Source organism: Chelonia mydas, chromosome 11 (assembly GCF_015237465.2).
Source record: "Chelonia mydas isolate rCheMyd1 chromosome 11, rCheMyd1.pri.v2, whole genome shotgun sequence".
NCBI lineage: Eukaryota > Metazoa > Chordata > Testudines > Cheloniidae > Chelonia > Chelonia mydas.
In genome coordinates this window covers 73,497,694-73,738,026 of record NC_051251.2, presented here as the reverse complement: position 1 = coordinate 73,738,026, position 240,333 = coordinate 73,497,694, and the positions used below count along the sequence as shown (strand labels likewise).

Sequence of the window (240,333 nt, the reverse complement as noted above, 5' to 3'; positions counted from 1 at the left end):
AACTGTTGTATGTAAGACATGAGAGGTAATTGTCCCAATGTACTTGGCGCTGGTGAGGTCTCTGCTGGAGAATTGTGTCTAGTTTTGGGCACCACACTTTAAGAAAGATGTGGACAAACTGGAGGAAGTCCAGAGGTGAACAGGAAAAATTATGAAAAATTAAAAAAGCAGATAAATGTGAAAGGTTAAGAAAATTTGGTATTTTAGTCCTGAGAAAGGAAGACTGAGGGAGGACCGGATAACAATCTTCAAATATGGTAAGGGCTGTTATAAAGAGGATGGTGATCAATTATTCTCCATGCCCATTAATGGTAGGACAAGAAGTAATGGATTTAATCTGCAGGTAGATTTAGGTTAAATATTAGAAAAAGCTTTGTATCTATACAGATAATTAAACTCTGAAATAGGCTTCCAAGGGAGGTTGTGGAATCCCTGTCATTGGAGGTTTTTAAGAACACACTGGACAAACACCTGTCAGGGATGGTCTAGGTCGTGCCTCTGCATGGGAGAATGGATTAGATGATTTCTCGGGGTCCTTTCCAGCCCTACATTTCTATGAACTTTTGGGCAGTCCGGTCAGAAAATGGAATTTGTTTCTGTGGAAAATTTACACTTTTCTATGAAAAAAAAATCTAAAACTCAAGTATTTTGGCCCAGAACAGAAGTATTCCAATTAGGCACTGAGTACTGCCTCAGTGCCTCCATAGAAGTTTTAATTTTGGTTTATCATGCACCCATTCTCCTCTGTAGGCCAGACTCTCTAGTCAGACTACATCTCCCATAATGCATCAGGGTTCCCTCTTGGAGAGGAGAAGTGAGTGCATCTTGAGAGATGTAGTCTGGCTGAAGAGCCCTACCCATAGAGGAAAATGGGGACATGACGAAACTCAACTACAACTCCCATTAGGCACAATGGCTGCAAAGCCAACTTGTCATATTTTGCATTTTGGATGAAATATTTCTCTTTCTGAGCACTTGGTTTTCTGACAAAATCAAAATTTTCCATGGAAAGTAGACACCACAAATCTCATTTAGCCAAATGCCAATTTTTCCAACAAAAAAGTTTGAATAGAAAATTTTCACCTATTCTTATGCATGGGGTTGCTTTCTTCCCTTATTACCCTGCCAAACTGTGTTTGTGATGGTATATTCACGGAAGATCTTGCCAGCTATCCTATAGCACCCAAGTTACTGGAAACATGGCTGGGAATTGCAGATGCTGCCATATGGCCCCATGCACACTGGGACATCCTCATTCCCTATGGTGAGCACAGTTCCAATGTACTGGATTAGTCCTGCTTTAGTGATATTTCCGTCATCCTTCTTAGTTCTAGGTGTAACCCTTCTGCCAGGTGGAGCCAGCAGCGACAATGGCCGGGTTCAGTGTCTAAGGGTTCCTTTTCAACAATACAACACAGAACTGGCTCAGGCCCCCACCCCCCAGTGACCTGGGACAATTACACACCACCCCCTGGGCACCTCTAAGAGGCAATACTTCCCCTCACGCAACCACAGAGTCTGAGTGTAATAAAAAGAGGGAAGTAACACAGCATTAATTTGGGAAAACACCGCAACTAGGGTTCATAAACATAAACCATGAGCAAAAGACCCACCCCCAAGTAAGTTGGGCAGTGTCCTTTTCCCCTCAGGTTCTTAAATCCAGCAACCCAAAAGTCCCCTTTGCATGCCCATCCCTTCTCAGTACCCCACTCACAGTTGCTGTCCTTGGCCAGCGCAGCCCCAGAGTTCAGAGGTTCATCGGCACAGTTCACCTCCCACTCTGTGTGGAAGAGGGGGATAAGGAGGCACCTTATATGCTCCACTGCTTGGGCACTCGCTCATCACCCCAATGGCTAATTGCCACACCCTGCCTCTCCGCAAGGCTCTGCTCTGGCCCTCTCCACCAGTTGCCCTGCTAGCCCCCCCCCCCTTAACATAGCTCTCAGTGATTTCAGCTGTTAAGGGTAGGAGCCTTACTACTGGGGCACATAAGGCAGTTTCTTGCAATAGAGACACTATCTCAAAGTAAGTCTAACATTTTAACCTAAGTATCAGTGATTTCAGCTCTAGACCATAAAATAAAATTCCCCATTAAGTCTAAACTAGCTCTTTTATTATACTATAAACAGATAACAGTTCAAAGAAAACTTACACCACCAGATACTGCTGCTCATCCCCACCTTCTCTTAACTCACTGTGCTCTGGAACCCATGTCCCCTGCCGAGCGAGTGTCATTCAGTTGAGGGTGAGTTCCTTCATCAGGGTATGCCAGGTACAGTTCTGCTGCCCTTGGTTCACACAACAAGGATAACGACCCTTTACTACTCCTGCCCCAATAACAAGGAGACTGGGGATCCAACATCAGCCACAAGTGATCATTTGGGGAAGGAATCCCATCATGCTAAGCACCTAGGCAGGGTGGGTGTGTCTATGCAAACAAGATCAGCTCCTGAAGTCTTTTCCACAGCTCACCACTAGATGTCAGAGGAGAGCTCATTCAGACTGCTTACATCTGGAAGTTTCACTTGAACCCTGCGATGTCTAGTCATCTCTTCCCCTTGGGCAGTGCTGAGTAGAGGAGTCCAGAGACAACAGTTCCTGCAACACAACAGGAGAGGTGGAACAGCTTTGGGACCTGGCAGATTTTCAGCAGGCAAAGGAATAGAGTGGCTACTTTAAGGGTAGGGTAGGACACGCAGGGGCCAAGGGGTGGGTGGAGAAGCTGGGAGACCAAGGGCCCACTGTGCTAGCAGGAGAGGTACAAATAGGTAGGGGCACCATGGTTGATAGGAAGAGTAAGCATGATTTTAAGGGAAGGAGAATTGTTTCACTGTGAGGTATTGTTTAAAGCAGGGGTGGCCAACCTGTGGCTCCGGAGTCAAATGCGGCTCTTCATAAATTAATATGTGGCTCCTTATATAGGCATCGACTCCGGGCCTGGAGCTACAGGCGCCAACTTTCCAGTGTGCTGGGGGATGCTCACTGCTCAACCCCTGGCTCTGCCACAGGCATTGCCCCCACTCCACCCCTTCCCACCCCCTCCCCTGAACTTGCAGTGCCCTCGCTCCTCCCCCTCCCATCCCAGAGCCTCCTGCATGTCGCGAAACAGCTGATTGGGAGGTGCGGGAAGGGAGGGCGAGGTGCTGATTGGCAGGGCTGCCGGTGGGTGGGAGGCGCTGGGAGCGGGGTGGGGGAGCTGCTGATGTATTACTATGGCTCTTTGGCAATGTACACCATTAAATTCTGGCTCCTTCTCAAGCTCAGGTTGGCCATCCCCGGTTTAAGGGGATGGAGTCTAATAATGGGAGCAGCATTGCTTGAGGGGAGGTGTTTTCATGTTGGGAGGAGAGTGGGTTTGGCAGCAGACGATCTTTTTTGCCTCAGTTGATCATTGTAAAAAATAACACAGGCTCACCAAACTTCTTATCTAGTTATAGCTCATTGAGATCTCATGTATTGGCTGCAGTTGAAGATTTTTTAAAAAGGTTAATAGTAATTTTTGCTGTTATCCTTCGCAATTGAAATTTGTCCTTCAGTGGAGGTTGACAAATAATGTTTTTCTACAGAGACTTCCATATGCCTGTCTTGTCCTATTGTTCCCAATCAAATGTGGCTGAAAGTGTCCTTAACTAAACCCTCTTTGAGAATGGGCACTGCCTCCCGTTGCTCCTAAGAGGAGGCTTGCTTTTTTAAATTATCTGCTGTTAAATGGTGCAGTGCTCCATTAATGATCTCCAATTTATTTCACTTCCTCAATAGTAAATTAGTCTCTGGGAAGGATGAGGTAATTTTAGATAGGTTTTCCCTAATCCCTTTAGCAATGAGAGTGTCTTGCATATCACAGTCCTGTAATAGGGCCTTCTGCTGGCTCAGTTGCAGCGAGCCTGCGTAAGGGAGACTGATCCAATGCAATATAATTTTAAAGAGGCCACTGGACCATTTTCAAGGCACAGGCTCAGAGTTTCTGCCACAGACGCTTGAAGGCTTGCAGGAATAACATCCCAATCCACACTCAAAAAGGTATGAAAGTGACAGAGGGAGAGCCCCATTTTGGTTCAATAAAAGTATTTTCCATGCACTGTGGATTGTTTTGGAATAGCCCTTGCTAGTAAATCGAAGATTCTATACTGCAAACTCCTTCCGCATTATAACCTCTTTGGAGCAGGGACCACCTTTATTCCTGCATTTTGTATAGCACAGAGCACACACATTGTCAGCAATTGAATATTGCCAACCCCATGCACTGAAAAATTACAAGACAGGCATCCCAAAATCATGAGATTGGATTAAAAAACATGATTTAAAAATAAACAAACATTGGGTCTTTTTATTTGCCTTCTGGTATATTTACTTCTCGCTTTCAAGTTCTGCCTCCAACCTCCAGTGCTAGAAAACTCTCCCAGTGGCTTTTTTGGGATTGTGGGGGGATGGGGAGATGAGATTCTACTGCAACCTCCTGACTTCAGGAGCTGAGTCATTAAGAAAATCACTAAATATCACAAGACTCACGATAACACTGCAGGACTTGGCAACACTTGTGTTTGATACATACTAGTTTCAACAACTGGGAGAGGCAGACCCAGAGCCTGTGAGAATTTGTTTAGGGAATGTTTGGTAAGGGCTTTGTGTGTGGTGTGTGCAGATCGCATGTGCTTGCCCTCCACTGTGATGAGAAGAACAGGAGTACTTGTGGCACCTTAGAGACTAACAAATGTATTTGAGCACAAGCTTTCGTGAGCTACAGCCCACTTCATCGGATGCATGCAGTGGAAAATACAGTAGGACGATATTATATACACAGAGAACATGAAACGATGGGTGTTACCACGCACACTATAATGAGAGTGACCAGTTAAGGTGAAGGAGTACTTGTGGCACCTTAGAGACTAACCAATTTATTTGAGCATAAGCTTTCATGAGCTACAGCTCACTTCATCGGATGCATACTGTGGAAAATACAGAAGATGTTTTTATACACACAGACCATGAAAAAATCGGTGTTTATCAGTACAAAAGGTTTTCTCTCCCCCCACCCCACTCTCCTGCTGGGAATAGCTTATCTAAAGTGATCACTCTCCTTACAGTGTGTATGATAATCAAGGTGGGCCATTTCCAGCACAAATCCAGGTTTTCTCCCCCTGTGGGGAGTGGGGTGGGGGGAGAGAAAACCTTTTGTAGTGATAAACACCCATTTTTTCACGGTCTGTGTGTATAAAAACATCTTCTGTATTTTCCACAGTATTCATCCGATGAAGTGAGCTGTAGCTAACGAAAGCTTATGCTCAAATAAATTGTTTAGTCTCTAAGGTGCCACAAGTACTCCTTTTCTTTTTGCGAATACAGACTAACACGGCCGTTACTATGAAACCAGTTAAGGTGAGCTATTACCAGCAGGAGAGAAAAAAAACCTTTTGTAGGGATAATCAAGATGGGCCATTTCCAGCAGTTGACAAGAATGTGTGAGGCACAGTGTGTGTGTGTGTGGGGGGGGATTAAACATTGTCAACCAAGTGTTCCTTGATGAACCACTTAATTTGAACAAAAAGAAAAGGAGTACAAGTGAGCTGTAGGTCACGAAAGCTTATGCTCAAATAAATTTGTTAGTCTCTAAGGTACCACAAGTGCTCCTGTTCTTTTTGCGGATACAGACGAACACGGCTGCAACTCTGAAACCTGCGATGAGAAGGGATGGGTGGCATTTTATGAGTCTTTATACCACATTTTCTGAAATTTTCTCCCCATTAGATTAAGTCTCACAGAGATGCCACCTTTCGCCAGAGAGACTACATCTCCCAGCAGGTATTGCGGTAACTACTCCCAGGCAACTACACCTCCCAGCGGGCTTTGCGGCAACCACTCCGAGTCAACTACACCCCCAGAGGGCCTTGCGCCCGCCGCTTCCGGTCATATGCCTCTACAGAGGGTGCTGCGGCCCCACCCGCCGGTTTCCCTAGCGGCGGCCGCTGACTCCAGCTGGCGCGTGGCCTGTGGGACTTGTAGTCCGGGCTGCGGGAGGCGGCGGTGCGCGTGCCGAGGGAAAGACTCCAACTCCCATCGCGCCCCGCGGGAGCCGGCTGATAACGGAGCCAAAACAGCTATGGCGGCGGCGGCGGCGAGCAGGCCGCGGTGCTGGTGTCGGCGCAAGCGTGGCTCCGCGTCCCGGCTGTGAGCGGTGAGCGGGCCGGGGACTCCCCCTCGGACCTCCCTGCCGTGTAGGGACCTCCCACGCTCGGGCGGGGAAGCCGCAGCTCAGGGTGGGGGAGGGGCTGAGACGCATCCCCGTCACGTCGCGGCGGGGGGGGCGGCTGTGGGGCGCTGAGGCACCGGGACTCCGCCGGGCCGCTCCGCTGGCCCCTCCGCGGCGCGGGGACGAGACTCCTCAGCGGGGCGTTTGCGTCCTACCGTCGCGGCGCGGGGACTGGGGCGGGGCTGGGGAGGGTTTTGCGGGGAAAGGTGGGTGTCCCCGCGCGCGCGCGCCCGCCCGCCGTGGAGAGGCGCGGCAGGGAGCGAAGCGCTGCGCGAGACCTCCCTGGCCTCAACGCCTGAGGGCGGTTGGCTTTGCGGCGTGCGGGGCGGTTGGTGTTCTAAGGGGCGCCCGGCGAGGATCTCCTCCGCCTTCCCGGCCATTCGCCCACTGTGGTCGGGCCTCCCTCCCCCGGCAGCCGTGAAGGAACGCCGCGCCGCGGGGGGAAGTGCTTGTTCAAACCCGTGGTTGTAACAAAACCAGAAATCGGATTCTGCCACGCCTCATTCCACTGGCCTGGCGCTGGCGAAGCCCACCCTGTCAAGCGCCGCTCCGCTCCTGCGGCCAAGTAACGACCTTGGTGTTGGTTGATCCCGTTTGTTGTTTGGTTACAAGCAGCGATGAGCTGTCCAAATCTTAACAACTGGTTCCCTATGAAAAGTTCTGTTGTAAGGGATGTGCCCCAGTATGTATTTTTTGTGCCAACAGGGTTTCCATACGTCCGTATTTTCCCGGGAGGAATTTTTAAAATTTAAAAATTCCTCCTGGACGGTGATTTAAGAACCAAAAACCCTGACCTGTCCGGGAAAATACAGGTGTGTGTTAACCCTGCCTAAAGTTCTTTTTTTAAAAAGATGGGCCTGAACTAGAAATGAGTTCTGTTTCACATATGTGGGTCCCCGCCACTCCCTGGGGGTGTGCTAGGGTGACCAGATGTCCCAATTTTATAAGGACAGTCCCGATTTTGGGGTCTTTTTCTTATATAGGCTCCTATTACTCCCCACCCCCTGTCCTGATTTTTCATACTTGTTGTCTGGTCACCCTAGGGTGTGCACATGTGTGGGTCCCAGCTGCTCCCTGGCCCCCCCCCCCCCCCCTTGAAGCCGGTGTGCAGGGTAACTGCCTTGGGAACTGCAGGGCACCAGTGGACGTGGGGCAGGGCTGTCTGCGGGCAGGGCAGGGGGTGTGGAGCTGGCTGGAGACAGGAGGGTGTGGGGTTGGCTGGAGGCAAGGGGGCGTGGGGCTGGCTGGAGAGAGCGCAGGGGCTGACTGGAGGTAGCGGCTGGCTGCAGGCAGGGCAGGGGGGTGCAGGGCTGGCTGGAGACGGGCTGGCTGAGGGCAGGGCAGGGGGTGCAGCAGGGGCTGGTGTGGGCAGGGCAGGGGGTGTGGCAGTGGCTGGCTGCGGGCAGGGGGTGCGGGGGTGGCTGGAGACGGGCTGGCTGCAGGCAGGGGGTGGCTGGAGACGGGCTGGCTGCAGGCAGGGGGTGGCTGGAGACGGGCTGGCTGCAGGCAGGGGGTGGCTGGAGACGGGCTGGCTGCAGGCAGGGGGTGGCTGGAGACGGGCTGGCTGCAGGCAGGGGGTGGCTGGAGACGGGCTGGCTGCGGGCAGGGGGTGGCTGGAGACGGGCTGGCTGCGGGCAGGGCAGGGGGTGGCTGGAGACGGGCTGGCTGCGGGCAGGGCAGGGGGTGGCTGGAGACGGGCTGGCTGCGGGCAGGGCAGGGGGTGCGGGGGTGGCTGGAGGCAGGGCAGGGGCTGGCTGGAGACGGGGGCTGGCTGCAGGCAGGGGGTGCAGGAGTGGCTGGAGACAGGGCAGGGGCTGGCTGGAGACGGGGGCTGGCTGCAGGCAGGGGGTGCAGGAGTGGCTGGAGACAGGGGCTGGCTGCGGGCAGGGTGGTGGGTACTCACGGGGAGAGCAGCAGGACACAGCCCAGGCCCAGCAGAGCAGCAAGGGACCCACCGGCCAGCAGTGGGAGCCCCAGGGCCAGGGGAGCAGCAGCAGCAACAGGGCTTGTGCCCAGGGCGAGGCGGCAGGCCACATGGCTCCTGCAGCGCAGCGCCCCCGGCAGCCGGAGGAGGAATTACATCGCTTCCCGGCCGGAGCCCATCGAAGCCTCAGCGCCCCCTGCAGGGAAGTGGGTTAACAACCGGTTCTAAAACTGCTTCAAAATTTAGCAGCCGGTTCGCGTGAACCGGTGCAAACCGGCTCCAGCTCACCACTGGTTACAAGTCTGTGCATGTTTTGGAAGAAGTGCCCTGTTTTTACCAAAATCAAAATAGGGTGTTTTTTATTCCAAAAGAAGTGTCCACCTACAGACTTGAAACTAAATCGCAAAGGTATCAATAAAAGCTGATATTTTGGTGCAAGTTTGTGTATAGACAAGGCTTTGGTCACTAAGATTGGAATAAAATTATGAAACGTCCAGGAACCGAAATCTGTGGACATTAAAAAGTACAAAAACCATAACTTTTAAATTATCTTGATTTATAGCTAAAAGTTGATATCTTTGTGATTTATAGTAGATGACTAGATAGAATGGATGCATCAGTGATTTCAGTGTTGACATAGTTAGGTCAAGGCTGAGAACTTCTGAAAACACTATGCTCAAGATTCAATTAGCATGTACTGCATAACCAATTAATATTGCAGTTTTTATGCTAAATGGTGATTTTTGTTGGATTTCTGAAGGACTATAGTGTGGCTTCACAATGTTTGGAGATTTATTTGAAGAGGACTTTTCCTTTGTGTCAAATAATCAATGTGGAAAAGGGAAGAAACCAAAGTCCAAAGATACCGAGCCTCCCGCTCCAAGGGAGTTCACCAAATTAAGTGGTATCAAAAATCAGGGCGGGACCTGCTACCTCAATTCCCTTCTCCAGACTTTGCATTTCACTCCAGAATTTAGAGGTATGGTATCTTAAAATTTAACTTTCTAAAGTAACTTTAAAATTAACCATGTTTATTACAGTAGTGCCTAAGGGCCAACCAAGAGTGGGGCCCCATTGTGTTGGCCACTGTACAAACACAGAGAAGAAGACAGTCCTTGCCCCCCAAACAGCTGTCAAGCTAAATAGACCAGACAGACCCAGGGTGGAGGGAGGAGTAGAACACACCAGCAGAGTGAAAGATGTGATGGCAATAAACACTGTGTTCCACGCTTTCCCCCCCTTCTTTGGGGTGGGGGTTCATTTAGGATACGCTGAATAAAAGAAAAGGGAAGGACAGGAGAGAAGAGGGGCAAGTATGGAGTGAAGCTGAGGTGGAGACGCTGTGGAGGGAGAGGAGGGTTGGAGTAAATAACCAAGAGAACAGAGAAAGTCCAGTCAAATCTGTAGAAAGCTCTCTGAATGTCCAAAAGAGCAAAAGTCCCTGCTTTTGTCTCTACCAGCAACATGTCATATTAATACTATTTTACTAGAAATTCTGCATTGACAGTTGTCAGTTATTTATAAAACATTACCAATGGAAAGCCAATTTCAAAAGCACTTTAGTACTGTTCACTCCAGATAAGCTGTAGCAGCCGAGATGAAAACAAAGAGCAGGTGGTCCATAAAGTTAATATCTCTCTCCTCTGCAAAAAGGCATATAGCATGTCTCGATATTTTATGTATAATTCACATAATAGAGACACAAATGTGCTTATAACTTCTTTAAAATAGGGTGCCGTTTCACTTTGGCTATTGCCGCCCATTCACTTTTCATGTAACCATTAACTTATGAAGAAGCAGTGTTTCAAGACAACTAATCATTTGTATGTTTCTCAATATTGATATTTAATTTGGGCGGGGTGAAAATAAATTGGTACAAAAAAGTGAAAATATCATTCAGGAATAAACTTCTTAAGGTATTTAAGGACTTCCTGGGATGTTTTTGATTGCTAACTGTACAGCATGTTAACTTTTCATACAAATAAACTAAAATATGATGCATATGAATGTAAAGCTTCTTTATTTTAAAGTCATGTTTCCTTTTCCATTACAGAAGCACTGTTTTCCCTAGGCCCTGAAGAACTTGGTTCTCTGGAAGATATCAATAAACCTGATGTAAAGGTGTTAAAATCTACTCTTATTATCCTCTGCTGTAGGTTGATTCAGAAAAGTGAGGGGTTGAATCAAGAGGGAATACAATTTCTGACAATACTGGGAATATAAATTGCTGGTGAAGTGAGTTTTCTTTGTAAATCAAAGCTACAATAGCCGTCCTAGCTATGATTTAATTAAATCTCCTAAAGCCATGTTCTTTTGGGGTTTTTTTGAGGTACTAAAATGGGAAAAATACAAAAGAAAGTTACTTGTTTATAATATGATAAAATCATTAACCTAAATTTAATCTTCTTTCTGTATATTAGTTTACCACCATTGAAATAATGAATTTGAATTTCTCAAGAGATACTTAACTGAGAAGGATGAACAATTATGTAGATTTTGGACAGATGTATCCATATTTATAGAATTGTGAAGTAGGCCAAGTTATAATTAGAAGATAAGTGCTACTGGGTTGACGGTGGCTTATTCTCACTTCTGTGCTAAATCCTAATTCATTTTATTTAAAGTACTGGTTTTGAAGTTGCTTCCTGAAACTTTTTTTGTTAAACATTTAGGTTCGAATAATTCCATTACAGTTACAACGATTATTTGCTCAGCTTTTGCTCTTAGATCAGCAGGCTGCATCTACAACAGACCTCACTGAGAGCTTTGGATGGAACAGCAATGAGGTACAGTATGGTATCTGTAAGGACCCAGCTTGTAAGAGTTTCTTCCAAAAGAGAGAGAGGATGACTCTTGGACACTTGAAATATTTTGATATGTGAGAAAGTTTCTTAGAATTTTTCAAGCTGGGGAAATATATTTTTAATTTGGTAAATATTCTTTTTTTCTCTGTATCCCCACTGACAGCACATACTGACTGTTTCCTGTGGAGAACAAGAAAATGGGTCACTGCAGATATAAAATATATTTTTAAAATATTTTTGTAGTTTTTCATTTTTTGCAGGATACTGTTTGCCTGATGACTTAAGGCTCCAAGTCCTTTAAATAATTAGGCATATACTTTATGAAAGGGAATAGTGCCACTGAGTTCAGTGGGAGTAGAGTATATGACTTGGACTATGTTATGCATGCTTGTAGCAGAAATAATGGAAGTAAATTAAGGCTGGAAAGAAGTAGGGAAAAAAACAAACTTTTAAGTCAGCACAGTATTTCTCTCTTGGTAGTAGGCATCTCTCACATTGTATCTTGCTTCCTTTTAAGGCCTTTGTTATGTCTCCAATGTAACTTTTGATTATTGCTTTTAGAAAATGCTTTAGTCATCATAATATAAAAAGCAGCAGACTGCACTAATAAACCCTTTCTTAAAAATGTGTCCTATGTTGTCTTGCAGGAGATGAGACAACATGATGTACAGGAGTTAAATCGAATTCTGTTCAGTGCTTTGGAAACTTCCCTTGTGGGGACTTCTGGCCATGACCTTATTAATCGGTTGTACCATGGGACTGTTGTTAACCAGATTGTTTGTAAGGAGTGCAAGAATGTCAGTGAGAGACAGGTAAATTCCTAGGCATGTTCCAGGATAGCTTTGTGTGTGTTTAATAGCATAGCTTGTTGGGAACTTGTTAAGCAGGTTACAGTTTATTGAAGATGTTAAATTTTCTGTATGTGTAAATGCTTGCTTAACCTCACAAAGTATTCCAAGCTAATTAAATATTTTGAACATTCTAATAATCAGTTTATTGGAACCGTGCAGCTTTTATGGGTTAGGACTCTGTAGACTTCTAAACACATGGAAAATACTCAAGGCGTATTTGTTCATACTGAGCCTTGACTGGTATTTTCTTAAGCTCTTCCTAAGGGGAGGGCATGAGTCATCAGAAGAAAACAGTAGCGCTATGGCAGTTTCTATCTGAGTTACTGTGTATCGCATACGGTAGATATGGTTAGAGATGTAAGTAATGATGTTACTACAGTGAAACTCCATTTTTCATTCACGTTTTACAATCTATTTTTACTTTTTCTAATCTGATATGTTTTTTACAACTAGGATTTGTTATGAAGCTAAATTATGACAGAGGAATTAAACAGTTTTTAAAAAAAAAAAAAAAAAATCCTAAAAAATACTAGTATTGCTGAAATAAAGTGATGAGATAGATTCCCTTAATCCAGAAGCATGACTTGCGTTAATGTGTTTCTTTATATGTAGCAAATCTGCTATTGTGCCTGCATGCAAATGTGCTGTAGTATACCAAATATCAAAATCTGGTCTTGTTTACACAACTTATTGGCTTTGGTTCTCTGCTGTACTATTGTATAGGAGGATTTTTTAGATCTAACGGTGGCAGTGAAGGATGTATCTGGCTTGGAGGAGGCCCTGTGGAACATGTATGTGGAAGAGGAATATTTTGAAAATGATAACTTGTACCGATGTGGAGCATGCAACAAATTGGTTGAAGCAGCAAAGGTAATGGGTTACCTGGTCCATAGCATCCAGTTTGACAGCAGTTCAGGAATTTGGATAAGATTGGCATTGGTACTTTACATTAGGGAGGGCTTTGGCATTCTTTGCCAAATTGATTAATATATAAACTCTTAGCAGTCACCTTAAGCAGAGAACATGTGAAAAGACCTCTCATTTCCCCCCCCCCCCTCTGGTATGAGAATGGTTAAAGAAAATTTTTAAAATATTTTATGTCTTGTGTTAACATGTACATTATTGCAGTTTCTTACTAGGTCCTGGATGGATAGGGTAAGGTTTGGGTGGTATGAAATATCAATTCATCATCCAGTAATAATTTTCCAGTGATTTACAGCACCACTGCAACACATAATAGTTTAGCCTGAGTTAGTATCCAAGTGTTCATTCAGGCTTAGCAAATTGTAAGATTTTTCTGAATGAGTCTGTCAGTGTAGAAGAGCAGATCTCTTCACTTACATCAAAATAATCCCCATTGTGGCTGGAGGCAAGAGGGGCCAGGACAAGCTGTGGCTAAACAACTTGGAGTAGATCAGAAGACCACAACTGGCTGGTGCAAACAATTTTGTTAAAAGTAGATTATGAACGAATCTTACTTTCTAGCTAAGACTGATGGCTCTGGGCAGGGTTTGACAAATCCTCTCCTCAAAGGCTACGAAAATTTCCCTGACAAATGGGAGTGTTTCCTAGCACTTTTTACAGAATTAGATTAAACCAGTTGTTAAATGTCTGTGCCTGCTGTACATTAGCACTTCCACTCTTGCTGGTGGTGGATCTGCACCAATGCAGAAATATACGTCCAAGTTTTCTCTGTGTAGACATGCCTTCTGAACCATGCTTTTTGACCAATACTCTGATCTTGGAGCTGGAGTAGACTCTGCTCTTTTCATGCTTCTTCTGGTCCTGTCTGCACCTCCATGTGGGTAAAACAGATGTAAATGCATTGGCTGAACCTCTTTGAGCCTCCAACATTTCTGTCCTTTGATGTGGGGGAATTCTGCGTCATTGCACAGTGCAGAATTTTGCAGAAATTAATGTGCGCGCAGAGTTTCCTTTTCCCTTCCCACAGAAATGGGCTGCAAAGATGCTGACTGCCACTAGGGGCCGCTGGACCTGTCAGAGCCTAGTTCACATCTAGAAGACAAGGCTGGCGGGAGGGGGAGGGAACTGGAGGGTTCCCAGCATCTGCAGTTCCCAGCACACCCTAAAGGGCGGAGGTGGTGGTACACAGGAGACTCTGTGCAAGCCCAGGACCCAGCATCAGGCTGTTTCTCCCTCTGGATCCCTGGGCTCTAGGAGGTGTGAGTGTCTGGGCCGGCGTGGGGAGGCAGAGAAGCAGGAACTGGGTTGTCATAAGGGTTTCTTTAACTCTCTACTCCTGGGGGAATTTTTGTGTGTGTCTGTGTTGTTAAGGATATGCTTGCTGAAAGGTATTTTGAAATAATTACCAAAATTGAAACTGGCATGATTATGTAGTGCTATTTTGTCAAATAAAATTTGCAGAATTTTAAAATATTTATGCAGAATTTTTTATTTATTGGCACAGAATTCCCGCAGGAGTAGGAAATGCACTGACCAGCAAAAGGGGAAACAATCTCAAGTTTCCCTGTGTTGAGCAGGCAGGTTAACTACTATAAAAACTTACTTGCTACCCTTATAGGGCGAGAGCCATACGTGTTTAATGCATCTTGTACACTATATGAAAGCTTCTTTTAACTTTTAAAACAAAGAATATATGAAATGGGTTAATTTTGTATTTGAAATATATGTAATATATATCAGTAGATGTGGTTTGCAAAATACGTCTAACTTACAAGTTAAGTATTAATTGAATTTGTTAACAGATATTGTTGTGTTCAGATACTAAAAATATAAAGTGCATATTGCATATGGTGTATATGTACAATGGAAAATATTGACCTAGATTCATATCTGCATTAATATATTTAGGAATAGTTTCAAATATTTTCTGTATGGGAAAGCCGCTTTTTTTTTTTTTTTTTTTTGGCTCAACGGAAGTACACCTCTACCCCGATATAACACGAATTTGGATATATCGCGGTAAAGCAGTGCTCTGGGGGGCGGGTCTGTGTGTTCCAGCGGATCGGTGTGTCAGCATGTCTGGCTCTGACACGCTGCTCTGAGTGGCATGTTAAGGATGCCGGGCTGGGGCCGAGGGGTTGGATAAGGGGCAGAGGGTCTCGGGGGGTGGTCAGGGGACAGGGAGCAGGGGGGGTTGGATGGTTCAGAGGTTCTGGGGGCGGGGTGGTTAGGGGATGGGGAACGGGGGCGTTGGATAGGGCGTGGGAGTCCCAGGGGGCCTGTCAGGGGGTGGGGGTGTGGATAAAAAAGGGAAGGAGGAGGATCCTGGGAACTACAGGCCAGTCAGCCTCACCTCAGTCCCTGGAAAAATCATGGAGCAGGTCCTCAAGGAATCAATTCTGAAACACTTAGAGGAGAGGAAAGTGATCAGGAACAGTCAGCATGGATTCACCAAGGGCAAGTCAATGCCTGACTAATCTAATTGCCTTCTATGACGAGATAACTGGCTCTGTGGATGAGGGTGGACGTGTTGTTCCTTGACTTTAGCAAAGCTTTTGACACGGTCTCCCACAGTATTCTTACCAGCAAGTTAAAGAAGTATGGGCTGGATGAATGGACTATAAGGTGCATAGAAAGTTGGCTAGATTGTCGGGCTCAACGGGTAGTGATCAATGGCTCCATGTCTAGTTGGCAGCTGGTATCAAGTGGAGTGCCCTAAGGGTCGGTCCTGGGGCCGGTTTTGTTCAATAGCTTCATAAATGATCTGGAGGATGGTGTGGATTGCACCCTCAGCAAGTTTGCAGATGACACTAAACTGGGAGGTGAGGTAGATACGCTGGAGGGTAGGGATAGGATACAGAGGGCCCTAGACAAATTAGAGGATTGGGCCCAAAGAAATCTGATGAGGTTCAACAAGGACAAGTGCAGAGTCCTGCACTTAGGACAGGAGAATCCCATGCACCGCTACAGGCTAGGGACCGAATGGCTCGGCAGCAGTGGACGAGAAGCTGGATATGAGTCAACAGTGTGCCCTTGTTGCCAAGAAGGCCAGTGGCATTTTGGGATGTATATGTAGGGGCATTGCCAGCAGATCGAGGGACGTGATTGTTCCCCTCTATTCGACATTGGTGAGGCCTCATCTGGAGTACTGCGTCCAGTTTTGGGCCCCACGCTACAAGAAGGATGTGGATAAATTGGAAAGAGTCCAGTGGAGGGCAACAAAAATGATTTAGGGGACTGGAACACATGACTTATAAGAAGAGGCTGAGGGACCTGGGATTGTTTAGTCTACGGAAGAGAAGACTGAGGGGGGATTTGATAGCTGCTTTCAACTACCTGAAGGGGGGTTCCAAAGAGGATGGCTCTAGACTGTTCTCAGTGGGAGCTGATAACCGAACAAGGAGTAATGGTCTCAAGTTGCAGTGGGGGAGGTTTAGGTTGGATATGAGGAAAAACTTTTTCACTAGAAGGGTGGTGAAACACTGGAATGTGTTACCTAGGGAGGTGGTGGAATCTCCTTCCTTTGAGGTTTTTAAGGTCAGGCTTGACAAAGCCCTGGCTGGGATGATTTAGTTGGGGATTGGTCCTGCTTTGAGCAGGGGGTTAGACTAGATGACCTCCTGAGGTCCCTTCCAACCCTGATACTGTATGATTCTATGATAGTGGTCGGGGCATTTAGGGAACAGGGAGCAGTGGGGTTGGGTAGGGGCTGGGGTCCTGGGGGTGATTAGGGATGAGGGGGTCTCTGGAGGCGGTGGTCAGGGGACAATGAGCTGTGGGGGGGGTTGGATGGGTCGGGGATTCTGAGGGGTCAGTCGGGGGCGGGAAGTGACTATTAATAACCGAAATGCTCAAGGCCAAAGCAAGTTCGATATAATGCAGTTTCAGCTATAACACGGAAGATTTTTTGGCTCCCGAGGACCGCGTTATATCAGTGTAGAGATGTAATTACGTTTTCACAGAAATTTAGAGGTCTTTGAGAGCTGCTCTGTAAGCAGCAAGTGCAAACCAGCAATCTTGTCCAAACATTAATACCAAAAATTATGGTGTCTTTATTTTTGTCAAATATGCTTAATTTGCAAATCAGTGCAACTCCACGTGTACAAGAGCTAGACAAGCGGAGAATCACTGCACTCTTAAATCTTCGAGTCAGATCATGGTTGGTGGCATTTTACAGCAACATCACCTGACTGTAAATGTCTGCGAAGGGCACAAGATGGGAAATAGCCAGTGGATCCATAGAATCATAGAATATCAGGGTTGGAAGGGACCTCAGGAGATTATCTTGTCCAACCACCTGCTCAAAGCAGGACCAATCCTCAATTTTTGCCCCAGATCCCTAAATGGCCCTCTCAAGGATTGAACTCACAACCCTGGGATTAGCAGGCCAATGCTCAAACCACTGAGCTATCCCTCCCCCCCCATGTAGCAGTGGATCAGTCACCCATGACCCTGAATCCCCACTGCCCAGCATACTGTGCAGGGGAGCCCTTAAAGGACTCTCCTGCGCTGTCCAGGAGGTGTGCTTCCCCAGCTCAAGCTCCTTAAACCATTCCTCACACCCTGTGCGGTGAATTGTACCCCCAATTCCTGCATGCACTTCTTCCTCTGTGGGGAAGAGGGCAGGATTATTCACCTCTAAAAGACTGTAAACTGCTTTCATTCATCTCAGCGGACTGTAAACTCTTTAGGCTGTCTGTGTGGTCTGTCCTTCAAAACTGGTATGTCTGAACTCCCTGAAGGAGTCAGAGATTTTTTTCTGATGGGCCTCATAACCTGTCAGAGGGAAGGAGAAACATTCAGACTAGTGTAGTACTGGATGACCTGTCAAGGAGTGGATCTGAATAAAAGATGGTATAACATCTACTACTTATTACTTGGGTCTCCCTTGAAAGTGTCAAAGAATTGACTAGTGATTGTGTTGGCACTTACTAGAACTAGTCACTATATGTTCATCTGTCCTATGACAAGTAACTGTTTCACATAATATGTAATGTGGTGAAAAACATCTTTCGATGTGCTATTCAGAATTCTCCTTTACATAGTTCGCTTTCATTTTTACTTTCCACTGTCATTACCTTTGGGATCTTCTTTTTAATGGATGATATCCTCTTACAAAATCCATAATGGCTGATTGCTTTCTATTGAAACTATCTGGGGAACTTTTCTCCTGACAGCCTGAGAGACTTGTGTTTAGAATGGAGGACATTCTGCTTCTTTCCTGTAATAAACTCATACTTAAAACTTTTTTGTTCATTTTACAGTCTGCTAAACTACGTAAGTTGCCGCCCTTTCTTACTGTCTCGCTCCTGAGGTTTAACTTTGACTTCGAGAAGTGTGAACGATACAAGGAAACAAGCTGCTATACGTTCCCTATCCAGATTAACCTCAGGCCTTTTTGTGAGCAGGTTTGAACAATTTTGTCTTAATTTGTTCTCTGGCTGAATATGTGGGAAATTTATCTCCAGGATGAGCCATATTTCATTTTACCTTTTTGGTCAGGTCACAGACTATTTACCGAAGAAACTGTATGGCTTTCCCTCTGTCTGCAATCCATCCTTCCAAAAGAGATCTCTTTTAATAGTGTTTGTGGTGCGAAAATGTGTAGTACTGACAAATGGGAAAAATCAGTAATAGCATAAAACTTAATTGAACATTCCCAGGCAAAAACCTCATTATCTGAAAGTTAGTTGTTGCATTACATTAATTTTTATGTTGGTGTTATCTAACAGCATTATATAGAAACTCAGTTGTATATTGCCACACCATGATAGTTTATGCACTCTTAGATATCTATACAGATGAATAGTCATATTAGACATTCATATAACCAAAACATAGTTATTAACGAAACAAAGCTTTTACGTAATTATCTTTAGTCCTTAAACTATGTAAATAATATAATTACTGCAGACACACTTTTTTAAAGTCTGCTTTCTTAAAATCTTAATCACCAGGGTTTTGGTCTTTAAAGTTCTGCAAACTGGCAGTTGAGGAAGAATTTTTCAACATTCTTTGGTGGAGGAGCTTATTTGTTTTAATTTAATTTTTGTAAAGGTTAGGCTACATGTGAGTTTTTTTGTTAAGCTCCGCAACGTTTCAAGAGTTAACAAAGCCTTTTAGAGGGGTCAGTGAAATTAGACATCCCGCCTATCCCCCCCACCAGCATTTCTCAAGAAGTCACTTTTAACTTAGAACTCCTAAACTATTTACTTGTAACTTTCCAGAAACTTGCAACTATGACTTGGAATAAGTGGTGTAAACTTGTTCTGATAAACATTTTTGTTTCCAAACAAAAGGATTTCAACAGCATTCAATTGAAATATTCAACACAATATTAGCTAATGGAGCTGCTAACTATACTTCAATAAGTATTAACAGTAATTTCGGGGAGAGCCGAGTTGGCATGTTTCAGCAGTTTAATAAAACGTACTTTTATGTTGACCACTGTTACTGAAAATATTTTACTTCTAATGTAAAGATACATTTGAACCAAGCCAAAGATGCATTTAACTCTGGCATAATGGTGGATAACAGAGAACTGCATTGATTGATTGATTGATCCTTTTCCCCACTAAAACACCTGAAGTTTTGTCCACAGTGTAAAATCCTCCTTGTAGTTGTGTAAAAGACTTACAGGGTTTATTAATTTCCTCTTGTTTTAGACTCCGTTGGATGATTTGGAGTATATGTATGAGCTCTTCTCTGTTATTATACACAAAGGTGGATGCTATGGAGGACACTACCATGTTTATATCAAAGATGTTGATGCATTAGGAAATTGGCAATTGAAAGTAAGTCTAGAACACTCATTTTGTACGACTTTTCTCCTGCTTGTCGAAAACATTGTATTGTACTAACATTGACTGTACTAAATCATTAAGTACACTTTGTATCAACAAAAATAGTCTAGTGAGGCATTTACTCAAGCTGTCCTTCATGGCCTTTGTCATGCGCTCAGCTGATGTGAAGAGACCCTTTATTCAGTCAAGGAATGATTTCTTCTAATTGGAGACTGGAAACTGTATCAAACCTTGTGACTAGATTTGGTTGTCTATTCGCTATCCTGCTGAGTTAGGTCACAGCATATGATTTAGAGAGGGATTTAGGCTCCAAGGGGCCTATCAAGTTTACAAAGCTAAGCCTTTTAGAGGTGTCAGTGAGCTAAGCCTTTTAGAGGGGTCAGCTTCATCTGTGAGGCTGGCCAACCCATATCAAAAATTGCCAGTGACCTCAGCATCTATAAAAGTCAATGTCCTATACAGTATGAGGTTTGATAGTCCTCTTCAAAAAATATTTTGTTACACTGTAAAAACTCATGGAATTTCCATTCACTGAACCTTGTCTGCACTGGCAATCTTTGAATCTAACATTTGACATCTCATCTGACAGGCTGCATCATGAGGGTTGGGGAAGGGTGTGGAAATTAGGAGGGGCAGTAACTGAGTGATCAGGAGCCTTCTATAGACAACAGTAATAGGGCCAGCCTTGCATACCAAAGTGTTTTGCCACCCAGTGTGGAAATTGTATTTCGCTCCTCTGAGCATCCAAGTTAATTTTAAAAAAAAGGAGGTGGGGGGAGTGGAGCAGCCAGGCAGTATGATGCCTGCCCCTATGGCAGCCCTGTTGGTGAGTAAGTGTGTGTGTGTGGTCTGATACGACCTCTTCAATGACATTTTCTCCACCTTTAACTGCTACAGTTACACATGGGTACCCATAATTCTGAAGGAGAAAAGAATCTGTGCTAGAAAGCAAAAGGAAAATACAGGTCCCTGTTTGAAATAATAGTATTTACTAATCTTTATTTCCATAGCCTTGTAGTAAGGACCCCAACAATGATCTTTTTCAGGAGGAGGAAAGCAAACTGATGACTGAAGAGAAGGTTCAGAAAGATACTGAAAATATCAAAGAAATGGAGAATCCACTGACAATCCTGAAAGGGATTTTATCAGAGGTATGGTATGTAAACAGATCTTTACTGCTCCCTGTTAATTACTGATCTGGAAGGGGGTGGGGGGGGAAATACGCAGGGTGGGTAAGTGAAAAGAATCTAACTTGTCCTAGTAATTCAGCAAGGAGCATGAGACTGAAAGTGTGAAGTTGATTTTTAATATAAAAGTAGCCATCCACTGGATTTCTCTGAATACTTGTTTGGCCACTCCATTAGTAGCCTTAAGTAGTTTACCCAAGCTGTTGCAAAGGTTAGCAAAACCCATTAGTTTATTACCATTCCTGTTTATTGCATACTTCTTGGTTGGTGTGTTTGAGGTTTTTCCCACCACTTCTTCATCTCAAAGTCTGTTAACTGTGTTCCTTTAGGAAGAATCTAAACAAATTCCTGTGGATCAGTTAGGGCAGAAACTATTGGAGAAAAAAGGAATGTCCTGGAACAAAAAATACAGGAAACAATATGGACCAATACGAAAGGTAAGAAAAACAGTAAAACTTTAACAGGTATATTTAGCTAAATTTTAGCTAAACCTATTACTAACAAATCACTTCACATTTTTCAGTTTAAGAAAAATTTTTAAACTTGTGTTCTTATAAATTTCAAATGTTAAGAACAATAAGAGAAACAGTGGCTCTCCTTTCCCAGCAGGCAATCTGTAATGTAAGTCTAATATATGAATGAAAATGCATATAGCAATGTATTTAGAAATGTCAGTACATATAGAAATATTAATGATGATTTAAAAAATACAGTACACTTGAATTAGCAACTCAATAGTCATGATTGTAATGAGACTCTTATTCTGAATCCTACTAATTGGTAGTTTAGAACCCATCCAAAAAATTACCACTTGTAGTAAATTCTCAGGCTTGCCAGCTCAAGAATTGCATTGCAATAGTAAAGGAAACTGCTGCATTTGAATTTTGAGTTTGAACTTAATTTTAACCTTTTGAATGATTCCTCTTAAGAGTTGTGACACACAGGCCCATTGGTGGGTCATCACTCTGTAACTCTTGTCAGGCCAGACAAATTCATGACACCTACCACTTTGCTGTCATAGTATTTATCTATAAAGGATGTTGTAAAAAGAAAAGGAGTACTTGTGGCACCTTAGAGACTAACCAATTTATTTGAGCATAAGCTTTCATGAGCTACAGCTCACTTCATCGGATGCATACTGCGGAAAGTGTAGAAGATCTTTTTATATACTCCTTTTCTTTTTGTGAATACAGACTAACACGGCTGTTACTCTGAAAAGGATGTTGTGTGAGGTATCAAATGAAAGCTTATATTATGCTGGTCATAAGTATTGCCAGATATATGTATGCATGTTATTTAAGAAGGCGTATGCATGTATTGAAAATATGTTTAGAATCTGTGTTCCAGACAGGGTTGATGATCCATCCATCTATCCATGCCCTGTCACCCAATCCCAGCTTCTGGCAAACAGAGGTTAGGGACACCATTCCTGCCCATCCTGGCTAATAGGTCCATCAATGGCTATCTCCCTTTTGAACCCCCTTATAGTATTGGCCTTCACAACACCCTTTTGCAAGGAGTTCCAGAGGTTGACTGTGCGTTGCGTGAAAAAATACTTTCTTGTGTTTGTTTTGAACCTGCTATCTATTAATTTCATTTGGTGGCCCTTGGTTCTTGTATTATGAGAAGGAGTAAATAACACTTCCTTATTTACTTTGTCTATACACTCATGATTTTATAGACCTCTATCATATCCCCCCTTAGTCACCTCTTTTCCAAGCTGAAAAGTCCCAGTTTTATTAATTTCTCCTCATACAGAAACTGTTCTATACCCCTAATCATTTTTGTTGCCCTATTCTGAACCTTTTCCAATTCCAGTATATCTTTTTTCAGATGGTGTAACCACATCTGTATGCAATATTCAAGGTGTGGGCGTACCATGGATTTATATAGAGGCAATATGATATTTTCTGTCTTATTATCTATCCCTTTCTTGATGATTCCCAACATTCTGTTCGCTTTTTTGACTGCCATTGCACATTGAGTGAATGATTTCAGAGAACTAGCTACAATGACTCCAAGATCTTTCTTGAGTGGTAACAGCTAATTTAGACCCCATCATTGTATATGTATAGTTAGGATTATGTTTTCCAATGTGCATTACTTTGCATTTATCAACATTAAATTTCATCTGCCATTTTGTTGCCCAGTCACCCACTTTTGTGAGAGCCTTTTGTAGCTCTTTGCAGACTGCCTGGGACCTAACTATCTTGAGTAGTTTTGTATCATCTGCAGATTTTGCCACCTCACTGTTTACCCCTTTTTCAGATAGTTCATGAATATGTTAAATAGGACTGGGCCCAGTACAGATCCCGGGGGGACACCACTGTTTACCTCTCTTCATTCTGAAAACTGACTGTTTATTCCTACCCTTTGGTAACTGGTTAAAAGACAGGAAACAATCTGAGAGAACCTTCCCTCTTATCCCATGATTGCTTATTTTGCTTAAGAGCCTTTGGTGAGGGACCTTTCTGAAAATCTAAATACACTATATCCACTGGATGTCCTTTGTCCTCATGCTTGTTGACCCCCTCATCTGATTATCTGAAGAGATGAATAAGGCTAAAATCAGGCTCTTAGTACTGTACTTTGAAAGAATCTGCCTATTAAATATTACTACTAACCATGGTTCTGTGCTAATACCCACCCCCTTCCCCCATCCAGCCTACAACAAATAAGGTTTTACATATAGGCAGCTCAAAAAGCAATGTCTCTTTAGGCAATAGAATTTTATTTCCTAAAGTATGTGTCAGGCAGTTGACTGTACATAGTCTATGTCTTCTTCCTTTCTCACTCCTGTTTTTATATTATCTTTCTGTCTATTCCCTTAAACTTACAGACAGAAGCTGGGATTGGGTGACAGGGCATGGATGAGCAGCTTTTTGCCAGACAAGGGGGTGTGAAATCACCTATCCACGCTGTCTCTATTGTAAATTAAACATTGGGAAACCAACACAAAGGAAGCTGCATTTGAGAAAGTCCAACAGGAAATGTCAGGTTGGGGGATGTGAAATCAACATGGGAAGACACCAGAAACTAAAACCATAGGGAAGTTGTCTTGTTTCTGGCATAAAAACAATTAATTTTGGGGAAATATAAGGAGAAGCAAAAAATAAATGTTGTTATCCATTTCACTGAGGAGCACCCTTGGCAGAGGGGGGTGGTTCATGAAAAATCTGGATCCAGGTTAAGCCTGAAAACTAGCAAGTTCTGTAAGGCCTGGTCTACACTGTGGGGGGGATAGATCTAAGATACGCAACTTCAGCTACGAGAATAGCGTAGCTGAAGTCGACGTATCTTAGATCGACTTAGAATCACTTACTTCGTGTCCTCGCGGTGCGGGATCGATGGCCACCGCTCCCCCATCAACTCCGCTTCCGCCTCTCGCCGTGGTGGAGTTCTAGAGTCAACAGCAGCGCGATCGGGGATCGATTTATCGTGTCTACACTAGACACGATAAATCGATCCCCGATAGATCGATCACTACCCACTGATCCATGGCCTAGAAAAGGTTTCAGGTGAGAAACTGCTTTAGATAAGATTAACTTGCTAGAGCTAAGTTCTGGTCTTGTAGAAGCATGTTATCTTTTTGTTTTTATTATTCTTACTGAACCATCACTTGAATTCGTGACTCTGTTCATTGTTAATACACTTATTTTTGGTTTTATTATAAACAGTGTGTGACTCCTTAGCTGAACCAGACAGGCTGGTATGTCCACTGTCTGTATGGAGGCAGCGAACTTGGTAGTTTCTGTGAGTGTCCGGTGTCAGGAGTGGATACTACAGGGGAATGCTGTTCAAGGGGGCTCAGGGATTGGGGTGCACCTAAAGTTAATCTGCAGGGCAAAGTAAAGGCTGGCACAGCTTCTGATGAGATTGTTTTGGTGGCCAACAGACTAGAGCGACAGGGAGCTGACACCCAGTTTAGCACTAGCAAGTCTCTCTCTAGCTGAGCAATCAGGTAACAAGATGACTTACAGTCCTGAGCACTCCCAAGAAAGCTTCACTGAACTGCAAAACTATTTTCACATTTTGAATAATTCAAAAATAGTTTAAATTGTGAAACTCAAACAGCTCTCTTAGAGGAGTAGCTTCTTTGCTGCGATTGAAAGTAAACTGAGAAATAACCTATGAGCAAAAAAGCATTCTGAACATACACAATGATTTCTGTCATGATTGAATGTCTGTTAACAATTATAATGTGCATGCACATATGTGTGGGTTTTCATGATGTCAGTACATTTAGAGAACAGATCTGTTTTACATGTTCTGATTAATGCACATGTGTGCTTATTTGAATGAGACTGTATGAACATACACTGAAATCAACTAATCTGATACTTCAAGAATGTGCTTTTGTTAGTGATCAGAAATTATACTTATCTGAGGTTTGGATTTACTATATAAAGTGCTTATATTGTAAGCAGTCTGGGGCAGGGAGTGTATTTCTGTGTATTTGTACTTCACTTGGTACAATCAAGTTTGGGACCTCTGGATGCTCCTGAAATATAAAGGCCAAAAAACACTAGTCCTATGGACGAACGACAAATTTAAAGTCCACAAGCTCTGATTTGGTATGGTGCAGTGGTATAAAGTATTAATTTTCATCCATGAAAAATCTTGTTCTGGTTTCTCATCTTTCCTCTCCCCGTTGCTGCCCTATTCCTCACCCAACATTCCACTTCAATTTGTCTGTTTGCTGAACTTGATATCAGTGCTGTTTGTCAACGCTCTGCCATGTTACTTATCTATCCTGTTTGTCTCCAGAGGTAGGCCACTGTAACAGAGGATCCTCTCTTAAATTAAGGAACGATATTAGTTCAACAACAAAAATTTTGCAACACGGGTTTTATTCTGGAGACTTGCTGAGAAACACATACAAGAAGAAAACAAAATGACATACAATAAATAAAAACTAAATAGGGAAAACTCTGGGAGTTAGGAAACAACCCTGTCCTTTGGTCATTTATGTGCAGTTCTACTTTAACAAAGGTTTCAGAGTAGCAGCCGTGTTAGTCTGTATCCGCAAAAAGAAAAGGAGTGCTTGTGGCACCTTAGAGACTAACAAATTTGTTAGTCTCTAAGGTGCCACAAGTACTCCTTTTCTTTTAACAAAGGTGTTTACTGTGTCTGTTTGCCAAGTAGCTGTTCTTAGTTTTCTGTATTCACTTTGGGATCCTATTTGGGCTGTCAGTCCCTAACCTATCTTTATTATTTCATACTTTAATTTACTGAAGGATTTTTTTTCCTGTAGTTCTTATTGTAGACTTTTTTAGGAGGTGTCAGGTAAGCAGGACTATGGCAAAAGCTGAGAGAGACCAGGGTTCAAGTTATGTGAAAGCTACCGTGTGCTAATGAACCAAGCTGTATTCTGTTTAGGTGAGGGACACTTTCCGCATTCTTCTTCAGAAGGCAGGAGCAAAGCACTTTTGAAAAACTGGGGTCCTTATATGGTGTCAAGTTGAGTACCAAATGATTTTAGGCCAGTAACTTTAAAATTCCTGACTTTAGTCTGATCTCACTCTTGATGCTGTATTTTTTTCTTTGTTTGTGGTAGTGCTTATAGTGTGGCTGGCACTTTCCAGACAAGAAGGGAAGTTCCTGCCCTAAGAAGCTTGCAGCTTAAGGATTGACATATGAGGGAGAGGGGAGCAACAAAAGGGGTTTTCTATACAAATCAAGATGACTCACTATAGGAAGCATGGTAGAAGCAGATTTTTCAGAGATGCCTAAAAGTGGGTGTTATTTCAGGGAGGTCAAGCCATGCAAAGGCTTGCAGGTGGCAAATGCAGCTTTGCACAAGTAATAGACGTTTCCTTCATTATGACAGTACTGTTTTTCTTTCTTTTCAGTATTTGCAGAATCATTCTCAGATATTTCGACTTAGTCCTGATGATAATAAGGTTAGTCTAAAGGAGATGTACCATAAGCTCCAATTTGGGTCAGATTCCCAAGGACAAGGTCTGCAAAGCCCTTCTCAGAACAATGATGTCCAGTGGACTTCAGAAAGTCTATGTACAGTACTAAAGGACAGCGCTTCTGGTTCCCATTGGTTTGACTTGAATGATTCAAAAGTCCAGCCCATTAAGGAGAAGGATATTGAGAAACAATTTCAGGGTAAAGAGAGTGCCTACATGCTGTTTTATCGAAAATCCCAGTTGAAAAGACCATCTGAAGGTATGAAAAATACTCACCATGACAGATTCTTCTTCCCTCCACAAAATTACTTTTACTTAAAACAAACAAACAAACCGAACAACCCAGCAGTGGAGTTCTTGTATATATTTTCTGTTCAGAAGGAATAGAAAAATCCTCCCACTACATAATGGAGGAAAGGGTTAGCAGGAGATTTAATGGGGTGGTGTGAATGGTAGTGATAAATTAGGCAGCTAATAGTCTCCAGATGCCAAGAATTTCCAGCATCTTCCACAAACTGGCAAATTACCTCACTATTGTAATGAAAATACAAGCAACAATTTTTATAACAGTTACATCTAGTATTTCATTAAGTAAGACTTAATAGGAATAGAAACAGAAATAAAATGTGCATATTGTATTTACATGTAATTTAAGAGAACCGACCACATTCTTCATTAAAGACTTTAAAAGATTACCATATTGGGTGGCCTGGCCTTGAGCATCTTCTAGCCCTGTCAGTATGGCTTTATACAACTAAATCCAAACTAACCAGCTTGCTTTGGTCACAGCACAAGCAAATCCAAGATATCGGGTTCCTGGCCATCTCGTGAATGAAATGGATGCTGCCAACATCGAATTGCGGAAGAGAAGGTATGTAATATAATCATCATCATCATCCTTTTTCATTTGTAGATCTCAAAGTGCTTTACAAAGGAAGGAAAATATCGTTATCCTAATTTTGCAGATGAGAAACACTGAGGGTACATCTACAGTACGAAATTATTTCAAAATTGTTCTATTAGAATTTTTGTAAGCTATTTTGTACATTCGGTCTTCTGTGTCCCCACTAAAGCGCATGAATTCGGCAGAGTGCGAAGGCTAGTACCAGTACCAAGGCTAACATCGAATGTTGGAGTGGTGCATTGTGGGTAGCTATCCCACGGTTCCCGCAGTCCCCGCCGCCCATTGGCATGTTGGGTTAAGCTCCCAGTGCATGATGGGGCAAAAACATTCTTGTGGGTGTTTCTGGGTGTGTCGTCAGTCGCTCCTCCCTTTGTGAAAGCTCCGGCAGACAATCGTTTCACGCCTTTTTGGTGTGCAGACGCCATACTGCTTTCAGCAGATGGTGCACCGCTGCTCTCCTGCTACTATAAATCCACCTCTCATTTCCTCTCATCTTCCTAAGTAATCTCTACTATCTGCTCTTTCTCTTCCTCATCGAATGCTTCCGCTGCCAACTCTGCTCAGCCATCATGAACCAAGCAGCACAGCTTCCGCCGCCAACTCTGCTCTCCTGCTATTGCCATGCTTTCGAGCCTCTACATGTTGTCTGTCCTGGGCTTCCGCCTCCGTGAAAGCTACAGAATACAACCATTTCCCGCCTTTTTTCGGCTATCGTGAACCGAACAGCACCTCTTTCGCTGCCACTCTGCTCTCCTACGTTTCGCGCCCTTTTTCCAGGATTACCTGTGCAGGCGCCATAGCCATGGAGCCCACTCAGATCTCCGCTGCAGTTTTGACCATTGTAAATACCTCGCGCATTATTCAGCAGTATGTGCAGTACCTGTGAAACCGGGCAAGGAAGCAACGACAGTGCGATTACGATAGTGATGAGGACATGGACACAGACATTCCTAGAAGCATGGCATGTGGCGATTGGGAGATCATGGTGGCGTTGGGCAAGGTTCATGCCATGGAACGCCGATTCTGGGCCCAGGAAACAAGCACAGACTGGTGGGACCGCATAGTGTTGCAGGTATGGGATGATTCCCAGTGGCTGAGAAACTTTCATATGCGTAGGGCCACTTCCATGGAACTTTGTGACTTGTTGTCCCCTGCCCTGACGCGCAAAGACACCAAAATGAGAGCAGCGCTCACAGTTGAGAAGCGAGTGGCGATAGCCCTGTGGAAGCTTGCAACACCTGACAGCTACCGGTCAGTCGGGAATCAATTTGGAGTGGGTAAATCTACTGTGGGAGCTGCTGTGCTGCAAGTTGCCAACACAATCGTTGACCAGCTGCTATCAAGGGTAGTGACTATGGGAAATGTGCAGACCACTGTGGATGGCTTTAATGCGCTGGGGTTCCCTAACTGCGGCGGGGCAATAGATGGAACGCATATCCCTATCTTGGCCCCGGAACCCTGGGGCGGCCAGTACATAAACCGCAAGGGGTACTTTTCCATGGTGCTGCAAGCACTGGTGGATCACAAGGGACGTTTCACCGACATCAACGTGGGATGGCCGGGAAAGGTGCATGACGCTCGCATCTTCAGGAACTCTGGTCTGTTTGAACAGCTGCAGGAAGGAACTTACTTCCCAGACCAGAAAATTACTGTTGGGGATGTTGAAATGCCTATACTTATCCTCAGGGACCCAGCCCACCCCTTAATGCCATGGCTCATGAAGCCATACACAGGCAGCCTGGGCAGTAGTAAGGAGCAGTTCAACTATAGGCTGAGCAAGTGCAGAATGGTGGTAGAATGTGCGTTTGGACGTTTGACAGCATGCTGGCGCAGTTTACTGACTCAGATCTCAGCACAACCAATATTCCAATTGTAATTGCTCCTTGTTGTGTGCTCCACAATACCTGTGAGAGTAAGGGGGAGACATTTATGGCGGGGTGGGAGGTTGAGGCAATTCGCCTGGCAGCTAGTTTTGCACAGCCAGACAACAGGGTGATTAGAAGAGCGCAGCAGAGTGCGCTGCACATCAGAGAAGCTTTGAAAGCCAGTTTCATGACCAGCCAGGGTACGGTGTGACAGTTGTTTGTTTCTCTTAAAGTTACCCACCCCTTATATATATGAAAGGAAATAAAGTCACAATTGTTGAAAAACCGTTTTTTATTATTTGTTGCACAAAACATTGAGAGAAATCAGAAGCTAGATCGGGGGGGGGCGGGTATTGGGTTAGAGGGGTGGAGGAGGAGAGAAGCACAAGTCATAGAATCATAGAATATCGGGGTTGGAATGGACCTCAGGAGGTCATCTAGTCCAACCCCCTGCTCAAAGCAGGACCAATCCCCAACTAAATAATCCCAGCCAGGGCTTTGTCAAGCCTGACATTAAAGACTTCTAAGGAAGGAGATTCCACCACCTCCCTAGGTAACGCATTCCAGTGTTTCACCACCCTCCTAGTGAAAAAGTTTTTCCTAATATCCAACCTAAACCTCCCCCACTGCAACTTGAGACCATTACTCCTTGTTCTGTCATCAGCTACCACTGAGAACAGTCTAGATCCATCCTCTTTGGAACCCCCTTTCAGGTAGTTGAAAGCAGCTATCAAATCCCCCCTCATTCTTCTCTTCCGCAGACTAAACAATCCCAGTTCCCTCAGCCTCTCCTCATAAGTCATGTGTTCCAGTCTCCTAATCATTTTTGTTGCCCTCCGCTGGACGTTTTCCAAATTTTCCACATCCTTCTTGTAGTGTGGGCCCAAAACTGGACACAGTACTTCAGATGAGGCCTCACCAATGTCGAATAGAGGGGAACGATCACGTCCCTTGATCTGCTGGTCCAGAAACCAAATCAAAATTTAGGATATGCCAGCTTTCTGCTGCTTGTGCAATCCTCTGGGATTGACTCTGTGGGTCCCCATAGCCTCCCCCCCACCCTCGTGTTCTTGGGTGTCTGGGTGAGGAGGCTATGGACTTGGGGGGGAGGGAAGGTGGTTATACAGGGCCTGCAGCAGCAGTCTGTGGTCTTGCTGCCTTTCCCGTATTAGATCCACCATACAGCGGAGCATGTCAGTTTGCTCCCCCATGAGCTTGACCGTGGCATCCTGCCTGCTGTCATCGCGCATGTCCCTCCTTTCTTCGTGTTCATGAAACACTTTACGCGACTCCGCAATTGTTTGCCTCCACGCATTCAGCTGGGCCCTATCAGTGTGGGAGGACTGCATGAGCTTGGCAGACATGTCGTCCCGAGTTCGTTTTTTCCACCTTCTAATCTGGACCAGCCTCTGGGACGGAGTAGATAGGGGCTGCGTTGAAACATTTGCACCTGCTGCAGGAGGAGAAAAAGGGAGGGTAGTATTTTAAAAGATACATTTTAGAGAACAAAGGGGACACTCTTTCTCAGTTAAACAGGCAATTCATAGTACACAGCACATGTTCTTTCTGTACAAGGTCTCATTTTGCCTCTTATACTGAAGTGTCTGCCACTTTGGTGTGAGTAAGCCATCATATGCAGCCGGGCAACAGAATTCACCTTGCAGGCAGTCGTGGTAAGCCCTAGTGGTATGCAGCGTTCTGCTTCTTCTGCATTCATTTCAATGCTTTCAAACTGCTAGGCCCCCTTTCCCATAGCAAGCAATTCCTGGTGGGTTTGCCATATAAAAGGAGGGCCTGTGGGCTCTCTGGGATGATCGCTTCAAACCCCCCCCCCCCCCCGCCACACACACACACACCCCCCCCCGATGAGACTCTGTGCAGGGAGGAGCCCTTTAAACTAAACGCGAATGGCCCAGCGTGGCTGGGTTTCACCCCCACCCCCGGGCTCCGATCAAGCTCTCACTCACCAGAAGTGCCTTCTCCAGGGTCATGGTCTGGGAGCATGCCTTGGGAGTGCGGGGAGGCTATTGGCTCCAGCATTAAGAATAGTTCCTGGCTGGGGGGGAAACGGATTCCCCACTTGCTGCCTTTGCACTGTCCTCCTCTTCCTCCTCCTCTTCGTCCTCCAAAAACTCATCCTCCTTGCTCCCGTGCTACTCCCCCTTTGCAGGTGTCCACGGACAGTGGTGGGGTAGTTGTGGCGTCACCTCCCCATAACTGCATGGAGCTCATGGTAGAAGCGGCATGTATGGGGCTGTGACCCAGAGCACCCATTCACCTCCCTGGCTTTTTGGTATGCGTGCCTGAGCTCCTTGATTTTTGTACGACACTGCTCTGTGTCCCTGGAGTAGCTTCTTTCCATCATGGCCCTGGAGACTTTAGCGTACGTTTTTGCGTTTCTTTTTTTTGGAACGTAGTTCTGCCATAACAGATTCATCTCCACAACCTGCGATGAGATCCAGTACCTCCCGTTCGGACCATGCTGGAGCTCGTCTGCGAATCCGGGACTGCGTGGTCGCCTGTGATGGTGGACTGTGCTGATGGTCGCCTGTGCTGATGGTGACCAAACAGGAAAAAAAGTTCCCGGGGCTTTTACTGCCTACCTGGCTAGTGTATCGGAATTGAGTGTGTTGTCCAGAGCGGCCACAAGGGAGCATTCTGGGGTAGCTCCCGGAGGCCAATAACGTTGAATTGCGTCCACAGACCTGTAACCCGGAACTGCGATCTCCATTTTAGCACTACTCCTCTTGCCAAGGTGGAGTACAGAAATCAGATTAAAGAGCCGTTTAAATCGAAAAAACTGGTTTGGTCGTGCGGACGGAATCAGTTTTATTTAGAAGTAACTCAGCTAATTCCGAAATAACCACGTACTGTAGACCAGGCCTTAGTCATGTAGATGAAATGACTAACCCAGGGGTGGGCAAACTTTTTGGCTTGAGAGCCACATCAGGGTGCGAAATTGTATGGAGGGCCGGGTAGGGAAGACTATGCCCCACAAACAGCCTGGCCCCCGCCCCCTATCCGCCCCCTCCCACTTCCCGCCCCCTGACTGCTCCCCTTAGAACCTGTGACTCATCCAACCCGCACTGCTCCTTGTCCCCTGACCACCCCCTCCCAGGACCCCCACCCCAAACTGCCCCCCCCAGGATCCCACCTCCTATCCAACCCCTCTGCTCCCAGTCCCCTGACTGCCCCGACCCCCTATTCACCCCCTTACCCGACAGGCCCCCTGGGACTCCCACACCCTATGCGACCACCCTCCCCATTCCCTGGCCCCTGACCGCCCCAGAACCTCCACCCCATCCAACCACTCCCTGTCCACTGACTGCCCCCTGGGTCCCCCTGCCCAACCCCCCCACTGCCGCGTGCCGCCCCCTTACCATGCTGCTCAGAGCGGCAGGAGCTCGTAGCTCCACTGCCCGCACGGCGGCATGGCTGCAGGGGAGGGAGGACAGTGGGGGAGGGGCCGGAGCGAGCCTCCCCTGCCCAGAGCTCAAGGGCCAGGCAGGATGGTCCCACGGGCTGGATGTGGCCCGCAGGCCGTAGTTTGCCCACCTCTGGGCTAACTCAAGGTCACATAGCAGGTCATTGGTGAATCCAGGAATTAGAATCCAGGATTCCTGACTCTAGTCCGCTGCCTTCTCCACTACCTCCCTGTTAACATTTCTTTACTGGCCTACTTTCTCAGGCAAACGAATATAATTGTTGAACAAGTTCACTTAAAAAAATTTTGAAAAATTGTGCTAGACTTAAGTAAATTAATGTAGCTCCAGGGATAGAATGGAAAGACTTTTCTTAGAGCTATCTTTATAGAGACACGGGGGCGGGGGGGGGGGAGGAACCATCCTACAGTAAAATAGCAGATATGTAGCAGAACAGAAACTTTCATTTAAACTGTGCTACTGGAATTCACTCTCTGCAGTCTTAAAACCCAAAGTTCTCCGAATGGGGCCTTAATGGATGTATAGGCTTTGTGTGGACCCTTTGCACAGGGTGAATTTTATTTTTTATAAAAACCTTGTTTTTATTGTCTTATTTGGTATCTTGCAGATTAAAGTGGATGCAAGTAGCAGAAATCAGGGCTGATGTGCCTTTTTGGTCTTAGCTGTAGATCTTGGGTCTCTGAGCAGCTTCTGCATATTTGTCTCCATTGTGCATTTGTGTTAGAATATTGATTTGCAAGTTGGGTACAAAAACTAAGATTAGGGTTATCCTCCTTAAAACAAGTTAATTATATTACAAATGGATCTTTGAAGGGCTTGGAAGAAATCAGCACTATTTAACAAACATGGTAGCATGTTCTTTATTCTGTACTGCACAATGCATAGATCGTTTGCATCTTTGAGGGCCTGTGACACTTCGAGGTTCAACCCAGATCAGTAAGGAGTTTTGTTATCACCTGTCCTGTAAACTTTGAGTGCCTTAAATGCTATGGTGCTGTGGCTCACTGTCCTGACGCCAGCAGCCAAGCATCCAGGTCATACCCTAGCTTCTACTGGCCATTTACTTTTTCAGGGTGACCTCAAGACCCCTATGTCCCAAATTTCCACAAACCCATCTGCCCTGTACTGTCCAGCCTTTTTGCTGTAAGTTAAATTTGCTGCTCTCTTAAAGAAGCAGTACCCAGCAGCTTGTTACCTTACCTTAACTTAACAAACGCTATTTTAACCACAGCACTGAATTGGTTTATAGCAAAATTTAAAAAAAGGTAATAAAGTCAAAGGCTTAAGTGATACCAAGCATAAGGAATAAAGATCAAAGGGATTACAGGCAAACAAAAGTAAAAATATGCTTCTTAAGATTAAAACTAAATTTCAGCAAATTACAGTCTTTGCTAGGAAGATTTCTCACCTATATTCAGTTCCCAGAGACTTCAACTCCCCTGGCTCAAGGATCCATCATTCCCTGATTTCAAGAGCTCTGGCCCCTTTAATCCCTGAAGTAATAGATAACTATGAAGTTGTCTTCCTTTTCTTTCTATAGACCAGTAAATCACTTAAATGTATTCTTTGAAAAATAAGCCCAAGCAAAGCTGCTGTCTCTTGCTGGGGTGTAGATATGTGCTGTCTTTGCAAAGTTCATTGACCCTGCTTCAAGAGCAGGAAGGCTTCCTGAGGGTGTGTGACTTCCTCCAGGTGCAACCTGAACTGCTGAGTCCCCTTAAATCTCCAGTCCAGGGTGCCTTTTACACTGCTTTGCTAGTGAATAGAAGACCTCTCCAGGCTTTGATCACTCACAGCCACCAGCATGCAAAATCACTCCCAGCTGAGTACATGAATGCTATGCCCAGCCATCTATGAATAAACACAGCGAGACATCTGCATATTCCTCAGACCCAGCCTTGCCCCCCAGAAATGTGCGTCTTGTACAGTTCAATATCCCACTGGACCATACAAACTCATAAATTAGTTTGTCATTCCGGCATAGGGTAATGAAAATGCACTAGCCTTGTTGTGTAAAGTGGAGGCTTCCCAGACACTTCAATTAAACACCCTGGTTTAGATAAAACAATAAAAAAGTTTATTAACTAGAGAAAGATATATGTTAAATGATTGTAAGTGATAAAGCATATAAGTTATAGCTGGTTACAAAATAAATAAAAAAATAAATATGGAAGCTAATTCCTTAACTTTACCAAGCTAAATAAGATTTGAAAGCAAAAAGGTTTCTCTAACCCAAAAACTCTCAGCGGTCCATACTAACTGGAAAGCCTTCCAGCTAGGACAGTGTTTCTCAAACTTTTGTACTGGTGAGCCCTTTCACATAGCAAGCCTCTGAGTGCGACCCCCCCCCCTTTATAAATTAAAAACACTTTTAAATATATTTAACACCATTATAAATGCTGGAGGCAAAATGGGGTTTGGGGGGGATGCTGACAGCTCGCGACCCCCCCCCCCATGTAATAATCTCGTGACCCCCTGAGGGGTCCGGATCCCCAGTCTGAGAACCCCTGAGCTAGGACTACTCCCCCCAGTTCAATGATGCTCCTGTTGTCTTTCAGGTGATCTTGCTGCTGTGAGTAGAGGGGGGAGGAGAGATGAAGAAGCAGTCACTGTCTCTCCTTTTTATACTCTGACCTTTGTAGTAGAAAAGTCTTTGCTGGGTCATGGGGTCAGGCAGTTCCATAGTGTAAGTGAGCTGCCAGCAGTCCTTCAGGTGAATTGTAAATTTTTTGTTTACAACTCCCCTGCTGGTGAATCTTGGATTAAGCATGTAATGGCCTTTTAGCACCTCGCTGGCAAGCCAGGGTGCCTTTGTCTTTGAGAAAATGGTCTGACAGTGTTTCCCAGAATTACAGCATATTTCAGTAACAATCATATAGTAAACTCATAATTTAATGTGCAGTGTTACACATGTTTGAACAGGATAATAATAATCAGCAGATTGAGTTTTCAAATGATACTTCACAAGCAGTGTTCTCTCTAATTTTTCCCACCCATGTGCGGAATGAATTTTGTTCTGTGCACCAGTATGGAGGTGAGGTGTGACACATCACCTCCATATTGATGCACAGAACAAAATTCATATGGTGGGGGGTGGGGCCGAGGGGTTAGGAGTGTGGGAGGGGGGCTCAGGACTGGGGCAGAGGATTGTGGGTGGAGGGTGAGGGCTCCTGCTGGGTGTATGGGCTCAGTGGTGGGGCCGGGGATGAGGGGTTTGGGGTGCAGGCTGCCTGGGGGCTATGGTGAGGAGAGAGGACTCCCCCCAGCTCTCTCTCCCCCAGTAGCAGCACTTGGGCTGTGGGGGAAGAGGCGCCTCTCCCCACGCCGCAGCAGGTCTGGGTTGGGGAAGGGGTGCCTCTCCCCCAGCTGCAGCAAGTCCCGGACAAGTCTATGCTGGGGCCGGCGGGGAAAGGTGCCTCTCCCCGCCGCAGCCCTGAGCCCTTGCGGGGCTGTGGACCTTAGAGGAAACTTAGCTTACAAGGAATACTTTGTACACAGCATACCATAATCATATAACGGGATGAACATGGGGTTCAGCATGTCATATGCGGTATAGAGTGTAGTCTCTGTCCCCTTTTGAAATTAAGTGCTCATCTTTCTCCACTTGCTCTCCTGGGGGCTTTGTTTACCTTGCATGTAAATGTGCTTTTCTTTGGGTGATGCCTGGCTTAATTTACATCAGAGACACCTTCAAACAGGCAGAGCCTCATTCCTTTCTCTGGAACAGGCATGGCTTAGGCCCTGCCTGCCAAATACTTTTAAAGAACATATTTGCAGCACATATCTTTGAGGTCCTTTGTGGGTTTATTGTACATACATCATGCAAAAATGTTAATGATCAGTGAGTTACTAGTTTTCCAAATATCTATTACATGTCACCTTTTGGGTGTATATCATGACAACAGTGTGCTGTCTGACACTGGGGTGGTCTTAGGGTCACTGGGCCTCTGCGCATTCCCACCTGTGGCTCTGCTGCTGATATAAAGCTAATCTGTGAGCTCAACACCATAGTGTGCCAATCCCGTAAGAGTGAATGCAACTCTAGAACAGTCAGCAGTAAATCACCTTTCATTTTAGCCTGTTGGTATTGATATGTTTTGTTGATGTGTTTTTTTTAAAAAGGATGGACTGTGACTCTGCAGACAGTAATATTGATTTGCACCTCCATTTGGGCTCTCACTATAAACTTTACCATGGGGCCCTACACCCATCGCTTTCTCAGAAGGAAAGTGTGCTGGATCTGACTATTGATAAAAGAAAAACCCTAGGAGATCTGCGACAATCGATATTTCAGGTATTTACTTTTTTAAGAGTGTTAATCCAAACATTTTATCTTTACCTGAGTTACAAAGACAACTTTAAAATTGTGGATGCGACTGTGCTTTTTATGCCAAGAAGAAATTTTCTGTAGTATTTGACATGTTGCTGTCTGAAGCCATGGAAATGATGAAACAAACCCTTTACCATCGTAATGAAAATAAACCTTAAAGTTGACTTACAGACTTGTACACTGTGGATGGGGATTGAAGTCTTGAAAACCACCTGACTAATTCTTGACGCTTTGTGTCTGCAATCTGGATATTGCTGTGTCCAACTGCATATTAGGAGGGAGCTTGCTGACCTGGACTGGAAAAAGAGTTAAGAAAATACTCAGCAATTAGAGTTAGCATATGCTGAAAAGAAGTCCTAGAATTTTTTTGAAACTATCGAACTGGAAAATCTAACTCTTTTTTTCCCCCAGTAAACCAAAGAAACATCACAATTCCCAGAGAGTGGTCAGGTTCAGTTTCACAAATAGCACAGGAGTTAGAAATGGCTTTGTTTTAGAACTCAAGTCACTTTTTATTTTCATTGTAGAGTGCAGACAAAATATTTTCAAACTTTGGCACAAATGCCTGATCTGAACTTTGTTGGCTAGGTAATCATTTATGACAGTTGGCTAAAAATATTTGAGTGCAAGACTAAAAAGTGCTCTAGCGTACTGCTTATCTGATTTGCAGAGAGAATGTAAATATAATGCATGAAACCCTGTCCTCATTGAATTCATTAGTAAAACTCTGTTCAACTTCATTTTGGGGGCCAGGATTTCACCCTTTACAACCAGTTTGAAACCAGGGGTTAAACTTTTGCTTTTTTTCACAATTGGTTGTTTTATTTATACCCATTAGCTGTTGGAATTTTGGGAAGGAGACATCATTCTCAGTACTGCAAAGTCTCTACCAGCAGGACTTCATCTTTACCAAACACTTGATGGTAAGACCTGCATAAAACAAGGCTTCATTGTCTATTTACATGCTCTGTACCTCGTTTAGGGCATTTTGAAGATGTTTCATTTATTAATTTATTGGAGAAATATATTATTACATTTTATTAACTTCAGTGTTCAGTTTGACCTATTTGCAAATCCACTGCAGTCTCTTCAGTCTTGATCTTATTTATGGCAAACTTAACTTAAGTTGTAAGCTGTGTGGGACAGGGGCTGTTTTTCATCTGTGTTTGTTCAGTGCCTACGATGGGGGGGGACCTGGTCCATGACTCAGACTCCTAGGAACTACGATAATACAAATAATAAATAACATAATATTAAAACATAATAAAGTTTTATGATCCTTACAGTGGCTCTTCTGTGAAACCTTTGGTGGGAAGCAAGATGAAAGTGTAGGTCTCTGTGATTTGCAGACATGTAATATTTTACTGTGATATCTGTTTGAATGTTTATGTCTTATTAGCATTTATCTATTAGTTAAAGAGGTACAGGATCTGAGAGGCAGGATAGTAGCTAACAAGTGGACTGGACATTTTAAACTGAATGTCTTCATGGAAATGAAAACTTGAAGAGGAAAGGTTTTTTTTATATATATAAATACCACAATACACAGTTCAGTTAAGATGTAATCAATTTGGCGTTCATTACTCTTGACACTTACAACTTTATATGGCTTTGTCATTCTAGATATTAGGACAGATTTTTTTAAAAACTCTGACTTGTTGAGTGAAATGCAATATCTATTGCTTCAGGTTTTAATTGGATATAAATCCATGGTATGCCCACATCTTAAATACTGCGTGCAGATATGGTCACCCCATCTCAAAAAAGATATATTGGAATTGAAAAGGTACAGAGAAGGGCAACAAAAATGAGTAGGGGTATGGAACAGCTTCCATATGAGGAGAGATTAATAAGACTGGGACTTTTCAGCTTGGAAAAGAGATTACTAAAAGGAGATATGATAGAGGCCTATAAAATCATGACTGGTATGGAGAAAGTAAATAAGGAAGTGTTATTTACTCCTCATAACAGAAGAACTAGAGGTCACCCAATGAAATTAATAGGCAGCAGGTTAAAAACAAACAAAAGGAAGTATTTCTTCACACAATGCACAATCAACCTGTGGAACTCTTTGCCAGAGGATGTTGTGAGGGCCAAGACTATAATAGGATTCAAGAAAATGAAATAAATTCTTGGAGCATAGGTCCATCAGTTGCTCTTAGCCAGGATGGGCAGGGATGGTGTCTCCAGCCTCTGTTTGCCAGAAACTGGGAATGGGCGACAGGGGATTGATCGCTTGATGATGACCTGTTCTGTTCATTCCCTCCGGGGCACCTGGCATTGGCCACAGTTGGAAGACAGGATACAAGGCTAAATAGACATTTGGTGTGACCCAGTATGGCCATTCTTATGATAGGCCTTGGTCTGTCTGCCTCAGAAAATTAGGTTTTTGCCAAAAATACTCAAGTAATTTTTATAGCATAAATGTCAGAAAACAGAAGCTAAACAAAAAACTGTTGTAAGTGTTCTTGCAAATTTTAATGTAATCCTTGTAGATTTAAAGTAATTGTCATTTAATCTGTATTATGGTAAGAAAGTGAAAATAGTTACATGCAAAAATTAAGCACATCTATGTCAAATACTGGCTGTAAGGATACAGTACATGACTACTTCAGCATTTAGCATTATTACTTAAATTTAAAAATGTACTTTTAAATCTCATGTGGGAAGTTATTGACCATACAGATTGGTCAAATAGAGTTTAATGTCATAGTCCTGCAAAAGGATTTGCCTAGGTGGACCCTTATGTCTATCAGTAGTCCTGTTGAGTTAGTGGGACTCCTCAGAGGCATATGGGCCTGAATCACTTTACACAACTGGGCCCTGAACTTAGCCTTCTGCATCTGTTCTTCATAGCAGCTTTACATCTAGATAGAACATCCAAATATGAATGAAGTCTATTCTGTGTCCAGTTTGCCAGCTGACATGGGTGTTACCTATTGGGAAAATCTTGATGGTTTGATCTTTTCAGGAGATGAGATGACATTGGGTGGCATTGGACTTGCCGATGGAGCAGATGTCTTTGTGTGGAATGGCAAGGAGGTAAGACAACAGGAAAATAAATCATATTCTACAAATCCTGAGAATCTGAGTTTTAATCTTCAAAAAGATTTCTGGTCATTTTAAATCCCTTTTAATACTTTCTTGAGGAGTGCTGGTGATATTTGGCATCAGTGATGCCGTTCCAGCCTCCTTCACAGATGGCTCTCTCTATGCTGCTTGTGACTATACCCTTCATTTACCTCAAGGTACATTTATTTTCCTGGGAGGATATGGATGTGTAAACAGACTGTACCTCCTACAGTGTGTGATAGTCAATCAGATTCCCAGATGATTACTGTATAGATTTTTGGAGAAAAAAAAATTCCATACCAATTAAGCTAAAGCAGATTTTTAAATTTGCTGCGTGCTAGGTCAGTTTATGATGCAATAACAAACGTTTGCTCAGCTGCACAACATCCAGCAGACAGCTAAATTTGCATCAGTGGTTGATACCATATATAAAAGAATAATTCATTGAACACAGCACACTCTCCTTGGATTGTTCTCTTCTTTTGAACATAAAGGCCTCTGCTTTGTTTCACAATCTAAAATGCAACAGTTATATGGTAGGAGGAGATGGCTTGCTCTCAAAAGTATTAATTTCTGTAATCTCAATACTTTATTTTTCTATAATAGAGTAAGATACTAGGGAATCTTTTAAACCTTGTTGCAAAATATGTCTCCATTTCCAATTAAAATTTCACGTTCTAAAAAAGTGTATACTAAGGATGTATCCAATAACTAATGAAAACAGATTTAATGTTAACAGTCTCAGCTTTTGTTCTTGACATGCACATTTATTTTTGTTCCCTTGCTAAACTTAAAAATAGCCCAACTTTAATTTTTTGGGCTGCCTTGGTCTTATTCTTATATATATTTTTGTATTGAATAAAAGCGTGTAGTTCATAAATATCTTGAAGGGGTAAATCAGTGAGGATTGACAATGATTATTCATCTGACTGAAGCTTAGATTCAGTATGTTAGTGTTCAGATCCAGGTAATATAGCTGCAGGTATTCTCTGGATTTCTGTGCTAAAAGATTAAATGGGTCCATTATCGTCCCAATTTTTTTTCCTTTACCACCAGTATTTTCAGGATGGATGCAGAGTTACAGCAATCCCTGGCCTCCCAGCATTATATCCCCTTCTTGACACCTCTGATATTCTTTAGCAAGCTGTTCAGGTGGAATTCAGTCAGGGGGAGGCTTAATTCTAATGAGGTGGGGAAAAAAGCAAGAATTCCTTGTCCTGAATGACTGAGCAACCAGAACCATCCATACTTTGTAGGCCTCTTGCTATTGTTGATTACCCTTCATCTGCAGATATTGCACGCTTCCTACAGGTTGGTGGTATGGAGGTGTTATCAGGTCGTGACCATGAACCCGTGCTCCTAAATGTTCTTCGGTTGGCGGGCTATAATGAAGGAGGAAAAGGTCAGCATTTCATCGAATCCCAGCATGCCATTCCGTGCAGTGCAGAACTGAGCACCCTGTGGAAAGCCTTACCATCGCCAGGAGGGATCATCTTAATGAACAGTTCGGGATCTGACAAAGAGGTGGAGAATTGGAAGGTCGTTCCTGAGGAGGATATGAAGAAGACAGTCAGAAGTGTTGGCCTGACAGATGGAAGCTCAATATTAGTTTTAGATAGCCATGACCAAAGGTAAATTTCATAATTGTGTTTCTTTCCTGTGAAGGACTTGTTTCAAAGTTAGGAGGCAGTTAAAGCAGAATTCCTTTGACTAGAATTACATTGTTACATGTTCTTGTTGCTATTCTTGTTAGTCATTTTTGCCACCACCATTAATGTGATGATCTCAGGATTGTGTAATGGGGTGCTTAGAAGTTGGGGGAATTCCAAAAAGTTATGATTGCTACAGCAACATTAACTTTGCCATGCTGAACATCCTTCGTGCATTTAGGGTGTATGTGAAGAACAGAGGTTTACATTTTAACATGGAAAAGAGCAATAAGAAGCTCTTTATGTATGCAGCCTGGCTGAGTTAACGCTTCTGGAATTTCATGGGTGTTTAAGTACTTAATGCAACATCAGGAATGGGAAATTAATTGGCATTTGACTTCATAGGATATCTTTAAGGAGCTTGTATGTGGTGGTGGGAGAGGAGAATTGTAACAATTGTCCTGGGCAGCATACAGCTGTGTTGGATTTGCCAGTAGACATTTTCAGTTCTCTGAAACAGCCAAATGTGCACTTATATGGAAGGCTCTGTGCATGAAAATGCAATTAGTTAAGTACACTCCTGCAGACATGGAAACTTTCAACTGCAAGTGCCCATGATGTAAATTTTGACTTATTGGTTACAGTAAAGTTTTTAAACATTTTAAATATAAAAAGTGAAGCAACAGGTTCTCCATTGGGGACTATATTAATACCAAGACTTAAATTTCAAGTGGTTTATGGTACTCGGAATGATTAGAATATTTTTACAATGCAGAAAAGCATATTTCCCCACAAAATACATCACTTAAACCCTACGGAGTTTTGTCAAGCAAACAGATTTCACATTTTGGTCAAAGACCAGATGTACAAACATCAGCCAAACTAGTGTCAGTTACGGAGATGTGAGAACAAGGTTGCAATGGAAACTATAACTAGAACAGTTATGAGTAGTGACACCCAGTGATTTGCTGTAAAACACTACTACTTAACTAGCACTTTATTAAAGGGCAAAAAGTAAAAGTTCAGTTTTAGGCACGAAATGGTTTTCCTCTTAGGAGGGAAGTGCAATTAATCCTAATGCATGTGTCCAAACTTACATTTGGTGTATACATAGTAATATACGCCTCAGTTTCAAACATTTATTGGGTTAATTACAAAGACTTTTTTTTTTTTAATTTTGGTAATACTGGCTGTATTTTACTCATTATTGTGATTGTTATGGTAGTGCATGGGGGCCTGCCCTTTTTGTTCTGGATACTCTATATGGACAGAGTCAGAGACAGTCCTTGCCTTGAAGAACGTAAATCTTAATAGACACGGCTGGTAAAGGGGTGGAAAAAGGAATATTGTCCTCCTCAGACAAACGAGGAGCTGAACTGAATAGTGACTTTGCCCATGGTCATACAGGAAGTCTTTGGGGAGACCCAGGAATTGAACCCAGATATCCTGAGTCCTACACCAGTGCCTTAAACCACAAGGACAAAAACAATTGGCAAATGGCAAGATCCGTCAGGAGTTGAGTAAATTTACACTAGCAGATTGACTCATTAATCATCCCTCTTAGATGGAATGCTACTGATATTCCACCACTTGCCATTTTGCTGAGCAAGAAGTTCTGATTGTGGAAAAATTGTATGGTTGCTATCTAGTAAGATCATGTTGGCTTAAGCCCACCAAATTAATTTCCTTTGTGTATAAAAACAAATAGAAACCTGGGCCTCTGGAGGTCAATGTAGCTCTTTTAGTACAGGGGCTGTGGGTAAAATTTGTCAGAATGACTGACATAGGGTATATCTGTACTAGACACGTTGCTGTTGCCGTTGTAGCATAAACTCGTACTACAGAGATGGAAAGTGTTCTTCCTAGCACTGTCTACACCGTAGATTACATTGGCTTACCTACATCTCTCAGGCATGTAAACTTTTCATACCTATGACATAGCTAGGTTGACCTAACTTTCTAGTGTAGACCAGCCCAGAAACCCCTAAGTCCCATTTTTAAAAATAACTTAAAAATAACATTGGCTTTTAACGAGACTTAGCCCTGGTCTACACTACAGAGTTAGGTCGACGTACGGCAGCTTACATGGACCTAACTCTGTAAGCAGCTACACTAAAATGTCTCACCTGTCAATGTATCTTGCCCACTACGCCAACTTAATAACTGCACTCCCATGGGAGGTGTAGAATCAATGTTGATTTAGTTAGGTTGACGCAGTGTCAGTGTAGACACTGTGTTGCTTTACATCGACTGTTGCTGCCTTTCAGAAGCCATCCCACAGTGCCCCACAATGACACACTCCTTGTGTCAGCAGGGCACGTCCTCACCAGGAGTGGTGCAAGCGCTCCTGGTGAGGATGTGCCCCACTGATACAAGAAGTGTGGTGTGGACTCATATTGCTCATAGATTCCTAGAATATTAGGGTTGGAAGGTGTTAGGGGGCTTATTCCTTCACCCACTTACTTCCCTGGTCCTTCTCGCATGAACAGAGAGCAACAATACCCAAAGTCCAAAGGTGCAAACAATTCGATGTTTATTGGGGTGAACTTCCAGCAAGCATGATTCCAGTTTCCTTCCTTAGTATCCTCCTTCCCAGCTCTGACACCACAGAGCCTTACACCTGTGTCCCTGTTCCCATTCCTGCCCTTAGCCAAACATTATTCCAATTTCCTTACCCCCATTCCCTGTTCCCATTTCCCCTCTTTAGCAAAACATGATTCCAATTTCCGCACCCCTGTTCCCATCCCCTCCCACCCACACCCACTCACTTCCTCATTGACTGCAGACTATATAGTAAAACTTGAGTTCTGCTTAGCTATACCTTAACCAATCATTTTCCTGAAATTTAACTAACCAATCCTAACATATTGTAACATGATTATGTAACCAATTATATCCCACCACCTTAATTAGTTTACACCCAGCAAAATTAATTATACAGCAGACAGGAACAATCACAGAACCAGACAGAGATTATACAGACAAACAATAGCAAAGTGGGAACTATAATGACAAAACAATACTGAAGTGAGGATTTCACATCCCAGCTATTGATAAGTGAGTTCTTGCCAGACAGGATGCTATCAAACTAAGTTTCCTTTTACATTTTCTAGGCACTTCCCTTTCTCTGGAGGTGATAGGAATACAATCCTGTCCTGATAGTGCCTAACAGCCCAATAGCACCTTATTTCAATGTGACTAGTTTGGAATGTGAGGATGTGACCGGTCGCTTCCTAGCTTATGGCTGCCTCTGCTGCTTAGCCAAAGGCCTTAGCCTAAGAACAGGGCCTCAGACTGTCACAGTAAGAGAAGGCCCTTACACCAGCAGACAGTGATTTTGATTTTCTTTTATACCTCTAGAACTAGCCAAGTGATAAGAATACAACTAAATTCTTAAAGTACAGGCCTTTGCAGACAGGCCTGAATATCTATATCCTAACAGAAGGGACCTCAGGAGATCATCTAGTCCAACCCCCTGCTCAAAGCAGGACCAAGTCCCCAATTTTTGCCCCAGATCCCTAAACGGTCTCCTCAAGGATTGAACTCACAACCTTGGGTTTAGCAGGCTAATGCTCAAACCACTGAGCTACCCCTTCCCCCCCCATGGACATGCAAAAGCAATTTAATTACTGCGGTGGCTGTACGTTGCTGTAACTTAGGTCAACATAATTTTGTAGTGTAGACATACCCTTAGACTCCCTGCTGCCTACATCCCTTTTGAAAATTGAAATTAGGCTCCTTAAGTTCTTAAGGCATTTTTGAAAAATTTACCATATAACTATTTCTGTTTGTCCAATACCTACCACAGAAGGATACTGACTGGGACCTTTGGGTGTCACCATGTTATAAGCGTAGTAATAAGACCTAGTTCATATATAAACAATAAGACACTGTGGCATTTAGCAGTTTTCCTCAGTATAAGTAATGTACATTTTCCTTGTATTCTTCACTTACATATAGTACATAAATCTGCGCTCTAAATATATCTTGTTTGCAGCTTGGTGAACATGGCAAGTGGCAATTTGACTGCTTTTACACATGATATCAGCTGGCTACAAGTTAAAAATTTCTGCCGGTTGGAAGCTGAAGAGAAGCAAGTTAAAATTACTGCAACCATTGAAACAGTGAGTAAAGGAGTTACAACTGTTCAGGGATATAACAGAATTCTTCCCTTACTCTGCACAGCTTCTTCAGTTCAGTTGGGCTAATCACAGGGGGTAAAATCCTGGCCATATTGAAATCGGTGGCAAAATTCCCATTGACTTCAGTGAGACCAGGATTTCATCTTGGGAATTTTCAGTTAAGTACACTGGCTTATGTTGGAAAAACAGCATGGGTGGCAAGCTTGGCATTGTCACCCACAAGAGCCGGAATAACATTGTGTAATTGAGACAGGTACATGCATGTCTGCTTTGAAGAAACTTTTTTAATTTCTTTAGGTTGTGATGCATTATGTAGACTAAAATTCACTGAGGTAGACTGTAGTAAAAGTCCACAACAGCTTTTCTAGGGGCCATCATGAAAACAATGTGTTGCATGAGACTGTGCTGGAGAACAAAACTTCTAAATATCTCTTTATGAAGAAAATAGTTCTTGTAACAAGGGTATGATGGAAAAAAATGGTGGACTGTGTGTTTTAGTGTGTGTTAGCACGATCTTAACAGTAAAGAACAGAAGGAATTTGTGCATTTCATCTAAAGCTATTTTAATTATTCAACTTAGATTTTGGTTTCTGTGTAATTCCTCTCTTTTTTTAACATATTCACGTCTGCATCCTTTATTGCCTCTTTTATGAGTATTTTACATGTTAATTACTTTCTGTACACCATCTCAAACTCCCCTATCTTCTGAATCTTATGCCCATCTCCTCAAACCATTTTGTCTGATTTCATCACCCACATTATTTATAAACCTGAGTTGTCTTCTTAATCTCCTACTACATTAACTACAACTTCACTTTCCTAAACTTGTCTTAAGATATATATCCTCTGAGACTTCTCTTGCTCTTTCTCCCATTATTGTTGAATGCTATAGAAAGAATATTAAACATTATGTGCAGCATAGTGCATCAGTTTCTAGTTCTTTGTTTGGTGCATTTTCTTTTGCACTGTAGTCTGATGATATATTCACTTTGGGGGGGGTGGGAAGGGCTGGGACTGATGGTTTTAAAAATCCCAAAATGTGACTATGTAAGTTGGTAATATATTAAGGAGATATTTTCTCCGATTTGCAAAATGCTACAGCAAAATGAAAGAGAAATTAATGCACTTTAAATGAAGAGTAATAGTCTTTCTTAGTGCTTGAATTCCATATATATATATATATATACACACATACATACATACACACAGCTTGCATTCTGTTTTTTGCATAGTCTATTATATTACATAGTCACTAATAATTCTCTCTTAGGTGATGTCAGATATCAAAATTAAAGCAATACAGGAGCTGCAATTAGGGGAGGATCTAGGTAAATAACTGTTCAATAATTATTTTGTTGGTAATATGGTTATTTCAGTTTGCTGGATGGCTTTTATAGTTTACAAAAGGGAGATTACTTGAGATATGGGAGTTAGTCTTTAGTATTAAGACTTTTTTTAATAATTTTTCTCTGCTGCAGGATGTAAAGGATTTGAGACTTCTTTAGTTGTGAATAAAATGACAAATCTTCCTGGCTAAAAATACTACAATGTAGCAAACTAACTGCTGTTGAAAACATACATATGCTAGGAGTACCTTATTTATATCCACCCACTACTTTTCCTAGAAGCCATTTTTTTGCAGGTCCAAGAACTTTGTCATCTTGTTTTAAAAAACAAAACAAACACATCACAAATGAAAGCAATTCTGAGACTGGTAAATTGCCTTCCTGTAAGATTTATACTTTCTATCCCTCCCTATAAGATTTATTTCAAGGCATTTTTAAAAATGTGTATCCAAAGTTGCAAACTTTGGCCAATCACAATATTCAAGCCATTATTGCTAAGGTAGCTGACTTTTTAAAAAGGGAAAGTAATGTCCAGCCAGGAGGCAAGGCTAGCAGTGTTTTCTTGACCTCTGGGAAGTGCTATCAAATTGTGATATTAGTGCTGCACCTTAGGGACAAAAAATTTTCTACTATGAGATGCCTCTACTTAGCTAAACCTGTTAGTCTGTTAATTTTCAGTCCTCTATCATTCCAAACAGCTGAGCCAAATTCAATTTGATTTTAATCTATTTAGTCCATCTTGTCCTCCTTTTTCCTCCATTGTAGTGAATGATAGCTGTCTCAGACCTATTAACAGAAATGGGAAGCTTCTCTCTCCAGGTAAGCCTCTCTAGTAATCTGTCAGATAAAATTAAGGAGAAGATGCATAGCTGCTATATTTCTCATTTAATAGAACATACAAAAATATAGCTGGGTGAATAATAGATTCACTGTCATTCATAGTGGAAGTTCATAGTCATTCATAATTATAACGAATAGTCATTGGGCCATGGAGAAAGTGAGAGTTGTTCTGTAGCGTGGTGGCTAGGCCGCTCTCTTAAGACATTGGAGACCCAAGTTCCAGGTTCTTCTCTGACTGTTGATACAAAGTGGAGCAGCTTGAGAGAAGAGATGGACAGAGACCCACCCCAAAATACCCCATCAGCCGATGAATAGGACATGCGCCTGCAGTATGGGACACCAATGTTCAAATCACTTCTCCCTGTCAGGAAGAGAGGGAATTGGACCCTTGTCACTGGACTAAACGTTAAAAGGAGGTCTGTGGGGTTGCCGCTGCTGCTTCAGGCTGCTTTGTGACTCCAGCCCAAAAACTCGAAATGTTTTGCTAATGTTGAAATGAAACTGTTTGGTTCTTATATTACCGAAATATTTCAGTTTTTCAGTAATGTCGAATCTATTCATGAATTCTTATTGTGTTTGCCAAATGGTTTCAGGTTGGCCAGATAAACTATTCATTGTAACAATTTCACCCAGCTCCTATATACAAGTCTAATATCATATTAAAGTGATGAGTAGCATTTCATGGTGTTCCCATACTTAATTAAAACAGGAGCCTTTTTCCAATAGTAATACTTGTCTGTTAGCATTTCCGCTATCATACAAATAAACCATTTAATTGTCTTTTTTTATTACTTGCATCTAAATTCACTAATATTAAATACTGTACTACCAATCATGTATTCATTAGGAACTGGATGCTGGATCACTGCAGAAATGCACAAAAGGTGAACAGCTACCCAATACAATATACTGTATGTAGATGAAAATAACTATTAGTTTTCAGTAAGTAAGCCATGTAAATAAATTTATAAAGAAAATAGAGTAATTTGAATATTGCTAAAAATATGAGTCCATAGCTCCTTTCATTTTTAAGGCTGCTTGCTAACTGTTTCAGGAAAAGTAGAGTCCCTCTTTGTGGATTTACAACATATATTCCTATAAACATTACAAACTAAATGTTAATATTGTTAAATAAAGTTGATACACAATAGGAGGATTTTAGAATGGATTGGATAACTAAGCATGAATAAATATATTAACAGTTAAGTGTTTGCATCATCACTTTCATGACCACACTGGCAACACTAGTATTTTTTGGAAACAAACTTTTATTGTGTTTTCCATATTTTTATCCTCTCTAAAGTGCCTGAGGATTATACTGTCAAAGAAGCAGAACTAAAGATGGGAAGTCTTTTGGGACTGTGTCATGGAAAAGCTCCAACTTCCACTCAGGTAAAAGAGTAGGGATACACAGAAAGAGGACTTGGCGCAAAAGAGCTTTGATCATGTTTACATTTTCCAATATTCATCATTTGTATTTTCTCATCATAACACTTCGTAGAGTTAATGGCAGTATAGGAGAAATGCTCATTCCTTTTACGAAATATGCTAATTGGCTTACTCACTTTAGAGACTTAGGGGTAGTAGGAACATTGTCATTTACTCGGCTCAGCACCTTCCCTGCCTTATTTCATTTTTAACTGTAAGATGTACCTGGTCTGCCTATTGTATGTTTTGCCACAAGAGGATTTCAGTGCTGTTTGTTTTGTTAGAGAGACAACCCTGCTGTAATTAACCAACATGCACGTGCAGTGAATACAAAGAAAACTTAACCCTGTTTTCATTCTTAACTATATCTTCTGAGAGTTTAGATAAGTAATTATGATAGACTACCCCATATTTGTAAGTAGTCTGTCTTAGCCTTATTCTGGAATTAAAAATCATGTAAATCTATTATATGTGTATATAAAATCATGCTGCATGATCTCTGAACTTTAACTTGACATGCTATCCTTTTCTTAGCTCTTCTTGTATTTTGTTGTTGGGAGTGATCTGCAGGGAGGGCCAGAGATGGAGATAATAGTGGAAGAGACTGCATCTGTGAGAGAGGTAAGTGTTGGAGTTTTACAGATATCTTTCATTTTGCATGGATACTTTAGCACTCCAATGCCAGCTCCTCTGCACCTGGATACTCCTCGCTTGCTACTGTGTATTGCTTCAAAACAGCATCCATGTTACAGCAGGTGCCCCTGGGGAAATTGATTTATTGGGGAAAATTTCAAAAGTAGGAAAGGGGAGAGAAATGTCTTGAGTTCCTTAAAGATGGTGGGGAGAGGATACTGCCCATGGACTGATCAGAATCCAGCTGGCTTAGACATGGTCATGTGATCATCTTTACAAGTAGTGTCACTTTATTAGTCATGCGGGACCATGTAATACTATGACAGGGTTGATCACGATTAAGTGGGGTGTAAGCAGCTGGATCTGCAATTTTATTGTAGAATTAGTCTTTTTAAAAACTGAAGCGAGGTCTGTGAGCAGAGCCTATTGTGGAAAAGGAAGAAGGTAGCTTTTGGTAGTGGCTGACTCTTTTTGCTAGAGTTGGCTTCAGAGCAGCACCTTGCTCCAAACTAGGAAGTAGATACGGGTCTTGATATCAAACAGTGCTTTAAAATATGTTTAAAATTGTTGTGGTTATGAAGCTCTAATGTTTAATATCTTTAACTTGTGTTTTGGAGTCATCGTGTCTTTAAAACATGTACATGCTGGTCCTCTGGACTTTTAAAGCAAAGTGTTGGTGCTGAACATAAGGACACACACAATGTGGGTTCAAAATCTTTTGGAAGACACTTTAAAAAAAAATAAAAAATCTCTCTCTCTCTCTCTATCGCCAGCCCACCCTCATAGCAGGTGCCCTGCTGCTGCCACAGCAGTTCTCATTGCGACTAGCATAAACTCTTAGTATCTACCACGCACATAGTTAGACTAAAAGTAATCAGAGGGAATTGGGCTTTTTAAGATTCTGGCTTTATTTTAGTAAAGGAAACCTGTGGGAGGAAGTTGTCGTGTCAAACTCCTACACAACAGAAGTTCTCTCATAGAAGTGATAAATTGATAGCACAAGTCTATTTTCTGACAGGCTGTGAAAGCTGCTTCTTATAGAATATTAAAATTTTGTATATATACATTTATACATGAAAAAATTTTATATTCTAAGGGCTCAGATATGGCTTTCCAACAAGCATCAAGTAAGGGTGTGAGTGCAGTTGTTCTATCCATTAAGATAGTAACAGATCAGGAACCAGACTGTGACTTGGTCACATGTTGGAAAATCTAGTTTTGTAAATGAAATTATTTTTCAATTTATGTACTGGAGTTAAATATCACCATCTATTTTTCTTTTCTTTTAGTGTCTAAACTTAATGCTGGAGAAATCTGGGTTACCAGGTTAGTTGTACCAGGTAGTTTGTCTAATATGTTCAGTGTTTTCCAGATTCCTTTTGCACACCCTACAAGCTTAAAAAGTAATTGTTTAAATTAAGCTCATTTGCATCATTGTGAAATGCAATAAAAGAGAGAGAGGATTTATAGAGGCTGGAGAAAATGAATGAAGGTCTGGAAATAAAGTTCATGCCAGTCTAAACTGGGCAAAAACTCACCCTTGACTTCAGTGATCACAATAAATAAAAAGAGATCTTTAAATCACTTTGCCAAAGCAAAGCTGTAAAAGTGAAATTAATGGTAAAATTGCATCTGTGAGCACGTGCTTTGGACCATTCCATTATTAAAGGTGCTAAATGAAATGAGCAGGCAGAAGCTATTTAGTGATTGACTGTCTATATTGGTGGTTTTGTCAGTACAGCATTTTTCATTGCTGCTAGTTTGAGAAAAAGGAGCGTACCATAATTTCCTCTGTCTTGAGCACTGAAATTAATATGTATTAAATGCAACATTCTATGTTAGTGTAAAGTGAAGGTTGAAAATTTAAACGCAAGTCAGATAATAGGAAAGTTCATGTTCAAAAAACATTTTCATCTACATTCATTTACTTGTATTAGGATACACATTAAGCAGCCAAACTAAAACTTCTCTGTGTGTGTGTACGCACCACCCAGTAGGTAAATTCATGTTTGAAAAACGTTAGCCTCATTAATTTCTGTAAGTATAGATTTCCCTGCCATGAAAGCAATGGTACTGTGTTCTTGTGTGTTACTTTATATCACCAACCGTGAAAAGCTGAATTAGGCCTTAATTTGAACTTATGTATAGGTGCTCTCTTTCTAATAAAATGTGTGTTTCAGATCACTTGGATTCTTTTTTTCCTCACTTAAAAAGACTTTTGGACATGCTTTTTTCTTGTACTTTATTAAAATAATTCTGTTTGGATTTAGGGGTTTTAGTTAGAAAGGTCAAATTTTAGACCTTAAAATGCATACATATATAAATATTTTTATAATACTTTCCTCAGAGGAAAAATTCAAGAACAAACATAACTGCTCTTCCATAATGCTTTGTGCTCACTCTGCTCTTTCTATCTATCTTTAACGTATTATAATCCCAGAATTAGTGCAAATCAGCCCTGAATTTTTGGAGGTAGTAAAAATACCCTTTTCTTACAGCAACAGTTGTATTCATTTTTAAGAGGCCATCATCAACTTTAATTGCACATCTGTTTGAAAATATACCTACAAGTAACGCTTAACATCTTTGTAACTGAAAACTAATTTTTATCAATTTTTAAAATTTTGTTTTCTTTGTATTTGACAGCATTTTTTTAAGCGGACAATTCACTTCTCTTCTGTATCTTATTCAGAGAATCCTAGAATAGCAGGGTTGGAAGGGACCTCAGGAGGTCGCCTAGTCCAATTCCCTGCTCAAAGCAGGACCAATACCCAACAAAATCATACCAGCCAGGGCTTTGTCAAGCCTGACCTTAAAAACCTCTAAGGAAGGAGATTCTACCACCTCTCCAGGTAACCCATTCCAGTGCTTCACCCAGTGAAAAAGTTTTTCCTAATATCCAATTTAAACCTTCCCCACTGCAACTTGAGACCATTACTCCTTGTTCTGTCATCTGCTACCACTGAGAACAGTCTAGAGCCATCCTCTTTGGAAACCCCTTTCAGGTAGTTGAAAGCAGCTATCAAATCCCCCCTCATTCTTCTCTTCTGCAGACTAAATAATCCCAGTTCCCTCAGCCTCTTCTCATAAGTCATGTGCGCCAGCCCCCTAATCATTTTTGTTGCCCTCTGCTGGACTCTTTCCAATTTTTCCACATCCTTCTTATAGTGTGGGGCCTAAAACTGGACACAGTACTCCAGATGAGGCCTCACCAATGCTGAATAGAGGGGAACGATCACGTCCCTCGATCTGCTGGCAATGCTACTACTTATACAGCCCAAAATGCCATTAGCCTTCTTGGCAACAAGAGCACACTGTTGACTCATATCCAGCTTCTCGTCCACTGAAACCCCTAGGTCCTTTTCTGAAGAACTGCTGCCTAGCCATTCGGTCCCTAATCTGTAGCAGTGCATGGGATTCTTCCGTCCTAAGTGCAGGACTCTGCACTTATCCTTGTTGAACCTCATCAGATTTCTTTTGTCCCAATCCTCCAATTTGTCTAAATCCCTCTGTATCCTATCCCTACCCTCCAGCCTATCTACCTCTTCTCCCAGTTTAGTGTCATCTGCAAACTTGCTGAGGGTGCAATCCACACCATCCTCCAGATCATTTATGAAGATATTGAACAAAACCGGCCCCAGGACCGACCCCTGGGGCACTCCACTTGACACCGGCTGCCAACTAGACATGGAGCCATTGATCACTGCCCGTTGAGCCCGACAATCTAGCCAACTTTCTACCCACCTTATAGTGCATTCATCCAGCCCATACTTCTTTAACTTGCTAGCAAGAATACTGTGGGAGACCATGTCAAAAGCTTTGCTAAAGTCAAGGAATAACATGCCCACTGCTTTCCCCTCATCCACAGAGCCAGTTATCTTGTCATAGAAGGCAGTTAGATTAGTCAGGCATGACTTGCCTTTGGTGAATCCATGCTGACTGTTCCTGATCACTTTCCTCTCCTCTAAGTGCTTCGGAATTGATTCCTTGAGGACCTGCTCCATGATTTTTCCAGGGATTGAGGTGAGGCTGACTGGCCTGTAGTTCCCAGGATCCTCCTCCTTCCCTTTTTTAAAGATGGGCACTACATTAGCCTTTTTCCAGTCAACCAGGACCTCCCCCGATCGCCATGAGTTTGCAGAACCATTGGCCATTATCTTTGAAATCACATCTGCCAAGTCCTTTAGCACCCCCGGATGCAGTGCATCCAGCCCCATGAACCTGTGCTCATCCAGTTTTTCTAAATAGTCCTTAACCTGTTCTTTCACCACTGAGGACTGCTCATCTCCTCTCCATACTGTGCTGCCCAGTGCAATAGTCTGGGAGATGACCTTGTTTGTGAAGATAGAAGCAAAAAAAGCATTGAGTACATTAGCTTTTTCCACATCCTCTGTCACTAGGTTGCCTCTGCCATTCAATAAGGGGCCCACACTTTCCTTGACCTTCTTCTCGTTGCTAACGTACCTGAAGAAACCCTTCTTGTTACTCTTAACATCCCTTGCTAGCTGCAACTCCAGGTGTGGTTTGGCCTTCCTGATTTCACTCCTGCATGCCTGAGCAATAATTTTATACTCCTTCCTGGTCATTATTATTAGTTTCGTCTGGTTAGGGGAAGAGAGAGAAACATTTATAAAATGGGAAAATGTGGTTGCAAAACAACAAATTGTTTTAGGGAGTTGAGCATGTGTGGTATCTATAACTAGCTTTAATTTAAATTTGGCATCCATTTAATCTCTAACATTTTGTCAAAGTTGAGAAATGTATGAATTACTTACCCTTGGGAAGAGTGTGTTTACATATTCTTTTGTAATAGTGGTATTTTGCTGCATGTTTTCAGTGTTCTGCTTTTTGCAGGTAACAACTGGCATTTGAGAAGAATTGATTGGTGCTATGAAGCTGGAGAGGCATTAAGTGAGGAAGTAAGAGAACCCTATGTTTTACATTAAAAAGCAAATATGTTAAGGGCTCCTAGGTCTGTGGTATATTGGAGATCACATCCTATTTTATGTTGTTGGTGATTAGGCAAGAGTGAGAATGTGTACACACACACACAGAATATGTAACACACAAAGTATTAGCCTTGTGGTGATCTGCTGTGGCTATTGTTAAAGATTTTCCATACAGTTGTTTCTTGAAGCCTAGGATTTGGTGTGTTAGGAGCTTTGAGATCTACTGATAACCGCTAGGTATTATTATGTATTGATAACTTAGGGAGCTTCAGAGGAAATGGGAACCAGAGAGCAATAGGACGCCTGTTATACTTGCAACACAGACCCATATAAAGGGATGACTTGTACATTGGTGTGGATATTTGGTCAGGTGGTGGCACAACACGGTACTCCAAATTCCTGCTCCGTCTAGTGCATCTGAATAGTTGTTGAGTCTCCATCAAGTAATCAGCAACCAGATGAAGTTTAAAGTGCTCTTGTATGAAAAACAAGCCCCTGTGGCTTTAAGGCCTGCACACCCAGCACGCTTTTTACAAGTGAAAAAACTCATTCACTTAACAAAATACAGTATGCTTTCTGCTCCCTCAGGGTGCCAGACTGAAGGAGCTTAATGTCTGCAGTGGAGATACTTTGGTCATAACTGAAGGGAAACTGCCACCCAAGGTAAAATTTTCACTTTGTGTCATGCTACAGTTTGGCAGATCCTAAGCCATTTAGAACTGTGTAAATCAAAAACAAAGCCTGAAACTCCACTCGGTAACCAACAGGCAGCCAGTCCAGATCTCTGCACAGTAAAGTGCACATGATGAGAGACACTACTTAAATCACTACATTTTGTATCAGGTTGTTCACAAATCGTTTTAAAATGTGTGGAGCACATTGCAATAGGCTTGAAGTGAAGTGACCAAGAAGTGTGTGATGATAGGTCTGCCCCAGAAAGATATGGTTGCAACCTCCTGGTCAGATGTGGACAGAGAGCATCATCCTGGTCATTTCCACTTCCTGATCAACTAAGGGCAGTTAGGAGTCTAACCAGAGCCCCACAATGTGAAGCAATGTCACCAAAGATGGACAAACACCCCTGTCAGAGGGGCAGATGTCATCTTTGTCATACAGCCTGATGCTTTTCCGCAAACTAGCAATGTCACTTAGGTCTTATATTAATTAAGCCTCAGTCAGCTAGTTCTTACCATGTCTCAGTCTCTACAAGACTCTGAGTAAGGGGTTCATTGCACTTATTGGAGACAAAACTGGGTGACATCATTATGCTGTAACCAGTTTTGTCACTAACCGTTTCCCTGGGCCCTATACAGGTAGAACAAGCTAGAATCCGAGGCCCGTGCAGGAGTCCTTTACACAAAAAAAGATTAGAAAAACAATGAAAATGGAAAATTAACATTGCAGATTAATACTCTTCTTCTCTGTTGATGCAAAAATCAAACTTCACTCACTTTCTGTACTATTACGAGTAAGTTATTTTTCATTCACTGTACAGGGATTCTTGAAAGTGCCTATCTGGTGGTACAAGCCTTTGATGCACTTCAGACACCAGGAGAGCATGCAGGATCAAATGAACTGCATGACCTGCATGATGGGGGCATTGCGCGTATCTCCAGCAGGAGGTGAGTTCTTGGTGTTGAGAAATAAAGGTTTCCATGAACTTCTTGAGTAGAGAAAGTTGCCTTTTGCAAAACCAAATGGCCATCCCATATTTACCAAGTAGGCAACAATATTTGTAGAATATCTTCTTGAAGGGCCTGATGTTTTATGGGTTATAACAGTCTTCTTCTGATCCTTGTAGTAGGAAGAGAGCCTAAGACATAAGCCCTTGTATTAGAGGCTTGGTATTAGGTAGGACCTGCTCACAGAATCTGGCAAGAACAGGGCTAGTAATGCAAAAATACACATTCCTAAGAGGTGCTAAGCACAAAGTACTTACGCAAACACATCCCGATATCAAGTTGTACCAGAACATTCCAATATTAAGGATGGTACATAAACATTTCCCAAGAATAACAGGAACACACTGATCCCTCCTAAAAGATAGTATGGAATAAAAATGTTTTAATTGAACCAACGTGTACGAGATGATGGGTAATAACTAGCCACCTCGGGGCAGTAACTAACTGTGTCAGAGTCAGTACTAACTTGTTTGTATTAGGGTATAAAAATGTATTTCAGAGGGAGTATCTTTGTCCAGCTGAGGGGGGAATGGAAAGTCCTGCCATTTACTGAGTTGCGTCCATTGTCATGGGCATACATGTCTTAGTATTCTCATAGAGTCTGCCAGGTGCTATTACCGCACTTTGTTGACAATAAATCTGGCAGGGTGCCTTCGTACCTTAACGGATCTTGTGGTTATTGGGCGGTTCGCTCCAGTTCTGCTGTGCTGGCTGTTTGTGCTGAGCTGGGGCGGCATACAAAAAACCCACACACATGCAGCCGAACATCTAACCACAATCCTTAAGCTGTGTACACTGCCCCACAGTTTGGATTATGGGAATGTGAATATCAGTGTGCAGCAACGTACAGCTCTGTAACTCCTCCCATGTGAAAGCTACATTACATTAACTTAGTCCTATTTGAAGAGGATTACATTAATGCGAACTAGGAACCTTCTAGTTTGCACCCACAGCACTTCAGTGCTGGTTGCTGTTCACACCCCTGTAATCTGAACTGTGGGGTAGTGTAGATGAGCCCAAAGTATTGCTGACAAATGTAACTTTTCATAAGCTGCAAAATGATGGGTGAGTAAATAAGGCATAGCTACTAAGGGTGATGCATACATTGCTTTCTTCTAGAAATGTTTGCTCGTTTAAAATTGATAAAATCAAACAATACCAGTTAAGGTAGGAAGATTAAATGAAGTGGGGAAGGAATAAAATAAGGTGGAGAAATAATGCAAACTGGAAAAAAACAAAGCTACTTTCCACCTCCTCCTGCTGCCAAACGAAGGAAAAAACCCTCCTCTTCAGTACAGAGTTCTGTTGCATTACAGAAGAACTCGGCATTCTCTGTCTTTTCTTGTTACTCTCCTCCCTGCTTCAAAATTAGCATAACTGGTCACTAAATAATATATCCCACTCTTGCTATGTAAGATGTGGAGCTGTACCAATTTTCTTGGAATGCTGTTCAGATAATAGCTTTCATTGGGGCTTCCTTGTCAAATTCGTGGTACCTGTGTTGTTGAACACCATTTTAACATCTATTGGCAGAGGGGAAAATCATGTTTTACATTCTGTCTTGGTTTCTGATCTACTTAGTAAGCACATACTTTCTTTCTAATTAAGAAGTTATAAGGAGGCAAATCTTACACACCACTCATTTTGAGGTAATTGGTTTAATGTTGCCTTTGAGGTTTTAAGAATTTTTTCATTTGTGGTTGACAGTAATCAGTCATAAGCTGAAATTTGCAGTATTAAGACAGGCTGAATTCTTTCCAGTTTTGCATCCTACTAAAGGTATTAGAGGTTTTATGAAATTATATAATAATGTTAGAGAGAGGATGGTTAATTAAACAAATGAAAGTGAAATCTCACATTTATTGAACACTGAATTGACCATTCATTAACTGTTATGATTTTTAGCAAGGTATTGTATAGAACAATACATGTGGTTATATAATGTCAGTTTTCTTTGACTGTATCTACTGATCTCTTTAAAGATTCCCCAACATATGTCCAGTCAGACATCGGGCTTTGTTATGCAGGCAATGTGGAAATCTCTGGAGAAGCTTTTCTGGAGGATCTGAAAATTCAGGTTAGATATTATCCTTTGTATATCACCATGCTACTATGATTCTATGAGTGAGCTATATTAATATATATTTTTTTATTTCCTTTTCCCCTCATCTCCAGTATGTTCTGATATGGCATTTGCTTATATGCCATGTTCAGTGGTAAGTACCAACAGGCAATATGAGCATGTAGCTCAGACATTTTCCTAGTATCTGTTTCCTGCAATTGCCATTCTACCTTTTACATGTTCCCAGCTGCTAGCGTCATGCTGCACTTCATCTGAACTTTACCTTTTATGGTTTGCAGGCCTACTTTTATCTTGTTATTGTAAAAGTGATAAATAAGAGAAACACACTCCTCTACAAACACTATCAAAAGAACCACTTTCCATTTCTACATTGTTCCTGTATTAGTTTTTTGTTTCATATGTTGAATTTAATGATTCAATAAATGCTTTTGGTGCTAAGAAGGCCTGGTTATGTCATTTTGGAAGATGTGGATTTGGCCCTGTTGAGTGGAATCTAAGATGCATCTTAGTAATTATTCCTGATGCCTTAGCAATTGTAGCAAGCTTTTGGACAAGAAAACATAACTAACTGAATAGATTTTTATAAATTCCACTGCAAAGGGCACATTATTCACCCAACTGGTTGTTCCATTTTCACTGCATGGGGAAGGGTGACTATCTTCTTAACTGTGCTCCATATTACATGTCACTTTTAGGTTAGACTGGAACAGCTTGGTTTCAGCCTAACGCTTTTCGTATGGCCGACTAATATGAAAGGCCATGTTGAACATTTACATCCTTTATGCACATCAAAGAAACCAACTCAGAATGGAAACAGCGGTGTGCATTTGATATACCTTTTGCAGAAGAGTAGGGAAAGCTTACTCTGCATCTGGCTGGAGTGATCATGTCTCATCTCATTCACTTTTAAAACCAAAATATAAACGAGTCTGTAAGTGTTTTCAAAGAATCTCAGAAACTGTATGTTAAACTGAGGAATGTTGGGGAGGGAGTTCACTCAGATTTGTTTTGGGGCTGAAAAGGAAATCCGCCCCTTGTAGTTCACACCGGACAGTAGTTAAGTGGACAATAGAGTAGAAGTAGATCTGTGTAAATTCATTCTCTATATTTCTAATTGCTTAAATACTGCACAGAGGATCAGTCAAATGGGTTACATTGTGTGGCATTACTATTTCTTGGCAACTAAAATTATTGAAGAGATGTTTGGTTTTTTCAGGCCATGACCTTGCCATTCTTCCAGGAGCTCAGTGTCCCATCACCCGAGTTTCTCAGAGCCTGGACATTGGAAAGTAAGCGCCCAGGCAAGCTTTTACGAAACAACCAGCAACAACTCAAGTAGGTTTCTAATTGAACACTCAACCTTCAGTCTGTTGCAACGCTACATGACTGGATTGTGAGATGGATTGGTGGAGAAATATACCAGTTCAGTCAGTATTAACAGAAAACCCATTCCTGGTAATTTCAGTGTTGTGAGTTGAGTAACTGTTATAAATTAGATGTTTTTCATCTGGAATATCATGTTTTTGTTTTTGTTTTTCTTTAATCAGGTTACGTTTATTGGTTATGCTAACTTTTTCTTTAGAATTTTTGAAATGCAGTGTGCACCTGATTGGATTTTTTTTTTTTTCCTCGTGTTGCTTTCAAACAGGCTATGACTTGAAGGTGGGAGGGATAGCTCAGTGGTTTGAGCATTGGCCTGCTAAACCCAGGGTTGTGAGTTCAATCCTTGAGGGGGCCATTTAGGGATGGGGCAAAAATTGGGGATTGGTTCTGCTTTGAGCAGGGGGTTGGACTAGATGACCTCCTGAGGTCCCTTCCAACCCTGATATTCTATGATTCTATGATTCTACGATTTAGTTTCCAACTCAACATAAGATAGTTTTGCCATCCCTTTAAACTGTAACTTGTCAAATTATAACACATGATTTTTAAATATTAAAACAAAACCAAGGTGTAATCTTAATAAAACTCATTTGTCTGTCTTTATTAGTGAATATAAACTGGGAGGCAGAACAGAAATCTGTATCGAGCCTTTACAGAAGGAAGAGAATCTCGGGTAAGTACTACAAATTCCTATTAGTATTTTATTGATGTACATTACTAGATGAGACTTAATCTAGCAGTTCTTAACTTAAAACTTTGTCGGGTTCCAGCCAGTGCTTTGTTCTAGGATATTTATTTCACACACAGATTATTTTACTTCTTATTTCCCAGCAGAACTATTCCTTAGAAGGAAAAGAATTGATCAGGAATGTGCATGGCTCCTGGAAGCTTGATTCACAAGAATTTTGTTACCCCTTATTTTATTTTTTCTGATCACAGCCCCAGTGACTTGCTGCTTCGGGTGCAGATGGGCATACCTGGGGAGAGGGATTACTACCACTCTGTGGATTTGGTGTGGGATATCTCCAAAGAATGCACAGCATGGGCACTGAGGCATAGACTTGCTGCTCACTATTCTCTCCCTGTGGAGAAAATCGAAATTGCAAAATACTTCCCTGAGAAGTTTGAGTGGATGACAATCTCCAGCTGGGTAAGATCTGAAATGACAGAGGAACTAATTTGGGACTGGAATGACAGATGCCAACAATTTTACTTTGTGCAGAGACTGTTAATAAAAAAGTAAAGCAGGAAAGCTTAAATACTTTTGAACACACATTTCATTCAGTATTACCCATCAGGTGGATTTGGAAGTGAATGGGGTTGGTTATTCTTTAAGGGCTTGATCCAACTCTTACTGATTTCAGTGGAAGGACAATAAGAGTTCAGTTACATCCTATGCCAGTAGAACCGGGGTGCCATTTATGAGCCCCCATGCCATTTCATACCTGAGGTCTGCTCACAGCGCTCACCCTAACCCCAGACAGAGCTCTTAACTGCAACACAACTTGAGTGTGATATGTGATGAATTCTTTGCTGCCCACAGCTTCCACTTTTGGGGCAAGGAGTTTGTCTATGAACAGAGGCAGGGAGATTAAGATAACAAACAAAAGACTTGTCATTAAGTTAAATTAAGGATCATTAGATGATCCTAAAAGCATTGCCAGGTACTCTAGTTAAAAGATAGGAAACAAAGGGTAGGAATAAATTATGAGAATGGAGAGAAGTAAACAGTGGTGTCTTCCAGGGGTCTCTACTGGGACCAGTACTGTTCGACATATTCATAAATGATCTGGAAAAAGGGATAAACAGTGAGGTGGCAAAATTTGCAGGTGATACAAAGTTACTCAAGATAGTTAAATCCAAAGCTGACTGCAAAGAGTTACAAAGGGATCTCACAAAACTGGGTGACTGGGCAACACAATGGCAGATGAAATTCAATGGTGACAAATGCAAAGTAATGCACATTGCAAAGTATAATCCCAACTACATATACAAGATGGAGTCTAAATTAGCTGTTACCCGTCAAGAAAGAGATCTTGGAGTCATTGTGGATAGTTCTCCTAAAAACATCTGCTCAATGTGCAATGGTAATAAAAAAAAAGTTAACAGAATGTAGGGAATCATTAGGAAAGGGATAGATAAGACAGAAAATGTCATATTGCTTCTATATAAATCCATGGTATGCCCACATCTTGAAGACTGCGGGCAGATTTGGTCACTCCATCTCAAAAAAGATATATTGGATTTGGAAAAGGTACAGAAACTGGCAACAGAAATGATTAGGGGTATGGAACGGCTTCCGTATTAGGAGAGATTAATAAGACTGGTTTCAGAGTAGCAGCTGTGTTAGTCTGTATCAGCAAAAAGAACAGGAGTACTAGTGGCACCTTAGAGACTAACAAATTTATTAGAGCATAAGCTTTAGAATCATAGAATATCAGGGTTGGAAGGGACCTCAGGAGGTCATCTAGTCCAACCCCCTGCTCAAAGCAGGACCAATCCCCAACTAAATCATCCCAGCCAGGGCTTTGTCAAGCCTGACCTTAAAAACTTCTAAGGAAGGAGATTCTACCACCTCACTAGGTAACGCATTCCAGTGTTTCACCACCCTCCTAGTGAAAAAGTTTTTCCTAATATCCAACCTAAACCTCCCCCACTGCAACTTGAGACCATTACTCCTTGTCCTGTCCTTTTCTACCACTGAGAATAGTCTAGAACCATCCTCTCTGGAACCACCTCTCAGGTAGTTGAAAGCAGCTATCAAATCCCCCCTCATTCTTCTCTTCTGCAGACTAAACAATCCCAGTTCCCTCAGCCTCTCCTCATAAGTCACGTGTTCCAGACCCCTAATCATTTTTGTTGCCCTTCGCTGGACTCTCTCCAATTTATCCACATCCTTCTTGTAGTGTGGGGCCCAAAACTGGACACAGTACTCCAGATGAGGCCTCACCAATGTCGAATAGAGGGGAACGATCACGTCCCTCGATCTGCTGGCTATGCCCCTACTTATACATCCCAAAATGCCATTGGCCTTCTTGGCAACAAGGGCACACTGTTGACTCATATCCAGCTTCTCGTCCACTGTCACCCCTAGGTCCTTTTCCGCAGAACTGCTGCCTAGCCATTTGGTCCCTAGTCTGTAGCTGTGCATTGGGTTCTTCCGTCCTAAGTGCAGGACCCTGCACTTATCCTTATTGAACCTCATCAGATTTCTTTTGTCCCAATCCTCCAATTTGTCTAGGTCCCTCTGTATCCTATCCCTATCTGCCACTTTATCTACCACTCCTCCTAGTTTAGTATCATCTGCAAATTTGCTGAGAGTGCAATCCACACCATCCTCCAGATCATTTATGAAGATATTGAACAAAACCGGCCCCAGGACCGACCCCTGGGGCACTCCACTTGACACCGGCTGCCAACTAGACATGGAGCCATTGATCACTACCCGTTGAGCCCGACAATCTAGCCAACTTTCTACCCAGCTTATAGTGCATTCATCCAGCCCATACTTCTTTAACTTGCTAGCAAGAATACTGTGGGAGACCATGTCAAAAGCTTTGCTAAAGTCAAGGAATAACATGCCCACTGCTTTCCCCTCATCCACAGAGCCAGTTATCTTGTCATAGAAGGCAATTAGATTAGTCAGGCATGACTTGCCTTTGGTGAATCCATGCTGACTGTTCCTGATCACTTTCCTCTCCTCTAAGTGCTTCGGAATTGATTCCTTGAGGACCTGCTCCATGATTTTTCCAGGGATTGAGGTGAGGCTGACTGGCCTGTAGTTCCCAGGATCCTCCTCCTTCCCTTTTTTAAAGATTAGCCTTTTTCCAGTCATCTGGGACTTCCCCCGTTCGCCCCGAGTTTTCAGAGATAATGGCCAATGGCTCTGCAATCACAGCCGCCAATTCCTTTAGCACTCTCGGATGCAACTCGTCCGGCCCCATGGACTTGTGCACGTCCAGCTTTTCTAAATAGTCCCTAACCACCTCTTTCTCCACAGAGGGTTGGCCATCTACTCCCCATGTTGTGATGCCCAGCGCAGCAGTCTGGGAGCTGACCTTGTTAGTGAAGACAGAGGCAAAAAAAGCATTGAGCACATTAGCTTTTTCCACATCCTCTGTCACTAGGTTGCCTCCCTCATTCAGTAAGGGGCCCACACTTTCCTTGGCTTTCTTCTTGTTGCCAACATACCTGAAGAAACCCTTCTTGTTACTCTTGACATCTCTTGCTAGCTGCAGCTCCAGGTGCGATTTGGCCCTCCTGATTTCATTCCTACATGCCCGAGCAATATTTTTATACTCATCCCTGGTCATATGTCCAACCTTCCACTTCTTGTAAGCTTCTTTTTTATGTTTAAGATCCGCTAGGATTTCACCGTTAAGCCAAGCTGGTCGCCTGCCATATTTACTATTCTTTCGACACATCGGGATGGTTTGTCCCTGTAACCTCAACAGGGATTCCTTGAAATACAGCCAGCTCTCCTGGACTCCTTTCCCCTTCATGTTAGTCCCCCAGGGGATCCTACCCATCCGTTCCCTGAAGGAGTCGAAGTCTGCTTTCCCGAAGTCCAGGGTCCGTATCCTGCTGCTTACCTTTCTTCCCTGTGTCAGGATCCTGAACTCAATCAACTCATGGTCACTGCCTCCCAGATTCCCATCCACTTTTGCTTCCCCCACTAATTCTTCCCTGTTTGTGAGCAGCAGGTCAAGAAAAGCTCCCCCCCAGTTGGCTCATCTAGCACTTGCACCAGGAAATTGTCCCCTATGCTTTCCAAAAACTTCCTGGATTGTCTATGCACTGTTGTATTGCTCTCCCAGCAGATATCAGGAAAATTAAAGTCACCCATGAGAACCAGGGTGTGCGATCTACTAGCTTCTGCGAGTTGCTGGAAGAAAGCCTCATCCACCTCATCCCCCTGGTCCGGTGGTCTATAGCAGACTCCCAGCACTACATCACTCTTGTTGCTCACACTTCTAAACTTAATCCAGAGACACTCAGGTTTTTCTGCAGTTTCGTACCGGAGCTCTGAGCAGTCATACTGCTCCCTTACATACAGTGCTACTCCCCCACCTTTTCTGCCCTGCCTGCCCTTCCTGAACAGTTTATAACCATCCATGACAGTACTCCAGTCATGTGAGTTATCCCACCAAGTCTCTGTTATTCCAATCACGTCATAATTCCTTGACATCACCAGGACCTCCAGTTCTCCCTGCTTGTTTCCAAGGCTTTGTGCATTTGTATATAAGCACTTGAGATAACCTGCTGATCGCCCCTCACAGACGTTCCTGCCTGTGTTTCCTCCTGGTATCCCGCTTTCCCACTTACCTCAGGGCTTGGTCTCCTTCCCCCGGTGAACGTAGTTTAAAGCCCTCCTCACTAGGTTAGCCAGCCTGCTCGCAAAGATGCTCTTCCCTCTCTTCGTAAGATGGAGCCCGTCTCTGCCCAGCACTCCTCCTTCATGGAACACCATCCCATGGTCAAAGAATCCAAAGCCTTCTCTCCGACACCACCTGCGTAGCCATTCGTTGACTTCCACGATTCGACGGTCCCTGCCCCGGCCTTTTCCTTCCACGGGGAGGATGGACGAGAACACCACTTGCGCCTCAAATTCCTTTATCCTTCTTCCCAGAGCCACGTAGTCCGCAGTTATCCGCTCAAGGTCATTCTTGGCAGTATCATTGGTGCCCACGTGGAGAAGCAGGAAGGGGTAGAAAAGGGCAGATGGGGGTCGTGGAACCCCCCATCTCAGGACAGTGCATCTCATGCCTTCCAACCAGCGGAGTCTCCTTCTGCTTTCTCCCCCCAGACATATCATCTGGTCCACTCTCCGCAAAGGTACCTGTGGAGAGAACATGAAAGCGGTTAGTTACCTGTGTCCGCGTTGCTGGAACCCGGACATTCCCCCTTCTTCTTCTGGAGGTCACATGTTGCCAAGCTTCTTCACTGGCCTCTTGGCTTCGCTGTGCAACCTGCTCTAAATCTTTAGAGCTTTGTGCCCGTAGAAGCATATCCTGACTTTTGTCCAGAAAATCCTCAGTTTCTCGTATGCAACGCAGGGTCGTTATCTGTTGCTCCAGACCTTCAATCTTCTCTTCCAATATGGAGACATGCTTATTAGAGCATAAGCTTTCATGGGCTACAGCCCGTTTCATTGGCTGCATAGAATGGAACATATAATAAGAATACATTATTATTATAAGAATATATATATACACACACAGAGAAGGTGGAAGTTGCCATACAAATTGTAAGATGCTAATTAATTAAGATGAGCTATTATCAGCAGGAGAAAAAAACTTTTGTAGTGATAATCAAGATGGCCCATTTAGATAGTTGACAGGAAGGTGTGAGGATACTTAACATGGGGAAATAGATTCAATATACCGAACTTCCAACTTCTCTGTATGTGTATATGTATATCTTCTTACTATATGTTCCATTCTATGCATCCGATGAAGTGGGCTGTAGCCCATGAAAGCTTATGCTCTAATAAATTTGTTAGTCTCTACGGTGCCACAAGTACTCCTGGTTTTTTTTGTAGTTAACTGATTAAAAATGCAGTATAATCTAGACCTCCTTTGTTGGAGGGATGTGGGAAATTTAAAGTATGTGTATGGAGAAGAGGAAGGATAAGTGGGAAACCTCATGGTGAATGAGGGTACGGGGACCTCTGGAGGAAAACTTGTTGACATAGGTACATATGCAATTCTAAGAATAAATAAGACTCTTCAGTTGCTGAAGAGCAGCTGCCCCCAGGAGTTTTATACCTTAGAAGGTTCAGAGGGGTAGCCGTGTTAGTCTGGATCTGTAAAAGCGGCAAAGAGTCCTGTGGCACCTTATAGACTAACAGACGTTATGGAGCATGAGCTTTCGTGGGTGAATACCCACTTCGTCGGATGACTTGCATCCGACGAAGTGGGTTTTCATCCACGAAAGCTCATGCTCCAATACGTCTGTTAGTCTATAAGGTGCCACAGGACTCTTTGCCACCCATACCTTAGAAGGTGAAACCAACAAAAATCAGTTTAAGAATCTCTGAAATCTCTAGGCTTAGGACATGTGAACACTTTTTGATACTTTGGCTTTATTCAGACCCAGCAAATTTCAAAGAGGAAACGGAAGAAAAAACAGGAGAGTTTGCAGTCAGCACCCTTTCACCTGAAGGATGGAGACATTATCGGTGTAAAGGTAAACTTAAGAATTAACACAGTTGTGAAAATAGCTGGGATTTAACAGCCAGTTGTATTAATGAACAAGCACGTAGCTTCAACAGTAATAATATCCACTGTCCTGATTTCTGCCGCATTCTTCTGTATTCCTTTGCATGGGTATGACAGAGACTGCATATAAACATCTGTCACAACTTTGTGTGAGAGTGGGGACAGGGCACTGTTCCTGTTGCTGCCTCTCCTAATGCTCGTTACCAGCCTAATGGAAGAGTGCGGAGGGTACTGTGGGGATTCCACCACCCTGTATTATTTCAAATTCAGTAACCCAAGTGGTGTGGTACAAAGATTGTAAGTTTTAAAAAAAATGTTCAATCAAATGAACTATATTACTAGGAGGCTGATATAATATATTATGAGAACTAAAAATAAACTAATGCACTCAATACTTTCTGGCAACAGAATCTCCTACTTGAGGATGGTAAGGACTTCAGTACTGTGAGAGATGATGTTGGAAAGGAGACGCAGAGGCAGCTTGCAATGGAAAAAAAGCAAAGGTATTTATTACAGTATTTTTGTGTTCTCAGATATGTAAAGGGGTTTACCAGCTTTCACAGATTTTTAGTGCTGTGATACTTTGTCTGAGGCAGAAGATGTAACTAAGAATAGTCAACGCCTAGTAACAGTCGTCAGTCCTGACAGGACCAAAGGAGGTGCATTGAATAAAAGTAATTCAAAAACTTCTTGTTTTTAATACTATGTCTGCAGCATGAACCCATTCAACATGTGGGGCTTCAGTTCTTCTTCGAGTGATGGTCCGTGTTGTATTCCACTGAGGGTAATGTGCATGTGCCCAGAGCTTTTCAAAGTAGTAGTGTCTGTTGGTCCGTGCATGCACCCCTGCATTGCCCCGTGGATTCACCTGAGGTGATAAAGGGCAGGGTGAACCGACCGCATCTTTAGTTCCTTTTCACTACTGCATGGTCCAAGTTGGAGCTTCAGCTGTCCTCTCATCCTTGGTGATGCGTTTTCCAAACTTTTCTCAAAAAAATGTTTCTATTCTTTATGTAGTCAGGATTTTGTTGTTTTATGTAGTAGTTTTCTTGTTTTTGAAAGTCTTCAAGTCTCCAAACTCAGAACGTTGCCTTGGTGGTTCCCCGCCAAAAAATTCCCTGCCTCCAGCAACCCGCCTCTGAGTACTGGAGTATGACAAAGAGGCCAGGATTCCTGCCCTTCTTTGTTCTCCCCCAACGATGAGCACCAGCACTGTCTGTAGTGCTTGGGGGAAGCCCACACTATGTTCAGATATAGCATCTGTCTCTCCTTCCCTGCCCATACACGGGAAGGCAGAGCCTTCCACTTTAAGAAGTACCTCCTGGAGGTCACCATCAGGCCACAGTCAGACCCTGTCCGGGGAATCCTCCCTCCCCTCCATACATCACCCTGAACACTCCAAGAATACACCTCCTGCCACGGAACCCCAGACTGGCTCCACCAGTACCAGTGCTATGCACCTATGCCAGAGCCGAGCCATGAGTCACGGACGCACGCACATAAACGTTGCAGTAGCTCTTTCTCCAGGTCTAAGAAAGGTGCTCTGCTGTCCATGAGCTCCGGCCAAGAAGGGGCACCGTGCTCCAAGACCCACAAGAGTGACAAAAGCCTGCATTGCTCGCCAGATCCGCCGGTCCTGGTTATGGATCAGCACACCCGGGCACCAGCTCCACCGGCGTCCAGTGAATGCCAGTCTTGGAACCAGTGAATCTTACTGGCCCTGGTTCCGTCCATCGATCAGGTGCAGTTGACTCCAAGGAGACTCGCAACCATTCCCGGGCCTCATGAACTGTTGAAAATGGGAGAAATGCACTCTCTGCGTGCCCCAGTATTCTCCCCTCCTAAGAGGGGCCTATCTCCGTACACAATATTTCACCTTTTGGCTGTGTTCATACGACGCTCTTGGGTCCGTCCGCACCACCATTGATGCAGGACTCCAATTCCTCCATGGAGTCTGAGGGCCCAGACATTACATATAGCCCGCCACTTCCGTAACGAAGACATGACTATCAGAAGGTCCCATGGCAATACCCTCCCTTACCTTAATCCAGGAGCCTCTGGTATCTCTGGACTACACAGCTGTAACAGTATGGCCAGAATCAACCAGGCTGGCCATATTGGCGCTCGTGGCCCTAATATTTGCCTTCAGAACTGTCCCATTCAATACGGGAGGACTTTCCTATATTACCAACCTGTCCTTCGTCGAGTAGATGCTCAGAACCAGGATTAGATGATGCCCTAATCAGCCGTACTGGCGGATCCAGAGGAAGTCCCTCAACATCCCTGGATGAGACTGTGTTGTCAATCTCCCCCTCTCCCCCAGACAGCTACCATCAATTTCAAGAGCCTACTGCATAGGATAGCTCATGCCCTTGAAATACCATGGGAAGAGATGCAGGACAAGCAGTGCCACCTATTAGACATTTTTCAAACTTCGGTACTGGCCAGAGTGGCCCTACTGAGCAATGAGGACATTCTGCAACCTGTACCCACTGTGTGGCAGACCCTGGCCATATGTGCCTCCAACTGCGAAAGGGGCGGACAAAAGGTACTATGTCCCACCCAAAGAATGTGAGTTCCTGTTCTCTCTTTCTCTGCCCAACTCCCTGGTGATTCAGGCTGCTATGCAGCTTGCTATACAACAGCACCCACGCTCCACCCCAACTGACCAAGAGGGCAAGAGACTGGACTTCTCTTCAGCCAGCCTCCAGTTCTGGATCTCGAACCTTCTGGTGCTAATGGCCATATACGACTTCTTACACTTTGGACAGATGGTAAAATTCACAGATAAGCTACCAGGATCGTTTTGAATTCCAAGCTAGTCTAGAGCAGGGGTCTCAAACTCAATTTACCTTGAGCCAGTGCCAGTCCTCAAATCCTCCCAGCAGGCCAATAATGCCACTCATGCTGCCCAGAACCCACCCCTCAAAACTCCACCCCCCCCCCACCTGCCTAAGACTCTGGGAAGGAGTTTGGGTGGGGGAGGAGAGTCACAGAATCCATGACTTCTGCGATCTCCGTGAAAGAATCGCAGGCTTAGTCATGAGGAGGGAATCCTGTTTACACTCCTCAGGTGGGCTTCAGCAGGGGAAGGGGGGCAGTGGGGCGGGGCCTCTGGGGGAAGGGACAGGCAGGGCCAGGGACTAGCTTCCCTGAGCCCACGGTTCACCTGCTGCCCATGCCATTTTGACTTATAACTGCCCCACGAGTCTTCACAAAGATTTTTCTCTATGGTAGCGGGTCACCTCCGGCAACAAGGAGTCCTTGTCTTTCTGTACCTAGATGACTGGCTGCTGGTGTCACAGTCCAGAAAAGAAGCTCAGGAATTGACATCCCAACTTGTTTTACTCTTCCCTAAGAATGAGAAAAATCATTGTAGAAAAATCGACTTTGCGCTCTATACAATTCCTAGAATTCATAGGAGCGTGCATCAATGCAGCCTCCACACATGCCTATGTGCCAAAAGACAGGTTCCAGCGCTTACTGGACCTGATCATCTTTGGTGACTTCAGTCCCTCTGTTTCAGCCAGAACTTGCCTTTCCCTCCTCGCTAACATTGTAGCGTGTACGTAGATCACACCCTTTACTCATCTACACCTCCGCTATCTACAACTCTGGCTACAATCTACTCCCCCATATGCCCATCCATGGACATCCCTCTCACCATTCCACCGGAAGTCATCTGTTCCCTTTAGTGGTGGACAAACCCACTCCAGGTTTGCTCCAGGATACCTTTCCTCCTGTCTTCACCGAGTGTTTACAATTATAACGGATGCATCATCCGTGGGCTGGGGCACCCACATGAGAGATCGCATGACACAAGGCACTTGGATTGCCCAAGAAGCCGGGATGCACATCAACATTCTCAGACTACGAGCAGTATGCAAGGCATGCCACATATTCTTAACAGCTGTCTGTTCTCATCATGTCCTGGCCATGTCTGACAACACCACTGCAGTTTACTACATAAACAAGCAAGGTGGCACACGGTCCCCAGCACTGTATGCGGAAGTGGTATGCCTCTGGAAATGGTGCATGTCATATCATATACTCCTGGCTGCAGCCTACCTTGCAGGAACCCAGAATGTGATTGCCAATACTCTCAGCAGAAACTTTGCAACCAACCGCAAATGGGTGCTGCACAATGCAGTAGTCATGGATGTTTTCAGCTGCTGGGGAACTCTGACCAGAGACTCTTTGCATCTCACACCAACACCAGTTGCTCCAGGGGAGGTCTTGGTACCCACTTGTATAGGGAATGCACTGATCGTTGACTAGTTGGACTGGAACAACAGTCTTCCCTCCACTGCCACTCCTACCACTCATTTTTCGCCAACTCAGACGGGAGAGGGCGACGGTCATCCTGCTTTCCCCATATTGGCTTTGTCAGTTCTGGTTCCCTCTTCTTCTCTGCATGTCAAAGCATCCCACGCTCCCACTACCAGTGTTCCCCAAGTTACTTATTCAACACAATGGCAAACTCAGACACCCTGATCCAAGGGCACTCCACCTGACAGCTTCATGGTTCCGTCCTCTTCCTGGCACCCTCCTTGAAACTAGGTACTGCTTGTTAATCACCCTCTGTGGAATACAATAGGGGCCAACAGTCTGTGATATCCTCTCCAATAACAGAAAGGATCGCCTTGTGGAGTCCTATCAGGCCAAGTGGGCTCATTTCATTGCCTGGGCCGAATATAGAGGTCATGCCCCCGAAGTCGTGGGCATCCCTGTGCTATTGAACTACCTTCTGTCTCTAAAGGCCTCAGGGCTTGCCCTCAGCACTATCAAAGTGCACGTAGCAATCATTAGTGTCTTCCAGCCTCCTGTGGAAAGGCATTCCATCTTCACCTACCCCTTGTTTGCCAGATCTTGGAAGCCCCCCGCCCCTCTTTGAACCTCTGGCCTCTGCTGTCTTTCTCTTCTCTCTAAGAAAGTAACTTTCCTAGTTGCGATTATTTCTGCAAGGAGGGTTGGTGAACTGGGGCCTATGATGGCAGATCCCCCGTTCACCACATTCCATAAGAACAAGGTCTCCTTATGCACCTACATCCCAAGTTTCTACCAAAGGTGGTTTCCTGCTTCCACCTCAATCAACCTATACACTTACCCACTTTCTTTCCCAAACCGCATACCTCAGATGAGGAATGGCAGCTTCATTCCCTCAATTTCGGTAAGGCTCTGGCCTTTTACCTACGAAGAACCAAACCATTCCAGAAGTCTCCCAGACTGTTTGTTGCTGGAGCAGAGAGAACTAAGGGCAGGCCATCTCCATCCAGAGAACCTTGAAGTGAGTCTCAGGATTCATCACGCTCTGCTATCAACTATCAGGATAGTCCCCACGAGGTGGATCCGGGCCCGTTACACAATAGCATAGGCATCATCTATGGCCACGCTCCAGGACGTACCCCTTGCGGACCTATGTAAGGCAACCAGGTGGAGTTCAGTACACATCCTTTTCTTTTCATTATGCGCTAGTGCATGATTCTGTGATGGACACCTTGTTCGATGCAGCAGTCCGCCACTTCATGGTTCCGTCCTCTTCCTGGCACCCTCCTTGAAACTAGGTACTGCTTGTTAATCACCCTCTGTGGAATACAATAGGGGCCATCACTTGAAGAAGAAAGGGAGGTTTCTTACCTGTAACTGGAGGTTCTTCAAGATGTGTGGCCACTAGCTGTATTCCAATCCCAGCCTCCTTCCCCTCTGCTGTGGATATGGTAGGTGGAGAAGGAACTAAAGATGTGGTCGGTCCGCCCCATCCTTTATTGCCTCGGGCGAAATCACAAGGTAATGCAGGGGCGCTTGCATAGACCAACAGACATTGCCACTTTGAAAAAATCCAGTTCTAGGTGCATGGTATATATGCATTATCCTCAGTGGAATACAGATAGGGACCACACATCTTGACGAATCTCGTGTTACATGTAAGTAACCTTCCCTTCTCCCCTAGCTTGCATTTTGTGTGACCATTCTGATTTTTGTAGCATGTTTCACCCACTTTGCACAGGTTGACCTCCCAAGATACAAAACAATGGAAAAATCAGCCCTTTGTTCATCTGGGGCACACTTAAATACACAATTAGCAAGTGTCAGAGTGCAGTGTCATCTTTGCCAAAGTAGTAATCAGGTTCCAAATTGATTTACAGCTTCCTAGAAGTACACTATTAGCACTACAGCTTAATGCTAATATCACCATATGATTTTCTTATAGCCGACAAGCGCAGCGTTTACAGAACGATGTTTTCTCTGAGGGGAAGGTAGCTACTAAGCATCGTAAACCGGAAGTGGCTCTTTCCATCAATGTGGGAATCTTCAGATAGCATTGGACAGGTGACTTGCTGAGTGACCCTTGCCAATGATGTACTGAATTAGAATGGAGTACCTCAACTGGACCGGCAGAGGGATGCTCTTCTCAGAAGTGTCCTGAGTCTCTGCTGAGACAACTGGCTATAGGATTCAGGACAGCTCTGGATTTCCTGTAATCTATATTGGTGAAGTGCTTTAGCATTCCTTTATCAATGTGGAACTTACTCTCAGGCTAGATAAATGCACTTTATCAATGAGAAAATGGATGACTGTATTACATAATCTTTCAGTGACTATTTTATAATAATCATATATGTATTTTTCTCTGACATTGCTATCCTATACCATCACTACAAAACTGTTTTTTCATGCAGGCATGTAACTTCTAAAAGGAATTGTTTGACTCTTTTGACTTCTGAAATCGTAGGTTTTGTTCACATGCCTGGTTGATAAATCTGAGCTTCGATAGTTTAAATCAAAATTAGGTTCCCCCCTCTCTCTCTGCAGCCATTTTGCTGATAAATATTTTTTCTGCAGCACTAGTAATTCTAGCAGTAGCCCAACAGCAAACTGCTAATAGTTTTCCATCTGAGCCCTGCAGAGGTGACTGATTTAAATGGTGTATGTGACATTTCAGCACTTGCCTCCTCTGTTACGTTAAATCTTTCCATTGTGCAGCAAGTCCAAACTCTACTCCTTGCCATATAATGAAGCTCTCTCTGTTCATCAGGAACATGAGCAGAAACTGATTTCAGCATTTCCTTAATCTCTAGAACAAATACACTAAACTGGCCAAAGTAAGAAGCAAATGGGTTCAAAATCTATAAAACTCTGGAGAGCTGTGTCTGTAAAATAGAAATATATTGTCACTGTGCTGGTTTTCTTCTCTAGATGCATCATCCTTTTTCATTATAGACTAAGTTATTAAAAAGTTGAGGAGAGAAGGAGAGTATTTGATGGAATACTGATTTTTTTTTACTCAGGAAAAGGTTATTGTGTTTATTTTAAAGTAAATGGACCTTTGTAATTTTGCTTGACTGACTTGATAGCCCTCAATAGGTTAAAAGAAAAAAAAAAGGGGAGAAAAAGGTTTTCCCTCTGGGCGTTGTACAGCTGGTTGTACATCCCCAATAATACAAGGGGTATGTACAGCCGAAACAGGATACGTGGTTGCTTCTAATACCAGCTAAACACTGTGCTGTCCAAGGCTGTTGTGGTTTATGGTAAATAAAACATTCACTGCATTATTGTCAGTAGTTCTTGCTCGATGATGAGACTACACTTTTCTACCACTGTGTGGGGTCACTGGGATCATTACAGTTAATTAATTCTCAGTATCTTTATGTCAAATATTTTTCAGTGCTTACAATTACTAAACTCTTTTTTTATATGTTCCCTTATAGTACATGCATCATCATTTGATTTGCCGTCAGGTTCAGTGGTTTCTTCATTTGGTGTTGATACACTGAATTAACCAAACACTGGAGCATATATCGTTTGTAATAAACTGTACTTTTTAAACATATCTGAGATGATAGGCTGAGAATAGGCTATATAAATTAAAAATAACGACATATCCTTAACTGAGCTACAATGAAGTGTTCATCACGTGCTACAAGTTAGACTCTCTCTGTTAGAAGGCTGGGAAAATTAATTATCTGATCAGATACACTACAAAACCTTGCACTCATGGCTGGAAAAGCCCCTGTAAACTATTGAAAGGAAGTGTTCAAACAATTTCTGAAAAAGAAAGTTAAATGTTTTCATTATAATTCAACTACTGCTGCCAAAGTGACTGGATACAGTACCTGTATTGATTTAGAGTATGCTACTAAATCTTGTATCGTTTATTCTGGAAGTATAGTAATCTTAGTAGTAGAAGACCTCATTATGGTGACTATTAAAACTTTGGGAGAGAATTGGGAAAATCCTGCTGTTAAGGTGAGCAGAATTCTTCTGTTTTGGACAGAGTTTGAGTAACTGAGTCCCCTGCCTTCAGGCTCTGATTCAGCCAAACACTTCAGCATATGCTTAACTTTCAGCATGTGAACAGTCCGGACTCACTGTGGCTGCATATGTGCTTTAAATTATGTAGGTGCTTAAGTCCTTTCTTGAATTGGCGCATTAGTCGGGGGGAGGAAGGGGATATTTTAATCTTAAATGAAGAGTAGACCCAAATAATTAGAGCCAAGTGCAGTTGAATTATGTAATGCTAGATTTATGGAAGGATTCTCTCCTAAGACTTGACAGAGGTCAGCAAAGTTGTCTCCCTCAAACTGACCTTGTTTTCCACAGCCTTTTTCATTTTACATACATTTTGTTAAGCCACACATTTTTCAGAAGACACTTCACATAATGAGTACCAAGATTAAAATTTGATAAATAAGGAAAGAATTTGTGTGCTTGCAAGCTATTTCATTACATTATATTTAATTTGCTGACATTTTTATTACTCTGTTCCTATGTTGGACAGTTCTACTAGCCTTTCTCTTTCCACCTTCCTTTAATAAGTGAAGCTTATACTTTTCAGAAGACATGAAGCTCAGAGAAATTTAGATATAGATTAAGTACTTAAGTGGGTGTTGTAATATGTGCCTTTATTGAAGTGTAGTATAGCAATGACTGCACTGGACCAATATTGGGTTATTGTTTTTAATGTTGGCTTGAAAGACTTTAAGAGAAGTCATTGTGGATCAGCCCACAACAAGGATTTTTGTTAAAGGGGAAAATACCTTTTTAAAATTGAGTTTTCATGATTCCACAGTTTTACAGTTATGTTCCAATGTGAGGAGAAGCGTTGCTCTTTATTTCCCAAGTATGCTTCAGAAACTGAATAAAGAATTGTTTATATATATAAATATATAAACAAATGTTTCACTCGTGCTCTTTGTACCATAGCATACATTTTAGATTGGTTACCAAACCACCAGAATAATACTAATGAACATAGAGAAGAAATAAATGAATGACTATCCAAAATGTCTGAAACACTGAGCTATTTTAAAATTTATTTTCAACAAGTAAAATAAATAGCTTGGATGAATAGGAGGTGAGATTCTGTGAAAAGAACTATTGATTTTGCTAGTTTTCATAATGCTCCAAGATGTGTATCTAGGCCTGACTATTTTATATTCATCCCAATTTTCAAACAGACTTACTTCCTAGTACAGCCGTCTGATCCACACTGGCAGATCTGGGTGGAGCGCCATTGGCTTCTCTCCATTGAGTTTTCCTAGGCATGTTCCATTGCATGATTGAGGCTTTGTGTGTACTGATAACTGAAACTGTTTGAAAACGAGTATTTGTGGTACCTTAGAGACTAACAAATTTATTTGAGCGTAAGCTTTCGTGAGCTACAGCTCACTTCATCGGATGCATTCAGACTGCTGTAGCTCACGAAAGCTTATGCTCAAATAAATTTGTTAGTCTCTAAGGTGCCACAAGTACTCCTTTTCTTTTTGCGAATACAGACTAACACGGCTGCTACTCTGAAACTGTTAGATTTTCCCCATCTTCAAAAAAAGACTGCTAACTTATTGCCCCATAAATTTAACTTCCCTAGTATACTTATGTTAATCTGTTCATTATCTCTCTCTCAAAAGAAATATCACAAACCTTCTGGAGATCAGTAAACCCATGAACAATTAAAAAAAAAATTATGCTTTTTAAAGAATCTGTTTTCATAGAATCATAGACTTTAAGGTCAGAAGGGACCATTATGATCATCTAGTCCGACCTCCTGCACAACGCAGGCCACAGAATCTCACCCACCCACTCCTGAGCAACAAACCCTTAACCTATGTCTGAGCTACTGAAGTCCTCAAATCGTGGTTTAAAGACTTAAAGGTGCAGAGAATCCTCCAGCAAGTAACCAGTGCCCCACACTGCTGAGGAAGGTGAAAAACCCCCAGGGCCTCTGCCAATCTGCCCTGGACGAAAATTCCTTCCTGACCCCAAATATGGCGATCAGCTAAACCCTGAGCATGTGGGCAAGACTCACCAGACAGACACCCAGGAAAGAATTCTCTGTAGTAACTCTGATCCAAACCATCACAGGCCATTGGGCATATTTACCGCTAATAGTCAAAGATCAATTAATTGCTAAAATTAGGCTATCCCAGCATACCGTCCCCTCCATAAACTTATCAAGCTTAGTCTTGAAGCCAGATATTAATTTTGCCCCCCCGCTTCCCTTGGAAGGCTGTTCCAGAACTTCACTCCTCTGATGGTTAGAAACCTTCGTCTAATTTCAAGTCTAAACTTCCTGATGGCCAGTTTATATCCATTTGTTCTTGTGTCCACATTGGTACTGAGCTTAAATAATTCCTCTCCCTCCCTGATATTTACCCCTCTAATATATTTATAGAGAGCAATCATATCTCCCCTCAGCCTTCTTTTGGTTAGGCTAAACAAGCCAAGCTCTTTGAGTCTCCTTTCATAAAAAAGGTTTTCCATTCCTCGGATCATCCTAGTAGCCCTTCTCTGTACCTGTTCCAGTTTGAATTCATCCTTCTTAAACATGGGAACCAGAACTGCACACAATATTCCAGATGAGGTCTCACCAGTGCCTTGTATAATGGTCCTAACACCTCCTTATTTCCTTTTTCCCTTTCTTAAAAATAGGAACTATGTTAGCAATTCTGCAGTCATACGGTACAACCCCTGAGTTTACAGATTCATTAAAAATTCTTGCTAATGAGCTTGCAATTGCATGTGCCAATTCCTTTCATATTCTTGGATGAAGATTATCTGGGCCCCCCGATTTAGTCCCTATAAGCTGTTCGAGTTTGGCTTCTACCTCCAGATATGGTAATATCTACCTCCATATCCTCATTCTCATTTGTCATCCTACCATTATCCGTAAGCCCCTCGTTAGCCTACTTAAAGACTGAGGCAAAGTATTTGTTTAGATATTGGGCCATGCCTAGATTATCCTTAACCTCCACTCCATCCTCAGTGTTTAGCAGTTCCACTTCTTCTTTTTTTGTTTTCTTCTTATTTATGTGGCTATAGAACCTTTTACTGTTGCTTTTAATTCCCTTTGCAAGGTCCAACTCTACATGGCTTTTGGCCTTTCTCACTTTATCCCTACATGTTGTGACCTCAATAAGGTAGCTTTCCTTGCTGATCCCTCCCATCTTCCACTCCTTGTAGAACCTTAGAATATCAGGGTTGGAAGGGACCTCAGGAGGTCATGTAGTCCAACCCCCTGCTCAAAGCAGGACCAATCCCCAACTAAATCATCCCAGCCAGGGCTTTGTCAAGCCTGGCCTTAAAAAATAAAATATAGGCTTTCTGCTTTTTCTTAATCACCTCTCTGAGATGCTTGCTCATCCAGCTTGGTCTACAACACCTGCTTATGTATTTTTTCCCCTTTCTTGGGATGCAGGCTTCTGATAGTTTCTGCAATTTTGACGAAGTAATTCCAGGGCTCCTCCGCCTTTAGATCCACAAGTTCTTCAGTCCAATCCACTTGCCTAGCTAATTTCCTTAATTTTTTTAAGTTAGCCCTTTTGAAATCAGAAACCCTAGTCACAGATCTATTTTTGTTTATCCTTCCATTCAGTTTGAACTGAATTAGCTCATGATCGCTCGAACCAAAGTTGTCCCCTACAACCATTTCTTCTATGAGGTCTTCACTACTCACCAAAACCAAATCTAAAATGGCATCCCCTCGTCGGCTCAGCAGCTACTTGGTGAAGGAATCCATCAGCTATTGCATCCAGGAAAATCTGAGCCCTATTATTATTACTAACACTTGTCCTCCAGTCTATATCTGGTAGATAAAGTTTCCCATGATCACACAATTCCCTCAGTATTTACTTAATTAAAAACATTAAAGAGGTCTCTATCCATATGCAGATCGGATCCCGGCGGTCTATAGCACACCCCAAGCACTGTCCCAGGGGACAGTGGCTTTAGTAGCTTTCTTCCCCAATGTGATTTTTGCCCAGACTGTCTTATCCATTCTATCACTTCTTATTTCTTTACAGTCTACCTCATCATTGATGTACAATGCTACTCCACCACCTTTACCTTTATTTCTGTCTTTCCTAAACAGCACATACCCTTCAACACCTGTACTCCAGCCATGACTACTATTCCACCATGTTTCTGTTATCCCTATAATATCTGGTTTCACTTCCTGCACCAGTAGCTCTAGTTCCTCCCATTTTGTTACCTAGGCTCCTTGCATTGGTGTACATCTTAATTTTTGCTGTTTGGCTTCCGTCACATTCTTTACCTGATTAGGCACAGACATTCTACCGCCAGTATGACCTGTTGGACTGGTATCTACACTACCCTTCCTCCTTATGTCCATTCTCCTACCCACGGCTGTATCGTTTCTTACTTCATTTTCTTCCCTCTCAATTTTAAAATCTGGCGTGGAGATTACATGGACATCTCCGAACCATCTCCCCCAAATTCCTAGTTTAAAGCTCTCAATCAGTTGTGCCAGCCTCCATCCTAGAAGTCTATTTCCCTCCCTACTCAGGTGAAGTCAGCCCGAGAGAACAGTCCTCTGTCCATGAATGCTTCGCAGTGGCCATACATCCCAAAGCCCTCCTTCTAGCACCACTGCCTAAGCCATCTGTTGATAGTCATAATCTTGTCACAACTTTGTTGCCCTTCTCTAGGAACAGGCAGAATCCCACTGAAGATCACCTTAGCCTCCATTTCCTTAAGCATCTTCCCCAGCCCGGCATAGTCTCCCTCGATACGTTCCAGCGAGAATCTAGCCGTATCATTTGTTCCCACGTGAAGGATAATCAGTGGATTCTTTCCTTCTCCCACTAGGATCCTCTTCAGCCTCAGGTCCACATCCCGTATCCTAGCGCCCAGCAGACAGCACACCCTTCTGTCCTCTGGATCAGCTCTGGTTACAGGTAGTGATGAGCTGCCAAAATCTTAACAACCGGTTCCCTAGAAAAAGTTTTGATTTAAGAGAGGTGCCCCAGTATGTATTTTTTTGTACCAACAGGGTTACCGTACGTCCGCATTTTCCCGTATTTTAAAATCTAAAAATTCCTCCTGGACGGCAATTTAAGAACCCAAAAGCCTGACCTGTCTGGGAAAATACAGGTGTGTGTTAACCCTGCCTAAAGTTCTTTTTTAAAAAGATGGGCCTGAACTAGAAATGAGTTCCGTTTCACATGTGTGGGTCCCCGCCACTCCCTGGGGGTGTGCTAGGGTGACCAGATGTCCCAATTTTATAGGGACAGTCCCAATTTTGGGATCTTTTTCTTATATAGGCTCTTATTACCTCCCACCCCCTGTCCTGATTTTTCACACTTGCTGTCTGGTCACCCTAGGGTGTGCACATGTGTGGGTCCCAGCTGCTCCCTGCCCCCCCTCACTGAAGCAGGTGTGCAGGGTTACTGCCCTGGGAACTGCAGGGCACCAGTGGACGTGGGGCCAGCTGCAGACAGGGGCGTGGGGCAGGGCTGTCTGCGGGCAGGGCAGGGGGTGTGGAGCTGGCTGGAGACAGGAGGGTGCGGGGTTGGCTGGAGGCAAGGGGGTGTGGGGCTGGCTGCAGGCAGGGTAGGGGGATGCAGGGCTGGCTGGAGACGGGCTGGCTGCGGGCAGGACAGGGGGTGCGGCAGGGGCAGGCTGCGGGCAGGGTGTGCGGGGGTGGCTGGAGATGCGGGCAGAGGGTGCGCGGGTGGCTGGAGGCAGGGCAGGGGGTGCGGCAGGGGCTGATTGGAGGCAGAGCAGGGGGTGGCTGGAGGCGGGGGGTGGCTGGAGGCGGGGGCAGGGGGTTGCTGCAGTCAGGGCAGGGGGTGCGGCAGGGTGGTGGGTACTCACGGGGAGAGCAGCAGGACGCAGCCCAGGCCTAGCAGAGCAGCCAGGGACCCACCAGGCAGCAGCAGGAGCCCCAGGGCCAGGGGAGCAGCAGCAGCAGCAGCACCAGGGCTCATGTTCAGGGCCAGGCGGCAGCCCACATGGCTCCTGCAGCACAGCGCCCCTGGTGGCCGGAGGAGGAATTACATCACTTCCCGGCCGGAGCCCATCGAAGCCTCAGCGCCCCCTGCAGGGAAGCGGGTTAACAACCCGTTTGCGTGAACCGGTGCGAACCGGCCCCAGCTCACCACTGGTTACAGGCCTGTCTATCCTTCTCAGTAAGGAGTCCCCAGTCATGTAGACTTGCCTTTTCCTGGTAATGGTGCAATTCTCTGGTCTATCCCCGTTCCCCCTGGCTGCAAGTCCTCTCGATTCATATTGTCTCTTGCAATCCTCTGCAATCCATCCCATATCCTCCTGGGGCTCATATTTGGTTTTGGTATCTCCATTAACTGTTCCCCTCTTCCTATAGGACTAGCTGCTCTTCCCTTCTTGCTTGCCCTCTCACCTTCAGTGACCACCTGCTGAGCCCCTTTTCTTCCATCAGCTCTATCAGGCGGCACTTCATGCAGACAAAACTTTTTTCAGGTACCTCCTCCAGGATCATGCACATGCCACAGCTTCCACATCCAGTCATCCTCATTGTGTCTTCCACGACATGGGTCACTCCCACTACTGCCTCTGTGTCTGTCACCTAAGCCCTGTTAATCCAGGAAACACAAACCAAACCAAAACACCACCACCCACAGCAAAACAAACCCCCCACGAGCACCACAACACTGCTAGACCACCACACGCTCCCTTCACTAGCCTGTCTGTTCCTCTGCCTGGCTCTCTTAGTCTTCCCCCCCAAACTCCCCTTGCAAATTCCCGCTCAAACTCCCCTGTTACAGCTCTGTTTGCTGGCTGCTGCAGCTGTCTATGCTGCTCCCTGCCTGGCTGGCTACCTTTATAGGACCCCTAGTCAGAGAAGCCCCGACCCCTAATCAGGGCTCAGCTTCTCTCAAAGCACACTGCCCCTACCAGCCTCTACAAATACCAATACCTACAAATACCTTCTCCTCCAACAGAACTCCCACTTTTAATCTTTTATCTGCCTCATCTCAGTACAGCCCTGACAAGACTGCTTCTGGAGTATTGTATTCAGCTCTGGGCACCTCATTATAGGAAAAATTTTGTTTTTTCTTATAACTTCCTACAGTTTACCTAAGTGATTAGGGAGCTGGTGGAACTCACTTGTTCAGAAAGCTAGTTATTTAACTCTTTAATTTTTTCTAAGTGACCACCAAAAAGATGTTAGAGTCTACACATATCTGAGGGAGGTAAACTCCAAGAAGGGAGAGGAGTTAGGGTAGCACAGGGACAAATGTATGGCAACACTGAGAGAACATATTCAGGCTCGATTCAAAAGAAACTTCTTGACACTATAGACAATGTGGCAGTGAAGTCCTGAATAGGGGGTGAATGGATTTTAGAACAGGGGTTGAATGGGTCTGGCTCGGTGAGCCAGTAATTTTTGGAGGCTGCTATCATACTCCCCTCCTGTCACCCCCGCCGAAGCCTCTAGGCTTTCAGTTAAAATTTATTCCAGTCTTTATAGTAGCAAATACACAGTTCACAATCTGAAGGCTCTTTAACGTAGTGATGTCTGCCTGAGTCTGCAGACAGCCATAAAGAAGCTCAGAGATGTAAACTGCTCCCATTTACTTCCAGTGGAGAGTTGATGCTGAACCAGAACACTAATGGGAGAACATTCACTTTCCCTTCTTGCTCAAAGCAGGCAAGAAAGAAGGATGGCAATCCGCCATCAGAATACACATGAAAGAAAAGGAATAATGATAACGATCCATATGAAGATTTGCAGCACACAAAGTGGTATCTTGTTCTGGTATCTCTTAGGTGAAGCTTTGTTTGTGGGTGGAGCTTATGCATACCACTACTTTTTTCCCCTGCATTTGACCCATGGATTAGGTAACTTTAATTTCATGTTACCTAATCTGTGGATGCAGTGCAGAAAAAAGTGGTAGTACTCACGAGCTCCACCCACAAACAGAGCTCCACTCAAGAGGGTTCCATCTTTTTTTGTGCTTCTTTCTTAAGGAGTTCAGAAAAGAAGAGTTGCTGGAATGCTGAGTCTGCTGCCAAGGAAGACAACCTCAGGCTCTCATCACTAGCAAATCTATAAACCTTTATACCATATAGCTCTTGTTGCAAGTTTTAACTGACCCCCTCAAAAAAACTGACTTTGGTGATCAGTAGGGGTTAAATACCTGGCTTTGCTAAAATTCCCTTTCTGATCGTCTAGGAAAATTTATATCAAGTGAGAATAAAAATTGGCCTCCAGCCATCATGCTTGCTTCATCACTGACACAGAAAAAAAAGTTTGTTTGAAATAACTGAACATTGGTTATTCCACTGATATTAACCATTTTCTGTCTGTTTTTATTCTGCTACAGTAGCCAAATCTTGGCCATTTTTTCTCCCAGCTATTATGAAGTTCCAAACCTTCCTTTCTGTACCTGCAGCTAGACATGACATTCCTGCCCTGATCATATCTTGTCTTCCTCCCAACTGAAATCATCTTCCTTACCCATCGATCTGTCATCCACCTCTTTGAATCCTCCACTGCATCGAGGTAACATCTTCTCCTTGCCCTCTATAACTCCACCTCCATCTTTATATTCAACCTATAATCTGAGTGTTGCTCTTGACGACCCCCCGCCCCCCCACTCCTCCAGCAGTTATGCCCTCTTTGATGTCCTCTTCTACAACTATCTCCAGGTGGTTTTCCTCCATGGGCTGCCATGCATGGCCCACCCAGCCTCCACCCTTTTGTCTTTTGTCCTCCATGACACCCAAAGGAAGTGTCAGTGATCACGGTGTAACTAAGTGTGTTAAATGCATTTGTAAAAAAACCCCTAAATGTGGCAAGTCTAAACCAGCAGGTTACCACATGATTGTGCTGCTGAAATGTTGACCTTCCTTATAGATGTTTACATTCACTCATCACGTCACATCTAAATGTAGATTGTCAACAGGTAATGATCAATGGCTCCATGTCTAGTTGGCAGCCGGTATCAAGTGGAGTGCCCCAAGGGTCGGTCCTGGGGCCGGTTTTGTTCAATATCTTCATAAATGATCTGGAGGATGGTGTGGATTGCACCCTCAGCAAGTTTGCAGATGACACTAAACTTGGAGGAGAGGTAGATACGCTGGAGGGTAGGGATAGGATACAGAGGGCCCTAGACAAATTAGAGGATTGGGCCAAAAGAAATCTGATGAGGTTCAACAAGGACAAGTGCAGAGTCCTGCGCTTAGGACGGAAGAATCCAATGCACCGCTACAGACTAGGGACCAAATGGCTCGGCAGCAGTTCTTCAGAAAAGGACCTAGGGGTTACAGTGGACGAGAAGCTGGATATGAGTCAACAGTGTGCCCTTGTTGCCAAGAAGGCCAATGGCATTTTGGGATGTATATGTAGGGGCATTGCCAGCAGATCAAGGGACGTGATCGTTCCCCTCTATTCGACATTGGTGAGGCCTCATCTGGAGTACTGTCCAGTTTTGGGCCCCACACTACAAGAAGGATGTGGATAAATTGGAGAGAGTCCAGCGAAGGGCAACAAAAATGATTAGGGGACTGGAACACATGAGTTATGAGGAGAGGCTGAGGGAACTGGGATTGTTTAGTCTGCGGAAGAGAAGAATGAGGGGGGGTTTGATAGCTGCTTTCAACTACCTGAGAGGTGGTTCCAGAGAGGATGGTTCTAGACTATTCTCAGTGGTAGAAGAGGACAGGACAAGGAGTAATGGTCTCAAGTTGCAGTGGGGGAGGTTTAGGTTGGATATTAGGAAAAACTTTTTCACTAGGAGGGTGGTGAAACACTGGAATGCGTTACCTAGGGAGGTGGTGGAATCTCCTTCCTTAGATATTTTTAAGGTCAGGCTTGACAAAGCCCTAGCTGAGATGATTTAGTTGGGGATTGGTCCTGCTTTGAGCAGGGGGTTGGACTAGATGACCTCCTGAGGTCCCTTCCAACCCTGATATTCTGTGAACTCTCCAGTTCAGGGGCACTATCTCTGTTTGTGTGGATGCTGTAAAATATACTTCAATAAACCTAGATCTTTATTCTCATCCCACTGCTCCCTAGAAATGCTAATGTAATTTAGAGAACGTTCTTAATGCCAAAAAAAGTTGAATTTTTAAAGAGATTTCATAGCCTTGTGTTTTCCTCTGAGATACTTATCGCAGGGATCAGGTTCTGTTTTTCTCTTTGAACATAAGTGTGGGTTTGGTCTGAAAAGTGATCATGTAAACATGACTGCGATGGTTTGAGATATTTGGAATCTATTCTGCCTCTGGGACGGTGAATAAAGTAATTAAAGATTCAGCAATAAGAACTTGGTCATGTGTGACCCAAAAATAATCTCTGATTTTCAGATCTGAATCTCAGGTTGCAGAACTGGCAGTTAAATTAAATCGTTATGAATTGAGCAAATTTGATGGGAATCATAAGCATGGAACTCCACACTGTTATTCCCAGTCACTTTTCTGAGTGTAGCCATGCTTATATCAACCAACCAACCATGTAAAGGATTTAAAAAAAAGTTGGACTGGAAAGAAAATCAACTGAAGATGCTTTTGTGTTGTTCTTTGAATGATAGTAAAGACTTGGTGTTTTTAAAAACAGGTAACATTTCTGAGACCTACATTAGTCATGGTGGAAATTCACAATGTAATGTGATACCTTGCTCTTACCGAATGCTTTTCATCAGTAGATCTCAAAGCACTTTACAGAGGAGGTCAGCATCATTATTGCCATTTAATGGAGGGGGAAACAGACATAGGAAGTGATTTTTGCCCAAGGTCACCCAGTAGGCTATTAGGTAAGGGGTAAGTACAAAACTTGGAAAATGTATACAGCTTGCCCTTGTGTGCATTTTAATCTGTTTAGAATTTTACACATCTTAATTTTTACTACACAACTATGAAAGAGTATATTTAACCATAGCTACCTTCTGTGTCGAGAACGTAAGCAAGATGACATGAAAAAAGTAAAGCAGACTTACAGCTTATAAAAGACTCATATGGTAGATGTGTCCAATCAGAGTACTGGGATGTGATTCATAACCAACTATTAGGCTGTTGGATGTTTATTACCAAAGAAAACATTGGTTAATCTTCTCTTGGAGCTTTCTAGCAGAAATGGTCACGTGCAAAGAAATGAAGAATTACTCATTTGCGAGATTTGTTAGCAGCTTCTCATGGGAAGAAGAAACCAATAGCCCATAATTTGAGAGAAATGATTAAAATATAGGTTTATGTTTTGGAAAAATTAATGGAAGTATATACCCTCCAAAATACAGAGCAGAAATGGATACTTAGATATTTGGTTACTATTTATTCAATAATTAAAGTAAACTGGCCCACAAAAAAACATTGCATTTGACACTTTTTTAAAATATTAAGTTTGAAAGACATCAGACATGAGCAAAAACAGAATCCTGATGCTTGAATAGTGATTTGTAAACTTGCTAACTTCCTAAATAAACAGTTACTTACAAGAAAGAAGTGTACTGTTCAGATGTTCCCTGTCCAGCACACAGGGTTCACATAAGCTTGACTTTGCCATAGAGTTATTTCAGAGAAGATTGAATGTATTCTAGTCTAATCCCTCAGTACCACCACTTCCTCTATATTAACCTTTTTTGAAAAAGCCACTATGTACAGAACATTTGAAAATGCACTAATGCCACTAAACTTCCAGATTTGTATTTTCATGTTTTCTGCACTATCAGGGTTGTCAAACCCTGGCTTTTGCTGTGCAATCTGTCCACTTCCCTGGCATGTGTAGATCTGGTCAGGCCCGTTGTTCATAGTTCAGTGTGGAGAAGTGTCTTTGCTCGTCTCATGTTTTCAATCACTGTAGAAAATACTTGAGTTACTGAAAGCACTGACATGTGTTGCTGTGTGCACTTGTTAATGTGCAGTACAGAACAGATGGCTACATTATGTGGGAGTGAGAAATAAGACTATACTATGCTTTGAATCTCCTGACTTTTAAATGGTTAGTCTGCAAAAAGAAAAGGAGTACTTGTGGCACCTTAGAGACTAACAAATTTATTTGAGCATAAGCTTTCGTGAGCTACAGCTCACTTCATTGGATGCATTCAGTGGAAAATACAGTGGGGAGATTTATATACATAGAGAACATGAAACAATGGGTGTTACCATACACATTGTAACGAGAGTGATCATTTAAGGTGAGCTATTACCAGCAGGAGAGCCGGGGCGGGGGGGGGGGGACCTTTTCGTAGTGATAATCAAGGTGGGCCATTTCCAGCAGTTGACAAGAACGTTTGAGGAACGGTGGAGGGGGGAATAGTTTTACTTTGTCTAATGACCCATCCATTCCCAGTCTCTATTCAAGCCTAACTTAATTGTGTCCAGTTTGCAAATTCATTCCAATTCAGCAGTCTCTCGTTGGAGTCTGTTTTTGAAGTTTTTTTGTTGAAGAATTGCAACTTTTAGGTCTGTAATCGAGTGACCAGAGAGAACACTGTTCCTCAGACATTCTTGTCAACTGCTGGAAATGGCCCACCTTGATTATCACTACAAAAGGTTCCCTCTCCCCCCCCCCACCCCTTCCGCTCTCCTGCTGGTAATAGCTCACCTTAAGTGATCACTCTCATTACAGTGTGTATGATAACACCCATTGTTTCATGTTCTCTATGTATATAAATCTCCCCACTGTATTTTCCACTGAATGCATCCAATGAAGTGAGCTGTAGCTCATGAAAGCTTATGCTCAAATAAATTTGTTAGTCTCTAAGGTGCCACAAGTACTCCTTTTCTTTTTACACACACTTCTGTTTTAATCAGTATTTCAGTAGCAGAGTTTGTAACCTTGAAACAGAGCAATTCAATTAACATATTACTGACCTGCACAAGTGCACTGTTGCCAATGCTTGTGATTTTTCTTTATCATAGGTTTTAAAATGATTGATCTTTTTCTTAAAGTCCCAGCTCCTTGAGTTATGTGACTGTGACAATCTCATCTTTCATTTTACAAAATAAGTTTCTAGCCCTCATGGTTTCAGAGAAAAGCTTGAAAATGATCTGCCAGGTACCGTAAAGGTTTTAAAACCAGAAGGCAGAGAGAGAACCCAAAATACAACTTTAAAGACCTCGTGGTTTTTTAAGGGGCAGTCTCATTATATTAACACTCAGGATTGGTAATATTGCAAGTGGGAATCGTTATGCACTTTAGTGACTTAGGTGATAGAAATTTCAAACTGAGTCAATTTCAAACTAATACTGAAGTTTGCAAAAACCTTGAACGCAAGCAGGTAAGCTGCCGTGGCCCGCACAGTCTATGACATCTCTAGAACCAGCTTCCTGAGGAAGTTTTCAGAGGTTCAGATCGTGTCAGGGAAGTTGTCAGAAATAAACAGCTCAGCTTTCCAGCAATACTCAAAGGCACTTGTTCCCATTGAGGGTTAATGAACAAAGCAAACATAATATTTCGAAAACAAGCTGTTTGAGAGGACGTTCCATTAAAATAGGTCCCTTTTCAAAAATTAAACTCTTAAATCCTTATTTCTTTATAAATACCATGTCTTGTTATAAGCTTGAGATGAAACTAACACTGTTTCATGTAAAATGTTGCTTATTTCACTCACAGTTTGAAATATCTTCTGGTTCATATGCATACATTTTGTTCTTATACTTTCCTGTCAGATCGGCTCGAACTGTCATAGAGGGATCTTTAGGAGGGGAAAAGTCCAAAATGTTAGCAATGGAGGTCTTTAGGAAGGAGCAGTGCTGCTTAATTTTGGGGGGTGGGTGGGGGTGGAGGGAGGAGAGGGGAGAGATTCAAGCCTTTAAAAACGGTGTTCATTAGCACAGCACTCTGACGCTGTGTTTAGGTTAGGGTTTCTCAGGGAAAAGTTTTTGGTGGCCTCAGAGTGCAGCCATGAACTCTTGCCGGTGGCTGCTCTCACACTTTTTCCTAAAATACTTAATTAGCTTTAGGAAAGCCAAATAAATATGCACACATTCACATCCAAATGATTGAAATTTATTTATTGCTGGCTAGTAAGTCTGTTGTGAAAAGTGATATTAATAAACATACAAGTATCACTTTTCACAGCAGACTTAATGAGCCCTGGCAGGCCTTGGGACAAATTAAGCCCTGGCTGGAGGGTTGGGGGAGGCAGTGTGGGGCTGGAGCCTGAAGTCCTGGGCCCAGAGCCCGAAGCCCCATGGCCGGAGGACAGGGTCCAGGGACAGAGCCTGAAGCCATTTGGCCGGAGCCTGGGGCCTACCACTGTGCAGCCAGAGCCCAGGACTGGAGCCTGAAGCCTTGCAGCCAGAGCTTGCTGCCCTGCTACCCGAGGGCTGAAACCCAAAGCTTGGGAAGGTGGGGAACTCACTGGCTGCCTGCTCCTACAATATTCTGCTCCAGGTCACTCCACATGGGGGCAGGGCCCAACCCTGCTGCTGGCCCCAGTAACCAACACCAGGGTGGTACATCCAGGAGCAACAGGGAGGGGGAGGGATTTCTACTTTGCCCTCCCCCCCTTCACAGCCCAGGAAGCTGTGGCTGCAAGTAAAGCCCCTGGTAGCCACATCTGAGAAACACTTTAGGCTAACAGCCCTGTGGATCTCAGAGCTTAATCTCTGCCTTAGATTGGCTCTTGGACAATAAACTGGTTAGATGCATCTGAACTGCCATTCTGAGCTTAGTAATGACGCCAGGTCATTAAAAAGGGTCGGTCTTTGTCCCATTCATGCCCAACAATCTCACATTGGGTTTCCCCTGGAACTATTGCTTATGAGGCTAGACCCTGTCCCTGGGAAGCCCAATGAATCCTTAATAAATATTCAGATATATGCAGAGAGTCTAATGCTTATCTGTTTTCACACACTACAGCATGGTGCCACATTGGGTCTGTATCATGTGTGTATATAGGACCAGCTCCTTAATTGGTATAAGTTGGTATGTTGATGTCAGTGGCGCTACACTGATTTATACCAACTGAGGATTTGGCCCATGGTGGCCAACATTTAAATACAGTGACTACTGATTTTTGGGTGGCCAACTTTACACCTTAAAGGAGCCCAATTTTCAGACAGTGCTGAGCAGCCATCCTCTGAAAAGCAAATCTTTTTAAAATGTCTCAGGTTAGGCAAGAAAAATCACTAACCACTTTTTCAAGTCTTGGTCGTAATGTCCTGCAGCTTTAAAAACCAAACCTTAACTATTTAAGTATAACTTGGAGAAATGTGGGTTTCCTGCTGACCAAGCAAGAAATCTGTGCTACACATCACACAAGGCAATTGTTCCATTTTGATTATCACAAAGAATTGGGAAGCTCACCGACAAAGAGGATCCTAGGGACATAGTGGCCATCAGGGGCCAGGTTGTCATCTGTGCTCGAATGCTGAAAGAAAGTTAATTTTTTTTGTGATAGGTCATTATCAGAACAGCTGTCACATCAGTCAAAGCAACAGAAATGGAACAAACTAATCAGTCGTCTTTATTTCGCTTCAAGTACAATTTGTGGGGTGGTCTATGGAGTCTCCCTTCTCCCCCTGCATATAACACAGCACCAATAGTTACATAGGGCTTGCTGTGTTGGATCAGAACAAGGTCCCACTCAATTCAGTATTCTGTTACTGACCATGACCTGCTGATAGAGGTCCTAAGAAACCTAAGAAAACTATTTGAGACTAGATAACATAAATATATCTGGATTTGAGAGTAGTAATGTCTCTGTCTTCTCCTCCTAAAAAAGGAATTTTTACCAAACCCTGTTGTGGGTTTCCAGCAACTTGGAAACCAGATATTTGAATGAAAATAAAATAATTAATAAAAAAGCCCAAAGAAGTAAATTTCTGATTTGTTATTAAGACTCTTTATTCTGCTTCCCATCATATATTTTGATAATTATGACTTTTAAATTATGATCTTACCACCAGATTAAGCATAATAAAATCCTCTTGAGCCATCTTTTGGATCTCTGGGCTGGAAACAAAAGCTTTCTTTAAAGCTAAAAACAAAAAAAATAATTTAGGTGGGGAATTTGATCTGCAGCTCACTGTTTTCCACTCCGGTGTATGTTTTATATCCACTTATAGTGTTCCTAAAACCATCAATTTATGGTTAACATCTTCAGACTATCACATGCACATGTTAGATGAGGCTTGGATAATTCAGGTCTAATAAACTAAGCAGCAGAAAAAAAGATCTCTTGTTTGCCTGTGAAGCTAGTTGCTGCTTGATGTAATGTAAAATAGTTCATTCCCTTTGTGGGACTCAATCATAAATCTAACTTGACTTCCTCCAGTAGTCACTGGCATTACAAGACAGAATAGGAATCATGCATGTATATATGTTTTATGCTGCATAGAACTAAAACCACTATAATAACAAATACTTAAAATGTTGCAGGAAATACTGAGGTCAGAATTTACATGTGATCCTCAATTTGTTCTGAATGACCTACAGTGGGATGAAAATCTAATAGAGCAGTGAATCTTCTCAGCTTTTCTTTGGCAAAAAAGGATCTTCCTAGATAATGGAAAGGTACCAATATTCCCTCTTGGAATGACTGACTGGTTTATAAATATAAATGGCCTTGAAGGCTCGAAGGTCCTGTCTTAAAATGCCACACCAGACTGCGGTCTCAGGCCTTATGGTGGCATTATAGAGCAATTAGAAGTCACTGCACTTCTAAGAGATGCCATCCTACAGATGAGATGTTACATTTGGAGAGAAGTCCCATCTAAAGTTATTCTAGATGTTTTAGACCACGTTGATCAGAGAATGGCTGTTGCAGGTCATTGGCAAGTCACTTCTTTACCAATATCTAACTCATCCCATTTTCAGAATACCATAAGCATGAAGGTCCCTTTATCAATAATAAAAATAATTAGAGGTGGCGCAGCTAGCGATGCCTGTAATTAAGGTTGCATGACACTTGCCATTCTGGCCCTGTTCTGTACTTGCTTATTATTTTGCCAAACTTCAGCTGTTAGGGCTGAAATTTCTCATGCTAATTGTGAATTGAGGAGCCAGAGCTCTGCTGGACCACCTCTCTGCGCAGAGATGGGAAAGCACAGGGAGAGAACACACCAAACACGCAAGCCAAGTAACAACATCACGGTTGCAAAGTCAAACACCCCAAAGTTAGGAAATGCCCAAATTAATATTTTTGCCCCCTTGTCCCATATGTGATGATGCGATCTTTAATGATATGATCACATACTGTTTTTGTGATGTTGTATATACTACATAACTATGAAACAAATAACAGAATATCTGAGCCATTTTTCTAATAAAATTATAATCCCTGATTAATATAAATTGAGCTTTACCCTGGCTGGGTCTGGGTGAAAGAAGATGCAATGACTTCATGTCCCTTGTCAGTGTCCTCTGAGGAAGTTTAGGTGCCAAGGCTATTTTGGATGCTGATCCAAAAAGCTAACAGGTTTACCCTCCATAAACAGTGCCTCAGCCACTGAAGTTTTGACCTAAAGCAGGTTGCTAAAAAGGTGTTATGGACCTTTTATTCCATACTCTTATCTATAAGCCAAGCAGAGTTAATTGCTCCTGTTTTGGAGGATGTTTCAGGAGGTCTTAGAAGGGGTTCAGATTGATTTAGAAGGGTTTCCTTTTTTCTCACCTTGGCTATAAGGGCATTCTTCTAAGTGGTGGATGATCATCAGAGGTTTCTTGCTAAAAGAACATGAAAAAGGTGGCATGTCAGATCATTTATAGAAAACACTAACATATAAGCAACTATGTTGTTACAGGGCTATAATTGCATTGGGGTTCTGATGCTGCTAAAAACCACATCCAGGAACTATGAGAAGAGCTTGGTTGGCTTGTCAGTGGATCTTCCAAGTATACTTCCCATACTAAGGTTTTGTGCATTGCTTAGCTGTTATAAGTGAAATGTCCCTTCATATTCCAAGTCACAACAATATGGCTATTCGATCATATGGCTGCGATGATATACAAAGAAAGGATTATGTACAAGGGTTCTAGTGAAACCGTAATACGCAAATGAAGTTTAATGAAACCAGGATGGAACTACATTCCTATAACTCTCTTCAGCCTGATTGATTTTATAGTATAGAAGTCCAAGACTTTTGAAGTGTGAAAGTTTTGAAGCATGAAAGCTTTCAGTTAGAGCAGCAACTGTATTAAAATTAATCTGATAAATACTGTGGACCCAATCCTGCAAGGTGCTCATCTCCTGGGAGGTCACCTCCCACCGAAGTTCTATTCAGCTGTTCTTTAAATCAACAGGATTGAAAGGCACTTGTCGTCTTGGAGAATCAGGCTTGTACAAGGAAGACAAAGATGAGTCTTTGTCAGGGTGTCAAATGACATAAGTGGAACTGTAGTTCCTAGAATGTTCGTGAGCTTTAGTTTTTCCAAAGCCGCTGTGGGCAGGGGTTGCTTTTTACAATATATTGGTACAGTGCCTAGCTTCAATGGAGTATCAGTTCTGAGTAGGGCTCGCTCACTGCTGGAATACAAATCAACCATAACACAATCATAGTCAATGGTTTTAGCATCATATTAGCACATTTTGCCGATTTAAACAATAGCTTCTTGTAGAATTATCACCAGTGTCCCTAAGTAAACCCTTTTATGATGCAGCAAAAGAATAACTAAAGATTACCTGTTTCTTGATATAGCTAAAGCTTCTTCATATGTCTGAACCCATTCAATTTCATCACCCCATCCTATAGAGAAGATAGATTGATTAATTTCTTTTGTGTACAAATGGTACAGTTGATCTCTGGAGCAGGTGGATGTCCACACTTTGCTGACCAATGTCGCCAAAGGCTAAATGTTGTCTACTACTCATCACTCCTGTTATCCAGGACAAAGGGGAATGAAGAACTTGGAATCTCTCTGGGGGGTGAAGCTTGGAAATAAAAGTTTGGAACCACATAAAATGCATTTAAGCTCTGCCCAGTCTATGTCTTACCTGCAGAGTATTGAACAATTTCCACCAGACACCTGGTAGACTACGGGATAGGAAAGTTACTCTTCTACAGATGCAGCCACTCACCTGCTTCACTAACACACATGCTTTTGTTCTACTAGATGATGCCTCCAGGTGGACACTCATCTGTACTCCCTTTTCACAAGCACTAAACTATTCCATTATCCCTTCATTTAAAACATCTCCTTTCATGGAGGATGGCCCCATTCTATACATCTTTTTCTTTATCCACACTACAATAATGAACCCATTTACTTAGCATACAATGGGTATAGGAATAAGAGTTGCCACAATTCATAAATGCCTTCCAATCTCTTCCTTGTCTCCTTTTTTGTAATAATCCTTTTTTTCCTCTGTATGTGTCTATGTGAAGACTGGGACCTTTGTGGTCTTACTAGATTTACTCATTTTCTTGATAAGACCAGTCAGATATATGCCTTTGATCAATTATATGACAATTACCCAAATATACATTATTTCAATATTTCCAAACGTCTACATTTTACAGGACAGTTGTGCTTTAGTGATTAGATACACACCAACTTTGAAGAACATTTAAGAAATCTAACAACAGAAGCAGGTTATCAAAAATCTACACAATACTTTTCAAAACTGATGACTTCCGCTCTACAAATATTGCTGTCCTCCCCCCTTGTCTCCGGTCTTGTGCCTAGCCCCTAGGAAGGAAAGATGCTGCCCTGACTCTCAGCAGAGGAGCAGTTCAGGAAAGGAAGAGTGGAGCTGGCTGCAGTCAGGAGCCATAGCTGCAGATGTCTGCCTGCCAAGATGGGCAGGAGGGGATGGCACAAGTGAACCTCCTGGCAGAAGGCTACATTTGCTTCCTGCCTACATGGAGTTTAACCTCTAAGTAGTGGATTGGCAGCCAGCAGGATGGGCAGGGTGAGCAACTTCAGACTCCCCTCCCTCCCCTTCATAGCCCATCTAGATTTGGGTCTGGAAGCACTGTAGTCCCATACAAGCTGAAAGCTGGGGAAGATATCCCAACCTCCCCAAGGGCCAGAGGCAGGATTTATTGGCCTTCAGGGCCCAATCAAAGTTCACCTCTTTAAGTAATGGTTTGGGACTATATTTCTGAATGTCAGTGAGGGAAGGTCTCCCAGCCACTGACTGTAAATATTGGGAAGCAACAGAAGTCATTTGACTACCTGGGTGCATGGGTGATATTCATGTTTATACATTATTTTTGCTAAGGTAAGATGCCCAGAAGTTATGTAGATGGGCATCACATGGAAATGCTAATAAAGATAAATGCTGTGCTCAGAGACTTCACCATCTCACCTCGGGAGAGAGTTTGAGGCATCCTTATCCGCGTGACGTTCTCCTCCTCCTCCTGCTCAGGGACTTTCTGTAGTTTTCTCTGGGCAGCTACCACCAGGGCATTGCAGAGGAGGAGAGAACACAGTAACTGAAAGGAGTGCATGTTTTCTGGAAAGTAAATTCAGAAGTGTCTAGTGTTAAGAGAGAAAATCTTTAGACAGCTTCTGCATAAGACAATACAACTTTGAAATGCCTATAAGCCATGTCTCATGGACACCTCACTTCAGCAGAAGTTACTCAAGAAGCATTGTTTCTGGTCAGAGCACCTTGTTTCCTTATTGTTGGAGCAAGCAATTATGAATAACTCAACAGGATCTTGGGTCTCCATCTATACTGAGCCACGGGATCTTGGACTTTAGCGATCCACTCAAGAAAACTAGAGGAGCTTTCCTGCATTGACAGACATTTCTACATATCTTATTACAACTGCACCTCTGAATTTTTTCTTTCACTTGGAGGTCAAAAGTTTCCAACCTCATTGCCTAAAAATAGGCTTCCAAGTCCACTTTAATCAAAGTGGCCTGGTTTTCAGAGGTGTGCTGGTCACTTGTGTGCTGGGGTTGCTCAGCAACTCTGAACACTAAGACTTTCTATTCATATGCTTGTAGCCAAAAATGAATCAGCTACATTTGACAATGTTGGTTTGACATTGCTTCATGGATCTGTGTTGTCAGATACCCCAGCAACAATCCTTTACAGCTCTTGAAATAATTTTTTTTACAGATTTTTACTTATTTTAATTTCTTTGTTACAGTTTTTAACCTACAGAATAGCAATGACAGCTGTAGGAACTTCAGCAAGGAGCACACGTACACCTTGGAAAGGAAATGCATATCCTTTTCAGGAAAAAGACAGTCCTATAAAAATGCATTTTCTTAGAATGATTTTCTCACCTGGAACCTTAGGCTGAGGTCTCGGAGCAGAGAGTGAAAATGCACCTCTTCCAGTTACTCATCTGCAGTAGGAATAAGTAAGCTAGCAGCTATTTATACCCCTGTATTTGCTCAGTTAGTGAGGATGAATGTCAACTGAAATTCCAGGATATCCTGCTCCTGACAAAGCGCAGAACAACCTTTCTACAATAGCTTTCTTTTAATCGACACAGCCGTGTGCTTGGTTTTAATCATGGGATAATGATTAATGAAAGTATTCACTATAGTGTTTATACTAGACACACCTTCGTCTATCATATTTGCTTCCCTAAGTATGGGCTATGTGTCTCTAAGCCACGAGCTGGTCTAAGATTTTGGTCTAAATGCATATGAAAAGTTTATTAAGAGGAAGTCATATATGTAATTTCTTTTTTTAGTTTCATAAATTCTTCCAAAGAGTTAGTGTCATTTCTGTTCAAATCCACTTGAATAACTTTTTCAATGGATATTGTTTGTTAGCATTCTGCAGCATCTCAAAGGTGCCTTATAATGTAATCAATTCTGTTTTCATTTTTGTATATTACCATAGCTTCAGCTACACAGGACTGAATTACCATAGAATGGCTAACTCTCTGCATCAGCCTGGTTGGCTGTGTCAGTAAACTCTCACAACTACTGTAGATTGTAAGGATAGTGCATGGAAAGCATCTGGCCTCTCTTTTGACATCCATTGTAACCCATTAGACCAGCTGTCCATGCCCACAATGTACTTTCATTTACAAACGTCTTTAGTTTAAGGTGCTTTAGAAGAGATTAATTATTAAGGAAAAATAAGCTACCACAATGTGAAGGGCAAAATCCTGTTGTGAACTGAACCATGTTGAAGCCATAGAAAACAGCAGTATGATAAAAGAGCTGATCCAGGGGAAGAGCAGTAAATGAATGGGATAATCTAGGTGGTAGCATGAAGATTAGTGTTACAATACAAACCGGGGTCCTGTAATGTCATAAACGAGGGGTGGCGAAACTTACTGACCCTCTGAGCTGCATACGATAATCTTCAGAAGTTCAAGAGCTGCAAGAACCGCACAATCTGCCCTGCAGGGCGGTGCCTGACCCCCCCTCCCTGCAGGACAGAAAACCCTACTCCCATCACCCTGCTGCAAGGCAGAAGCCCCGAGCTTCTCCCCCACACCCTGCCAGCCCACTCCTCAGGGCACATTTTAACTGTAAAAGAGCCACGTGGCTCACGAGCTGCAGTTTGGCCATGCCTGTCATAAACCATGGCCAAGGGAGTCTTCCAACCCCCCACAAGGGATTATAGCCTTGTTCTTTAAAACAATATTTTTACATATATTTCACCCAAAATACTGCATTAAAAGAAAATGATTGAGGTTGCAAAGTCAAGCACTCCAAAGTTAGGAAACGTCAGATTTACAGTTGCCTTTGTAACCATCATTTGGCCCCCTTGGTTATCCATCCGGGGCGCTGGCTGAGCAAAAGGACAGCACGTCAGCATGTACTTAAAGACCGTTTCACAGTGCGTACGCGCAAAGGGCTGAATTAAGATTGCACAGGCAACTGTATATCTGGCATTTCCTAACTTTCAAGTGCTTTACTTTGCAGCTGAAATAATGGTGTTTTAACAGGTTTTCTGAATGTGTAGTTTCCTGTGTGTGTGTTTTAAGCAAAAAATTCTCCTTTGTGCTTGAATCTTCCATAGAGTTGAACCCAGAGCCTTCAGCGCAGATTGCTGCCTAAGCTACAGGTAGCAGTAGGAGGAGGCTATTGTTCCAGATGGGACGGTGGGGGCAGGGTTCCCGGGAGTTGGAGGAGCTCCTGGCTCGGTGGTTCCGCGGGGCAGTATCAATGGCCGCATGCAGTGGGTCTGCAGATGTATGGGGGAGTCCAGCTAAGCTCTCCTCCTCCCCTCTGCCTACTATAGCCACGTGCTGGTGTTCCTAGTCCAGTGTGTGATGCTGCTGCTCGGCGGGAGCCTGGCATGTTCAGTGATTGTGGCGTGCTGCCAACGTTTCCCTGAGGAAAGTGAGAGAGGAGAAGGGAAATGGTGATTACCAATTTACAGCTCAGCAAAAGCTGAATGGCATTTCCTGGGACAATGAAGGGACACTTCTCAAGCCCCCAGGGATTATCAAAAGCCTGCTGCCAATGAGGGAGATGGGAGAGCTGCTCAACGGAAAAGTCACAAACATCCTGTATAACTGAAATTGTTAGGCAGCCCGAATGATAGAATCATAGAATGTAGACCTGGCAGAGACCGCGAGAGGTTACCTAGTCCAGTCCCCTGCCCTCATGGCAGGACCTGGCTATGTCTACGCCATGGACCTTACAGTGGCACAGTTGTACCAATACAGCTGTGCCGCTGTAAGGTCTCCCGGGTAGCCGCTCTTTGCCGGCAGGAGAGAGCTCTCCGGCTGGCATAATTAAACCACCCCCAGCAAGCGGTGTTGTTGCTGACATAGTGCTGTCCACACCAGCACTTTTGTTGGTGAAACATATGTGGGTCAGGGGTGTTTTTTCACACCCCTGGCCGTGACCAACAAAAGTTTTATGGACAAAAGTGCTAGTGTAGACAAAACCCATTACCTAGACCATCCCTGACAGGTGTTTGTCTGACCTGCTCTTCAAAATCTCCAATGACAGAGATTCCACAACCTCCCTAGGCAATTTATTCCAGTGCTTTACCACCCTGACAGGAAGTTTTTCCTAATGTCCAGTGTAAACCGCCCTTGCTGCAATTTAAGCCGTTGCTTCTTGTTCTATCCTCAAAGATTGAGAACAATTTTTCTCCCTCCTCCTTGTAACAACCTTTTATGTACTTGAAAACTGTTATCATGTCCCCTCTCAGTCTTCTCTTCTCCAGACTAAACAAACCCAATTTTTTCAGTCTTCCCTCACAGGTCGTATTTTCTAGACCTTTAATAATTTCTGACAGGTTTCAGAGGGGTAGCCGTGTTAGTCTGTATCAGATGCATGATGAAGTGGGTTTTAGCCCACAAAAGCTTATGCCCAAATACATTTGTTTGTCTCTAAGGTGCCACAAGGACTCCTCGTTGTTTTTAATCATTTCTGTTGCTCTTCTCTGGACTTTCTTCAATTTGTCCACATCTTTCCTGAAATGTGGGACCCAGAACTGGACACAATACTCGAGTTGAGGCCTAATCAGCACGGAGTAGAGCGGAAGAATTACTTCTCATGTCTTACTTACACCACTCCTGCTAATACATCCCAGAATGATGTTTGCTTTTTTTGCAACAGCATTACACTGTTGACTCATATTTAGCTTGTGATCCACTATGACCCCCAGATCCCTTTCTGCAGTACTCCTTCCTAAGTGGAGTATTTTGCATTTGTCCATATTGAATTTCATCCTATTTACTTCAAACCATTTCTCCAGTTTGTCCAGATCATTTTGAATTATAATCCTATCCTCCAAAGCACTTGCAACCCCTCCCTGCTTGGTATTGTCCACAAACTTTACAAGAAGAATAGAAGTACTTGTGGCACCTTAGAGACTAACAAATTTATTTGAGCATAAGCTTTCGTGGGCTACAGCCTACTTCATCGGATGCATAGAATGGAACATATAGTAAGAAGATACATACAGAGAACATGAAAAGGTGGAAGTAGCCATACCAACTGTAAGATGCTAATTAATTAAGATGAGCTATTATCAGCAGGAGAAAAAAACTTTTATAGTGATAATCAAGATGGCCTATTTAGACAGTTGACAAGAAGGTGTGAGGATACCTAACATGGGGAAATAGATTCAATATGTGTCATGACCCAGCCACTCCCAGTCTCTATTCAAACCCAAGTTAATGGTATCTAGTTTGCATATTAATTCAAGTCAGCAGTTTCTCGTTGGAGTCTGTTTTTGAAGATTCTCTGTTGCAAAATTGCCACCTTTATGTCTGTTACTGAGTGACCAGAGAGGTTGAAGTGTTCTCCTACCGGTTTTTGAATGTAATGATTCCTGATGTCAGATTTGTGTCCATTTATTCTTTTGTGTAGAGACTGCCCGGTTTGGCCAATGTACATGGCAGAGGGGCATTGCTGGCACATGTGTACTTTAAAAGTGTACTCTCGATGCCATTAGCTAAATCGTTGATGAAGATATTGAACAGAACCAGATCCAAAACTGATCCCTGCGGGCGTATGCACCAATTCTGCGGGTGGTCCAGCTACAGCTGTTTGCGGCACCACCGATCAGCTGTTTGGTGGCTGCCTGGATCAGCTAATCAGTGGCGCTGCCAAACAGCTGGGGGTGTGGCTTGTGGGAGGGCGGAGAGCAGTGAGTGAAGGACGGGGCCTTGGTCTCAGGGGTGGGGGCAGAACAGGGCAGGAAGAAGCAGAGCGAGGGCGAGACCTTGGGGAAAGGGGTGGGGATGGGGCCTCAGGGCAGAGTGGGGCTGGAGCACCCCCGGGGAAAAATAAAAGTCAGCGTCTATGCCTGCAGGACCTTACTTGATATGCCCTTCCAGCATATCATATATGAACCACTGATAAATACTCTCTGGAAACAATTTCCAACCAGTTATGTTCTATCTAGGTTGTATTTCCCTAGTTTGTTTGTGAGAAGGTCATGTGAGACTGTATCAAAAGCCTTACTAAAGTCAAGATATACCACGTCTACCTCTTCCCCCCCATCCACAAGGCTTGTTACCCTGTCAAAGAAAGCTATTAAGTTGGTTTGGCACAATTTGTTTATAAATCCATGCTGTTACTTATCACCTTATTATCTTCTTCTACGTGTGTACAAACTGATTTCTTAATTATTTGCTCCATTATCTTTCTGGGTACTGAAGTTAAGCTGGCTTTCACTATGTTAGATGTCCAATTGCTACTAGCCTTTTTGGTGACACAAAACAAACAGAAAATACAGGGGTCACTACCACAAGGGGTGAATCAAAGTCCTACATCCGAGATCTTCACAGTTGACCTCTCTCATTTTTCAACCATCCTCCATTCCCCTCTACTGCTCTCTTCTCTTTCAGATACCCAGCAGTGGTGTCCTCAACCTCCTCCAGCTCTTTACCTTGCCAGCATCACTGATTGGGTAAAATGTAGTAATTGACAGGTGTGGTGTCTCCTATATTTTTGCCGTGTATTTATTCTTACACTCCACTACATCCAATGATCTTAAATATATTAATGACTTGGGGTGAGGATGAAGGTGGAGAGCAAGTTGTTGAAGTGTGCAGATATCACGTTTTGGTTAGGAAAAATGAAGGTGAAATTCCAGCTGGATTTTTAAACATCTTGGAGGAGTTGAGCCAGAGGATGAATGGTAAAATGGAATAAATAATCCAAAGAATTAAATTACACTAGAGCAAGTGCCCACTCTTGGATAGATTACTGTGTCCAATTTCAGCTACTTCACCTCAACAGAGAGAGTTTGCAGTGTTGTTGTAGCTGTGTTGGTCCCAGGATATGGGAGAGACAAGGTGGGTGAGGGAATATCTTTTATTGGACCCAATTCTGTTGGTGAAAGAGACACAGTTTTGAGCTATACAGAGCTCTTCTTCAGGTCTAGGGATGGTACTTGGAGTGCCACAGCTAACTACAAGGTGGAACAGATTGTAAAGCATAAAGAGTTAACACATGTTGCAAGAGACCATTCAAGGTTTCAGAAGGCATGTGGTGTACCTCATCCAGTGCACTAAATGCCCCAAGAACAACTGTGTGGGTGAAACCAGACAATCACTATGCTCTCGAAGGAACTCACACAGAAAAATGATGAAAGACAAAAACACCATATTAACCACATATTACAAAGCGATCACTCCATATCTGACTTTTTAATCCTCATTCCTCAAAGGAAACCTGCATGACACCTTCAAAAGATGAGCCAAGGAACTTGAATTTATAACTTGACTGGACACTAAAAATAATCAGCTCAGTAAAGACACCAGATCTATGGTTCATTACAACACTCTGTAACCCACTAACCCTCCTTTGTCCTGTGACTGCAGAGGCATTAACTGCTCACGTCACCTTGAATGGTCTCTTGCAACACGTGTTAACTCCTTATGCTTGACAGTCTGTTCCACCTGGTATTTAGCTGTGACGTTCTGAGCCCACTTCCCAGACCTGATGAAGAGCTCTGTGTAAGCTCGAAAGCTTGTCTCTTCCACCAAGAGAAGTTGATCCAATAAAAGATATTACCTTGCCCACCTTGTCTCTCACTGGAGAGAGAACAGATTCAGAGAATGGCAGTACCTGGAGTCTTGTTGTAACATGTTACTTCACTAGACACAATGGGAACCGCTTCTCCTGATTGTGCAAGCAGGTTTGTTTCATCTATACCCATTAGTTACAAAGTCCGTTTTATTTGATTCAATAGAATAAAACAAAGATTTTCTATTGACATTCAATGGTGTATACGTGTTACAATATGAAGGCTGGTTATCATAGTTTGGGTCTTTTTCTGAGCAACCAAACACAGATAAGCCAGCCAGATTTGTTCAAGGGATCAGACCGGTCCCTCTAATCAATAGCTTGAGCAGATAAATGTAAAAGAGAAACAAAATGCTTTTAAATGTTTGGCACAGAAATTGAATGTAAGTGATCAAAAGGAACAGGAAGTGTTTATCCTGGAAACCAAAAAGCCCTACACTTCTAAGCGTTATCACTGGGCACAGTGTATTTGCTGCCATAGTATTTTAAGGCGTGTTTGCAGGGCGACTAATTAGAAGCTTTCAGATCTGAAAAACAACCCATACAGGCAACTCAATCTCTTTCTTGGTTTCCGCCTAGAGCAAAACAGAGGCAATAGCCTTTTTTTATCATGCTTATGGGAGAAGAGGAGGGAAAAATCAGCTTTGCCTGTAAGTGGAATAAGCCGAAGAAGCAGTTGTGGTTCTGGGACACATTTCACTAGCCAGACCACTGCGGGGTACAGTGGTTGAGAAATGGAGCCATTGTGGAGCTGAAATCTTACAGGAACTGCCAATAGCCAAAAAAGAAAGAAAATAGTGTCAAAGCAGCATGGCTAAGTCTCCAAGTCCCGTATAGGTCTCATGATAGATATGGAAGGTCACTTCTGATGACACTAATTAAGCCTTGTGGGCCAGATCCTGAGATGGTGTATGCAGCTCCGTTGAATCTGGCCCCGTCTTTCAATACTAAAGCTAGTTTTAAACTGTACTTACAACTGCTTGTTGCATCCATTCACTGAAATGCTTACAACTAAACCACTTATTCTTTCTAGCTGTCTTGCTACAATGTGTTTTACCCTAATCCAGATTTTCAAATGCGCTTGGTCCATGACAGCTTATTGTTTTCATCCAGGCTGCCGAACACTTCTTTTGAGGTGCCCAAATAGGAGCAGAACAGCCACGAGTATTGATGGCTATTTCTATACTGCAGCTGGGTGCGAGCCTCCAGATCCAGGTAGACAGATTCAAGCTAGCAGGGGCTCAAGCTAGCACACTAACAATAGCTGTGTGGGCACTGTGGCTCAGGCTGGGTTTTCAAGACTGGGGCAGTGGAGACAAGCAGCCTTAATTAACTGGTAGAGAAGACTGGAAATATATGTAAAGAACGTTTTCTCACTGGAAACCTTAAATTGTCTTTGAAATTAAAAGCTTAAATGAAAATGATCATTTAGGGTCTGGGCTCTCAACGACTGAAAGTTTGATTAAACAACGCCTTGGGCGGGATCTGCTAAACCAGGGGTGGGCAAACTTTTTGGCCTGAGAGCCACATCTGGGTGGGGAAATTGCATGCAGGGCCATGAATGTAGGGCTAGGGCAGGGAGTTGGGGTGCGGGAGGGAGTGTGGTGTGAGGGCGGGGATGCAGTGTGCAGGAAGGGGCTCAGGGCAAGGGGTTGGGTCCCAGGAGGCTGGTGTATCAGGGGGCTCAGGGCAGGGGGTTGAGGTGTAGGAGGGGTGCGGCAGGGGGTTGGGATGCAGGAGGGGTGTGGTAGGGGGCTCAGGGAAGGAGATTGGGGTGCAGGAGGGGGTTCGAGTGCAGGAGGCATTTGGGGTGCGGGCTCTGGCCCAGCACCGCTTACCTGGAGCGGCTCTGGTATGGCAGTGGTGCGCAGCAGGGCTAAGGCAGGCTCCCTGCTTGCCCTGGCCCCATGCCGCGCTGCTCCTGGAAGCGGCTGGCACCATGTCCCTGTGGCCCCTGGGGGAAGGGGGACAGAAGGCTCCACGTGCTGCCCTCGCCTGTGGGTACCTCCCCTGAAGCTCCCATTGGCCGCGGTTCCCCATTCCTGGCCAATGGGAGCTGCTGGGGGCGGTGCCTGCAGGCGAGGGCAGCGCATGGAGCCCTCTGCCCCCAGGGGCCACAGGGACGTGGTGCTGGCTGCTTCCGGGAGCGGTGCGGGTCCTGCAGCGCCAGAGGGGTGGCAATCTCGCAGGCCGGATCCAAAGCCCTGACAGGCCGGATCTGTCCGGCGAGCTGAAGTTTGCCACCCCTGTGCTAAACAAATACATTGTGTGTGTGCAGAGCCACAATATATGTTGTTTAAAATAATTGACTAAAGTCCAAGTTATACACTGAGTAGCAGTTCATAGAATCATAGAAGATTAGGGTTGGAAGAGATCTCAGGAGGTTATCTAGTCCAACCCCCTGCTCAAAGCAGGACCAACCCCAACTAAATCATCCCAGCCAGGGCTTTGTCAAGCCTGACCTTAAAAACCTCTATGGATGGAAAAAGAAAAGGCGTACTTGTGGCACCTTAAAGACTAACCAATTTATTTGAGCATAAGCTTTCGTGAGCTACAGCTCACTTCATCGGATGCATAAAGTGGAAAATGCAGTGAGGATGTTTTATACACACAGACCATGAAAAAATAGGTGTTTATCACTTCAAAAGGTTTTCTCTCCCCCCACCCCACTCTCCTGCTGGTAATAGCTTATCTAAAGTGATCACTCTCCTTACAATGTGTATGATAATCAAGGTGGGCCATTTCCAGCACAAATCCAGGGTTTAACAAGAACGTCTGAGGAACGGGGGGGGGGGGGGGGCATTTTTCTGTTGTAATATCGCAACTGTCATGTCTGTAATCGCGTGACCAGAGAGATTGAAGTGTTCTCCGACTGGTTTATGTATGTTATAATTCTTGACATCTGATTTGTGTCCATTTATTCTTTTACATAGAGACTGTCCAGTTTGACCAATGTACATGGCAGAGGGGCATTGCTTGCACATGATGGCATATATCACATTGGTAGATGTGCAGGTGAACGAGCCTCTGATAGTGTGGCTGATGTTATTAGGCCCTGTGATGGTGTCCCCTGAATAGATATGTGGGCACAGTTGGCAACAGGCTTTGTTGGAAGGATAGGTTCCTGGGTTAGTGGTTCTGTTGTGTAGTATGAAGTTGCTGGTGAGTATTTGCTTCAGGTTGGGGGGCTGTCTGTAGGCAACGACTGGCCTGTCTCCCAAGATTTGTGAGAGTGATGGGTCGTCCTTCAGGATAGGTTGTAGATCCTTGATAATGCGTTGGAGAGGTTTTAGTTGGGGGCTGAAGGTGACGGCTAGTGGCGTTCTGTTATTTTCTTTGTTAGGCCTGTCCTGTAGTAGGTGACTTCTGGGTACTCTTTTGGACAAGTACTCCTTTTCTTTTTGCGAATACAGACTAACACGGCTGCTACTCTGAAATCTATGGATGGAGATTCCACCACCTCCCTAGGGAACCCATTCCAGTGCTTCACCACCCTCCTAGTGCAATAGTGTTTCCTAATATCCAACCTAGACCTCTCCCACTGCAACTTGAGGCCATTGCTTCTTGTTCTGTCATCTGCCACCACTGAGAACAGCCTAGCTCCATCCTCTTTGAAACCCCTCTTCAGTTAGTTGAAGGCTGCTATCAAATCTTCCCTCACTCTTCTCTTTTGCAGACTAAATAAACCCAGTTCCCTCAGCCTCTCCTCATAAGTCATTTGCCCCAGCCCCCTAATAATTTCCGTTGCCCTCTGCTGGACTCTCTTCAATTTACCCACATTCTTTCTGTAATGGGGGGCCAATAACTGGACGCAGTACTCCAGCTGTGGCCTCACCAGTGCCGAATAGAGGGGAATAATCACTTCCCTCGATCTGCTGGCAATGCTCCTACTAATGCAGCCCAATATGCCGTTAGCTTTCTTGGCAACAAGGGCACATTGTTGACTCATATCCAGCTTCTCGTCCACAGTAATCCCCAGCTCCTTTTCTGCTGCTTAGCCAGTCGGTCCCCAGCCTGTAGCAGTGCATGGGATTCTTCCGTCCTTGTTGAACCTCATTAGATTTCTTTCAGCCCAATCCTCCAATTTGTCCAGGTTACTCTGGACCCTATCCCTACCCTCCAGCATACCTACCTCTTCCCCCAGCTTAGTGTCATCTGCGAACTTGCTGAGGGTGCAATCCATCCCATCATCCAGATCATTAATGAAGATGTTGAACAAAACCGGCCCCAAGACCAACCCCTGGGTCACTCCGCTTGATACCGGCTGGACATCGAGCTGTTGATCACTACCCATTGAGCCCAGCGATGTAGCCAGCTTTCTATCCACCTTATAGTCCATTCATCCAATCCATATTTCTTTAACTTGCTGGCAAGAATACCGTGGGAGACTGTATCAAAAGCTTTGCTAAAGTCAAGGTATATCACAGCCACTGCTTCCCCATTTCCACAGAGCCAGTTATCTCATCATAGAAGGCAATCAGGTTGTTCAGGCATGACTTGCCCTTGGTGAATCCATGTTGACTGCTCCCGATCACCCTCCTCTCCTCCAAGTGCTTCAAAATGGATTCCTTGAGAACCTGCTCCATGATATTTCGAGGGACTATAGTTCCCCAGATCCTCCTTCCCTTTTTTAAAGACGGGCACTATATTTGCCTTTTTCCAATCGTCCGGGACCTCCCCCAATTGCCACAAATTTTCAAAGATAATGGCCAATGGTTCTGCAATCACATCAGCCAACTCCCTCAGCACTCTTGGATGCAGTGCGTCTGGCCTCATGGACTTGTGCTCATCCAGCTTTTCTAAATAGTCCTTAACCTGTTCTTTCACCACTCAGGGTTGCTCGTCTCCTCCCCATACTGTGCTGCCCAATGCAGCAGTCTGGGACCTGACCTTGTCTGTGAAGACAGAGGCAAAAAAAGCATTGAGTACATTAGCTTTTTCCACATCCTCTATCACTAGGTTGCCTTCCCCATTCATTAAGGGTCCCACTCTTTCCCTGACCTTCTTCTTACTGCTAACATACCTGTAGAAACTCTTCTTGTTACTCTTCACATCCCTTGCTAGCTGCAACTCCAATTGTGCTTTGGCCTTCCTGATTACACCCCATGCTCAAGCAATATTTTTATACTCCTCCCTAGTCATCTGTCCAAGTTTTCACTTCCTGTAAGCTTCCTTTTTGTGTTTAAGCTCACCAAAGATTTCTCTGTTAAGCTGGTCGCCTGCCATATTTGCTATTCTTTCTGCACATCAGGATGATTTGTTCCTGTGCCCTCAGTAAGGCTTCTTTAAAATAGTTGTGTGCATCCTTGTTCTATGGGCAGATTTTGGCCCTTGAGGAGGAATAATTATTTTTAAAACATTGAATATAAGGGGTGGAAAGTTCAAAAGAAAGTTCCAAGAAAGTCTGTTCCCTAGCACATGGCAATTCTCTCCTAGTTCTAAGTTTTCTGGTTACTTCTCTTGATTTTGACTTGCCTGGCATTGGGTGGTTGTTTCGAAGGCAAATGATTTTTAGTGTAAGCTTTTTAAAAATTCCACACTGTAGGGTTTTCTGAAACCCCACAGTGTATTGTGCACAGCTATCAGGTGCTTGTTTTCGGGTTTTCAGTGTATGCTGAAAACAGAATGCTCCACTGTTAGTGTCTGGGGAACAGTGTTACACTTGGAGCTCATCCTCAGCTGATTATCCACCATGATCCCCACATCTTTTCCAGAGTCACTGCTTCTCAGGATAGAGGCCCCCATCCTTCTGGCCTACATTCTTTGTTCCTAGACATATCTATTTAGCCATATTAAAATGCATGTGTGTCTGCTTGTGCCCAGCTTAGCAAGCAATCCAGATCACTCTGTATCAGTGACCGGTCCTCTTCATTATTTACCGCTCCCCCAGTTGGTGTGTTCTATTTCCACATTTTCTGCTTCTATTAGGGTGCTCCCAGAAATTGAACGGAAACACTTCGCTCAGCTCTCTACCCCATCGATAAGAGCTCTCTAGACTTCATATTTCTCCCCTTTTCACAGATCCCACCCCTGACACCACATCACAAGTTCCCATCTTAATACGGTGGGATTGAATGGAGCTCCCAACCAGCGACAGTTCTAGCCGTTGGCCCCAAAAAGGAAATAGAGACCAAGTCCAAGCCTCAAGCCTTCTCCGTGTCATTGCTCCAGGACATGGCCTTCAATTCCAAGTGCTTCTCTTTGTGTCCAGAGGGATTTACACAGTCTTTGTGGCTTGTTAGCCTCTGACTCTCCAGCTAAACCGACCCACCCTTTCTCAGGGTACCACCTCGCCATCCAAATAAACACTAAAGTTTACATTTAACAGAACCCCTGAGGACTCTTCCTCCTAGTCCTTCTCAGGCATTGCAGACACTCCATGGAGAGCCAGTGGCAGAAGTCCAAATAAACCAGACAGTTCCAAAATAAACACAGTTCCTCCTCCCCAGTTTCTTCTTCCCATTCTTCTGGATTCCTACGAGACTCCTTCCAAAGCCCTTAGATGTAGGAAACTGTCACCACCTCCTACTCTTCCCAGGCGCCAGAGGTCCTCTGAGGCAGAGTTGGTCTGGGAATCTCGTCACTTTCAGATTGTTTCAAACTGAGAAAAAAGAGACAAACTATTTCCCTCCAAGCTCTTTGTGCTGAAGTACCTGCTCTCATGAGCTCAGCGGCAAACTCTCCTGCTGCTTGGCACCCTCTCTTGCCTGGACTGAAGCAGATTCTGAGAGTCCTATTCAGTCACATTCTCACTCAGACTTTCCATTACCCCGCAGCACTTGAATTTGAGTTTGTCTGAGGGAATACAATAGTTTCAGAAAGGAAAGTTGAGAGGGGTAAGTGAACCTGTAATAATTCCCATTTATTGCTGCTCAAGGGTGATCTTTAGCAGAGCAGCTGAGCTGGGATGTTGGGCTGATAAAGGTGTATGCAGCCATAATGCACCACAAGAAACCCAATTTTTCATAGGCATATCAACATTTTAATTCCAAACATTAGTGGCAGTCAAGTATCAGGGGGTAGCCGTGTTAGTCTGTATCCACAAAAACAAGGAGTCCGGTGGCACCTTAAAGACTAACAGATTTATCTGAACATAAGCCTTCATGGGTAAAAAACCCCACTTCTTCAGATGCATGCACCTGCCCCGTTCCCTTATCGGTGCCCCCCTGCCCCTATGGTCCCGGTGGTGCCCCCTGCCCCGTTCCCTTATTGGTGCCCCTCTGCCCCTGGTGGTGCCCCCTGCCCTGTTCCCTTATTGGTGCCCCTATGGTCCCGGTGGTGCCCCCTGCCCCGTTCCCTTATTGGTGCCCCTCTGCCCCTATGGTCCCGGTGGTGCCCCCTACCCCGTTCCCTTATTGGTGCCCCTATGGTCCCGGTGGTGCCCCCTGCCCCGTTCCCTTATTGGTGCCCCTCTGCCCCCGGTGGTGCCCCCTGCCCTGTTCCCTTATTGGTGCCCCTCTGCCCCTATGGTCCCAGTGGTGCCCCCTGCCCCGTTCCCTTATTGGTGTCCCTCTGCCCCTATGGTCCCGGTGGTGCCCCCTCTCCCGTTCCCTTATCGGTGCCCCTCTGCCCCTATGGTCCCGGTGGTGCCCCCTGCCCCGTTCCCTTATTGGTGCCCCTCTGCCCCTATGGTCCCGGTGGTGCCCCCTGCCCCTATGGTCCCGTGGTGCCCCCTGCCCCATTCCCTTATTGGTGCCCCTCTGCCCCTATGGTCCCGGTGGTGCCCCCTGCTCCGTTCCCTTATCGGTGCCCTCTGCCCCTATGGTCCCGGTGGTGCCCCCTGCCCCATTCCCTTATTGGTGCCCCTCTGCCCCTATGGTCCCGGTGGTGCGCCCTGCCCCCCGTTGACCCAATGGTGCTCGGATCGGGCCCCGTCCCGGCCCCGGCACGGAGGGGCGGGGCTGCTCCAAGAGCGGGGGGAGCCGCTGGGGGCGGGGCCTAGTAGGGCTGTTCCGGCCTGTTGCTAGGGCCGCGATGTGGGTAGTAACAGCGGTCTCGGCCGCTGCGCCTGCGCAGTCGACGCGGTGCATGCCGGGAGGGGTCGGAGCCCGAGCCGGCCCGGCCGGTGCTGAGGGGCGCCATGAACGGGGCCGTGGTGCGGCGCACGCAGGAGTTGCTGGGGCGGGTGATCCGCAAACCGCCCCTCACCGACCGGCTGCTCAGCAAGCCCCCTTTCCGCTACCTGCACGACGTGATCGGCGAGGTGAGGCGGGGCGGCCCCGGGCTCCGCGTCACCCGGTTGCTAGGCGCCGCGGGGCGGAGACCCCCGTGGGCCTGGCTGGGGGCAGCGCCCGAGGGAGCCCCCCCCCTCGCCGAGTGCGCGCTGCCCCCCAGCCCGTCTCCCCCACCCGCCGCCTCAGCCCCTGCGCAGCGCCGCGGGAGCCCCGGCGGGCCGGGGGCCGGCGCTGCCCCCTCCCCGGCACGGTTCTCCAAGCTGCTGTCTCGAGAGTCTGGCTCCAGGCTGCTGAGGCCAAGGAAGGGGGCGTGTGGCTGGAGCCCAGCCCCTGGGGGCAGCGTCGGCCTGGGGAGAGCCCTGCAACGGAGGGGCTAGGTCAGGGGCTGCGCCGTGCAGGGGGCCTGGGTTTAGTTCCCATACTTCCGCTGGCCTGCAGAGTGGCCATGGGCCAGTCCCCCGGGCCTGGGCTTGACACCTAAACCTTAGGGCAACCTAGCAGCAGGGCTCAGGGCTGTGACCCATTTCACACCCTGGGCAACCTAGTTAGGGCGACCTAACCCCTCCTGTGGACCCAGCATTGTCGCTATCTACCTGCTGCCCTGGGGAGGGATTTGTTACAGCAAGGAGAAACCCCCTCCGTCCCTGCAGTGCCATGCTTTTGTCTCCCTTTTCTAATGTATGGAGGCAAGAGTTTTTGCCCATCTTCATCAAACTTATTAACAGCCGCAGATGAAAGATAGTGCGAAAGTCTAAAGTAGTTTTGGTCTTTAGCATTCCAGTTGGCCTTTAATACTACAGGAGATGCTTGTTTGCAGCAAACCTTGTAAGAGCAATCGCTGCTTGTGAGTAAGGCTACGAGTTTGTCACGGAAGTCACGGATTCTGTGGCTTCTGCAGCAGCCGGTGCGGCTGGCCCGGGGGCTGCCTGAGGGGCTTGGGCAGCCCCTGAGCCAGCCACACCGGCTGCTGCTGGGGCAGTGTCAGGCCCCCTCCCTCCCCAGCAGCAGCAGAAGTTTGGGTGCGAGGGGTTGGGGAGGGTGTGAGGGCTCTGGGTGGCGCTTACCTTGGGAGACTTCTCAGAAGCAGAGACATGTTCCTCCCTCAGCTCCTAGCTCCGCGCGCTGCCTCTGCCCGCAGGCACTGCCCCAGCAGCTCCAGTTGCCCACATTTCCTAGCCCATGGGAGCTGCGGAGCCAGCACTTGGGGCATGGGCAGCATGCGGAGCTAGGAGCTGAGGGAGGGACATGTCACCACTTCTGGGGAGCTGCGAGGAGCTGGGTAGGGAGCCTGCCAGCCCCACCAACCTCCCACCCTCAGCACAAGCGGGGGTCCTGGGCCGTGTGCTGCCCCCCCCCCCGCCCCTGTGCCTCCACAGCGCCCCCAGGCTGCCCTTCTGAGCATCCACAACTCCCACTGGAGCAACGTAGCAAAAGGCACAGATATGTTGCTACTAATGAACGTCTACTATATTCTCTTCTGACAGATTTAATAAAAGGAGGTAAGCACTCCTATACTGAAAGATGTTCACAGAGTTTATGCTTTTTTACCTTTCTTGAAAGAAAAATGGATTACTCACTAGAAAATTTGAAATTCTCTGAACTCATAGTCTGTGCATGTCCACAAAGAAATCAACCACCAACAAGTTAGGCAGTAACAGAAACAGAATAAATCAAGATTGTAGTTAAAGCATAGAGCCTTGTGGGTCCATGAACCTTAATTTCCTATTAAAAAAAAGAGTGGATGCACAAATCTTCCATACTGCAGAGATGTAATAATTGACAAGATTTTGAATGGCTTATTGAAACACATTACATAAGTGATCACTGCAATAGAGAAGATCTTTAAAACTGCCCCCAAAATAATTCAGCATGAAATAGCATCTCTCTAAATGATTCCTTTCTAAAGGAAGCTCATAAAAGTTTTTTTCAGAAGCTTTCCAGTATTTTTTAGTAATTTACTGTGTTTCCTTTGCTTTGAAGGTAATCAGAGTGACTGGTTTTATGAATGGGCTTTACACAGATTTTGAGATGAAATCTGATAATGTTAAGGTGGGTATGAAATTTCCTTATTTCGTGTTGGAATTCTTTATAACTTGCCATCAGGTACTGTCACTTATTCATTTGTCACTGAATTCTATTTACTATGACAAACCTACACCTTTCTAAAGCTAATATTGTCAAGGATTAGTCTCAAATGCTGCCTTTTTTAAAGAGTTGTGGTGATCTTTGCATTGTGGTAGTGCATAGGTAGTGCCCAGTCACTGATCAGAACTCCACTGTGCCAGGCACTATACAGATACAAAACAAAATTGTTGGAAAGATACTTATCTATACATTTTTTAAAAATTAATCTGTTTAATATGTAGCTCAAGAAAATAGAACTCAATGTCTGCACATCTTATAATGTACATGAGATGAACAATGATTTGCAGTGTTGCTGTAGCTGTTGGTCTCAGGATAAGAGAGACAAAATGGGTGCGGTAGTATCGTCTATTGAACCAACTTCTGTTGGTGGAAGGCACAAGCTTTTGAACTTCCTCAGGTCAGGAGAAGGTAACTAGAGTGTCCAGGTTAAACTGCCCTCTTCGTTTTAAGCAATCTCCTACAATATGTGTGAACCTTTTATGCTTAACAGTCTGCTCCACTTTGTTAGCTGTGACACTCTGTTTATCTTCTCCAGACCTGAGGAAGAACTCTGTGAAGCTCAAAAGCTTCTCCCTTCCACCAAGTGAAGTTGGAAGTTGAATTTATTACTTCACCCATCTTGTCTCTCTCATAAAAAGTGATTGTAATTTAAAAAAAATTGGAACTTCATATTTTAATTTTGGATTACAATAACTATCCATTATCAAAATGCTTATTTCTAAAATGAAAATGATTTGTAATAATAATGGATAATTTCATATAGGAAAGTTTCTGTAAATATGCTACAAATCAGAGGTTAAATAGACTTTTAATAAAGTATAACATTAATTTTTTTCCCAGGATAAAGATGCCAAAATCAGCTTCCTCCAGAAGGCTATTGATGTTGTCATAATGGTAACAGGGGAGCCATTGTCAGTGAAGCCAGCACGTATTGTAGCTGGACATGAACCTGAAAGAACCAACGAGTTTCTCCAAGCAATTGGAAAATGCTGTCTCAATAAGGTATGATCATACTGTCAGTGGTTCACATGAATGGTTCCCAACCTTTTCAGTCCTGTGGGTGTCTCTTGTTAAACATAACCAATATGTGATTCATAGACTTCAAGACCAGAAGAGACCATCATGGTGACTCGTGAGCCACATGTGGCTCTTTTACAGTTAAAGTGAGGCTCCTGGAGCCCTCCACAGCCCTCCATTCTTCATCTACCAGACTGTGAGGGGGGGGAGCTCAGGGCTTCTGCCCTGTGGTGGAGCTAGGACTTCTGCCAGAGACGACTGGTACCTGCTGAGAGTGGGGGCACACATTGTAAAGGTTTTCCCCCCCACAACAGCTTGAGTCATACCCCCCAGGCACACCCTCTCTCTTCCCCTCCTTGGAGTGGCTCTCCCTGCAGCTCTCAGCTGCTGACTGCTGCCTCTACCCAAAGCGCAGCTCCCAGCTTGCCGGCTCCAGCAGCTACCGTGTAGGGAGGGGGCCCGGTGGCACCATGTGACCGAGCGGGGCCAGCAACCCCTGGCAAAAATTGTGGGGGGAGGATGTGACCCCATGTGTATCCCTCCCACATTGCCTCTGGCTTCTGCCCAGTGGGTTGGTCTCAGGGCTTCAGCCCCACGGGAAGCGCCTGCCAGGGCTTCAGCCCCATGGGGTACATGTGCCATGGCTCGGGGCTTCAGCAGGAGTGGGACAAGCACCTTCCACGGGGCTGAACCTCCAAGACCCCTCTCTCTGCAGGGCTGAACCCCTGAGCTTGGGCAGGTGCCTCCTGCAGGGCTGAAGCCCTGAGACCCCCTTCCTTGCAGGGCTGAAGCCCCAGCAGGTGCATCCCATGGGGCTGAAGCCCTGAGCCCCAGCAGGCACTCCCCAGCTCTCGAACTTCTGAAGATTGTCGTATGTGGGTTGGAAGTTCAGTAAGTTTGGCCACCCTGATTTAGTCTGACCTCCTGCACAGCACAGGCCATGGAACCTCACCTACCCACTTCTGTAAAAGACACTTAACTTCTGGCTGAGTTACTAACATCCTCAAATCATGGTTTAAAGACTTAAAAATACAGAGAATCCACCAGTTCAAACCAGCCAGTGACCTATGCTGCAGAGGAAGGCCAAAAAAACCCGGGTCTCTGCCAATCAGCCCTGGGAAAAAATTCATTTCCAACCCCAAATATGGCGATCAGTTAGTGACACTGAGCATGTTGGCGAGACCCACCAACCAGACTCCTGGAAAGAATTATCTGTAGTAACTCAGAGCCCTTCCTATCTAGTGTTCCATCTATGGCTGTAGGATATAAATGCTAATAGCAGTCGTGGACGGGCCAGATGCCATTGTAGGCAATCTCATCATACCATCTCCTCCATAAACTTACCAAGCTCGGTCTTGAAACAAATTGTTTTTTTGCCCCCCACTATTTCCCTTGGAACGCTGTTCCAAAACTTCACTCCTGTGATGATTAGAAACCTTCGTATAATTTCAAGCCTAAACTTGTTGGTGGCCAGTTTGTATCCATTTGTTCTTATCTCAACATTGTCCCTTAACTTAAATTACTCCTCTCCCTCGCTGGTACTTAACTCTCTGATGTATTTATAGAGAGCAATCATATCTCCCCTCAGCCTTCATTTGGTTAGGGTAAACCAGTTCAAGGTCCTTAAGTCTCCTCTCATAAGGTAGGTTTTCCATTCCTCGGATCATCCTAGTAGCCCTTCTCTGCACCTGGTCCAGTTTGAATTCATCATTCTTAAACATGGGAGACCAGAATTGCACACTGTATTCCAAAAGAGGTCTCACCAATGCCTTGTGTAATGCCAATGACACTTCTCTATCTCTACTGGAAATACCCCGCCAAGTGCATCCTAGGATTGCATTAGCCTTTTTCACAGCTGCATCATATTGGCGGCTCATAGTTATCCTGTGATTGACTAATATACCTCCGTCTTTCTCCTCTTCTGTTGCTTCCAACTGATAAATCCCCAGCTTATAGCAAAAATTCTGGTTATTAGTTCCTAAGTGCATGACCTTTCACTTTGCACGATTAAATTTCATCCCATTTCTATTACTCCAGTTTTCAAGGTCCTCCAGATCTTCTTGTCTGATATTCCAGTCCTCCTTTTTATTGGCAATACCTCCCAACTTTGTGTCATCTGCAAATTTTATTAGCACACTCCTACTTGTTGTGCCAAGGTCATTAATAAACATGTTAAATAAGATTGGTCCCAAGGCTGATCCCTGAGGAACTTTACTAGTAACTTCCCTCCAGTCTGATAGTTCATCTTTCAGGATGACGGGTTATGGTCTCCTATTAACCAGTTTGATTCCTGTATTAATCCCCATCTTCTCTAATTTAACTAATTTCTCATGTGGAACTGTATCAATACCTTACTGAAATTCAGGTAGATTAGATCTACTGCATTTCCTTTGTCTAGAGAGTCAGTTATCTTCCCAAAGAAAGAGATCAGGTTGGTCTGGCATGTTCAACCCTTTGTAAAACCATGTTGTATTTTATCCCAATTACCACTTACCTGTATGCCCTTAACTGCTTTCTCTTTCAAAATTTGTTCTAAGATCTTGCCTACAATTGAGGTCAAACTAATAGTTTGTAGTTTCCTGGATTGCCGTTTCTCCTTTCTTAAATATCGGTACTATATGAGCAATTCTTCAGTCATAGAGTACGACCCCCGAGTTTACGGATTCATTAAAAATCCTTGCTATTGGGCTTACAATTTCATGTGCCAGTTCCTTTAAAAATCTTGGATGGAGATTATCCAGGCCCCCTGGATTTGGTCCCGTTAAGGTGTTTGAATTTAACTTCTATCTCTGATATTGTGATTTCTACTTGCACATCTTCATTTCCGTTACTGATCCTGCCACTATCCCCAAGCTCCTCATTGGTCTTATCAAAAACTGAGGCAACATGTTCATTTATGTGTTAGGCCGTTCCTAGATTGGCTGTAATCTCCACCCCATCCTCAGTGTTAAGCAGTCACACTTCTTCTTTCCTTGTTTTCTTTTTCTTTACATAACTAAAGAACCTTTTACTATTGATTTTAATTTCCCTTGCAAGTTCCAACTCTGCTTGGCTTCTGGCAATTCTTACTTTTTCCCTACGCTTTCTGACTTCCAAGAGGTATCTTTCCTTGCGGATTCATCCCTTCTATTCCACATAGGCAGGCTATCTGCTTTCTCTTAATAACCGGTTTGAGGTGTTTTTCCATCCAGTTTGGTCTGCAACCCTTCCTATGATTCCCCTCCTCCCCCTCCCCCTCTGCTCAGGAGGTGGGCTCCAGATAGTTCCTGCAACTTTGAGTTAAAGTGATTCCAAGCCTCTTCTATATTCAGATCCTTGGGTTAGTCAGTGTAGTCCTCTTCTGTAACTAAGTCCCTTAATTTTTTTTTTTTAAATTTGCCCTTTTGAAATCAAGGACCCCAGTTGTTTCATCCTTCCATTTAGTTTAAACTGATTCATGGATATGACAAACTATATGGAAACTCATCCACTATTTGTATTTACTCAATATATGAATTGTATTGTTGTGTTAACTGCAGCATAACATAACTAAAAGTACAGATGGCCTGATCCATAACTGATGTAAAGCAGTGTAACTCCATGGAAATCAGTGGAGCTTTTTACATAAATTGAGGATCTGGCCCATGAACTTTGGCTGTATCATCACCATATTAGGTGAACATTGAATACTCTTCGGTTTAATTACAACAGAATCCACAAGCATTGTCTCAGTAGGAATTTCCAGATTTTCAGTGCACTTGAATATTCCTAAATGAGTTGATGAGCATATCTTTAGGCACTTACTTTTCAAAATCTTTCAACCTTTTAAAATCACAAATGGAGGTGGTTACTGTAGAGAAACTACTCTTTCCTCCGAGTGTACAAAAAAGCAGCAATGGAGACATTAGAGCTCTTGTCTTAGTACCCTTGGAAACTCATGGGTTTTAAAACAGCTGTTGCCTTTAATATAGCTTGTTGTATTCCTGTTTTTTGCTTATAGTCACTGTGGAGCTTTTCAAATAAGACTAATCTTCTCGAGCTCTTTATCCACTGATCCCTCCTTGATTATAGCCTCAGTCTGATCATTGATCTGAACAAGAACAGATGGACAGGCTCTAGTCTCCTGCAGGGTCCTTCCCTTTCATAAAAGAAAATACTATATTAATGGTCCAAAACACTTGGGGTAATGATAGTGAAGTTTTTAAGGACATTATTATAAAATACTGTAGTGTTTAAGGATTGTGCATGAGGATCATTCAAATTGATTTTTTGGTAATCCAGTAGTTTTTGAAGTTCATATTGCATGCGAGCCGTTCCCATAGCTTTTCAGTAAATCAATTGTGTTAGATTCTTTCTTGTTTGAAATTAGGGAGGAAGAATCTAGGAAACAGGCTTTGGATTGCTTAGATAATGTTCTTGACCCCGAATTTCCTTGGGAATTTTTGACAAGATCCAGTATCCTGAAAGTAGTCTCAGTTGACTGGGTATGGAGTTGAGATAATTATCCTATTTATTTTTATGATTGTGAAAATATCAGACTTGGTCTGTTGTGTGCAAAGGATCCTCTGGTCTCAGGACTGTTTAAGACTTTTCATGCCAATCTGATGCTCTTTACTGTTTCTGTAAATGAGGCAAATGTCACTAATGATGTTCAGATGCTAGTGACTGAATGTGAAAATCCACAAAAAGTCATCCTTCTCCAATTGTATACCAAGAGAGAATCAGAGTAGCTCAGGTGCCTGACTTCTCTCTACTGAGTTATCATGAGGGGCAAAATCAGTTCCAGTGATTTTAACTATCCAGTTCTCTTTCAGGAAGAGCAAGGTTGAGTATAAAAATTCCTAAGGGTATGGTAACCTCAGTATATATACTCAGATCTTGGTATAATAGAATTCATGGTCACTGTTGTGCAGAAACTGAGACCTGACTTTAGCTGCCACCCAATTGGACTGGTAAAAATTATTTGCTTAGTAGTTTTTCAAAGCTGGATCAAATTGAACTGGACACTTGAGGGCTTCTTTTAACATGGTCGCTAAATTCTGTTGGAAGTGCTCCTCAGCATCGGGTTCCTAGCATTTTGTAGAAAATGCATCTTTAAAATGAAACAGTTTGTTGGTTAAAATGGAGCCACATCAGCGTATATCTAAATGCGGTATTGTAGGGTTTGGAATATTTAGTGTAGCAGTCGTAATATGGTAGATACTTTCAAAATAATCCATGTTACTATTACAGAGAAAAGGTAAAAGACGAAGTACTGAGAATCATTAGCATTGGAAACATGTAATAGTAATAGAAAAAAATCACAACATATGTGGATAGCTTTGGTGGATAGAGTCAAATTAAAAAAGAGGCACAAGAAAGCAGTTGACTTAAATCGGTGAATTGTCTTTGAATGAGAGGAGTAGCATAAAATATACGTGATTTCATAAAAATCATCCTGGGAACTACAGAATTAGAAATGCAGATTGCATTTAATAAAGTAACACAAGCTAATTTTCATTGGATTTAATCTTCTCTGCAGTTGTCCAGTGATGATGCTGTGAAGAGGGTGCTTGCTGGGGAGAAAGCGGATATCAAAGGAAAGCCTCCATCTACTTCTAAATCTCAAGATAAAGAAAACAGAGAATCTAGGGCAGAAGAACAAAAAAGCCATAAGGATAAAGAGGTGGGCTTTGCTGCGTTTCTGGGGGGAAATGGGCTACAACTAGAAATATTTTGGGGTGAAAAATACTGTGTAATGGAACTGGCTTGTGCTGTAGTTTAATATTACCTTCTACTCTATTTTTAGGGCAGAGGAGACAATGAAATAAAAGATAGAAGTACAAGCCGAGACAGAAAACCTAGAGAAGAGTTGAAAGAAGAAGAGAAGAAGCAAAGAGAAAAGGAAAGAGACAAGCATAAAGATAATGAGGACAGGCACAAAGACCTTGAAGGGGGCAATTTTAGAGAAGGTGAAAAACATGAAAGAGAGAAAAGCAAGAACAGAACATCCAAACGAGGAAGAGAAACAGAAAAAAGCAGAGAAAAAGACACAGGAGATCTGGAACGAGAAAAAGATCTGGAACGTGATAAAGGACGGGAGAAGGAAAGAAAAAATGAAGGAGGAAAAGAAAAGGAAAAATTGAAAGAAAGGGACAAAGAGAAGGGCAGGGACAAAGACCGTGAGAAAGACAGAGATAGGGGAAAAGACAGAGAGAGGGACAGACGAAGGGATCGAGGCAAAGTCGGGGAACGCTCAAAAGAACAAGGAACGGTTAAAGCAGAAAAAAAGGTAAAACAAACACTTTTTGGAAAAAAGGTCCCTTACTAACATGTGCTCTGAGCCCTGTGGTATTAATGTTGAGTGTGTGTCTTTATATCATGTTTGCACATATCTTCATCTGGCATTTTTGGTTGTCTGTGGTTAATTTAATGATTCTTAAGTGCCTTTGTTTTCACTAAGCAAAAACCTACTTGCTTCATTAAAAGTAATAGAGACTCTTTCCTATCATCAAAATCCCTTTCCCTTCTTTTTTTTGTAGCACTTAACATGGACTGCGATTGTATGAACACATATACACTCTATACCTTCAGCTGAATACTGCTTTGCAGAGGCAGCTCCAGGGGCCGTAGTGTGCTCCATGATCCTGTTTGTTGATGCTGTGTCCTTTGTACTAGCCTTTTCACAGCTTTTGTAAATGGCATCCAGCAAAGAGAATCTTGGAGCATATCAAAACCTTGAAGGTAGTGGAACCCCTTGCATCTCATTTGAAGCATTGTGTGCTCTAGCTAAGAGGATCTTGGGCATCTGAGTCCTGGAAGTGACCACATAACCAGCATCCTCCCTACAAATGGCAGCTGTTGAAAATATTCTTGTGGTATAGTGGAGTCCTTGTAGACAATAGCAGCAGAGTCTCAGTAAAGAAACAGTCCTGCAACAGTTCAGATATGCAGAAGGAGAGGACTACTTTCCCTTTTATGTAAAATGATTGCTGAGGGGGAAGGGCTCTCATTATTAAACCGCAAAACACAAACCAACAGCTGCTGCCTCTGATTTATAACATAATTTTTCTCTGGGAAGCTATTGCCCATTCTGGATTTTCTACTTCTAGTCTTCAGTCAAGAAATCTTTCAGCTCCTACTACTGTATCAGGGACAAGAATGTACTCCAGGTTGCTTCTATGCAGGTGACTGTCTTTACAGGCCTGACTCTCTTGAACTAAGGAACTCTTCTCACCAATAAATCAGTCCATGTAATTGCTAGTGGTAGATATCCTGATGTCTTCTGTGAAAAAACAAAATTTATGAAGAGAGTGGAGTAATGGTGTAATAATTTTAAATCTCCAATTACATACCAACACCCTCTTTGAGTGCCATTATTGGAAATGTTCCCTCTGAAGTTTTTAAGTTTCTCCAGGAGGAATAACACATAGCAGTAATTCTCAAACTTTTTACTGATGTGACCCATCAGCTGAATTTTGTCTTTTGCCACCCACCATTACATATATGCACCTCCCATCCCAGCACTGCAACCCTGATCCCGGCCAGGTATGGAGGGATGCCCTGGAGGAGGTGGGGGATAGATAATGAGCCTACCCTGCACTCAGCCTGCAGAGGTGGGTCCTATCTCATGGGGCTGGCTCCATCATCCAATGGTTACACCACGTGTCAGGTTGCAGTGCTTGGAGCGGGGAGAAGTGTACATTTGCCTAGGGCCCTGTGACCCATCTACAACCTTCCCACGACCCACTTATGGGTAGAGACCCCTTGTTTGAGAAACACTGACATATGGGCCTGTTAGCACTTAAATCACCTAGTGGTAAAATCAACTGAATACTACTAGGTGCTAGAAAGCCTTGTTAACATCAGACCTTTGTGGAAATCCCACCTCCCTCCTTGATACCTTAATTTGAGCCATTAGATTCTGTATTGTACTTCCTGATAATCAAATTGGCATTGCTTTTCTGAATGGCAGTAGGGCAGTTAGTGTAGAAGTTTGGCCTCTTTGGCCTGTCTTTCTTGTGACTGGCTGTCTTCAGACTTGTTCGCTTGGTTCCAGCTTTGTTCTTGCTGGGAGGGCTGAAAGGAAATCCACCAGCATCAAGCCATTTCCCTCCTGCGGGGATATTATGTCCATCAGGACGTAAGGAACCAAAGGACATGAAAAGAATAAATTATTTAATTGCCTATATACCAATGAATATAAATACAGGAATTGTGGAAAATTTATATGGGGTGCCACGGGATACAAGGAGAAATCTATGGTCAGGAGAGTTAAGGACAATAAAGAGTTTTTTTAAAGTATATTAGGAACAAAAAGAATCCTAACAATAGTATCGATCCATTACTAGATTCCAATCAACATGGGTTTATGGAAAACAGATCCTGTCAAGCTAACTTGATAGATCTTTTTGATCAGATTACAAGTTTGGTTGATGAAAAGTAATAGTGTTGATGTAATAGACATCTGTAAGTCATCTGACTTGTAACGTATGACATTTTGATTTAAAAACTAGAATGACATGAAGTCAATATGGTACACATTAAATTGCTTAAAAGGTGACTGATAGGTCTCAAAATGGGGAATCATCATCCAATATATGCATTTTTAATGGTGTCCCAGGGGAATTGGTTCTCAGCGCTATGATATTTTACATCTGTATTAAATCATCATTGATAAAGTTTGCAGATGACACAAAAATTGAGGAGTGGTAAATAATCGTGAGGACAGGTCACTGATACAGATTGATCTGGATCGCTTGGTAACCTGGGTGCAAACAAACAGTATGGCATTTTAATATGGCTAAATGTGAATGTATACATCTAGGAACAAAGAATGCAGGCCATGCTAACAAGATGAGGGACTCTATTCTGGGAAGCAGTGACTCTGAAAAAGATTTCGGGATGGTGGTTGATGATGAGCTTCCAGTCTGATGCTGTGGACAAAAGAGCTAGTGCAATCCTTGGATGCATAAACAGAGGAATCTCGATTAGGGGTAGAAAGGTTATTTTACTGCTATACTGGCAGTGGTGCAGCTGCTACTGGAATACTGTGTCCAGTTCTGATGGCCACAGTTCAAGAAGGGTGTTGATAAATGAAAGAAGGTTCAGAGAAGGGCCACAAGAACGATTAAAAGTAGGGCTGTCAATTAATCGCAGCTAACTCACGCGATTTAACTCAAATTAAGTGATTAAAAAAATTAATTGCGATTAATCGCAGTTTTAATCACACTGTTAAACAATAGAATACCAATTGAAATTTATTAAATATTTTGGCTGTTTTTCTATGTTTGGATGTATTTTCATATATATTGTATTCTGTGTTGTAATTGAAATCAGTGTATATTATTTTTGATTCTAAATATTTGCACTGGAAAAATTATAAATAAGAAATAGTATTTTTCAATTCACCTCATACAAGTAATGTAGTGTGCAGTCTCTTTGTCGTTAAAGTGCAACTTACAAATGTAGAAATTTTTTTGTTACATAACTGCACTCGTAAACAAAACAATGTAAAACTTCAGAGCCTACAAGTCTACTCAGTCCAAACTGGGCATTATGATGAAAAGCTTGTTTTCAGGATCAATAAAAATCAATGATTTAAAAAAAAATTAAATTTAAATTAAATACAGGTTTATATTCTTAAAACTATGGCTGTCTATTAATCACAGTTAACTCACACGGTTAACTCAAAAAAATTGTGATTAATCGCACTGTTAAACAATAGATTACCAATTGAAATCTATTAAATATTTTTGGATGTTTTTCTACATTTTCAGGTATATTGATTTCTATTACAACACTGAATACAAAGTGTACAGTACTCATTTTATGTTAGTTTTTATTACAAATGCACTGTAAAAATGATAAAACAAAATAAATAGCATTTTTTCAGTTCACCTCATACAAGTACTGTAGTGCATTCTCTGTTGTGAAAGTGTAACTTACAAATGTAGATTTTTTTTGTTACATGCCTGCGCTCAAAAACAAAACAATGTAAAACTTTAGACCCTCCAAGTCCACTTAGTCCTACTTCTTGTTCAGCCAATCGCTAAGACAAACAAGTTTGTTCACATTTACAGGAGGTAATGCTGCCCTCTTCTTATTTACAATGTCACCAGAAAGTGAAAACAGGCATTTGCATGGCACTTTTGTAGCTGGCATTGCAAGGTATTTACGTGCCTGATATGCTAAACATTCGTATGCCTCTTCATGCTTCAGCCACCATTCCAGAGGACATGCTTCCATGCTGGTGATACTCGTTAAAAAAATGTGTTAATTAAATTTGTGATACAGTTCTCCCCCAAGGAGTTCAATGTCCCCTGCTCTATTTTACTCGCATTCTGCTATATATTTCATGTTATAGCAGTCTCAGATGATGACTCGGCACGTGTTGTTCATTTTAAGAACACTTTCACTGCAGATTTCACAAAATGCAAAGAAGGTACCAATGTGAGATTTCTAAAGATAGTTAGAGCACTTGACCCAAGGTTTAGGAATCTGAAGTGCCTTCCAAAATCTGAGAGGCATGAGGTGTGGAGCATGCTCTCAGAAGTCTTAAAAGAGCAATACTCTGATGCAGAAACTACAGAACCCAAACCTCCAAAAAAGAAAACTGCTTTGGATTGTTATTGAGCAGAACCCGTCGTCAGCATGGGTGCATGTCCCCTGGAATGGTGGTTGAAGAAGGAAGGGACATATGAATCTTTAGCGCATCTGACACACAAATATTTTGCGACACCAGCTACAACAGTGCCATGAGAATACAATGTCACCTGAAAGTGAGAACTGGCAAACAAGAAGCGTGCAGCATTTTCTCCTGCAAATGTAAACAAACGTGGTTGTCTGAGCGATTGACTGAACAAGAAGTAGGACTGAGTGGACGTGCAGGCTCTAAAATTTTACACTGTTTTATTTTTGAATGCAGTTTTTTTGGTACATAATTCTACATTTGTAAGTTCAACTTTCATGATAAAGAGATTGCACTACAGTACTTGCATTAGGTGAATTAAAGAAATACTATTTCTTTTAGAGCAGCAGCCGTGTTAGTCTGTATTCGCAAAAAGAAAAGGAGTACTTGTGGCACCTTAGAGACTAACCAATTTATTTGAGCGTAAGCTTTCGTGAGCTACAGCTCACTTCATCGGATGCATACTGTGGAAACTGCAGAAGACATTATATACACAGAGACCATGAAACAATACCTCCTCCCACCCCACTCTCCTGCTGGTAATAGCTTATCTAAAGTGACCACTCACCTTACAATGTGTATGAAAATCAAGGTGGGCCATTTCCAGCACAAATCCAGGTTTTCTCACCTCCATCTCCCCCCCAAAACACACACACACAAACTCACTCTCCTGCTGGTAATAGCTTATCCAAAGTGACCACTCTCCCTACAATGTGCATGATAATCAAGGTGGGCCATTTCCAGCACAAATCCAGGTTTTCTCACCCCCCCACCCCCATACACACACACAGAGAGTGAGTTTGTGTGTGTGTTGGGGGGGGGGGGCGGTGAGAAAACCTGGATTTGTGCTGGAAATGGCCCACCTTGATTTTCATACACATTGTAAGGTGAGTGGTCACTTTGGATAAGCTATTACCAGCAGGAGAGTGAGTTTGTGTGTGTGGTTTTTGGGAAAAAAAGGAGGGGGGGTGAGAGAACCTGGATTTGTGCTGGAAATGGCCCAACTTGATTATCATACACATTGTAAGGAGAGTGATCACTTTAGATAAGCTATTGCCAGCAGGAGAGTGGGGTGGGGGGAGGTATTTTTTCATGCTTTGTGTGTATAAAAGATTTTCTACACTTTCCACAGTATGCATCCAATGAAGTGAGCTGTAGCTCACGAAAGCTTATGCTCAAATAAATTGGTTAGTCTCTAAGGTGCCACAAGTACTCCTTTTCTTTTTACTATTTCTTTTGTTTTTTTACAGTGCAAATACTTGTAATCAAAAATAAAGTGAACTGTATAAATTGCTGTACACTTTGTATTCTGTGTTGTAATTGAAATCAATATATTTGAAAACGTAGAAAACATCCACAAATATTTAAATAAATGGTATTCTGTTATTAACAGTGTGATTAATCGCGATTAATTTTTTTAATCACTTGACAGCCCTAATGAAAAGATTAGAAAACGTGCCTCATAGTGATAAACTCATGGAGTTCAATCTATTTAGCACTTAACAAAGAGAAGGTTAAGAAGTGACTTGATTACAGTCTATAAGTACCTACATGGGAACAAATATTTAATAATGGGCTCTTCAATCTAGCAGAGAAAGGTATAATATGATCCAGTGATTGGAAGTTGAAGCTAGACAAATTCAGACTGGAAATAAGGTGCACATATTTAACAGTGAGGGTAACTAACCACTGGAACAATTTACCAAGGGTCATGGTGGATTCTTCCTCAGTGGCAACTTTTAAATCAAGATTAGGTTTTTTTCTAAAAAATCTGCTCTAGGAATTAATTTGGGGAACTCCTCTAGCCTGTCTTCTATAAGAGCTCAGGTGATCACAGTGGTCCTATTTGGCCTTGGAATCTCTGAATCTGTAATGGATCACACACTTGTTAGTTCTCTCTCAGACAAGGGACATATTCCCAGTCATTACTCCCTGTATGTAGTCTTCTCTTGTCTAGAACTCGTAACTGTCTTAAGATCCATCTCCTCATTGTCTTTCACTTCATCACTCAAGCTGTGGCTTTCTGGATGCAGGGTCCTGCTAACTTTCTCTAAATCTTTCCTAGCTTCTGTTTCTCTTCTGCTGCTTGCCATTTGCCAATAGTGACTCCAGATTAGGGGACATCTGGAGTGTGGGGACAAGTTAATTTTTGTGTGAGAAGATAATTTACAGGTACATGTCCCCCCAGTCTGGAGGATTCTTTTCCCTCTGGGATTGCTCAGAAAAGGTGACATTTTAAAAGTTTTAGTTGTTTATCAGTGGATGCATACTTGGGGGTGTGGTGCCATCTGTGTTTTTATACAGGCACTACACTACACCAAAACCTCTATCAGAGAACTCCCTTTGTCCTAAGGCTGACCCTTACACCAGTAATTGCTTGGGGATATCCGTTAAAAGAAGACAGATAAGAGGAAACTTGCCTCATTACTACACTCAGCATTACCGTACATTGATTTTATCATCAAGTTTTTTTCCTTTAGGTGGCTTAATGTAGGTCATTCGTTTATATTAAGTATCTCAGTGGTTGTGTATATATAGCAGCTGTCTCTCTTCAGTCCACAGGAGCTGAGGATACTTTAACTAAGAAAACAGAGAGATCTTCTAAAGACACCAAGACTGAGCCAGATAAAGAGGTAAGTATTGCAAAGCGATACAAAAGCTCTATCAAGCTGGCTATTTAAAGTGTCACATTTTAGAATATATTGACTCATATTGAGCTCTGGGAGTCTGCAGTGGAACTGGAACAATTTTCATAGTGTGGGGGCTGAGAGCCATTGAACGAAAGTGTAAACTCTGTATATAATGGAAACCACTTTAAGCCAGGGGGCCCTAGTGCCAGCACCTATGGGAGTATGTCATCTGAGGATTGCTGTGATTTTTTAAAAAAAATTTGGTTTAGGTTAATATAAAGTTGCAGGATGCTAAAGCAGGTATATTAAGGCAGTGTTTTTCAAACCATGGGTCGCCACCCGGTACTGGGTCACCTTGCTCCGGTCAGCAGCGCCGACCGGGTCGTTAAAAGTCCCATCGGCGGTGCTACCCAGCTAAGGCAGGCTAGGGCCTACAAAGGAACTGCAGAGAAGTTTAACTGTCCATGAAGAGACTGTCTGGTTGTGGTCACTGCATGATATCTCTATAACTCTTTCTATGGACAGTTTCATCCTGAATGATCATACATCAGTGACTCACAATGTGTATGACGTTAGTGACTGTTTTTATAACAACAACAGTCCTCCAGGGCAGATTGAATTTTCCTCCAGGGCAGATTGGAAGAGGCCGTGGAGGTTTTTCGCCTTCCTCTGTAGCATGGGGCACGGGTCACTTGCTGGAGGATTCTCTGCTCCTTGAAGTCTTTAAACCACAATATGAGAACTTCAATAGCTCAGACATAGGTGAGAGGTTTTCGCAGGAGTGGGTGGGTTAGATTCTGTGGCCTGCATTGTGCAGGAGGTCAGACTAGATGATCATAATGGTCCCTTCTGACCTTAATATCTATTAATCTATTCCGACACTGCGCTGCGCCCCAGCCTACGCCACCACACCCCTGGCTCATCATCCCAATCTCTTTGCCCAGCCAGTCCCCGTTTTCTCTCCCCACGCTCCAGATCTGTTTCCACTCCTGGCTCCCAGTCATTATCTCTCTCCCCTCCCACCGTTAGTCCGAGTTTTACCAGGCTTCTTGTACCAATCTACTCCTTTCCCTTTATGTGGTCTGGCTCCTGTCCCCTTTGCATTCAAGTCAGGCACCTTCCTGTTCCTTTCTGACTGGGCAGCAGCAGAGGGGATATTGAAAGTGCAGGAGAGACAGGCTCCCTGCTCTCCGTTCTGATGCCTGCAGTGTTTCAAACTGAATGGTTTGAATACTACATTTAAGAAAGCTTTGTTCATTTTAGAAGTCTATCTTAACATATTTAATGTATAGTAAAGCTGTCACTTAGGCCTCAATTTGTTAACCATGCTTGTTTGAGATTAGAGTTCTACACTAGATTTTGTGTGTGCTTCTCTCTTTTCAGAATTTTAATATTCCTCTTGCTATTTATCCCCAGAAGTCTGAGTACTGGGCAAATTCCTTCAAATTCTTGCGTATTCTTTATTAGTGAAAATCTGTTCTGTCGCCAGCAAGTGGTGATGTCCTGGAATCCATAATACATTTTCTGAAATGAAAATAAATATAGTATGAGCAGAAACAAACAGGAAGCATTTGGATAATATCTGGCAGGCAATCTTCAGTGTCTGTTGGAAGATGCATGCCTGCTGGTTATTGCTTATCACCTTGCTTGTGATCAAAGAAAGTAAAATTGTGTTTTGTATGTTCTTGGTCCAGATTAAGTGAGTAGTTTTGTTCTCAAGTGGGCATTTCCATAGCATGACTGACTTTTTAGATCATAAAGACAACTTGGAGACTTGTGACAAAAGCGGGGGACTCAGGCCTTAGGCAGACCTTCTGAAGCATATGGTGCTGTTTATGGGGAAAGTGGCTACAGAAGATGGATAGGTATGTCAGTTAACTGTAAGGCAAAACACATTGAAAAGGTCTGTCCTGTTTTACAGATGACTGTTGAAACTTTTGGCAGTAGCATTTTCAAATATCCTCTCATTTTTGGCCACATCTAAAGCGTCTGTTGTTTATTGCTGCACAAGCTATGTTGCTCTGGAACTGATCATTTGGATCATCCTTTAAGTCACATCTAATGATGTTCTTTCAGAGGAGAATTTCTACTTGGAGATGATCTGGAATACATAGTAAAACAGTTTTACTGAATCATAGAAAGCATAGCTGCTCTGAGAGAGACAAAGGCAGTAGTTCCACAGAGCTTTGTTTGGGAGTTTTCCATAAATATTAAAGTTCCAAATGACTATCTTTTGATGGTGTCACTTATTCATGCTCCATTCATATAATGGAAGTCGTTCGTTAAAATATACAATTTACCAGCCAAAATTCTCTGTCCTAGGACATTCCTTTGTGGCTGCAAGGGTTAGCTAGCATTAGCCAAAGTTGGTGGGACATCTCTTTACAGACTACAGACCTCAGGTAGTAAGTCATACCATCAAAATCACACAAGTTGTAAGGACCTTGACAAATATCGATCTTTGTCTGTTGCTGTTATGCATCTCAAATGGTCAGTAAATGGTGGCTGTTAAACAAAACTTTGATTCAGAATAATGACAACTGTTTTAGAAGCAAATAATGGGAATATAAAAGGTTGGAGAGAGATTCAGGGAACTCTCCAAGGGAGATAGTAGCTCTCAGTGCATTGGAAATGAGCTGAATTTCAAGTGTTTACTGTTCATGTAACTCAGCAGTACATTCATTCAGAGAATGTGCTAAATGCTTTATATTGATATGCAGACATGAGCAAAGCCTGGGTCTATATTTAAAAAACAAGCATAGGAATGTTGTTCTAATTAGGGTAGCGGTACCCTTTGGAAGATTCTGGGGTAATGGGTGAATTAGAATTACGCCCGAGAATAGGAATGCTGAAGGTTGTTTTTTTTAATGTAGTGCCCAGTCTGTTGGACTTGATGATTGATAGAGGGAGAAGGGTATAACAAACTGCTAATACCTTACAGTACATGTATGAGTTGTATACCTTTTCTGTTGAGTGGGAGATACATTTTACCACAATGGCCAGTGAGAAATATGAGAAGTCCAGTGAGTAGACATTGGTCCAATTTATATCCCCATGAGACCCTGAATACTAGGGTGCAAACACTAACTTCTCTTCCTTCCAGGTTATAAAGGTATATTCTCAGGATGTTACTTTTGTCCTTGAGTTCCCAGTTAACTACTTAGCCTTCAGACCACCTAGGAGTATAAAATCACTGAGCCAATGATTGGATCGTGAACACATTTTGTGTCCAGCAGTGTTCTAACCCTGCCATGCCATTACTTTTGGCATGAGTCTTTTGTATGTTATGGTGACTTGTGAGGGCAGTGGAGCTCATTGGAAGGGCTGTGGACATTGACAAAGGATTTTCATAATGTCTCTGCATTAAGTGTCTCGTTAATGTAGTGGTTGAACAGCATTGCCCATGTGAATCAGAAGAGGGATTTAAAAGCAAAAGTGGCAATCTCTCCGGAGCATATTCTCCTCTTGATCTGCTAGATTTCCAACGATCAGCATTACTTTTGTGCCTCTTACCACATAAATACAGCTATCAAAGGGGTGTAACTGCTGATACGGAAGGCCTGAGTACTAGATTTAGATGTAGCACAGACTTTTTTAACCTTCCCAAACAAATACAAGTAAGACCTCACAAAATTTGCAAGTATTTGTACTTACTACTTGGGCTAAGTCTTAAATTAATTTTTCCAGACTAGTTTCAAATTGACTATAAAGTAAAAACGATTGTAATGACTCCATTATTGACTGCTCTTTAAGGTCTCAGAGCCTCTGAATTTGTAAGAGAACAGAATTAACATACCTTTTTTTTTTTTTAATCTCCCTTTGGAAAAAGTCAGATTGTAAACATGTGGCCTTTCTGTTTTTATACATTACCACAAAGATAAAAATTAGCTATTATTTTGCATCTGTTGCCATGGTGCATGTGTTGTACAAAAATGTAAAACCATGCTTTCAGTCCCTACCTGACGCAAATAAATCACTAAACGAGCTCTGTTAGAAGCCTCTCCACCTATTCTCAACTTCTTCCCCACTTGTGCTAATAATTGCATCACCAAAAGTCTGAAGAATGCTTGACCAGACCAGATGTGCCCCAAAGGCTCTCAATCCAGATTTTGCTGGAATGCTAGGTTTTATTTTGCCTCTTGCATAATGTTATGAATGTAAAAAGATGGTAGTAATTAAAATAAACCTATTCATTATTACCTTCACTTTTGTTTGTAGTAGTTTTATTTTGCAGTAAAACTCAATACTTCCTAGAGTGAAACCAAAACATTTCCTATCTTGCTATGGGTAAAATAACTGCAAAAATCTAATTGAATAAATGTTTATCAAAACCAGTTGCTTTATTCAATATCACCTGTTGTTCATTTTGTATAGTGACTTTTCTGACTGTAATATCTGTATGTTCTTGTTTTATTTCAAGCCTTCTGAAATTCTGAAGGCAGAGGTATGCGCCTTACTATTTTTGAGTGGCTCAAACTAGTTGTTAAATCTGACTTGCCCGTAGATTGCTTGCTTGTCCATAGGATGCCTGTAGTGTCTAATGGCTCCTGGAAAGAGGTGAAACAATCACATAATTGCAACCACCATTTAAAAATAATTATTTTTCACTTCTGTGTTAGGACAAAATCAGTAAGTTCTCTCTACTGTCTGCATTCTTAACTCCCATTGTGCTCATGAACATTACTAGCACATAATGGGGAAAATATACCCTCTAAACGCAAATTTACAGACCCTCCTCTAGCATGTAATCTTTGCCTTCTTAATATTGATAGTGTCTCAAATTATTATCAAAGGGGTGCACTGTCTCCGTGCTTCCTTAGAAATTGATTCTAGCATTGTTGTGAATAGGAATATACAGTAGTTTGTAAGCATACTTTTCCTTTCTTTCTCCTATATTTCATTTTACTTTATATATGTTTTTTATGGTAAGTGTTTTCCTTAACGCATGGGTTAATAGTCATGTATTTAAGTTATCACAGATGTAAGAAATATTATTGTGTGCTGTTTAGCTTAGAGCAATGTTCAGATTTGAGGGCGTATTGAAGAATTTTTTTAATAACCATATAGAAATGATCAAGATATGAGTCTGATTCATATTATGAGAATGTGCATTATCAGTAGGGTTGGCAGTTATTCTTGGATGTAAAACACATGGGTTGTTAATTCATAGAAGCATTCAAAAGTCAGATGAGGGGGAAATCCCTGAGAGGTGCTAAACATATTTCAGGATTTGGACCAAGATGCTGAGATATATAAAGGGATAGTGAATATAGCAGTGGTTCTCAAACTTTTATACTGGTGACCCCTTTCACATAGCAAGCCTCTAAGTGCAACTCCCCCTCCCCCCCCCCCCCATAAATTAAAAACCACTTTTTAATATATTTAACATCATTATAAATGCTGGAGGCAAAGCAGTGTTTGGGGTGGAGGCTGACAGCTCGCGACCCCCTATGTAATAACCTCATGACCCACTGAGGGGTCCCAACCCCCAGTTTGAGAACCCTTGGAATATGGGAAAAATAAAACTGCTTTCTATAAATAACTAGTATGCTCTCACCTCATACTGTTCAATTTTGGTCACTACATCTTAAAAATGATGTAGACAAAATAGGAAAGTTCTGTAAAAGGGCAGTGAAACTGATTAGAGGTATGGTGGATGACATTAATAATGAATGGTTTAGTGAAAGCTACTGGGTGTTTTGTTCTCTCTGTGCCATGCTATAAGAACAAGGGAGCAATGGTTAAATGATGAGCTAATCTCCATCATTGGGTTCATCATTCAACCTGCAAGTGAGCAGAAGTTTTCTTAGCAAATTCAAAGACACCTTTTTTTGAGCAGGGGGATATGACAAAATAGTACTTGTCTTTTTCCGCTCTACCCCACATTTGGCTTTGGAGTGAAGTTTTTGTATGGTATGATCTCCCCTCCCCTGCCTGAATCTTCTGCTAGAGTAGAAGGAAACTACCTTATACCCCATGTACAGAGACCTTCTTTGGGGCAGTTGAGCCCCATCTAGTGTATCTGCTGCAGCAGTGGGAGTGGCAGACCCCTAGGGCACCCACTCCTATAGTGGCTCACTTCCCCCAGGTTGCCTTAACAGCGGTGACAATCAGCGCCCCTATCACTCCAAGACCAGCAGTGACACTGGAACAGTCTTTCTGCAGACTGGGGAGACATTTCTGCATTGGGTACGCTTAGCTCACATTTGTGAGGTTCTCTCTTGAAACTGTGAAAGCTAAAAACTTCATTTGCTTTAAAACAAAAAAGGTAAGAAATTGCATTAATCTACGAAAGTTTCCTGCTTGCTAGCCCTTATTTTATTAATATATGTATGTGGATCTGTCTATATGAATGAAATCTAACTTACATTAATGTGGAGCTTTTTTTTGGTTTTGTTTTTTTGTTTTTAAGAGTGAAAGTCCTGCAAGAATACCAAGGCAGTCTTCGACAAAGGGACCCAGGCAACGAGTCAAACCTGGAGCGGAAGGTAACTGTAAAGCATTTTTCTTTGTCTACTAAATATGCTTGAGAGATAAATAGGAATATCATAAATGTATAAAGTATCTTTGTTTACTATTTTATGCACAAAACATGTATTTATAAATCCAAATGGCAATTTTTTGCATAGATTGAGTGAGTAGATGTATCTACCCAATTTAGCATGCAAAACAAAAATGACGACAACCAAAAAAACCCAAAACAAACCCCCCAGAAAAGCTGTGCATGCAAAATTTAAGGCACAAACTTAGGGGCTGATGTTGAAAATTTGGTACGGTTTATTAGATCATGACCTATGATCTCTAGAAAGTCTGGAAACTTTTTATTTTTTTCTATCACAAAGGATGCTTCTTGATGCTCCATAAGCTATCAGGACTAGACAAATATTTCCTTTAAAACTCTGTATAAGTGTATGTGTGTGGGTGTGCACATGCTATGGCATTACTGAAAAATGGACAGCTTGTATGTATAGCTAAGTATCTAGAATTTCCCTTTCAATATGAAATCCTTGAGGGCAAAAGATTTTGAAAGACTTAAACTTGAAATACTTATTATAGGATGCCCTTCACCTTGGTATCTGGGTGCCTTTGCAAAGATCTCAATAATGAGACAAAACACGATGCTGCCCTGCAACTTTTAAACTGATCACTTGACTAGGAACCCAGCATTTCATAATTTTATCAGTTGGTAAGACCTAGGCATAGAAGTGTACCTTAAAACTCTTTCTGAGAGCAGCCAGGGTCATATTTGCATTTATTTTGGGAGAGAGCAAATTCCAGAAGTGTGGGCCTGCAGTTAAGAATGTTCTTTCTCCAATACCTACAAGTCTTTGCTTCCAGAACATGGAGTTCCAGATTTGTGCATGAAAATCGGTTAGGTGCTTTTTTGGCAATGACAAGGTGGTTCATAGAATGAATTGAGCATAATCCATAGTAATCAATAACTTAATTTCACCTTGCAGTAATTTGATAGACAGCCCAGAAAGTAGAAGACAGGTTTGATATGCTTTTATGAGTTCACCAGATTCAGAAGATGGTTGGATGAATTCTGGACTAGATAGGATTTTTGGGATAGTGTTTGCTTACAGTTTCAGTCCTGAGAGGTGCAGAAGCATTGGTAACTGTAACACAACCCATATCTGACAGGATGGGGATCAATGTAATCTGCAAGTCTAACAATATTGAGGAGTCAAGTAGGATCCCTAGACTGCAGACCATGTCGATTAGGGAAGATGCCCCCAATTATTGGAACAGATACCTTTTGATAGGTTCTCTAAGTGCTTTCCTCAAACTCTCTGCATAAGATCAGGCTTGTCCAGATTGAGTTTCAGCTATCTTTTTTCATCCTGCCTTGGGGCTTGTCTAGGGAGTTGGAGAAGGATAGGGTGCTAGGTGTTGTCAGTACGCTGCTGACTTTTTAGCCCCTATTTTTTCCCACAATGGTTTCACCTAGAAGTTGAGGAATAAAAAGTGGGATGGTACTGAACGTTGTGGGATACCACTTCTGTGAACCTCTGATTAGGAGGAGCTAGTCGCTTATTTACTCTCTGGAAACAATCAGAAAGGAACGAGCAGGTCAATCTGAGGCATTTCTGTGCCTGGTAGCTGTCCATTTCCCTGAGAAGATGGGAAGGAGTGAGGGGAGTGTAGCAGCAATGGGATGTGGTTTGGAATTGTGGCAGGATTATGGAGGATGCTGTTGCACCATTGACTGCACCTTGGGCTTTCCTTGGTTTTAATATCTCTGCATGCATTATGCTCAGAAGCAAGGTGCAGTCTGGAGTTTCCCAGTTTTAGTGGAATTCAATGGTTACCATCATATTTTTGACATTTGTGTATTATTTTGTCATTTGATTAAATACAAATACTAGCAAATGGCCAGTATTCAGAAACACATCTAATCTGAATCAAAGAATTTTCACATTGCTAGCGTGGATAGGTCGTGCTGTTGTGACATATGCAAGAAGAAGCTAGATCTCTGTGTCACAGACGCTTGATCTATACTAAACCAGTTTAAACCGAAGTTTAGAAAGTCATGTGTTTCTCGTTTCTGTTCCTTTTCTCATTTTTGCCGGTTCTTGTACCCAAAGTGGCTGTTGTCATGGATGTCAAATGTCTTCTCTGTCAGAACTTTTGTGCTCTGAAACCACAGTATTCAATGATCAGTTTAATGCTGTGATCTTAGAAAAACCTAAGAAATACTCTTACTTTGTAAATAAATCACATTGTTTAAGGCACTTCCCTTACTGCAGAAGCGGGCACCAGCATTAGGAAAGAGTATTAGTACACCATCAGATTCTTAGCATACATGCTTGAATGGTTGTGTTCACATTGTCATCTTCTGGGTGTTACATGGAAAGTCACAGAGCTGTGAAGGAAAGGAAGCTGTAGCAAACAACTGTATGCTTATTGAGACATTTGATATTCCACCTTTCTCTCATTTCAAACATGATTTTTAAGTGAAATGTAGTACTATAGTGAGTGAAAATTAACTGTGTATACCAAGGTGAATCATATGGAAAAAAGAAAACTAGGTTCCTGTCAATATTAGAAAATTACTTCTGTGCCATCTCCAAAAACCAAAAAAGCCCCATGGATAAATCAAGAAGAAAATCTTCCAAGAGACTCTCCTGGGTTTCCTGCTTTAGTATAATGTTGGGATCAAGTGTACTAATCAAACTTTTGCTATGATTTGGGTTCATACTTAACTCGTTAACAAGAAAAAAAAAATGAGTACATGTGAAAAGTGCCTACTTTGACAGCATGCAAACTGAAGGCATCTGTAGGACAGATACAGATGGGGCAAGCAGCAACGTAAGCCTTTCACTTGCCACCCTGCCAGCATACCACGACTGTATGTGAAAAGATCAGTAAGTAAAGATGTAGTTGTCTCCAAGTTTCAGTCCTTGGCCTCTGTCCTAAGACTGTCCAAGTTATCGGTTGTGGCAATGGTTCTGTGATGGCCACACTTGCCCATTAGGAAGTGGACTGAGACCACCAATCTATTCGTATGAATAGGCAATTTAAGTTATTGTATGGGGATCTGTTTGAATTCCTACAGACCATAGCAGACTTGAGCCTGATACCAACTCTTCACCTCTGTTGCCACATTCTCCTTCTAAGAATTTCTCTCTATCTCCTCTCTATAGACCGTGTTTAAGTGAAGATTTTAGTCTTTAGTTAATTCTAGCTATGCCTAGGAACAGCTGTCCTGTACTTTGCAAAAGTGTAACCTATCTTGTTTATCTTTTAAGGTTCTTCATTCCAGCTGATTAGGTCACCACCTGTAGTTAGTAAGTGCATTAGATATGGTATTTGTACACCAATTGAGTCTATAACATTTCTTTTAAAATATCCTAAATGCTTATCTCATAACTTTCATGTCAGGAAGAAAGGAATCTAAAAACAGTGCAGCTAGTGTGTCAACTGAAAAAAAGCTTAGCCCTTCATATATGAAAGCCAGGAAGGACACTATAGTGAAACAGCTAGGTAAGAAGCAAACCTGTCCATTAACCTTGTCTCATGTTTTGGTACTTTAGTTGGCATTTCCATATTCTATGCTTCCCCCCCCCCTTACTTCATTCATTTTAACTGTTGAATATGGATCATACTTTTCTCATTTTTGAACACCTTAAAGATTTAACACTATTCACATTGGTTGCAGCAGCAATCATTCTGATTTTTACATTAATGTAGACACTTGCATTGATTTTTAAAAGGTGAATGTTCACTTTCTTCCTCTACCTGGTTTTTAAAAAGGTAAGAAATGCTGCTGAGAAAGACTCACAGTTTAGGCAAGTGAGATGTTTAGTTCCCCACATCCCTTAGTCTTGGCCTGGAACATTCCTGCTATTCCAGCTTTTGTGCAGATTGCTAATCATGGTGTACCATTCGAACCACTTTGTCTGTGTACAGGACTCAAATCCCCTATGTTCAGAAACTGATCCCAAGCTAGTTTGGTTCCGAGGTGTGTCAGGTGAAAAGCTAAGATGTTACATCAGATCATGGGTACAATATTGAAAAGTACTTAGGTACCTGGTAGGATTTCCAAAAGTGCCAATGTGCCTTAGACCCATTTATTTCCTGTGTTAATGCCTGTTGCAAATTATTTTGTGGCTGTTGGAAGTTTGTCAGGGGGCTCAGAGCTTTGAATGTTTTTTAATGTTAAATCTAAAAGAAATAATGCCAGGAAGAAAAGATGCTTGCACTATAAATAGACCTGCAAATGCAGTCGTGTTAATAAAACTGAAATGGAAACTACAGGAACCTTTCCAGCTTAATGAATACTCACTAGTTATAGCCGATGATGCCATATTTTGCCCATCCTTATTATTAAGAATAATTTTTCAATATTGCCATTTTAAATTTTTTTAATTATCCTGTGTAGTTAAACGTTAAATCTACTGTCGTTCAAGTTGGTGATGAGCTATTTTCACTGTTGTAGCATGTCTTGTAGTAAAACTAATTGTATAGCAATGCAAATGTTAAGTTAATCCATAAATTATATGTTGCAGTTGTCAGTGATGTTTAAATAACTCCTTCCATTAAATCAGTTGTGATTTTTGGTCTATAATTGTCTTTAACAGAGCATGTGAACAGCCTTCCTTTTAAAAGAATGAATATTTTTGTTTCATAACATTGTTTCACTAAAGCATTTCGTCCTTATGTAAAGAAAATACTAATTTTTGTGCAAGTGTTAGGAGTAGATCACTTACAAGATTTAAAGCCTCTTTGCCTGTGTATCCATGTCAAAAGTAAAATGTTTATAAAGTAATATAAAAATGCATCCTTTATATTGGGAGAGGAGGAAAGCTTGTGAATTTTACATTAAAAACATTTGTGAAATGTCAGTGGATCCACAGCCATATCTGCATGATCGTCAAGAGTGTCATCTTGCCTACCCAGAAGGCAGCAAAAGCACTCCATCTTTGTGGTTTGTAAATCTGAAGAATAAACATATGGTAGGATGCTCTTGACAACCGAGATGCACGCTGGGTAGCTTGTGAACACATTACATAATGCAGCAACTGATTTTGAAATGTTTGGGATTATGTCCCTGATGTGTATAGTACATACCTCATTGTAAACTATTTTATGTCAGGAAGAAAGGAAGCTAGTAAAACTGCCACTAGTGTCTTGGTTGAGAAAGCAGCTAGTATATTAAAAGAGAAAGCTGAGTCAGTCACTACAATGCAAGAGCCAGGTAAGAGAAAACAGTGCTTGGTATGTCATAGCTGAATAGGGTTTAATAACGTTTTATTAAACACTCCTGCAATAGCAGTGTCTTCCTTGTCTACCTTTCTAGCTAGTTGATGTAATATAGGGATTACTATACCAGATTAGCTCAGTGGTCCATATAGTCCAGTATTCTGTTTCTGACAGTTGTTACTAGCAGATGCTTCAAAGGAATCCTCTAATGGACAATTATGAACTAACCTGTCAACGAGATATATTTATTCCTAAAACCATTAGTGGTTGGCTTACACTCTGATGTATGAGGGTTCATATCCCTTGTGCATGTAAATATTCTTTTCTAATGTACCTGGATGTTTTCACCATCCATACAAAGGTCTATTCCTTTTTTGATTCCTACTAAGCTCTTGGCCTCATGGATAGCTTATGTCAGTTATATAGATTGATTGTGTGTGGTGGTCCAAATTTGTAACAGTTTTAAATTCGTTGCCTTTCCTTTTCTGTGAATGTCCCTGTCTTCTTTTCTGATGAGCAAAGCTAAATAAGAGCACCTGATTTACCTTCTCTCTACTATTCATTACATTGTGTACCTCTATCGTGTCCCCTCTTGTTTCTCTTCTAAACAGTCCTAGTCTTTTCAATCTCTCCTTACACTAGTCTTTCCATGTTTTTAATCTTTTTCATCACCTATCTCTGGACCCATTCTACTTCTGCTGTAGTTTTTGGGGCAAGGGTGACAACTGAACACGTTATTCCAGCGAAGGCAAACCATTGATTTATATAATGGTATTATAATACTTCTAGTATTATTTTCTGTCCTGTTTTTTATATGTCCTAACAGTTGGTTTGCTTTTTTGACCATGGATGCTCAGTGCGCAGAGGTTTCATTGAGCTGGCCACAGTGATGCCCTACCTCGTTTTTCAGAGTGGTTGCAATTAATATAGCACCCAGCAATGTGCATGAGTAGTTCATATTATTCTTTCTGATATGAATTACCTTGCATTTGTTAAGTGTCCTTTCATTATACATACACTTGGGAAAGTAGTTTAAGGTAGTGGGCATATGAAATCTCTTCCATCATTTTAGCATGGACTGTACCAAAATAACTGTACTTCTACGTAGCATTAAAAAGTTGGACAATAACCATGGATTTAGGCATTTTGTTATGTGATTAATTTCAAATTGTATGGTGCACATATTGCATATTTTGGAAGTAGTTACTTGATAACACTTCACAATTTTATTACTGAATACCATGTAATGGAAAGTTATTGGAACTCAGTCAGTTATTTGCCATATAATCCAGAAAGCATACTTCAGTAACTGCTTAGGTTTTACTAGGTAAATACAGTTTCATTTAAGGACTTACCCTGCTAGTAAATGATACTATATATTTGTAAACTGCTCCTGAATAGAATAAACTTTCTTGTGTTTGTAACTTACATAGTTCAGTCTTTTGCTTCTTGGGATGAAAAACTTGCTGTGGTGATTTTTTTTTTTTTTTTTTTTTTTTTGTAATTAACTAATTATGTGAAAAGCCATTGTAAATTTGTAACTTTCCTTATTTGCACTCAAGATAATTCATTAAACCAGAGTAATCTTTAAACAGGTAGTTAAGTGGATTAAACATTTAGCACAGCAATTTATTCTAAACTTTTATTATATCACTAATTTCTTCCTCTTGTAAATTCTTTTATGCTAGGAATAGTGGAAACGAATAGTCCTGCAGATAGTGTTTCAGATGAAAAAGCAGCTAGCATATTGCATGCAAAAGCTGAACCCAGACCTGCAGTAAAACACCAAGGTAAGAAGAATAAAACCTTGTTCATTCCTCAGAATTCCTTATTTGGGTCTATGCTCTTAAGTACATCTAAGAAGTTAAGTTGTGTTCTTTTCTGCCTAATTCAGATGCTCCCCTATAATTTAATCTCACCCTGTAACTATTCGTGAACTTCATAGTTCAGAAATCATACCTTTCCTAGTAAGGTCTTTACTCCCTACTGAAGCAGAATGCCTTTCAAGTCAAAACTTGAAGATAGGTGGTAGTACTCTAATGAGTAGTAGAGATGAGCCACTCCACATCTATTCTCTAGTTGTATTCATGAATAATGCGATAATAGATTTGAGACCCTAGTTAGACATCCTAAAGCTTTATTTTCTGGTGTATTTTTATTCTATGTGTCCTTCCTATGGTGACCAAGCAACTGTTGTTTTTCTCCCCACAAACTGAACTTTGTTGCTGGTGTGCTGTGGGGGGGATACAAACAATGCTGAATGGGAGAGGGAAGTGTGGTAACAGACTACATTGTTGTTGCACTTGCACTCCAGTGCAGGCAGAACTGTCAAAAGAAGCAATCAGCATGCTCCCTTACGTCCGAGGAGAGACAGGCCAGCTGCACCCTGTCTTGATGACTGTTCCCATCCCAGAATTGAGTGATTGCAGGATGTCTCCATTTGTTCAAGTGGATGGGTTTCCCCCTGCATATCTACAGACTGTCGCAGCCTGCTAATCCTGTACAAGATTTTAGAGCAAATTCCATCTCCTCATCCTTATTTCACTATTTTAAAAACTCAGTTCCTGAGGATTACAATATAAGAATACCTAATTGAAAGGGTAAGTAGATGCTGTAACCAAATTAAAATTTAGAAACAAATCAAGAATGCAGGCTAAAAGCCTGTAGATATTCAGGGGGAAACCATACCTCATCATCCCTAGAGATGTCAACAAGCTTTACTGGCCATGTATGATTTCCTTAATTGATCAGCCATGGCTAAATTCGAGGAGCAGGTGCCCGAGGCCTCATGTGAGGAGTTCTGGGCATTTGTTTCAGAGGACTGTTTAGTTGCCACAACATCTCTGAAATCCGCCATTGATGTTGCAGTTACTGGGGTCAGGGCCATAGCCTTAGCAGTAACCATGAGGAGGGCTTCTTGGCTGCAAAACTCTGAGATTGCTCTAGATGTCCAGCAAGCCATAAAGGACTAGCCCTTTGACAGCTGAGTCTTGTTTTCAGAGAGGTTGGATGACACTTTGCGCTTCTTCAAGGATTCCAGGGCTACTTTGTGGTCCTTGGGAGTGTTCATGCCGTTGGCACAAAGATGCCCTAAGGGGTGGTGCAGCAGTAGCAATATTGCCTGCAGCATTCCATTCCCAAGAGAAGGAGGCGGGTGGTGGTGGTCGGGGACTCTCTCCTCCGGGGGACTGAGTCATCTATCTGCCGCCCTGACCGGGAAAACAGAGAAGTCCGCTGCTTGCCAGGGGCTAAGATTCGCGATGTGACGGAGAGACTGCCGAGACTCATTAAACCCTCGGATCGCTACCCCTTCCTGCTTCTCCACCTGGGCACCAATGATACTGCCAAGAATGACCTTGAGCGGATCACTGCGGACTACGTGGCTCTGGGAAGAAGGATAAAGGAGTTTGAGGCTCAAGTGGTGTTCTCATCCATCCTCCCCGTGGAAGGAAAAGGCCGGGGTAGGGACCGTCGAATCGTGGAAGTCAACGAATGGCTACGCAGGTGGTGTCGGAGAGAAGGCTTTGGATTCTTTGACCATGGGATGGTGTTCCAAGAAGGAGGAGTGCTGGGCAGAGACGGGCTCCACCTAACAAAGAGAGGGAAGAGCATCTTTGCGAGCAGGCTGGCTAACCTAGTGAGGAGGGCTTTAAACTAGGTTCACCGGGGGAAGGAGACCAAAGCCCTGAGGTAATTGGGCAAGCAGGATACCGGGAGGAAGCACAGGCAGGAACGTCTGTGAGGGGAGGGCTCCTACCTCATACTGAGAATGAGGGGCGATCAGCAGGTTATCTCAAGTGCCTATATACAAATGCACAAAGCCTTGGAAACAAGCAGGGAGAACTGGAGGTCCTGGTAAAGGCAAGGAATTATGACGTGACTGGAATAACAGAGACTTGGTGGGATAACTCACATGACTGGAGTACTATCATGGATGGTTATAAACTGTTCAGGAAGGACAGGCAGGGCAGAAAAGGTGGGGGAGTAGCACTGTATGTAAGGGAGCAGTATGACTGCTCAGAGCTCCGGTATGAAACTGCAGAAAAACCTGAGTGTCTCTGGATTAAGTTTAGAAGTGTGAGCAACAAGAGTGATGTAGTGGTGGGAGTCTGCTATAGACCACCGGACCAGGGGGATGAGGTGGATGAGGCTTTCTTCCGGCAACTCGCAGGAGCTACTAGATCGCACACCCTGGTTCTCATGGGCGATTATAATCATCCTGATATCTGCTGGGAGAGCACTACAGCAGTGCACAGACAATCCAGGAAGTTTTTGGAAAATGTAGGGGACAATTTCCTGGTGCAAGTGCTGGAGGAGCCAAGTAGGAGGAGAGCTTTTCTTGACCTGCTGCTCACAAACTGGGAAGAATTAGTAGGGGAAACAAAAGTGGATGGGAATCTGGGAGGCAGTGACCATGAGTGGGTTGAGCTCAGGATCCTGACACAGGGAAGAAAGGTAAGCAGCAGAATACGGACCCTGGACTTCAGGAAAGCAGACTTCGACTCCCTCAGGGAACGGATGGGTAGGATCCCCTGGGGGAATAACATGAGGGGGAAAGGAGCCCAGGAGAGCTGGCTGTATTTCAAAGAATCCCTATTGAGTTTACAGGGACAAACCATCCCGATGAGTCGAAAGAATAGTAAATATGGCAGGCGACCAGCTTGGCTTAACAGTGAAATCCTTGCTGACCTTAAACACAAAAAAGAAGCTTACAAGAAGTGGAAGATTGGACAAATGACCAGTGAAGAATATAAAAATGCTGCTCGGGCATGTAGGAATGAAATCAGGAGGGCCAAATCGCACCTGGAGCTGCAGCTAGCAAGAGATGTTAAGAGTAACAAGAAGGGTTTCTTCAGGTATGTTGGCAACAAGAAGAAAGCCAAGGAAAGTGTGGGCCCCTTACTGAATGAGGGAGGCAACCTAGTGACAGAGGATGTGGAAAAAGCTAATGTACTCAATGCTTCTTTTGCCTCTGTCTTCACGAACAAGGTCAGCTCCCAGACTGCTGCATTGGGCAACACAGCATGGGGAGTAGGTGGCCAGCCCTCTGTGGAGAAAGAAGTGGTTCGGGACTATTTAGAAAAGCTGGACGTGCACAAGTCCATGGGGCTGGATGTGTTGCATCCGAGAGTGCTAAAGGAGTTGGCGGCTGTGATTGCAGAGCCATTGGCCATTATCTTTGAAAACTCATGGCGATCGGGGGAAGTCCCGGACGACTGGAAAAAGGCTAATGTAGTGCCAATCTTTAAAAAAGGGAAGAAGGAGGATCCTGGGAACTACAGGCCAGTCAGCCTCACCTCAGTCCCCGGAAAAATCATGGAGCAGGTCCTCAAGGAATCAATCCTGAAGCACTTAGAGGAGAGGAAAGTGAACAGGAACAGTCAGCATGGATTCACCAAGGGAAGGTCATGCCTGACTAATCTAATCACCTTCTATGACGAGATAACTGGTTCTGTGGATGAAGGGAAAGCAGTGGATGTATTGTTTCTTGACTTTAGCAAAGCTTTTGACACGGTCTCCCACAGTATTCTTGTCAGCAAGTTAAAGAAGTATGGGCTGGATGAATGCACTATAAGCTGGGTAGAAAGTTGGCTAGATTGTCGGGCTCAACGGGTAGTGATCAATGGCTCCATGTCTAGATGGCAGCCGGTATCAAGTGGAGTGCCCCAAGGGTCGGTCCTGGGGCCGGTTTTGTTCAATATCTTCATAAATGATCTGGAGGATGGTGTGGATTGCACTCTCAGCAAATTTGCAGATGATACTAAACTAGGAGGAGTGGTAGATAAAGTGGCAGGTAGGGATAGGATACAGAGGGACCTAGACAAATTGGAGGATTGGGCCAAAAGAAATCTGATGAGGTTCAACAAGGATAAGTGCAGGGTCCTGCACTTAGGACGGAAGAATCCAATGCACCGCTACAGACTAGGGACCGAATGGCTAGGCAGCAGTTCTGCGGAAAAGGACCTAGGGGTGACAGTGGACGAGAAGCTGGATATGAGTCAACAGTGTGCCCTTGTTGCCAAGAAGGCCAATGGCATTTTGGGATGTATAAGTAGGGGCATAGCCAGCAGATCGAGGGACGTGATCGTTCCCCTCTATTCGACATTGGTGAGGCCTCATCTGGAGTACTGTGTCCAGTTTTGGCCCCCACACTACAAGAAGGATGTAGAAAAATTGGAGAGAGTCCAGCGAAGGGCAACAAAAATGATTAAGGGTCTGGAACACATGACTTATGAGGAGAGGCTGAGGGAACTGGGATTGTTTAGTCTACAGAAGAGAAGAATGAGGAGGGATTTGATAGCTGCTTTCAACTACCTGAGAGGTGGTTCCAAAGAGGATGGTTCTAGACTATTCTCAGTGGTAGAAGATGACAGGACAAGGAGTAATGGTCTCAAGGTGCAGTGGGGGAGGTTTAGGTTGGATATTAGGAAAAACTTTTTCACTAGGAGGGTGGTGAAACACTGGAATGCGTTACCTAGGGAGGTGGTAGAATCTTCCTCCTTAGAAGTTTTTAAGGTCAGGCTTGACAAAGCCCTGGCTGGGATGATTTAATTGGGGATTGGCCCTACTTTGAGCAGGGGGTTGGACTAGATGACCTCCTGAGGTCCCTTCCAACCCTGATATTCTATGATTCTATGATTTGCGCAGCCTTTCCCCCGAAACAATGGGACTGGCTTAGAAAGAGAGGGATAGACCCCACAAGAGAGAGGAGTCCACGGGTGGGATAAAACCTAGTCTTGACCTTCACGGCCTCAACACATTCATCAAGTACATGAGACTCCACATGGTCACTCTGTCGGCTGTCCTCCCTGCGCTACTCTCAGAACGACTAGTTTGTTGGTCTGGACTTTCAGAATGGGTACTTCCATGTGGGCATTCTGTTGAGCCACAAGAAGTTTCTGTGTTAGACCCTGTTAGACTCCACGAGGTTGAGAGCATTCCTGCCGACTGACCTCTTCCAGGCAATTCAGCATCTGCCTCAGTCTGCAATCCCAGCCATCCACAACAGTTTGTGTGTGCCTGAGCTTGTTGCGCCACATGTCTGCCTGCACACAGGTGGTCCAGTTCGCCAGGTTGCACCTTCTGCCCCTTTCAGATATGGCTCAGGAGAGTTTACTGCCCTGTCTTGCATCCTCTGGATGGTTCACCTCCCGCCGCCAGTCCTAGATTCCCTTCACTGGTGGGAGTCCCCACACAATCTGTGCCGGGGTCCCCCTTGCTCGGCCCTCTGACCAAGTCAGTGGTTACTGACACGTCCATTCTGGGTTGGGGTGTGCATCAGGACTCATTGAGGGTGTAGGGCCTGCGGTCAGAATAGGAAGCCTTCATCCATATCAATGTGCTGGAACTTCGGGCTTACCACAAAGCAAGTTGTGCCTTGCAGAACATCAGACATTCAGTGGTTCACATACTCAGACCATACCACCACGACGTATTGTGTGAATAAGCAAGGGGGGAGCATTCCAGTTTACTCTATTTGGAGGCGATCAATCTGTGGCAGTTTTGCATCAAGGGAAGACATCACTAGAGCAGCAGTCTAGTTGTCGGGGGTGAAAAATCGTCTTGAGGACCATCTCAGTAGAGTTTTTCCCCTGAGCCATGAGTGGTCCCTGGAGGAGAGTGTTCTCCAGATCATCTTCGCAACATGTGGCACCCCTGTGATCGACCTGTTTGCAATGAGGGGAAACAAAGTGTCGCCTATTCTGCTTCCAGGGTGGCCTCAGTCCGCGTTCCCTCTCTGATGCCTTCCACTGCAGCTGGCAGTTGGCTCTTTATGCTCCACCCCCCCCCGCCATTCTGGTCATCCAACAGGTCATCCTCAAACTCGAGGTGGATCAGGCCAAGCTAATACTCATTGCTCCAGCATGGATGAGACAGTGCTGATTCTCATACCTCCTTGCTCTGCCAGTTGATATCAATTCCCATATCAATTCCTCTCTTTCCCAGTCTGCTTGCTCAGGACTATGGGATCCATCATGTGATCAGCTCCCTGCACCTTAGTCGTGTTGCTACATGGCTGAATGAAGAGGAGAAGCAGCGCTCTGCGGCTGTTTAAGAAGTCCTACTCAATCATAGGAAGTTCTCCACTAGGATTGCCTACTTAGCCAATATCTAATAGGAAATCTTACTTGAGCTCTATTGAGAGAAATTTCTATTGTTCTAAAGGGAGTTTAGGTTAAATGATCCCTTTGCTGGCAATGGTTAGTTTCTTAAATTTTGCTAATTGGCGATAGGTTGGCTTAGATGTATGGTCACATGGGATATTCAATACCTTTTCAGTTTACTTTAGGAATTCTTTAGGAGTTATCATTCAGAGATCATTAATCTATTGCACCCAGATAATCACAGTGGAATTCAAGGCAGATGTCTGTCTCACTGCATTGGGCCCCCTTCAGATTTCCATACCAGTGTCTCTGCAGGCATTCACATTTGCAGCAACAGTTTATAAGAATTGAACATAGCTTTCCTTATAATATACGTAGTGCTATAAAGGGTTTATAGGGTGCTTGTGACTGCTTCTAAATATTCTCATCTCTAAGTTTTTCTTTACACCTTTCATTTGTTAGCGTAATTGTGGATTATGCTACATTTATGTCGAAGTGAGGCAGCTCCCTATGGTCTGGTCAGGTGAAAGCTTCAGGAGTTTCTTGTCTTTCATTAAAATTGTTTCAGCCCATGATTAAGACACTAGTCTGTGTTCTGCATAATAACTACAGCATCATAGAACAGACTGTGATTCTATAGCTGGAGTACTCCACTAAATTATTTGCTCTCTGTGGTAATGATTCAGTCCCTTTGTGGGTTGTAGTTTTCTGTAGTTCTGTTTTAGTGCTAGAAGTCTAACTTGATCATTATTTTCTCTAGCAAGATATAGAATCTCTTATCTGAAGATTGATAAATGTGTCTTTTTTTTTTTTTTTTTCAGGAGAATCTGCCAGTGATGCAGGTATAGTAAGGATTACATTGAAATATAAATAGCACTCACAAAATACCTATCCACAGTTAAAATTAAATTCGTCATTGTAGTATTAAATAATTTTTATAGTTTTAATAGTGTATTTTTTATACTTACAGCAGTATACATTAAAGAACGTTTAATTTATAAACAAAAATGAAATGATCTCTGTTTTCACGCTTTTTAATTTTTTATTCAAGTAGTTCTAAGTCAAAAATAATAAAAAGTTACTCTAGGAGTTGGTCTGTATTTAGGGCTAAGTGGTGTTTCTGTATGTTTATTTTTTTAAATTACAACTGCTTTATATATTTTGAGAATAAGCAGACACTGCATGGAACTTGCCTTGCAAATACTGTAGGTAGTTATTTCACCATCTACTTCAGTGGCATTTCCATCTTCCACTTTCCTAATGTAAGTACAAGTTTAGAAAGACATTGGTCTCTCTCCTTTCCCCCTGTGCCCCCCCACCCCCATTTATGTGTTTACGGCTTCAATTTATGTTAAAGCTGATCTGCAAAATTTACTTCTCAAATAGCATGGGATGGATAATTCTGCTAGTAACTGCCTTTTAGAAAAATGAAATATACCAACTCTTTAAAGTCATTGGTATTTTGCTGTGATTTTCCACAGTCTGTTATGCTGTGATGTTGCAGCTACCATTTCCCCCTGTTGCACTTAGGAGCCCAGAAGAGTTCACTAAAGTGAAGTTTTATATGTAGTATGGTTTTCATCTCCAGGTTAAATAATATTTTAAAGACTCTGTAACTGCTCCATATAATAGCCATGCCATTTTCCTGGCTACTTTTAGGCCAACTCTGTACTCCAGCAGAGTTTATTGGTAGCTGTTATATCAAAGAGGGATGCATTTTGAGATATCTGGTTTCCCTCTGTTGCTAACTTGAGTACAGCTGATTTTCGTTTTAAAGGCTGAATTCAGTTAGCAGCCTGCACTCCTCGCTTAATTTTAAAGTCTTGCAGGGAACCTTTTAATGGGAGTTGGGTGTGCATGGAGGCCAGGAAAAACCACGCACACGCTTCCCCCCAAAGTTAGAAGAAAATCATGATGCCAAGTGATGGCTTTACAGTGTGAATAGTAAAACTGTGCCATTAATAAACCAAATAGAACACATTAAAAAGAAAAGGAGTACTTGTGGCACATTGGCACCCTGACAGTAGGATTGTCTGGCTTTGTAGACTCCCTCCTCAGGCCCTACGCTACCAGCACTCCCAGCTATCTTCGAGACACCACTGACTTCCTGAGGAAACTACAATCCATCGGTGATCTTCCTGAAAACACCATCCTGGCCGCTATGGATGTAGAAGCCCTCTACACCAACATTCCACACAAAGATGGACTACACGCCGTCAGGAACAGTATCTCTGATTAATGTCATGGCAAACCTGGTGGCTGAACTTTGTGACTTTGTCCTCACCCATAACTATTTCACATTTGGGGACAATGTATACCTTCAAATCAGCGGCACTGCTATGGGTACCCGCATGGCCCCACAGTATGCCAACATTTTTATGGCTGACTCAGAACAACGCTTCCTCAGTTCTCGTCCCCTAATGCCCCTACTCTACTTGCGCTACACTGATGACATCTTCATCATCTGGACCCATGGAAAAGAAGCCCTTGAGGAATTCCACCATGATTTCAACAGTTTCCATCCCACCATCAACCTCAGCCTGGACTAGTCCACGCAAGAGATCCACTTCCTGGACACTATGGTGCTAATAAGCGATGGTCACATAAACACCACCCTATACCAGAAACCTACTGACCGCTATACTTACCTACATGCCTCCAGCTTTCATCCAGACCACACCACACCATCCATTGTCTACAGCCAAGCTCTACGATACAACCGCATTTGCTCCAACCCCTCAGACAGAGAAACACCTACAAGATCTCTATCAAGCATTCTTACAACTACAATACCCACCTGCTGAAGTGAAGAAACAGATGGACAGAGCCAGAAGAGTACCCAGAAGTCACCTCCTACAGGACAGGCCCAACAAAGAAAATAACAGAACGCCACTAGCCATCACTTTCAGCCCCCAACTAAAACCTCTCCAACACATCATCAAGGATCTACAACCTATCCTGAAGGACGACCCATCACTCTCACAGAACTTGGGAGACAGGCCAGTCCTTGCTTACAGACAGCCCCCCAAACTGAAGCAAATACTCACCAGCAACCACACACACCACACAACAGAACCACTAACCCAGGAACCTATCCTCGCAACAAAGCCCGTTGCCAACTGTGTTCACATATCTATTCAAGGGACACCATCATAGGGCCTAATCACATCAGCCACACTATCAGAGACTCGTTCACCTGCACATCTACCAGTGTGATATGTGCCAGCAATGCCCCTCTGCTATGTACATTGGTCAAACTGGACAGTCTCTACGTAAAAGAATAAATGGACACAAATCAGATGTCAAGAATTAGAACATTCAAAAACCAGTCAGAGAACACTTCAATCTCTTTGGTCACTCGATTACAGACCTAAAAGTTGCAATTCTTCAACAAAAAAACTTAAAAAACAGACTCCAACCAGAGACTGCTGAATTGGAATTAATTTGCAAACTGGATACAATTAACTTAGGCTTGAATAGAGACTGGGAGTGGATGGGTCATTACGCAAAGTAAAACTATTTCCCCATGTTTATTCCCCCCCTCCATCCCCCACTGTTCCTCACACGTTCTTGTCAACTGCTGGAAATGGCCCACCTTGATTATCCCTACAAAAGGTCCCCGTCCCCCCCCCCCCCCCCCCCCCCAGCTCTCCTGCTGGTAATAGCTCACCTTAAGTTATCACTCGCTTGTTATAGTGTGTATGGTAACCCATTGTTTCTTGTTCTCTATGTATATAAATCTCCCCACTGTATTTTCTACTGAATGCATCCGATGAAGTGAGCTGTAGCTCACGAAAGCTTATGCTCAAATAAATTGGTTAGTCTCTAAGGTGCCACAAGTACTCCTTTTCTTTTTGCAAATACAGACTAACATGGCTGCTACTCTGAAACCTATCATTAAAAATAAAAAGGCCTGACCTTCACACTAATCATAACAAAGCACTCTGAGTTAAGGCTGCCTAAATCTTCTCTAAAGCTCCATCACTGTAGTCTCTAAGTAACTTAGTATTGTGCATATGTGCAGTCTCTCAGTCAGTGGATCTTAATGCATACTGTCATGTGCTTTACTAAGAAATTACTTCCTACTTTTATAAGCAATCTGTGGTATTCTTCATTCGTGTGGGATAGAGAAATATTATGCCTATTTTATATATGAGGAAACTGAGAAATAGGAAGGCTTACATGATTTGCGAGGGCCACACTAAGCCCGTCAGAGTCAGCAATGAGAATCAGAAATCCTGGTTCTTAGCCTAGATATTAAGTCACTGAACTATTTGTCCTCTCTTGCTTAAGGGTGATATGGCTTGTTAACTCCTAATTTCCTTATTCATTAGTTTGTACAATCAACTTTAATGTTAAAGTAGCATTTTTGTACATTAAATGTGTTCATGCCTATTCTTTAACGAAGTAAATCAGTAGACTACGTATTCAAAATGCCTGGGTGCTGCATTAAGTTAAAATTAACTTTAAAAAGTCCTTACTATCTTATTTGTCAATTAAAAAAGAAAGGGGATGTCTTACTGGTAATAAATGAATTGTTCAGGGCTCAGGATAAAAATAAAAAAGTTAAGAAAACTGAACAAATGATATCCCAGTCAGCAAAGTACTTAAACACGTGAGTAGCCCCATTAAGTGCAATGGGGGCACACATGCTCAAAGTTAGGCATATGCATAAATACCTTGATGACTCAGAGCCTGGTTTACTGGGATGGAGCCATTCTTCGGAGGTATCAGAACTAAAGTTTATGGGGGCAGAAGACAAACTTCTTATAGAGGGTTAGTCTTCTCTTAGAGCACTATCTGAACAAATCAATACTAAATAGGAAAAGTCACTAAATATCTGTTTATACAAATTTTAAGATTGGTTGTAAGGGTATCGAATGCTTTCTGCCTCTAATATTGTTTTTTCTAATTTTTATGTTTACTTATAAAAAGTATCCACAGAAATACTGTTGCAAAGCCTGAGGAACTGTTTATATCCTGCTAACCTGCACAGTTATTTGTCAGAGAGAACAGAAAAAGAACAAGATAAATTCATGGAGGAAAGGTCCATCAATGGCTATTAGCCAGGATGGGCAGGGATGGAGTCCCTAGCCTCTGTTTGACAGTAGCTGGGAGTGGATCACTTGATGATTACCTGTTCTGCTCATTCCCTCTGCGGGACCTGGCATTGGTCACTGTCGGAAGACAGGATACTGGTCTAGATGGACCTTTGGTCTGACCCAGTAGGGCCCTTCTTATGTCTATTTAAACTCAGCGTGAAAAAGACAGATTCAGAAGACAATCTTCATAGGTTTAGCATGAGGAAATGTTGAGATTCCCTTTGACCAGACTAGTTTTGTATTCCATTCAAGGGTCGGGGTGGGGGATTAGTTGTATTTTATTAGATTAATCTTTATAATACGTGGCATCAACTGTACTGAGATCATAATCATGTAACTATAACTAAACAAGAATTGGAAACACTAACTAATTGGAAATGCTAACAGCATTTTGAGATGTATAAGTAGGGGCCTTGCCAGCAAATCAAGGGACGTGATCGTTCCTCTCTATTTGACATTGGTGAGGCCTCATCTGGAGTACTGTGTCCAGTTTTGGGCCCCACACTCACTACAAGAAGGATGTGGAAAAATTGGAAAGCATCCAGTGGAGGGCAACAAAAATGATTAGGGGACTGGAACACATGACTTATGAGGAGAGGCTGAGGGAACTGGGATTGTTTAGTCTGCGGAAGAGAAGAATGAGGGGGGATTTGATAGCTGCTTTCAACTACCTGAAAGGGAGTTCCAAAGAGGATGGCTCTAGACTGTTCTCAGTGGTAGCAGAGGACAGAACAAAGAGTAATGGTCTCAAGTTGCAGTGGGGGAGGTTTAGGTTGGATATTAGGAAAAACTTTTTCACTAGGAGGGTGGTGAAACACTGGAATGCGTTACCTAGGGAGGTGGTGGAATCTTCTTCCTTAGAGGTTTTTAAGGTCAGGCTTGACAAAGCCCTGGCTGGGATGATTTAATTGGGGATTGGTCCTGCTTTGAGCAGGGGATTGGACTAAGTGACCTCCTGAGGTCCCTTCCAACCCTGATATTCTATGATTCTATGAACTCTGTTAGAGGGGAAACAGCAAATGTAAATATTTAATGGAATGAAATAGAAGCTTGTAATTGCAATAGATTTTAAATGTCCTAATGTATGGAACATGATCTTTTTTATGAACTTCATGTCCTCTCTCATATGTACCTTGTATAATGAACAAATATGAAGTTAAGAGGAAAAAGTTGCTATGTTACTTTCGAAGAACTGGAGGAGAGAGTGAAATCCTTGTTCTTCATGTGGTTGCAACTGTGTGAGCATGCCCAGCACATCAAAGCTGGAGAATTTTGCCTAGCAGTACCTGTAGGGACAGAGCTTGCACCCTTTTCCCTCATAGCCCCTCCCATGGCTATATAAGGGCAGCACTGCCCTCACCCGCCTCAGTTCCTTCTCGGACTCTTGCTATAGGCAGTGAGTCTTCGGTGAGTTTTTTTTTAAACCCCGCACTTACCTTCACAGTTTTTTCTGTTTCTTTGGAATATAGTTATAGTTGGTTAGTAGTACCTGTTAGTCATAATAGTTAGTAGTGGTAGTAGTAATTAATTAGGTAGTTTCTCCTGGTGGAATGCCCTCACCAGGGTTTAAAGTTTGTCCTTTGTGTAGAGTAGCTATCCCCAATAATGTCCCCCACACTTGACGTTTATGATGTCTGGGGGAAGGGCATATTCGAGAAAGGTGCTCCATCTGTAAGCTTTTTAAAAAAGAGGACACAGGTGGCTTGAGACTTAAGATTAAAGCAGCATCTTCTCAAGCAGGCCCTGAGCTCTGCCTCTGCACTGGGGACCACTCTGGAGCATCAGGCCCGTCAGAGGTACTGAGGGGCCTGAACTAGTACAGGCTGGATCTTCTCAGCTGAGCGCAGTTTCCTCGTCAGAAGGAAGAGGGATCTCTCTTCATCAGGTCCCCCATGCAGATGTGTATTGCCAACCAGCACGTGCTATTCTATAAAAATGACTTTGTGAACTGGGACCCCATGTCCAAATTTGTGGATAAGTTACCAGAATCCTTCAGGGAGGAGTTCAAGGCTTTTGTTGCAGAAGGCCGTTTAGTGACCAAGACATCATTACGGTCAGCTCTGGATATATAGTGGATGCTTCATCCAGGCTAATGGCTTCAGTCTTTACAATGAGAAGGATCTTATATGGTTGCAAAACCCTGTCATAGCTTGTGAAATCTAGCAGAGCATAGAGGACTTGCTGTTTTTGGTCACCTCATCATTACTGAGAGAAATGACGAGACATTGCATTCCTTTAAAGACCTCCAAATCCCCCGTGCTCCTTGAGGATTTATGTGCAGGCCCCAAGGAGACATGGCTTTGGTAGCCATCGACAACAGCAGCAATATCCCCCTCAGTGATATTTCCATCAGTCCTCTACTCTATGAGGTAGCAGGATTTCTCCAGAAAGGGGCACAAATTGCAGAGAAGACTTTCTGGGTCTAATTCTAGCCAAACGGCCCATCTTCTTGTCTCGTGGACTTGACAGCCTATTTGACTTGAGTCTCAAGAGCAGGACTCCAGCTTGGAACATCACTTTCCTGTCCTTTCAGTTTCGGGACAGGTTGTCCCGCTTCTGTAGTACTTGGGAGGCTATAATTATAGACAGGTAGGTCCTTAGCACTATGTGATTGGATTATGCTATTCAGTTCATATCCAGTCTCTCTCCTATCATTGTTTACTCAGCAGGTGCAAACCCTGTTGTGCTATGGGGGTCATAGAGGAGCTTCCTCCTTATGTTCATGGAAAAGGATTCTACTCCCAGTACTTCCTGATCCCCAAGTCCAAGGAAGGAGAGAGACCTATCCTTGATCTCTGTGATTACCCTGACTACTGTTCTTTCTGCACTGAATCATAATGTCTGGTTTGCTGATGTCTTTCTCCAATATGCTTATTTTCAAATGAGGAATCTTCCCAGGCCACACAAAGATTCTGAGATTTCTTGTTGCTGGCCAACACTACCGGTACACAGTTCTCCCCTTTGGTCTATCTTCAGTCCTGTAGGTCTTTACCAGATTGGGTGACCGTGATGGTGGCGGCAGCCTTTCTCAGAAGGAGAGGGGTTCATGTCTCTCTGTACTTGGACAATTGGCTGGTGAAAGGCACATCCAAGAAGCAGGTCCTCATTCATGTCCAGTTCACTTGGACCTTTTCGGTTAGCTGGGTCTGATCCTGAACAAAGGAAAATAAACTCTAATCCCAACTCAAAAAATTGAATTAATTGGGGCCCTATTAGACTTTACAAAGTCGAGGGTCTTTCTCTGGTAAGAACAATTCCAGACAATTTGGCACCTTTGTCTGGCTCTCCAATTGCATCCTTCAACCATGGTCTGTGTATGCCTGAGATTACTGGGCCATATGGCCTCATGTATTTCCAAGGCACAGCAGGAGAGGCTCTTTTCCCTCATCAGTTGTGTCTGAGGTTGGCCCGTCACCCAAGTTGCTAGTCATTGGACACCCTTATCTGAGTGTCCCCAGAGCTACTGGACTCACTATAATCATGGATAGAGCACAGCAGTGTGTTTCAAAGGGGTCCCTTTTGCCTTTCTTCCACCAACCAGAACATTAATCACAAATGCTTCCACAATAGCCCAACAGACTGCTAATGAAAATCTCTGCTCAGAGGTGCATCTGCACCTGAAGTGGAGCACCCCACTGGGGGACACAACTTGAAGAATTACAGTTACAGGGTGAGTAACCTTTCCTTCTTTTCATCCCCTCTGCATCAGAGTTTCCAGCCTCAGTTTTGGTGTAAAGGAACAGAGGGAGGGTTGGGGTGGTGCTGCCCTTATATAGCCATGGTAGAGCCTACGAGGGAAAGGGCACTAGCTCCGCCCTTGCATGTATTACTAGGCAAAGTTCTTCGGCTTTGGTGTCTGGGCGTGCGCACACCTGAGTGGAATACATGTCTGCACCCACATCTCAAAGAACAACAATTATGCTACAGGTAAGTAGCCATCTTTTTCCAAATGGAAAAGGTCATAGTACTGTGAACGAATGTGAAGAGTTAGAGTATAGACAATGTTGGAACTGATGAAGATGCTTCTTCATGCCCCAGACTCGAACCATACTGGAGTATAGTATTATTTCTCAATATCCATTTGAACTGTAAGTTCAATATTCAAATAGTTTTAAATATTTCAGGCTTAAAAGGTTTTGGTTACAAATAAATTTTAAAAAATAAACTCAGTGTTTCTTTTGTAGTGGATTTAGTTAACTGGCACACTGATGAGCTTTGATAAAATGTAAAATAATGCAGTACAAAATCTTAGATTTACATTTCAAACTTGTAATTATGACTAAGCTGTGGTGGTGTTTCCTTTTAATAGAAGGAGAAGCTGGAAACCGTGCCTCTGAGAAGCCAGTGGTGTCTGAGAATGGCGAAGTATCTAATGATCTTCCACCTCACGTCACCCAAAGGTCTGTTCCTATCTCTCTATTCCTTTCTAACCTAACTGTAACAGGTCTGAAGAAGGCAATTGACTTGAGAGCAGATAAGGACACTTCTGGCAAGAAATTGCTGCTAATGATAGTCTGCATTAAGAAGATGTATCAGATGATTCAACCCAGTACTCCTAGATATGGTTGACTTCATTGTCTTAATGAACAGTTATTTCCAGTTTGTAATTTTTGTTGAATTCAATGTTACTGTTTTAGTTTATAGCATGCTTTGATGTAAATGGTACTATTTTCAATTACAGTGCACAGATTGAGAATGAAATAATGAGATGTACATTACATTAATGCATTTCCCAAGTTCGATACTACTGAGGTGCAGAACTCTCCTTTTCAATTGCCTTATTTTTTTCAGTCTTTTCAAATCCAAATTTACATTTCCTCTATATGTCCAGGCAAGACAGCAAAGGTGGTTCTTTGAGTGATTGCACATGTGTGTTCCGCTCTTGGTGGGTGCACCCTCTAGGCATAGTTGTCGGAAATTTTTTCCTCAGTGGTACCCGTTGGGGCAGCTTGAATGCCCTCTGCTACCGCATGCCACTGCATGCAGATAGGGCCAAGCTGCCCTTGAAACCTCTCACCTCAGTTTCTTCTTACATCGCATGATGATGGTTCGAATCTGTTGGTCTTGCGTTAGCAAGTGCTCTCAGCAAGTTTTTTCTTGTATATAGTTACATGTTTGTACAGTTATTAGGGGTAGTTGGTGTTTGTTGAGTTAGTTTAGTGTCTGTTAGTTCTTTCTCGGTTCCCCAAGGTTGGGGATCTGTTATAAGTACTGAGGAATGCTTCAGTCACTGGGCTTCAAGCCTTGCCTGGCATGACTGAAGCCTTTGCCTGTGGGTGACCCTCACTTTAGTTGTTTGAAATGCTTAAGTGAGTTTCATATAAGGATTGGTACCAGATTTGCAAGGACTAGAAGTCTAGTCCTAGAAGTCTAGTCTAGAAGTCAAGTCTAGAACCAAGAAAGATCTAGAGACCAGACTGAAGTTTCTTTTGATAGAGACTGTTCTGAGACTACCTTCAGAGCCGTCTCGATTGGAGATGGTACTGAGCATTTCAGCATCTGAAGAAGTGAGGTTCTGATACTGACTGAGTCCTGGCACTGCTCTCCCTTGCCTGTGCCCAGGAAGAAGCAGAAGGCTTCCAAGGACGCTGCTGGGAGATGCAGATCCCCAGTCGCTAAGTCAGCCAAGAAAGGGGACAGTGTAGAGTAGAGTGCAATCAAAACTGAAGCACTCCTCCACTCATCATCAGCTATATCAGCACCGTTGACTCTGGTGCTGGGGCAGGGACTGTCGAGTCTGGGGCCTGAAGAAGCATCTTCATCAGTTCCAACACTGTCTATGCCTCTTGCACATCAGTCAAAGACTATCCCAGTACATCTACTCCAGAGATGTTTTAAGCTGCAATGGGCTTGCTGAGCTTATCAGGGCTGCTTTCCCAGCCGTGCAGATCGCTTATATGGTATCGATTGACCACTTGGTGCCAGCTCCTCAGTGCAGTGACTCAGTGCTGGGAAATCTCCTGTGTCTTAAAACATAAGAACGGCCATACTGGGTCAGACCAAAGGTCCATCAAGCCCAGTATCCTGTCCTCTGACAGTGGCCAATGGCAGGTGCTCCAAAGGGAATGAAGAGACAGGTTATCATCAAGTGATCCTTGTCCTGTCACCCAATCCCAGCTTCTGGCAAACAGAGGCTAGGGATACCATTCCTGCCCATCCTGACTAATAGCCATTGGTGGACCTATCTAGCTCCCTTTTGAACTCCGTTATAGTATTGGCCTTCACAACACCCTCTGGCAAGGAATTCCAGAGGTTTGACAGTGCATTGCATGAAAAAATACTTTCTTGTGTTTGTTTTAAACTTGCTGCTTATTAATTTCATTTGGTGACCCCTAGTTCTTGAGTTATGAGAAGGAGTAAATAACACTTCCTTATTTACTTTCTCTATACCACTCATGATTTTATAGACCTCTATCATATCCCCCCTTAGTCGCCTCTTTTCCAAGCTGAAAAGTCCCAGTTTTATTAATCTCTCCTCATACAGAAGCCATTCTATACCCCTAATCATTTTTCTTGCTCTTTTCTGAACCTTTTCCAATTCCAATATCTTTTTTGAGATGTGGTGACCACATCTGCACGCTGTATTCAAGGTGTGGGCATACCATGGATTTATGTAGAGGCAATATGATATTTTCTCTCTTATTATCTATCCCTTTCTTGATAAAAAGAAAAGGAGTACTTGTGGCACCTTAGAGACTAACAAATTTATTTGAGCATAAGCTTTCGTGAGCTACGGCTCACTTCATCGGATGCATTCTTGATGATTCCCAACGTTCTGTTCACTTTTTTTGACTGCCGCTGCACATTGAGTGGATGATTTCAGAGAACTATCCACAATGACTCCAAGATCTCTTTCTTGAGTGGTAACAGCTAATTTAGACCCCATCGTTGTATATGTATAGTTAGGATTATGTTTTCCAGTGTGCATTACTTTGCATTTATCAACATTAAATTTCATCTGCCATTTTGTCGCTCAGTCACCCACTTTTGTGAGATCCTTTTGTTGCTCTTCACAGTCTGCCTGGGACTTAACTATCTTGAGTAGTTTTGTATCATCTGCAAATTTTGCCACCTCACTGTTTACCCCTTTTTCCAGATCATTTATGAATATGTTAAATAGGACTGAGCCCAGTACAGATCCCTGGGGGACACCACTATTTACCTCTCTCCATTCTGAAAACTGACCATTTATTCTTACCCTTTGTTTCCTATCTTTTAACCAGTTACCAATTCATGAGAGAACCTTCCCTCTTATCCCATGACTGCTTATTTTGCTTAAGAGCCTTTGGTGAGGGACCCTGTTAAAGGCTTTCCGAAAATCTAAATACACTATATCCACTGGATCTCCTTTGTCCGCATGCTTGTTGACCCCCTCAAAGAATTCTGGTAGATTGGTGAGGGATGATTTCTCTTTACAAAAGCCATGTTAACTATTTCCCTACAAATTATGTTAATCTATGTGTCTTGACAATTTTGTTCTTTATGATGGTTTCAACCAATTTGCCCGGTACTGAAGTGAAGTCTTGGAGCTCTTATCCTTCACTCTTCCCTGGACTCTTGGCACCAGTCCCTGGCAGTGACTGGATTCGCCCCTCCTTGGTCAGGAGAAGGTGACTCTTCTGCTGACTCGGACCTTTGCTCTTATGTTTCCCAGCTGCAGTATGTGTCTTGCTGTTCCCCCTTCCTAAACCTTACCACCCAGGGTACACTTGCTAGACCCTGTGAGTGGTGCTGACATGGACATGTGACCTGCAAGACTTCGGGGTCCAGTGCCCTTTCAGTTGCCCTTCTGGAACCCATGGGGGCTCCCCCTGTTTCCAGATCACCCTCCCAAAGTTCAGTTTCCTCAGCTAAACATAATGAGTCAGCTCGTCAAGCCCATTATTGGGTCCAATACAGAGCAGGAAGAAGGTGTTCATGAACGTTTGGCAGGACAATGAACAGGGACACACAGCCCCAGCTTGTGCTGGGTTCATCTTTCTCCTCACCAGGTGAGGCAGTTTCCTTAGGGTTGCCTTTGCCCCCTTCTGATGACTAGAGGGTCCACCAGCAGCTCTTAAAAAGGGTGGCCTTGGACATTCAAGTAGAGGAGGTCAGGGAATCTTCTCCCTGTCTCATTGATATTCTGGACTCTGCCGCTCCATCTCGGTGACACTGCCAATTCAATGAGGAAATTTTAGAACCTATCAAGTCTCTCTCTGGCAAACTTCCTCCTCACTCCTTCCCACATCTAAATGAGTGGAGCATAAATATTATGAACCCTCCGAGGTTTTGAGCACTTTTATTCCCATCCCCCTCTGGGGTCACTAGTCTCAGCTGATGATGAGAGGGAGCTCCAGGGCAACTGACATCTACCCCTAAATCAAGGGGTGCTAAAAAGCTTGAGTTGTTCGGTAGAAGAAATTATTCTATGGCAGGGTTACAGCTTAGACTCACTAACCAGGAGGCTTTATTAGGGCGATATGACACTAATATCTGGTTTCAGAGTAACAGCCGTGTTAGTCTGTATTCGCAAAAAGAAAAGGAGTACTTGTGGCACCTTAGAGACTAACCAATTTATTTGAGCATAAGCTTTCGTGAGCTACAGCTCACTTCATCGGATGCATCCGATGAAGTGAGCTGTAGCTCACGAAAGCTTATGCTCAAATAAATTGGTTAGTCTCTAAGGTGCCACAAGTACTCCTTTTCTTTTTTCTAATATCTGGAACGCCATTCTAAAATTTAAGGACAAGTTGTAAGGCCTCATGGATCTAGAACCTGGGCCTGTAGAGCTACCAGGCAGCTGACATCTCCAGACTAGCACCCAGCGGCAGCTGCAATCAACTTGCACTCTGCTTCCCGTGACCCACCGTGGACACAGACCATGGGAAGTTCCGCCTCAGAGGTTTTACAGATGGCAGCCCCATATCTCCCGATTGGCTCCCTGCCCGATATAAATCCCAGGGGAGTTCCAGGAAGTGTCCAGGCAACAGCGTGGATCTTCTGAAGCTGCCATGACCATTCCTGCTCCTTGGTCTTGAATTTCTCGCTTAACCTTGGCTTGATATGGACTTTGCCTCCTGATTCAGACTCTGACCCTTGTTATCAACCCTGGCCTGGCCCTGACTCCAAACTCCTCTGCTACTCCTAGCCTCAGGTTTGCCCCTGCTCTGACCCTAGGCCCTGACTTCCCTTGTTGGGATCCTGAAACAAGTTGGCTGAGGATTCTAAGCAGGAGTTTCTTTCACTGATAGATGAAGGGAAGTGAATGTCAAGAACATCACTTCAGGCTGGTTTGGACATGGCTGATTCAGCTGCTAGGACCATTGCCTCTGCCATCACCATACGCAGGTGCTCATGTCTACAGTATTTGGAGTTGCCCCAGAAGGTTCAGCAGACTCTGTAGGACCTGCTGTTTGAAGGTCATCCCTCTTTTCGTCTCAGACTGATGATAAACTTCACAGCTTAAAGGACTCTAAGATGACTGAAGTCTAGGAAGCACTTTTGTCCTCAGCTGTCCCACAGCTACCCCACTTCTGCACCTTGTCAGGCTATATAGAGGAAAATGAATAGGAGTTATAGATGCAAACTGGCTCTTGTTGCTGCTTCAGAATTTCCTGGTCCATCTAAGCATCCTGGGGTTGCTAAGCAACCATTTTGGTGGTGGAATCGAGGATGCCAAACCAGTCTCTGAAACAGCAAAGTTTGTTTTGTTAGTTGCTAAGTAGACCTTGATGGGACTATCTTGGCCTTCCGCCCTCAGGTGGATAACTGCTCTGTCTTTTCTAATAGAATGTCAAGAAGATGTTTGAAAGACTTGGAAAGATGTATCCTCAGGAACAAGATCCTGTTCCGTAATGGGATCTAAACTTGCAATTGTCCTTTTGAGCCTTTAGCTACCTGCTCTTTACTGCATATTTCAATGAAGGTAACGTTTTTTGGTGGCCGTGACTTCTGCTAGGTAGGAGGTTAGGTGAGCTGCAGGCCCTGCCTGTCTGGCCCTCCTTATACTGTTTTCTTTAAAGACAAAATGTACCTTCATTTTCATCCAAAGTTTCTCTCAACCGCATTATCTAGCTTCCGTATCAACCAAGCGATTTACCTACCTTCATCTTTTTCCCCGAGACCACACCTGAATAAAGATGAAGAGCATTAGCATTCTCCCTTGACAGTTCCAAACAGTTCTGTCTGTATTCCCAGCTCTTTTTGGTGATCTCAGAGAGAATGAAGGGGCTCCCAGTTTCTTCTTAGAGAATAACGTCTTGGATAGCCTTGCATATTCTCTTGTGCTACAGTTTGGCTAATGTTATCCCCCAAGCAGAGCGGCAGCAATTTGACAAGATTGCAAGAGGCTTCTGCGACTTTCCTGGCTCTCCTAGACATTTGTAGGCAGCATCTTGGTCTTCGTTGCACATGTGTATTTCCCATTATGCCATCACTCAGCAATCAAGAGACAAAGCTTGTCCTTCAGTTGTTGTTCAGATAGGCTCTGATGCCACCAAAACTGGAATGCACTTGTGCAGTCACTGGAAGAAGGAAAAACGGTTACTTACCTGTTCCATAACTGTTGTTCTTCAAGATGTGTTGCATATGTCCATTCCATGACCCATCCTTCTACTCCTCTCCATCGGAATTTTTCTGGCAAGAAGGAACTGAGAAGGATCAGGGCAGGTCTGCCCTTTATACCTACATGCAGTGGCACGCAGCAGCAGAGGGCCCTTGAGCTGTCCTGATGTACCATTGAGGGGAAAATTTCTGACAGCTGTGCTTGGGGCACACACACACCAAGAATGGAATGGACATGCGGAACACATCTTGAAGAAAAACAATTGTGAAATAAGTTAGTAACTTTTTTCTTATAGTTGGAGCCAAAACCAAACTTTCTCTTTTACATTAAGATTTCTATTGTTAATGCTGAATTTGATGCAGCTGCTGCAGTTCAAAGTCAAGCTAAACATATGCCCAAATAAATCTTAGTCTTTAAGGTGCCACCGGACTCCTTGTTGTTTAAGCTAAACATAGTGCAGCAGATCATAGCTATGTTATTAACAGGGTGCGCACGATGTTCAGCTGGTGCAAAAGATTTGGATTCCTTGAGATGCAAAAGGTTACTGTGCAAAGGATCACTGTGTATTGATTTATGGAATGCATTCTCTACGTTGCTTCATAGTATGATCACAATACTTACTACTGTTGTGATATCGGGAGATGAGTTGTTTTATAGGCACAACCCTTAATGTTTGTAAAGTTCAGTTTGTGTTTTCCTTTAATCGCTGTGAAGCAATTAAAAAAAACTAATTGCAGTTAATCACACTGTTAAAACAATAATAGCATTTATTTAAATATTTTTGATGTTTTCTACATTTTCAAATATATTGATTTCAATTACAACACAGAATACAAAGTGTACAGTGCTCAGTTTATATTTATTTGTGATTACAAGTATTTGCACTGTAAAAAAACAAAAGAAATAGTATTTTACAATTCACCTAATACAAGTACTATAGTGCAATCTCTTTATCATGAAAGTTGAACTTAAAATGTAGAATTATGTACAAAAAAACCTGGATTCAAAAACAAAACAATGTAAAATTTTACAGCCTGCACATCCACTCAGTCCTAATTCTTGTTCAGCCAGTTGCTCAGACAAACAAGTCTGGTTACATTTGCAGGAGATAATGCTGCCCGCTTATTGTTTACAATGTAACCTGAAAGTGAGAACAGACATTCTCATGGCATGTTGTAGCTGGCGTCTCAAGATATTTACCTGCTAGATGTGCTAAAGATTCATATGTCACTTCATACTTCAACCACCATTGTGTCCATGCTGATGACGGGTTCTGCTCAATAACAATCCAAAGCAGTGCGGACCAATGCATGTTCATTTTCATCATCTGAGTCAGATGCCACCAGCAGAAGATTGATTTTCTTTTTTGGTAGTTCAGGTTCTGTAATTTCTGCATCGGAGTTTTGCTCTTTTAAGACTTCTCAAAGCGTGTTCCACACCTCGTCCCTCTCAGATTTTGAAAGGCACTTCAGATTCTTAAACCTTGGGTCGAGTGCTGTAGCTATCTTTAGAAATCTCACATTGGTACCTTCTTTGTGTTTTGTCAAATCTGCAGTGAAAGTGTTCTTAAAACAAATAACATGGTGGGTCATCAGCCGAGACTGCTGTAACATGAAATATATGGCAGAATGCCGGTAAAACAGAGCAGGAGGCATACAATTCTCTCCCAGGGAGTTCAGTCACAAATTTAATTCACACATTTTTTTTAACGAGCGTCATCAGCATGGAAGCATGTCTTCTGGAATTGTGGCCGAAGCATGAAGGGGCATACAAATGTTTAGTATATCTGGCATGTAAATCCCTTGCAATGCCACCTACAAAAGTGCCATGCAAATGCCTGTTTTCACATGTTGGTGACATTGTAAATAAGAAGAATGCAGCATTATCTCCTGTAAATGTAAACAAACTTGTTTGTCTTAGCTATTGGCTGAAGAAGAAGTAGGACTGAGTGGACTTGTAGACTCTGAAGTTTTACATTGGTTTGTTTTTGAGTGCAGTTATGTAACAAAAAAAATCTACATTTGTAAGTTGTACTTTCATGACAAAGATTGCATTACAGTACTTGTATGAGGTGAACTGAAAAAATACTGTTTCTTTTGTTTGTTATTTTTAAAATGCAAATATTTGCAATGAAAAATAATATACACTTCGATTTCAATTACAACACAATACAATATATATGAAAATGTAGAAAAACATCCAAATTATTTAATACATTTCAATTGGTATTCTATTGTTTAACAGTGCGATTGAAACTGTGATTAATCATGATTAATTTTTTAAATCACAATTACATTTTTTTGCGTTAATCGTGTGAGTTAACTGTGATTAATCGACAGCCCTACTATAAACTAGTAAATACCATGGACATGTATTGGTACGTTTTGTAGCTGTAAATGGAAAAATCTTTTGTTTATTGTAGAAGACCACCACGTCCCAATAGTGCCAGGCCAGCTCCCCCCCGGATAAAACGACAAGAAAGTACAGAGGTTTTACTTCCAGAGAGGTAAGGGAAGGGCTATGTGTGGGTGCGTGATGCAGAATAAACATTCCTAGTTATCCCAACGCATCGTTCTGTAGTGTGCCATGTGACACTCACCCATAACAATGATACTAAAATATACATGCTGCACATGGCCTCAGCTTAGAAAATTTAAGGATTTTGTATGCTGGTCTTACTGTTTCTGCAGAACCAGTATATTGTCAGAACAAAGTGAAACTGATCTGTGGTGTCAGAAGCTTTGAAAAGCAGATAAAATGGTCGGCTGTTGCAAACTCTGGAACAATAAATCTGATAATGCTAATCTAAAATAGGCCTAGAAAAGACCTGTCAAAAATGCAGTGAATAGACTATGGCCCCAGAATGCTGAAGGTGTGTTTTGAAACTAGTTCTAATTACCAAAATGATAAGCATCTGATAACTGCTAACTTCCTCTAATCCAGAAAAGCAAGTTGGTAGTTAAAAGAAAAAAAAATTATTTCTGTGGCCAAATAAGACAGTTACTTACCTGTATCATAACTGTTCTTTGAGATGTGAGTGCAGACATGTATTCCACTCAGGTCTGTGTGCGCCTAGCACTACCTGTAGAAGTGGCACTCATGCCTTTTCCTTCATAGTCCCTCCCATGGCTATATGGCAGTGCCGCCCCGACCTCCCTTCCCTTTCTTTGCACTGAAACCCCAGGTTGGAGACTCTAGTGCTGAGGGATCAGATGGTGGACTGTGGAATATATGTCTGCACTCACATCTCGAAGAACAACAGTTACGATACCGGTAAGTAACCGTCTTTTCTTCAAGTGGTTGCAGACATGTATTCCATTCAGGTGACTCTCAAGCAGTTTGAGCAGGAGGTGTGGATCAGAGTCTATCTAAACAGTGACTGCAGAACTGTCTTTCCAAAGTTTTCATCCTATCTCGATGCCGTAGTGATAGCATGATGATGAGCAAAAGTATGTACAGAAGACCATGTCACTGGCCTGAAGATATCCAGTATTGAGATATTGCTAAGGAATCCAATTGATGTCACTTGATCTGTCATTGAATGAGCCCATAATGACTGAGGGGATGTCATCTGAGCAACATCATGAGTTTAGGTAATACAAGCAGTTATCCCCTTGGAAATGGTCTGAGTGGAGACCAGTTGTTTTTTCATCTGCTCACATAGGGTACGAATAGTCGAGATGATGTATAAAACTGCTTAGTCCTTTCTAAATAGAATGCTAAGCACCTCCTGACATTTAAGGGATATAGATGTTGCTCATCTGCACTTGAATGTGGTTTGGAAAAAAAATATAGGTAAGTAAATAACCTGAGTAAAGTGAAATGGAGATACCACTTCGGACAAAAATTTTAGATGTGGTCTTAAAGCCACTTTGTTCTTGAAGAATTGAGTGTACAAGGATCTGCCACTAAGGCTTGTATCTTGCTCACTCATCTTGCGAGAAGAGAGCCAATAAACATGTTGCTATCTGCTCGAGCTGCAGGCGCTTTAGCACCGCCAGCTCCCTATTAAGGTCCCACAATTGCACCATTTCCTTCACTGGTAGAAGAAGGAGAACAATACCCTTAAAAAAAACACAAAAACTCACTATCATGGGGTTTGAGAATACTGACGTTCCTTGTATGGGAGGATGGAAAACTGAGATCACAGCCAAATGAGCAGGAGCACTTGTCTCTGTGGTGGTAATGGTACCAATCCCAGAACTGACCATGATTCCCATTGTCTCGATGACCTTCAAGATTGAAAGCGATAGGAGAAAGCAAAGGGAGATGCCTCCAAATTCCACTTTGAGGACCCTTCCAGGTAATCTGATGGTGGCAGGGGAGCTGCTCCTGATGGGGCCACCAAATGCCCTGCATCATCTATGTTCCAACCTGATGTTGTCATTGGTGCAGGAGGAACAGTCAACGGCTTCTTGACCGCTGGTACCAGCCTCACACTCATATTTGGCCCTGGAGCAGCCATTGAAGCTGGTCTCAGGCCTGCCAGATGCAGACTACATTGTAATCAGTGTCTGCACCAAAGATTCTGTCCCCATTAACGACACCCTCAGCGCCAATGAGGAAGACAGCTGCACCCCTGGACTGCAGGGTGGAGGACATTGCTGTAAATAACTATAAGTCTGCCCCTGGTCCAGGTGGAACTGAGGACACCACAGATAACACTGCTGCAGTCAATTGTTCCTGAATAAGCAGCAAGTTAGGACAGGCAGGCACAGCAAATCTGCTGTCTGGTATGCAATTGGTGTGGAAACAGACAATGCTCCTTAGTACTGGATTCCTCAGATGTCCCCAAGGCAGTACCAGAGTTCACAGTATGGAGTACCCCTGGTTCTGCAATGGAACTGTTGAGAGGGTTGACAGCCGAGCTCTATCCCACATACCCGCAGACTCATGGTGCTAGTTGGTACTTTCCCTACACAGAGAGGATGAATCTCCTTTATACTCTGGAATTCCCCCGGTCCATTTTCTGGGTTCTTTTTCTTGGGGGACCTGCTGAAGGAGAGCATTCCCTTTTCTTTCTGGGCAAGGAATCTGGGCTCAGTCAAGAAGTCAGGTCCTTTTTTTAGGAGCCGGACACTCCTGGATTGTTCCTGTTACTGAGGCAAGTCTCATGGCCTGCTCAAGAAGTTGCTGCTTTAATCTGAAGTCTCTAGCCACCTGAGTTCTTCTTAAAGGAGTTACAGGTGAAGCACCTTTCCTTCATGTGCCCTTCTCTGAGGCACAAAAGTGTCGGTGTTACAAAAGGACAATGTTTAAACTCTGGGAGAGCATCCCACCGGGAAAAACTACCTACCTAACTACTACAAACTAAAAGATACTACTACTAACTGCAGTAAAACCTGCCAAGAGTGACCACTCGTGGGAGTTGGGAAAAGTGGTCGCTTGTAAGAGGTGGCCTCTCTTCAAAGGTTTGCACACCGGAGAGCGGCAGCTGCTGGAGGTAAGGAAGATTGGTTTCTTCTACAGGTTTGTTTTTATAGATAGGAGTAAGAAAATGTGGTCGCTGGTTGCAGATGCCAGGTTATCGCTCTTCACGTTTTCTTCACAGTTAAATTATAAAGGGAAAAGCATTCGGTGGTTTCTCTTCAGAGGTGGTTGCTAAGGCAGGTTTTACTATATATGCAAAAAAGATCACAGAAGACAGTGAAGGCAAGTGTGAGGTAAGGTCACACTAAGTGCTAGCCGCTGGCGGTAGGAAGGAACTAAGGGGGGTGTCACTGCCCTTACATAGTCATGGGAGGGGCAGTGACAAAAAGGGCATAAGTGCTGCCCCCGCAGTGACTGCGAGGCAAAATTCTCTAACTTCTGTGAGCTGTGCATGCATACACCTGAAAGGAATGTCTTTAACAACTCGAAGAAGAACCTGAATGCCTGGCCAGTACTTTTGTCTTCATAGATTCATGTATTCCAAGGCTCTGAGTAAGTTTCCCAAACCTGAGGAAGAGCTCTCTGTAAATTGGAAAGCTCGTCTCTCTCACCAAGAGAAGTTGGTTCAATAAAAGATACTACTTCACCCACCTTGTCTCTCTGATATCCTGGGACCAACATGGCTACTACAACACTGTATAAAACAGGCCATAGAACTTCCCAAACCAGTCTTAGAACATATCTTTTAGAAAAACATCCAGTCCTGATTTAAAAATTGTCAGCGATGGAGAATTCACCACAACTCTTGGTCAGTTGTTCCAGTGGTTAATTACTCTCACCATTAAGAATTTTCACCTTAATACTGCCAGTCTATATTTATCTAGCTTCAGCTTCTAGCTATTGGATCTTTCTCTGCTAGATTGAAGAGCCTGGTATTAAATATTTGTTCCCTGTGGAGATACTTATAGACTGCAAAGTAAAGTTGGGCTACAATTGGAAAATGGCATAAATTTAGATTAGGAAGTGATTCTCCTATACAGTGGAACCTCAGAATTACAGACACCAGAGTTACGAACAGACCAGTCAACCACACACCTCATCTGGAACCAGAAGTATGCAATCAGGCAGCAGCAGAGACAAAAAAAAAGAGCAAATACAGTACAGTACTGTGCTAAACATAAACTACTAAAAAAATAAAGGGAAAGTTTTAAAAAAAAATTGACTAGCCAAGGAAACTGTTTCTGTGCTTGCTTCATTTAAATTAAGGTGGTTAAAATCAGTGTGTTTTCTTCTGCGTAGCAAAGTTTCAAAACTATTAAGTCAATGCTCAGTTGTAAACTTTTGAAAGAACAACCCTAATGTTTTGTTCAGAGTCACAAACATTTCAGAGGTTCTACTGTATTAGAACAAGGAGTCCGGTGGCATCTTAAAGACCAACATATTTATTTGGGCATAAGCTTTCGTGGGTAAAAAACCCACTTCTTCAGATGCATGGAGTGCAAATTACAGATGCAGGCATTATATACTGACACATGAAGAGAAGGGAGTTACCTCACAAGTGGAGAACCAGTGTTGACAGGGCCAATTTGATCAGAGTGGATGTAGTCCACTCCCAATAATTGATGAGGACGTGTCAATTCCAGGACGGGCAAAGCTGCTTTTGTAATGAGCCAGCCACTCCCAGTCCCTATTCAAGCCCAAATTAATGATGATAAATTTGCAAATGAATTTTAGTTCTGGTTCTCTACTTGTGAGGTAACTCCCTTCTCTTCATGTGTCAGTATATAATGCCTGCATCTGTAATTTTCACTCCATGCATCTGAAGAAGGTTTTTTACCCATGAAAGCTTATGCCCAAATAAATCTGTTAGTCTTTAAGGCGCCACCGGACTCCTTGTTGTTTTTGTGGATACAGACTAACACAGCTACCCCCTGATACTTGTATTAGAGAGAGAGAGAGAGGCTCTACTGTATTAGAGAGAGAGGTGTGTGCTCTCTTCAGGTATGGACAACTTTTGGTCAAAATTTCTGTATGGTTTAAATTTCCATGGTCTGTCTTTCAGGAATGGCAGCGGTAAAGCCGTCTCAAATGTGATCATAGACAAACAGAATTCTGACGATGACGATGATCAGTTTGTGGTGGAGGCAGCACCACAGCTACCTGAAATGCCAGAAATGGAAACGGTCTGTTAATATAACAAAACCCAGCCTTTTTGTTCAAATGTGTGTTCAGAGTTCCCTTAATGCTGTCCAATTTTTTTTTATTTGAGCAGTTTCTTATCTGAGATGCGTGCATGCTTTAGATCACAGCAGTGTAAGCTTCCTAATAACTAAAAGCTTTTTCTTTTTCTTATGTAGGAGCCAATAGTGGAGCTGGATGGTGATGAGAAGCATGGTAAGTTTCTCTGGCTCTTCTCCGTTCATCTGTGGTTCATACTCTGCACAGGATGTAAAAGAATCTTAAATAGATAATGGGAATAACCTTTCTTAATCATGTTTTGATCTTGCATCTTGAGGGTATGTACTTCTAATTTATGCAATAACTTTAAAAAAGAAAAATATAGAAACAAGCTATTTAGCAAAAGCAATCTGTTCTTATTGTAACAGGGTAGCAGGATCTACAATCCAGGTAGGGATACAGATTTGTTAATGCATCCTGTTAACAAGAGTTTAGAACCCTGCTGAGTAAATTCTGCTAACTTATTATGGTAGGTACCGCTGGTAAAGTCCACAGAGAACCAGCATATTATCAGATCAAAGTGAAACTAAAATGTGGTATCAGTATGTGTTTGCTGCGAAGTTTTAAAGAAGATCAACCACTGAATTGGCAGAAGTCACTGACTAAGCACCGTGAACCAAAGTTTGTTGACGTGCTCAACCAGCTTTTTACAGCAATAGCTTCAGGTGCAGAAAGAATATTTTCTTCGTTTCAGTTTATTCAGCTGGTTCAATTCAATGACTAGTTCATTCATCGTTGAGAAACTGGTTGAGTTGAAAAAGCAGGGAAGTTTATTTTCCTTCCCTAATCTATGAATAAAAACTACGGATTAGAGGATAAGATCTGCTAGTTCTAAAATCTTGAAGGACATGGTGACCAGAAACAATTAGTTCTCTTCATTAATTACGGATAATACTTCCCTTTGTTTATTAAATTAGTTTTAAATGCAGAACGTTTTTGATAGACATTTTTTCTTACATATCAGCACATTTAAAGTAGTGTTATTTAGTAAATAAAATGCGATTTTTGTACATTTTTAATTGAATTTCTATTTCCATCCAAATAGAGATAGACACACATTGTATTCTTTATAAGTAATCATTGTAATCACATTGTAAGTTTAAAAAAAAAAAAAAATATCATCTAGCAAATAAGAAACGCATCATTCACATTCACCATTTTCTAACTTAATAAAATATAAAACTTAAGAATCTAAATACATATAAGTTAAAGTATATAATTGCTTAAATAAATCTGTATAATATAGTATATCCTCCTGGTTAGCAAAATAAGCACCAAAGTTAGGATAATGGCTATATTTAGTTGCAAATCAACATGTTTTAATGGTTATCAACCAATGAGAATCAACCTTTCTCTTTAGGAAGATAACTAAAAAGTACAAATGCAAAACAGTATTAAAATCGAAGATTTAAATCATGGTTTCCGATTTAAAATTGGTGATTTAAATCAATCCACCAGGCACCTAGGCTTAATTAGTTTTGTTTTGTGGTGGTGACTGAGTTACCAGTAAAGCAAAGCCCAAGAAGGAGCTAAGTTTGGTGGTATTACACAGCCCATGTAGACTTTCTTTTGAATGTGGTCGGAACTGTCAGGTCACACTTATATAATAAGTAGCACATATTATCAGGAACTAAACTTGTTGTCCTTTTAAATCAGGGGTCGGCAACCTTTCAGAAGTGGTGTGCCGAGTCTTCATTTATTCACTCTAATTTAAGGTTTTGCGTGCCAGTAATAAGAATCCATGCTGAGCTGCTCCCCCTCTTGGCCCTGTCTTCACCCCTCACTGCCCCAGGCTGGGGCCAGAGGGGCACAGCTTGGGGCGGCTGCAGAGCCCCCCGGGCCGATGCCAGGAGCAGAGCCCCCCAGGACAGTGGCTGGGACCTGGGGCTGGCAGCGGGCTGAGCAGGGATGGTGGCTGGAACCCCAGTCCGGCAGCGGAGCTCCCTGGACCAGTGGCTGGAAACTGGGCCTGGCAGCGGGCTGAGAGGGCTGGCGGACGGAACCCCAGGCCAGCAGCAGACCCCCCGGGACCAGTGGCCCTGACCCGGGGCCAGCAGCGGGCTGAGCAGAGCCGGCAGACAGAACCCTGGATGGCAGAGGGCCGGCGGATGGTACCCCAGGCCGGCAGCGGAGCCCCCGGGACCATTGGCCAGGACCTGGGCAGTGTGAGTGCCACTGAAAATCAGGTCGCGTGCCGCCTTTGGAATGTGTGCCATAGGTTGCCTACCCGTGTTTTAAATTATAACAACGCTGAATAGAAACTTAACTTCTGAGAAGTGTCTCCTGAAAAAAAGTCATGTAGATATGAGTTCTAATCTGAGCTCTACCACTGACCCATTTTGTGGCCTGAGGGAGTCACTTAACTTCTCTCTGTCTCTGCCTATCAGGGACTGTGTTTTTGTGATTGTGGTAAGCCGCCAAGGGGTCAATTCCCATTTTATACTGAGACAGTGTATCTACACGGGAGTTTTGCATCAGTGTAGCTGCCCCAGTACAAATATCTCTATATAGACAGACCTTGGGATTGGATTGAGGATTGTCTAGTTTACAAGAGCTCCAGTTCAGCAAAGCGCTTAAGCTTTTGAAAATTTTACCTCACATGCTTAAGTGCCTAAGGGCTTGTTCATACGTAAAACACTACAGCAGCATAGCTGCACTGCTGTAATTCTTCAGTGTAGAGACTACTTACTCTGACAGGAGGAACTGCACGGCAGAGGTAATCCACCTCCATGAGAGGCAGTAGCTAGGTTGACCTACCAATGTCTACATGGGGACTTAGGCCTGGTCTACACTACAGAGTTAGGTCAATGTAAAGCAGCTTATGTTGACCTGTTTATGTCAGTGTAGACACTACAGCCTTGTTCCCGCTGATGTAAGTGCCCTACTACACCTACATAATAACTCCACCTCCACAAGAGGCGTAGGGCTTATGTCGATGTAGTTAGGATGATGCAGCATCTATGTGACCGCTGTGAGTTACTTACATTGGCTCCATGCTGGAGCCGTGAAACTGACAAGAAAGCTGCTCGCAGCTTGAGCGATCACCCAGGGTTGGGTCGGGGGCTCCAACTAGAGCCTGGCTGCCCCCCAGGCTCCTGTCCTCCAGTTCAGCTGCTGCTCTGGCTCTCTGTTGGGAGCCCTGCAACACCGAGGCTCCCAGCTCACCACCCCCTCCACACTGGGCTCTTGGCTCCGCACTGGGAACCTGGCAGCCACCCAGGTTCTAGGTGTGGAGCTCCAAGTGGGGAGCAGGGAGCCAAGAACCCGGAGGGGGTGGGGCGAGAGCAGACAGGCTCCCAGCAGGGAGCTATGTAGAGCTGAGATTCTGAGCTCTCAGCCCCCCCCCTTACGTCTCTGGAAGTGTTCCTGGTGAGGAGGCACACCACCAACAGAAGGAGGGCAGTGTGGACTTGAACCACCGCAGTAACTGCTGCAGTAGCTATAAGACAACCTAAAATAGTTTGTAGTGTAGATATGCCCTTAGGTCGGCTTAACTAAACCGCTCGGGGGTGTGGATTTTTCACACCCCTGAGTGACATAATTATACCAATCTAATTTTCTGCTGTAGACCAGGCCTGACTCCTGCTGGTACTTAAGCTTCTAAGTCACTTAAATGCTTTTGAAAATGTTATCCATACTTAAATTTATGCAGATGCTTCAGTCTCATTGATTTCACATGCTTAAGTGCTTAGCTGAATCAGGGCTAAGGTGTTGTGAAGACTAGCTCATGTTTGCATAGCGCTTTGAAAACATAAAATACTATCTAGGTATCAAGTAGTATTGTTGTTTCTCACAGCCATAAGAATGTTATGTTAAAGTATGAAAAAAGATGAGAAAAATCACTTGGAAACTGATTCTGGGCTAGCCCAGAAATCTGCAGGGAGTTAGTTTCAGACTTCATACTCAGTAGCCCAGCATGGTCTGTGTGACCACTTCAGTTAACAGGAAAGATGAGTTATCGCTACATAGTGTCATTTAAATGAGAATTTCTGAAGGACACTGTACCTGAATGAAAGTATAGAAAACCTGTACCTCCAATATTTAGCATTGTTGTGCTAAAATAAAATAAAATGCTTTGAAGGAAAAAAAACAAAAACCTTTCAACTGTTTGATTGCTGAGCCTTAACAGACTACATCTCTAGATGTATTATAACTATATTTTAAAACAGAATAAATTAAATGTCTCTTACCTAACAATACCTGAGTGCTGTTTCCTCTTCTACAATACACACCTAAGACTGCATAGGAAATGCAGGTAATACCTTGTGTTGCTTTAGGTACTAATGATGACATTAAAAGTTGCAGAAAAAATAGAATCCTGCAAATTCTGATCTTCATAGCTATGAAAAGCCTGTTGGGCAGTGCACCATGGCAGTGTAATCTGTAACTCTGTCAGTGTGAATAGTAGACTTAGGATCTCTGAAATGTAATCAAGTATCCTATTCAGATGGTTGTCTCTTTAGGCTGAGTTCAGGAGACATGCTTTGTCTCGAAATAATTTAAATGTTCTTGTGGCATGTTACTTTATCCAGCAGTGTGTGTACCTCTGTATGATTGACCGATTTAGAGTAAACTTTGAAAAAGTGTACAAATAAATCTACACAGGCAACTTGGTTCTAAACATCATTAGGCTTATTCTTTATCCCAAATCTCATTTATTTAGTTTCTCAAAACCTAGAATCCATTGTAATTGTATTGGACCTGGTTTATTTGAGAAAGGTGTTTTCCTAAATGTCCACATGTAAATTTTGCACTTTGTAAAGGAAGGGCATAGAGATTAGATGATCTCTGTATGTAGTCTGTACAGCATTTGGCTAATTTTTCTGAATGAAAAATGCTGTATAAATGTAAGAGATTGTTATGATAACATATAAGTCAAGAGTGTGGCTCTGTACCTTTAGTGAACTATACTTTCACATAATTTTGTGTTAATTTTTTCAAATGTATTTAAATAAAAATTAAAACCACATTTACTCTTTGATATTTTTGCAAAAGAAAGGTTTACTTTAACCTACTTTGGGTGGTTCAGGTTGCCTTTAAGTCAGCAGTTCAAAGGCTAGAATAGTAGTCTTGTAAATATACTGTTATAACATGAGGTAGTCTGATTGACAAAAGTAGTTGTTTGGGGATGTTGTCCTTTGGGCTGTTCCCATTTATCCTTCTCCTATCCATTACCCTGCAGCCAAGCAGATTTGGATGTGGCTCCCGTAAAACCTTTATCCTTGCCTTGACCACCAGTTTAGATGCTGCCTCTTTGGCAGTTCAACCGAGAGGAGCAAAAGACAGACCTTGGTATGTGCCTCAGGAAGATGAACAAAGCCTAGTAGGCCTCTGTTATGATTCTGTGACCTGACTTGATTTCTTTCCTCTCCCCATCTCCTCTCTGGCTGTGCTGTGTAATGTACTTGCCACTACACCATCTTGACATCATATGGAGATGGGATAGATAGACTAATTTACTAGAATACAGTTACAGCTGGTCTCTAAAATCAGTTTTCATTTAACAGAATTAAGTGATCAGGTTTTAGATTAGTTTTCAGATTATTTACAACAGTGTTTTAGTGTCAGTAACCAGCACTAAGAGAAACATTGATCTTCAACAGGTGGTCTTGTAAAAAGAATCTTGGAAACAAAGAGAGATTATGAGACATCGCAACAGTCAAAGTCTACAGAGAAGGTAATTTGATAATGGGCTCCAAAGACTTGTCATTCATAAATGTTTCAGCAGTGACCTCTCTTTCGTCCGTGCATTGTTTTTTTCTTCCCAGTTTTATTTTCCTTACTTATCTAGTTATTATCCTTGATTTCTTAAATTTATCTTTGTGCTTCTCAAATTATGTCAAGCTTTCCATATCAGTCTCTGCCTTTCTCCCTTTTTTCATTCTGTTTTTGTATTTGGTACCGTACTCCTTTTTCATGTCCTTTATTTTCGTTAGCTGGAAAATGAAAAAAAGACAGGACAGAGAATGAGGAAAATAAGTGAGTCTCAGAAGATAGTGACATCTCTCATTTTGCTACTTATCAGATGTCACTGAACACTCATATTCTGGTCAGAGCTCTATAATTGAAGTCGCTTGACTTTATCAAGAAAGCATCTTTGCAGCAACAGAAGCCAATGAGTTTTATTAATTTCAAGCTGCTGTAGTTGTAATACTGCTTCAGTTGGGAACTATATGAGGCATGATTTGTGTGTTTGAATAGCTGTAATGTTTTGATTCCAGTCTTAGTTGTCCTTTGGGCATTTGTAGAGCAGCATCCTGTTGTCCAACAACAGTTTTCCTGGGCTGCTAACCAAAATAGGACCTTAGGATACTATTAACCTTATAAAGTATAATCAGATGTTGGTTCTCTGATACTGCTTCATGTCTCCAAAGCTATCTTGATTCCAGTCAGTACTGAAGTGTAATTAATGTAGTATGTGTCTTTAGTCTTTATACTGAAAATCCTTTACTCTTTGTGCCTTGTCAAGATCTTGTTGCAAATGCCTATTAGAGTGCACAATAACTTTGATTGATTTTCCTGATCAACCAGCCATTGAGAAGGCTAGTAAATTACTGGGCCAACTTGATGAGCTGGAGAAAGACCTTGGGGGTCACTAAAATATATGTTGGCGAGTGCCAATATAAGAACCTAGACAGGTAGACTTTCATGTGCTTACAGGAAGGCACTTGTAACTCCCAATTATCATCAAATCTCACCTGGAAAGTCCACAAACCTATTTTTACTTCAGTTTATCCTTAATCTTTATTCATAACTGTTTTCATTGGGCAAGAACTTCAGTAGTGACCTGGGATTTTATGTGCCTCAAACATTAGGTGCCCAACTTGAAAAAAGTTGCTGAGCACCCATCTTCTGAAAATCTTGCCCCTATTAAGGTGTCTCAGGTTGGGCATCCAAAATCACTGGTCAGTTTTGAGGAACTTGGCCATTGGGTTTCTTTTGTCATATCAGAGTTAATAATTTCACACTTAGTGGCAGACTGTATGGCTATAGTTTTAATATTAGTCCCAAAGATACCTTGAGTCATGAAGGTTGTCTGATGACTTTGTGGTTGATTCATTGTTGTGGACAAGTATCTTGGGAAGCTTTTGAATACTATAGTCCCATTCTAGTCACATAACTCTTTTTTTTAATTTGATGCAACAAGGCTGGCTGCTGGCATCTTGGTGGATCAGGAACAGAATTCATTAGAGAGTATAAATATCTCTAGATGACTGAAAAACAGACACACCTGAAGAACTTACCTTATGAAGAGTTATTATGGCTCAATAGTGGCCTCCAGTTTCTGTGCCAAAAGTGGTAGTATTAACCTGAACCCTTCGAAGTGTAATCTTCAGTTTGTCCATAGTTAAGACCTGAGATTAGTATATCTAGTCTTAAAAAATAAACACAGTTTGCCTTGCTGTCTGGAGGCAGTAGATTATGTTGTCAGAAAGGCCTGGATCCACAAATAGACATAGGGGTTGCAATGCCTAACTTGTAGGCGCCTAAAAATCACTGAAATCCACAAAGCCTTAATTAGGCCATGTTCTCCCTATACAATGAATGGGGAGAAGCAAGCAATTTAGGCACCTAAATCCCTTTATGGATCTAGGGCAGAGGAATCAGGATTTACTTTCCTTCCTCCCCATGTTGGGACTGTCAAGGAGAAGTGCAGTTCCTCAGAGGGAAGGAATATCTTTGAGTGATGCAGGAGGCTCTGTCCAGCCAGCCTTCCTTGGCCGGGGGAGAGTCTCACAACGCGGCAGAGGAAAAGTGAGGTCAAACAATACAATGAATACCTCCTCAAACAAGAAAACCCATTAGATTTTTCCAAATGGCAACCCATTATCAGAAGACTTTGCAGCGTCAAACTCCTCTTTATTCTACTTTAAAATACATTGCATTACAAATCATAGACCATAGAAGTATAGGACTGGAAGGAACCTCAAGAGGTCTTCTAGTCCAGTCCCCTGCACTCAAGGCAGGACTAAGTATTATCTAGACTGGAATAGTCAAAAGGCAGACCGCAGACCAAATCTGGACCAAAAGACGTGTTTGAACAGACTGCAAAATCTTTTTATTTACTGATGATCATTATTATTGTTTTTAAAATTATTTTTACCCTCTCATTTTCTCACAGTGCAATCTCCAATACATTGTACTGTGAATTAATGATTGACTGGTCCGCCTTAACTCTTTATTTGCTTAATTTGAGCTATCATCATTTCCTCCAATAAAAAGCTGTGTGTTCCTTTTTAAAAAATGATTTCATTCTCATAGGCGCATTTACACTGTTGAAAGCGGTAGTCCTGCCTCCGGTGCTTTCGACGTTTAATGGCTTTGTGTTTACATGTGGCACCAAAAAAAAAGTAAAGTTGATACCAAAAACTGTTCATTTCAGGAAGCGTGGACTAATACTTACTGTTTTATTTTGCACAGCATCAGAACAGAGGCTTGACCACTATGCTTAATTTATACAGTGGTTTGATTTTATTTTTCATGAAATGTGTTACAAATATTAGCAATGGGGTATATTACTAATGCATAGCTTGCATGCGTTTGTTGAATAGGGGCACTTGCGGTGTGAAAAATGTTTCTCTTGACTACACCTTGACCGAGAAATTTGGACCTTGACAAAAATAATTGACTACCCCGATCTAGCCCAATACTAAATGTACAGATTTCAGAGTAACAGCCGTGTTAGTCGGTATTCGCAAAAAGAAAAGGAGTACTTGTGGCACCTTAGAAACTAACCAATTTATTTGAGCATAAGCTTTCGTGAGCTACAGCTCACTTCATCGGATGCATACTGTGGAAAATACGGAAGATGTTTTTATACACACAAACCATGAAAAAATGGTATTACCAACAGGAGAGTGTGTTGGGTGGGGGGGGGAAGAAAACCTGGACTTGTGCTGGAAATGGCCCACCTTGATTATCATACACATTGTAAGGAGAGTGATCACTTTAGATAAGCTATTATCAGCAGGAGAGTGTGGTGGGGAGAGAGAAAACCCTTTGTAGTGATAAACACCCATTTTTTCATGGTTTGTGTGTATAAAAACATCATCTGTATTTTCCACAGTATGCATCTGATGAAGTGAGCTGTAGCTAACGAAAGCTTATGCTCAGATAAATTGGTTAGTCTCTAAGGTGCCACAAGTACTCCTTTTCTTTAAATGTACAGAAATACTAGCCCCCTCTGGTTCTTACAGCAAAGTCTATTGTTTACAACAAATTTTAGTGAAAGTTCCTATATACAAAGTATATAGGTCATCTTGAACTAATAAGGCTGTTGATTTAATATCCATTGGCAGGAATGAGCTCTGTCTGTATACAAATGCTTAGAGAATGGAAGGGATGAGTGAGTGACATTCTGCTCTGCAGTACTGCATAATTAGTTACCAGCAGTATACACTGAACTTGTATTGGATTTTCTTCTGTGCACGTTACCATTCCTAGATCTGTAACTAGATGGTGCTGTTCAATCATCAAATCTGATAAACTAGATTTGGGGGAAATTATCAGGTCATTTAGTTCATTCCTCTGCCAGGGCGGGATTGTTCTGTAGAGTATTTTGTCCCGTCAAGGTAAGCAGTGGGACTTCATCCATTTCCTGTGAGAAGCTGTACAACACCTAATAGATTTCACTGTCAGGAGACTTTTTTTGGTAATCAGCCCAAATCTCCTTTTGAATAATTTCATTCCATGTCTCCTAATCAAATCTCCTTAAACCATAGTGAACAAATCTGCTCCCTTCTGGCCATTCACATTTTTCAAACGCACATGGCAGTTGTATCCCTCCTCTGTGATCATTTAGTCACACTGTATATCTTTGTATCATATGACCTCTAAGTAGCTGCCTGCTATTGTACTGGGTCTTTATCGCTACTGCTTTTCAGATTACATCAGAGACATCTTTATGATCCAGAGAGAAGCTGTTATTTTTCCAACAATAGAGAAGAACTGTTTGAGGGGGAAATTAAAGGAGCTTGGTAGCTGTGATAATTGAGAGGATATTGGATTTCAGGAAAGCATTTGCCTTAACTTGAGGAATTAAGAAACTGAATGTGTGGTGCAAAAAGAAATAGTATTAAAAATATCTTCACTCAGGCACTGTCAGGGGAATTGCAAAGTCCATAAGTTGAAGGTGATACAGCTGGGTATCTGACACACTGTGGTAGCATTGGAGCTAATGGAGGAGGTCTCATCTCTCTCAAGCTGTAGCTGAACTGCCTCGTTAACTTGGTGACTGCAAAATCTTAGTTGCAGTTGACAGTATGAAGGTGGGGTTTTTTCCCCTAAAAGTAAGAGTACGTATCTTCCCTGATGTTGCTAAACTAATCCTGCTGGCAGAAGAATGTTTCTTCTTTCCATCTTCAATTCTTTAGACTTTAAAGCCTAAAGCTGTTACTTAGCAAAGATCAGAAAAATTGTCTGTCTGCATTCTGAGTACTGTTTATGTGCATTAATTTATTATTAGATACTGTTTGATTTTAAAAATCCAATCTATAAAGTGGGTAAAGATGGTAAATTAATGCTTAGAATTCAGCAGTGTTATGTTTTGACTAGAGGATATTACACACCGTAACTTTTAACTGCTGATTGCAATGTAGCATTTATTTATTCATAGCTTCATCTGAAATACTTTCCATGCCCACCCTCACAAACATACCTATGCTTTCTTGAAACACTGATGTTAGAAAAAGAAGGTTAAATCTACAAATGCAAAAGCTATGTACTGAAAGTACTTAAAATAATATACAAATTTTTCAGGTCAAACAAAGAGGTCACCTTGGAAATACACAAGGTTTTTGCTGTCTTGATTAGCTGCATTCAGCCTAACAAATTCCTGAAAAGACTTCCTAAATATATTTGGTTAGAACCTGACCCCTATATTAAACAGTCAGAGAAAGAAACAGATGTTATGTTTTGTATTCCACTTCATTTATTTGATGCATGGCAAAAGTAGACAGGTTATGAAATAGAGTTTTTGCTACGTGGGATCACTTACTAAAAACTCCCATCTTTGTACTACCAAAAAAGTTCACTGAAAAAGAAGCAATTCTGCAAGGTTTTTGCTTGAAACAAATTTAGTAAATAGTTCCATAACCTGGATAAAGTTTCCTTTTATCACAAATGGTTTAAAAACAAAAAATCTTATCACTTTAAGACCAAACCAATCATGCTGATTGTTGATATTATTTTTGGTAAAGTTCCTCAGAACAGCATAGGCTCTGCACTAGTCTATCAGCCATATGATACGATGGATCCCCCATAAATGCTATTAGTCATTTATGTATGCAGTGGTGTAGTCTTGTCAGTCCCAGCATATTAGAGACACAAGGTGAGGTAATATTTTTTATAGCTGAAGAAGCATTCTGTGTAGCTCAAAAGTTTCTTTCTCACCAGCAGAAGTTGGTTCAATAAAAGATGTTACCTCAGTAGTAGTAATTTATGACAGTTAAATTAGCTGTGTTTATTTAAACTATCCTCAGATCGTGTTGTGACACAGTCTGTTCTTTGGGAGCCCAAGTTTCTCTGTATCCTACTAGTTTGTGTCACAAGGAAATGCTTACAGTGGGATTTAACTATGAGAATGCAGCTACCCTAGGGGCATACCGAAGGCCAGTTGTATTATCAGTGCTTTGTCGTGATGTAATGATTATTTAAAGCTGCAATAAAATACAGTGAGAAACTTTTGATACTAGCATAATGAATCTGTTTCTGCAAGTAAACCACCATACTATTTCAGGGCTCCTGCAGTAGAGCCTGGATATGGCTGATGAACCTTTCATTCAATAAAAGTGTGACTGTTTTGTTCTACTTTGATAGCAGGATGTACTACTTCGGTAACAGGGGATGTAGAAACTGTTAACCATTTATAGTGTGCATGTTTTGTAATTTAATCCATATTTCACTTCCATTCATTTTCAAATAACAAGCACTGTACGTGGTAATAAACATAAAATAAAAAACTATTATCAAATAATTCATTAAAATATTGACTCTAGAAATACCCTTTCCAAATGGTGAATAATTACATCACCTCTTTCCTAACTTTTTTAGGATGTCAGGCACTTCAAATTTACCGAAAAAATTGAACATTAGAACTGGGTGTTCTGTGATAAACCATCTGCAGAGCTATGCACACCATAACCTTGTGTTAGTCGCTTAAGAAAGGCGGAATGAAATGAAAGTAAATCCTGTGGGTTGGTGGTTTATTTTGGGTTCCCATCCCTCCCCTCTCCCACCCGCACTCCCTGCATCAATGGTAGATTTTCCCTCATTGATTACAAAAAGAGAATGTTCCTACTTTTTAATTTGGCAAATCCCTGTGTGCCGTTCCACATTGCAGTCTGTTCTGAACAAGGTAAGGGGAAAGGTAGACCTTTTCCCCAGCATCCAAAATAAACATTTATCTTGGTGTCCTAAAAAAACATGAAGAAAAGGAGGCACACTGGGCCTATAGAGTGAAATAGTCCTTTTATATGGGGACAGTTTATTGATTCTTGGATTTTATTGAGAGTGGGTTGTTTGAAGTATATGGCCAACTTAAATGATTCTGGCATTTTTCTTAAAATGGAATATATCCTGTTATATATTTGTGCAAAATGAGCAAAGGTGACATGTAGGATTTTACCACCCACATTGCTTGTTGTAATGCACCATCTGCCACAATTCTTAGGGATTTAAAGAGAAATGATCCAAGCAAATTTTAACCCATAAACGTAGCCGTGAGATCAGGAACTCTTCATTTTTATTAACTGCCTTTCTCACTGGGCATTGTTGCAAAGTTTTACTTTTCTACCCTGTAGAAATAGTAGCTCTACTATACATTTGTCTGCATCCCTGCACCTCTGATCAGAGATTTTAGATAGCAGTGTCCATTTGGCCCGCACATGCAGTCTCCCTCCCTTGTGCTTTTCTTTGAAGCTAACTAGCCCTGCACGGGTGACCCACCCTCAGTTCTTTCTCTGCTGCCCCTGGCCTGAGACAGAGCGAATAGCAGTCTGCTTTTCTCTTTACCTCAGAGTTTGAGTTCACTTTCTTAGCTCCTGCTAGAGTTTCCATTTGTTTTTTCTTAGCTTTATAGAGTTTTCTTTAGTTTTTTTCCCCATGTTTTAAAAAAAAAAAATCCTTCTCCCTGTTCCCCCCCCCCCCCCCACTGTCTGGGGATCACCACAGTAAGGAGCATACCTGGATCCCCCAGTTTTAAATGGTGCCTCTCCTGCAGGAATGCAATACTGCTTACGGACGGACACTCTTGCTGCGTCCTGTGCCTCGGAGAGACTCCTATTCCGCAGAAGTGTACCTTGTGCCAACAATTGAATGCTAGATCCGCAAAGAACCAGGAGTTAAAGTAGAAACTAGTCCTGATGGAAGGTGCTCTGAAACAGTCATCTGACCCCAGTCCCAAATCCCCTCCACGGCAAAGATAGTCCCCAGAGCCTTCAACTTCTAAGGAGGGAGAGCTGAGCAGGAAATCATCAGGCTCTTCTCGCTCTCTCCAAAAAGAGAGAGCAAGCCCTCTGACTGAGCTCCTGACTGGCTAGAGGAGATCCCCAGCACAATGGGTCACTTAGGCACCGACAGCCCCCAAACACGGTACCAGTAGGACACATGGGTCCTCCGGTGCAGACACCGCCTATAAGCCTAAGGACTTGAAGGGTGCAGGCTCTGAAGCAGCAGCACTGCCTGCTAAAGGCAAGAGCAAAGACCGTACCGTCTCTGTGAAGGCGGTACCAACGCGGAAACCAACGGTACCAACTACTTCCAAACAACCCTTGTCAAACCGATCATTTCTCACAAGATCTCTTCCAATTTCCTCTGTACCAGCGACTCGGCACCAACAAGCCCTGAATGCGCTGATCACAGTGGTACTGCAGTCGCTTAGTATTTCTAGAGACCTCATTATGGCTGAGATTCCAGAGTTCCCGCTCTACATCTCGATCCCCAGAATCACCACTGGTACCGGGGCGTTTGCCTCCAGTCTCCTTATCGGCTCCACCGCTATCCAGTGAGGACTCAGTGACCAGGATGATATCCTCTTGCTACTACCCTGACACCATGGCCCATCTCTACATCAACCAGGACCCTCCCAGTTACATTCTCGGTCTGAGCCTCAACCTTCTTGGTATGGCCACTCGTGGGTACCACCACTCGTGCCCTTTCCCCAGCCCCAGTGGCTGTACTGGGACCTGTGAGCAGCCTACAGACATCATACTTCTCCGGCATCTAGCGTCTCTTACCGACAATCCATAAGATGGTCTCCTTCAGCCTCTGTATCCAGAGCCCCAGAACAGCAAGAGGAAACTTTTGAAGAGCAAGAGGCCAGCCTAGAAGAGAAGGTTACACCACACAGGAATATCTCCTCCTCCACCTCCACAGACAAGGCAGTGATGCCCCTATCACCATCCATGGCGAATGATTTTAAACTGCTTCAGGGTCTCACAAAAAGGATGGCAGACACTACAAATTCCCCCCGAAGAGGTGAAAGATACTCAGCACAAGTTACTAGATTTGTATACTGCACATCTCCTCCTCCTCAAGAATCCTCCCAGTCAATGAGATGCTTCTAGATCCTGCTAAGATCATTTGGCAGACGCCAGCCTCTAGCACACCAACGTGTAAAAGGGCTGATTAAAAAGTACTCTATGCCCTCCAAGGATGCAGAATCCCTGTCTGTCTGTCTTCCTTCACCTACTTCTGTAGTTGTGGATGCTGTGGATTCCCGGGGCTGACAATATCATACTAAATCCATTATGAGAGAGACTGGAATAAACTTGATTTATTTGGTAGGAAGGCATACTCCTCAGCAACCTTGCAATTCAGGATTGCCAACTACCAAGCCTTAATGGTGAAGTATGAGCACATGAACTATGCTAAACGAAATGCCTTTATTGCCCACTTACCGGAAGCACAATGAGAACTGTTTCGAGCAATCCTACACGAGGGTCAGTTAGTAGTGAGAATGGCACTTCAGACCACGCTAGATGCCGCGGGTACAGCAGCGCGCTTGGTATCGATGGCGGTGGTGATGCGACGGACCTCATGGTTATATTTCTCAGGGCTGCTAAAGGAGGTACAGACAGCGGTTGAGGGACCTCCTTTTTGAGGGCATACAAAAGTGATGCATCACTCCATACTCTAAAGGACTCCAAAGCCACACTGCGCTTGCTGGGATCTACACACCGGGACAGAAAAGAAAATTCAGTTCTTAGCCATCCCACGGATCCTGACCACCCCAGTACCACAGCGTTACTATGAGCCACAGCGAAAGAGGCCTAGGATTCGAAGGCATAAACCATCAGCTGCTGAATCCTCAGCATCTTAGCCCTCAACCTCGAAACACCAGTTTTGATGCCTTGGTCAATTGGGGTGTTACTTTGGGCGAGATTATGCCCTCCGCTGTGAAGGAATTAAAAAATAAAATGTGGGCAAGCATAAGGTGCTGAGATACTGTGGTGATAGGTTCAGTCCAAGACCCAAAGTAGAATGGAAAAATTTAATAGAAAAATCTGTGTGTGTGTCCATGAAGTTTGCCATGATACCTCCAGTGGATATGGTGTGGTGGATGGCAACGTGAAAAAGGTTGTGGCCCTCCAGGTCGAAGGGTGTCTTGAGATCCAGGGGGAAGTTTTATGGATCTCAGGAGAGAGATGGTGTGTTGTGATAAATGTATGGAGAGTGGTATGGATTGCAGAACAAATGGGAATTATTACTGACATAATCAGCATTAATTTGGTTATCTCCCCAAGAGATTGCCAAGGAGGTGAAGCATCACAGCTCTCGTGGAACACTCCCTCTAAGAAGCTTTGGTATTTTGGGAGTGTCAATGCTTACCTGATCACAAAGGACAAAACTGGTCAAGAAAGACATGCTTTGAAGTTTGTATTACAAATGAGAGCAAAATACCTGAATAATGTCCTCTATAATCGATACAGTGGTGCAGTATAATGAAACACCTGCTTTGAAGAAAGGAGTAGTGGGCAAGTAACAGAAGAATTAAATTGAGTATTTCTTTTAACCGTCAAACCATAAGCCCACAACACTCAAGAACTGACTTTCGAAGCCAAGGTCACAAAGTTCACCAGTGTTCATTGCCTCACCTGATTCCTAATTAAACAAATCTGAAGTTCTAAAATCCCTGAAAACTCTGAAGTCCCATAGTTTTCATACACTGTGTGTGTGGTAAAATACAAGCATCAGAAGTAAGTAAATCTGCCTTAAAATCTTAGAAGTATTTTTCTAAAATATATATCTGAGTTCATTGGTAAGCCAAAGGCTGTTGAAATGTGGTTGGCAGACGTCCCTGCTGCCTGTAGATGCAGCTGAGCAAACAATCCACAGCTTGTGTAGTAAGAAAGTCCAATCAGGTAGGGGGGCAATAGGGGACAGTATAGTAGATTGTGGCCCAGTGAGGCACACCCTGGCTGCCACCTCTGGATTTATACAGCCTGTAGGAACTGCTTTTAGTAATCGATCAATCCTGGGGCTAGGATGTTAAATAAAGACCTTTCTAGTTTTCCTGCATCCATTAAATAGCCGAAAGGAATTTACATCAACTTCAACATGTACAAACTTGCACTAAAGGAAGACTCAGTTTTGGAAACCAAACTCTCTGGCTGCTGGCTTTTTTTTAATAGAAAGAAAAATGAATCCAGAAAGGAGGGACTTTGGGGGTGAGGTGGAGATGGAAATTTCTGTTGCAGCAAATGGTGCATTTGAAGGAAAGCTCACTGGAATAGGTTTGTTACAGAATGTTAATGATATGTCAGCGAAGGTCAGATTGGCCATTGTGATTTAGTCACTTTTGGCAAATACTAGTCTGTCACTCCAAGTTAAATGCTGTGGGCTCGGAGTTTCCAAGATGCCTAAGGGAGTTAGGCAACCAACTTCCATTGAAAGTCACATCTGAGTGCCTAACTCCCTTGGGATGCTTTGAAAATCCCACCCACTGTTCTTTTAATTTTTTTAAAAATCTTGTCTTCCCCAGTTACTGTACTTGGATCACCAAGAGGGAAAATTTTAAAGACAAAAATGGCAGTGAGTTGCCCAGCTCTATCAAAAGTCAGTCTTTATTTGGACACCTAAATTGCCATCTGTGCCTGTGAAAATCTTATCCGAAAATCAGCATGTTGTGTTAGTGACACACTGGGCACACTGACTTACCAGTGCCAGTCTAGCTGAGCCACACTGACTCATGATGGTGTTCAGTAGACATGATACTCAGCGGTCATGCTTCCCACCAACACAGTTAATGATCAGATCTCATGTTCTAGCGATCTTCCTGTAGCACTGTACCCCCTCTTGTAAACCTCTTTAGAATAGTAAAATGCTTTCATACAGTAAATGTTCAGCCTTCTCCTGCTATGGTTTTATAGTTCACTTCTTTGATAGTTTTTCATAATGCTTTGGAAAGTGTCTTCTCCAATTTTTTTGGCTGGCAACTATCAGTATTTTTAAGAGTTAAAAATTTGATTATAATAAGATGAGCTACAACTAGTGGCAGAAAGACAATATTACAAGCAGGTGCTGTTCTAATTTCCTCTCATGTTCTGCACCTCAGACTTACTACAGCCTATTAGTTGTTCAAGTCCTGTGTCCGTCTTGAGCAGGATGTTTATCATAACACACACTGCAATGATTTGGAATTATCCTTTTCAGGAGGGCAGCCTCCACTTTGAAGGAGTAAGGTATAGCATAATATATAATTGCAGCTGCTGTAATGAGGACAGAGTGAGGAATCATAGAATATCAGGGTTGGAAGGGACCTCAGGAGGTCATCTAGTCCAACCCCCTGCTCAAAGCAGGACCAATCCCCAATTAAATCATCCCAGCCAGGGCTTTGTCAAGCCTGACCTTAAAAACTTCTAAGGAAGGAGATTCCACCACCTCCCTAGGTAACGCATTCCAGTGTTTCACCACCCTCCTAGTGAAAAAGTTTTTCCTAATATCCAACCTAAACCTCCCCCACTGCAACTTGAGACCATTACTCCTTGTCCTGTCCTCTTCTACCACTGAGAATAGTCTAGAACCATCCTCTCTGGAACCACCTCTCAGGTAGTTGAAAGCAGCTATTAAATCCCCCCTCATTCTTCTCTTCTGCAGACTAAACAATCCCAGTTCCCTCAGCCTCTCCTCATAAGTCATGTGTTCCAGACCCCTAATCATTTTTGTTGCCCTTCGCTGGACTCTCTCCAATTTATCCACATCCTTCTTGTAGTGTGGGGCCCAAAACTGGACACAGTACTCCAGATGAGGCCTCACCAATGTCGAATAGAGGGGAATGATCACGTCCCTCTATCTGCTCGCTATGCCCCTACTTATACATCCCAAAATGCCATTGGCCTTCTTGGCAACAAGGGCACGCTGCTGACTCATATCCAGCTTCTCGTCCACTGTCACCCCTAGGTCCTTTTCCGCAGAACTGCTGCCTAGCCATTTGGTCCCTAGTCTGTAGCAGTGCATTGGGTTCTTCCGTCCTAAGTGCAGGACCCTGCACTTATCCTTATTGAACCTCATCAGATTTCTTTTGGCCCAATCGTCCAATTTGTCTAGGTCCCTCTGTATCCTATCCTTGCCCTCCAGCGTATCTACCACTCCTCCTAGTTTAGTATCATCCGCAAATTTGCTGAGGGTGCAATCCACACCATCCTCCAGATCATTTATGAAGATATTGAACAAAACCGGCCCCAGGACCGACCCCTGGGGCACTCCACTTGACACCGGCTGCCAACTAGACATGGACCCATTGATCACTACCCGTTGAGCCCGACGATCTAGCCAACTTTCTACCCAGCTTATAGTGCATTCATCCAGCCCATACTTCTTTAACTTGCTAACAAGAATACTGTGGGAGACCATGTCAAAAGCTTTGCTAAAGTCAAGAAACAATACATCCACTGCTTTCCCTTCATCCACAGAACCAGTAATCTCATCATAGAAGGCGATTAGATTAGTCAGGCATGACCTTCCCTTGGTGAATCCGTGCTGACTGTTCCTGATCACTTTCCTCTCATGTAAGTGCTTCAGGATTGATTCTTTGAGGACCTGCTCCATGATTTTTCCGGGGACTGAGGTGAGGCTGACTGGCCTGTAGTTCCCAGGATCCTCCTTCTTCCCTTTTTTAAAGATTGGCACTACATTAGCCTTTTTCCAGTCATCCGGGACTTCCCCCGTTCGCCACGAGTTTTCAAAGATAATGCCCAATGGCTCTGCAATCACAGCCGCCAATTCCTTTAGCACCCTCGGATGCAACTCGTGCGACTTGTGCACATCCAGCTTTTCTAAATAGTGCCTAACCACCTCTTTCTCCACTGAGGGCTGGCCATCTACTCCCCATGCTGTGATGCCCAGCGCAGCAGTCTGGGAGCTGACCTTGTTCGTGAAGACAGAGGCAAAAAAAGCATTGAGTACATTAGCTTTTTCCACATCCTCTGTCACTAGGTTGCCTCCCTCATTCAGTAAGGGGCCCCCACTTTCCTTGGCTTTCTTCTTGTTGCCAACATACCTGAAGAAACCCTTCTTGTTACTCTTGACATCTCTTGCTAGCTGCAGCTCTAGGTGCGATTTGGCCCTCCTGATTTCATTCCTACATGCCCGAGCAATATTTTTATACTCATCCCTGGTCATATGTCCAACCTTCCACTTCTTGTAAGCTTCTTTTTTATGTTTAAGATCCACTAGGATTTCACCGTTAAGCCAAGCTGGTCGCCTGCCATATTTACTATTCTTTCAACTCATCGGGATGGTTTGTCCCTGTAACCTCAACAGGGATTCCTTGAAGTACAGCCAGCTCTCCTGGACTCCTTTCCCCTTCATGTTAGTCCCCCAGGGGATCCTACCCATCCGTTGCCTGAGGGAGTCGAAGTCTGCTTTCCTGAAGTCCAGGGTCCGTATCCTGCTGCTTACCTTTCTTCCCTGCGTCAGGATCCTGAACTCAACCAACTCATGGTCACTGCCCCCCAGATTCCCATCCACTTTTGCTTCCCCCACTAATTCTTCCCTCTTTGTGAGCAGCAGGTCAAGAAAAGCTCCCCCCCAGTTGGCTCCTCTAGCACTTGCACCAGGAAATTGTCCCCTACGCTTTCCAAAAACTTCCTGGATTGTCTATGCACCGCTGTATTGCTCTCCCAGCAGATATCAGGAAAATTAAAGTCACCCATGAGAACCAGGGTGTGAGATCTAGTAGCTCCTGCGAGTTGCCGGAAGAAAGCCTCATCCACCTCATCCCCCTGGTCCGGTGGTCTGTAGCAGACTCCCAGCACTACATCACTCTTGTTGCTCACACCTCTAAACTTAATCCAGAGACACTCCGGTTTTTCTGCAGTTTCGTACCGGAGCTCTGAGCAGTCATTCTGCTCCCTTATATACAGTGCTACTCCCCCACCTTTTCTGCCCTGCCTGTCCTTCCTGAACAGTTTATAACCATCCATGACAATACTCCAGTCATGTGAGTTATCCCACCAAGTCTCTGTTATTCCAATCACGTCATAATTCCTTGACATCACCAGGACCTCCAGTTCTCCCTGCTTGTTTCCAAGGCTTTGTGCATTTGTATATAAGCACTTGAGATAACCTGCTGATCGCCCCTCATTCTCAGTATGAGGCAGGAGCCCTCCCCTCACAGACGTTCCTGCCTGTGTTTCCTCCCGGTATCCTGCTTTCCCACTTACCTCAGGGCTTTGATCTCCTTCCCCCGGTGAACTTAGTTTAAAGCCCTCCTCACTAGGTTAGCCAGCCTGCTCGCAAAGATGCTCTTCCCTCTCTTGGTAAGGTGGAGCCCGTCTCTGCCCAGCACTCCTCCTTCATGGAACACCATCCCATGGTCAAAGAATCCAAAGCCTTCTCTCCGACACCACCTGCCTAGCCATTCATTGACTTCCACGATTCGACGGTCCCTACTCCTTCCACGGGGAGGATGGACGAGAACACCACTTGCGCCTCAAACTCCTTTATCCTTCTTCCCAGAGCCACGTAGTCCGCAGTGATCCGCTCAAGGTCATTCTTGGCAGTATCATTGGTGCCCACGTGCAGAAGCAGGAAGGGGTAGCGATCCGAGGGCTTGATGAGTCTCGGCAGTCTCTCCGTCACATCGCGAATCTTAGCCCCTGGCAAGCAGCGGACTTCTCGGTTTTCCCGGTCAGGGCGGCAGATAGATGACTCAGTCCCCCGGAGGAGAGAGTCCCCGACCACCACCACCCGCCTCCTTCTCTTGGGAGTGGTGGTCGTGGAACCCCCAAACTCAGGACATCGCATCTCATGCCTTCCAACCAGCGGAGTCTCCTTCTGCTTTCTCCCCCCAGACGTATCATCTGGTCCACTCTCCGCAATGGTACCTGTGGAGAGAACATGAAAGCGGTTAGTTACCTGTGTCTGCGTTGCTGGAACCCGGACAGTCCCCCTTCTTCTTCTGGAGGTCACATGTTGCCAAGCTTCTTCACTGGCCTCTTGGCTCCGCTGTGCAACCTGCTCTAAATCTTTAGAGCTTTGTGCCCGTAGAAGCATATCCTGACTTTTGTCCAGAAAATCCTCAGATTCTCGAATGCAACGCAGGGTCGTTATCTGTTGCTCCAGACCTTCAATCTTGTCTTCCAATATGGAGACCAGCTTGCACTTTGTACAGACAAAGTCGCTTCTGTCCTGTGGAAGAAAGACAAACATTGCACATCCAGTGCAGGTCACAACAGCTGAACCCCCCCCTTCCATATCACCTTCCTACTATGAGCTTCCTCAGAGAAGTTGGCAAGATGTGGAGGTGGAGGAGGGCTGTTAGTTGGACCAGGATGAGCTGAAGAATTCTTCTGATGCAACGTATGTTTCCACCAGAACAGTCATTTAGTGATTCCATGGAGGGGAGCCTACCTTTCCTCAGTTCTTACAGAACCTGCCCAAGTCAGCTGATTTTGTGTTGAAGCTGGACCAGGAACCTACAAGGATACAGTTGATAGGTTCCTGAGCCAGCAACTCTTGTCCAGTAAAGGATGCCATGGCCGAGCACCTATTTTGGACCCACTGGTTAAGGAGATGTGGCAGACTTCTCACACAGCTTCTTTGTCTTAAGCAATCAAGTATATCCTTCCCAAGAATGCCACTTACACTGTCTAACACCCTACCCATGAGAAGCTGGTGGTGAGAGGGTCCTAGCTAAAGAGAAGACTAGCCACATGGATTCTGAAGATACCATCTTGTAGGAATCTCACTCACCTCCTGTCAGAATTTGACCCTAGCCTTTTTATAGATTTTTCTTTCGAACACTTTGGTTTTCCACTGATCTTTTTGAATGGGCTTTTCTTTCTGGGCAAATGGCCACCCATGCAGTTGAAGGAACAGATTGAAATGTTTGGGCAACAATTACACTCTGCAGTGGTGTGCCTGGTTTGTACTCGCCCTGTTACCATTGCCCTCAAGGGTTACGGAACAAATCTTTATGAATTAGGGGAGCTCTGCCAGGAGTGAGAATCCTGGGGAGATGGTGTGTTCAGTAGCTCAGTTTGGGCAGTAGTGATGTTGCCTCTTTACAGATAGATAGAAGATTCAGATTAAACGAGGCCTCCCTTTTTCCTTTGATTTTCATCTTTGTGTGATGTCACGTAAGCTATGCATTGCCAAAAGTGAATTTGCACTTGTAATTTAACTTGCCCGTTTTTCTTGAATGATCTGGAAATCATTCTGTTTTAATGTGGCTACTACTGTTACTACGTGGTCCTGTGACCAGCACTTTTCAATGAAGTGGTGATACTGCTGACCTCTTCTAGAATACTGCTTTGGCTTTATAGCTTAATTGCAATCGATCTCAAACATCCCCTTTACAATGCACAACTTCTTGTTTTTAAAATTCTTTAGTTCACCTCTTAAAAATGTTCAGGGCCTTTCTTGACTTCATGTTTTTTCCTGTTTTTTTTTTTAAACAATTAAATTAGGAGAAGCCGCTTTTGTCAGAAGCAGCGAGGAGAAAGGAGAAGGACCTAGTATCAAAAGAAATAGAGAAGTTTCGTGGATCTATTCAGACACTGTGTCGGAGTGCACTTCCTCTTGGGAAAATCATGGACTACATTCAGGAGGATATGGACTCCATGAAGAACGAACTGCAAATGTGGCAGCATGAGAACAAACAGCATGCAGAGGCTCTCCAGAAGGAGCAGAGGTAAGAAGACCTAAAGAAGAGTGTCCTCAGCGCAAGGCTGGTTTGCCACCTGGGACAGGCTGAATTACAAATGGCTGTCTCTACAATTTTAACTACCTTTTGTTTAAAAAAAAAATAGTAAAAGTTTCACGTATTCTATCAAGGTTCTGGTTTAACCCAGATTTTAAAGTCTTTTCAGCTCTTCTGTTATGTGAATAAGTGATGTTAAATGAGTTACATGGCAGATAGTGGTACCTCTGAAATACTGACCATTTTCCAAACCCTTTCCAAGAGCCTACATGAATATCCATTTAATGCAAACAAATGTTATGTGGTGCAAATTAGATGTTATTTTGGGTTAAGAAGTCTATAAAGCAGTTATTTTAATGAGTACTTCGTAGTAGTGTCCACAATAGTTAAGTCTGCAGAGCAGTTTCAAGTATAAAACCCTAACACACTAATCCCCACTCGTCTGCTTGAGCTTGAAACCTCTACGCTACATTAAAACTGGATTTTCTTTTGCACTTAATAAATACTTACAGTGGGGGGGAAAGGTTTAAATGGAGTGAAACTTTTAAATACATCAGAATAATTGAATAGAAAAAACAACCTTAACAGTGTAGTTTAAAAAAAAATGTTGGAAAAGCAGGAGAGTAAAGTTATGCTTACAATTAGCTAAAGCAAATTATGAAAATGCAGGATTAAGGAAGCTGAAATGGTCTGCCTTCAGTGAGTCACTATGAAGTGTATTCCTGTGTTAGAATAATAGAAATGTGGGGCTAGAAGGGACCTCTGGAGCTCAGGTAGTGCACTGATGAGGACCAAGTAAACCTAGACCATCCCTGACAGGTGTTTGTCCAACCTGTTCTTAAAAATCTCCAGTGATGGGGATTCCACCTCCTTTGGAAGCCTATTCCAGAGCCTAACTCCCCTTTTAGATAGGAAGTTTTTCTCGAATATCTAATCTAAATCTCCCTTGCCGCAGATGAAGCCCATTGCTACTTGTCCTTGATATGGTTTAAGTCAAGTAACAGATATGTATCTTCCTGGTATCGCCATAAACCTGGATAGCTGGGGACATTTTAAACCCTTGTGCTTGCACTGTTTTATCTACAGCTGCTGCCTTCAGGACATGCATGTTAGGCTACATGACACTATATATGTAGCCTAAGTGGAAGGCTTGATTTTTAGGATGTTCTGGAGTGCAAGAAGCCCCCATCACACTATGTAGTAGAGGGTTAAAACTATACATTTCTAACATCTGGCATAGGCGTTTAATGGTTGAGATGGGAATAAGTTAGGGCTTTGGTTTGTATGCAAAGTATAATGATGTTAGTATCTTGCATTTACATAGCACCTACTATCCAAGAATCTCAGCACACTTTTCAACATCACACAACGCTCCCGTAAAGAGTAGGGAAATGGTATTAACTATATTTTAAGGATCGAGAAACTGAGGCCCAGAGGTTAAGTGACTCTCTCCAATTTACATACAGTGTTAGAGCTAGCAATGGAACTCGGGGCTCAGGACTCCCCAAGTCTGTGCTTAGCTAGTGGAAGAATATTGCTCATGCCATGCCTCTCATCTGCCTTCATTGTGCTCTCACAGGACAGCTGTACACTGTACATGCCTCGCTGGTCTCTTATATGCCTCTTAACTTTCCAGACAAATTATACTCTGGACAAGATTATGCCTTTTACATTTTGGGTGGATTGATTTTGTTTCAGTGGATTTGTGTCCAAACTGGGCATTATGATGAAAAGCTTGTTTTCAGGATCAATAAAAATCAATGATTTTAACAAAAGTAAATTTTAAATTTAAATTAAATACAGGTGTATATTGTTAAAACTAGGGCTGTCTATTAATCACAGTTAACGCACGCGATTAACTCAAAAAAATTAACTGCGATTAAAAAAATTTAATCGCGATTAATCACACTGTTAATAGATTACCAATTGAAATTTATTAAATATTTTTGGATTTTTTCTACATTTTCAAATATAATGATTTCTATTACAACACAGAATACAAAGTGTACATGCTCATTTTATATTAGTTTTTATTACAAATATTTGCACTGTAAAAATGATAAAATAAATAGTATTATTCAATTCACTTCATACAAGTACTGTAGTGCAATCTCTATTGTGAAAGTGTAACTTACAAATGTAGATTTTTTTTTAAACATAACTGCGCTCAAAAACAAAACAATGTAGAACTTTAGAGCCTACAAGTCCACTCAGTCCTACTTCTTGTTCAGCCAGTCGCTAGGAGAAACAAGTTTGTTTACATTTATGGACGATAACTGCTGCCTGCTTCTTATTTACAATGTCACCTGAAAGTGAGAACAAACATTTACATTGCACTTTTGTAGCCGGCATTGCAAGGTATTTACGTGCCAGATATTCATGTGCCCCTTCATGCTTCAGTCACCATTCCGGAGGACATGCTTCCATGCTGACGATGATTGTTAAAAAACTAGTGAGGTAATTAAATTTGTGACTGAACTCCTTGTGGGAGAGTTGTATGCCTCCTGCTCTGTTTTACCTGCATTCTGCCATATATGTTATAGCAGCCTCGGAGGATGACCCACCTGATTTACGAACACTGTCACTACAGATTTGACAAAACGCAAAGAAGGCACCAATGTGAGCTTTCTAAAAATAGCTATGGCACTTGACCCAAGGTTTAAGAATCTGAAGTGCCTTCCAAAATCGGAGAGGGATGAGGTGTGGAGCTTGCTTTCAGATGTCTTAAAAGAGCAACATTTCGATGTGGAAACTACAGAACCCGAACAACCAAAAAAGAAAATCAACCTTCTGCTGGTGGCATCTGACTCAGATGATGAAAATGAACATGGGTCAGTCCACACTGCTTTGGATTGTTATCGAGCAGAACCCGTCATCAGCATGGACACATGTCCTCTGGAATGGTGGTTGAAGGATGAAGGGACATATGAATCTTTAGTGCATCAGGCACATAAATATCTTGCGACGCTGGTTACAACGGTGCCATGCGAATGCCTGTTCTCACTTTCAGGTGATGTTGTAAACAAGAAGTGGACAGCATTATCTGCTGCAAATGTAACCAACCTTATTTGTCTGAGCGATTGGCTGAAGTAGGACCAAGTGGACTTGTAGGCTCTAAAGTTTTACATTGTTTTATTTTTGAATGCAGGTTTTTTTTGTACATAATTCTACATTTGTAAGTGGGGCTTTGGAGCTGTGCTCCAGCTCCTCTCCAGCTCCAGGCAAAAACCTGCAGCTCCGCTGCTCCGGAGCTGCTCCATGGTCCAGCTCCAGGCTCCGCTCCAAAGCCCTGTTTGTAAGTTCAACTTTCATGATAGAGATTGCACTGCAGTACTTATATTAGGTGAATTGAAATATACTATTTATTTTGTTTTTTACAGTGCAAATATTTATAATCAAAAATAAATATAAAGTGAGCACTGTACTCTTTGTATTCTGTGTTGTAATTGAAATCAATATATTTGAAAATGTAGAAAACATCCAAAAATATTTAAATAAATGGTATTCTATTATTTAACAGCACGCTTAATCGCGTGATTTTTTAAATTGCTTGACAGCCCTACTTAAAACATAAACCTGTTCAAAATTAAATTAGAAAATGTCTACCTATGTTAAGGCCTAAACTTTATTGTCATCTATTAAAATCATTTAAATTTTAAAAAAATACTAAATAGTGCATGTTTTAAAGAAAGTTCCACCAGTTTTAGTGATTTGAGTTACTGGCTAAGCATCTGGAACCAGAGTATGTATAAATGCTAAACCAGCTTTTGACAGTGGTAGCCTCTTCTGCAGGTGAAGGGAGAAAAATTTCTTAATTTCCCTTTATTCAGCTAGCTCCATTCAATGACTGGTTCATATGGTGACTAGAAACAATCAGCTCACTTCGCTAACTACAGATAATACTTTCTTTGTTTAAAACCCATTGGTTTTAAATACAAAACATGATGTGATAAACTTTTTGATAAACTTTTTTCTTATGTATTCAGTACATTTAAAATAGCTTTATTCATATATATAATGCTGTTTTTGTGCATTTTAAATTGAATTTGAATTTCCATCCTAATACAGCTTGACAGAAATCACAAGTAAAACATTACTCTTCTAGTAAATAAGAAATGCATCATTACCCATTTCCTAGCGTAATAAAAATGTAGAAATTAGGAATTTGAATAAATGTAAATTAAGCTGAAAAATTGCTTAAATATAATATAGTATGCATATACTGGAGGATTCCTGGTTAACAAAAAGAAGCACCGAATTTAGTGTATAGGTTATATTTAGTTGTAAATCATCATGTTTTAATGGTTATCAGCTAATGAGAATGCTTTTTTCTTTAGGAAAATAAATAAAAAGCACAAATGCAAAACACAATTAAAACTGAAGATTTTAATCAAAGTTTTCTGCTTGCTGATTTAAATCATAATTAAAATTTGTGACTTAAATTGCTTATGTTTAAATCAATCCACCCTGCTGGCTTCTACTTTAACAATGGAGAGACTAACATCTCCTTGTAATAGCCATTCAGTTTTCACATAAAGAAGAAATAAAAAATCGAAAACTCTGCAACAATACATTCTTTGCCAGATTCATTGTGAAATCCTAATAAGATCATCATCAACTTTATGGCAGTTCACATCTTTCAGGAAAAAATTACTCTGTATCCGACATGAAGAAGACAATGTTTCCCATATGTAGTATAACTTGGATGTACAGTGTTGTTTTCTTTACTTCTGTGGAAGATAATTAATGGGTCCCACTGGGGAAATCCAAGTTCAGTTTTCATTGATAATTTTTTGTGATTTGTGGAAGGGAAGGAGAATTAAAAGGTTATGAAATATGGACTTCTAAATGACGACTCTAGGGAGCGTGTGTGTAATTGTGAACTGCTACAGGGCACTTCAGTCCAGCACTGCCCTAACTGTAGGACCTTAAGTCAAGCATTTAGGAAGGGTGCATATTTGTTTTAAAATAAAACATCTCAATTCATATAAACAAACAAAACCCATCCTTACTCATGAGTTAGTTTATTAATAGAGAAGTCCCTTTGCAATGTGCAATCGCTGCCTGGGTTTGCAACTAATAGTTTACAATTCTTTGAGCTTCATGGCAGCATATTCCTATTTATGGTATGTGTGATCTGGTGCCACTGAACTTCAGGAGCCTTCTCGGAAATGGGTCTGGAGCTGTGCAAGTGACCCCTTGTAGCACTGAACGTTCAGGGCTGAGGTTACAAAGAGGCCATGTGGTCCCCAACTGCCTGAATTCTTTCCTTTCCAAGGTTAGCTGCCAGTGGAAAGACTCTCAGTCCTTGCCAGGAGAACTTTCCTTTCCTGTCACTGAACTGTGTCTTAGCCTCTGGCATAGCTTCAACCTCCCCACCTCCTTGTCTGTGCAAGCCGGCTTCTCCCCCTGAGAAGTTCGTTGTGTGGGGGGTGATCATTATGCATTATTTGTATTGTGGTAGTGCCTAGGAACCCCAGCCGAGGATAGGAGCTCCCTTGCGCAAGGCACCACAATCCCAATCCCAGAGAGTTCTCTGTCTACATGTCAGACAGGATGCAAGAGGTGATGAAATAGACAAACAGGGTAGGGTGGGCTGGGAGGATGAAAGAACCATAAAGTAAACAAAGGTTAGCAGGAGAGCAGTTTTAGCTGTGAAACCACCATTAGCCCATGAATTGTGTGGTAAAACATCAGGGTAGCTCTTGGACAATCTACTTCTCTGTCTGTGTTCATTTCCCCTTCAGCTGTCTCACTAATTCTGTCTGTTTCAGGTAGGGTGGGTTTGATTTAACAATTCTTTGCAAATTCCAAGTATTTCATGTACTGTCTCAGAGGCGTAAATGATGCAAAACGATGTAGTGATCCCCTAAAATGTAGTGTGCTTCTTGTCTCTTTCAGCATCACAGACAGCGCTGTGGAGCCCTTAAAAGCAGAGCTGGCTGAGTTGGAACAGTTGATTAGAGACCAGCAAGACAAGATTTGTGCTGTAAAGGCTAATATTTTAAAGAAGGAAGAAAAAATCCAGAAGATGGTTCTTAACATTAACTTATCTACGAGAAGGTGAAAAGAAGGATGAACTTCTATTCTTACCAAATAAAGACAGAAAAGGGAAAAGAATGAAGAGAAACTGTGTACAAATAAAGCGCCTAAGAACAATGACCTATAATATTTCATATTAGTTTATACACGTTACATTCAATTTACTTGTGAGGTTGGTATTATCCACGTCAAATTACATGAATTCAGATATCTTCTAGAGCTTTTAAAGTATCTCTTTTAAGTGTCTTTAGACATAGGCTGCTATGATACAGTTATGTGCTATTTATAACCCACTTGCCCTCCCTGACCCCTTTTTATAACTGTCTGCTATTCAAACTTGCCCCTTTTTTCCTACTGAGTACCCATTTTGGTTACTTTTGGGCAATAGTGGGCTATCCTGATGTCATGAAAAATGGTATTAAGTACCTTTTTTGCAGAAAGTTCTGAAATCCCTACAGATCAGAATGGTCTGCAATACCTTCCATGATTTACAAGTCCTGAAAAAAAACCATGTTTATAATATGGCTCCTTATATCGTCACAAGGGTGATGTCATATTTCCATAGCTCTCAAGGAATTTTATTAGGGGGCCTATAAAATTTAGTACAAGCATTACCATGGAAGGGATCTAAAGTATTTTATATGTACAGGTGTTAATTCCATTTTTATTGCATACATTCATTTGGAAAGGTTTCACTGAAGTACCAATTTCCTCTCAAATGCATGTTCATATATGTTTTTTGTACATGAATAATTCCAATGATTTTAGTTAACTGCTGCCGTGTTTTCCTGCTGACCTCTCCAGCGTACTGTGTAAGGGTCCAGCCTTGCATGTTGATGAATTTGAAAAGCATATTCAAATGTGGCACAAATTAGTGCCCTGCAACCTGGTCAGGACCCAACTACAAATGTCAGGTCCTGGTTGGGTGGGAAAACAACCAGACTGTTCCAGGGTCAGGTCTGCTCTCCGCCACTCCTGCTCATGGGTGCAGTGTTGGCTACGTACCCTCTCTTGCTGGCCGCCACCACCTTGATGCGGTCCAGAATGAGTGTGCCTGCTGAGGAGTGGCAGGACCTCTTGTTCCACAGGTGCACGCAGCAGCAGGGTCAGCGGATGGCATGAGCAGGGCATGCCGCCGCTGTTGCACTAACCCTAAGCAGGAAGAGCCGTGCCGACCCCAGAGGCAGGAGGCGGCAGTGGCTACTCAGGTGCGGGGGCAAGAGCTGGAGTGGGGTCAGGTTGGAAAACAAATCAACCCTCATGGGCTTGGGTTCTGCTTAAAAATTAGGCCTGATCAGACCTCTGTTACAAGTACGTTGAGCTAAACTTAATGTGAAACTCAGAGAATTCTAGCTTCCTGCAAAGTGTAGGCCATTCTTTCAAGGTTTTATAATGTACAAGTACCTCTTCGGTTCCATTTTTGTATTGCGTGTTAACTAGAAAACATTGGTCTGTTTGTTAGCAAACATGCACTCTGTGGCGGCTTGACCTTTTCAGACACCTTTCTCAAAAGCTACAAAATGTGACATTTTAGATGCTCTTTATAGGAGAGAGATGAATGGATGAATCTCCATTTTCAACCTTGGTATGTCACTGTTGATAGGAATTTTAAAGAAGCATTGGGGACTTAAAACTGGTTCAATGCAGTATTTCAGTTAGCTCTGGACTAGGCTGTAATTGAACTGATCAGTCTAAATTGTAGAACAAGGTTTATACTGTGAGAGCATGCACTTGCTGGCTTTAAATGATTGATTCTTTACTCATTTTTTCTAGATAGGTTCATCACTAATGAGAGTTTTGGGATGACATCTTAGCACAGTTCAGTTTTCTGAGCAGAATATTTGTTCTTTAAGGAATATTACAAATATCACTTCAAATGTGTTTGTGGAATAAGCAAAATAATCCCTTTGAGTAGGATGCCATGTTGCTTTCCTTGGAAAGGCTCTATGAAAAAACTACCAAGACCTCTGATACATTGGAGTTAAGGCCTTTCTTTGTAATCGGTCAAAAATGTTAAGCTAAAAGATTAGGTACAAGTCTTTGTTTATGCTAGAACTAAGCCACCTGTGTTGATTGGCACTGGGAAGTTAGTCTTAATTATACACTCTCAACATGATACACCATCAGAAGTTCTGTTGATCTTCAGGGTCCTATGTAAGCCTTCCATAAATCTGTAAATACGACTAAGACTGTTTGTGTAGAAAAACTTAACAAATATACTGTGTGTGAGCAAAAATTTGTACAAAGTAGAATATCAAATTGTATCATAAAATTATTTTTCTTTTATATAAAAATCATTAAAAATGATCACCTATTTTTTATGAGGTGGAGTGTTCGGATTGTGAAGTTCACGTTTAAAATAGTAATTGAATTACCTTTTTGGAAATATAAGTGACTGGATTTTTTTAAATCCACTTGTTTGGAAAAAGTGTGTTGTAAATTCTTATTTGTGTGTTAACACTGCCTCCGCGCTGAGCCCCTGAGAGGACTTTTCAGTAAACGTCCACGCAGCAGAGGTGTGACCGCAGCACGTATAAACACACCCAAGCTACCTTTCATCTGTGCACTCCGAGTAACAGCAGCAGGGAAGCTGCAGCAGCGTGGGCTGGGTGGCCCTGCGGATGTATTGGAGCAGCTAGCCCATGTTGTCACCTCTGCTTCATTGCTATTGTTGTCTGAGCTAGTTAGATCAAAGTTAGCATAGGTATGTCTATAAACGCTAAAGTCAGTAATGACGTCTGAAAGCATTATATATGATAAATATGGATATTTTATTAAAATATATATATTTTAAGTAGCTGATGGGTCTGGTGACAGTTGTTCCATGCAGGCATCTGAGTTTGGGACTGAAGCTTCTGGAGTTGGGACCACTACAGAGGCCACTTTCTTAGCCCCAGGGGAAATAGAATGACTCATTCCCTAACCCAGATAGAACAAAAGTGTCCTGCCTTTAGGCCTCTCTCCAAGCCTCCATTACCATAATAACAGGCTGCAGTGATGTGGGCCTTTTGTGGGAGTGGAAATGAAATGGGGCAATTCTGAAGGTATAAAAAGAGTATTAGAAGCTCTGTTCTTTACAACACATGACCCAATGCTCTCTGTGTTTGAATTATTGCTAACACACAAGTTGATGCAATAATGCCTGATTCACCATTTGGATAAAGTCCAGTAAGGAAGGAATGCTACTGAGGGTAAAACTGGGGTTCCATATGACTATCATATGCCTGTATCGTCCTGTGTGCTAATATTTATGCAAGGGAAGATAGGCTACTATTTCTTTTGTCTTGGGTGTAAGAGTTGTGTCATGACATGCAGATCCCACCGATGGGTCAGAGTGCCTGGAAAGAACTCCCCAAGCTCAGAGTCGGTGGCGCTACCTGAGGGCATTGCACCACCTTTGCCGAGGTGCCTAGCGAGTTTACGTTCCGCTGTCAGCGAGTAGGTTCTTTTCAGACCACTGTGGAGCACCTCAGTACAATTCATTCGCCTCCCAGTCTCTCTATTCTCTACTTTAGAGCAGTTAGGCTCCCGGTGGAGCTCTGCTGGCAGAGAGTTGTTCCCGGCTGTCCTGTTCCCTTCCAAAACTGCTCAGGCCCGGCTGACTGTCACTGCCCTCAGGCTGTCAAGCCTTGTCTCCACCTCCTGAATCACCATCTCTTGGGTCAGTCAACAAGCCTGAGGTGCTAGAGCCAATTCTGCCTTCAAGTGTGAAATCCATGGCTCTGGAGTACCGGGGGTCTGCACAGAGCCGGTCCTGTTAGCAATGCCTCTGGCAGGTGTTATGTTAGTAGACATGACACAGCCTTTGATGGAGCCTGCCGAGGCAGCTTCAGCCCTTCCACCCTGCATATTGATACAGCATTGTGCAATGCCTGGTGGGGGCCAGGAGAGAAACCAGAATTCGGATGACTCCTCTAAGACTGAGCATGCAGCCCTGAGGAAGACAATGAAAACATTAACTCCGTACAGGAGGATCCTAATTATGGAGCATCTGACCTTTCTCTGCTGCCTGGACAGGAAAACCCTCAAGGGGTGTGGTTAATCGGTACGTGGAACCAGCCCTTTCTATAGACAGTGCCTCTTCCCCTGCATTCTCTCGTTGGCTGGGTGCGAGCACTATCCTATGATGCTGGAAGCCTCTAGCAAGGTTCACCAGAAATATTGTACCAGCCCCACAAGAGTCTGGTGGTGGATGCTATGATTAGTTAAGCTGAAAATAGCAGAATGACAGGCTGGGGCTGCCATACTGTGGATTCAATCTATATGTGTTTGTATGGCTTTCATCACGGTAGAGTCTAATTCCCGATGCTACAGTGCCCAGGACAGAAAGGACCCTCGGGCTTGTAGCAGTTGGTCCTACGTTGTCAACTCTGCCATTAAGTATCAGTTTGAGCTTTGTTTCAATGGTGGGGCGAATCCTCTGTGTTGCAAGCTGTGACTGCAAAGGCGGCGGACTTGGCCAGAGGTGTGTTAGGGCATCATCTGACGTCCACTAGGCAAGCAGGGCCAAACCTTCCCCTGATGTAAATAGACAGTGTTCCATTGGCTTCACTGATGTAAATAGCGTCACTCCATTGGAGCAATGCCAGTTTACACCAACTGAGGATCTGCCACTAAGTCAACCCTTTAATGCTTTCCAAGGGAACCATGGGTGAATGGCGTGCGCATCTTCCATTGAAATAGGCATGGAGCTTGCAGGTCCTGCCAGAGGCACTGAGCGTCAAGTGATTTTTCACAGCCATATTTATTGCAAATAAATAAATATGCTTGTTAGGCCAGCTTTTAAATTCAGTCCTTTAAACCAGTGCAGTTGTGTTGCAGAGTGATGGTTCTGTCCATAGAAGGTGTCCGTGTACATAAAGGGGAATAACGCACTTCCAAGTTGGAACGTTTTGCAGTTCCTAAACTATCCTACTTCCTGACAATGCCTCTGCAGGGCCTCCACTGCCACATGCCGCCTGCTCTGCCCCATGGCAACAGGCCCATTTCAGAGCAGTTGGGCCTTCAAATAGAAAGGATGGTCCAGTGGTTTAAGTATTAGTCTTGAATTTGGGAGTCCCAGGTTCAATTCCTGGCTTTGCCACAGACTTCCAAGGTGATTCAGGGAAAGTCCCTTAAGGTCTGTCTGCACTACTATAAAAAACCCACCGAGTCATCCTGGGTCAGCTGACTTGGGCACACAGGGCTCGAGCTGCAGGGCTAAAAATAGCAGCATAGATAATCGGGGTCAGGTTGGAATCTGGGCTTGGTGACCCACCTCCCTGGGGGGAGGGTCTTAGAGCCTGGGCTCTAGCCTGAATGTCCACACTGCAATTTTAGAACCCTGAGCCCGAGTTATCTGACCCAGGCCAGATCCAGCTGTAATGCAGGTCTTTTATTTAGTGTCTCTATGCCTCAGTTTCCCATCTCTGCAATAGGGATAATAGCCATGCCTTCCCTTGTAATGGCGGCCACATGAGTACCAAGAGAGATGGAAATGCGGACATGTTCATTTGTTCTACCCGTCCAGAACAAAGTGTGTGAATTACCTTGCTGTCCCTCACTTACTCTGTTGATCTGAGCAGTCTTAGAAACCAGACGTCTTCCCCCATAATGGGGCTTGTGCTAGGGTATCTTATGGCTCTGGAATTCTGTGTCCTGATTAACATGTAGGTTGATGAAGTTGGGTGAGTCTTTGGGCATCAGCAAGGGGCCTGCTTCTCAGAATTCTCCCACCCTTCGAGGGCTTTACCATTCAGATCTTTTCTTTGCCAGTGTTTTCCCCAGACCTCCTGATCTTCCACATTAGCCTTTTAACGTCCAAGATTATTCCAGTGAGCTTATCTGGGCAGCAGGAGGGAGCCAGTCTCTAGTCTATGTTTGTACAGCACCTAGCTCAACGAGGTCGTGGTCCTTGGCTGGGAGCCTGAGCACTACCGCAATACAAATTCATAACCACACTAATGTGATTTCCCAATATTTCCGTTCCTTGGCCATTGCATCAAATGTACTTCTAATCAAAAGGATCAGAGTTAGATATCAAGCATAGTAAATCCTAGCACCAGTATTCATTTGGTTCCTTTCCAGGGAGGGAACAAAATAGTGGTTTGGAGCCAAGGTTTTATGAATTTAAAACCATAGTCTGGACACCGCCTTTCAAACAAACAAAGCCGAAATGCATGAAAGGGAAAGATCACCCCTGTGCAAATGGAGGGGTGTATTTTAGATATGTCACGCAACACTTAGTCCATGTAGCTAGCAGCTTGGATTTTAACAGGTGGGTGGTTCTTTAACAAGGGAAATTCACCAGCTTGGTGGTTTGAGGTTTGAAAACCTTGAATTGGCAGGCCCTTTTGGAACTAACAGAGCCCGACGGTTCTGGGAAGCGTTTGTTTGCTTTTCATAAACTGCATCAAATTCTTGTAACTTGTGCAATTGGGGAGGGTGTGCTGCCAACCCAGCCTTTAGGAGTTCTGAATATTTCTAGAACTGAAATGTACAGCTGTTAGAAGGGCAGTGGACCAACCCCTGTTACAATGATACTTTGTACTTGGCTCGCACCTTCCAGTTGGGGACCTCAATCTGTATGTCAAACATTTCAGCCTTACCACGCCCGGGGTGTGAAGTATGCTGAGTACTATTCCCCATCCGCCAGAGGAGGAAGCTGAGGCATGAAGGTTAAGTGACTTGCTCAGTGTCCTACACGAAATCAGGAGTAACAGCCGGATGAAGAACCCAAATTTAGGAGCCCAAATCCCATTGAAAAATACCAGCGGTTGGCTCCTCTCTCTTGTAGTTTAACCACAGGATCACACTTCTTTCTTCCATCCATAGGAGATTACCTGACAATGGGTTTCCTGTTCTGCTAAACAACAAAATCGACAACACCACAGCGTTGGGTGATCTTGGGGGCAGGCCCCACCTTTAAAACCCACTCCCAGAATTCTTGGCCTACCCTGCTTCGCAGCTCTCTGATGGGCAGAGCTGATTTTAATTTGGCCCTAATCTGGCATTTGTGTAGAACAAAGGGTTTGGAGGCAGCTAGGGATGATGGAATCAGTGCTTTAGTTGAGCGCTGCTGCTAAAACGAGCTGCTCTGAACCCGTTCCTTTAGATGGTGCCTTGGAGATGAATGGTGGAGTTCATCTCTCTGAGCCATCATCTCAGGCTGTTTGCGGATTCAGGAAATCAACACTGCATCTATTTCCATGGGACTACCCTTCTTTATTCTGGAGCACAACAGTGCAAGCCATAGCATATCGCTTACAGCAGAACTATGGGATACATGGGGCCCTGCAGATGGCGTATCCTTTGTATAGACAGATGAGACCTTTGCTTTCAGGTGCTGGACTTGGTAACTGTCATCAAGGCCTTTCAGTCAGTGATATTGGATTGGCGATTTGAAGACCATGTGGAAACTTCAGCTTGTGCTGAACATTTACTGAGTAAGCAGGACTAAGCAGAGAGGAGCACGTTACGCCTGTGCGTCGTGCTCTGCTCTGGCTTTCAATTGGATTTGAGGTGCAATTTGGGGACCTAGAGACTGCCGCCTTCTTCTTCGGGGCTACCTCCTGGCAGCAAATCTCCTTGTAATGCAGCACTTTGAATGGCGGGGGATGCCAGAAATTATTTCAAACCGCAGTATAATTGTAGAACTTTGGAGCAATATTTTACCTACTGTAGACAGAGGATGTCAAAAAGATGAAGCTTGTGATTTTTAAAGGGCCTGTGGGAGCTAGGTGCCCACACCCCAAAAGGTAAATTTTCAAAAGTGCCTAAATGCTATAGACTCCTAAAGCCAATTGAAAATAAATGGTATTTTGCCTCCTAAAGCACTTAGGCACCTAAACACTTTACCCAATGACTTTCAAAGGGTGTTAGGCACCTTACTGCTATTATCACCCCCTAAATCCCCTAGGTTCCATTGATGGTAATCGGCCTAATTCTCCATCATTTTCTGCAAATCCTCCTAAAGCCTGATCCACAGCCCTTGAATTCAGTGGGAGTCTTTCTATGATGTCTATGGTCTTTGGATCAGGCCCTTCAAGACTCCTACCTAATTAAAGGAGGGAGGAGGAGCAGGATTGGGAAGTTCTTCCCTATTTTCTCTGGCTGCCAGAGAACAACCAAACATGCATCAATCAAAGTTAGTTGGCTACGCGGCTACCAGGTGCCAATTTCAGAAATGCTGTCTCCCTTATTGTGCCAGAAAATATTAGGAAACGATTTCCTTCTCCAGTGAGCAATGTAATTAAAATAATTAAAGTTATAGTTTAATTTAAAGTGATGAAAAAACACCAGTCTGGAATTGAACCTGACAACCACAGAAGAAAAATGCTTTAAAAAGCCCAAACAAGCCAAATTATGACTTGCCAAGCAAAGGCAGTAAGGGTTAGAATTATTTTAGGCTGGGCCATGGTCTACAGACTTGACGTTGTTGCGTGGCTGGGTCTGGGTTAAGATTTGATTTTTGTTGGCACCTCTAGCAGATCATTTGTATGCTCAGGTGCTTGCTTTTATAGTCCAGTTATCCACTCATTTATGAATAAATATGAAATATATAGGACATTGTATGTGTGTGGAAATATAGGCAGTGAAGGCTATAGCCCCAAGCTGAGGTGGTGCCCTATTTCCCATTCTGTTGTGGTTTATTGGGATTGCAATACCACCCAGGGACACCAATGAAGGATTAGTGTTAAGCACATGGATACCCAGGAAAAGGAACCCTCCCTATCCCAGCCTGTTTACAGTCAAGGTTGTAACCAATTATTGAGGAGAGTAGGACGATGTGTCAGCAGAGCAAGGCTATCCTGCCTGCACAATCTCTCTGCAGCAGCTGCCACAGAATGTTTGACAACTCTGCCACTGAAATTGGCACCAAGTCCTTGCAGAACTGCTAGATTCCAAGGGACCACTGTGACCATCTCATCTGACCTCCTGTACAATGCAGGGCAGAGAACTTCCCCAGACTAATTCCTAGAGCAGAGCTTTTAGAAAAACACCCAATCTTGTTTTAAAAATGGTCAGTGCTGGAGAATCCACCACGCTCCTTGGTAAATCATTCCAGGGGTTAGTTACCCTCACGGTTACAAAATTTACTCCTCATTTGCAATCTGGAGTTGTCTAGCTTTAACTTCAAGCCATTGGATCATGTTAAACCTTTCTCTGCTAGACTGAAAAGCCCATTATTAAATACTTGTTCCCCATGTAGATACTTATAGACTGGAATCAAAACACCTCTTAACCGTGTCTTTGTTAAACTAAATAGATTGAGCTCTTTGAGTCTAATCCATAAGGCATATTTTCTAGTCCTCTAATCATTCCTGGGGCTCTTCTCTTAACCCTCTCCAATTTATCAATGTCCTTCCTGAATTGTGGGCACCAGAACTGGACACAGTATTCCCCAGCAGCGGTCACACCAGTGCCAAATGCAGAGGTACAATGAACTCCCTACTCCCACTCAAGATTCCCCCATTTATGCATCCCAGGTTTGCATTCGCATTTTTGGCTGCAGTATGAAACGTGCCAGAGGCCTTGCTTTTAATGTGATTATGCTGTTCATTTGGCCCCAGTTCCTCAAAGGCAGGGGTTCTCAAACTTTATTGCACTGCGACCTCCCTCTGACAACAAAAATTACTAGACCCCAGAAGGGGGGACTGAAGCCTGAGCCTGCCCAAGGACAGGTTCCAGACCATGAACAATATCCTAATCCACATCAGACAACCCCCGGGTACCAGTCAAGACATGTCTGTCTCTCAAGTCCTATGGCATCATGCACTTACGTCATCCTGTTCACAAGACTCCACCTTTGTTTCCTTCACACGTGGCTAGAGTTGGTACACTCTCCAAACCGCTATCCTGTGAATTTCATGGTAACAGTTCCCACCAAGGTAGTGTCCTCCCTGCTGTGGTGGATGAATCCTCGCCAGGTATGCATACGAGTCCGCGTTCTCCCTTCCTCGCCAGACAGGACCATTAGTACAGAGGCATACCTATTCGGTTGGGGAGCCCACGTGAACAGCGACATAGCACAAGGTACCTAGACCTCTTGAGAGTCCAGGGTGCACGTCATCAATAGCCTGGAGTTGCGAGTAGTCCAGAAGGCATGTGTGTCGTTTTTTCCATTCAGCCACGCTCACCATGTCCTCATAATGTCAGACAATGTTTTGACTGTCGTCTACATCAACAAGCAGGGAGGAGTGAGATCCGTCCCCTTGTGTGCAGAAGCCGTCAGGCTGTGGAACTGGTGTGTCAGCAATCAAATAATCCTACCTGCAGTCTACCTTCCAGGAAAACAAAATATGCTTGGAGACTCCCTCAGCAGACTTTTGAGTCGACCACAAGTGGGAGCTCCATGACTCAGTATTGTGCAACATTTCTGCACTATTGGGAACCCCAACCAGGGATCTGTTCGCCTCTCAAACAAACAGGAAACGCAGCACGTACTGCTCCAGAGGAGGCCTAAGCCGCAACCCCCAAGGCAACGCTCTACTTCTTCCTCGGCCAGACCATTAGTTTAGGGAATGCATAGCTCAACTGCTCCTGCCACAAGTCCTTTGCAAAATCTGGCAGGACAGGCTATGGGTTATTCTGGTCACCCCACACTGGCCCAGACAGTTTTGGTTTCTGAGCCTCCTACACATCATCTCGAGTGCCAATCATCCTCCCAACATTTCCTGCCCTCCTGACCCAGTTGAAAGGCAAGATCAAGCACCCCAATCCATGTCCGCTTCACTTCAGGGCTTGGTTTTTGGGTGAGCATTGTCCTTAGAATATTCATGCTCCACAGCCGTATGAGACATCATGTCTAGTAACAGGAAGGACTCTGCTAGAAGATATTATCTAGCTAAAAGGAGACGCTTTTCTTCTTGGGGACATAAGACACATTCTCCCAGAAACTGCAGATATTCCTCTCATCGTACTCTATATCTTTCCTCTGAAGACATCAGGCCTGTCCATCAGCTCCTTTTGAGTCCATTTGGCAGTGATCAGTGCGTATCATCCATTTTCTCAGGTCTGCTTGGATACAGGATGGATTGAAGAGGATTACAAGGGAGAATAGGAATGGAAAGAACTTGCAGCCAGAGGGAGCAGGGGATAGACTGGAGAATCGCACCGTCACCAGGAAAAGGCAGGTCTATGTGATTGGGGACTCCTTACTGAGAAGAATAGACAGGCCTGTAACCAGAGCTGATCCAGAGAATAGAAGGGTGTGCTGTCTTCCAGGTGCTAAGATACGGGATGTGGACCTGAGGTTGAAGGGAGCGGGAAAGAATCCACTGATTGTCCTTCATGTGGGAACAAATGATACTGATAGATTCTCGCTGGAACGTATCAAGGGACACTATGCCAGGCTGGGGAACACACTTAAGGAAATCGAGGCTCAGGTGATCTTTAGTGGGATTCTGCCTGTTCCTAGAGAAGGGCAACAAAGGTGTGACAAGATTATGACTATCAACAGATGGCTCAGGCAGTGGTGCTATAAGGAGGGCTTTGGGATGTATGGCCACTGGGAGGCATTCATGGACAGAGGACAGTTCTCTTGGGATGGACTTCATCTGAGTAGGGAAGGAAATAGACTTCTAGGATGGAGGCTGGCACAACTGATTAAGAGAGCTTTAAACTAGGAATTTGGGGGAGATGGTTGGGAGATGTCCATGTAATCTCCATGCCGGATTTTAGCATTGAGAGGGAAGAAAACAAAGTAAGAAAGGATACAGCCGTGGGTAGGAGAACGGACATAAGGAGGAAGGGCAGTGTGGATACCAGTCCAATAGGTCATACTGGCTGTAGAATGACTGTGCCTAATCGGGTAAAGAAAGTGAGCGAGGCCAAACAGCAAAAATTAAGATGTTTGTACACCAATGCGAGGAGCCTAGGTAACAAAATGGGAGGAACTAGAGCTACTGGTGCAGGAAGTGAAACCAGATATTATAGGGATAACAGAAACATGGTGGAATAGCAGTCATGACTGGAGTACAGGTATTGAAGGGTATGTGTTGTTTAGGAAAGACAGAAATAAAGGTAAAGGTGGTGGAGTAGCATTGTATATCAAGGATGAGGTAGAATGTAAAGAAATAAGAAGCGATGGAATGGATAAGACAGAGTCCGTCTGGGCAAAAATCACTTTGGGGAAGAAAACTACTAGAGCCTCCCCTGTGATAGTGCTTGGGGTGTGCTATAGACCGCTGGGATCTAATTTGGATATGGATAAAGCCCTCTTTAATGTTTTTAATGAAGTAAATACTAATGGAAACTGCGTGATCATGGGAGACTTTAACTTCCCAGATATAGACTGGAAGACGAGTGCTAGTAGTAATAATAGGGCTCAGATTTTCCTAGATGCGATAGCTGATGGATTCCTTCATCAAGTCGTTGCTGAACCGACTAGAGGGGATGCCATTTTAGATTTGGTTTTGGTGAGTAGTGAGGACCTCATAGAAGAAATGGTTGTAGGGGACAACCTTGGTTCAAGTGATCATAAGCTAATTCAGTTCAAACTGAACGGAAGGATAAACAAAAATAGATCTGGGACTAGGGTTTCTGATTTCAAAAGGGCTAACTTAAAAAAATTAATGAAATTAGTTAGCGAAGTGGATTGGACTGAAGAATTTATAGATCTAAAGGCAGAGGAAGCCTGGGATTACTTTTAAGTCAAAGCTGCAGAAGCTATCGGAAGCCTGCTTCCCAAGAAAGGGGAAAAAATACATAAGCAGGCATTGTAGACCAAGCTGGAGGAGCAAGCATCTCAGAGAGGTGATTAAGAAAAAGCAGAAAGCATACAGGGAGTGGAAGATGGGAGGGATCAGCAAGGAAAGCTACCTTATTGAGGTCAGAACATGTAGGGATAAAATGAGAGAGGCTAAAAGTCAAGTAGAATTGGACCTTGCAAAGGGAATTAAAACCAATAGTAAAAGGTTCTATAGCCATATAAATAAGAAGAAAACAAAGAAAGAAGAAGTGGGACCGCTAAACACTGAGGATGGAGTGGAGGTTAAGGATAATCTAGGCATGGCCCAATATCTAAACAAATACTTTGCCTCAGTCTTTAATAAGGCTAATGAGGATCTTAGGGATAATTGTAGCATGACAAATGGGAATGAGGATATGGAGGTAGATATTATCATATCTGAGGTAGAAGCGAAACTCGAACAGCTTAATGGGACTAAATCGGGGGGTCCAGATAATCTTCATCCAAGAATATTAAAGGAATTGGCACAGGAAATTGCAAGCCCATTAGCAAGAATTTTTAATGAATCTGTAAACTCAGGGGTTGTACCGTATGACTGGAGAATTGCTAACATAGTTCCTATTTTTAAGAAAGGAAAAAAAAGTGATCCGGGTAACTACAGGCCTGTTAGTTTGACATCTGTAGCATGCAAGGTCTTGGAAAAAAATTTGAAGGAGAAAGTAGTTAAGGACGTTGAGGTCAATGGTAAATGGGACAAAATACAACATGGTTTTACAAAAGGTGCCAAACCAATCTGATCTCCTTCTTTGAGAAAGTAACAGATTTTTTAGACAAAGGAAACGCAGTGGATCTAATTTACCTAGATTTCAGTAAGTCGTCTGATATGGTGAACATGGGGAATTATTAGTTAAATTGGAAAAGATGGGGATGAAAATGAAAATTGAAAGGTGGATAAGGAATTGGTTAAAAGGGAAACTACAGCGGGTTATACTGAAAGGTGAACTGTCAGGCTGGAGGGAGGTTACCAGTGGAGTTCCTCAGGGATCGGTTTTGGGACCAATCTTATTTAATCTTTTTATTACTGACCTCGGCACAAAAAGTGGGAGTGTGCTAATAAAGTTTGCAGATGATACAAAGCTGGGAGGTATTGCCAATTTAGAGAGAGACCGGGATATCATACAGGAAGATCTGGATGACCTTGTAAACTGGAGTAATAGTAATAGGATGAAATTTAATAGTGAGAAGTGTAAGGTTATGCATTTAGGGATTAATAACAAGAATTTTAGTTATAAGCTGGGGACACATCAATTAGAAGTAACAAAGGAGGAGAAGGACCTTGGAGTATTGGTTGATCATAGGATGACTATGAGCCGCCAATGTGATATGACCGTGAAAAAAGCTAATGTGGTCTTGGGATGCATCAGGCGAGGTATTTCCAGTAGAGATGAGGTGTTAGTACCGTTATACAAGGCACTGGTGAGACCTCATCTGGAATACTGTGTGCAGTTCTGGTCTCCCATGTTTAAGAAGGATGAATTCAAACTGGAACAGGTACAGAGAAGGGCTACTAGGATGATCTGAGGAATGGAAAACCTGTCTTAGGAAAGGAGACTCAAGGAGCTTGTCTTGTTTAGCCAAACCAAAACAAGGTTGAGGGGAGATATGATTGCTCTCTATAAATATATCAGAGGGATAAATACCGGAGAGGGAGAGGAATTATTTAAGCTCAGTACCAATGTGGACACAAGAACAAATGGATATAAACTGGCCATCAGGAAGTTTAGACTTGAAATTAGACGGAGATTTCTAACCATCAGAGGAGTGAAGTTCTGGAATAGCCTTCCAAGGGAAGCAGTGGGGGCAAATGACCTATCTGGCTTCAAGATTAAACTCGATAAATTTGTGGAGGAGATGGTATGATGGGATAACATGATTTTGGCAATTAATTGATCTTTAACTATTCATGGTAAATAGTCCCAATAGCCTGTGATGGGATGTTAGATGGGGTGGGATCTGAGTTACTACAGAGAATTCTTTCCTGGGTATCTGGCTGGTGAATCTTGCCCACATGCTCAGGGTTCAGCTGATCGCCATATTTGGGGTCAGGAAGGAATTTTCCTTCAGGGCAGATTGGAAGAGGCCCTAGGGGTTTTTCGCCTTCCCCTGTAGCATGGGGCACAGGTCACTTGCTGGAAGATTCTCTGCACCTTAAAGTCTTTAAACCACAATTTGAGGACTTCAGTAGCTCAGACATAGGTGAGAGGTTTATCGCAGGAGTGGGTGTGTGAGATTCTGTGGCCTGCATTGTGCAGGAGGTCAGACTAGATGATCATAATGGTCCCTTCTGACCTTAATATCTGAGTCTGAGTCTCCATGCACCCATTGACCACCAGATTCTGGAAAGGCCTAACCAGACCTTCCTGCCTATTCAGAAACCTGCTCCTCAGTGGGACCTGAACCTTGTCCTCTCAGCACTCACAAGGCCCCTCTTTGAACCTTTAACTTCTTGGTGCGTGTCTCTTCTTTCCATGATGGTTACATTGCTTATAGCCAATGCCTCAGCCAGAAGGGTTGGCGAGCATGGAGCAATGATGGTGGATCCTCCTTACACTATATTTCATAAGGATATAGTTTAATTGCTTTTACACCCAAATTCACCCCCAAAGTCATTTCAGAATTTCACCTAAACCAATCATTACATTTACCTGTGTTCTTTCCAAAACCGCATGCTTCCTCAGGGGAATTAGATGGTCCTTGGCCTTTTAACTACAAAGAACAATGCCAATTAGGAAGTCCCTGAGACTATTCATCACTATAAAGAATAAGAGTGCATGCCATCTCCACCCAGAGAATCTCCAAATGGATCGCTGGCTGGGTTCTACTCTTTCAGCTATCAAACTTTCCCCCTCCCCGTGGGGTAAGAGCTCATTCCACAAGAACACCAGCAGTGATTATGGCATCACTTCAGGAGCTGCCCCTCCTTGATATCTGTGAAGTGGCCACTTGGGGTTCCATTCATACATTTGCGAGACATTATGCCCTGGTGCAGAAGTCTAGTGATGTCTCCTTTGGGATGGTGCTCCTTTGCTCGGCTCTACCTTCTATATTCTCACACCTCCTCCTACTTAGGTACTGCTTGTCAATCACCCACAGTGGAATACAGTAGAGACCATCACTCAAAGAAGAAGAGGTTACTTACCTGCAACTGGAGGTTCTTTGAGATGTGTAGTCACTATCTGTATTCCACTACCCGCCCTCCTTCTCCTTGGCTTCCGATCTTTTCTGATTCACAATAGAGAAGGAACTGGAGAGATTATCGGTCTGCCTGCCCACCCACACCTTTATCCCCTCGGTCAGAGGCACAAGGTGAGCCAGGGCACATGCGCAGACCAATGGATGCTACTTTGACATTCTCTGGCTCTGGGCACATTGTGCACATGGGTAACCCACAGTAGACTACAGTTAGGACCACACATCTCAAAGAACCTCTAATTACAGGTAAGTAACCTCCTCTTACCCATTCACATAACACAAGAACTAGGGTCAAAAAATGTCTGCAGATTTTTTTAATGGAAAATGGTGGAAATTGTCATGGGGAGTAAATTCAGGTTTTTTGTTGAAAATGTAAGTTGCAATTTCTTTCACATAAACAATTTTCATCAATGTTTTTATCTCGGCCAAAACTTTAAAAAAGGAAAAATCATTCCCCAGCCAGCCCTAATTATCACAGGGCCTGAGTGTGGCCGGTCTACTGCTCCTGTGCAGGGAACTAGGAGGTGTTGGGCACCCCCTTGCTCCAAGCATTGGCTATTCAGAGTAGGTAGTAGCACACATGGAGGGAGAATAGCTTCCAGAGCTGCTACTGCCCCTTCTGCATGGGTAGGTGGGGAGGAAGTGGGGCAATGTCTTGGTTCCACCCCATATGTGCCAGGGAAGTGACCTGAGGCCTGGATAGGGCTGACACAGAAAGGATCACTGACCTAGGCAGTAGAGCTGGGAGCAACTGAAGAGCTAGAGAGAAATGTGCGAATGCCTAACTAAGATTTACCTCCTCTACGGGGTACGCTGTTGGGTCTGTCCCTTGCCTTCCCTTCCCCCCTGCTCCAAATTAAATGTTCTGCAGTGACCAGTTTCATTGCGGGATCTACTGAAGGCTGAGAACATGAATAATGTACAGCAGGAAATTCATACCACAAAAATAACTTAAAAAATTAGATAAGTGCAAAGAAGTTCATTTTCTTCAGACCCTGGTCATAACTGGGCTCCTCACAGCTGCTTTCTTTTTGTGCCCCATTGTACTTACTTTGCAGGAGACTTAGACCCCATTGCAATCAAGTAAGCTCCCTTCTACTACTGTTTGCTGTCACATGTAACTTTCTTTCCCACTGAGTGACTAAGTACAGTACGTAAATTCCTTGCAGCAGGGAAGGACCGTAAGAATGATCGTCGACTTCAACCTGCCTGGACATAAATGGAAAGGTCTTCTATGCAATGAATTGGAAAGATGCACTTTAATGTGATCTTTCTTGTTTTAAAACATAGATTTGGCAGCTCAGAAAATGGACAGGAAATCAGGCGGGTAAGCAGTATGAATTCAAGAAGCTTGAGGCTGGATTCTAACCGATGGATGTTTGAGAGGAAGGATTTGGATACACAGCACTCGAAGGCCACCTGTGAGGAGGAGAGTATTTGGATAAGACTGCTTAAGCAGGTGGCGTATCAACTTTCTAGGTTCCAAAACTGGCATGGCTCTAAACTAGGTAGGTGGAGGAAGACTTTTCATCCAACTCAAATAATCTGAGCTGTAGGGGGCGTAGTTAAAACAGCAAACAAGATGGTGGCTTAATCTAGCTCTCTGCAATAAAGGGGGATTAAATTAAAGTAATTGAAGACGATGAAAAGAACCAAGCCATCCTGAATTGACAGATCTGTGCCATAGTATATGAATTACCACCCATGGAGCCAGTTTTGAAAAGGCCTAAAGAAAAGAAGGCTGAAGAGAGTTGGCAAGGCCCAGTCCCAGAGAGCAGCCTTGAGGGTGACAGGGCAAATCCATCAATGGAATCCAGTGCCATCGACCTGCAGAACATATTAAAAATTACTCTGCAGGCTTGGTGAGGGTCAACTGGACCCTCGTTATCCTGTAAAGAGACAGGACATTTGTCATGAACCACTCCAGACGCGTGACAGTTGGTCCATACGTTTGCCTCTCACTATGCCGATTTGGAGGGGTGGTCCTACAATCCCTGGTCAAGTAGACACCAAGCCCACCTCCAGTTCAACTGCCTGTGAGTCACCTAGAGTGGAATGGAGATGGAAAATATGTAGGAATAAGTATTGTGGAGAAAAATGTCTTTTTAAGACAAATTACTCTCCACTGTGGAATAAAATAATAAAAGTGATGGAATGGAACAACTACGATATTTCTTGGCTAAATAGGCTAGCTGAGATAAAGATGAATGTCCTCCCATAGTTGTTTTTGTTTCAGTGCATTCCTGTTGGTACCCCTGACGTGACATTAACACAAGGCATATGTGCTATTTAAATTCATATGGAAACACAGAGTTCTAAAGTTCTGTTCAAGCCTACCAATTGGATTGGACTAGCTTCCCCTGATTTGGCTTATTATTATTATGCATCACTATTAAAAAAAGGTGATCAGTTGGGTCAACGCTAGACTATCCAAACACTGAGTAGAACTCAAACAAGACTGAAGCCCAAGAGTCATTGTTGGGTTAAAAGAAATGTAGGTCACCAAAAATAAAAAAAATCACTCATTCATCCAGACCATCTTAGCAGCTTTGGACAAAAGTTTTAAGTTCCTGTTGCCAAGACCCTCTCCCATAGAGACTTTCATTAATAATCAGAAATTAATCTTTAGGAAATATCAAAGTGATACTCGTTGTGGGTAAGAGCTAGTATTACTCAATGTGGACAGCTGGCTCCTGATCTGGAATCATACCAAAAGACAAGTAAATAATATACAGATGCCATAGTTTCAATATTTACAAGGCCAATATTTTATTGTGAAATCTGGATACAGGATGGCTCTGTCTAGATCTTTAGTCACATTTGAGATGTTGACCCAGGAACAAGCTGCAATCAAAGATTTAATTTTTAAGATATTTTGATTGAAAAGGATGTTGAGAAGAAAACAAGCAAATGATAAAATGGGAAAGGGATTTGGACAAAGAAATTAATCTGGATAAGTGGGCCGCTATATGGAAAAGGGGCCGTACATCTTGAATTTGTGTAGCTGATAAGAACATTTTTATAAATTACTATATAGATGGCATTTGACTCCAGTTAAGATACACCATATTTTTGCTACTAGGAAGATGCTCCGGGGTTGCAGGGAAAGGGAAGATACTTATGTCCAGGAATTAGGTGGTTTGGAGAAGAAATTATTAAAGAGATTCATCATATGACAAAAGGTCATAGAGCTCCCCTGACCTGCTTACTCAGTGCTCTAGTAAAGGATCTACATTTTAAACAGAACAACAAATTGATTTTTTTTATTGTTCGCAGCAAGACTTTTTGCATTGTACATCATATAGAACCGGGATGTAGGAAAACATGAAGCATCCTTGTAATGGAAAAGCGTTCACACCAAGTGCGCACAGAAGAGACGCACCAAAAAGAGGAATAGGTGTTTAGAAATTTGATCATGATTTTTAGCATACTCAGGAGGCTTGCTCCCCACCCAGCAAACCAGAATCTTTCAGATTCTTTGAATATTAACCTGATCCTGAATAAGTAATAATAATAAGTATAAGTAATAATAATAAGATCCTGAATAAGTAATGTACAAGTAGTATGTTAATATTTTATTGTAACTTTGTCCTAATAAAAGTTAAAAAACATCTGAGATTTATTATCTAAGGAATTATCCCAGTTTGCGGTATCAGTAGAGATTTTGAAACAAACTGATAGATTAAAGAGTAGTAAAACACCAGGACCAGTTGGTATTCTCCCAAAGGTTCTGAAGGAACTCAAATATGAAATTGCAGAACTACTAACTATGGCATGTAACCTATCTGTTAAATCAGCCCCTGTACCAGATGACTGGAGGAAAGCTAACATAATGCTGACTTTTAACCCAGAGATGATCCTGGCAATTACAGGCCAGTAAGCCTAACTTCAGTTCCAAGCAAATTGGTTGAAACTATAGCAAAGAACAGAATTATCAGACACATAAATGAGCACAATACTTTGGGGAAGAGTCAACACTGCTTTTTGTAAAGAGGAATCATACCTCACAAATCTATTAGAATTCTCCGAGGGTGTCAACCAGCACGTGTTCAAGGGAGATATTGTGTACTTGGACTTTCAGAGGCCCTTTGACATGGTCCCACATCAAATGCTCTTAAGCAAAGTTAGCAGTCGTGGGATAAGGGGGAAGGTTCTCTCATGGATCAGTAACTGATTAAAAGAGGTTTCAGAGTAGCAGCTGTGTTAGTCTGTATTCGCAAAAAGAAAAGGAGTACTTGTGGCACCTTAGAGACTAACCAATTTATCTGAGCATAAGCTTTCGTGAGCAACAGCTCACTTCATCGGATGCATGCAGTGGAAAATACAGTGGGGAGATTTTATTTACATCGAGAACATGAAACAATGGGTGTTACCATACACACTGTAACGAGAGTGATCAGGTAAGGTGAGCTATTACCAGCAGTTGACAAGAACGTATGAGGAACAGTAGGGGGGGAAAATAAACATGGGGAAATAGTTTTACTTTCTGTAATGACACATCCACTCCCAGTCTTTATTCAAGCCTAATGTAACGGTGTCCAGTTTGCAAATTAATTCCAATTCAGCAGTCTCTCGTTGGAGTCTGTTTCTGAAGTTTTTTTGTTGAAGAATTGCCACTTTTAGGTCTGTAATCGAGTGACCAAAGAGATTGAAGTGTTCTCTGACTGGTTTTTGAATGTTATAATTCGTGACGTCTGATTTGTGTCCATTTATTGTTTTACGTAGAGACTGTCCAGTTTGGCCAATGTGCATTGCAGGGGGCATTGCTGGCACATGATGGCGTATATCACATTGGTAGATGTGCAGGTAAACTAGCCTCTGACAGTGTGGCTGATGTGATTAGGCCCTATGATGATGTCCCCTGAATAGATATGTGGGCACAGTTGGGAATAGGCTTTGCTGCAAGGATAGGTTCCTGGATTAGTGGTTCTGTTGTGTGGTATGTGGTTGCTGGTGAGTATTTGCTTCAGGTTGGGGGGCTGTCTGTAAGCAAGGACTGCCTGTCTCCCAAGTTCTGTGAGAGTGATGGGTCGTCCTTCAGGATAGGTTGTAGATCCTTGATAATGCATTGGAGGGGTTTTAGTTGGGGGCTGAAGGTGATGGCTAGTGGCGTTCTGTTATTTTCTTTGTTGGGCCTGTCCTGTAGTAGGTAACTTCTGGGTACTCTTCTGGCTCTGTCCATCTGTTTCTTCACTTCAGCAGGTGGGTATTGTAGTTGTAAGAACGCTTGATAGAGACCTTGTAAGTGTTTGTCTCTGAGGGGTTGGAGCAAATGTGGTTGTATCGTAGAGCTTGGCTGTAGACAATGGATGGTGTGGTGTGGTCTGGATGAAAGCTGGAGGCATGTAGGTAAGTATAGCGGTCAGTAGGCTTCTGGTATAGGATGGTGTTTATGTGACCATCGCTTATTAGCACTGTAGTGTCCAGGAAGTGGATCTCTTGTGCGGACTGTCCAGGCTGAGGTTGATGGTGGGATGGAAATTGTTGAAATCATGGTGAAATTCCTCAGGGGCTTCTTTACCATGGGTCCAGATGATGAAGATGTCATCAATGTAGCCCAAGTAGGGTAGGGGCATTAAGGGACGAGAGCTGAGGAAGCGTTGTTCTAAGTCAGCCATAAAAATGTTGGCATACTGTGGGGCCATGCGGGTACCCATAGCAGTGCCGCTGATTTGAAGGTATACATTGTCCCCAAATGTGAAATAGTTATGGGTGAGGACAAAGTCACGAAGTTCAGCCACCAAGTTTGCCGTGACATTATCAGGGATACTGTTCCTGATGGCTTGTAGTCCATCTTTGTGTGGAATGTTGGAGTAGAGGGCTTCTACATCCATAGTGGCTAGGAGACAGCAAGCAAAAAAAAAAAAAAAAAAAAAAAAAGAGAAAGCAAAGGGTAGAAATAAAAGGTCAGTTTTCATAATGGAAAACGGTAAATCGCAGGGTCCCCTGATGATCTGTATCATAAAGAGTATTGTTCAACATATTCCTAAATCTGGAAAATTTGCAGACCATACTAAATTACTCAAGTCCATATTGTAAAATCCAAAGCTGACTAAGAAGAGTTACAAGGGAATCTCACAAAACTGGGTGACAAAATGGCAGATGAAATTCAATGTTGATAAATGCAAAGTCAGGCACACTGGAAAAAAATAATCCGAACTATGCATACAAAATGGTGGGTTATAAATTAGATATTACATTCAAGAACGAGATCTTGGAGTCAGTGTGGCTAATTCTCTGAAAACATCTGCTCAATGTGCAGCAGCAGTCAAAAAAGCGAACACCTCCATGCACGGGTAGGAAAGGGATAGATATTGAGACAGAAAATACCATAATGCCACTATACAAATCCATGGTATGCCCACACCTTGAATACTGCGTGCAGTTCTGGTTGCTGGATCTCAAAAAGGATACATTAGAACAAGTAGAGAGAAGGTCAATAAAAATGGGTAGTGGTATGGAACCACTTCCAGATGAGGAGAGATTAATAAGACTGGGACTGTTCATCGTAGAAAAGAGATGATTAAGGGGGGACATGATAGAAATCTATAAAATAATGAATGCTGTGGAGAAAGTGACTAAGGAAGTGTTGTTTACCCCTTCACATGACACAAGAACCAGGGGTCACCCAATGAAATGAATAGGTGGCAGGTTTAAAACAAAAGAAAGTACTTCTTCACACAACGCACACTCAACCTGTGGAACTCATTGATGGGGATGCTGTAAAGGCCAAAACTGTAACAGGGTTGAAAAAAGAATTAGGTAAGTTGATGGAGGATAGGTCCATCAATGACTGTTAGCCAAGATGGTCAGGGATGCAAGCCAAGCTCTGGGTGTCCTTAAACCTCAGACTGCCAGAAGCTGGGACTGGATGAAAGGGATGAATCATTCAAAAACTGCCCTGCTCTGTTCATTCCCTCTGAAGCATCTCGCACTGGTCACTATTGGAAGACTGGGTACTGGGCTAGATGGACTATTGGTTTAACACAGTATAGCCATTATGTTCTTATTTAAGACTAAACTTTGGGAGCAACAGCTATGAGAAGTGATGGGCAGGCTTTGGTAAGGGAAGAGCTCCCTGTGGATGGCAGAAGAGCCAGAGGTAAGTATGAACCTTTGGATTGTCGTGATGGACTTTACTGGAGAGTGGTAGGACTAGGAAAGGGCGTCTGTAAGGGGCCCTGAAGAGGGAGAACAGAGAGAGGCTGTAGCGAAGGGAACTCTGGCCGTGAGGGACCACTCAGGAAGTGACAGCCCTGTTACAGCTAGAGAATGGAATATTGAAATGTTTAATCATTTTTTAAATGAAAAATTCTGATTTTCTGGTTTGAAATAACTTTTTATTTCAAAATGTAAGCTAATTATAGTAAAATATAATAAAAATGGTCAAAATTGAAAAACTGTTTCAAAATTATAAAAATGAAACCTTTTGACTGACCTGAATCCATTTTTTTCCAAATTTTTAGTTTGTGAAAAATTTCAAGATTTTGACTTTTTGTCCTGATTTGGAATGGGAAAATGTTTTGATATCTCGAAAATGTTCATGGGGTCGGAAAATTGTTTCCTACCCAGCTCTGTACAAAACAGTGGGTCCGGCTGATATGCTTCCTTCAGTGTTGAAGCAATTAGCTAAAGAATTTGTCAATTTGGCAATTATCTTTGAAGGGTCCCATAGAGGTACCAAGAGATTGGAGTAAAGCAAATGGCGGGTGGGAGATTTCTGATTTAAAAAAAATTAAAGATGAAGGAAGAGTGCTCCTGGCAAGCTCTGGCCACCATGTCTAACCTCGATTGCTAGTAAATTGTTGAAACAAAGAACATCCCTAATGTTCCCCACTCACACTGGTTATACATCAGCATAACTCCGTGGGTTTCAATGGTCTAGAGCCTCCTTATTTCATTGCTTGATGCTGCATGTGGGCTACCACAAATCCCATTGGCCTTTTTGGCTACTGTACTGAATTGCAAATTCATGTTTCACTCATTGTCTACTATCAATCCCAAAGCTTTTTTGGGGGAATTGCACCTTCCCCTGAATAGCTGCATGAGATAAATGACTTTTTCCCTTGTATTTTCCCAAGCTGAACCTCACTGTGTTGTCCTTCTTCCCACAATTGTAGCTTGCTTTGGTTTCCTGTGTAGTCTTTCTCAGTCCTTATTAGTGTTTTCCAGCATCTCTGTATTTAAGATCATCTGCACATTTCATTACCGTGCTGCTCACTCTCTCTGCCCACCTCATTACTAATGTCTTCAGTGGGACTTCATATCTTGTGTGGAAGAGAATAGGGATGTAAGGAGGGAGAGGGATTATTAAAGGGGGCCTAAGAGGTGTAACAAGAAGTAATGGAATGAAATGAACAGGGGGTAAATTACTGAGGCTAAATGTTGGGGGGAAAAGGTTCCCATCAACAGCACTACTGGGTTGTAGAATAGTTACTCCATGGAAGTTGTGGCTGTCACATCACTTGGGCCATGTGAAACTAGGCGGGACAAAACAAGGGGCCAGTCCTCCAACTGGTACAGTGGACCAGATAGCTGGTGTAAATCAACATAACTCCTTCGGCATCCATGGACCACATCCCCTATGTGTATAATTGAGGGTATCTCCAATGATTTATGCCATCTGAGAATCAGGCTGTAGGTATGCTGATTAGGTTAACTCTTCATGCCATGCCTCCTCATAGTGAGAGCAAATCAGTGCAAAGGATGGCGCTTTCATGCACAGAGTTACACAAGAGCTTTGCAGTGGAATGCATGGTACATGGTATCCCAGGGAACCCGAGTTATCCTTACGACTGGTTTTTGTTCAGGTTTGGTGGTTACTGAATTTTAGCTTTCCATTGCTGTTCCACAAAAGTGTCAACCAAGGGCTGTTTTTATGTTTTAATCTTGGATGGAGGGCTGTAAACTCAGACTGTGTTAATGGGATATTGCCTTTAAGAGCCAGAGTATAAGGGAGTGGCCCCGTTGACTCCTGTAGCTACATACTGTTCTATTGTACTGAATTTTACATCTGCTGTTATGAGTGATCAGAAGCTGTGCCGGAATGTGTATTAAATGTGTTATTAAGTTAGTGTCACTTTCTCAGGTATCATGTACTTTATTTGTACGGGACTTGCGGGCGCTCGATACATTTCTTTGGAGAGCGACCTAAGTGTTAGACCACCCTACAGCATCCAGCTGGTTCCAATGTATATTGCTTAGGTGAGCTTGCACAGGCAACGATGGAGCACAATAAAAAGTACAAGAGAGCTTCCACTGTTGGCTCGACCCTTCGGCCTGTTGCTTTGCTGATGTCTGGGTTGGCTCCGTTGACTGCTGGGCTTAATCTGATATGGGAAAGGCAATTTCTCCCCATTGGAAGGAGAGCAGGGGTGGAGCATGGCCTGTGTTCAAGCAAGGAAAAGTTTGGTGCGGGGGAGGGCGGTTTAAGTACGGCCCCAGTTTATGCAGACGGTATTGTTTTCTGGCTGCTCAGGTCACGTCTCCATCACCTGCTATTGCTTTTGTGTGGAAAGGGGTGGAGGAAGGGGGAGCTAATTCACCCAGCTAAAATGCACCATCATCTTTGAAAGGCCGTCTGTCCATTAACTGCAGGTTTCAGTGTGACGGGCAGAAGATTTGTTAAGGCGGAGATTTTCACAGAACCTAAGGGAGTTAGGTGCCTATTGAATTTCAATGGGATTTGGCGACCAAACTCCTGTATGCTGCTTTGAAAATCCCAGTCTAAATTACTTCTGGCAGGCTCAGCAGACCCTGTCTTAGGCCCTGCAATGGGGTATAGACCCCATGCTGTGACAGCCAGGAAAGAGGTAATAGACAGACCAATTATCCCTCCAGCTGCAACTGAAGGGCCAATTAGCAACAGCTGGGATAAAAGGCCCTAGCTCAGCCAGAGAGGGGTTGCTGCCAGAGAAGCTGGGAGTGGCCTCAAGGAAGCTCGTCAGTAGCGGGCTGGGAAGAAGCTGCATGAGGAGACAGGACTCCAGAGCGGGAGTAGTGGCATTCTGTCTGCGGCCCTGCAAGAGATGCAGACAAGCCGGGGAAGGGTAGGAGCAGCCCAGTCAAGTGGTGATGCATTGGAAGGAGCAGTGCTTATCTGCCTAACCCAAGGTCCTTGGGCTTGTCATTCCCATCATGCTAAGAGGCAGAGACTGATGAGTCCCCAGATGGGGTCAGAAGGACTGCCACAAAGGCTATTAGACTTCGGGTTTTCTGTTATTCCAGAAGGGGGCTGAACTGGAAGGTGACCTGGCTGAGGATCCTAGGGTTGCCAGGTGTCCGGTTTTCAGCCGGAACGCCCAGTCAAAAAGGGACCCAGGCGGCTCTGGTCAGCACTGCTGACCGGGCCATTAAAAGTCCGATTGGCCACACAGCGGGGCTAAGGCAGGCTCCCTGCCTGCCCTGACTCTGCGCAGCTCCCAGAAGAGGCAACACGTCCCTTTGGCCCCTAGACGCAGGGGCTGCCAGGGAAGCTCCGAACGCCGGCTCCACAGCTCCTGTTGGCCGGGAAACATGGCCAATGGGAGCTGTGGGGGCAGTGCCTGTGGGCAAGGGCAGCGCGCGGAGCCTCCTTGGTCGCCCCTGCGCCTAAGAGCCAAAGGACATGTCTCAGTTTCTGGGAGCTGCCTCAGGGAAGCTCTGCCCGGAGCCCACCCCACCCCAAGCCCTGGGCCCCCTTCTGTACCCAAACTCCCGCCCAGAGCCTGCACCCCACACCCCCTCCTGCACCCCAAGCCCACTCCCACACCCCAACTCCCTCCTGGAGCCCGCACCCCCTGACACAACCCAACCCCCTGCCCAAGCCCTGAGCCTCCTCCCATACCCTAACTCTCTCCCAGAATCCGCACCCCTTCCCGCACCCCAACTGCCTGCCTCAGCCCTGAGCCCCCTCCCACACACCAAACTTCTCAGCCCTGGCCCCACCCCAGAGCCCACACCCCCAGCTGGTGCACTCACCCCCTCCCGCACCCCTGCCCCAGCCCAGTGAAAATGAGCGAGTGAGCAAGGATGGGGAGAGCGAGCAACCGAGGGAGGAGGAATGGAGTGAGCTGGGGTGGGGCCTCGGGGCAGAAGCAGGGCAGGTGGCAGGGCAAGGATGTTTGGTCTTCTGCAATCAGAAAGTTAGCAACCCTAATCAGCCCATGGGAGCTGCAGACCTTTATAGCGCCAGATGACGGACACCAAGGGGCACTAGAGCAGAAGAACCCCTGCAATGCTACGTCTTGGCATCTGAGGATGCTCTTGTGATGGCTTCACACAGTCACAGGGCCCCATATTTCTCCCTCCACACTTATAACCTAGGTTCCACACCTCTGGGTATCAAAAGGGCTTGTCCTGACCATCTCCTGCATCTCTCTCCAGGCTCTCAGCTCTCTCCTCACAGACACACCTGTTTGGAAGACTCTGCAAAGTGCTGAACCCCAGGAGATGATAACAATACACACACTATGCACTAGGGTAGGGGGAAAGCTCAAATAGTCTATTTGCAGACTGAGATGGCATCCTCCACGTGGGAAATTGCCAGCAGCCCACCCAGGAAAGGGCGTGTGTGTGGGGTGGGGGTGGAGAGACAGGTGCAGAGTGACATGAAGAGAAAGATCAAGGGGGAACATTAGCCTGAAAAACCTGGTGACCAAAGGCAGCATCTAGTGAAGATGCTGAATCTGCACTACCTTGAATGAGAAGGAACACTTTTGAGTTCTCAGGGCTGCTAGCTGCTACCCATTTGTACTTAAACTCTACTAAAAATTCACCTTGAAGTCCAGACCACACTTGGAGAGCATCAGCCTGGAAGGGGGAATGTATCAGACCAGTGTGAATGATAAGAGTGTGAAAGGTGGTAATGGAAACTGTTTAGTAACCTTAAGTACAGCCATTTGCAAATAGTGCTCCATTGGGCATAACAGAATAAAGTGCAACCCCCTGCCCCGCCCCAAAGTCCTTCTTCCTGCTCCCAAAGAACCCCCAACCTCCCCCAGTAGTTTGCACAGTAGTCAGAATGTGCCAGGTGCTTTACACACGTACAAGGGCCAAATTCTGCACTGACTCAAGCCACCCTGTTGATTAGAAAGGGTAGAAGGGGGTTTAAATCAGGGCAGAATTTGGCTTACAGTCCCTGTCCAAAGGAACATAAAATCTATATCTCTGCCTTGAGACCCATATGATGTAACTGTTCATGGATTGTAAAGCTTCTGAGCTCAACCGTTTGAAGCAAATAAAGTTAGCTCTGCCATGCTGCACATCAGATGTGCCCTTTTAGAGGAAAGCTGGTCTTGTGGCTAAGGCACAGGACTCAAATTCAGGAGATTTGAGTTCAGTGTTCCGGTCTGCCAGGCCTTTGTGCGCGATGTTGGGAAAATCTCTTACTCTCTCTGCCCCTCATTTCCCCATCTCTAAAATGGGAACAATAGGTCATCCTTTGCCTGTCTTGTCTACTGTTAGCTCTTTGGGGCAGGGGACTCTTTTTCTTACACTGTGTTTTGCACAGCATCCAGTAACAATAAGTCCTTGTTTGGTGCTTTTAAGTGCAGCTGTGATGCAACTAGTACTAAGGTCCAGGACAGGTTACTAACAAAGAGAAAAATGTGTTACTTTTTACATTAACCCCGGGAAAAACTGAAAATGGCTCAGTGAAGCTGAGACAATATTGCCAGAGCAATCTTACCTTTGACAATTTCCTGATCATTCTGAACGCTTGATTTTGCAGCCTCCATGTTGCCCTAGTGTTATTTCTTTGCAGTTCATTTCCTAAGGCGCCCTAAAGAACAGGGAGAAAAAATCTGGAGGTAATTCACTGGCACATTTTACAAGCTGTGCTGGCTTCTCCAGCAGACCTTGTCAGTCCTTTGAACCAGCAGCTGTGCTCACAGAGCCTGACCCAGCACACACCAAAGTCAATGGAAAGACCCCTAGTGACTTCAGTGGGCTTTGGACCAGGCTTAGTAGCTGTGCACCTGGAGCCTGAGCCAAAGGCCATTTAAGTGGAAGGACTTTCTCTGGCTTAGTGGGCTTTGGATCGGCCCCATAGAGCTCAACTGCGTACTCGTGCAGGGGAGTAATGGGGCATATGGAGAAGTGAAGAACCCAGAGTTTAAAACCTCCCAAAAGTCATGAGATTGGCCCACAAAATTATGAGCTCCCCCCCCCATTATATTTTGGTGTTTGGTCACTTCTGCTGTTTCATGTGAGCTCTCCCCTCCAGCGTGTGAATAACAGTCGCAGCACTGCCAGCTTCCCCAGCCGTAGGGAGGGATTTGGGCCCCCGAGGCAGGAGCCCCACTGGAAGGACCAAGCGGGGTTCACGTGATGGAGATGTGTAGGAAATGCAGCCTGATGAAGCAGAGCTTCCAGCCTCCCCTGGAATTCCAGTTAGTCATAGAATCATAGAATATCAGGGTTGGAAGGGACCCCAGAAGGTCATCTAGTCCAACCCCCTGCTCAAAGCAGGACCAAGTCCCAGTTAAATCATCCCAGTCAGTTCTGTGCTTCCCACCCACCCATCTCTCCCCCCCCCCCCCCGCTCTGCTCCTCCTGCAGCTGGGGGGCTCTTCACAGCTTCCCAGGCTGGGGGTGGGGCTGCTCCAGGGGCTCTTCACCTCCCTCTGCCCCCATTCTCCTTCCTGGGATGGAGAGGGGATGGTGGGTGGGGGAGCAGGGAACAGACTGGCCCATGGCTCACAGAGGAGAAAGGGGAGCAGATTTAACCATTGCTCATAGGGGGGAATGGGGAGCAGAGAGCAGACTGACCCATTGCTCATGGAGGAGGGGCAGGGAGTAGGCTCACCCGCTGCTCAGGTGGGGAGGGGGCAGTGGGGTTGACCCACCCCAAGTTGCTGGGCTCTCTCCTCCCCCTCCCCAAGGTCCTGTGTGCTGTGTGTATGGGGGGATAGAGCTCTGCTTGCAGGCTGCTGCAGCTCTGATTGGCTGGGGAAGCAGCCAATCAGTGGGGTGTTCTCGAGGAGGGCTGAAATCGTGTGGGTGGGTGGCCCCCGGCTGGGGCTAGTGCCGCGCGAGTGGGGCTTGCATCTGAGCGATGCCCACACTGCCCCATGGCTGCAGGCCACAACAGCAGCGCTTTTGAGGTTGTCAGGTTTACCGCACAAAGCACAGGTCCTGGCCCGCCGTGAAAGCCTGACTTGTGCCACGGTTCAGCCTCCAAGCACCAGCCTTTCCCCTCGCTGGAGCTCTACTCCTAAAAACAAAAAGTGTGCTGAGAATTTTTTTGAATGGGAAAAGTTTCTTGCCCTTGCCAAGCTCAGAAATGGTGGAACAGACCTTGATCAAATTCTTGCACATACAAAAAAAAGAAGCCCTTCTTCAGGCCAGAGCCCAAGCATGGAAAATGTTATCCTGAAAAGTGAATGCCTTGCAAAGTGATGAGCGTGTGGAAAGAAGTGATTAATGCTGAAATGGTTTTACAGATTTCAATCCAGCGGGTACTACCGAGAAGCTGTTATAAATCCTGGATTGCACTCTGCTGAAAAAGCTGTGCTTCGAGCAAATGCCATCGACCGGGAATCTGAACCAATACCAAACCCACAGGCAGTTCCAGAGTCAAAAGGCAGCCAAACAAAATGAGAGGAGGCTTTCCAAAAGGTCGCCAGGGAGCCAGATACAGACCTAGACGCCCTTTAAAAACGACACCCCCAGTGACTGGTTTGTGGCTGAGGCAAATCCCACGGCTAGGGCCTTCTCCAAAGGCTGCTCCACTCAATGGCTTTTGTTCTAATGACTCCAGTGGGCTGTGAACGATGCCTTTAATGTGAAGCCAGAACAAAAGAATGACCCTTTGCTATAGAAAGGCAGAGGAAGAGTCAGTACGAAGCGAGAGCAAGGATCACCTGGGCCAATTGCCCTTTGAAGGCAAAAATATTCTATTGCAGACTTGTGTGCGGCTAGAAGTGTGCAACTGTAAAAATGCTGGGGATTAATGCGTGATGAATTCACACACTGATAGAGTCATAGATTCCAAGGCCAGAAGGGGACAATAAGGCATAAACTGAACTGGACACAGGATTCCAGTAGTGGTCACACCAGAGCCAAATGCAGATTTAAAATAACCTCTTTCTCCTGCTCAAGGTTCCCCTATTAATGCATCCCACGATTGCACTACCCCTTTTGGCTACAGCATAACACAGGGAGCTCATATTCAACTGATCATGACCCCCAAATCTTTCTCAAGAGTCACTGCTTCCCAGGACAGAGTCTCCCATCCTGTAAGTATGGCCTATATTCTTTGTTCCTGGGTGTATACATTTACATGTAGCTGTATTAAAATGCATATTGTTTGCTTGAGCCGAGCTTACCAGGCAAACACGATCATTCTGAATTACTGACCTGTCCTTTTCATTATTTACCACTCCCCCAATGTTTGTCATCCCAAACTTTATCAGTGATTTCATGTTTTTTTCCAGGTAACTGATAAAAATGTTAAATAGCACAGGGCCAAGAACCAATCTCTGCAGGACCCCACTAGAAACACACCCTTCAATGATGATTCTCCATTTACAAATGCATTTGGAGACCTGTTTTTAATCTGGTTCATATACGCCATGTTAACTGTATATCTTTCCAGTTTTTTAATCAAAATGTCTTGCCGTACCAAGTACCTTTATCAGCCAAACTTGTAATATCATCAAAACATATACCAATTAGTTTGACAGGATCTATTTTCCACAAACCCATGTTAATTAGCATTAATTACATTACCCTCCTTTCATTCTTTATTAATAGAGTCCAATATCAGCTACTTCATTATTTGCCAAAGATCAATGTCAAACTGACAGACCTATAATTACCCTGGTCATCCATTTACCCCTTTAAAATATTGGCACAACATTAAAAACCAGCATTAAAAATACAGTGAGTTCCTCGGCCACTTTCTTAAAAACTCTTGGATGCAGATTATCTAGACCACTGATTTAAAAATGTCTAACTTCAGTATCTGCTGTTTAACATACTCCTGAGATACTAGTGAAATGGAAAGGCTCTTGTCATGCAATATGACTACATCATCTGGTTTTTCCCTCCTACAGAACAGAAATATTTATTGAACACACCTGCTTTTTCTATATTGTTGTTGATAATTCTACCATTTCCATCTAGTAAAGGACCAATACCCTTGTTAGAACTCTTTTTGTTCCTAATATACTTTAAAAACTCCTTATCGTCCTTAACTATGCCGGACATAGAAGTCTTCTTGTGTCCCTTTGCTTCCATTATCAGTTTCCTACAATTTCTAGCTTCTACAGCCTATCCATTTCTAGATTGCCACTATTATAACTGCAGTAGTGCCTGATAGTGCCAACTGTGGTCAAGACTGCATCGTGCAAGGCAAAGTACAAACACATCATAAGATGCAGTCTCTTTTCCAAACAGCTTTACAGTCTAAGACAGACAATGAGTGGGAGGGTTTTCTTGTCAACTGGCTGTTTTATGATGTGTGAGATAGGCCATTGTCTTGTTGTTTCATTATTAGGAATTGTAACATTGAGAGATCCTAGGACATCTGAGGTTGGGAAATGCTTCTTTTATTGAGGATTAAATCAAACTAAAGAAAACAAATAAATAAGAAAAATGTATTAGCCCATTTATTTAGTCTGGGTAGTAAAATGAGTCCTAAGCTAAACACCCTGTTCTCTGGACTTGCCTCTTGCTATTCTAAAGGGGACAGTATGAAATAACTTAAGAATCTTTTAGCCTAAAACCACTTACATGCTCAAGTCAGGTATGCATATAATTCTAAAAAAGCCTGGATCTAAGAACATTCAGTTGTAATTGATCCCAATTCTCACTCTGAGAGAGCATAGCTGATGGGGGTTTTCTGTATACATAATAGACATGGAAATGCACAAATATACAGTACCTGTGTACACCTATTCAAATCTATCCTCAAAACACAAGTCCTCCACAAAGCCTACCAACAATAATCCACCAGCAAAATTAACAACAACAAAAATCGGCACTGCATAGAGATTGGATATTCCCTTCCATAACTCATTTGTCAGGCCACGTCTGTCTGTAAGTTCTTTGGGGTATACACCCTGTCTACCTCTGTGTAGTGTACAGCTCCAAGCCCCTTGTTAGAATTCATCAAATAATAAATAATGTTCATAACTGTGAAAAATACATATAAGAGCAAAAGTGGCATCCTAAGACAACATGCTCTGAGTCAGTAAGAGGCCTTGTTTGATATCAGCATCTGTCTATCACTACCTCTCTGGATTACACAGAGGCTGTGGATAACATGAACAAGCAGGCCATATGATATGTTCTTTTTACTGTACTATGTTACTGATCGGATAGATATTTTTACACAGCTGTAGCTAGATGGGGCGGAGAAAGTTCTAGAAGGAGCTCTGCCGTGAAAGAGGCAGAGTAACTTCAAGGGTTAATGCCATGTGCCTTATTCAAATAATGTTCCTTGTTCAGTGTTGGAGGAAAGCAAATCTTTCTATGTCTTTTTATTTATTTTTTTTACACCTTTCTCTCTTACTAACTACCACAGGTTATATTAAAACTAGTAAGAAAGAAGTGGGTCCCTCGAGGGAGTCTGTCATTTTTCCAACGTACTCACGGAGTGTAGAGAACCATTCTCACCCTGTCTCCGAGATCCACAGTAACTCCCTCCTTATTCCCTGTCATTCAGGAAGTGCTGTTGGAGTTTCTCAAGAATTGTCAGGGCCTGATTCTGTGCCCTGGTTTTGGGGCAGAGATGTTTCTCTCATTCTTAGCCCATTTAGAGGTAGTGTCACTTCTTTCCCAGTTTGGCAAATAACCACTCATCAGTTGCAGTTTCCAATTGTGACTGTAAGCCCTACAAAATGTTCCCAGAAAACTATAAACCTACAGCATCCCTCTGAGGTCAGTGGGAAATGCACTATGGGAGGGATGGAACTTGGTTGTTCAGATCCAAGAGAATGAATTGAAGGTTCCATTTCCATTTCAGCACTTGACTTCGCACCCCTCTGAGTCTCTGACGAGTTCCAGCCCGTTTATTCATGCCTTGGCCTCATGATCAGATTTTCCTTCTAACAAGTCCAATTGGAAAGTTTTTAAGAACCAATTGCCTTTCTGTTCTCCATTCCCTTTGTTCAGTGTGGTATATTCCATCCTCTTTTGCTATGGAGTGCTCCTGGGGTAAATGGATACTCTTTGATCTTGGCCATAACCTCAGCTCGCTAGTTAGATAAAGGAGTATGCAGTCTTATGAGGTGGCTTTGAGTTTACAGCCCTCTTTCTTTGACTCACTAGAAGTGGAGGAGACCTTTCATGCTGGGCTGCTCAGTTGGGCAGTTGATATATACAGCACCATCTAGGTCAGTCTGAAATTCAGCGAAATTGTTTGCTCAGACCTCAAATCCTGCCAAAGCCCTACAGATCAAAGCAATATAAATATTGGCTTGAGATTGCAGTAAATTTCAGTGGCTGTGTGGGTCAATGGATAGGGCCCTTGACTGGGATTCATGAGAGCTGGGTTCTGTCCCTACCTCTCCCACTAACATACTATATCATCTAGCGCAAGAATTTGTGTGTCCCGGGGGCTGTTTGTCCTCTCGCTCTTTGCCTTGTCTTTTCACAGTGGAAGTACTTGAGTGCAGGGACTGGCTCTTGCTGTGTGTTTACAGCACCTGGCACAATGGGGCGCCAGTCTCAGTTGCATCCTCTCAATACAAAGAACCAATAGTACTAACCTTACTGTTCACTCCACATGGCAAAACCTTGCTTCCTCATATGACAAAGGATGTCACAGATCAGTTTCCCCCGGCCTTTTCTCTATCAGCTTCCAGAAGCTTCCAAGGATTTTGTAACTGTGTTTCATAACAACCCGCAGTACTTACCGTGAAATGCCACTCAGCATTTTAAGATGACTACAGACTCACTCCACTGGAAGGAGTAGTAAATGCAGGATAATTTGTGGGGACACCAATGCATTATCTAATGCTAACACTGTAAATAACTTGTCACCACAGAACGGTTTGCATAGTGAAGAACTATTTGTTACCACTTTTTTATGCCCGATAAAGCTTCCCCCGACTGCGTGGGGAAAGCCTCCAAGAATCTGGGAAAAACAAATGGACTCCTCCAGGATGTCCTTTCTAGGATACAATGTGGATTGAAAACACTATAGTTAGCACTTATTATGATTTGTATTAGAGCGTCACTTAGAGACCCTAGGTGATATCAGGAGGACCTGATCGCGCTTGGTGCTGTACATGCACACAGTGAGAGACCGCCCTTACCACAAAAAGCTGTCTGTCTAATCTGACAATTGAAGTATTTTTATCCCCATCTTACAGATTTGGAATAGAACCCAGGTATCCTGACTCTCACTAGAGTGCCGACCGGATCATACTGCCTCTCTGTAGAGTCAATGGGGTTGGGCGCTCTGGTGCACCATCCGAATGATCTGTGAGCAGACGAATGGCGGGGAGAGGATTCTGACTTTAGACTGGAACTTCCGGCTCTTTGAGTTGCTAAACTCCTAAGCTAAACCGAACTTCTCCCAAGAGGAACACGGTTCCTGGGAACTCTCTCGTTTTGTTAGCTCTGAAATCCATAATGTTTTACTTATTGTAGCTGGGAAAGCAGTGTAAAGTACCCAGGGGGGCTGCCTGGGTTAAATAAACAAAATTAAAAATAACTAGCAGACAAAGCTCTAACACGTGGAGGTCAATCTGCTCCTGGAGCTTCCCCGTGTAGTGAGTCAATGGAAGATGGATCAAGTTTTCTGTTGTGGAGGAGAGGAGGGAGCCTTCCAAGCAAAAGAAAGGAAGTGAGGTCCCACCAAGATCTACCTCACAAATCCATCAGCGATTTAATTTCAGAAGAGATACTGGGGCTTTATACAGCTGTCAACAGCATTCTTCAGGTTACATTGCTGCATAAAAGGGAGTGTTAGAACTTGGGACTTAAACTAAACAGATTTCCTATAGGAAACACACACAAAATTACATTGCTTCTAAAGTTACTTTTATAGACATTTTCCCTGAGAAATATTTCTCCCTGGAAAAATAAATTCACAGGATGCAATTAAAACAGTTATATGTGTGCGTTGGAATGGCCCCCTCTTAAGTGCTTCACCAAATGCACCACTAAATAAAGGAATGAAAGCCAGCTTTGTTTAAATCTGTTAATAACAATATTTATTAATTTTAAAATGGGGCATTGTTCTGTTAGTTTACAGGTACGAAAATAGCCTTTAATAAGACTCAGGCTGGAGGTATTCAGCACTGCAGTTGTCTGCCGTGCTAAATTACTTTGAAAGTCCACAAGCAAAAGCAGTACGTAGCGCTAGGATGTTGACTTGATAAGTGAAGTGTATATCAAATTCCATACACCGTGGATTCGGTTAGTAAACTGGGTGCTTCAGTCTGCCTTTCTTGCTTCTCTCCTTATTTTTAATTTTTTTTTGTAATTAGAGCTGTACTAATTTTGACTTTACACTTTGGAAAGAAAAGCATGATTGTTTTTTAAAGTTTGTCCCTGCACTATGTCGGGCACATTCTGGTTCACCAAGTGTGCTTTAACATGATGTCAAGGAAAAAAAACCCACACACACAAAAAACCAGCATAAATGCAAAATCTACTCACCATTTTCACCAGTGGTTGGCTAACTTGTTGGCATAAAATAAGAACTTTGTGCCCATAAAACTTTTACTTGAGGTTTCAAAAAACTTGGTGAAAGATGCCAACTTTTCATCCATGACTTTTGGGTTTTGAGATGAGAAGCACTGAAATAGCAAAAGAGAAAGCTCTGTATTTATAGCCCTGACAAAATATCCCCAAGAGGCTACTCTCTTTTCCTTCCCACTTCTCACTCCATAAGAATATGCAATATGATGCTTCTGACCAATGAAAGGGATGTCACTGATGTTAAACATGGGGGGCTGAGATATCGCTGTTTGTAAAGCTGCTTTTTGCATCACTGTGTATTATGATGTTTCACGGCAGGGGCAGGAACTCTTCTGGATTTGGCATCGCTTAACTGAAGAAAAATACTCTGTCATCCATGCAGGAATCTATACTGAACCGAGCTGGAGAGCAGAAGAAAAATGTGTGATAGTCTCATTTTAGAGTGAACGACAGTATCAGCCATAAAGCATAGCTGAGCCAAACTATAACTTGTCCCACAGCCCTGCCACGCAGACAAGCTCTCTCTCATCTCTCTCTGCCTATGCATGCACCAAAGTCTAAATAACTCTAACCTGGGTTGCCCCTGTTCTCTTTACCTGAGTGATGAATGTGGCCTGTGTGCTGATACTAGGTGGGATTTTCAAAAGCGCCTTAGAGTTGGGAGCACAACATTGACTTTCAATGGGACTCGTGTGGCTGACTAACTTAGGGCCTTCTGGAAATCCCATGCGCTGAATGCCCTTTGTGTAGACCCAGGAGAGGATCCAGTTACTTCCACTTGAACTTGAACACTCTGGAACGTGACGCTCCAGGGCTTTGCTCCACGAGCCTGGATTGGCATTCTGCCTGTTTCCATCTAAACTGATTCGCCCCCATTAGGTGTGAAAACCAAAGAGCTTGAGCTGGAAGATGCTGTGGAACATTGATTATGACCTGGATCACAGGGCCTAAGAAAAGAGCTCCCTTATGCTTGGCTTATAACCACAGCAATTCAAAATAAAGGTCTGGCTGATCAAGTAGGCAAAAATTGTATGGGACATTGATGGAGAAAGAGGGGCATGATCATAGGACAGAGTCAGATATAGTCAGGAGCTCCTGTTTCTCTGCTCATGACAATGACAAGGGGATACCCAATGGAATTAAAAAGCAGCACATTTTAAACTGATAGCACAAGATAATTGTTTTATGCAACCCTTCAAGAAGCTTTGTATAGGTTCATATGGACACCCAGAGCCTCAGCTGGTCTGAATCAGTGTATGGCCAGTGGGGCAGCCTCTTGTCCTCAATTTTAAGATGAACTAGCAGCTTGGAGTCTAACCTGCTGGAGGATATTTCCAACCCTTTGGATTAGTGTGGTGTGGAGGAACCACTCGTTTGGAAAAAAACAAACCAAAAACCCAAACCCATATGCGAGTAATGGCTTGAGCTCATTTCCGGCTATGTTTCTTCAATGGAGGTTTGTCCAGGTTGTTTGTTTTCATATTGAGCTCAAAGTCCCTGAACATTGATGTCATTCATATCGAAACACAGGCATTTCTTTAACGTGCCATAGCTCCATATGTGAGTAATCAAGCACGTGCCGTGACACAAAGCGGTGCTCGCACATTCCAAAGGTTTTATGTCCTCCCCCATGGAAGTTCAGGCCAGGAGGCACCATTACGATCATCTGGTCCGACCTGTGTAAGTCAGGCAAGAGACTTCCACCCCGGAATTCCCGCACTGAGCCCAGTCGGCAATGGTTCTACCAAAAGTTACCTCTTAGAAACCCATGGTTACTTTATGCTCTGGTGGGTGCAGTTTTCGCCTACCTAATGCACCAATTGTTTGACAAAATTAAAATGTCATGTCAAGATCAAATGCCAGGATTAAAAATCATCTGAGGTGAATGAGGAGGTGGGTGGGTGAGAAGCAGTGAGGCCTTGATGCAAAGTCCACTAAAACCAATGGGAATCTTTCCCTTGACTTCAGTGGGCTTAGAGAAAAGGTCTAGAACAACAGCCAGACTTCTTGACCATTGTAAAGGGCCCTGATCAGAGCAGTGCAATAGGAGAGTGTGAGGGTATTCGCTTCAGTTTTAGCTTAGGTAGATTTGTACCCTTGAATGTTGCTGTGTTTCTGGTTTTAAATTAATCGAAAATCTCAAGACAAAACTCCTCCCAGACCATCACATTTTGCCTGGTTTAATTTCAAAGCAGTGAATTTCACTTGGTTTTTGATGGAAAGGTCTTGAAAATAATGACTTAAAAGGCCAGAAGGAATGAAGTAGGGAGGATGTTGTGTGTAAAGAATAACTAATGAGATAAGGGGAAGTTTCTAAAAAGAAGGCCTCTGACCGATAGGGGTCACTGCAGGTAGTTTTAAATCAGACAAAAGAAATCTGTCCGAAAACGGGCCAACGTGGCCATTCCCAACCCACATACCAGTGTTATCTCTACGTGAACCCAGGTGCAGAACCTGCTGGTCAGCAAGGAGGGGAGCAAAGGCCTTGGGAAGAAAAAGTGGGCTGGCAATAAGGGGGAACTGTCTCAGAGTGGTTTTAGCTGGAGTCAGTAATTGGCCATGACAGCACTCGTTTGTGAAAGTTATGAATGTGAAGGGTTCTTTGTCAGACCCGCCTGATCATACTGGAACACACCAGCCAGAATGAGAGTGCTATCCTCAGGTCTGGCCGGTTTGTAAGTATACTGAGTACTTCGGAGTACTTTGTTACTGTAGTGACTGCTTATTTTTAGATTGTTAGACCTGTTTAGAGCAACTGCATCAAGTACCAGTTGGCCTTTGGATTTACTAATGGTTAAATAGGTGTTTGGTGATTTCCCATATTAATAACATCGATATATTATTAATAATTCCAATAACCCACCACCACCACCTCAGTTGTGGGATAGTGTAATGTGAAACACACAGGGATACCTGTGGGTTAAAACCAGTAAGTCTTATGCTTTACTCCCAAACTTTGTCTCTTCAAGTAATTGTGGGTTTGGGCTTTTTTAGCTATAGAACGTGGATGTTTAAGCATGATGTCCTAACAGGATAACAAATGATTCTGTAGTTTTTATTTTCCTGGCTTTTTTTTATGCCTATCACCATAACAAGTAGAAGCTTATTGTCCTCCTTTTTTTCTCTTAGGGCTCAATTCAATAAATATACATCCTGCTTCTTTGCCGCCATAATCTGCCTTAATGAAGTAGTTACGCACTTTTATTTATTTCACATTTATTTATTTGGGGATTGGTCCTGCTTTGAGCAGAGGGTTGGACTAGATGACCTCCTGAGGTCCCTTCCAACCCTGATATTCTATGATTCTGAGAGATTAATGTTTGTTTTTCTCCACTAACTTGGATGCCCAGATAATCTTTTAAAAAGCAACTCTTATGATTACAAATGCAGTTGTAAATGCCTGCACCACTTCAACTTTGAGTTCTCTTCCCAAGGAGGTGCTGTATATGTATCTGTTAGTCGGTCTTCTCTCTAGAAATTTGACAAAAGGGAAAAACTGTTTAAAGAATTTTAAGGTTGCAAAGTCAAGTACTCAAAGGTTAGGAAGTGTCAGAGTTAAGCTTTCCCGTGCAACCTTAATTTGCCCCCCTTGTGTAAGTTCATTATGATACATTCTGTAAAGATACGATCACATGCTATTTTTCCCATAGGACCCCTGCCTCATTCCATCTCCAGGATGGACAGTACTCACCAC

General features: G+C 43.1%; 3 protein-coding genes across 19 annotated transcripts; 2 read left to right on the top strand and 1 right to left on the bottom strand.

Annotated features, from left to right (window-relative positions):
• The first annotated feature begins 5,750 nt into the window (after positions 1-5,750).
• USP40 (ubiquitin specific peptidase 40) lies at positions 5,751-75,177 on the top strand. 10 transcript variants are annotated; one of them, XM_037912596.2, is made up of 32 exons: positions 5,751-6,172; positions 8,932-9,150; positions 10,225-10,292; positions 10,844-10,957; positions 11,623-11,787; positions 12,550-12,696; positions 18,015-18,158; positions 19,416-19,544; positions 20,600-20,704; positions 21,070-21,177; positions 26,593-26,917; positions 27,448-27,529; positions 36,993-37,164; positions 38,039-38,123; positions 40,172-40,242; positions 41,584-41,903; positions 45,919-46,045; positions 47,334-47,391; positions 48,175-48,228; positions 49,553-49,641; positions 50,212-50,298; positions 51,600-51,636; positions 55,165-55,229; positions 55,848-55,922; positions 56,755-56,881; positions 58,924-59,018; positions 60,241-60,359; positions 61,015-61,080; positions 61,347-61,557; positions 67,500-67,595; positions 68,036-68,130; positions 73,839-75,177. In XM_037912596.2, the coding sequence occupies exons 2-32, from the start codon at positions 8,952-8,954 to the stop codon at positions 73,945-73,947; spliced, it is 3,744 nt and encodes a 1,247-aa protein (XP_037768524.1). In that variant the 5' UTR covers positions 5,751-6,172; positions 8,932-8,951; the 3' UTR covers positions 73,948-75,177. The 10 variants fall into 10 exon arrangements, 7 of the variants coding, with proteins under 7 accessions (XP_037768524.1, XP_043381644.1, XP_037768528.1 ...); XM_043525709.1 differs by having other exon boundaries at positions 5,899-6,172; positions 20,564-20,704; XM_043525710.1 differs by having other exon boundaries at positions 5,991-6,212; positions 20,564-20,704.
• Positions 75,178-87,618: 12,441 nt separating this feature from the next.
• Positions 87,619-97,123, bottom strand: LOC102946923 (anterior gradient protein 3-like). The gene is made up of 8 exons (XM_007060805.4): positions 97,035-97,123; positions 96,103-96,249; positions 94,474-94,537; positions 93,466-93,518; positions 91,754-91,830; positions 91,158-91,221; positions 89,458-89,541; positions 87,619-87,698 (listed from the first exon to the last, which is right to left on the bottom strand). Exons 2-8 carry the CDS (start codon positions 96,242-96,244, stop codon positions 87,649-87,651), a joined length of 534 nt encoding a protein of 177 aa, XP_007060867.2. The 5' UTR covers positions 96,245-96,249; positions 97,035-97,123; the 3' UTR covers positions 87,619-87,648.
• A 14,067-nt stretch (positions 97,124-111,190) lies between these two features.
• On the top strand, positions 111,191-202,502 carry TRAF3IP1 (TRAF3 interacting protein 1). Of its 8 annotated transcripts, none has more exons than XM_043525701.1 (16): positions 111,191-111,417; positions 113,369-113,437; positions 114,374-114,535; positions 120,051-120,194; positions 120,318-120,800; positions 127,754-127,831; positions 134,241-134,316; positions 141,223-141,324; positions 148,461-148,481; positions 157,051-157,141; positions 165,710-165,793; positions 170,720-170,840; positions 171,015-171,051; positions 176,499-176,572; positions 193,806-194,029; positions 199,940-202,387. In XM_043525701.1, exons 1-16 carry the CDS (start codon positions 111,295-111,297, stop codon positions 200,103-200,105), a joined length of 2,055 nt encoding a protein of 684 aa, XP_043381636.1. In that variant the 5' UTR covers positions 111,191-111,294; the 3' UTR covers positions 200,106-202,387. The 8 variants fall into 8 exon arrangements, with proteins under 8 accessions (XP_043381636.1, XP_043381637.1, XP_043381638.1 ...); XM_043525706.1 differs by lacking the exon at positions 111,191-111,417 and adding an exon at positions 112,866-112,887; XM_043525702.1 differs by lacking the exon at positions 148,461-148,481 and having other exon boundaries at positions 111,196-111,417; positions 199,940-202,502.
• Positions 202,503-240,333: the final 37,831 nt, after the last annotated feature.

Bases quoted from the DNA above. Each gene is read 5' to 3' on its own strand.
- USP40 (XM_043525709.1), top strand. From the start codon at position 8,952: ATGTTTGGAGATTTATTTGAAGAGGACTTTTCCTTTGTGTCAAATAAT. The intron at 38,124-40,171 runs GTAAGACCTGCA...TGATCTTTTCAG, and splicing joins TCTTTACCAAACACTTGATG to GAGATGAGATGACATTGGGT. The intron at 59,019-60,240 runs GTTAGATATTAT...TGGTTTTTTCAG, and splicing joins TGGAGGATCTGAAAATTCAG to GCCATGACCTTGCCATTCTT.
- TRAF3IP1 (XM_043525701.1), top strand. From the start codon at position 111,295: ATGAACGGGGCCGTGGTGCGGCGCACGCAGGAGTTGCTGGGGCGGGTG. The intron at 120,801-127,753 runs GTAAAACAAACA...GTCTCTCTTCAG, and splicing joins CGGTTAAAGCAGAAAAAAAG to TCCACAGGAGCTGAGGATAC. The intron at 194,030-199,939 runs GTAAGAAGACCT...TGTCTCTTTCAG, and splicing joins GCTCTCCAGAAGGAGCAGAG to CATCACAGACAGCGCTGTGG.
- LOC102946923 (XM_007060805.4), bottom strand. From the start codon at position 96,244: ATGCACTCCTTTCAGTTACTGTGTTCTCTCCTCCTCTGCAATGCCCTG. The intron at 93,519-94,473 runs GTAATCTTTAGT...ATGTTCTTTTAG, and splicing joins TTAGCTATATCAAGAAACAG to CAAGAAACCTCTGATGATCA. The intron at 87,699-89,457 runs GTGAGTGAAATA...TATTTTCTACAG, and splicing joins ACCAGAAGATATTTCAAACT to TGATTGAAAACATGAGACGA.